The sequence below is a fragment of the Ischnura elegans genome, chromosome 1, assembly GCF_921293095.1.
Source record: "Ischnura elegans chromosome 1, ioIscEleg1.1, whole genome shotgun sequence".
NCBI classification, from domain to species: Eukaryota; Metazoa; Arthropoda; class Insecta; order Odonata; family Coenagrionidae; genus Ischnura; species Ischnura elegans.
The window spans coordinates 3,304,270-3,592,627 of record NC_060246.1 but is presented as its reverse complement, the minus strand read 5'-3'; the positions used below and the strand labels follow the sequence as shown (position 1 = coordinate 3,592,627).

General features: G+C 39.8%; 6 protein-coding genes and 1 long non-coding RNA gene across 10 annotated transcripts; 5 read left to right on the top strand and 2 right to left on the bottom strand.

Annotated features, from left to right (window-relative positions):
* The first annotated feature begins 25 nt into the window (after positions 1-25).
* On the top strand, positions 26-86,438 carry LOC124154243 (serine-rich adhesin for platelets-like). Its single transcript, XM_046527844.1, has 9 exons — positions 26-119; positions 448-808; positions 8,794-13,222; positions 31,746-32,241; positions 34,145-34,347; positions 58,638-58,736; positions 79,129-79,301; positions 80,144-80,342; positions 85,509-86,438. Exons 1-9 carry the CDS (start codon positions 26-28, stop codon positions 85,857-85,859), a joined length of 6,405 nt encoding a protein of 2,134 aa, XP_046383800.1. The 3' UTR covers positions 85,860-86,438.
* Positions 86,439-87,009: 571 nt separating this feature from the next.
* Positions 87,010-90,146, bottom strand: LOC124154233. The gene is made up of 4 exons (XM_046527832.1): positions 90,081-90,146; positions 87,918-89,177; positions 87,222-87,814; positions 87,010-87,139 (listed from the first exon to the last, which is right to left on the bottom strand). The coding sequence occupies exons 1-4, from the start codon at positions 90,144-90,146 to the stop codon at positions 87,010-87,012; spliced, it is 2,049 nt and encodes a 682-aa protein (XP_046383788.1).
* A 1,974-nt stretch (positions 90,147-92,120) lies between these two features.
* LOC124154699 (rho GDP-dissociation inhibitor 1) lies at positions 92,121-121,489 on the top strand. 2 transcript variants are annotated; one of them, XM_046528582.1, is made up of 5 exons: positions 92,121-92,242; positions 92,521-92,715; positions 104,865-104,974; positions 109,450-109,564; positions 119,704-121,489. In XM_046528582.1, exons 2-5 carry the CDS (start codon positions 92,523-92,525, stop codon positions 119,898-119,900), a joined length of 615 nt encoding a protein of 204 aa, XP_046384538.1. In that variant the 5' UTR covers positions 92,121-92,242; positions 92,521-92,522; the 3' UTR covers positions 119,901-121,489. The 2 variants fall into 2 exon arrangements, with proteins under 2 accessions (XP_046384538.1, XP_046384545.1); XM_046528589.1 differs by lacking the exon at positions 119,704-121,489 and adding an exon at positions 119,665-119,699.
* Positions 121,490-126,254: 4,765 nt separating this feature from the next.
* On the top strand, positions 126,255-286,431 carry LOC124154661. Of its 3 annotated transcripts, XM_046528538.1 has the most exons (11): positions 126,255-126,455; positions 126,819-126,932; positions 131,218-131,309; positions 240,671-240,780; positions 247,946-248,068; positions 249,780-249,965; positions 257,689-257,920; positions 259,319-259,463; positions 272,293-272,483; positions 273,845-274,045; positions 285,685-286,431. In XM_046528538.1, the coding sequence occupies exons 2-11, from the start codon at positions 126,836-126,838 to the stop codon at positions 285,919-285,921; spliced, it is 1,614 nt and encodes a 537-aa protein (XP_046384494.1). In that variant the 5' UTR covers positions 126,255-126,455; positions 126,819-126,835; the 3' UTR covers positions 285,922-286,431. The 3 variants fall into 3 exon arrangements, with proteins under 3 accessions (XP_046384494.1, XP_046384485.1, XP_046384477.1); XM_046528529.1 differs by lacking the exons at positions 126,255-126,455; positions 126,819-126,932; positions 131,218-131,309 and adding an exon at positions 232,091-232,345 and having other exon boundaries at positions 273,845-274,033; XM_046528521.1 differs by lacking the exons at positions 126,255-126,455; positions 126,819-126,932; positions 131,218-131,309 and adding an exon at positions 232,091-232,345.
* LOC124154677 lies at positions 139,233-141,183 on the top strand. Its single transcript, XM_046528552.1, has 2 exons — positions 139,233-139,954; positions 140,032-141,183. Exons 1-2 carry the CDS (start codon positions 139,755-139,757, stop codon positions 141,098-141,100), a joined length of 1,269 nt encoding a protein of 422 aa, XP_046384508.1. The 5' UTR covers positions 139,233-139,754; the 3' UTR covers positions 141,101-141,183.
* Positions 141,273-142,222, bottom strand: LOC124154684. The gene is made up of 3 exons (XM_046528564.1): positions 141,813-142,222; positions 141,497-141,705; positions 141,273-141,350 (listed from the first exon to the last, which is right to left on the bottom strand). The coding sequence occupies exons 1-3, from the start codon at positions 142,118-142,120 to the stop codon at positions 141,304-141,306; spliced, it is 564 nt and encodes a 187-aa protein (XP_046384520.1). The 5' UTR covers positions 142,121-142,222; the 3' UTR covers positions 141,273-141,303.
* On the top strand, positions 241,801-243,263 carry LOC124154691. The gene is made up of 2 exons (XR_006863980.1): positions 241,801-242,087; positions 242,956-243,263. It is a non-coding gene; the product is annotated as an uncharacterized LOC124154691 (long non-coding RNA).
* Positions 286,432-288,358: the final 1,927 nt, after the last annotated feature.

Sequence of the window (288,358 nt, the reverse complement as noted above, 5' to 3'; positions counted from 1 at the left end):
ACGACACGAGGAAAGGTATGGAAGGATGGGTGGAGAGAAGTCTGCCACTAACATTATGTTGTGTGCCCTCAGTGAAAGGCTCCTCAGGGACCATGGCTTAACACGCCATCTGACAAAGGGTTTGAGGGTTAAAATTGCGATGCCCTTGACGAGGCACTCAAGTGGGTACGTATAGGGCAACCTTATAAATCTGTGCCACCACCATGTGGGAAGCCAATGCTAGCCACCACACCAGCCTGACCCTCTCAACTCTTGAAAAATGAACACCCTCTCTTTCTTGACATAACTCATAATTTTTTGAAGAAAATATGCTGCTTATGATGGGAGGCTGAAAATTATGGTAGACGTTGAATATTAATTTACCCCCTTTGTGCTTTAATTTTATAACTGTGGAGTTGCTGTGTGGTGGAGTGTGTTCATTCATGGCGCGTGTCGTTGGTTTTTCAGGGAAGGGGGAGGAGGTGGGGGAGGGGGGGAAGAAGGATGGGGGGGAGAAGCGGGAGAAGAAGGGGAGCGGTGGGCGCAGCAAGAAGGACAAGGAGGGGGAGCGCAGCAGTCGGGGGAGGAGGGGGGATGAGGAGAAGGAGCGGGCCTCCAAGAGGGGAGGGAAGAGTGGGCGCAGCGAGAGGCGCTCGGAGAGGAAGCGCGACGGCCGTCGCAGCGCGGCAGATGGACCTCCCTCGGGCTGGAAGCAGCTCAAGGACATGTTTGGAGGCGAGTGGAAGGGAGAGAAGATACCACATCGCACGAGCGGCTCTCGAGAGGACCGTGAGCGTGACCGCCGCGGCTCAAGAAGGCACGGCAGCAGGTACTGTGACTGCATAGTCAATACTCTGCATGAATTGATTGTGTTGGGTAATTTTTTTTCCTCCCCTGTAATTAGTTGGTGATGCTGCATGAAAGTGCTATGCAAAATGCATGAAAAATGTTTTTGCCTTACTCCTGAGATTGTGGGTTTGTATCCTTGCTCAGTCATGATCTTTCATCATCTGTTGGCATTTCTTTTAAATAGGAAGAAATTAGGGCTGCATTGAAAATAATGACATTGGCTAAAGCTGTTGCTACTTATTGAATTCTTGCTCACAAAACATCAAGAATTGCCCGCAATCATGTATTCCTCTTGTGAATTTCTATTCTTTCACTACGCACAATTAAAAAATGAAAATAAAACTGTCCAGATCCTCATTCTGAAAGAAAATATATGGCTGAACAAATTTCAGTATAATTTATTGTTTATGATGAGTATGTAAAGCCTAAAAACCACCATTGTACTTTGCCGAAAAGAAAAAATAACAACTGTGCACCCACTTCTGCACCTAGGTGGTCCATCCCTAGATGTCTCGCACTGAGGTAGTGGCTTGTAGCAAGGCTTCCTGGGCCAAGACAGCAGAGCCAAAACGGCCACGCCAAGATGTACCCTCCCATTCCCCTTGTCCACTTCATTTCACTGATTCACAGTATGTCCCATTCAAATTCTACAGTCTTCAGGATGCTTCTCTGTCTCACATGTTATGCTCTCATATTATATTTCACATTTGACCTATGTTCCCTCGCAGTTCTTACGTGGAGATCTGAGTGGGGGACTAGTTAACTTCTCGAATATTTTACTAGAGAGAGCTTAATCATGCCTTTTTAAATGAGTGTGTGGAGTAGGATGATAAAGTGTAGGTTGCCCCTTGCCTTCTAAATTGCAGTGATAAGTATGAGTTTCGCTGTTGCATTGGAGTCTCCACTTCTTCTCACTTGAAAAAGAACTTTTTTTTGCCATATAACCATGCCAGTTATTCTATCTGTTCCCTTTTTTCTTCAGTATCAATCAGAATATTTCCATTCTTTTCCTTCATGGTATTGCATATCTCACTCTGTTCTTTGAAATGGATCTTCACTGTTTGATATGCTGCTTCCACTTTCCTTTGTGGGAGAGTTAGTATAAATTTGTATATTTTTCCATAGGTTCATCATCCATAGATCTCTAGCTTTCTTTGCTTTCTGACAAATCATATATCGTATTATCGTGAGGCATGCCTGTTCTTCCTCAATTTTCTATTACTTATTGACTTTTTTTTCTCCCATAAAATCTTTTGTGGTCTCATGTCCACTTTTAATAATTTTCCAGTTAATCAGTGGAGGATATCCTGCACTGGTCCATCAGCCATATCTACTCCTATTTACTCTCTACATTTCTACTGCCAGATTCTCTTGCCTCCCACATGGCAGAAGCTATGTCACGTTCATTATTCCTATCCTGAGAATGTTATCACATGTTAACTAAGTATCCTTTTGGGAAGCTCCTGCCAGGTGATTGGCATGGGGGATTAGTTTACTTGGCTGAAATATTGTACTCATTGCACTTGGAGAAGCTGCAACGCCTCGGAAATATAATGTGGTGGTTTCCCCTTGCCTTCCACATCACAGCACTACAGCCATTAAAGTAAGTGTTCCTGGGTCTGTTGTGAAATGTGTGTCACTGTACTGACTGCTATGGTCTCCACCTTCACACACTTGAAGAATAGCTGCTGCCCTCTACCCCAGGTAATGAGACACATTATAGTTGGCAACCTCCTGTCTCCTAGTCATGACATCTTCACAAGTTTTGATATCATTTAAATAGCCTTCCTTACCCTCGGATTGACCAATGCTGTCTGTCTTGGAATGCTGTCACTTGTTCATGACAGCTTATTCGATGAATAAACTTGCTTACTTTGCAGCCAACCCCTTAATCTTGAGGTTGACACTCTACCGATGAATAATTTTGCTAGCAACTGGAGTGTGTTGTGTTCTCGCAAAAACCATGGGTAAAGAGCATTGTCAGCTTTAGGCAATTCACCAGATAACTTGTATCAGAGTCAGCACTTCTCGCTAAATGCTTAATCTTTTGTCTGTTTCTTCTGATCCTTACTGACCTCATTTCTCACCATCATTAAAGTTTCCTGTTAATTACATTTTAGTATTGAAAACTTTGTTTTATGCTTAGATGTTTCAAGGCCACACATTTTTGAATAATGCAGCTCGTTCTCAAATTAAAATACTTTTTTTGGTAATTGAGGCGTTACAAGAACAAAAACTAGTTGGTTTGCTTCTGTTACAAGAAAAAAGTGCAAAGGACACAAAAATCATGTACACAGCTGAGTGGTTCAGGCATCACTCACCTCATAGACTGAGGTGTTTTGGCCACATGCCCTGTGGACATTACGTGACAGAGTCACGAAGGTGGGTCCAAGGTAGTGCATTTCAAAGAGCCAAAAAGTGAGGTGAATGCACTAATGTTGGCTTTGTAGAAGACCTTTGCTGGAAAAATTTGATTTTGCCTTGGACTCACCCGATTTCATTACCTTGATTAACTTTGCTCTCTTTTTCCAATGCAGTAAACACTTGATTAATTGGGCTAATTATGTATCAGGAGAGGCACCACAAGTAATCGGAAATTGGATAATCCAAGCATCCAATTTTATTTCCAATAATGTTCATAATTGACATATTTCAAAGAATATAAATGCATGGGTGCAGACTGTCTGAGGAGGCGAAGGAGCCATCCCCACGGCCCCTTCACCCTTTGTGCCCATCATCCCCTCGTGCACGTATGGGCCACAGTTTGTCATTACATGTGAATGCAGACAGCTGATGCGGACCAACCAGATTTTGTCATTGGAAATAGAGCGAGGTTGGCGATAACGGAGCGAGTGCGTCTTTTCTCCGTGTAAATTGAATTCCATTGTCTTCAATGGTCTTCTGGTTTGGGAGAGGGCCTGCGAAAATAATTGAAAAACCTTTACTCATCAGCAAGTCGCTCAGTAAATGTGGTCATGAAAGTGGCTTTTAATTTTCTTCATGCCACAGTAGGGTGCATCCAAAACCGTCAATGATCGACATTTTTCTTCTGTTTTTCTAACCTGGTATACAGCAATAGGGTAGTTTCCTTCATCAAAGAAAATGAAATGCTTTGATTGCGATTCGTTACCCACCATTATTGTGTTCATAATATACAAATTATTTGGTTTTAGAAATCCCAGTTTAGACGAATGGCAATGGTCAATTTTAACCTCATTTGAAAAAGTCCAGATTGGCACCCATGAGATTCCACTCAACATGACGTCACAGGGAACTAGTTTCTATACGAGTAGATAGGAGTTTTACATCGTCTGAGATTACCAATGCATGCATGAGGCACAGAGCTCAGGGAAACATCTCTTAATAATCACCTATTAAAACTGCCTATGGTCGGAAAGTTTCCTTCGTTTGATAGGGTAATAATAATCCTTATTTAAGCCAAGCGCTACCTGCTAGCAGCCTGCATCGCAGCGGCGCACACATCCTCGCCCCAAGGTCACCTCACACGGCAGCAGCGGGAACCAGAATGATGTCACATGGGCTTTCCCAGCATTCATACTTATCCTTTGCGTTTTCGCGCACTTGAAAATTTTCACTTTTCGTTTAGTCGTGGAAAATAGATATCCTCATTCAAAAATCTAAAAGCATGAAATGCGTACTCCACGAGTAATAATCTTTCGATTAGGCAATAAAAAAATAATAGGAAACCACCCTATTGCTTGAATTGCACTTGGCAGTATGACGTTCTTCCACCTTGGCAAGGTCTTTTTGCATGCATTGTCCATTGGAAGGGTCGGATGATGCCTAAGTTTATGAGGAAAAAATGACTTGCTCTCACTAGCAAAAAGTTGTTCAGATAATGCAGTGAGCTTTTGAATATGCAGCGAGTGTATGGGATCAAGTGAAGAGAGAATTAATCCATGACCTAATATTATACAAAGGAAAGCGATGCTATTTGTCAAAAACTGATTTGGGTGTACAGAAAGCTTTAGACAGATGCTAAATAAATAAGGCTGGGAGCCGCTAGAGACTTGGAGGCTACAAGCCAGGCTTAGATTGCTTTAGCAATTGAGGATAGGTATATTTATAGATAAGAGTGACATGGAGAATATCATATTAGAACCCCACTATATTTCCAGCACCGACAGAAATAAAGATATTTCACCAAATGGATAGGCATGGGCATTTTTTCAGATTTCTCTCTCTTTGTCTTGAGTGAAGAACTACTGTGGAGGAATAATGAGATCTGTGCCAAATCTAAACTTATCTCCAAGCAGGAAGGACTGGTTTTCAGCAGGTGATGTAATCTAAGGGTCCCCTTTTGGAATGAATTTTGATGAGGTGCCCCAGCTCGGAATTTCTGTGGAAATCCCAGCTGTGATTCCCACCTGCCCACCCTGACCAGTGTGCCCGCTTCTCAAGAGAGCAAGATATATGTGGAAGTAATCTTTCAGTGATGCAAATATTCTAATCACAACCTTGGAGGGAAAATATGTTTCCTTGATATGAAAATAAGATTCGTGGCAAATTTTTGTGGAGGACAGAAAAGTCATGGAAAAATTAGCAGCTAAAGAGTCAAAATTTTAAGTGGAAGCATTTAGCAATCTTTCCATGATGATGCCTTGAGGAAGTAATTTAAGGTGTCAAACTATTCTTGTAATTTTCGAAATATTCAATCAAAAATAAAAATGGAATTAGACTGAATTTTTCACAAATCACTTGGGCCTGCAAGTTTCTGACAATAGTTTAGTAAGATTTCTCTACATGTCACTCCATGGAGCATAGCTTCTGATTAAACTGCAGACATTTGCTCTACTTGTTAATTATTTTAGGAATGCATCATGCACTGAAGTTTACAGCCTGTACTCATTGGTACTTAATGTTATCTTTTCTAGTGGTTGTCAATTCTAGCAATTTGTTTAAGACACACTCTACCGATGCTTTAACTCTGGCTACCAGTCTGATATGATATTATTTACCCTGAAAGTCATCCGAGTGAAGACATCTTTGCTCTCTTTGACTGTCACCTCATTGCTGTGAACCAGCTTAGCCTGGTGCTGAAAGTATATATAGTTGGTATACATAGTGTTGTTTTGAATGAGTTTTATGGTAGTGTAACTATACACCCAGCAATGAAAAAGAGATACATAATGTGATGCACATAAACGTTGAAAATATTTATCAGAAATTGAAATTTTTGCCTCTAATATAGAAAGAAAGGAACTGAGAATATGAGGTCTATCAGTTAAAATAATATACGAGGTGTGTCTGAAAAGTTTATATCTTTCGTTTATATCTCCTTGTCGGTGCTATTTTCCGTCATCCAGTGTGGCTGTGGCATCCTTCAAAGTAGTCCGTCCCCTTTTGATTGAACCACCTCATGCTCTCAGGGCTGCTTCGATATCTTAAAGCAGTGCTGCAACGCAGACTTTGGAATGGCCTTTAGCTTGTGCGTTGCATTACTCTGAATCATCTTGATTTCGTGGAACTGCTTTCCTTAGAGTGCCTATTTCAATTTTGGGAACATCCAAAAGTCACATGGAGCTATGTCTAGACTATTCAGAGGTTGGAAAAGCTGTTCAATCTTGTGTTTTGCCAAAAATTGCCGCACCAGGTTTGATGAATGCGCTGGCTTGTTACCGTGGTGAAGAAGCCACTCCTTGCCTGACCAGAATCGTGGTCATTTTCTTCTCATGGCATCAAGCAATCTTTACAGAACTTCAACTTAATATTCATTGTTGATTGTCTGACCTCTTGCAGCTAATTCATAGTGCAAAAGCACTCTCGTAATGGAAAAAAATAATCAGCATTGACTGGAAATAGCTCCGACTTTGACTTGCTTTTTGTGGCCATGGCTTGTCTGAACGCTTCCACTGTGAAGATTGGTGTTTAGTTTTCAGATAGTAACCATTAACCCATGAATAGAGGTCTGTGAATTTTGCGAGACGCGATATCGCGAAATGACGAAACCGGCAAAAAGTCCTTTCGCAACCGGCGAAAAGTCGTTTCGTCAGAAAACGGCCTCAATGTAGCACTGCCTGTATTTCACGCCGTAGATGGCGTACCGCCGGGCCGGATTGAAATGGGCGCCGTGATGACCACGGTGGCCGTCAACTGCACGATTTGATTCGTTTAAAGACATCCATAGGCACGTATGGTTATTTGAAAGCACGAAGCGCTAGCAGGAGAGGAAGGGAAGGAAGGAACAGAAAGGGTAGGAGAGGGGGTTCTCCTTATTAGCAGACGGATCGTCGGATATTCGGCTCTCCACTGAGCTACAAGGCAAAAAAAAAATCATTTTAACATTGGCCAAATCTAATATCTATTTTTTCATGTGAGGAAGCTTCTCATTCTAGATGTTTTGTTAAAGCACATCAGTAGGAATACACATAAACCTGCGAAAGAAAGGGGACCCGCTAAATGACAGCTATCATTTGAACACACAGTCACTTAGTCAAAGAAAACAAAGGAGGAGCTTGTTGCTGCTACTATAGAAATTTGTAAAGGCTTTATTTAGTGTAGAGAAACTTGACAATCCAAAAATTCTGGAATGGCTCTTATACACACACATAAGTATACACATATGAGGTAGTGGGAATATTGCCGTTTGCCGATCGTATTCACCAAGACTAAATACTTGAACCATTCACATACCTTGGACAAATATGAGTAGAAGCATTTCTCTCATTTAGTTTTATCAGAAATTTTATATAATCGAAATTGTGTTAAATGTTATGTAAAATGCTTAATGAAAGTATGAGTATTCATGAAATGTGAACCATAAAATAATAAAACGCCTATAAACGTGGGAAAATTGTAGCATTATAATAACACCGCCAAGATTTTCTATAACACCGAAATAACATGATTTTAAAACGAATTTTAGCAAAAAATAAAACCACTTTCACGGACCTCTACCCATGAATCATCACCAGTAATAAGCGTATTAATGACATTTTCATCATCTTTTACCATTTCCAAGTTGTCCTGAGTGATTTCAGAGCAAAGGTCCTTCTGCTCGGTCATGAGCAATTTTGGAATGAATTTAGCTCACCCACCAGTCATTCCCAAAATCTTGTTCAAATTTTTCTTAACAGTAGTTACCAGCATTTCAGGATCATTTTCTAGAGACGAACAGTCATTTGACAATCACCTTCAATCTCAAGCCACACACGCGCAATGTTTTCCAATGTTGTTGTCAGCAAAGGTCGGCCAGAACGAAGTGCACTGTCAACGGATGTGCAGCCATTTTTAAACCACCTGTACCACTCCTTCATCTGTATCATGTCCATACTTTCGTTCCTAAAGGCCTTCTGTGCCATTTCAATTGTCTCCGTACAACTATTCCCGAGATTAAAGCAAAACTTGATGCAATTTGGTTGATCTTTTAACTTTCTGTCATTTTCAGCGATAAGCAAATGCAATGAACTGAAAAAAACACATTGGACATAAACACACGCTGCACACGACCCATGCCATCCCACCAATGACATTTTAGGGAAGTTGTGAGGGACTACTGGCTATGCTCATACCCCTCGTAGGAGTGCTCTGGGGCAAAGAAATGAACGGAGGTCAGATACTTTTCAGACATACTTTATAAGTTTTGAAACTAAGTTGATATTGTAATATCTTTCCCAATCAGTCGCTCAACTTGTGGTGGGTAGGGCTAGGCATGCTGTTGAGGTAGGTGGTTCCCTTTGATTAACGTCTGTCACCCTTGTCTGCCAGTGGGAGCATTCGATGTGAAATGAACTTTTCTGAAAAATCCATTCAACTTAAGCACCACTTCTGGAATATAAGATGGAAACAGTTGTAATACGTATGTATCTCAAATTGGCTAAGTGAATCTATCTTGACTCTCTCCAACACATAATATTCGCAATTGATTTTTTGGCATAAATGACTTGCTTCTCTAACTTTTACTTGCATGGTGATGCTGATGCGTTCCTTTTTCCATTAAATCAGGTCACGTGACCACAAGAGGAGTGGACTCTCATCCCATCGCTCTCGGAGTGGATCAGCAGATGTTCACCGCCGACCCCAGCCATCCCCATTCTTTGTTGCCAAGGGTGCCAAGCATGGTGAGAAAGAATTTCCCCTGCGACTCCTCAGGCATACCCGCACACGTCCTCCCCTCACTTACTGCGAGAATCCTGAGACAGCCGCTCCACCTCGTCCCCCGACACGGAAGGAGGCTTTTGCCTCGGAGCCACCCGAAGTTGTTCGCATCATGCGCCTCCTGGCCGAAGCCGGACTGGAGAAGGAGACGGAAGGGAGGGAAAATTCCAAGGAGGCCTCCGGGCTAGCAGCGCTGAGGGTCTCTTACGAGGGTGGAGATGAAGAGGAGGCTGACGATGAACAGAAGCGATCAGACCGTTCTTGGTTCCTGACACTTGCTGCTTTCCTATCGGATGGCTCTTCATCGGCACCATCTGCCAAGGTAGTGTTGAAGAGATCAACTTCTCCGGAAGACCTCTCTCCCATGAAGGATGGAGACGCAGAGGGGAAGGATAGAGACGAGGACGGGATTGGAGAGGACAGGGCCAGTGTGGATTCGGACGTGAGTATGAAGGAGGAGCCAAGGGATGATTCCGATGCGAAGGCGGAGGAAGAAAGCGAGGAAGACCAGGCGGACGAAGACAATGAGGAAGAAGAGGAGATGGTGGTGAAGGACGAAATTCCCTCAGTGAATGAGGTGTCTGAGCCAACGGTACACTCCAAGTGGGACAGCGACAATGAGTCGGGTGGTAGCCGGTCAGCAGCAGAGGATGGTGGCAGGGACGAGGTGACCCCCTCACCCGAGATGAAAAAGGAGCAGCCGGATGCAAGTGGAGGGGAGGAGGAAGGAGGGGATAAAGAAGCAGAGAGAATGGAAGTGAAGGAAGAGGAGGAGGAGGAGGAGGTGGAAGAAGAAGGTGGGACGAAGGAGGGAAGTGAGGAAAGGAGGGAGGAGGTGGAAGAAGAGAAGGAGGGAGGAGAGAAAGTGGAGGATGGTGGAGATGGGCCAAGGGCAAATGTTGATGGGCGCATTGGCTCAGAGAGGAGTGCAGAGAGCGAGGCGTCAGGGATGGAGAGTGAGGGTGAAGGGAAGAAGGGTCAGCAGCTGGCCTCAGAGTATGAGGAGTTCATGAAGGCTGTGTCCGTGGGGGAAGAGGATGATGAGGATGACGCCTGGGAGGATGATAGGGTAAGGGATGAATCGGCGGAAGTTTCTGATCACAGGGATTCCGATTCATCAGGGCGGAAACCATCCAAGCCACATCCTGCGTTGCTTAACCGTCCTTCTGACGTTGAAATGGCCAGTGATGCCCCTTCGAGTGACGATGAGCATGCCAGGCGTAAAATTGTTCACAGGTCAAGTAGTATCAACGAGGCTAACAGGAATTTATCTTCAAAGGAAGAAATTGACAAGGCTGATGAGAAAGCAGTCAGCTTGAAAGAGAAAAATATGAAAAGGAAGGAGAGATCAAAGAGGGACATTTCTGAAAGTGAAGCAGATTCTGATGCTGAAGTTGAGATTCCCAAGAAGAAAAGGAAAACTAGTGGCAAGAAAGTGTCTTCTGTTGGTGATGGAATCAGGAAAAAGACTGGAGGTGATAGAAAGAAGAAGTTGAAAACCAAAGAGAAAAGTGATAGGAAAAGGAAGGAGAGAGAGCGCAAGAGGAAACGGAAGAAGAAGGATCGGAGGAAGAAGAAGGGTCGCAAAAGGCGGGATGACTCATCTGACGTGGATTCCGAGAGTGAGGAAGACGAGGAAGAGGGATCTGAGGGCAACGAACGTGCCGTAAACACCAAAGGATCGCGGTCGAAAGCAAGTGATGGCGTTCACAAGAGGCAATCTCACAGAGCGGAGGTGAGCAGTGATGAAGCGAGTTCGGACAGCAGCTCAGACTCTTCGGATGAGGCTGATCGGAGGAAGCCTAGGAAAAAGAAGCGAAAAAAGAGGAAAAAGCATGAGAAGTGTGGATTGTCAAAGGAAGATGAAGACGAAATGAGTGACGAGGAAGGTGAAGGAAAGAAAGGAAAGCCACACTCCAGCCACAAGAAGCGGAGCAAAGACACTAAGAATAAGCATCACAGGGACTCGGACAATTCCGATGGTTCAGAGGATGATGAGCATGGCACTGTTGCAGATGAGAAATCAAAGTCTGCTGTCGACTCAGCTGGTGGGAAAGAGAATGGGGTGGAGAGCATTGGCAAGCGAGGGAGGAAGCAAAAGTTGAAGGAGAGGGGAAGGAAAAAGAAACGAAAAAGCTCTCCTCCCAGCCTGAAGAAGCACGCGTCATCAAGGCGGCGCTCGCCGTCCACTTCGGATGGCTCACCCACGCCTGGAAGAGGCAGCCGTGGCAGAGGAAGCAGCGTTAGCAAAACTCAGGGAAGTCGGGGAGGAACCAGTGAGGGTGGTCCAAGTTCTGTTGAATCTAACTCTTCTGGTGGAACCAAGAAACATGGAGACAACACAGTGCATGATAGAAAACCCTCCGAGTGTGTGAGTCAAAGGGACATTGGTAGGGCAGAAGCGAGCAGTGGTCAGAGGAAGAGTCATGCGAGTGAAAGGGAGGGAAGGAGAAGCCAAGAGAGTGGTAAGTCCAAGGCTTCGAAAGCCCCTCCTCCGTCATTGTCGAAGAGCAGTGGATCTGCAGCCAAAGAAAAGGGTGTGAGGGCCGGTACCTCTGTGAGAAAGAGCTCCAAGGAGTCGGTGTCCAAAAAGAGGGCAGCTGAGCAGTCACTGAACATGTCATCATCTTCTTCGTCATCTTCCCCATCTTCTCTCTCTCTCTCATCTGTATCCTCATCGTCCTCCTCCACAGAATCTTCTAGTTCGGCATCTTCCGATTCCCATTCCATATCTTCTTCAAGCTCCTCTTCATCTTCTTCAGCTAGTTCTTCGGCATCCTCAAACTCATCTTCATCCTCGTCATCCGAGTCGTCCTCATCCCTCTCTTCATTTGTTAACTCGCCAAGTTCTCTAAACGTAGCAGCTGTGGTGATGGGGAAAAGTGAACCCAAAATTTTAAAGAAAGACAATAATCAGCCTCCGCCATTGGTTTCTCAGAATGAATTTGCAAAATCAGGCCCCATGCCTGGCTCACCTGAGCCCTGCCTCTCTGATATTTCTTTCAGTTCCCTATCCAGAGATAGTTGGAAACTGCAAGAGGGGCAGGTGCATCCTTTAGAAGAGACTCTTTTGAAGCCGAACAGGACTTCAGGTGAGAAAAGCAGAATCCAAGTGAGCGATAGAAAGGGCAACAGCCAGATGAACAACTCACCCAGGAAGAGAAGTGAGTGTGGTGCTGTTGAATCCACCAATGCACCTGCCGAGTGTCCCCCCTCTGAGGCGAGACCTGCGGGAGTGGTGAGGATGGATCGTGTTCCAGAAAGTCTCATTGACCCTCCTGAGTCACGAGGACATGCTTGTGGCCCAGTTGGCGGTGGTGAGAAAGTACAGCTCGATCAAAGAGACAATAACACTCCACTTAATAGTACAAGTAAAACAAACTTGGTCTCTAGGGAATCAAAACCAGTGGTGGTGAACCCTGAACTAGTGAGTTTGAAATTGTGTTCAGAGGACGATTTGATGAATGGAAAAATTCTAGGTGACAAGGGGGTCAGTTCATCTCCCTCTCAACCGTCTCGACCTTCGAGGTGGGACACACGTCCCATCGTCTCGGAGAGTCAGGTGATCGCCGGTGGTGCGTCTTCGGCTAGGGAGAGTGCCAAGGAAAGTCACCCCTCCCCCTCCGTCACGGTCCCAGTGTTGCCTGTGCTCCCAGTACCCTTTCCTACTTGCCGAGACAAGCCCTTGGAAGAGATCCCCCTTCCCTCTGCTGGGAGTGTCCCTCAGCCTGTGGCTTCGCCGTGGGCCTTGGAGGCCTCCCACGCTTTGTCCTCTTTGGTCACTTTGGAATTGCATCCATCCATCAATCCAGTTTGTGGTTTGGCCGACTCCACCATCAGTGATTCAGACCTAGCAGGGGAGTGGGCCAGAAGAGGTGGAGGGCTTTTGCAGACAGTATCTGACTCATCCCCTAGCGCAAAGAAAGTGTCCTTGGATAAACCTTATGCCGTAGCAGATAACAGACCTACCTCCTTGGAGAGAGAGCAAAGTGTGTCGGAACAGTTTCCTGTGGATAGTAACCAATTTCTGAAAACTCGTGTGAATAGATACCAGAATAATAATCAGCAGTCCGGAGGAGATAAGTCAGTGGAAAGTGCTACAAGTGTATTTTCTGTGGATAAACAAAGTTTAGCTGAATGTAGTGAATCTGCTGCCCTTAGTGGAGATACTGAGTGCGTCATGAGCCCAGAAGAAGAGCAGCCACCGACAGACTGGGACGATCCAGAGGCATTTGTTGGTCCTGGTCTCTCTGAAATCAAATCTCACGTGATCCAGGTGAGTTGATTTTTGCTCTAAGTTTTTTTTCTGAATTAGACTATTTTCTGCTAATGTTGCAGTTTGTTTTTATTTTACCTGGAAAGGTTAGATTCAGATAAATATGTACCTTGCAAACTTGAATTTGTGATGTATTTAATATCATTATTGATTCTGCAAGATGCTTTTTAAGAAGGCTAAAAGGCCTGGGTTGCAAAGATCTTATTCAGCTGTCCAAGTTTTTGTTAAGTTTTAATTTGCAGGTATATTTTATGCATGAATCATATGAATTGATAACATTAAAGATTAATGGTTTTCGATTGTTTTTCTCGGTGTTGCTCGGTTTTGAGTTGTCCTTCCAGTAGGGACCTGGAGCGCTCCTCCGCTCCGTTATGCTCCAGCTCCATTGTGAGCGTAGCAGTTCAATTCCTGCTGCTCTGCTCCGGAGCTGAGCGACGACAATGGGACCTAGGTTTTCCACCCCAGAGCGGAGCATTTCTTGAGAGAACTCCACTCTGGATCAGTCAACGCAGGCTCGCTTCTACGGCTGTGGGACGCATCGAATATTCCCTGTCCCTATTTCTATGTTGCGATTTTAACCTATAATCACTGCTATTTGTGGTATTTGCTCATGCCAATACATCCCCATATGCTAATGGTAGTGTGCAAAAAATACTTTTCATATGCAAAATTACAATGTGAGTTCTATTTAATTAGTCAGCATTTTTTAATAATAAATAATGTTAAAGATAATCTGAAAGCTTATCACCATATGATAGTCAAGATTCATTACATAAGTTGTTATACAATATGACACACATAGTTACATCTTCTACTAATTTCATTATCGTAGTAGAAACTTCGTTTTCAAGCGATATTAATAAAATTATTAATAATTAAAAACTACCATTAGCAAACTTCTTGAATATACAGTAAAACTTCGATTTTACGCACTTTGATTTTACATCAAGTCTCGTTTTTACGCAGCGACACTCAAGTCCGGCCGGAAAGCATAGGGAATTCCAATGGTGAAACTTCGATTTTACATCTTTTCTTGATTTTACGCAGTTTTTTCGATTTTGCGCAGCATAACCCCAGCCCCAAAGAGGCCGCTAATCTTGATTTTACGCAGTTGTCTTTCGACACGTTTTGAAAATCCCGACTGGAGCAATATGAAGTTAGGTTATTTATTCGTCTAAATGAGTTACAAAAATGAATACAAGAACGGTTGAAATGACATCGCGCTGTTGATCGTGAAACTAAAAACATCGCGAATCTAATTATTGCTTCCCCCTACGACCTCTCATTAATATTTCAGGCTCCTTTACGAACGCGAATATCGCTCTTAGTTAAAATTTGCCGTAGAAGGATATCAAAACCTAAAATATACGGCAATCGCCGTGTATGCGTGATCAAGACAAATGATCGCCGGAGATATTAACATTATCACCTTTCGTTTATTATTCGACTTATTGATCGACGCTTTTCATAACATATATATTGTAATTACAGTAGATGGTCGTTAATCCGGAATTATGAACTATGGAATATCTATCCCTAACGGAAGGTTTTCTAGAATTTTGCGAACGCTATGTTTTCCTTCGCCCCAGCGAAATATGACGGCGAAATTAGCCGTTAAAAATCCTCCCGTGCCAACATCTTGGCTTCCAAGGTGATCCAAAAAAGATAGTCGTACTTCTAGTATGGACGTAAGTCGATGGTGATTCAACACGATGGTAAAAGCATATGTTGTCTCATTCCGTGGGCTAACCCCACATCTGCGGGACGAATGGAGGCGAGGGAAAGTTGATTGCGCGGTGCGCTTATTAGAGCTGATTCAACTTGTATCTCATTTTCAGTGGGTTTAAATGAAACATGGTTGGAACTTCAATAGCTAATAGCTTAACTCCGCTAGGTGGCAAGCGTTTATTTTTAACGGAACGGGAGTTAATGCCCTCGGGGAATAACTCGCGTCGTCAATCGTCATGCAATCATTGAAGTCAAATCAAGACGTGAGTGATAAGGCAGTCCCTTTAAACTCAGGAATGGCTTAGTACCATTAAATCGAAATACAAAAAGTGTCCGGTGTCGTTATTAGACAAGGGGAAGCAAAATATTACGTTAAGATGAGTCACACGGCTTGTGAGCCGAACGTCCCGGCGCTGAATTCGCGGAAGAATGCCGACAGAGAAGCTATACCCGGTAGATTCTATCTACTTATGCTAAATTTTCATGGGAAAATGGTTTTTTAATACGTAAAAATTATAAAGAAGGAAGATTGTTCCGGACTATTAATAATTTTTGACGGTAGTTGCGCGGTTATTTAAATAGCTCACTTTAAAAAAGTGATCTAAACACCGGAAAAATCTGATTTTCCGAATATCCCGGGTCCTATGTGCTCCGTATTATTCTTGGTATGCTATTTGGAAGGAGGATACTGATAGCCGGGGTCATTAGTGCCATGAAGTAAGGGCTGGGGGGATAGGAACCCTATATTGGCATTAGCCAGGCTGTAATGATAGGCCTTAAAGGGCTTAACGTCCCATCTGCTGGACAGAGTGGTGCACTGGAAGTGTTCTCCACATTACTCTCAAGTAGGGATAGGGCCATCTCTGATAACAATTTCTCCATGTTTCCGGTTTCCGGTTAGGTTTGTTGGTGATGACAACAGTTTCGCTGGCACTGCTGCCAGCATCCTCAGGTCGAAGATGAAGATGCCATCTCTGATAAGTTTCTGCTACTGCCAGGACTTGAACCCAGGCCCACAGGGTGTAAAGCCTTTGTGATGTATTAGCAAAATTTTGCTCCCTGTTAATGGGATTAATTTGGATGACTATCCTCAGATATCTCATTTCTTCAATCCCCAATCTTTGTTTGTTCGCAGGTGGTTAAACAGATTTCCTGAAAACTGCTTTTAATGAGAATATTTTCGAAAATTAGCTTCTCTGCGAGCATTTAGTATCACCATTGCAACATTTCTCCTGGGTAACAGAAGTAATCTTAGCGCCAGAAATGCTAGCAACTCTACCATGTTATTCAACTATGGGAAACATTGTTCAGGAATGCAACGTTGTTTTTCTCAAGGTAACACGTCATCTGTGGTGTTGCTTGTGAGTAAATAAGATTATTAGGCTTCATTTTCTTGCCCCCAAATGAGTAATTGAATCCAGGAAACATATATCTGATACGACTGAAAAGGATTTCATGCTCTTTTACCGTAAAGGCACACATATGAGACTTTTTCTGGATCCGGTTCTGGTTCAAATCAGAACTATACAAGTGTATGACTAAGGGTTCTAAAAATAATGAGCAAGAGTTCTCCTGAAAACTATACTCCTCCTCAATACCAACGCTTGATTTTACACACTTTGATTTTACACAGTGCCCATATTTCGGTCCCTCCAACTGCGTAAAATCAAAGTTTTACTGTAATTGTTTTTACTCTAGAAAACAAAATTTTCGTTAAAGTATGCTTGGAGTTTGCGGATTTTGATTGTGCATCGTGAAATATACGACTGCTATCAGTGCAAAAAAGGTAGAACACTGAAATTTAAGCATTTGTGTGAAATTCTTCCGAAGCTCCATTAGGCCGTTTAATATATTATTTTACTCATTGTTTATTCGAATTTACAGTAAAACCTCTTTACATTGTAATGGAGGGGACCAAAATTTGAGCAATTTGATGTATGGAGGTTCATTATAGAGAGGTTTTAGTGGTAGGCACCATTTTTTCATATCCTTGGGAAATGAAAGGTGCTACTGTCTTTTAAGCCATTATATTAATATATTTAAACATATAGGTATGCATAAGTGAACATATATTTACAATTTAACGATTACACAAAGGTAAAAGTAAATTGTTCTAGAGGCCTTTTTAGAAAATAAATTAGTTAATGGGTTTGCTTAAAATTTTTTTCAAACTCTTTCGAAATAATGTTTTCAATTCTACGAGCACTTTTTAATGTCATTTTCACTATAAATAAATTACTAGCTGTCGAGGGCACACAGAAACGCTAGGTCTGCGAAAGGACGTGATTTCCCGGTGAGAATGCTGGGCGAACTACTTCAGAGTGCGGCGGCGACGGTAAAAAATTTCATTGCCCTACCGCGTATCAGCTAATTAGCTGTCTCCTTCACCTAACACTGTCGCGCATGGATGGATGTTCTTTCAGTGTTGCTAGAAATTGACGTCCCGGACTCCCGATGGAAGAGTCAGATTTCGCGGCATAAATACGCAGGCAAGACATATGACTGTCGCTAAGCGCAATAAATTTTAAACTACAATCGTTCACGAAAGCATAGAAAAAATTACGAAGGCGGTAGTAAGAAAGTGCTACACCGGGAAATATGGGAATAAAATAATTGCGAAACTGTATTTGATTTATTTCAAGTCGCGGAAAATTCTCGAAATATTTTAATTTTAGAAGCGGAAGTAGCAATGCGGTCAAGTAATTCAGTCTCCATGGATGGGAGTGAAGTTAGTTGAAATATTTCCGTCAGTAAGTGATTATAGGCTGCGCTGGTCGCCTCTTTTATGAACTGAACATAGTATGTAGGCACTTACAAGAAAATAAAGCCATCAGTAAAAGAAAGCGAGTGCTATCGTGCGATTTTGACCATGATTCGAGAGAAAACGATGTGTTCTGTCTTCATTTACGGTCACTTAATATGATTAGGATAGTTGGATCCCCTAACTAATGGTTAACGTGAAAATTATTTAAGGTGTATAAGATAAAAATAAGCGTGAAACATTTATCGCTGAAAATGTCATTCCATGTAGGTAATCGCGGCTGCATTATAATGGTCTCTAGTTGTCTCGGTACGATTTGCGGAGGTAGTTAGGCTGTCTCGGGGGTGTCTTGTTGATAATATATGGAGGTTTTACGAGATAAAGAGGTTCACTATATAGAGGTTTTCCTATAAATTTACATGTAAATCTGACGGGACCGGAGGGTTGGTACGAAGTATGGAGGTTTGCGATGTAAAGAGGTTCACTACATAGAGGTTTTACTGTAACAATAAATCATAAAACATTGTTTAAACGTAAACTTTTATCTTCTACGGTTGAAAGAGTGGAGAGTAACACTCGGAAAGCTGTGAGGACGGCAAAGCTGTCGTCCTCCTCATCTCGTTACGGGCAAAATATCTGATTGGTGGACTTCATTGTTTTTTTTATAGAGAATAACGACATCATCTTCGCATTACACATGAGCATTTCTACGCGTCTCTGACAGACCATTGCACTCGGTCTTTGTTCATGTATTTCCCTCTGACTTGATAAAAATCAATGTGGGAACTTGGTGGAGATTTTCTCCCAAAGTAAGTTAGTGAAAGAATACCACCCTGTGACCCCAGTGGAACTAAAGATTTTATACTTCAAAGTCGTCGTTCCTGTCTGGCATAAATGAAGCTCCGTTTTGTGATATTGTCACATTTCTTAGGATTTTAGTTTTAAGGTTTTCACAGCGATTAGATGCACTATTATAATCCATTTTCGGGTGTACGTCTACGTGCTTAATATTTGTCTCAACGTTTCATTCCACTTACTGATTCTCCTGACGACGTTCCCAGTAAGTGGAATGAAACATTGAGACAAATATTAAGCACGCAGACGTACACCCGAAAATGGATTATAGTATTTCTTAGGATTGTTCTGAAATTATGCAAGATTTAGAAAAACCACGAATTACATAAAAAAAAAGTTTTAGGTATTGCCTGAACGTGTACAAAACCGTGACTTTGCGAGAGCAATGGTTTCCTCTCTACGGTCATAAAAACGGAGTACAGTGGAACTTGGTTAGTACGTTCCTCCTTAGTACGTTTTCCTCCTTAGTACGGCGATTTCCCTCGGTCCCGGTACCATCCGAACAAAATACAGGTAAAAGAATTTGGTTAGTACGTTTGAAAAAATTGCGCTTTCCTGGTTAGTACGCTCAATTGCTTGCCGTGACGCAACCCGCAATTCGTTCTCTAGTGTCTTCTTAAGGGTCGCAAACGTCTGAATTCATGATTTAATTTATTATTATTAGCCATATTAACATTCTTCCATTCATTCCACATCTCTTTCTTCTACCGTAATTTATCCAAATGCATTTCTGAAATCTTGTGACGTGCTGAATAATAAAATGCGGCCATTTTTCGGGAGTCTGACTATGAAAAACTACAGCCAATAAGAAGCCCCAATTTTCCCCACCACGAGCTCCTCACCTTCTGTTGCCTTTGGAGCGCTTGGGAGTGCCCACTGCTGCGCACTTCGAGCTGCGCAAGTTCGAGAGGGAAATTGTTGCTAATGCACGAGTTATCATGATGAAGATATGAGTCTTAACGGTATTAGACAATTCCCACATTATCTAAAGCAGTACTGCTCCATAAACTCGACGTCGTGCGTATTTACTTGACTACTGTTGCAGGAGCAGACGATCCTCTGGATCTCCACGCGAAGCTTAGCTTAAAAATACTTGATCTCGGAACGAAAGCAGACGACATTAGACAAATTTTGAATGTAAATTTCAACTGTTTAATATAAAATTTTCTTGTAATTACGTCGTAATCTAATAATCTTGCGTGTCATCAGTCGATATATCGATCGATTTTACAATCGAAATGGTATCATTCCAGAAGCAAATGTCCACAGTCGTGACACACAATGTTAAAAAGTGTAGACAGCGTAGCGTAGCGGACGACGCGGCTGGGGCCACTACAGCGCATTCTGCGGGCGTTTTCCGTAAACTAGCACCCTCCCCTACCGTAACCCCTCCCCTCCAGTCCCCATTCCACTTTTATTCTTGCTTTGCGTGTTGCATGCGGTAGGGATACTATGCGGGATATCATTTAAATAAAATCACAACATGTGCAAAGCAAATGCCCATTTATTTCATAAAAGTTCACATAAAAGTCACTCACCTGCCAAATACAATGAATTGAATTAGTATATAAATAAACACTATACACAGGATGGCGAAAGCCTGACAAGAATCTCTCTATGCCTCACTTGTGTACGCATAAGTCCTCGTACCCACAGCAAACTATAATTCCTCAGTGTCATCACAAATTACGGGATAAGAACACCAAAAAGAAAATTCCTTTACCAGTGGCCACTTCACTGCACTGAATATGAGATTGTTGAAAAACAAAAATTCGTAAGCAAAATCAAGATCACTATACAAGCGTTAATGGGCTGAATATACGTGACTTTTTCGAAAATATAACGTTGTCAACCACTTCACACACCACACGCAGGCTTGAAAACTTGATGTAGAGATAATTAAGTTAAAATAGAATCAACAACTATATACAAACAACGCCTAAAACCGTACATCGCGAGAACACAAGATCTAACCGGTCCACAGTAAGTAGATGTTTTCCTAACGATCAAAACTTTCGAAATGAGGAGACGAAATTTCATTGGCCGATTCATGATTGGTCAATGGGTGAGACAGAGGAAGCACACATATTTCATATTTCCTATTTATTATTAAAGATACCAACTGAGTGACATTACACAAGTTATGAAATAATTTTTTACGCAATAATATTTATTAATCAAAAATAATCTTACGAAACGATAGCGTTAGTTCAAGAAAACGCCCGTCAGACTGTTGTGTCGCACGCTGTCAACAGTTCGCCCGCCTTGTGCCAAAGCCCTGCAAATGTCTACGGCTGTTGCCGTAATTTGAAAGTCAATATAATTTTGCCCAATTTTTATGATGTTTAAAAAACCAGTTGACTTACTCCGGGTTGTTGTTATATTCTCCGAGTACGCTGTGAGAAAGAAAAATGACTTGTCTGAGCTTCACTCGTCCTCGTTCTGTAAATATATATATGATAAATCACGGGAGATAGACGCCGTAATCATGAAATCGTCTCCGGGATGTCCATGAAAAATTGCGATTTTTATTCAGAAAAGGGTTTGTTTTTCATGGTAGCGCTCATTTTCTTGATTTTAAATGTGAAAAGAGTTCAGGAAGGCGATCCTACGAGAACTACCGATAGTAATTGTAATTATGACGACTTTTCCACAGATTGCAATAACCCGGACTGCTATTATTTACTTTCCTCGTTAGTACGTTTTCCTGGTTAGTACGTTCATTTTTCGTGGTCCCTTCAGAAACGTACTAACCAAGTTCCACTGTATTACTAACTGACGGAAATTGTCACAGACTGGTACATGTGATTTTATGCTTGTAAACTTTTATTTTCCATGGGATCAACATTAAAAAATGTAAATGTATTGCTCACAAAATTCATAATAATCAAACATAAACACCTCTTATCCATTAGCAGTAATTTTACTTCTATTTCAAGCCGAAAGGTTCACTTAAAGTGGTGAGTACGCCTACCACTGTGATCTACAGTCAAAGTAGGCACTTTAATTACATTTCTACCTACTACCTCCACGTAGTGAACAGAGAGAGTGCCCCATATGGGTTTAATGCTGTGCCAATGTTGGTCCGGAATAATGTTAGAAGCCAGAAATTTTGTCTACAGTAATCTCTGCAAATGTTATTCTCTTGCTGTTTTTAATGCACGCTTGCACAAGGCTAGTGGCACACAATACATACAGCATTACCCGGCTTGGAAGCTACCCAGGCTATGCTCCCAACTGCGTCAACAGCATACTTGCTATGATATTATTAAAAAAAATTCCATTGCATGGAAATTCCGAATATTTAGGACAGATATGTTACGTTAAACAGGGTATATTTAATTTTAAATAGGCTTGAAGAGCCATCTGAGTAAATTATTAACTCTTCCATGCAGTGTTTTGCTACCATTGCCTCTCCAAGTAGATATTTTAATGCAGAGTCAATATCGTACAGTGGAAGCCCCTTACAACGAGTACGGGATATAGCGACAAGCTCGAATTAGCGACAGCTACCCAAGGAACCATTTTAAACCCTACGATTTAAATGTAAAATAAATTCGTATTAGCGATAATAGCTCGATTCCTCTCTTGCGCCATTCGTAATTACGACAGGTTGACTTTTTGACCACGTGCCACATCTCTGGAATTCAATGCTTTTAAAACGGCATTTTTTCCGCCAACGTCGATATGTTCCGTATTCTCCTATTCTTCTTTCCTTAATAAATTTCTCGAGTACACATTTCATTGCTCTTTTGTCATCTCCCTCCCGCGCCTCCGCAGTGAGGTTAAAAATTATTCCGCCCGTCTGCTAGCACCATGGCTGGTAAACGCAAGTCCTTGGATTTAAAAACCAAAATGAGAATTATTGCAGATTGTGAAAGTGGAGAGTGTTCAAAGAGTGAAATAGCGAGGCGATTTGGAATTAATACATCGACATTGTTCACTATTATAAAGAAAAAAGAACAAATTCGTTATCATTCGGTGAATCATCAAGTGTTGACGTTAATGCTGTGGAAGGCTCGGCTCCGGTCCTTAAAGACTATTTGGACAATTACAGCCCCTGCGATATTTACAACGCGGATGAGACGGGCATATATTTTAACCTTCTCCCGGACAAAACTCTCGCCACTCGAACGGACCCCTGCAAAGGAGGGAAGAAAAGTAAAGACCGCGTAACTGTTCTTTTATGCGCCAATATGGATGGTTCAGATGAGTTAAAACCGTTCGTGGTGGGGAAATCCGCCCATCCCCGATGTTTTAAGGGAGTTAAAACTCTCCCTTGCACTTACGAAGCAAATAAAAATGCTTGGATGACGGCTGCTATCTTCACGCAGTGGTTACGAGCGTTTGATGCCAGGATTGGTGGAAGGAATAAAAAAGTACTATTATTCATTGACAATTGCCCAGCCCATCCACCAATAGAACTAAGAAACGTTAAAATTGTGTTATTGCCGCCTAACACTACGAGCGTTCTTTAGTTCCAGTCAGCATTCCTATCAAAAAGTGTGCGCTACTGCCGCTAGAGGTATCTACGTCTGCTGATATTGCATCTGATTGCGTGAATCTCTACGAAACATAAATATTGCTAACAGACAGACAAAGAGTGGACTTCATTTATCATTTGTCCTTCTATTTATTTGAAACAGTTTTTCACCCTTTCCACCGAAGATTATTGATATGACTAATATGCTTTTAGATGCCGTAATGCTGTTCGGTTTCATGATTCCGATAGCATTTGAGTCGGCTGTTTTGAAACACGATATTAAACCATTCATACAGGCAGACTTGAAGCATAAGAAGATTACTTCCACCTTCATTCCGCCGTTAATCTGAAAAAGATAGAATTGCAATGCTCATGTGGAACCCTAAAATTATATCACGCTCCTTTCGTCACCCATCAGCAGCAGCCACCCATCATTTTCATTACTACTCGGAAAGATAGAAGGTATGAATTTTTGAACAGATTCCGAAGTTTTAGCATTTAGTAGTCTGATGCATAGCCATAACTGGTAGTTATGACATGCATATTTGGAGCATCCAAGAAATAAGGATAATAACAGCTCATAATGCACACCTCAGTACGAGTGAGTCTGAAGCTGGGACTTTTAAAATCGACTTCTTAATGCCTCTGCATATAGCATCCTGCATATTTACATATGATTTGATCATAGATTGCAAGTGAATATGATCATTAGTGAATTAAATGTTCAAAATAATGATTTAAAACGGCTATCATGCTACAATTTTCGCCTCTCGGCAGAAACAGCCGTGGTGACGCCTGATGAGTGATTTTTTTGTGACGATGTAATTGCATTCGGTAACAACGACAACTCACTATAGCGACAGATTTCTCTGTTCCCAACAGCTGTCGTTATAAGGGGTTTCCACTGTACTTATCTTGATCAATTTTATGATATGCCAGAGCATAAGATATTTTTCGAGGGATCCGTTTTTTACCATAATTCGTCAGTAATTATTAAAAACCTTTTAATGACTCCAGTGAGCCCTGTGAATTTCTCATTATTCTGTTGCTGACACTCATCTCTGCTGCGGTCTTTGCCATCTTGACCAATCCTGACGTATGCCACGAGTTACGATCGCAGATATAAGCAATCATTCCACTCATGTCCCCTTTTCACAACAAACGTAATGACGCGACGTTCTAACCCTACGTGCCATCCGACGACAATGAAGTCGAAGTCAACAATTAACAAACAAAATACAATGCTCCACTATGTAAACAAAACATTTAGCAAGGAGAATAATACCGACATTTAAAGATAATTCCAGGCATTTGGTGTGCCAGTCAGGAGCAGTGAAGCACACGCTTCGAAATTTCAAACTTGAGGGAATTCAAATTTGAGCGCTACGAAAAGCTAAAATGCCAGTCAGTGACAGCGCTTGGGAACAAAAGCTGTGAATATTGGGGAATGTTTTATTTCCAATCCTTCATCATTTGGATGGACTTGATTTGGATATGAAACGATTTATCTCCCGCATCCTTCGATTTCTGTGAGCGGAACAAAATGTACGTCAATTGTCACTGACTGACACCAAAACAATGCACTTTTGCGTTACATGCATGAACATGTGACATCTAAGTATCGATTAAATGGATAGGATAGGTAGAGTCATGATTGAGGAGTATGGTTAACTGGAAACTTTCATAGAAAAATCGTATCATATCTTAGTTGCGAAATCTGCAGTAGTAGAATGACTCTCTTAACGGAATCATTTGCACATATGAAATCAGAGCTCACCTCCGCTGTGTTTTCGTAAAAAATGGTGGGAGTATAGGGAGAAACAGGTACAGAATACAAAAATTTGGAATATTTACTCCATGTTAGGTCTTTGAACCGTCCATTTATCTCGAATTCTTGTACCCTAATATGACAGTCATATATAAACGCTCATATATGTAGCTCTTTAAAATTAAATTTTACCCATTCTTTGATTTTTTAAAGGGCCGAAAGGTAGATTTCAATTTTCGAGATGTAGAATAGTTCATGAATAATGAAGTTACCTTTGCTACGTAGAAAAAATATTTCCAAAATTTTCTTGTAAGGAAATGTTGATATTGTTCCTCTTACTTTAACCACAAAGACAAAAATCGCCATTATAGCAGTGTGCATTAACGGGAAATTGGCCATTGCCCGCGAAATTTCAGCATATCTTTCAGTTCTGCCTTTTTTGTGCCGATAGTAAGTACTAATCACGATAATTGGTTGGAATTGCGTGTTTTTCAAACGATGCCATAGTGTAAATTTAAAATGCTAAGGATAGGGGCCTGGCCCATTCATTGGGTGCAAGGAATAATTTTCATGGAATTATACAATACATACTTCAATAAAAAAATATATTCTACCCTGAGGCCAATAACTTTTTTCCGAATTACATGCTTTGTAATCAGAGGTCCTACTGAGCACCACCTATTTTTAAAGTTGGTATTTCTATAATTTTTCTCAGCACGAAGTCTTTAAGTGAAACCTTGTTTAACTTTCCTTCCATAGTGAATAATTGTTACGGGTGGGAAAAAATCCACATTATACACTTTGAAAGATGTAAGTCATATTTGGCGAATTGCCGTGAAGAAATTTTAAATGTTGAACTGTATGAAACACTTTGAAATGTATATTTTAAATTTGAAACACAACGGACAGTAATGCATCATTCATTTTTTAATCTAAAAATTAAATCGCCATTATCGTTGAAATGGTTATGGACATATTGACGAAATTCGATACACTTTAAGAGGGTTATTATTATGCTAAGAATCTGACATTTCTTTATTTAATGACATATTCTGAATATAAATGTAAAAACGCGATAAGCATGTAAACATTAGGTGAATTGCAATTAAATCTCGCATTACAATTACATGCAAGTAATCATCCATTATACCGTACGTGTAAGAGGCGCACCTTTTTTCCCAGAAATTGCAGCCGAAAATGAGGGTGCGCCTCTTACACAAACTTCTTATCTTCCCCCCCCTCCCCTTAACCAGTCGCAAGTCTAAGGGGAACTGAGTGGCCTTGGTTTCCAGTGTGAAGCAGTCACCTGAAACCCTAGGACAAAAACAAGCGGCAGGCAGGGGAGTTTCTCCCTTAGTGATGTATTTTTAAAATGCTCCTGTTTGCTTTTCTTGTAAGCATCGTGCCGTCACGTCGGTACCCCAGAGGTGAACATGGAAGATCGCGCAGGGTTTTTCGCTCTGGAGGGCGCGCTAAATTTACTGCTACGAGTGGGCATCCCGCGGCATTTATACTGCATTTAGTAATCGCTTATCAAACGTAGAGAAATGCGTAGTTTTGAAGGATATACCTGGTTAATAGTCAATATCTGTCTTGCCGAGTAATTTCCATTACGCTGAGGACCTGATTTTTCAAAAATCATCTTCAGACGCTAATATGAGGATTATTGCAACTGAAAATCATATTGGTATCAAAACCTGTGCTTTAAAAAATTCGAACGAGTGTGTTCATTGTTGGACTAAATTGTGGATGAAAGAAATCAGAAATGCTTATAAGTGAAGAGTGCGGAAGGAGAGGTCCAAGGGAAGGAGCGTGATCCCTCCGTCTTCGAAGCAAGCAACGAAATATGGAGGGGAAGGAGCACGCTCCCTCCCCTCCGTATTTCAAGTTACGAGGCTATGAGTGAAGGAGCACGGGAAGAACACGTCCAATCTTGCATGTGACGTCGTTGCCTTCAAAGTGAAGGGGCGAAGGCGCAGCAATGTGATATACGCAGTTTGCGTTGCCTAAAGTTTCCAGTCCATCTCGTCTTGTTTGAATGCGCTTATGCTACGCTTGTTTCTTCCGAAATTGTACTGTTTGGACTATTTTGAATATTAGTAGCCTTGTTGTAACTATAAATCTTTGTGTCAAACAATTAGGGCTTAAAAAAACTTAAATTCTGTCAGATATGCATCGCGTTAGATCTCTTTCTTTTTTTGAACCTCGTGCGTGTCTTACAATTATTGAAAGCTATCGAGATATCTTCGGGCTCAGTAGATGACTCACCTAGCATTTGGCCTCCATAAACTGAGAGATCGATCAAGGTCAGTTGGTGAGACGGGGTAGGGATGAAACACGTTTCCATTGTTCCCCTGTAACTTGATGTTTTCCTATTTTCCTGTGGGGTCTCGGAAAGGAAAAAAACGGCAGAGGCATTGGCTGATGGAGGGCCAAATGTGGCTCCATTAAATCTACGATGTGGTTATTATCCTACGGCGCTGAGATTGCCCCGATTGTTGTCCAAGCTCTTGGGAAGGTTCATGCTATGAGCCTGTTTTGTATTGCCTTAAAATTTTCCACGGCTGCAATTCTATTGCAATACCCCTGCGAGAGCATTTAAACAAAATTGTTCGTGAATAGGACAAGCATCGTAGAGCAACGGCATATGCGAAGAGAGGATCGGAACTCTTTCTACTCCCTCTTATGCCGCTATTACCACCACAGTTATTGAATATACGTCTGCAATACCGCGTGATAGTATTAAAAAAATGCCGCAAAATTTTTTCTTCATAGCTTCGATGCTCAAAATAGGGGTGTGCCTCTTACACACGCTTATACGGTATTTATATGCGATTAATAATAGGAAATGCCTATTGGAAAATACGCTCTTTCGAGTGGCAATAGAATTTCTGCAACAAAATCAGCCTCATAGAAACTCCGAAATACCAGAGTGGAGCAGCATTATAGCAATTCGTTCCGCTCTGGGGAGCTCCGACATGCCGCTCCACCCGAGTGCTCCGCTCCGACGTTGCTCCGACCTGCTCCACTCCAGCCTTTTCAATTTCATCATATTGAATGCATATTTAATGGATATCAAAGATGATATGCAGTGAAATGTTTGTGTCCTGCAGGAAGGAAAAATCATATATGTAATGCAGGCCTTTTTGATGTGGTTTATTAAGTGGCAGATAAAATCATTAACTATAATCTTTTCCACAATCAGAATGTAAATTTTAATGGCACAAATGCAATTCTAAAAGCAAAGGGGAAGTATGTAGAAGCTGAAGTACAAAATGTGTTGTATCATTGAAGTGCAGGATTGTTCCCTGAGGGGTAGATGGACTGGGTTGATTATGGTGGACAATATTTCACAACCACAAAGGCATGTGATAAAAAAAAATCAATCATTTCATTTTTTTGTAGACATGGGAATTTTGTTCCAAAAAACTTAATCCTGAGTCCATAATACTCAGTGCTAATGGGGTCCCTAACAAAATTTTAGCCTGTGAATATAACCTTCTCTTTGATCATATGGAGATCAGGACAACATCATACATTCACAAGGGGAGACCAAGTACCTTTTCGCTCCGCCTTTTGCAATGCTGTATATTTTATGGCGAATTCAGAATGGCAAACTCATATCTGAACTGGTAGTGGTTCCATTGAATCCATCCATGGTTTCTTTTGGCTGTAATTAATTAATTTTCATGCGGTATTTTTAACAAGCCACCAAAATAGCTCGTCTCCTTACAGATGGGTCAGTGGATGTAATGGTTAGCGTTGTCGACTCCCCCCGGGGGCTAGGGTTCAGGGCTTTGTCATGGCAGTAAATTTTGTAGTAGACATTTTGGTCATATGGCGACAAGCATTTCATTACTTAATTGTAATTGCAGCAAGCATATACATGGGAGAACTTTTTTATTGTGTTGGTTATTTTCATTGTCGGGTGTTTCTGATGGAAAATGGCAATTACGAATACATATTTATTAAGGATGAGTTGGTTCTGAATTTTTTTCTATTCTGGGTACAGGTCCGGTTCTTCCCCATTGGTTCTCGGTTCTCAATGTTCAGTTCCAAGGATGAACTCTTATTATCTGAATCAATGGCAAATTTAAATGAAAAACCACAAGAAATGAATAAAAATAATTTCACTCAAGATGAAAATTAGGAGGAAAGCTCTGTAAAATAAACTTAAAATCGTCTTCATAATTTTATTTGCCAAGTAAAAAAGTTTTAATAACACTTTGTTAAAGAATGCATGATTGACCAATATGTCACATTACATCAGCCACTGTTTGTTCTTTCTCCAGATTTTGATTCAATATTCAACATTATTACCCTATCTGAGTCTAATCTAGTCTTTTTTTTGGCAGAAATATTGCCGTGAACAGGCGCTCACTTGAAATAGTAGTGGTCGATGTTGATTTTGAAGGGCCATGTGTAATATGCTTGGAGCACATTTAACATACTGCATAGATATGTAGTTAACATAGCATCTGAATCAATGGTGAAACTCTCCCAACTTCTGATGACATCATCTGTTCATTTTTTGTAACTTGTGAGCCAGTTCAAAATATACAATGTATTTTGAATGAAAAATTAAACTTTGTTTTTCCACTGAATATTTTTTATTAGTAAGTAATTTATCTTACACTATCATGGCTTTTACGCTCCACGTCACGTCATTCATAGTTGTAGAAAATAGAAATCTGTTGAAGTTATTATAATTTCACTGATGATAACTCAGCTGTTATTGGTTAATGGGGGTAGTTTCCATATCAGTCACTATGTAAGGGTCTTCAATTCATGTACACTTGTTTTTACTTAGATCTGTACAACTTTGCAAAGCTGCTTCTTGAATCTTCTTTTGTGTTTCACAATATTAGCCAACCACTGGTGATGCAATCATGAAATGTGAAGAAGATATCTCCACTGTCATGTACCTGCTTCTCCCATCACTCTTTATTCTGTATCAAAGAAAGAATTCATTCACCTCTTCCTTTTTAAGGTTTTCAAGGTACATAGGTGGTTCTAGAGATGCAGTTCATTCACTTGTGTAGGGAGAGTCACTCATCGAGGGAAGGATTTGCTCACAATAGTGTGGGAGCTACTACAGTGAGTCATGCATGAAGCGGGGGAGGAGTGGAAAAGCAAGCATTGTTAGCGATCTCATCAACTTATCTGCTCATGGGATAGGGCTGTCGATTTTTCACTCTGGAGTTGGTGGTAAGGAAGGCAAATCATCATCAAGATCAAGGAAAGGAAAAAAAAATAAGGGTCTGTTCATTATTTAAATGCTATCAAAATTGGTGGTTAAATAAAGTGGGTAAATGAGTCCAGTTTGATTTTTTCAATATATTATAACAGTAGATGAAATTGAATTCAAAATTATCTACCAATGATGCATCAGCAGTACTAAAAGAGAGAGCACACTAAAGTGTGCCAAAGAAAGTGAGTACAGTTCCATTTTCAGGAAAAGTCAAGGCGTTGGTTTTCTGAAATATCTTTTCTGTATTGTTAATAGGGAATCAATGCGAGAAGCGATTGAAGCCCTCCACCCAAATTCAAGGATCCATATTCAACTCCAGAGGGGGTGTGCTTGAATCATTTTATATTGATTGCATCACTGAACGATCCTTAAGCTCATTCCTTTACAGTTTTGTGAGTCATTGGTTATGTGCCAGAATCAATTTTTAGTGGTAATGAAACAATGACTTGCAATTTTCCACAATAATAAATTTACTTCGACTCAAGTTTCGATGTTACTACATCATTTTCAAGGTACAACTGAGAGAGGAGAAATGGGATGGAAAGTCCTCAAGGAGGTGGCTGGAATGGGTATAAGTGGAAAGCGTGGGGGGGGGAGGGAGGGGAGAGTGGAAAAACCGGATGAGGTAAAAAGGTTGGAAATTAAAGGGGTTTTTCAGGGTTAACAAAATTTGGGCATAGAGGCGAAAGCATTTGAATACACGTGGCAGTCTTCTTATCTTCGGGTGTTGTTTCTGAGGGCCATCGGAAAGGGGAAGACGTCTTCTGTGCCCGTAGGCTGCCGTACGGATTAGTAGGGACCTCGAGGACGCGTTCTTCTGAGGGTGGGGAGCGGGGGGTCATCGAGTGGGCGACAGGAGGGGGGGGGGGGAGAAGGGATTGTAAACACTTCTGGGAAACGCACTATTGGAACTCAATGGAAAGCAAGGGCGATTTTGAAAGGTATAGGTGGTCGTTGAGAAGGGAAACATGGGAATTTTTGCGTTGGTGGATCTCTAGTTGTTCCAAGGCGTCTAATTTCTTCCCTTTGGTGTGTTTATGGAGAACTTTAGTTGTGAAGTTTGGATTGTGGCCGCTCTCAATGATGTGTTTGTACTACTCCGTACGGCAGCCTACGGGCACAGAAGACGTCTTCCCCCTTCCACACCATTCACTGATGGCCCTCGGAAACAACACCCGAAGATAAGAAGACTGCCACGTGTATTCAAATGCTTTCGCCTCTATGCCCAAATTTTGTTAACCCTGAAAAAACACTTTAATTTCCAACCTTTTTACCTCATCCGGTTTTATCACTCTCCCCTCCCTCCCCCCCCACGCTTTCCACTTCTACCCATTCCAGCCACCTCCTTGAGCACTTTCCACCCCATTTCTCCTCTCTCAGTTGTACCTTGAAAATGCTGTAGTAACATCGAAACTCGAGTCGAAGTAAATTTGTTATTGTGGAAAATTGCAAGTCATTGTTTCATTATGAATCAATTCCACTCCATCTCGCTTGATTCCTCAAATTTTTAGTGGCTCATGCACTACTCCAAATGATTTTCTCCTGGAATAATTTTTGTACTGCTGGACCTGATGATTCTAAGTAGAGAATACATTCAGGTATTGACATGCTGAATTTAATCAAAGCTTGTGACCTGTGACCCAAAAATGATGTGGCTGCGTTTTTTTTTTATTTCAGGTTGGCAACTTCTTGCAAGTGGTGCCCTCGGAGCAGCCCATGGTTCCCTTCCCCACTCCTCCCACCCCTGTGGTTCCTCCTCCTGCCGTGCAGGGTGCCGTTCCCCCAGTCCCCGTCCCACCTGCCGCCCCCATGGCAGCCATACTGCCCGTGGCGCCTCCTTCTCAGTCAGTGAGCCCAGCTTTCCCAGCTCCCATCTCTCCGGTGAAAGTATTTCAGGCCATGCCCCACCCTGCCCCTCTGATGCCAGCCACTTCGCAGACCCTGGCCCCCGACCCAGCCCCTTCCCCTCCCCCCTCTTCTACCCTCCCCTCGACCCCGCCCTCGCCCCCGTCAGCTCCTCTCATCTCAGAGCTCCCCTCTGCCCCCTCCACCCTCTCGCAACTCCCCCTCCTCGCATCCCTCGCCCCCTCGTCCTCGTGCAATGCCATCTCACAACTCCCCCTGGATCCTGCCACCATTTTGGGGACGCTCATCTCACACGCTCTGGCTCTAGGTAAGCATCACCAGGCATGCAGAATGAAAAATGGAGCTAAAGCTTAGAAAGTAGTTCATGCCCTCTGACCTTAGTCTTACTACTCTGCATGTTAGCATCATCAAGTTAATGTGTAGATGCATGAATGCATTTTGTAACCATCTGACTTGCATGAACAGGAAACAGAACCTCTTGTAACTTGGCTCACGAATTTCCATTTCCATTTGTACGTTCCAATTTATCAGAGTGGTTCTTATATTGGCACATTAATTTGTTCATTTTAATTTATCTTTCTACCAGACCTGAACCGCAGTATATTAGAAATTTTAATTTTATATCTGTCTTTTCAACTTTTATTTTTCATTGCAATGCAATCCAAGCCTACCTATTTCTATGTGCTCAATCAACTTTTTGCTCAGCATACTTTTATGCTGGCCTTTCTTTGCCTTGATGCTTTGATGGGAAATCCCTCTGCCTTGGAGCAAGTATGTCACTGAATAATGTTATTCCACGTTATGCCATAGTCTTTCTTTTTTGATAGCAAGGTAGTTGAATTTTAAGGAGGTTTTTAATGAAAAATTCCATATCAAAATGGTGAAGTCTCCAAGGCACTATTGAATAAGTTATCAGTTGGATTTTAAATAAACATTTATCGTAGATGCACGTAATTCTTTGGTTAGTTTGCTGCAGCCTTTAATTGATGCTTTTTTGATGCCAATAGGGTAGTTTCCTTCATCAAAGAAACCGAAAGGCATTGATTGTGATTTGTTTCCCACCATTACTGTATTCATAATATACAAATTATTTCGTTTTAGAAATACCGGTTTAGACGAATGGCCATGGTCCATTTTTATCCTCATTTGAAAAGGGCCAGATTGGCGCCCATGCGATTCCACTCCACGTGACGTCACAGGGACCTAGCTTCTATAGGAGAAGATAGGAGTTATACATCGTCTGAGATTACCAATGCATGCATGAGGCGCAGAGCTCAGGGAAACATGTCTTAATAATCACCTATTAAAACTGGCTAAGGTCGGAAAGTTTTCTTCGTTTGATAAGGTATTAATAAACCTTTTTTAAGCCAAGCGCTACCAGCCAGCAAGGTACTCAGCTACCCTCTAGCATCCTGCGTCCTATCAGCGCTCAGAGCCTCGATCAAGGTCACCTCACAAGACGGGAGGGGGAACCAGAAATACGTCACACGGAGAGATTTCCTTACCCGTCGCGTTTTCGCGCGCTTGAAAATTTTCACTTTTCATTTAATCGCGAAAAGTAGATATCCTCATTTAAAAATCTAAAAGCGTGAAATACGTACTCCAAGAGTAATAATCTTCCGATATAGGTAATAAAAAAATAATAGGAAACCACCCTATTCTTTCACACTGATGCGATATCTATGTTGTGATATAATCATTTACCCTCTTTTTTTAAGATTCAGCTGATTATAAGTTTTTGTTTTTTGTAACAGTATAAATATTTGAAATTTCAAATATTTGTTGGCATAATCAGTATTGGTGGCTCTGTACGTAGTCTACCGTGCATAGGCAAGGAGTGTATTTTCATGCTATCCCATAGAACCATTTGCTTTTCAAGGTATCTTCCTTTCCATTGAAGGACATTATATGACAATTGGCAATATACTGAATAAGTTCACTTTCTACATCTTTAAATTCAATATCTGTCATTGTTTACTCTCTATCTCTATCTTTCTATACATATTTTGATTTTTTTGTAGTTTTTATTTTGAAAATTATGGCTGATTGGTATTGCAATTTGTATTCAATGTTTTTTTTTTCCTTTACTTGCAGAGGTTATATCTAGTCTATTGCATGGGATTTTTTCATTTGTAATGATTATTGTCAGTTACAATTTGAATGTTGTTAGATCAAGATAACTTTCATTCTCATTTTCTGTCAACCCTCAGAGAAGCAACAGAAGCAGCAGCAGCAAAACCTTGTTCATTCCCCCGTGTGTTCCCCGCTCATTGGCGGTGAGAACGAAGATGTGGCAAGAGAATCGCCGAGAGCGATGACGCACGTCGAGAGGCAGGCGAGGAGAGCGGAGAAGAGGAGGAAGATGGGAAGGGGACCGATGTCATCACAGCAGCAGCAGCAGCTGAACCCGGAGGTGAGTCCAATCCACACTTGCTCATCCCCCTCACACACCTCTCCTCTCATTTTGTTCCTTACAGCCTTTTAGGAGCTCTTGATGGATTGAATGTGAGCGAGAGAGGTTACAGGCTTTGACTGAGGTCAGTCCAGTGTTCAAGGCTCTTAATGAGCAGGATAATACCCCCTCCACAAATCAACAACCTGAATCCTAGGAAATGGTTTTTTTTTGCCATAGCTTGCACGTTAGTGTTTGTAAATGGTGGGAATAATGTGTGTGTTTTATAATTAGCCAAATTTTGCATTACTAACTGAATGTATGTATATGATGTACTATTTCTTATGTTATTATCAATCACTCCTAGGAATAATTTTGCAGAAATGTGTTTAGTATGCAGTTTACTTCAAGTTAGAAAACTCCATTGAGAAGTGGGAACTGTCCTTTTAAATTCTGATGGATTTTTTACCAATCTTTTGGTGCAAGAGACTCATAGTTATTTAATTGTGAAATATGCATGCAGGGTGGCCACATGTTAGGGAAGTCATGGAAAATGGGTCACCAGATGCAGGAAAATGCTAAATGTCAGGGATGCCTTGTCAAGGAAACGTCTCAGAAATTTTATTACACCATGGATATAATAAAAAAATATAATAACTAGACTTGGACCAATACCATTTTTTCCAATACCAAACCGATACCTCGATACCAGCGGCCATACCGATAGTTTTATTTGCCGATATCTTACTTATTTTCCCCAAAAAATTTAATATGTGCTTTCTTTCTCGTGAACTAAGCTCAGTAATCTTAAGTGTAATATAAGAGCAATTAATGAAAGAAATGACATTGTGATAACTCTCTTATTTTGCAACTCTTACAATTAATCACTGGGATTAAATTTCTGACTCTAAGCCCTCTTGCATTCGTATATACTTGAAATTCCTTTTAAGAAATATGAGCTTCTGAACATGCTCAGCGGTTAAGAGGGTTCTTCTATCAGAAACCATTGCACCAGTCTCTGAAAAAAATTTCTCAGAAAACACTGAACCTGCAGGTACACCCAAATAGCATGAAGCAAGTTGCCTAAAATTTCTAAATCTAGTTTCATGATGCCAACAGGTCAGGGGATCACATAGGAGGGACTGAGTGGCAAAGATAAATACTAAAGATGTGCGAATAGTGTCCGCGAATACTCGAATACCTCGAATACTAGAAAGTATTCGATATTCGAGGTCTCGAATAGTTATGCTAAAGGTACCGTCTCAAATACCTCGAATACTTTGAATTTCGCGTCATACACTGTCACACGCACGTATTTGGTAATTGACTCAGAAAAATGTAGAGAACTCTAGTCCTCTAGTGCACGCAGCGCAGTTTTAGGCAAGTTGACGAACTAGATCAAATTCGCGGGTTAGAGCGGTGAAAAGAGTTAGACGTGGGGAACCGAAATTGATCGGGTGAAAAAATCCGAAAATCCCCGGTGTCCCCCATCAGGAGAACCTCAGTGCGGTGGGATAGTAACTACGTTGCACAATTCCCAAAATCCGCTATCCCCTCCATCCATCAGCCCTCGGCCTCCGACACTTTCCTCCTCTACGAAATCAAACAAAAGGTGAAAAGGTCCAAGCTCGGGCAGGGTTTGTATTACGAAGATCATAAAGCAGAAGCTTCAAAAGAAAATATCAAGTTAGAGGAAAATAATGGAATCGTGTTTCACCCTTCCCTCTTTCTTCCCCATTGACCGTTTTCCAGCATCTATCCAGTGCCGTGGGATTGCAACATTGGCACATTTCCCACGATCCGCTATCCCCTTCCATTCAGCATTCGCCTCACCCTCTCTTACGATTTCCTCTTCTCGGAAATAAAAAAAAGTCCCAGCTCAGGCAGGGATTGTATTACAAAGACCTAAGCTTCGAAAAAATATCAAGTTACACGAGAATAATAAAAGCGTGTCTTACTGCTTACCTGCTTCGAAGTTCCCCATTTCTGGAGGTCAACTGCTGCATGAGTCATAAACTAGCCCAAAAGGTGTCTCACAATGACTTTCGGCAATTGATATTACACCTTAATTGAATTTAAATATTAGTAATGTGCGTGTAATTTGAAAAAGAATAAGACCAAACACGACGAATTTCTGACTTTATTTAAGCATTTTACGCAAGAAAATAAATGTTGGAAAGACGAAGAAATACGAAGGAGACTTAGAATTTTGGCGAAACTTGATATCCTCGCAGCTGAGCTTCTCTGAAGTTGATGCGGTATTTTTTTCGGAAAACATATTTCAAGTTACTATTTATGAGTTGTGCTATAAATCTCTATTGTTACAGTCACAGACGAAGGGATATTTTCTCATGATATTTGGTTTCTCCCTGATAGCAATTCGAATTCATCTTCTTATCTCGTGAGAACTTGCAAAGATGGACAGAAAAGAATTGAAGAAAATCCGGTGGATAAGCGCGTGTATTTTGCAAAACGCCTCAGATTGTCCGCTAGCATTTGACAGCAGGAGTGGGGGTAAAGCGAGCTACCTGTTGAAAATAAGAAGTTGGATGAGGCTGAGTATCAGATGGGCATGCCGCTGAAATGGTGTTTGGTAGATAAGAATATATACATCAGACAGAAATCCATCGTAGCAGTGTAAATGCCGAGATGGCATGAAATAATTTTTTTGCGAGGTGGTGTGTCCCCTTAGGATATTTGAGAGAGATGTTAGTTGAATCAACTATATGCCCAAATTGTTTCCATAAAATTAAAATGTTCCATTAATCAGCCAAATTCCTGTTTGAATCCTTTAAAGGAAATCACAATTACAGTAGAACTTGTTTAGTACGTTTCTGAAGGGACCACAAAAAATGAACGTACTAACCAGGAAAACGTGCTAACGAGGAAAGTAAAAAATAGCAGTCGGGGTAACTGCAATCTGTGGAAAAGTCGTCATAACAACAATTACTATCGGTAGTTCTTGTGGGATCGCCTTCCTGAACTCTTTTAATCTTTAAAATAAAGAAAATGGGTGCTACATTGAAAAACAATACCATGTGAATAAAAATCACAATGTTTCATAGATTTCCCGAAGACAATTATACATGAATACGGCGTCTTTCTCCCGTGATTTATCCTATATGTATTATAGAAAGAGGACAAGTAAAGCTAAGTCATTTCTTTTTTGTCTCAGCATACTCGGAGAATATAACAACAACCCTAAGTATGTCAACGGGTTGTTTTTAAACATCATAAATATTGGACAAAATTATATTAACCTTAAATTACGGCAACAGCCGTACACATTCCCTACTGGATTAAAGCCATATCGATTGTTATATCGATCGATATATCAAATAATAACACGCAAGATTAATAGATTACGACGTAATTACAAGAAGATTTTATATTATACATTTGAAATTTACTTTTAAAATTTGTTTAATGTCGTCTGCTTTCGTGTCGAGATCAAGTATTTTTAAGCTAAGCTTTGCGTGGAGATCCAGAGCATCGTCTGCTCCCGCAGCAGTAGTCAAATATGCACGTACTCCGTAGCATTGACGTCGTGCAGTACTGCTTTAGATAAAGTGGGAATTGGATAAGACTCATTTTTTCATCGTGATAACTCGTGCAACAGCAACAATTGCCCACTCGTGAAATTTGTGCGCAGTGGGCACTCCAGAGGCAACAGAAGGTGAGGAGCTCGGGGTGGGGAAAATTGGGGCTTCTCATTGGCTGCAGTTTTGCATAGTCAGACATTCCTGATAAATGGCCATATTTTATTATTTATCACGTCATAAGAATTGAGAAATGCATTTGAATGAATCACGGTCGAAGAAAGATATGTGGAATGAATGCAAGAATGTTAATGGCTAGTAATAATAAATTACATCATGAATTCGGAGCTTTACGACCCTTAAGAAGATACTGGAGAACGAATTGCGGGTTGCGTCACGGCTAGCAATTGAGCGTACTAACCAGGAAAGCGCATTTTTTTCAAACGTACTAACCAAATACTTTTGCCTTTATTTTGTTCCGATGGTACCGGGACCGAGAGAAATCGTCGTACTAAGGAGGAAAACGTACTAAGGAGGAACGTACTAAGGAGGAACGTACTAACCAAGTTCCACTGTACTCGCCAAAATCTTGGGTTTCCTGCTGCACAGGCAACCTAGTCAAACATTCCCGCATCCATCGTCTAGTATTCGAGGTATTCGAATATTCAAACAATTATTTAATATTCGAATTCGATATTCGGGTTCGAGAAATCTGCTATTCGACCCATTTCCAATAAATACAGTTCATTTTCGTTTCCCAAGCCATCTTCTGTCAAAAGTTGAGGACTTTGATGCCTTATAAGAGTTTCAGTTACCTGCAAAAAAGAAAAATTCTTCCTGTAAAACAGGTAAACAAAATAGAGGTTTATGAATTTAGCACACTGTACATTTTCAGTTTCTAATATTTTAAAATAACTATGGTATGTACTCCAAAAGTACAGTCCTTTTAGGCATAAAATAACTACACACAGTTCTCAACCCTAAGGTTGGTTTGAGATGGATGGTGATAGAGACCACTCAGGACCTGGCCCAATGGCACGTGAAATTATTATCTTTACTTTGATCTAATTTAATCAAATTTACCTGGAAAAGTGTCATTGTTTTTATATCCACTTCAAACTTGGAGCCAGATGAATCATGTTCTTTTCTGATTAATTTGAAATGTCCATCATCTTTACTTTTTGCTTTATTTTTGACAACTTTCTTAAACACTTCTACTGCTTCATCACCAAAAAATTTCATTTTGTATCTTGGATGAAGCCCAGTTGCCAACAGATATGTTTCTTTGTTTTCCAAGGTTGTCCAGTCATACCGCCTTTCCAGTTCTCCTGAAATATCTTTTGCCATACCCTTCACATCCTGCATTTCTGCTCATTAGAGTTTTTAAACTTTCAATTAGAGGCCAAACGTCAGACAAGCATGTGTTTTGGGAGCTTATTGTTTTTGTTGCCTGTTCAAAATGCGTAAGAACTTCCAGTATCTTACTCGCTAAAGCCCAGTCCTTCTGGTTCATCATTTCTTTAAAGTTCAGCTTTGAAGATGCAACTGAAAAAAATTGTAACCTTATCTTTTAGTTTTCTGAAATTGACATACTTCTCAACATATAGACCTGAGCTACCCTTCATTATTCTTTCCATCTCACTTTTGCTACAGCATACCCACTGAAATAGCATTCTGCTGCTCAAGTAGCCTCTCTAGCATCCTTTGAGATGAACCCCTCCTGATGATAGGTTCATCTTGAATGAGAACTTTCTTTTTCATGTTCAGGCTTCCTTGGGCTTCATGGAGAGTTTTCATGGCATTACAAGAATGTTTGAAGTGTCCAACAACGGCCCAAGCTTTACCAAGTAAATATCGAATTGATGGCAGATGTAAACACCCCTTATACACCAGCTGTTGAAAGATATTTTATAGTATTACCCACAGATTATTGAACAACTAAAAATGATATTCCTAAATAGTTCAATCTTCTACAAAGTTAATATTTTGACCAGCCCTGACTTACCAGCTGCAGGCCTTGGGCTGTGCATGCTTTATGGGTAGAGACATGCAAAAGGTGGGGTTATAGCCAAATAGCCAAAAGTGGTGTTACATTTTTACAAAAGCGATGTTATTTTGCCCTGAAATCGGTGTTATTTTAACGTCAAAATAGTTGATGTTGATTGAGAGCCATCCTTCCAGTGGCCCACTCATTGCCCTAAACTTATGATATTATTGACTGGAGATAATTTAAGCAATAATATACAAAGAGTATTTACTGAATTCACCTATTTTACATATTTCATCCTTAGCGTATCCATATGTACGCTGGATTGCTTTAATTATATCCACTGAACCCTGGGAAATTTGCTTTTTTAGTACCGTATAAGCGCGTGTAATAGGCGCACCTTTTTTCCCAGAAATTGCAGCCAAAAATGAGGGTGCGCCTCTTACACAAACTTCATATCTTCCCCCCTCCCCTTCACCGGTCGCAAGTCTACGAGGAACTGAGTGGCCTTGGTTTTCAGTGTGAGTCAGTCATCTGAAACCCTAAGTCAAAAATAAGCGGCAGGCATGGGAGTTTCTCCCTTGGTGACGTATTTTTAAAATGGCCCTGTTTGCTTTTCTTGTAAGCATCGCGCAGTCAAGTCGGTACCCCAGAGGTGAACATGGAAGGTCGAACAGGAGTTTTCGCTCCGGAGGGCACGCTAAATTTACTGCCATGAGTGGGCATCCCGCGGCATTTATACTGCATATAGTAATCGCTTATCAAATGTAGAGAAACGCTTAGTTTTGAAGGATATACCTGGTTAATAGTCAATATCTGTCTTGCCGAGTAATTTCCATTACGCTGAGGACCTGATTTTTCAAAAATCATCTTCAGACGCTAATATGAGGATTATTGCAACTGAAAATTCTTTGGTATCAAAACCTGCTCTTTAAAAAATTCGAAAGAGTGTGTTCATTGTTGGACTAAATTGTGGATGGAAGAAATCAGAAATGCTTATAAGTGAAGAGCGTGGAGGGAGAGGTCCAGGGGAAGGAGCGCGATCCCTCCGTCTTCGAAGCAAGCAACGAAATATGGAGGGGAAGGAGCACGCTCCCTCCCCTCTGTATTTCAAGTTACGAGGCTATGAGCGAAGGAACACGGGAAGAACACGTCCGATCTTGCATGTGACGTCGTTGCCTTCAAGGTGAAGGGGCGAAGGCGCAGCAATGTGATGTACGCAGTTTGCGTTGCCTAAAGTTTCCAGTCCGTCTCGTCTTGTTTGAATGCGTTTATGCTATGTTTGTTTTTTCTGAACTCGTCCTGTTTGGACTATTTTGAATATTAGTAGCCTTGTTGTAACTACAAATCTTTGTGTCAATCAATTAGGGCTTAAAAAAACTTAAATTCTGTCAGATATGCGTCGTGTTAGATCTCTTTCTTTTTTTGAACCTCGTGCGTGTCATACAATTATTGAAAGCTATCGAGATATCTTCGGGCTTAGTAGATGACTCACCTAGCATTTGGCCTCCATAAACTGAGAGATCGATCAAGGTCAGTTGGTGAGACGAGGTAGGGATGAAACACGTTTCCATTGTTCCCCTGTAACTTGATGTTTTCCTATTTTCCTGTGGGGTCTCGGAAAGGAAAAAAATGGCAGCGGCATTGGCTGATGGAGGGCCGAATGTGGCTCCATTTAATCTACGACGTGGTTATTATCCTACGGCGCTGAGATTGCCCCGATTGTTGTCCAAGCTCTTGGGAAGGTTCATGCTATGAGCCTGTTTTGTATTGCCTTAAAATTTTCCACGGCTGCAATTCTATTGCAATACTCCTGCGAGAGCATTTAAACAAAATTGTTCGTGAATAGGACAAGCATCGTAGAGCAACGGCGTATGCAAAGAGAGGATCTGAACTCTTTCTACTCCCTCTTATACCGCTATTACTGCCGCAGTTATCAAAATTTCCTCTTTCAATTAATATTGAAAAAGGAAAATTCGATAACAGTACGCCTGGATTTTCGTCAGTTATCGAATATACGTCTGCAACACCACGCGATAGTATAAAAAAATGCCGCAAAATTTTTTTCTTCATAGCTTCGATGCTCAAAATAGGGGTGCGCCTCTTACACGTGTGCACCTCTTACACACGCTTGTATGGTAATTTTTGTAATATAAGGGATTATACTACCAAATATTATGCTTGATTTATAAAGCAATGGGCGTAAGAAAGCCTCTCACTAAATTTTACCACCGAGCGCTGAATAATTTCGCCCCTATAATAGTTTGAAGTTTCAACTTGAATTCCGTGCCAAAAGCATATTTCTCGGGCGACGCCATGTTGATGATGTGTGAACCTCATGATATCTGCATTGCTTGCATAAGGAGTGCATTATCGTAGGCGTTATTTCGAGTATAAATAAATGGTAGATGAAACGGAGAATTTGAAATGAGTGGGAGGAAACCTTACGTGTACTGTTGTGTGCCGAGATGTGAATTTACCTCTCATTAAACCCAGACCGAGGAAGGCGGTGGTACGACGCTGCTCGGAGACAGCATATTCCTTCAGAGATGGGCTGTTATAGAATTAGTGAGGGCCATTTTAATGTACTTAAGTCTCTTCTGATTCTCAATGGGATTTAGTTTCCATTACTCTGTTATCTTTGGCCACACATCGCAAAAGTTTGTATGTGCTTAAATACATACGCGCTCAACGGGAAATTTTACTTTCTAATTGCAAATACATCATTACGTTTCAATTTATGTTGAATTTAATGATTATTTCGTGTGCATTTACTACAAATTTCCTCCGGTTTTCACTCTTTGTTTCTATCTTGCACATTAAAAGCTAACTACTGTAACGGAAAGGGTCTTCGGCGCTCACCTGGTGATGTGTCAAATAGTACAAAGTAATACATCATAATCAGAATTTGTACTCTGGGAAATACTGCGATATCATATTACTCAAAACAAGCAAAAATAAGCACATTTGAGTCACGGTGCCACCAGGTTTATAAATAGAAGCACAAATAGTAAATAATAACTTACCTTTCTTTTTTAATGTTTCTAATCTTACATCAAAACAGAGAAACCAAAGGCAAATCTGTCCTGAATGAATACTAGCAAATAGTTAGAGCTATCATCAATGGAAAAAGAATAAGTGTCAAATTATACAATGTAATGTGTGACTCCTCTTGCTAGACTTCAAACTGTACGTTAATGCCGACGTCATGATTTCATCCACCATATTTTTTCTTAATTTAAAAAAATTTTCATTAGCTTCAATGAAAGCGTATTAGCAATGACAGCAAAATTACAAATACAAAAAACCTGTAAATAAGAAAGAAAACGAGAGAAAAGGCTGAAAAAATTATGAAAGACAGTTCCGATCCCTCAACCTGCATTCCCCTGCATTTGCAGCTCACCAACGCGATGAATTTTCACGGCGCTTTGCCATTCTCCGGCAGTCGGCGATTAATAGTTTCGGCTGAAAGCACTGCGGCAAAAAGCCTTGCTTTGCTCCGGCCGTCGTCAGCGTCATGGCACGGCACCGCGCTTTCAAGTAGCCATTGGTCTGAATGGATGTCTTGAAACAAGTCGAATCGCGCAGTTGACGGCACGGCGTTGTCGACGGTCAGCAAGGTGCCCATTTCAATCTGGCCCGGCGCTGTGTTGTCTATGGCGTGGAATACACACAGTGCTACTTTGAGGCTATTTTCAGACGTGACGACAGTTCGCCGGCCCCCATTCTTGGCATGTCACCATGAAATTCAGGCCGCTTTCAAATGAGACATCTCTCTGGATTTCACGGTGCTGTGAATGAACGGCCAAGCCCAGAAATTAGTTGTGTCGGAAAGCGGCCAATGCAGTGAAAAAATTACGGCTTAAATATATGCCTCGAAAAACAATTTCATGGGAGAAGCATGAGCAGAAGAAAAATATGATGAAAATCGCGTCTGAATTGGTGAAAATCGCCCATGAATTGGAGAAAATCGCTATTAACACGAAATTTGCCTATTCGCGGGAAACCCCCAGAATTCGCGTTATCGCATTTGTGACTTTTGCATGTCCCTATTTATGGGGAACAATTACCAACTGGCGCGCTGCGGCTACCATATTGTTTGCATTATCAGTGATAAGAAATTTAATTTTGTCATTTATTTCCCATTTCGCAAAGGAATTTTCCAAATTTTTTGCAATTAGGTGACTACTATGCCTCTCTCCATCAAAACCCATTACTTCCAGAAGCACACGATTCCTCTTGAAATCTACATCAATAAAGTGTGCGGTAACACTAATATAATCATGCCCTCCTCCAGATGTCCAAATATCAGCTGCGATAGTTATTTCTTCATTTGGTCTATCATTGAGGATACGTTTCTTGTTCTTTCAAATGCACTTTAAGTATTAGATTGTCAGAATAATATTTCCGGCTAGGTACCTAGGACAGACACTGCTCATTAGCTCTTTAAAACCCACAGATTCAACAAAGTTAAATGGCATCGAGTTAAGGCACAGCATCTTGCAAATTGCAAATTGTGTATTTTTCATGCTCGCTCATCATTAATGTAAGTCTTTTAGATTCAACAAAAAGCAGCAGTGTAGCCTGTTTCATAGTGCAAGACCAGCTTGCAGTAGACTCATCATCAGGTGCAGGGTCTTCATCAACAATCTCATCCGTAATATCCAACATGTGTTCTGAAATGCAAGGACTGGAGCAATGGAGACCATGTCAATCGGAATCTTTTGGCTCCTCCCGCAACAGTGTATATGTAAGCAAACGGGAAAACTTGAAGGGATGTCACAGATGGACTGCTACCATTTTAGCAGAAAAATCTATCACCAGGTCACTTCAAGTGAGGTACATTTTTCACGTTAATTAGGATTTGCATCAATCTAGGAAATCAAATTAAAAACTATGTCATTCTGTGCCTTATTGCACCTATTAACAAAAATAAGGTTGCGTAAGTCACCCAGGAAACTCGATAGGGTATGAATTTATTCATATGTACCTGGATTAGAGATGGGTCAAATAGCAGATTTCTCAAACTCGAATATCAAATTTGAATATTAAATCATTGCTCAAATATTCGAATACCTCGAATTTGGAATACCTCAAATACTAAACGGTAAAAGCAGGATTGTTTGATTCGGTTGCCTATGCAGCAGGAAACACAAGATTTTGGGGAGTAATTTTGATTCCCTTTAAAGGATTCGAACAGGAATTTAGCTGATTAATGGAATATTTTAATTTTATGGAAACAATTGGGCATATAGTTGATTCAACTAACATCTCTATCAAATATTCTAAGGGGACACACCACCTCGCGAAAAATGATTGCTTGTCGTCTCGGCATTTACACTGCTACGATGGATTTCTGTCTGATGTATACATTCTTATCCACCAAACGCCATTTCAGCAGCACGCCCATCTGATACTCTGCTTCATTCAACTTCTTATTTTCAAGAGGTAGCTTGCTTTACCCCCACTCCTGCTGTCAAATGCTAGCGGACAATCTGAGGTGTTTTGCAAAATACGAGCGATTCTCCACCAGATTTTCTTCAATTATTTTCTGTCCATCTTTGGAAGTTCTCAGGAGATAATAAGATGAATTCGAATAGCTAGCAGGGAGAAACCAAATATCCTGAGAAAATATCCCTTCGTCTGTGACTGTAAAATAGAAATTTATAGCACACTCATAAATTGTAACTTGATATATGTTTTCGGAAAAAAATACAGCATCAACTTCCGAGAAGCTCTGCTGCTCGTATGGAGTCTCGCCAGAATTCTAACAAGTCTCCGACATATTTTGACATTTATTTCCTCGCGTAAAATGCTTAAATAAAGTCAGAAATGCGTCGCTTTTGGTCTGATTCTTTTTTAAATTAAGCGCACATTACTAATATTTCAATCCAATGAAGGTGTAATATCAATTGCCGAAAGTCATTGTGAGACACCTTTTGGGCTAATAGGTGATTCATGCAGCAGTTGACCTCCAGAAACTGGGAACGTTGAAGCAGGTAGGCTGAAAAAGGTCAGTGGGTGAGAAAAGGGGGGGCACGAAACACGTTTCTATCGTTCTCGTGTAACTTGATATTATGTTCGAAGCTAAGGTCTTCATAATATGATCGCTGCACCTTTTTTTATTTCGGAGAAGAGGAAAGCCTCAGAGGGGGGGCTAGTGCTGAATGGAGGGGGATAAGTGATCTTGGGAAATGCGCTAATGTAACTATCCCACGGTACTCATGCAACAGTTGACCTCCAGAAATGGGGAACTTCGAAGCAGGTAGGCAGAAAAAGGTCAGTGGGGAAAAAGAGGGAAGGGTAAAATACGATTCTATTATTCTCCTGTAACTTGATATTTTCTTTTGAAGCATTTCATTTATGGTCTTCGTAATACAAACGAACCCTGCGCGAGCTGGGACCTTTTCACCTTTTGTTTGATTTTGGAGAGGAGGAAAGCGTCGGAGGCCGAGGGCTGATGGATGGAGGGGGTAGCGGATTTTGGGAATTGTGCTACGTAGTTACTATCCACTGGACTGAGGTTCTCCTGGAGGGGGAAACTGGGGATTTTCGGATTTTTTCACCCAATCATTTTCAGTTCCCCACGTCGAACTCTTTTCACCGCCGCAATCTGCGAATTTGATGTAGTTCGTCAACTTGCCTATAACTGCGCTGCATGCACTAAACGACTTGAGTTCTTTACAATTTTCTGAGTCAACTACCAACAACAGTGTGCGACAGTGTATGGCATGAAATTCAAAGTATTCGAGAGCATACGACTTCTTACAGTATTTACAAATTGCCGAATTCTCCAATGATTTATTGAAATGCTTCCACACAGATGACTGCGATATTTTTCGTTGTACTTCAAAACTTGGCTTGCAGTAGATAACTCCTCAATTGCCCTGGAATACTCAATAATAAAATACCGTTGAATACTCGCTGAACCAGTCACATGGATACAAGAGTCATGCAGATATTTGAGGGCAGCAGTGTCGCAGCAATGAAAACAAATAAACAACGCGTTGTGCAGACAGTTAAAGAAGGTGGGATTTTAAAATTCGATATTTTTAGACGTTTTTCTAATAACGAATACTTTCGAATAAAAGTACCCGAAAACAACGAATACTAGAAAGTATCGGTAAAATGGCCGATGCCCGCTATCGGTATCGTCCTAAGTCTAATAATAACCAATACTGTAAAATATAAGAAAATTATAATTGAAGAAATCCAAATATTATTATCATAGAAATCATTGAATGAAATTTAAATACTACTCAAGAACACCAGACTCCCAATCATGTGTTGTGTGCAGTTTGTCCATTTTGGCAATTTTCCATGCATTATTTCACACTGCTTCAATGTTTTCCGCCAACGTCTTAAAAAAGTTAAACCGAATGCAAAAGCACCTTAATAATTGTATTTTATTACAAGGCTACAGTGAGCTTATTATTTTCATTAGAATTCCCTTCTTAAAATGCAATTATTTTATTTGCTTGATGAGAAGGAGTGTTTCAAGTTTACTCCGATGTCTGCTTTAGCATTACAGAAGACAATAATTGGCAGGAAAAAAATTTATTACAGATGGGTTGTTTCCAGTACCCAGTTCTTGGTACCGCCGGTTTTAGGCTGTGGAACCGGTATTGAGGACCGGTCGCATAAAGTCGGTACTTTGGAACCGGCTCGGAACGGTCTCGAGGATTTGAATGTGGAGGCCAAAGTGGTCTGCAACGTATTCAAGGCCAAAGAGTGAAAAGAGATTTAAAATCGCATGTATTACTTTCCGACTGCATGGCTTCCACGTTTTTTTTTTCTATTGAGAGTTTCTCACTAACTCGCGCATTGAAGGGCTCGCCAGTTTGTCGCTCTCGCCATTTACATTGTAACATTTCCGTAGACGCTGCCCCTTAGACCGTTTTCATATGAGCTGACTTTTTAACCTGCCGGCAACCACGGCATTTCAACTTACCATTGGTCTCTATGGACGTCTTCAAACGAGTCGAATCGTGCGGTTGACACCCATTTGGTGCAGGGATGCGTCTACGGCATGAAATACAGACAATGCTACCTTGAGTCCGCTTTCACACAAAATGCCGTTTCGTCGATAGCCATTCACGTGAAATTCAGGCAGCTCTCACAAGAGACAACTAACTGACTCTCTGCAATGCCATGTGCCGTGCCGTGAACGGCGGCCACCGGAAAATCATTTCGTCTGAATATGGTCTCTTGATTGAATCATGTACATAAACAGTAATTCTTCGGCATACGAGCAAGATGCATTGTAAGAGCTTGTTCGTTTATTGATAAACCTATGCGAGGCATCAAAAGATGAGGTTATCCTGCAGAATGCAACACTGCATTACAATTTTGCATCAACTCATGGCTGCCCAGTTTATCCATGGTGTCGCTGTACCAACGTGTTGAGCAGTTTATTGTTAAGGTTATAAGGACTCTGCCTGTGAAGCGTGGGAATAAGTTGTCAATTTCAGCGACAATTAAAGCTACATCACAGAATACAGAATATATTTTGAACTGACTCACAAGTTACAACAAATGAACGGATGATGTCATCAGAATTTGGGGAGTTTCCCTATTGACCCTGATGATATGCTGTACGTAAACTGTATAAACTCCAAGCATATTCTGCACGGCCCTTCAAAATCAACATCATCCACTACTCTTTTCACTGAACAGCTGTTCATGGCAATATTTCTGCCAAAAAAAGAGTAGATTAGACTCAGATAGGGTGAAAATGTTGAATATTGAATCAAAATCTGGGAAGAACCAGTGGCTGCCTGATGTAATCTTACATATTGGTTATTGGTTGATGATGCATTCTTTAACAATGAGTTATTTAAACTTTTTTTCATGGCAAACAAAATTATGGAGACAATCTCGCAAGCTTGTTTTACAGAGCTTTCTTGCTAATTAACATCTTTAGTGAAATTATTTTCATTCACTTATTGTGGTTCATTTAAATTTGGCATTGATTCAGATAATGAGAGTTCATGCTTGGAAGTGAGTATGCATTGAGAGGCGAAGGGGGAGAAGTGGACCAGGACTGAAAAAATCTAAGAACCGACTCATCCTTAAAATTTATGATTAATTTCATAATATTCTTCAATGGTTAATGAATCTGTCGGATATTATGAATACATAATGTATATTTCATATCGCAAATGCACAATTGTTGCAGTGGCTTCACATGCGGTTGAATACGGTCCAAGGGAACTGGAGATTTCATCACTCTGAGGCGTGTTTACACCATCACTAGTCAAGGTCAAACGGAAGCGGAAAGGAATAGCAGAAGTAGTGGGGGCAGCGAGAATAGCATGAGTAGTCATGGCTCTGAGCCCTGGTTTCCTATAGCTGCTGCTGCAGGGTGGTGTGATCATGCTCCATGGGAACTCTGTTTTCCCATTTTCCAACTATCGCTGTGCGCAATTTTGCTCCAAAGCAGTTGCATCCTGCATGCACTGTGCTCTCCCAACTCCCCTTCAAAGTACTCTCCTTTTCAGTGCACACACATTTACTTAATCTTTTAAGTGGTTGCCAACAATTTAGCTCTTCCAAAGCGAATATATTGATGTGCATGAGGTGTAAACTCTAGTTCCTTGTTTTTATGCCAATTATTATGCTGTTCAAGTTTGTCCTTTTGAGTTCATATTTTTAAATATTAGTCTTTTCTTCATTATCTAGAATTCTTATTTAATTTAAACACAATCCAGAAATCCCTCAAGTAACACCCTGTGTGTATTTGTGGTCCTCCTCAATCTATGCCGAACTTCAGCTCTCAATCAACTACTGAACGAGAGGAGAAGTTTTCAGTGTTTGCTTTGGTAGGAATGTAGAAAAAAAAACTGAAATCAAGCACCCACTCAAGAGGTATTATGCAAATCATGTATTTAAGTTACACTTAAGAATCACTGATTTTAGTCCATTCATAGTAATGAATGCTTTGTGATCCCTCAAAAATCAGTTCTTTTTTTATTTGAGTGGTGCAAATGTTGACAAATTCGAGTAATTTAGTCTCGGTCACTATGTGCTATGTAGTTGCTTAACCACAGCTCCCACTCAAACGTGAAAACCTTTAAACCGTGAAAAAATCTGGAAATAGCCATGAAATTCGTCGTAAAACCTTAAAAACCTCTCAAACTTGATTGTAGATCTTCGATTGACGGATCAAAAGAAAAATGGATATGTCGATCACATTTCAACATGAGTCACATGCAGACATTGTCCACGCATTTATTTGCACACGTATATTCGAAGCGCAAATATTGGTCCATGTGCCATGACGACACTTTGTCCTTAAGGCTGTGATTGGAAGACTGATAACCAAAGTGACCATTAACCCTGGCGAGAAATCAGACATCTCTTCACTTCCCTGTTACCCTCCATTTTCCCACTCACAACCTCCAGCCAGCCCTGAATTTTGCTAATACAGTGGAACTTGGTTAGTACGTTTCTGAAGGGACCACGAAAAATGAACGTACTAACCAGGAAAACGTACTAACGAGGAAAGTAAATAATAGCAGTCGGGGTTATTGCAATCAGTGAAAAAGTCGTCATAATTACAATTACTATCGGTAGTTCTCATAGGATCGCCTTCCTGAACTCTTTTCACATTTAAAATCAAGAAAATGAGCGCTACATTGAAAAACAATACCATGTGAATAAAAATCGCAATTTTTCATAGATTTCCGAAGACGATTCCATGATTACGGCGTCTATCTCCCGTGATTTATCCTATATACATTTACAGAACGAGGACGAGTGAAGCTCAGACAAGCGAAGACAAGTCATTTTTCTTTCTCACAGCGTACTCGGAGAATATAACAACAACCCGGAGTAAGTCAACTGGTTTTTTAAACATCATAAAAATTGGGCAAAATTATATTGACTTTCAAATTACGGCAACAGCCGTAGACATTCGCTTCTGGAATGATACCATTTCGATTGTAAAATCGATCGATATATCGACTGATGACACGCAAGATTATAAGATTACGACGTAATTTCAAGAAAATTTTATATTAGACAGTTGAAATTTACTTTCAAAATTTGTCTAATGTCGTCTGCTTTCGTTCCGAGATCAAGTATTTTTAAGCTAAGCTTCGCGTGGAGATCCAGAGTATCGTCTGCTCCCGCAACAGTAGTCAAGTAAATACGAACGAAAAACTAGAGAACGAATTGCGGGTTGCGTCACGGCAAGCAATTGAGCGTACTAACCAGGAAAGCGCAATTTTTTCAAACGTACTAACCAAATTCTTTTACCTGTATTTTGTTCGGATGGTACCGGGACCGAGGGAAATCGCCGTACTAAGGAGGAACGTACTAACCAAGTTCCACTGTAATGGGCGACGTCATAAGAACACTTTCAATGCTGCATTTTGCATTCCCGGCATTTATCACGTTTGCTATATTTTAAGTTAGCATGTGGCCAGTGGTTATTATGTGATGAATATTTCTTCCTAAAATGGCTTATCAATAGACCGTGAATTTGACTCTATTTAGACCATGAAAACCTGGAAAAAAACATGAATTTTATAATTTAGTTAGAATGGGGACCCTGTTAACTGTGATTTGTCAATTCCTGCTTGACAGAGTTTAATATCCAGATGTCCAAGATATCCACCTGTCCAATTTTACCCAACATATTGGGTACATTCAGGGGCAGTGAGTTCTTACAGCACTACCACAACAGCTGTGGTATTTCCCCCTTAATGAGATGGCTATGAAACAGTTCAGTGAGGGCACTCAGTTATTTCTTAGTTATTTCTCAGCAGCTCTTTGATAGGAGCTCCCATTGTTAGTTCTACTTGGCCAATGATGTGCTGCTGCATTTAAGTTACCTTAGGAAGCACTGACTTTTGTCCATTTGTAGTAATGAATGCTATATGATCCCTCTAATATCGCCTCTTTTTTGATTTGCAAATGGTGAAAAATGTGATTCATTTAATCTGGGCCACAATGTCGTGGTCGCTCAAATGTGAATGTCAATTCCTGCTTGACAGAGCCCCTTTCGTGCTGAGCAAGAGCTTGCAGTACTCACTCCCTCCAAGCAGAGAAAACCCTTGCTATCTCCCTTCTCGTGACCCTTTTCCTAAAGTCCCACGCAGAAGAACCCACCCCATTAAAGGATGCATAAGTGAGATTTCAGGTCATTTGGTGAAATTATTTCATCGCCCAAAATCTACAAAACAAAATATGAAGTTAGTCTGTGATTTTTTGTTTCAATTAGATACCAAACACTGCGGAAATCAGTGGATGTCTACCCTTAGTGGTTGAAACTCTTTTATGCCTCTAACTTTTCATGTCCTGTCACCAGAGTACCTTTAGAGGATAATGGAAGGAAAGTGATCTCAAGAAAATGGTGTGTGACTGCTTGCAAACGAGAAAGGGAAAAGTTTTGGCGAGAAGGGAGGCTTTCCCATTGTCCCATAAATGAAAGAAAGAGTTTGAGATGATGTAAGGATGAGAAGAGCCTGGGAAAGCAGGAAAAAAGAGATGGTCGAATGTTCTTCTACGTTTCTCTGCGAGCTGTTTGTATTCTAAGTACCAGTTGGCTATTGTTAGAAATTTCCTTGATGACCTGTTTTCCATATTATTACATGTATATACTTTGGCCCGTGTTAAATTTAACGAAGGTAGTTGGAAAATTCTTTTTTGTCACCTATTTTACTTGTACGTTCATCTCTCTCCAATTCCTGCGGTAATCATTTTCAATTTTGCATTTCACTTCCCTTCATCATCATCATTCATCAATCCTACGATTGGTTTTATTTAGCTTTCCACTCAATTCCCCTGTAGGGTAATCTATTAACCGATTACAGTCCAATATTCTCATTTGGGAACAGATTTTTAAAATAATTCATGAATGATACATGATGATACAGATGCCTGATACATAAACCTTTCAAATATTGCGTAAAGACGTGTGTCTTAGACACACACAAGAATTGAGCTCAAGGTTATGAATTACAGGAGGACAGGGAATAGGTAATGTCTTAGTTATAAATGGGTATGTGGGCAGAAATTCGTGAGGTTGAGGGAATTGGTGAGACATGCTATTCTTGAGGAGTTTTCTGCAGCCTAATTAAGGAATTACCTGGTAAAAATGCTTCCTATGTGTCTCTTTGCAATGATTGTAGGCACAAGACAAACTTAGATTTTTCGAAAGATGGAATGGACCAACAAAATTTCCTACCCTGCCCATCCTTTGTCTTATTTTACTTGCTGCACTATATATTTTTTATTTTACTGACATTTTAAAATATTTATTTTTTCACACTTTATTCATTTTGGTATTTTTTTTAAATTATCTCCAGTAATTTTAAATTTATTGTTGAATACATTAATATCGTTATGATTATCATAACCAAGCAAGGGTGTTCTTTTCTGTGGATGCAGCAGAAGTAATGGCAAAAAATTACAGTAGACTCTCGTTAATACGAACAACGTTATTACGAAGCCCTCGTCATTACGAAGCAAATCGTTGGTCCCGACGGAAAGGCCTATCCAAGCTATAGTAAAAGAAACGTTATTACCAAATTTTCGTTTTTACGAAATTACGAACCTCAGTCCTGGTCCCGGCGGTTACAAAATGAACTTGATTACGAAGTTCCACGCATAAATCATGGCATTTAGGTGGATATTCACTACACTAAGTTTTAATAATCGTTCCACGTTTAAGTTCTTCTCGTATACTGTGGCTAAGAGCATCAATTATGGTTCTTTATTCAGTTTACACGCAACATCATATAACAAGCTTCATTCCTGTGCAGTCATGGTGACCCACTCATAGCCGTTCGTAAATTGAAAGTACAGTCAGTCCTCTTCCTACGCACATTCGATTTACAAATTTTCAGAGATACGAGCATTCAAAATTTTCAAATTTCGGATTTGGCACCTTTCGATTTGGCCGATACTACGCGGTGTGACACTGGGAAACTCTCACTGTGATCACAATCTGAACAAGGTACATATAATTGAATCCGGTGTTAATTTAGGAACTGTTCAGCATTTCACCCGTTCTTCGTCACCATGGGGAGCTATTTTTTCGGCTCCGTATGTATTGCACGCCCCGCTAGATCAGTTCGTGAGTTAGCGCATACGTGTAATGCAGTGTTGCATTCTGCAGGATAACCGTACTCCTCGATTACGTGCATACAGTCCGGTTGCGAGAGTTGTCCGATTACGGCACAATATGAGGGGCAGGTAACCCTGCGCCAGCACGGTTTTAAGCCAATCGCTGTCCTCCAAACGCATCTCACACCCTTGCCTAGTCATACAACGTTGTCAAATGCATAAAGGAACACCGAAATAAGCCCGTTCCACCAAAACAAGCCCATTCTTCGAATTACCAAAACAAGTGATTGTTCCACTAGTTCCTACACACTCGTCGTCCCTTCCGGTTCTTTTCTTAACGGAACCCTTTGTGAGCGTTTCCCTTTCCTACCTGGCAGCCTTTCCCCCTACACAGACCTAGACTATTTCGTCTGTCATTGAACAACTCTCGGCGGCCAGACTGTAAGTTTATCAACCTAGGAACAGGGTCTTGGAACGCATCTAGTTCATATATCGGACTTAATGTATTCGGGAAGATATCAACCCACGATTGCGTCATGCCACATTCTTCTGTTGAAAAACTGAAACGAATTTTATTGTTTATATATATTTCCGCGTAATTTAATCGCGTTTATATTTTACCTTTTGTTTTTTCAGTAAATCCTATAAGAAACGTTCCTACGAACTTTGTTATTACGAACCTCCGGTTTTTTGGTCCCGTGAACTTCGTAATGACGAGAGTCTACTGTATTGAGATGAGTGATAGGCAAGAAATCACTGCATTTTATCTCCCTATTTTCATTTTTGTTTGTACTTCCTGCCCAGTTACAGCTTATCAAGTGACTTCTCTGTGTCTTTGACTTGTCTTGTCAATTTCAAGTTATTTTTTGAACATCATAGGCAAAAGAAAGTCTTTCCTCATGGTATTCAAAGCAGGAATTGACATGAATGTCGTCAAATCCCTAAAAAATGGCAATGAAAGTGGCATATTGAGGTTTTAATGCCAATATTCATCATGACCGATTCTTACTTGCCTAATAAGATGAACATTCTGTCAGATAAAAAATTAATGGCAGTCATGTTGTTCGATACTAGACGTTAATTGATTTGTAAAAATAATTAGATGGGTAACAATCAAAGCAGGTTAATGACTTTTACCAGATATTTCAGCTCTCTGCAAGGAAAAAGCTGAAAACGAGACAACCTATTGTTGATGCTGAAATTATGTCCACTCAAGTTTGAATAAATATAGCTAAATAACAGGAAGGGACAGATAAAAATAATGTCATAATCATTTTTCTTGTTTGTTTCTGCTTCTTTTTTGGGGCAGAAAAGTAATTGTGAGGCACTCATTCCAGTGGTTTTTATCACAGTTGTACATCAAGTGAAAGTACCAGGTTTTTAGGGTTATCAAGCAGGGGACTATCATTGGTTACTTTTATAATTGAAATTAGTCAATTTATTGGAACAAAATTTGAGTAATTTTTTGGATGCCCATCTTTGCTAGAAATGCGGTATTTTTCAATTGCATGTCTTGTACAGAAAAAAAGCTGTTATTAATTTTGTAAAATGCAAGCATAACGGAACTGGGATGTTGTAGAGTGTCAGTCTTGACAGCATTGCAATTCTCATGCTTACTGCGTTACTAATGTGCTGTTGTGTCTAAAGGCAGCAAGAAAATTGTGTGCATCAAGTGGTTTACATATATTTTATATGTACTGATCATAATGATTATTTTTGGGAGTGATCCTCTTGCAATAAATGGTAACAGGTTATAACATATGTAGATGTGTTTCCCCAGGTTGTTGCTTTCTCCATGTCCCCAAGCAATGGGGAAGGAGCAAGGCAACAACAACTCCGTAAGAATTACAGCACATGTACTCCCTCCCGATCATCCTAATGAGCTAATGATGGGGAGAGGCAGCACAAATAATTGGAAAACACAAATAATCCAAACTTTTACATTAATATCATAAAATTTTCATAATTCATATAAATCAAATGATTAAATATTGTTTATGCACATCATCTTTTATTTTAGATATCTTTCCGGAATCATTAGGAGCTTTCTTTTCCCAACTGCAATCTTTTTAGAGGCGAAAATATGATTGTACTCGCATTTCTACTGCTCCGTGTCATACCTTGTTTCCGAAAACCACGCATCCGTGGCTGCAAGATCATGGATTCAGAAAAGTGGTTAAAACTTTCACGGTCCATGGTATTAAGATCCTTATTTTTGGGTTTACCCATGTCACAAATTAAAATTCCAACAGTTTTGTCCCTGCTGCTGGAGACTTCATCAGGGCAATGACAATTTTTCTTCGTGCGCGTGAATATATATTCTCAGGAAGGTTGGGGTGGGGAAGGGTGGGGGGTAGGTTTGGGGCTTTCGAGAAAGATAGCCGCCGCAAACCGCAGGATAAGCCGCAACACGGATAAACCACAACCGAGTAATCGTGAGTCTGCTGTAGTTCCCATTAGCCACGTAGGATTGCTTGCTGAAAACTCTCACCTACATCTGTGTTAATTTGTATCTGTTGATGCAAATTAGATGTACACCATTGCCTACATTGGAGATGACTGAATATTATCAACAAGACTGACATGAGGATTACCGCACTAACGAGAACGACAGTATACAGCACCCCAGTTGGTTTGGCCACGTTTCACATGGTTGACAACAGCTCTTTTTCTGTAAATGGTATGCTGTTCAAACTCGCAGAATGTTTTTAGGGAAGATGTATGTCATAACAAGTATGTACTCTAATACTGACTAAAATGGGGTTCTGAATTAAACTTACTTTTAAAAAATTCAGAATTTATTAGGAAAATTATGATGTAATTAATTTTGCCATGCTATTTTTAGTTAGTTATTGGTATCCATTCTTTGGTACCCTTTTTTTCTGTGCCAACATTGTTGCATGTCTCTCCCCTGCCTTTCGATATGAGGTCCACTCCTATCTAATGTCTCTCCTATCAGTATGGAAATATATTTCATGCCAGACACTCTTGAGATGTGATGATAAACTTGAGGTGTGCCATGGGTATCGTGCTTTATTTCTTGGCTGGATTTGGTGAGACGTGGAAAAATGTAAACGTGAATTGTTAATTTTCATCATGTGCTATTGATTCTGAGATTGGTTTGAAATGCCTCTCCAATCTGCCAATCTTTTCGTGTTCATGTCTTTCTTCTCATTTGCATTATTCATCTCTCGTTTCCGTAGACATATGTACATATTTCAATCGGTACCTTATTTAACATTCTTCACATCCACTTGCCCTTTGATGATTACGTATGATTGCCCTTCATCAGACCAGCACGCTTCGTGATGTTGTCAATTATGTTGCTCTGTCCTCTTTTAAGGGTTCTAGAAGACTTCTCTTTTCTAAAACTCTCATCTTTCACTTATTACTTGGCTTGCACCCCCTTGGTCTTGCCTCTGTGGCACCACATTGCAATTGTGCTGCTGCCCCCCTTCACTCTTTTATGTTTGAATGGATCCCTTACTTTCAACGCTGCATTCCCAGCTCTGAGTAGACTCTTCTTTTTTTAGAGTGGCCTCATACGCTATTCTGCCATTTATTCTTTGCTCCTGTCACTGCTGGCTACTCGGGTTCCTTGATGAGAGAATTTCCCGACGTCTTAATTTTTTGCTTTTCTAGTTGTTTCACATTAATATCGAATTCTTCTCTGTGGCTGCATTCTAATTTCTTGATTTTCTTCAAGTTGATTTTTATGCTAATATTTGTCGATTGTAATTTCAGAATTCGCTTTTGTCTTCTTAAAATTCTCCTCTGTCATGGCTATGACTGCTATGTTGGAGGAAAATTGCAGCAAGCTTATTTTTCCTCTTAGTTTTCCTCAATTTTTGCTTATGGCACTCGAAGAACGTAGAACCACCTCAATCATTTTCTGCTTTGGATTTTTTTATCATCGATTATAATTTTTTAATCCTATGACTGCTGGCTGGCGCTAATCCATGGTGCTCTTGTGGGCTATTAGTGTTCACTTCACTTAGGGTCTTTGAAGTCCTTTTATCATGACCCAAGAAAATGGAAGTTTCCTGGGTAATGATTTCTGAATTATTGTGACATGCACCAGGTGATGTATCATTGAAATAATTTGATAGGATTCTGTAGTATTCTGGTTGACCATGAGTCTATGCTATAATTACCTTAATAAAATGTTACACAATGTATATGAAATAATTTAAATTTGCTAGCAGCTCTTAAGTATTATCTTTCAGCATGTAAATGTCAGTATGCATTGCTAAAAGTTGGTCTCTATAGATGCCAGTTAGTGTGATCCAACTTAGAAAAATTATTTCATCATAATTTATTTTACACTTATTCACCATCTCTGTTTAGATTATTGGCATTAGAATTCTTGGGACTTAACAGAAGTGATTTTTAGTGATAAGAATTTTTTTACCATTTAAATTTAAGGTTGAGCTGTTGTTCATTTAGTGTGTTCAGGTAAAAGTTGTTTAATTTGTACAGGGGATTGAGTGCCTCAGTATTATGCTACTCCCATATGGTGGTTAAAATGTCAAAATGTTAATTATGTAATATTTGCAGGAAATGTATCAGCACGAAGTGGCATGCACAAAGTGTCCGAGATTTCTCTTGTTGATGTTCAGTGTGGTGGCTATCAAGCCTTTTGGTTGTATTTCAGTGCTTTATGAATACTTGCCTGACTTTCCTATCCAGCACTGTCTCTTTTTATCTTTCAGAAGTTTCCTGTAGAGGATGCTATGTCTAACACTGACCCATTAACGAATGCTATGACAGAAGAATATTGCATTGACCCTGAAGAAGTAGCATTAATTCAGGTGTGTTGCTAGCTGAAGTGCTACATTTCTATAACATATAGATCCCACTTAAGGCAACTCAAAATTTTTCATTGAAAACCTAACGGAAGACCTACATTTAATGTTGTTTGCTGGACAGAGGTATGATCCACTCTTTTTATCTGATAGCATGTTGGGGTTTGGCTGTGCCTGCATCTCTATCTCTATAGGATGACATTTAATTGAAGTGATTTTCAGTCAAAGGTTTTATGTTAGGAGTGCTTTTGAGGAGCACCAGTAAATGAAATGATTTGGTCAATTAGCTCTTTTGATGCCGTGAGGTGTTCCTCCAAGCACTGCCAGTGGTCCAGATTTACTTTCAGTCTTTACATTGGTAGCTGATTCCCTTGACTTTGTCACGGTATGTTCATGGTAGAAAATATCACCTTTTTCACCCCTCACCTTGGTATACGAGTAATCAATGACATCGCTATGTCCAGAGATGGTTGGAGGTTTATCAGTGAATGTAATCTTGGCAGCACTTTTTTTGTGTGAAATCAGCAATGGAATGAATGGTGCCACAGTTTCCGTGGACGATGAGATTGTCAGCCTTGGTTTCTGTTACATTTTTCACGTTGCCAGATGTTGGAAAAAATGGGTCAGATAATTATGTATCACCTAAAATTCATTAAAAAGTTAAGTGTATGAAGTTTTTATGATTCATTTAACTGATTATTTTATGTAAATCTTGGTCAGTCCATTCCTCTGAAATTTAATGTTTTCATCCCTTGTGCGTCTTGCTGTTGTTTCTTCTTAGACTAGTGGAAAGAATTTCTCAGTGAATTCCACCATATTGTACCTTTATACAGGTAGTCCCCAAATTATGGACTTAATGCATTCCATACTAAAGGGAGGCTCTCGGGCCTTCTCAAAAGGGAATTTAAATTTATTTTTTTTAAGATATTCTTCTAAAAAACTTATGCCAGTGCTATTTTTATCCCCAATGCATTTTTAAAATGTACAATCCTTCTTAATTAACCTAATGACACCAGAAGTTGCTGAATATCTCTATTTTTAAGGAGTAAATTACACAAAAAAACCATCGTATTATATTTACTTTGTATTTACCCTGTAGAATAGCTAATTTCTAGCATTGACAGGTATTGCATAGAAAAAATACACCTGTTTTTGCATTTGAAATATGCTCTTCACATTTTGCTATTTCTCTGCAACTCCTTAATCTTTTCCTTTGAAATGTTGGGCTACATGCGTCATTTTGTTTAGCTTCTTCTCTCTAATACTGGAAATCAACCACATTATGTATGAGTGAGAGAGTATGGATATATTATGTGTGCAATTTTTTAAAATATTTATAATGGACTTACCATAGCTTGACTTTGCAGGGATGCAATTTTTTGGATGTGGTGACTAGATAAGCCTTCTGCAGTGAAGTCCTTATTTTTCTCTGCTGCATTTCACATTTTTCCTAGTTTAGCACTTATTTTATTATATCCCGGCAAATACCACATATTAGCAATTCTCCATTTTTCATGTCCATTCAAAAGTCTATGTTAGAGGTTTCATGGTATATATGAAAGTACATCTTGGGAAAATGCAAACAGGTGTGGCCTAGTGGTCTGTCTGTTTTCTGACTTTCGGGGAATATTGTAATTGACTATCATTTCGACTCTTCTTCAGAGGGATGGTGATTATTTATGGAAATAGTTACTCCCTATGAAATATGGCCAATTCCTCATATTGATGAGCAATCAATAATTGATTTTGATGATAATGAATGTCCGTAAACTCCTTCGTAGAGCAAACTCTCTAGATTTTATTTTGTGAATACCTAGTTGTTGAAATATATGAATTTTGGAGGTTACAGTCCCTTTTCTGTATACATTTTAAATCTGTTGACAAATGAGACCTTGTTTATTTTTGCCATTGGTATTAGAGTTTGTGATTGTTATTCAGGGTGGATATTTTCACTTGGAAGCGCAGCTATGCCTTACCACACCTGGTACTCATGGCATCCATCCCCTGGGACTTTAATTGGCCGCAAACACTGCAGGCTTTCAAAGAATTTGAACACGTTTGTAGTGTTGGTTTAAATAAGACATTTAATAGAGCATTTTTTGACTGATTTTGACCAAATTTTTATACAGTAAAACCTCTTTACATAGTAATGGAGGGTACCAAAATTTGTGCAATTTGATCTATGGAGGTTCACTATAGAGGTTTCAGTGATAGGCACCATTTTTTCATATCCTTTGGAAATGAAGGCACTAGTTTTAAACCTTTATATTAATGTGTTTAAACAAACATGCATGCGTTAGTGAACATGTATTTATTATTTAATAATTACAGAAAGAGAGCGCTATCACATGATTTTTGCTATGTTTCGAGAGAAAACGATGTGATCTCTCTTAATTCAACAGTCACTTTAAATGATTAGGATAGTTGGATAACTTTTTTCTTATTTACTGTTAGGAATGCTCTCATATGGAACAAAATGGCCTTAACAGATGATTAACCTGAAAATTACAACATAATAAAGGTGTATAAAAAAAAAAGAAGGTGAAACATTTATCACTGAAAATGTCATTCCATGTACGTAATCGCAGCTGCATTAACGGTCTCTAGTTGTCTTGGTATGATTTGCAGAGGTAGGAGGTCTGTCTTGGAGGTATCTCCTTGGTATGATAAGTGGAGGTTTTACAAGATAAAGAGGTTCACTACAAAGAGGTTTGCCTATAAATTTACATTTAAATCTGGCAGGACCGTAAGGGTGGTAACAAGTATTGAGGTTTATGATGTAAAGAGGTTCACTATATAGAGGTTTTACTGTATGTTGTTAAGAGTTAGCTGCTCTTACATTTGGTTGAAGTATAAATATTGCTAAGACGATTTACCATGGAAAATTTTTTCTAAATAGCCACCAGACGGCAGCTACTATCAGGTACGCTACCTCGCCCAAAACTTACAAAAAACTCTTTAGATGGCAGCAGGATCAACTGATAGATATCACTATGCATTCTGCTCATCCTGTGCACCTGCGGTGTTTGTGGCCAGCTTCAGGCCTATTACCAGTATGCCTGTGGATGTGAATAGGTTGAATGGGTTGTTTCTGGTGAAATGTGTTGGAGTCATTCAATTGTGAATGAAAGGGCGTTTGCAAGTTCCACCCACCCTATTGAATGCCTCAATTAGCGGTTAGTATGGATAGATGAGGATAGAGCTCATCCCACACTAAGCCATAGGTGTATGGTATGACACGTTCAGGGAGGGGAGGGAGACCAGTTCCCTTTCCCTGGGCCACCCCAAGGATATTTGTTTTGGGGGTGTCATTCGTGTGGGGTGGAACCTAGGAGGTTGTAAATATACGGGAGGGGCACCACTACACTGGTTCCGAGCTTTGAGTGCAGTGTGGTAGGAATGGCGCTGGGTGCTTGGGTAGAATACTGCCACGTCTACTTTGACCAAAACATTGATTATCCCATAAGGGTCGATGCTAACTATTTGGTGAAATATTTGGTCATGATCGTTGTTACGTTAAAATACACTATCAACAACGAACACAGCAAACCTTTTTCCTATCATTATTGGAAGGCTTCATGAAAATATGCCTCGAATGTCTTTTCCCAAGGAAAAATTATTGTCAATCACCACGGTTCCGCTGTGCTACTAGCTTAGCCAAAAATAATATTTAACAAGTGTAAAATATCCATTCCCCTGCACTTCTACTGGTAGTTAATAAGATATTAGCCAATGGAAATCTTATGATAGCGGACCGGTCGCGATAATAGTACAAAAGTATGTTCACGATGTAATATTATCACCACGATATGACTATATCGGCAGTTTAGTATACACAGTAGTATGACAAACGATCGGAAACTCCGACAACAATCAAGAAGTAATTGTTGCATTTTCATTTTATAAATCAGAGGCGATATAAGGATAGGCGATATAAGGAATCCGAGGCGATATAAGGAATAGAATACCTGATTATGTACGTACACTGTTTGAGACCGAAAGTCCGAAAATGGTCAAACCAAAATGGCGGAATTCTGACCACGCTTAAAACTTGAATACAGTGCCTCCAGTGTATGTATTTACGACCTGCCTTGGGTGGAACTCTTTGACGAGCTGTCTATGCAGTAAACTCTTGTTATTATGAAGTTCACGGGACCGAAAATCCAGAGATTCATAATAATGGACTTCGTAAGAGCGTTTCTTGTATCATCATCAAACATACCTTGCCAAAATTCCTTGTTTCTTTAATCTCCTGCACCAATAGTCATGCTGTGGAATAGCCTCAAAGTCATGTGTATGATGTACGCGATTAAATTACTATTAAATACAGTAAATCCTCGATATACGAACAAGATAAGTACTGATACCTAGTTTGTAAGCTAATAAACCAATGCAAGGCATTGAAAAGGGTGGTATCCGGCAGAATGCAACACTGTATTACAATAGGGTAGTTCCCTTTGTCAAAGATAACAAAAGACATTAGTTGCGATTCGTTACCCACCATTAGCATATTAATAATGTACAAATTATTTGGTCAATTTTAACCTCATTTGAAAAAGGCCAGATTGGCACCCGTGCGATGCCACTCCACGTGACGTCACAGGGACCTAGTTTCTATATGGGTACATAGGAGTTTTACATCATCTGAGATTACCAATGCATGCATGAGGCACAGAGCTCTGGGAAACATCTCTTAATTATCACCTTTTAAAACTGCCTATGGTGGGAAAGTTTCCTCCGCAGCCGGAACCAGAATGACATCACAAGGGCTTTTCCCAGCATTCATTCTTGGCTGTCGCATTTTCGCACGCTTGAAAATTTTTGCTTTTCATTTAATCACAAAAATAAATATAGTCATCAAAAAGCATTAAATACATACTTCAGGAGTAATAATCTTTCGATTTAGGCAATTAAAAGAAACCACCTATTCAATGGAAACCACCCTATTCTTTAACTCACTATTGTGACTAACTGATGTGCGGGCGATGTGACTGCAGCTGAAATGATATTGGTGTTCGCGGGGAGGAAGGAAGAATGGACAAAATGCTGAACAGTTCCTGACTTCACAACGGAGTCATTCATACTTTGTTCTGACTGTACTTACAGTGTGAGTTCCTTTACGCCACACCGCGTCGCACCGGTCAACTCCAAAGGTTCCACTTTTGAAATTTCAGGCACCCGTAACTTTTCGAAAATTCGTGCCTCTAATAGTTAGTAAATTGAATGTCCGTAGGAAGAGGACTCACCTATTTACGAGCCGTAATGAGTGGGTCACCTTGATTCCACAAAATTGAAGCTTTATTATATGTTGCTGTATGGATATTGAAGTGTATCCTACTGAAGAAAGAACCTTAATTGCTGGTCTTGGGCACAGTTCATGATGAGAACTTGAACATAGTGCAATGCTTCTGACCTACCCTAGTATATAACCACCTAAATACCGTTGCTTACCTGTGGAACTTCATAATAAAGTTCATTTTATAACCGTAATAGTGAAAATTTCGTAATAACGTTTCTTTCGCTATAGATTGGAATAGCCTATTCGTTAGGACCAACGAATTAGTTTGTAAAAACAAGAACTTGGTATTAATGTGAGCCTAGTGTGCTGTGTGCTCCTCTAGTGGGTGGGTGGAGCGTGCATGTGGGTGGGTGGGTACCTTCCGATTGATGGGCCTCATGATCAAATCCTTGGGAAGCTTATATAGGAATATTGTAATAAAATAGTCTTTGAACTGCTCACCTCCCCACCCCCTTCCTTGCATGTGTTCCATCGTACATCTGTGGGTTGGTTTGTGATGAGCTTTACCTAAACATATCCAAAGAAGCTTTAGGTTGAATCTCTGATTGAGGCGTATGCTGTAAGTCGGGTTGTAGGGTCTATCATTAATTAAGATTTAGAAATTTTTCAATGAGAAGTAGTTGCACTCTTCCACAATAATTAGATGTATCATATGATGCATTTCAGCTCATAGAGCCAAACATCTGGTACAAAACCTCTTGCACATCTTGTGCCAGGTGATGGATCTGTGAGCCTAAACGTATCGTATGCCTCCATTAATGCATGCCTGAATCAGTTGATTAAGTAATGTTTGTGGAAGAAACACACTCTGGTAGGCCACTGCTATTTCCTAGTGAAAACATTTGAATGCACCCGAAAATTAAGTGTGAGTGATGATTGTTCAAAGTAGGTACCATGAAGTGTGAGTCTCCTTAAAACTCTGGTAAATTAGGACTTGATGTTAGGAAGAGCGTAATCTCCCATGCTAGTCTTTGCTGCCAGTTCGTGCATGCTGACTCCAATGAACCAGACTTGGAAACATTAATGGACTGCTGGCAGGATCTCCGTCAGGGGTCAGTGACAATCCAGTGCACTAACTGGCTAAGTTCTCCACAAGACATTGACGATGACAATGCATTGATGTACAAGCAGGATCACTCAGCCCTCTAGTAGCGTATTCCAAAATCGGCGAGGAGTGCATGTTATATTTCCTCTTCCTTGGAATGGATTTCATTTTCTTTTTCATAATGACTCAAAGGCTTGCATTATGGTGTTACAAAGCATCACGATTTGATCACAAATGGCTTGGCTTGGAATAGATATCAACTTTACAATCAACAGTTAACAACCGACAATCCTCAGGCTGTTCATATTACAGACATGCAACAAATCTCACATTCTTTCTCATAGTTTGCTATAAAAAAAATAACTTGTGTGCGAGCTATCTTGTCTGCGTCAGTGTAGTGCCTGACAGTCCCCTGCCTGCCTCAACTAGCTCTTTGACCATGTGTGCCACATTGTATGCAGTCTTAACAAGATTTTATCACTGCCCCCTGGGGAAATAACAGGAAGTCCTAATTGTGGCCTTGGGACTTCTCCCCTTATGTTGGCTGTTTAAGTGTTGCTGGAGTCAGTTCTACCACAAGCTTTCTTGGTAACCATTCAGTTGAGTTGTGCCTTGCAATTAAGTCCATTCAATTTTGTTTTTTTAGATATGGTGCTTTGACAAATGGTGGCATTATTATTTATGCTGTCTCCCATTATATGGATGATATTGGTTACAAGTTAATTAGGGGTGAATTCCTCTAGAGGGGTGTAGTGTTGAGTGTATGGTGTAACAGTGACATTAGGGCCTTGCTATTTCAATATTTTTTAATAACAAAATTGCATCAAAATTTAATAGATTTGAACTTAGTATTCTTAGTTGACCCTACATTAGGGCGGATCGGAAAAATCGATTTTTTTCAAATCCATCTTGCCCAATGAAAAAAAGTTGTGGGACCGATCAAAAATAAGGCCTGAAAAATTTGAGACCTCCAGGTGAACCCCTGACCCTCGCTCAAATGCAACTTAGGGGGGGAGGGTCAAGATTCGAAAAATGTAATATTTTATGGTCATTTCCTATAGATTTTGCCGAGTTACTGCCCTTTAGGGCCAAAATTTCATGCATTTTGACGTATCTGCCACCGTTTAGCCAAAATATGCCTAATTTGAGTCCGCGTCCGCGAAGAAAATATGCCAACGCCCACGCAGGGTCGCGGATACAAGAGCCGCAGGCCGATCCCCTCCCCTCCCCGCTCGCTTCTACCCCTCCCACGCTTCCAATACAGCAAAATTCATTCCGTGTATGCTGCTAGGAGGTCGTTTATCTTTGATAATATAAATAGGAAGATGGTAGAAGGTAATAAAGGAAGCTTAGTGAGACGACTTGTCCCTTATTAGGCGCCTCGTCGGGGTTAAACAAATCGATGTTACCAACTTTTAGAGAAGTGATGGAATAGTTTTAGATCCGAGAATGCAGGAAAGGAGCCTACGGTCCATGAAAAGGCCTCTCGAGTGGCTATAAAGGTGTGCGAACTATGGTGACGCTTCCCTTCCATTATGTGTGTGACTAAATGGATTTAGTGATGCAACAGGAAGTACTAAAACTTACGGAAAATGGGAATAGGCCAAAAGTAGGGTTTTAGCTGAAGTACAAAACTCAAGCACTATTGACAGAACATTTGAAATTATGCGATATTTTTGCGTGTAAGTGCAATAAGGAGCATAATGTTCTCCCCAATGTAGAAGTATGTTGAGAGACCAGCGGACGAAACTAAAGATGATGCCTGCTGGATTGAGTCCTAAAGAAACTCGAAAACTGAGGAAAAAAAAAGAGAATCGTCGGAGAGCGTTGAGTCGACATCGTCAATTCTTGTATGGGAAAATAGTATCAAAAATTTTCTTCATCAATTCATCCGAAGAAAATTAAACTTAAGAGAAATCATCCGATTTTTATATCTACGTTCCTCATCAAATAAAAATTCAGGACTAAACTCAAACGGGAACTTCTGCGTGGAAAATGCGTCTGCCAAATGTCATAGAGGTATATGCAAGAACCAAGAAACAGCAATGATCGTCCCCGCAACTTTAGTTGATGCAAAAATCATAACTTCGTAAGAAACATCCAAGGTAGTTTGCAAGAATTACTTACGTAGACAGAAAAAGATGCTAATTATTGTGAATACGAAAAGAGAGGTATCAAAGGGTGTCATCAAAGGAATACATTTTTATGGAGTGAAAGACTATACTTTAGTCTGATGAAAAAAGGCAAGAGCACTTATCAATCCAAGTTTAAAGGGGAACGTGTGATGTTAGTTGAAGAAACAGGGTCCCACTTTTTTGTTTGCCTCCCCCGTCGGAGGATTAGCAAAAGTTATAAAATCTGCGATTCTCAATTCCTTTCCGAGTGAAAATTAGATACTCAAAAATAAAAAGGATTTGAATGCGATGGTGAATACCGCCCAAAAAGGAGGCATCATCCCTATGCTACAAGCATAATTCCAACATCCCTTGCTATGTGAGTAAACTCTTCTCGGGATTCCCACCGGGTTAATTTTTCCATAATGGCAAACGTTTCAAGCTCCGATTCGGGGATCATCATCAGGGATAAATTTCGTTGAATCTCGAGAAGAGTTTACCCACATCATTCGCTGGGAAAGCATCAAATCATATTTCATCCCTTACAGAGGTCTATTTGCTAATTGCACTAAGTTGACCTAGATTTGCGACATAAACATTGGGAGGGCAATCTAAGGACCGACTTTGCATTGTTGCAAGTATGCGTTTGGCGGCCGATCCGAATTTTTTTTAAGTGCTGGATTTTAATATCAACTTTAATGACTACTCGCTGATGACATATTGGAGAGAGACCACAGAACCTCCGGCTACATCTGACCTTAGTGCTGTGGATTTTCAAAAATCTATTGATGAACGTTCAAATTTGAAGTTAAATATTTCTTTTTATTATACATACGGACGAGAGATTCGTGAAGAAATTCACCAAAACTTTGTTGACAACATCGAAAGACGAGGAATGACACTGACATAAGAAATACAGATTGGAAAGCAGGTAATTGAAAACTTCTTTCGTGATTGTTCCTCCACAGACGATACTGAAACATTAAATATTTAGACTAACGAAGTAAGACGCACTTGGTGTGAATTTTGGTGCATTTGGCGCGTGGGAGAGGCTTGAGGGGAGGGGACGCGAGCGGCTTTGGCCCAAAATCCATTTAATCACATCTGTCGGACAAAGCCGAAATTGGAGCGCATATCCGAAGTTAGCACACCTTTATAGCCACTCCTATAGTTTCGTCCGCTGGTCTCTCAACATACTTCTTCATTGGGGAGAACATTATGCTCCTTATTGCACTTACACGCAAAAATATCGCATAATTTCAAATGTTCTGTCAATAGTGCTTGAGTTTTGTACTTCAGCTAAAACCCTACTTTTGGCCTATTCCCATTTTCCGTAAGTTTTAGTACTTCCTGTTGCATCACTAAATCCATTTAGTCACACACATAATGGAAGGGAAGCGTCACCATAGTTCGAACACCTTTATAGCCACTCGAGAGGCCTTTTCATGGACCGTAGGCTCCTTTCCTGCATTCTTGGATCTAAAACTATTCCATCACTTCTCTAAAAGTTGGTAACATCGATTTGTTTAACCCCGACGAGGCGCCTAATAAGGGACAAGTCGTCTCACTAAGCTTCCTTTATTACCTTCTACCATCTTCCTATTTATATTATCAAAGATAAACGACCTCCTAGCAGCATACACGGAATGAATTTTGCTGTATTGGAAGCGTGGGAGGGGTAGAAGCGAGCGGGGAGGGGAGGGGATCGGCCTGCGGCTCTTGTATCCGCGACCCTGCGTGGGCGTTGGCATATTTTCTTCGCGGACGCGGACTCAAATTAGGCATATTTTGGCTAAACGGTGGCAGATACGTCAAAATGCATGAAATTTTGGTCTTAAAGGGCAGTAACTCGGCAAAATCTATAGGAAATGACCATAAAATATTACATTTTTCGAATCTTGACCCTCCCCCCCTAAATTGCATTTGAGCGAGGGTCAGGGGTTCACCTAGAGGTCTCAAATTTTTCAGGCCTTATTTTTGATCGGTCCCACAACTTTTTTTCATTGGGCCAGATGGATTTGAAAAAAATCGATTTTTCCGATCCGCCCTACCCTACATATCCATCGCTACATAACAAGAGGCCTGTACATTCGTTTCTCAGTTGACCCTACATAAGTGGTGGGGGTAATTTTGTCATCAAGGTCTCAGAAATGACGTAGAGGATAGCGCAGTGGCCGTTTTCCAATTTGGATGTGTAATGACACCTAACTATGAAACTAAGAAAAGACGTCTGATTAATTTTGGGTGTATTGTTATGGCAACGGCTCAAGGTGAATAAGCAATTGATGTCATCCACCAGGTCGTGTCGGTACATTAATAATCGCTAAAAATAATCTAGCCAAAAGTAGAGTCTTATTGATTTTAAATTACTTCAAAAGCAGTACGTACAAGATAGTGATAAGTACAGTGCAAATATGATCATTGACGTGAGAACTTATGTTGCATCATCAAGGTTCGTCATTCGCATTTACCTTCCGTAGTTAAATTTATTATGTGGCAAATAGTGGGATGAAAATATGTTTTTATTGTTGTTAACGTTAACGATATTGGTTTCTCAAAAGCATACCAAGTGTCAAACGTGAAAAATATTAATATATATCTGCAGAAATAAGTTGATGTACCACTATATTGTACTTATTATACTTCCGCCAATTTTATTATTTATTTCACCTGATGGGTATAATGTGGTAGTATTATTACCTTTCTGCTGTGTTTCTTTACTTTTTAAAGTGGCTTGTGTGAGCTCGTCTCCCTTATAATCCATTGTAACATAGATTCTTTAATCGAAGTGATCAGCAGACGAAATTTGGCTGCCATGTTTTTGTAGGGTATAGGGCTGGTTTGGGTACCTTACATTAAGTAGGGCCCGTTTAGTTCCAAAAATGGCCATGCGTAGGGCTTGATGTGGCGTATGTAGGGCGAGATCGGTTTATGTAGGGGTTGATGACGTATCCAGGGCCGGTTGGCCCTACAGGGTCGACTAAGAATACGGGCTTACATCATAAAATTCATTATTGGTATGCAGATAGCTTGCAGGTAACATTTTCTGTGTTACACCTTGAAATTTTGAATTATTCCAGCACTGGTTTCCAAAAACAATGCATGCATGGCTGTTTTATGTGCGATGGTGTGGTTGCAGGCCAGTTACCATTATGAGAACTCCCGCGTTTGTGGTTTCCAAGCACCATGGATTGAAGGAAGGGCTTACAGGGTCACGGGGCAGTGCCATCAATCAGTTGCCTCCAGGGTAACTTGTGCGCAGTACGACTGCATGGGGTTGTGTGTCATGACATAGTTTCTAGTGTCACGCAGCGGTTTGGCACTTGCTTGCTAATCGCTTTCCCAGATAATGGCATCATCCATCACACTGCATGCAGCCACAGATGGGTGGTTCTTGGAAGCCTGGGATTTACCAAGTTGGCACTGTTAGGGGACCCATTAAATTGTGGAAGGTTACACAGGATTTCCACCGGGTCATGTTCTCCAACTCCATCTCGGCCGATGTTTCGATAGGCGAGTTGGCCATGGTCGTCACGGCATGATGACGATGCTCGACATCTCGGCAAAAACTCCTTCATCGAAACTTCGGTTGAGATGGAGTTGGAGAACCTGACCTGGTGGAAATCCCGAGTATCCTTCCACAATTCTAAATGCCGGGAAAGCCTGCAACTGAACCCATTAAAGATTTTACTGTCAGGTTGTGTAATTGGTTGTAGGTTTGTGTGCCAGCAGCAGCCGATAACTTGTGTGTTGAGCAAGAAACTTTTCTCCTGATTTGCCCTGAATGCAAGAAAGACATTCATGCCTCAGGGTGAGCCGTGGCCTTGCCTTTCCAATTTGGATCAATCTGCTGAGTGATTGCGTATGGGCGGAATTTTACTGAACCAATTATTAATCAGAATTGAGAAAAATAGCTCTTCTACCTCTAAATTGCACATGAAATGATGTTAGTGATTTAGTCAGGTGCATAAATTGGACCGGTTCATTTTCAGAAAGTAATGTCTCAATATTTTTAATGCTTCTTGTACATGTAGAGGATGTCGGTCTTGATAATGATCTCTTGGTAATGTGAAATGAACGGAACTGAAAAATTGGCATTTCATAGTATTGAATGACATGATTTCAAGAATTTTTCATAAGTCTCACAAAGCATTTACTTTGGTTTTTCTACTATCATTAGCCTTTACGGAATCATTTCAAACATTATTGGATATTATCTGTGAGAGTATTCTTCAATAAATGCTTAAGCAATAGATAATAGGGGTAAATTATCCTAAAATACATATTCCTACTAGTATTAAGTGAGCTGTGATATCTGCATTGTCAGAATTCTTACGTGATTCAGAAATGTAATGAAATTGTGGGTAGTCCTATTTTATATAATAAATGAAATTTCAGAACCCAGGGTCAGGTTCAAAAAAATATAAATTGGCACAAAGAAGTTTCTCTCGTGTTAAAAAAAAGATAATATCCCAGAGATGAGAATTTTGTAAATTCAGTTGACACTGAGGTGTAAATGCAGCTGAGCCCTGCCCTTGTCCTAGGACCAGAACCACTCCCCATGTCACTCCCTAACTAAAGCCCTTTGCAAAAATGGAGGGCCTCTAAATCTTTTGCTGCCAAGTAATTATTTTCAAGTGAAGGGGACAGCATTTCTTGGGTTCGGAAGCAAAAATAGGATCATTAACTTCATCCAGCCATGACTAGCCTGAAAATATGTCGCTCTAGATACTGGGAAATCTGTTCTATTGTCTGTTTCATTTTGTGTTCCTCCCTATCCCTTGTGGACCACTGCAGGTAATTGAGTGTCTCTCTCCAGAGTAGGGCAGTCAACTACCCGTGTTTCAAAACATTGCACTCTAGAAAGCCATAAAATTGCACTCCATCTTAGCACACAACAAGAGGAGCTGACTTTGTTGGGGTGCTTTTATTGATATATTGTACTAAATATTTAAAATTTAATAGAATTTTATGAGCATGATCTCACCCCACCATGTTCATCCTCGGTCCGCTGCCTGACATTCTGTCTAATTTTCAACTTCTAGTATTTCCTTCAGATGCAAGATACCCATTAAGTACATGAGTTAGACAAACTGCCCTTGTAAATATGTCTTAATTAATGGTTTTGTTGTCCAGTTTTTCGCTCTTGTTTGTAAAATTAAATATTACTTCTTCCTTGGGAATGAGGTCAAGGTTCGCACTTTTTTTTGTATTCATTGAAACTTGATGTCTTCAAATGATCACACAATACATATTTAGCACAGTTGAGTGCACCAACTGAGGAATGATTGATCACTGGCCCTGGATGTCTGGTATTAATCATTCGTGAATTTTGAGATGTGGGGAATTCATATGAACTCTGTATGTTGTGAATAGTCAGGAATGTTTTAGATGTTCATTTCAAAGTATCCGTATTTAAAAATTGAAATTAACCTCAAGGACAGTGGTTCTGAAAATTCAATCATGAACAAGGGATGCTAATTTAAAAAATAGGCAAACTATTCTGAAAAGCAAATACTTCCAAGCAGACTATATTGTACTCAAATGTATATATTTTTAACCCAACAGTCCTCACAATGGCTATTGTCATTTTCTCATTGTGCAAATGATCTCAATCTTAATTCATACAACTATATATAGTGGATAATATAAGTCACTCCCATTTATTTTGCAGATCTCTTCATCTGCTCTTACTCTTTTTTTTTACTAACTGGTGATATTTTCTTAAAACATTGCTCTGTGGTAGTAGATCCTTCTGTGCTATTAAATAGGGGAAAAAAGACTTATGAACCATGGAGAAAGTCCAACACCTTACCTAACCAACGGGTATTGTATCCCTAAAAAAGCCTCTGCCCCCTTTAGAGAACATCCAATTGTGCTTTGTCAACTCCAAATACTTTTCTTAATCGGCTAAAACTAATTGAAATTGGGAGCAAAACTAACTGGTGCAAAGGAAAGTCTGTGTATTGGCATGACCTCCTCCATGTCAAATAAAGTAGGTGTAAGTAAATTCTCTCAGGCATTGCCTCCCTCTCTGAATTAAGTTATAAATTAATGGGTACCGTAAAGAGTGGACTACAGGAAGATTCTAAAGAAGTTCTTTTAGCTTGAAAATTCAACATAAAGAGAGCCATAGGTCAGAGTGGTCCAAGACGAAAGGAAAGGAATGTTAAGGAAAGGAATTTGAAGACATTGCAAGGTGAGGAAAGTTGGGGAAACATAAATGAAAAATGTGTTCTAAGCAGTGGCATAGCAGGCGGGGAGGCCGGAAATATAAAATCACAATTTATTTCCTTCTCCTTTATTAAAAGAAAACAAAACATTGAAAAATCATGAATTTACAAAAGATTTTCTGTGACAATTGAAGTTTTTTTGATCATGAAAAGTGTTAAAATTAGTTTAAAACCCTCTACTTAGTAACGTGCTTTTCAAAAAATTTCAACCCTGGTTTTGGACCCCCCCAAAACAAAATTCCTGGCTATTGCTAGAGTCACTGGTTCTAACCTCAGGTGAAGCCTTCGGGAATTTGTGATTTCCATGTGCCTGTGGCTTAATGGCTCTTCCCTCACCTACACAAGGAAAAGAAAACCTTACGGTTGAGTCACTAATTGAGTGAGGAGTGGTGTATTGGCCAAAGTGTGGATGATCAGTTGGATGGAGGGAGAAAATGGTCAGCATTCAGAAGTTATTGCCTCTTCACCTGAGCATTTAAGAGCATCCTTAAGAGATAGTTTGCTAATTTTGAGAATCAATCAGGGCATCCGTGGTGGTGGACTGGGTGCATACATTCAGGTTTCTTTCCTTCACTCTTTATGCCTGAGAAATTTTACTTGGGACCCTCTGCTCATTTTCACATGCAAACTGGTGCCGTTTGTGACACTGTTGTGCAATGATACCTTTCACATGTGGCACAGCAAGTGCAGCTGTTAATTACTTGGCAAGTCGGATGCTGCAGCTGGTGCCAGCTCTGTCGGCTTCATTATTTTATAGTGAATACTTTCACATGCATTCATACTAAGCTGGTGATGGAGAATAGGAATTTTACTTTCGAAGGGGTTTGTTATTCAGATAATATGTCACGCATATCACATCCAAAATTAAACTGGCTTCCAGCTTTGCAGGTCTGTGTGACTATCTATTAATGATTGCTGGTGGTGCCGGCACAGTAGCTGGCAATGGCATAAGCTTTGCTAGTGTGTATGAAAATGGCCTCAGTCTTTCCTATCTCTACTTTAGGTGTTATGTCCTATTTATTTCAGTATTGTTACAGTCCAAAATTAGGTTTGAATGTCTTACTTCTGGAATAATTTAATATCTCCTGTAACTTCTGCAGCTGACGTTAATTCAATGCCAAGATAGTATGTATCTAGAAATGGGCAACCCTTGTGCCTGACCTAGCATGCTCTTGGTGAAGCCTCCTCTCTCTCTCTCGTACTTGCCTAAAATCCTTCCCATTATCATGAATTTCAGCATCCCAATTTATTCTTAAATATCTTGTGTTGTTATCTCCTCAAAAATTGACTGGCCAGGTGCTTCCTCATTTATTTTATTTTCCACTCTCCTCTTAGCTGTATATTTGAATGTCTGGAGTACCAACATTTTTAATGTCAGAAAAATTGCAGGATGAACTCAGCTAGTTCTTGGTGAGTCTTTTCTTGACTCAAAAATCTAGTTTTCTGAATCTGAGAAAAATTGTACTGCATTGAACTAGTAACTTTTTCTACAGTCTCACCCAGAAGTGCAAACTTGTATCCACTCAGGAGGAAAATTTGCCATAAAAAATAATTAGGCTGGGATTCGAACCCATCTCCTGATTGTTGGTCAGTTATGTTACCAGTCTCACCATTAAGCCATCTTCTTTCGTGGCCAATTTCAGACTAGGTTTCCTGAGTAAGCTGTTAGTGTCTCAAGTTCACATTGTGCCGCACACAAGATAGAATTTGTGCCCACTAAGCCATGTCGCTACGCAATGATTAGAGATTCCAACAAGGATCGTGGGCATGTAGTGTTATGAACAGTATCAGGCCACCCAAAGAAGTCTAATAATTAACTGTTGAAATTATCTTGAGCCAATTGGAAAGGTCATTATCATTTGACACATGCAATAAATCCTTAAAAACGCAAAGAATATATATTCAGCATGGTTTTTTTTGCAGCCCTAAAAGTAATATTTATTGTCTTAAAAAGGAATAGCTGCTTGGATCATAGGATGAATGAAGTTGTATTTGGAAAAATTCAAATTGGCATCATCATTAGTCACCATTTCGAAGATTGATTTGATGCAGCAAACCAATCAATTTTCCTATCGTCCAATCTTTTAACAATTACATAATTCTTTTGTTTTACATGCTTTGTCACTTGCTCCCTGTCATATCATCTTAGCCCTCCCTTTTTTCCCTCCACTTGTCCTTGTTTCTAGAAGGCCATGTTGTGGCCAGGTATCTCTTATCTTACTTCTTTTAAACCCGTCTTACTCCTTTCCATATTCTTGCGTCTTATCTGCTCAGTCCAGGTTTAATCACAGCTACTTGGTCTTTACATATATTGTGGATAGTTCTCTGGTCATTCCAGTATGCTCCAATTTCTTTCAGGAGTGCAAGAATTGCATTCCAATCTACATTATCGAAAGCCTTCTACAAGTCCTCAAACACGATGAAAGTTAGTTTTTTCTTTTCCAATGTCTTCTCTATGAATAGCCTGAGGGCCAATATGGTTCCTATGGTGCCTTTGCTTTTCTTGAATCCTATTTGGTCTTCATCCAGAAACTCCTCTGCTTTCCTTTCAGTTCTCCTGTGGATGATTCTTGTCGATATTTTGGATATGCTTGTTGTCAGGCATGTAGCTCATCCTTTTTAGCAAATCCTCGTACCTTTTAGCTCTTTTCGTTTTGGAATTGGTGTGATGTTGTTCTTCTTGAAGTTCCTTTGTGAATATCCTGTCAAGTAGCAGTCCCAGAGAAAGAAAAGTGAGCCGCCTTTGTGCAGTGAAAGGCGGAATTTAGCCCAAAAAGCGTGCCTCAGAGGAAGTGACAACTCTCCACCCACTCCACTTATGCAGCCGTGGTGCATTGAGCTGTGACAATAAACGACTCTTTTCGGAACACAGAGTGGCTGAGGAGAATGTTATAGTTCCAAGCATGAGGGCAATGTAATATGCAGCTCAGCTTCCCTTATTGTTTCAGATTGAGTTGCTGTGATTTTTATGGCTCTCAAAATTTAAAAATGAAGCATTTTCACCAAGTCACACCTCGAACCGTCAATTTCTAAGTATATAAAATTGCATCAATCTTAGAACTTTGATAAAATAAACCAGAATAATTGCAATTAGAGGAGAAGAGTGATAATATCCATGATTATTTCTGTAAATTTAATGGATAATAGGAATATTGGGGTGCATAATCAACTTTTGTTTGCCTTTAAAATTTTTGCTTCTCTCCCGAGCATGATGAACTGCCTTAGAAAATGTCTGGGAAAGTCATAGTTAGTTTTGGTTTGGGAAACATCAGGGAATTGCTAAGAGTAATGGCAATTAATATGTCTATGTAATTGGCTATGCTAAGGATGGCATTGTATACCTTTGTGACACTGAACTGTGCAGATGAGCTGCTAGAGGGAGTGATTGAAAGGGAGGACAGTTCCGTTGAGGGGAACAGAGAGAGAATGGTCACTTACACTAGTAGTCCCCTTGGCAACACAAAGTAAGCATGACATTACCACAAGTTGACTGCCGTGTCCAGCGAAAACAATGGGCAGCCAAGCATGAAGGACAGTCGTGGTGCAACGTTGAATCTCGCCAAACAACTGGATCGTTAGGCAACGCAGCCAGTCCCGCTTACGATGGTCAGATTGGCTCTGCAGACAAGAACTACCAGAGTATGATTCTCAATTTTCGATTCGTATGTGGTATCCAGATTTGCTGTAGACAGCAGTTCTGCCAGTGATCCTCGTGGTGTCTTCAGGTCAAAGGTGCTGCTCTGAGTTTTTCTCAGTCTCGTATAGTCCTTCTTTACCTCCTTTCTTGTCCTTTTTTCCAATGATTTGTTGCCTCTTTGAGTGCTCTCTTCCATGACTGGTGGAGAGGATACTCTTGGTGTATGTTTTTCTGTTTCCCAGCCCTCCTTGTTTGCAGTGAGCCTCAGTTCTAGATGGATATCATCAAGTTTTTCCAAGATTATTGTGAGAGCATGGCACAAATGTGTGTATATTCTCTCACCAATGCCTCACTAGTGCATCGTACTTGGCAGCATTGGTCTTCAGATGGTGTAAAACTACCAGGCATTGTGGAATGGTGTTGGAGTCTCCGCAAAGCTGAAGAAAGGTTTGAAGGCAGAAAAAATTAATGCCATCCACCGAGAACTTGAGCTTGATTCTAAACAAGAAGGACTGGAAGACATGAAGCTATAGGTAGGGTATCCTCTCCACCAGTCATGGAAGAGAGCACTCAAAGAGGCAACAAATCATCGGACAAAAGGACAATAAAGGTGGTAAGGAAGGACTATACGAGACTGAGAAAAACTCAGAGAAGCAACTATGACCGTAAGACGCCACAAGGATCACTGGCAGAACTGGCTGTCTACAGCAAATCTGGATGCCGCATTTGAAATGAAAAATGGAGAATCAATCATCTGTCACTCTGCAGAAATATAAGAAGCGAGATTACTAGCAAAGTACCTTTAGATCGAATGATGAGTGATTGGCTATGCCACTGATTGCACTGCACATATCATGGACTGAGTCACTGGTGGAATTCTTTCCCAGTACGCTCTGAGTTGCTTATTTGTAAGGTACATAATCAACTTCTAGGTATCAAGACCTCATTTTAGCAAAGCCTACAGGTTATCTGAGAGACAGAGTATCCTTAACAGTTTCATTAATTGATATTACTTATCAGAAAATAATCATTCATTTCCTATTTCCTAGAAAGCAGGGAAAAACTACATTTTGTCTTAATTTTATTGAGGTTATTTTGGTGTTTTGTGAATCTGGTTGTTTGTGCACTCCGAAATGAGTGTATGGCGTATGCAAAAATGCTCATCTGCTCCCTTGTGTTTACATCAAACTCCCCGTGATTATTGAGTGCCGGGAGTCCAGTCTTTTGACTGCTTCTCAGCCCCTCATCCCGGAGAGGGCCAAACAAGATGAGGAAATAAAAAGAGACTTGTGCAAGGCATTGTAATTACATATGCAGTGATTATTTTACACACAAACTAATATGTATTATTCTCAAAAGAAAAAATATGCTAGAATACCCTCCTAGATTCCTTCAACTTTGATATCACCATTAAAGTAGTAATTCAGTTTCAGCAAATGGCACCTATAGCTGACGTCATTTTTGCATGATAATTTCATTGACCAATTGTTGAAACCAGAGGCATCATGATGCTGGGAACAATGGGGGTAGCTATTTATTGATTGTGTATTTTTTATAGTTACTCTATGAAAAATCAATACTAAATTTGCTATGAAAGATTTTACCCTGACCTCATTTTGGGTTACTTAAAATCCATGCTTGCAATTTTAAAATTAAGTATTTTTATTCCCTAAATTGTTGCATTAATGCATGCATTCTAAGTTTATTTGGCAAAGTTTACCGTTGAACGCTTGATTTCTTCCTTAATCTGAGCTAAGAATCATGGTTAGTCACGTAGAAAAAATTACAGAATGAATTCCTCTTTGATAATGACACACAAACACTGAGAAATTTTATATTGAATGGGGTGTCAAGCAAAGTTGTTCACCATTTGATTTCCTTAGATTATTGAAGTATTAGATGCCTTATGCGTCATTAATGGGCCTGTAATTTTTTTTGAAGTCATTGAGTACTCCATGTAATCATTACCATTTTTTCTTTCATTTTGAAGAATATTTGCACGCTCTACTAGGATGCAAAGACTCAAAACAATTTGTCTCATGCTGCGCTTGGAACTTATTTCATTGGCAGGAGGCAATGTCAAAGGCCGGTGGTGGTGGTGAGGAGGAGGACGAGGAAGAGTTTGAAGGTCAAAGCGTTCAAGTGTGTCGCGTGAAGGAGAAGAGGAAAAAGCCTAAAGTTGCGCTCAACACCAAAGTACTTCCTGCTGCCACCAGGGGGATCCTCATCCCACCAGGTTTAAGGTGAGCTATAATGATAATGTTAATCTTTAATTTACAGGCCAGCAAATTAATTTTTTCCTATATTGCCTGATATACTGAAAAGTGCAAGAGCCTTTTTTTGTTGAATTTGTAGGTTTCCACTTTAAAATTTATATAAAAGGTATGAGTGTATAAAAAACCTGGGCATTATTTATTGGCCTGTGGCACTGTAATGGTTAATCTACTTCTTTAGTTCAATGTGATCCTTGCGAAGTCAACAAAGTGTGAAGTAGGCAACCCTCGTTGTATGTTTTTTTCCTTTCCATTTCTGCTTTGAACAGCCCATTGAATGCATTTTCTTCTGCAAATACCATTCAATTCATGCCAATACATTGTTGTGAATGTCAGTGAGACTCTTAAGTGATGAGGTACAACATTTCAGGCTTGCCAATTACCACTTTTTTCATTGTACCTCATGTTACAGGACTGCCTATGGCATAATCAAGCTAGGTTATCAAGGGTATTACTTTTCAATCCTAGGAACAAGTGATAAAATGAGGCCTCCAAATTTATACTTTGTTGTCAAATTCCATTGTGTCCAAAGACTTGGACCTGAGGTTGAAAAATACCTATTGTTACAAATATTCCTGCTTCCACTTACACCTTCCTAGGAATGGCATAATCATTTTTAGTCTGCCACCTGCAAATCAAGTTTTGTTTTTTATAAATGGTCCTTTACGTATAGAAATTTCAAAGGCTTCCAGTTCTTTTTGTTATCCCCATCTTCTTAGCTACTGACATCTGTATCTCCCTTTTTTGCTCTTTGCTTGCTTTGATTTGATTTATGAGTTCATTATTAAATGAAAGAATTTTGTCCACTTCAGAGAAAAACCATCATTTTCGTCTGGAGGAACTGGCCTCAATTCAGGGAGCCAAGGTCAAAGGAAGTCTGTGATGTTTGCGGATGGCATTCGACCTGGGGAGGGGACATCGCCCTCTGCTGGGGAGGATTTGCCCTCTCCACCCCCTCCCGTGCGCAAGGTGCCCAAGGAGAAGCGCTTGCGGAAAAAGAAGAAGATCAAGGTATGCGATGTGCAATGTTTTGGGAAATTGGACTAACTGTCGAAATCAAGCACTGATGAAAATTCCCTTAAGAGAACTTTGTAAGGAAAAGTGCATTTGCACAAAATACCTAAGTGTTGGAGACAATGGATCATCGTTTACACTTTTCTGGATTTTATTAAAAATTTGGTTTTGACAATATTTGAAAAAAGGAAAGCTTTAATTTGGTGTTAGCCCCTGAAATTTAGTGTAGCTAAATAATTGTTGAAATGTAACTAGAGGAAACTTAATAAGTGGAGTTCACTGGTAGTTCCTGGGTGGTGGACATTCCACATGATATGTGCATTATATTTTTTTTAATGTTTTAAACCAGCCTTTGCATGAGGTAAAGTTTTTATCCTAATGCATTGATTGGTACAAATGTCGATTTTTATCTTTTGAGTTAATTTTAGCGCTGCTTATTGTTAGATTGTGCCTTTAAAAATACAGCTTCTATCTATAAAAGCTACATGTATGTGGGGTAAAGTCAAATAGAATGTGTATACGGTTTATTGCACTGCATCCAATTATCCGATTGGGGTAACTTGAAAGTGAAGATAAATTATTCTCACCTTTTTCACAGCATCATAATGACTGGGCAACTATTCCTGTGGTCAGTTATTTCTACCCCACTGGGAATATTTTGCCAAAAATTATTATGTTTATGACCCCAGTGGGGAAAAGTTAGTTCAAAAGATATGCAAAGAATATTCTCCAGCGAAGCAACTTTAGTGCAAAGAATGTTCTTCATGAACGTCCAAAGAATCAACAAATGGCGCACTATCCGAGTTCAAAGAACATTCTCCTGCAGTAGTGCAAAGGATGTTCTTTGGTTATTCATCTTGCACTACCTATGGCTAGATCGTGCGATAAGAAGGTTCAATGTTGCTTCATAGAACATGCATTGTGCACTACCCCTAGCTAGATGCTACCTTGAGAAGGTTCAAAGTTGCTTCATAGGATATGCATTTTGCACTAACCCTGGCTAGATGCTACATTGAGGAGGTTCAAAGTTGCTTCATAGGATATGCATTTTGCACTAACCCTGGCTAGATGCTACATTGAGGAGGTTCAAAGTTGCTTCATAGGATATGCATTTTGCACTACCCCTGGCTAGAAACTACATTGAGAAGGTTCAAAGTTGCTCCATAGGATATTCACCGTGCCGTACCCCTTACCAGATCCTTTATTGAGAAGGTTCAAAGTTGCTTCATAGGATATTCACCTTACACTACCCCTTACCAGATCCTACATTGTGAAGGTTCATAGTTGCTTCTTAGGATACGCATCGTGAACTACACCCGGCGAAATCCTACAGCGAGCAGGAACAAAGGTGATCCATAGAATAGGATATTATAGGATCCATAGGATAGGATGCATGACGCACTGCCTCTGGCTATGTGAATCCGCAAGAATGATCAAAGCTGCTTCAAGTTGAGTGCTATACAAAATAGGCACAGGCGAAGGAGGAATCTTATGTACATTCATTTTGGAAATAAATCCAAGAAGAAGGGAAGGAGGGTATAAAATAATAATATAATAGAGGTATATAATGTAAAAATTTATGTTCATAAAAAATGACATTCATATTAAATGGCAAATATTATAGAAACAATGTGAAAGCAAGCGAATATAAGTAATTGAGGTATGAATGATGATGATGACACATAGCTTGAAAAGAATACACATATATACTAATTGTTTCCACATAAAAATTATTCCACGGCAATAGGCAAATAGGCAAAGCACGCATATGTTGAAGGGTTTCTTCATTGACCTCTTCCCCCATTGGCTCTGCCTGTCTGTACGTCCATGGAATGATGACTGGAGCACTGTTAGCCTACTTGGAAGCTGGTAACTCAAATTCTGTAACAAGAAAACATTGAAAAATCCTTGAGTTTCAAATAAGATGAAAGAAAGTAATACGTTAATGATTAATTCCCAGTATAAAATGCATTGACTCAAAAAAATATAGAACTTCTAATGTATACATATAAATGACTTTTATATTATAAATTACAGGCATAATTCGTAGAGTATTTATTGCATGTTGTCCACTAAAAAACGGTAAGGCTTTCCCAATATTTCAACTCTTACTGCCATACCCGATACTGGTGAGACTACTAAAATTACTTCGCCCTCGACCTCGCGGTCGGGGTTATCCCATTTCCCGGTTTCTCGGAGGTCTTTTTGATGGGGCAATCGAGCGGGCGATGGCCGATTTCTTTACAAATTCCACAACACTGAAGTGGACATTCCTTGGAGAAGTGTGATTTTTCCCCCGCAATTGTAACAGCGTTGAGGTTACGAGCGACAGTTTTAGAAATATTAGTCTTTCCGCAAGAATAGCAGCTTCGGTTGGCATTTGGTGGGCGATCTTGAACGACAGGTTTATGAACAGGAGAGGGTATAGGAGTAGGGTGTGGGCGAAGACCTTGTCTTTCAGGGATGCGGTTCACTTGAGGAAAGCTAGAGGAGGAAAGGGAAAGTGAGGGTATTCTCGTGATTCTCCCAGCTTGGGGTGGAGGGATGTGGAAGGCAGGGTCATAGGGAGAGCTATCCAACATGTGCACATACTCAGCGTCTATTTTTTTGGTGGCGTAACTCTTCACATTTGCTTCCTCTTGCAGAGCATACTCTTCGGCCGCTAACATACTCTTTGGCTGTCTGACTTGTACGAAGCGCCCTATTTCCTCTCGTAATCCCGACAAAAATTGCAAAAGAAGCCTGTTTTCTAGCATCGCCGTGGCTACTTCCGAGGACGGATCCGCGAGTGTTTCAAGCAATTGCCTTGCAGTTTTCCGAAGCCGTGTTGCGTAGTTTGCTTCTGTTTCCAGAGGCTGCTGAGTGCAGCTGGAAAATAAGCACTCGAGTGACAGAGGTGAAATGCGGGCAGAAAATCTCTGTTTTAAGTACCTAAGAAAATCTCTGAAGTTTTTGACTACGTGTGGATTAGCCGACACATATTCAGCAGCGGAACCTGCCAAGCGTAAGCGCGCGACACATAGCGTTTGATGTTCGGTCCAAGCACTTAAATTACGAATTAAATTTAATTTTTCGAAAAAGGTTTCTATCGATACGTCATCATCCCCACTGAATAACGGAATAAAATATACTTGTCCCCCAAGAGTGTGACGGATTGCGGAGTTAGGTGTAGGGAATGGCGGATGAGGTAAATTCTCTGAATCATTTGGGGTTATGGTATTAACGGATGGACAAAAATCAATTAAATCCGAGCTATGCTCCTGCCGAAATAATGGATTCGAGTTTCGTTCGAAAGGAAAATTGTCCTGTGGCCAGGCCATACTGAAGTAATATCAAAGTTAAAACACACACAAAAATAAAATAAAATAACGAAAATAACAAAAAAATCGGAGTAAATGTCCTTTAGATTATTCACTGCAAAGTAAGCCCCCGAAAAGTAAAATGAATTTTGGATAAATTAATTTTTCACCTGACACCAAAATGTCGCCACGGGACGACACTGCTACCTACTAGTAGGTCTTCTGCCTGGATAAGGTCCCGAAGGGAGAGCGATTCAAATGCTCATTGGGAGTAACTAACTCAGCTTTTATTGTTCGCTTTTATTCCGTTCGTACACTTTCACGGGGGGGATTTGAGGCTGGCGCGCACGGAGGTGGAGTGCTTGGGTATAGAACTTACGTGGCGGCGAGTAGGGAGAGGCGGTGCTGATGGTCGTGGACTTGGTCGTGCCCGGTTCCATTCCCACTCGAGTTGTTGTTCGAGAACTACCGCAGCTCCCGCGTCAAGGTCCCGAAGAGTCCCCGGATGGAGAATCGCAGAAGTCCTCGAACGACGAACTCGTCCAACCCAGGCACCAGCAAACGTACTCACTGTACTGCCAAGAAAAACTGTCCACGCGGGACAGAATTTCTGCCCTATATGTCCACTTCCCGGGGGTGCGCGTGAGGGGGAAGGGGTCGCAGTGGGAAAGGGTAGTGTACCCCAGTGCATGGTCCAAATTCTCGGAAATGCCCCTTGGACCCACGCACCCTAGGGCGGGAAAAGTAGCGTCACGCCTCCTTTCCCGCCACGCAGAGTATCCTCCGATCACCACAAACCGAATATGCAACAAGTGAGCTTATGTGTGGAGTCTCGCAAAATTCATACATCTAATCTGAGAACCAAAAATTGTAATAATAATAATATAAACTAATGAAACAAATTTAGTAATACGGTAAATACTACGTACTCACCTAGAATAAATCAGCGTTAGTGGTCGCAATTGATAGCTGCCTCTTCCACTCCAGTTCCTGGGGTCCTTTCTCAGCTCACAACTGCATTCACCACGAGTTCACGAAAGAGTGACGGAGTTGCAATTCAGAGTAGGTGGTGTCAGTTGAAGCCGCTAAAACAACTCCTGGGGTATGCTTCCGCGAACGTTATTATTTCTTTACAAACTTGAGATTCTCCCGTCTTCATTCTCCTCCCCTCCTTCCCCTTCCCCGAACTCTTGTTACTTTCACCCGTAAGCTCTGCAGAGCCGTTAAATCGCAACATATACATTTTGGCTCTTATAATAAGAAGAAAGTTTTTTTCCCTATTATAAAACCTAGCTTATTGCTTTGCGTGCCAAATTTTTAAAATTCAGAATTTCCGTGAATTTTAAATTATATAAAGGCTTGAGTAATCAAGTGACCATCGCTCGCACCTTGTGTAGACATTTGGGGGGAAAATATGAAATAATCTTCGAGCTCCATGTGAATTGGGAGGTGTTCTGTAGAATCCGTTGGCATCTGAGATCGTACAACCCGCGGACATCAGTGAAATAATGTACAAAATGAACAATCTTTGAATTAGTTCCCTAATTTAGTTCAAAGAATGTGCTGAGAACGTTCACCTTGCACATGTTCAAAGTTAGTGCAGCGGGAAACGATCTTTGCATGTTCTAAGCACGTTCTATGCACATTCATCCTGAATTAATTCAACTCTGCACATACTTTGAAGTAATTCAAACTTAATTCTGCACAAACTTTCCCCACTGGGACTGGACATAGCACCCCTATGGAAAACAAACAAATTCCACGGGGTAACCTGTGAATCTCATCGGGGTATCAATTTATTGATTGCTACAAAAGTTAATGAAGGCATTAGATTGAAATGGCCCTCCATTTTCTCTCCTTTTAGGTGAAGATAATTCGACAGATCCGCATGGAATCAACGGAGGAAGATGAGGACGAGGACGACGATGCCTCCCCTCCACCCCCTCCGCCTGGCTCCCCTCCCCCCTCACTCCTGCTCCACCACCACCTCTCGACGGCAGCCGTAGGTCACCAATCCATAGGGGAGGTGCCCATTCCAAACCCAGCTGCCCACTACCCATACCCCTCTGCCCCCACCACCCATGCATTCTCACAGCCTCCACCAACCCCATCGCAGCCCCCCCTGAACCCTGCGCCTCCCATGTCGGCCACCGGGGGCTCTGCCCTCCCACCAAATGCCCTGCCGCGGATACCTCAGTGGGCACCGTGCAACTGAGGGATGTGTACAGCGTGTCTCCCCTCCGGATCCCTTTTCTCAGTAGTGGGGACGAGGAAATGCTCGCATCACCCCTCCAAGCCTTCTCCTCCTCTTGATATTCCTATCCCTCCAAAGCAGCCAGTGCACCCAAACTCAATCATGTTGTGTTTGTTGATAGAAGAACTATTGACCCATTTTTAAAAGTTCACTCACCAAACAAAAAAAACACTAGGGAGATATTAGCCCATTTCAATTTGACACTGATGGGTTAATGTGTGTACAAAGTTATTGAAAATATGTCCGTGGCATGTATAATTAATCAACTTTAGAAGGATATGAGACTATTGGTGTTTTGTGCGAGTGAATTTAGTTGGGCTGAGTTTTATTTCATGACTTCGGGTGGCTACGACTGGGTTTTCCTTGTTCATTGGTTATCTTTTAGGTTAATATTTGGGTGTAATAGTCAGTGATGAATTTCTATTCACTCAATCGTAGACTTTAATGAGTTCTTTTCATTTGCAGTTTGAAAGGGACAGATCATGTATGCTATGTAATTAAGTCAAGGACTTGTAATAAAGAAATTATACTGGCACACAAGACTAATTGAGTATCTATTATTATTAGTCATATATTTAATGAAGCTGTTATCTACCCTTGAATTTCATTTTTCTTGTAATCCTTGGCCCCTTATGTCTCTCTGAATTGAAGATGACTAATCAATAAGTTAGCCAATGCTTTGCACCCAACCTTATGTGGATATGTTAAAAATGTGAAATTCCTGCGTAGGTTTCCGCGGCGATGATCATGGTGCGTATGGGTTTCCGGGCGCTCCAGCCGCGTTCGTCGGTTTCGAGAGCCATCCTGCTCCCGTCTTTAGGTCGAAGTGGAGAAGCTTAATTTTCCGCCGAGTTATATAGCGTGGCCCCTGGGCGCTGATTGGCCAGGACCCTCTTCCATGTCTTATCGATCGGGTAGCCGTGGTCTCTATTGAAGTTCTTCGTTTTGTATATCTCCAGGGCTTCTCTTATTTGCCGTGGGTAGTAACGGCTCTCCTTTACCAGTATTCTTGCCTTGTCGAACTCAATGGTATGTCCCGGCTCACTCCATGCGTGTTCTGCGATGGCCAACAAGTTGAACTGCTTCTGCCTCATGGCTCGGGCGTGTTCCTTCATCCTTGTGGCCATCCCTCGACACGTCTCTCCAACATATGATTTCCCACATGAGCAGGGCACTTGGTAGACACCCTCGTATAGCTCCTGTGGGATTTGGTCTTTCGGCCCGGGCTCAGCGTCATGGATCTTGGTCACACAGTTGAATCGGGTGACCACGTCATGTTTTTTGAGAATTCTGGCGATCCTCTCCGAAGTCCCCGCGATATACGGGATAGTCAGTTTCGCTACCGGTGCCACCGAATCCTCCTCAGTGGTGTGGCGTTCCATAGGTGGCCGGGCGTGAAGCTTGGCGACATTTTCGGCCCTTTTAAGGACCATTTTCTGGTTGTATCCATTCTTGCGTAGAGCTGTGGTCAGGAGTCTTTTCTCGGATTCCAGGGAATCGGCGTCGGAGACAGTGAAGGTGCGGTGGAGTAGAGAGGATACCACAGAGGCCTTTTGGGCGGGATGGTGGTGTGACATTGCGTTTAGGTAGCGGTTAGTATGAGTGGTCTTTCTGTAGATGGCATGTCTAAGACTCCCATCACCTTTCCTCCTGACCATGACGTCCAAGAATGGTAGCTTGCCATCTCTCTCCTTTTCCATGGTAAACCGGATGTTTTGGTGCCGACTGTTGAGGTGATTAAGGAATCGGTCCAGTCCTTCTGTTCCGTGGGGCCAGATAATGAATGTATCATCAACATACCGCAGCCATATTTTAGGTTTCTTGCCGTAGGTGTTGATGGCCTCCGCTTCAAACCTCTCCATGAATAGATTGGCCACCACAGGTGAAAGTGGCGATCCCATCGCTGCTCCGTCTGACTGGTCATAGAAATCACCGTTCCACAAGAAGAAGGAATTCCGAAGGCAGTGGTTGACTAGGTCAGGGAAGTCTTGGTATTCCTGAGTCAACGAGGGTTCTCACAATCTCCACTGATTCTGCAATGGGTACGTTGGTGAAGAGTGAGACAACATCGAAGCTGACCATGATGTCTTCATTTGCGATGGTCATGTCCCTTATCATTTCCACGAAATGGGCGGAATTCTTTACGTGCGTAGTAGTCGTTCCTGTGTGGTCCTGCAGCGTTCTGGCCAGGTATTTTGCAAGACGATAGGTAGGCGCGTCGATTTGGCTTACGATGGGTCTTAGGGGTACACCCTCCTTGTGTACCTTTGGTAAGCCATACATCCTTGGTGGTTTGGGCGCAGATGTTATCAGGCCTCTCTTTTCTTCAGGTGGAATGGAAGATTTCTTGATAATGGCTTTTGTCTCCCTCTCTGCTTTGGCCATGGGGTTCTTTCCTAGTTTCCGGTAGATGGTGTCAGATAGGAGTTCTGATATCTTCTTTTGGTACTCCTCCTTTTCCATGAGAACGGTGGCATTTCCTTTGTCCGCAGGCAGAATTAAGATGTCTTGGTTCTCACGCAGAGCCTTGAGGGCAGTCCTTTCTCCTGCAGTCATGTTAGGCTTCGGTGGTTTTGCATTGCGGAGGACACGAGCCACGTCTTCTCTGATCTCGTCAGCCACAAGTCTAGGGAGTTTACGAATGCCAGTCTCCACTTCGGTGATGATCTCTTCCCGTGGTATGTCTCGAGGTGTTATAGCAAAATTCAGTCCCGTGGCCAGTACTGAGGTGGTGGCGTCGTCAATGTGCAGATCCGTCAGGTTCACTATGGAGCGGTCCTTATCAGGGCCAGATTCCAGTTTTGGGTGCTGCCGAGAGTTAAGTTTTTCGTATTTCTTTATCTGCGATTCCCGGTGCGTCGTTTCCAAGGCTCTGGATGACTCAAAGGAAATCTTGTCAATCTTCTCCCAATCAGTGGCTGTGAGAGTTGCTCCCAATTCCAGGTGAATGCGATAGAGCTCCTCGGAACAAAGGTGGAGTTCCAGCCTCTTGTGGTGAATGCGTTCTCTCAAGAGTGCTTCGCTGGTATGGCGAAGGATCTTCTTGGCTGCATAGGTGTTCAGGTGGTGTTTGACTTCAACACAGGTGGGCAGAGTGTTGGTGTCACGGCAACGTTGAAGGAAGGCAAGGGAGGATAGAAGTTTCCCTCTCTTCTTTCTTAGCTTCTCGAATCTCTTAGACTTCCTGAGGATATCCTCCCCGTAGAGGATAGTGAAATTCCTGCATAGGTTTCCACGGCGATGATCTTCTGATCTGATGATGAGCTTCTCCACTTCGACCTGAAGACGGGAGCAGGATGGCTCTCGAAACTGTCGTCACCAAAACCGACGAACGTGGCTGGAGCGCCCGGAAACCCATACGCACCATGTTAAAAATGTGTTTATCTTTGATATAATTTCTATTTTCAGTGGAATATTAGAATTTAATAGAGGCATAAATAAGAGTGTCAAAGAAACTTTTTTTCACCCATATATCAAATTTTAGCTTCTGCCTTTTCTGGAACCTTCGCCTATACGAGGTGTGTGAGAAAAGTAATGAGACTGGCAATACTGCAAGAAAACTGGCAATGTTGTGTCTACCGGTCCTTGATAGACCAATTTGTTCATCTCTTCCACTTCCTCAGTGCGAGTTTCAACTCCATACAGCTAACACAGTATTTTTGACAGTGCCATAAGTGAATGTGTGTTACAAAAATGGAGCATCGGAATTCAGAGCAACATTGTGTGATAAAGTATTGTGTTAAACTTGGTGAATCCTGTAAGTGTGGCTTTTGAAAAGTTGAAACTGTTATAAGGGGATCATAGCTTATCAAGAGCACAAATTTTCCACTGGAATAAATCATTTTTGGAAGGCTGAGAACACGTTGAAGATAAACGTCGCTCAGAAAGAATTTCAACTTCAAAAACTAACGAAAACGTTGAAAAATTGAGGACTCTTGTGATCTCAGACCATCGCTTAACATCAAGAATGATGAGGGAACGGTTAAATTTAAACACTTTAACCATGCAACAAATTTTTACAGACAATTTGAACATGCGAAAAATTATTGCCAAGAGTCATTCATGTGCAGACTAGTGGATGCTTCAGCATGGCAATGCCCCGTGTCAAACGGCCATTTCCATTGGTGAATTTTTGGCCTCAAAATGCAATGCTGTCGTTCCTAAATCAATACCCCTATTCACCTGATTTGAGTCCTTGTGACTTTTTTCCTTTTCCTGAAATTGAAACATGTGCTCGTAGTACATCATCATGGAACTCAATGGAGAACATTAAAAAGACTGTGACCGACCAGTTAGAAGCCATGTCATTTCAAGACTTTCAGCACTGCATGCAAGAGTGGGAACAACAACTCCATCGGTATATGTATTATTGCTGCCTAAGGAAACTAGTTTGAAGGGGATAACATTATTGTTTGAAAAAATAAAAACTTAAGTTAGTATTAAATCAGTCTCATTACTTTTCTAACACACCTCGTAAAATAAGCAGCTAATGAAATGCGAACTTCATTGCTACTATTAAGAGTTGAACACCCATACTGAATGCTCTTCTTATGGAAGGGAAAGAATTTCATCCTTTGTTTACTGATATTCCTGATGTATTCATTCCTGAGTCATTTTTTTGCTTGATGCATTACTCCATGCACTCTTTTATTATTCACGTGCTTATTCTGATTATTAGAGAGATTATTTTTGTATTCACGTGCTTATTCTGATGCCCAAGTGTCTCCCATTGTTCTGAAGACGTAGTTAGAAGACGTAATAATGCTGCATGGTTTCCTGGTGTACCATTTCCTAAAAAAGTAATTTCTATAGATTCACATTTGAATTTTTGTAAAATTTTAAGTAAAATCACACAATTTAGTGAAAAATATCCTTTATATGTATTCTGGGCGTAAAAGAGACTGACACTGAAAGGGTTCAGAAAAAATCAGTCCAGTGCAAAAAATCTTGCTCAATCTATCGACAGGTGCCAAAAGTTACATCCTGAGTGGACAACAATGTGATTTCTTGCATGACCCAGCTGCACCTCCTCTACTTTCCCTTTCCTCCAAGGAGTTGTTGGTTTTCAGTCCTAAGGCTATGTCAAAATTTTATTTCCAGCTAAGCTTGCCCAAATTTGGGACAAGCACACCCCTGAGGATCCTCCAGTTGGTCTTCAATAGGTGTACCATCAACATCTTTACTGCGGTGCCACCCCCTCTAATTGGATTGTAACTTATAAATGTCATGGAAAATACCAGAGAGCGAAATTTTTGGAGACTTTGTTGTTTTAATCGACATAGTTCGACAACCCAGGTGACGAGGGCACTACGATAATAAACAAATTTATATTATATGAAAATTTTATCATGACTTGCCTCGACTATAACCCATTTAGCATATATGGAACTTATTGTCTGTTTTAACTGTTTTTATGAGATGGGAGAGTAGTCTTTCGCTCCACTCCTATCAAACAAAGGGGAGTGGGTGAGGGAATATTTCCTATAAAATATTCAAGCGAAAACTTCATGGGTTTTATGGTATCCTAATCATTGCTATATTTTTTTATTCCCGTTTACAATAAAAGGGAAAGGTTCCATTAACAGGAAATAATAAAAAGTAATTTTAAAATCCGCCCCTACTTTCCAGGGACTGCTAGAGGCTTCGGGTTATCTTTGAAAAAAATATCAGGACACAATCAATGGAGTAAATCAATCCGCAATAATGTGACTGTATTTCAACAGTCATTAGCATAAAATAGCCAAATTGGCATACAATCGTAAACAAATCGTAAAGGGTACCAACCTAAACAATTTTTACTACGCAAATTAAAATTAAAAGTGAATGGTTAGAGGTACGCCTGTTTTTTTTAAACTCGAATTTAAACATTTAATGTTCAAGACGGCAAACATCCTAAGACCAAGCGAATCATACGAATGATTTCAATCAAATTATTATTTTCATGATCATTCATGATGGCGTTTGGCTGCATCACGACCGTTTCCCGCAGCGAAAATTGCTTAACGCATTATTGATAAATATGAATCTGAGAAGAATGAACATATTCGCCATCATAATTGACGTTGGTATAATTTGATAAACTAATTACAAACTGGGTCTTTACTACTTCAATGATGAATCATTAAACGACGGGTATTCCGAGTCATCGAAGGCTTCAAGGTTTCACCAGTTTTATCATTCTCCACTCGAGCGCTAGCATCGCTTTTTGTGTATTTTCTTCACGTACGCAATATCCTTATTTGCTTATCAACTTGATTTCAGCTTGGGCGGAACTAGGCGGTGTCTACGGAGGTGACTTGTTGGGAATTTTTTGTCGTTGTTGGAATCTGTGACCGTCTTTTTCGGTGAGTATTTCTGTCTCAGAGAAACTAAATTAGTTTAAGGAACATATATAAAGGGAATATATGGTTGTTATTAGACGAAGGCGAATTCTACGTGGGGGTCGAAGTATTGAATGAAATGGTCGTTCGCATGTGAGGTGTTCCGGGGCCTTCTTGTTCCCGGAAAGTAATATTTTGGCGGGATTTGACTGTTGTCTATTCTATCTACTCTACTTGCTGATAATTTTGTGTTCCTTCCGTGGGCCTCCATACTGTTCTAAGTTCATTTTATCCATACTTAGGCATGTCGGATCCGGTGCAGGGTGATAATATTGAAAATGTCGACAGCCCAGACCTGGAGGAACTGGACTCGACGTACAAGCCTCCTCCAGAGAAAACGATTGAAGAAATATTGGAAGCAGACAAGGAAGATGAAAGTCTTAGGAAGTACAAAGAAACTCTTCTTGGGGAGGCTAAAGCGGGGAAAGTTATTGTAGGTAAGAATCTCCAGTACTGCCGCTTATGTGGTGATGTATATTTCCTGTTTAATGGTTTCATCCACGAAATTGTTTTAACAATTTCTTGTATATAATGCTGCTAATGGCGGTACATTCTAAATATTTTTGACAAATTCCGAGTCGCTTCTCAGTTGTAGTGAGAATTCACCCAGTATTGTGAGTTTTTTCTTGTACCCAAGAACTGCGTCGTTCTAAATCTGTTGGTACACCATATGTAACCTTAGTTACCCTTTTAGTGGTTTAATACCGCGATATTACTTGCACTCGAGGATGCATGAATATTTATCAATACGTTGGGGTAGCCAATTCGAATCAGTGTGACACACAAATGTTCATCCCTATGCTAGACAAAAATAAGCGTTACACGGGAGTGCATTACCTTTTGCAAGAAATTTTCAACTAGGTACTCTGGACGAGTGGCTATTATTTAATATACAGCAATCAGTAATGCGAAGATGATACAACTGACAAGAAGAAAATTCTAGTGGGAACAGGAAGACATATCTTTTGCAGTTTCAGTGAATAAAGTAACTTGTTTCCTTTTTTACATACTTCAAGCACATGCTGATCTTGTGAATGATTGCAGGAGAAGGTCAGTCCAAGATTCGGGCAATCTTGGTTAACAGCATAATGGTGGAAGCAACGCAAATGTGGAGGCCTGTTTACACAATACATTAACACATACGAGTTAATGTCTGTTTGCATGAATGATTTTTGTGGTCTGGAACGGGACATGTACAAATGAATGAACCATATTGGAACAGGTTCTATTTTCTGTGCATGCATTTGCACAAGTTGTGTGGTTACACGGTGCATTTTGGTGTTCATTCTCGCATTCATACATTTGGACATTAATCCTTACGAGTTAATTTACCATGTAAACAGGCCTTAAGGGGCCCGGATACCTCGACCGATTTCAAAACACAGCTTTATCCCCCCTCCACCGAAAAACTCAGCATTATGACTGGCGAGCCTAGCGAGAGGCCTTGGACCTGAGGGAGGGGGAATTTGGCGGTGGGAGAAGTGTTTAGGGAAGGTAGGGGAAGCGATGTGGAGTGAGACGAAGGGGAAATAGACGACTCAGAGACTCGGAGGTCTGAAAATTGAAGAGCCGACTTCTCTCTCTCGGCTTGAGTTTGTGGCTGCTGTCCAGCCGAGCGTCGGCTTATCGTCTCTCCGCTGCATGGAAGTAAAGAGATCTCAATGCAGTCTTTGGGTTTGGGAAATATATATTATTTACGGAGGAGACTTATACGGACATAGGCGTTTCGTCTCGTCGGCATACGAGAGTACTCATAGTTTATTTAAAAAAAATGATTTGACAATTAATGCAATCTCATGTAGTATCGGACAAATACGGTGAAAAAGAATGGCACGGTATAATTTTATTTATATACGCATTTTTTTCAGAATTTCCTTGGTTTTTGCGGTGTTTCAAACCCTCAAAATGTTAATGGAGTTGGTTGTCAATGAAAAACGTTACTCTCGCTGTTAATAAAAATTTATTTCATATTTTTTTCCAATTTCAAAATTGCTGGGAGAAGGTGATCGAGGTAAAATGATTTTAACTTCTCCACCATGTGGCATTCCCAAAAAGCTTTGTCCCTGAGAATTTTTTCTGATATAAAACCTTGTGGGGTCCAAATTGAAAATATGCAATACGTTTTCTTTGAAATATTCAGTTGCCCCTGGATTTGGTAAAAATAATCTGAATTCCTCTTCAGACTTATATTACCCTCCCGAATGTCGCCATGTGGCATTCCCAAAAAGCTTTGTCCCTGAGAATTTTTTCTGATATAAAACCTTGTGGGGTCCAAATTGAAAATATGCAATACGTTTTCTTTGAAATATTCAGTTGCCCCTGGATTTGGTAAAAATAATCTGAATTCCTCTTCAGACTTATATTACCCTCCCGAATGTCGCAGTATGTAATTGTTTTGTTTTTAATATCCTCAATAGGAGTGATATCTTTGCATGAATAAGGGCACTTCACTTCCACAATTCCTTCTCCATCCTCCAGTTGACCATCAGGGGAGGCAGCCAAAAATGGAAACTCCTCGTCCACGTATAGTCCAGCTGGAAACACTTTTTGACCAGTCTTTTTTCATATTCGTCCAAGGCGATTCTCTCCATCGTTTGGCCGTATTCAATGGCCTTATTTTTGGCATATCTTGGGCAAAGAATGGACCGGACTGTATTACCCCGAGCGGTTGTCGCCCGAAGTTTACAAACGCGGCCGAACGCAGAGGCAGTCAACCTTTTTCGCCTCTCGGCCATCCACAATTTGGAGTGCCCCTGGTCCCTAGTCTTCTCCTCGAGGGCTGTCCTCTCATCGGCACTGAGGGTGATTCCTTCAATAAAAGCCTTTGCGGCTTCAGCATCAATTTCCACCGACTGGGTTTCAATCAGCCCATAGTGCTCGTCAGGGCCATCCATACGAGTCCTTTTATGCCCTGGATGGGGCATGTCTAGTTTTCTTTTCGATCTACTCTCTGCCTCCCTTATTTTTTGAGCAGCGTACTTTTTGGTGAAATTTCCTGGGCTCTTTGTGGCCAACTTCTTGTGGATAATGGTTTGTAATTTCGGTCCCACATTATGGGCAATTACTGCAACCTCACATCTTGCAGCATATGATCCTCGAAGGGAAAAATTCACCCTTTTGCCACCTATGTATTTCGCCACGTAGGAATTGTACATCTCTGCCAAGTTATTGTTAGCATTAAATATTAAACTTGGCACGTGGCGAGCAAGAAGAGTATTTGCGTAGGACAAATTCTCCCAAATACCACTTCCTATGAGTTGGGGAACCAAGTTTAGCTCACCCGACTTAGGACCCTTGCAAAAGTACTTGCAATTTTCGTGCTCTCCAAATACGTGATAAGGGCCATTTCTAATGTCGCTCTCCAAAAGCTTGATCGCCTCTGCAGACGTATCTTATCCTCCCTGGCCCCTGTACTGGATCGCTGAAGTCACAGCAGTCCTAAGTCGCAGCAAACATTCGGAAACTTTCTTCCGAAGGCTAATTGGCACCTGCCCTTTAGCATTCCTTGTCCTCTTACTTATCTCATGAATCCTATTGCAGTAATTCTGAATTAAATGATTAGAGCATTCTATCTTTAATACAGGTAAATTAACCCCGTATGGGAGTATAGCGGCCAATTTCTGGGTCACGCTGCTGTCGCCATCTCCTACAGAAAGAAAAAAAAAAGAACTTGTTACTATGTAATAGACAAAATACGAAGATTATTGAGTTCATTTTATTGAAAGTACATGGTGCAGTCATCTCTAAAAAGAATAAAATTATCAGACAATTTTCACGATCATTCCGCCATATTTTTTCGCCTGAATTATGGTGACCATTTCTGGGGAAAAATATTGGCCTACCGTCGCTCTAATTCAAGGTAATTGATACCACTTACCGATCAGTCTATGGTACTTCAAAGAATGCATCTCCACACTGGTTTTGAAGCCCTCGCAAATGATATCCGCCTCCATTGCAGTGGAAGAAGCACTCCAATTTTTGTAGCATAAGTGTTCCTTAGGTCCGGAGTTGGAATCGATGGATGCCCTCGCGCATATGCTACAATATTTATTCCTTACACCCATAAATAAAACCTTTTTTGTTCTGTATCCTACGATGCAGGCCTGTAAATGAATATAGAGTATAAGTCAAAAGTAAATGGAATATTTAATCTAATAATATAAAGAAAAGAGTTTTAACCTTTCCCTATATCTTTAAGATTGAAAACTATTCCAGCGTGTGAGAAAATTCACCATCACTTTTCTATGCATTTTTCCGTGTTGATAATTTCAATGCCATGCATGTTTTTATAAAAGACATTTTTCATAGCGATGTCATTATCATTTTAATTTACTTTTGGTCACTCACTCGCTAATTATCATGAATTGATACTAATGCCCATTTTTTCTGTTAGAAAATGGAGCATGACTACCCTAATAAATACCCTCATCACATACGGATGTAACAACGAAAACAAGTGATGTAATCACTAAACATGTAAATTAATAATACTTTGAATGTATATTGCAAATTTATTTTTTTAAATTTATGCAAAAATATGCACTAGGCCGGCCCTTATTTTTCAGAATTGCGAAAAGTTATGTTTTCCTGGTCTCAAAATGATCCAAATGATGTTCATATTCACGTGTTAAAATTTGGTTACTTTAAAATAACGGCAACCCATGCCCCAAGGGCCCTAAGTACAAAGGACCCTCAATTGAGTTTTTTGGGGCTGAAAAAGCGCAAATTCTATGTAAAACGTAAAAGTAAAGATCTTTAGGACCGATTTTCTGTTTGTTTTAACCTATCTCTAAGCGTTTAGGAGATATCGTCCGTCGTAATGCAATCCCCCCCAGGGCGCCACCCTGCACCGCGGCACCGCTGAGGTATGTCCCGCACCACTTACTAGAGACTTCCCCTCAATCCCCTCCCCTCCCTCGGCAAAGACTTTGCTCCTGATGTCAAGATCTAGCCTCTGAAGAAATGTTCTTACCTTAGAAAGAATTTAATTGCCATAACAATACTTCCAATCCAAGAGATCGATTTATTTTCACTCTGTCCATGAATTTCGGTACATTAACCAAAATAAAATATTTTTTCATTCTATTTATAATTTTTCACTGACATCCTATGTTTGGCAATGAAAGTGCCTTTCCGCTCGTAAGGGTTGTATTGCGATGAAAAGTCGCACTTAGTAATAAATTTTGAAAGCTCTCTTCCTTCAACGTGACTGCCTAAAAATCTTGAATTAGTTGCACTCCTCTCGCTGCACAATCATTTCCACTTGATGACCCCGAATAATTTGCAAATCGTTCTTGTATGTTCATCCCATTCTCGCATGTTCACATCAAAGAATGCAATGCATATTTACAATACATTAAATAGCTTTCTCGAATTAGTGGTGAAAAAATTTGGTATAGATACCTTAGTCATGTCTTTACGTTTATAGAATGCCTTCTTCGGTAGATCATATTTTCCTACACACGACCACATACGGCGTATCACGTTTTTTTTCACACCTAGAAATGGATCCGTCAAAGAATAACAGGCCTACAACTCCTCACTCATGTAGCACAAGTGGTTTGAAAACCTCTTTAGTACTGCTTTCGCTATGTCCAGGTTAACACTTTCGCAATTAACTAGTCTTTGTAGGAACTGCGGGTCACTGATGGGAGCTAATGCAACAAAAGGAGAGGAGAACCACATCTTTTCATTTCTTCTTGAATATATTGAAATCTCTTCAACCAATAACTGCATTTCGTTCTCCTCTTCATTTGCGTAAGAACTTTATTTCTTCAGCCCAAGCACATTTATCCGAGAGATTAACTGCACTTTCCTCCTCGCGCGTCAAAAATTCAATGGTACCGCTCCTGGCAATGTCAAGCAAATCATCAAGTTTTGTTACGAAAGATTCTCTTCTCTTCATATCCACTGTAGTCCGCGCTCTCTGTATGCCGTTGCACGTTCACCCATTCTTTGCGTCATTTTTCTAACTTTTCAATCGCCTTATTTTCCGTAACAACAGGAATTCTAGTTTTATACTATGGATGAGACGCATTTCTCACGGTTTTTCTCGCACTAAGTCTTGCAAAGTTCGAACCCATTAGGTGATAGAGAAAACACATAGTACTTCTCTCACTGGTGGTAAATTTGAGCCGAGTATTTCTTCACTTTCTTTTCCAACCAGTTCAATGCCTGGATTTAGTCTTGATTACATGCCTTTCCTTGTTGATCTATTCTTAAAATGAACCTCACGTTCATGATAAAGAATTTATTTCACCACTTTTCTCCTTACATCCTAAAAAACTTAGCACTTCCTATCCTTTGCACACTATACACAAGAACTATCTCTATCTATCCACAGTGATCTACATCCGTGAACTAACTGCCTCGTTTCTTCTTCCTTGAATATTTCTATCTACTGTTGGAGCCTTGGAAGCCCTCCTCATTCCCTTCATTCCTTTATTATTCATAGACACATTTCTATCACATGCTTATAATATTTTGACGTTGAAGGTTAAAATTGTCATTATAGGCTTTAACAACATTAATCATGACACAAGAGGAACAACCTGTTCAATACTGTACCACTAGCATGTAAATCTTGTCATCAGGAGCAAAGTCTTTGCCAAGGGAGGGGAGGGGGTTGAGGGGAAGTCTCTAGTAAGTGGTGCGGGACATACCTCAGCGGTGCCGGGGTACAGGGTGGCGCCCTAGGGGGGGATTGCATTACGACGGACGATATCTCCTAAACGCTTAGAGATAGGTTAAAACAAACAGAAAATCGGCCCAAAAGGCCTTTACTTTTACGTTTTACATAGAATTTGCGCTTTTTCAGCCCCAAAAAACTCAATTGAGGGTCCTTAGTACTTAGGGCCCTTGGGGCACGGGTTGCCGTTATTTTAAAGTAACCAAATTTTAACACGTGAATATGAACACCATTTGGATCATTTTGAGACCAGGAAAACATAACTTTTCGCAATTCTGAAAAATAAGGGCCGGCCTAATATGCACATATGAACAAAATAATCACATATTCCCTACCAAGAATAATTTGGGCTGATGACGTTTTAAATTGCGGACGTTTCTCACGATTTATCCCGCGTATCTCAATTTTAATGAACGAAGACGCAAGTAGTCGTAATAAAATGATATGTGATATGTAATTACTTCACAATGCCACAAAGACATGTTTAAAAAAATTAGGATTCAGGACGTCATTAATTTTGTTCAGAACTCAAACACAAAATAGCAAAAATGGTTACGAGTATTAGCGACGATGAATTATAACGACGACGCGTTATAATTCTAAAAGAAATTTTTTACAATTAGACTATAATTGAGACTTACCTGTTTTTTCGGCAGAAGAACCTCCGAAGCTAAAATAATCTTCTATCACGCGTTAACAAACTGTTCACCGCAGGGAATTACTCCAAGCCAATATAAGATGACGCAGAAACTTTTCAATACTTTGTTTTCAGACTTCTAACGTCGATAAACACAGAAGCACTGCTGAAGCCACTAACCATCACTAGAACCACGCCGACGATCACAAGCGATCTGCACTCCTCCGCTGTGAATCAGATACTGTGCCAAATGCAGCGCTATGGTTGAAAAACACTGTTGCACTTTCCCACCATTTCATTTCGGTCGCATGTCACTGGGAAGGAGGTGCGAACTGGGGAATACCGCGAGGGAGGACAAAGGAAGGGGCGGGAGAAAGAGGGGGTTTTCGGAACTCCATTGAGGGATTATATGGAAAGGGCAAACGGATTGTTTGAGAACATTTGGGTGAAAGAAAAGCAAAGACGGAGGCAATGGAAGAATGAGTTGTCGAGCAAGAGATAGTGTGAGGCGACGGGGAGGGGTTGGGTAATGAGAGGGAAAACCAATGGGCTAAGGAGAGACGAGAAGCGAAAAGAACAGGTGGGGTCGTCTAGGGTAGGGACCGTTTGAACCGCTAATGCCTCTTTCACAGATCCATCGCGTCGCCAATCCTCCTCCCACCGTGGGTTCGGTGTCCGTGCGTGTCTCTCGAAAAGTGCGGATTTTCCCAACCAACCCCTTCCCGTACGCAGCACCTACACCATTTGTACCCCTTCGGCATTATCCACATCGGCCACCTAAAAAGGGAAAAACCACCCCCTTCTACAGCATGCGTTAGCGCCGAAGTCGGAGGGAAAAACCAAAGGGCTAAAGCCGTGTCCCAATTGGCCATTTGGCTATGCCAATTCCAGGATTTAGCCATGACGCCATCTTGGAAGGATGTCCCAACTCGTTAGCCAGCATAAGGGAGGGAATTTAGGCAGCTAACGCGGCCGCCAGATTTAGGCATCGAGGAGTGCATCCTTCGCCCCACTTTTCCCATGATTCAAAGCGTGCAAAGTGGTGCAAAGCGTCCTCAGGAGAAAGGGCATCATGGCTGTCAACAAGGGATAGTACTTATTTGCAAGTAGTGTTGATATTTTGAGACTTGTTCGAATAATTATTAATTTTTATTTTGTTTATAATAATGAAATTGCGTTAATGGAAGTGTAAGAATTACGGAGAAATTAGTTAAAGAGAAGGCGGCGTTAACTTTAATGCTAATTAATGTTTATATGCTTCTTAAATATGTATATGTTATTTTATAACTTTTTATACCGATCACATGTTATCTTTTGCTACCCTTTACTTTTTTAACGTGTTAAATAATGCTTATTGATGTTTATATGCTTCTAATATATACTTCATTGTGTAACACTATGTCTAAATTCTTATTTATGTAACACTTTTTTGTACATTAGGTTAACACCCGTAAGAATAAACAATTATTATTATATGTTATTGGACAAAGTCCCGAAATTGGAATAGGAATAAGTAACAAAAATTAAAATCTATAGTGATTATAAGATGATACCGAAACCTGATTTATGTACATAATTCAGATCCGCATCAACCGCAACAACTTCAACAGGGACACTGGTTTCCAAATCAGCAATGCTTGGAGACCAATAATGAAGTCCATTATATACGACAAAAATGGCGGGAAAACCTCCACAAGCGTGAACCAATCAGGTTACACCTGAACTCGGAGGGAGTGTATATATACGGAAAATTTTTGAAGAACGGCATTCGGAAGATCCCCTGAGGATGATCAGCAAGTCGCGGATCGAAACGTCAGTGGGAGACATGGACGACATCAACCGGTGGAAAACCCGAGAAACTTTTCTGCAACTGATACGATGGGAAAACCTAAGATCATAAATTACCATGAATATTTGATCAGCAATATGAGGCATTATATACTCCGGTCAGGGTAGCCTTTTTTAGTCGAAATTAAAATGACGATGATGCATTTAGCGGCATGAAACTATCACATTTGTATGGAGCGAAATATTTAAGTATGAGATGTTGCGGATATTGCGTGAACGCGAGCATCCTGTTGGCTTCATCAAAAGTATGCAGCCGTGAATCCTTGACAAATGTATGTGTTAATGATGTGATGTTATAATTAAAAAAATAATTAGAGACACAAGCTGAGTCCTGAAATCATTGGAAGTAATTTTGAAGTCTCCTAAGAAACAACACTGGTTCCATTTAAAATAAGGCATCCACATAACCATGACTTTGAGTAAATTTGGTGCAAAGAAACTTCCCTCTAAATTATGTTACAGCGAATTTCGTCTTGTATTTACAAAGGGAAAAGGAAAAAAGGCCGTGGAACAATGCACATCAGTGTTCGGATTTATGTTTTCCGTAAGCTTCATTGCAATATATGCAGGAGTTACGAATAATGCTGTCATATCCTTCGAACTATAACTTTATTATTGTTTTCGTCATCAATATTTTGCATAGACAAAAAAGGACGTAAGTTTAATGAAAATGCTATTGTCAGGCACGAAGTGCGGAGGTGAGTTTTTAAAAAAGCCGGATTCCTAGATATTTTACTTAGGATTGGAACACGAAAGTTTATTAGAATTCGCATTAAATTTTTAACAAACATATTGCAAAACATCATGCGTAGTACACGTTGTCCATGGGTTCTTGATATACCTCACAACAAAATTTAAATCACTCAGAGAAACAATATACGGTTCTATAACAAAGATGTAAATCCGCCCGCTGGTCCACGAAGCGTAATCGATGACGCGCAATGAACTTTCAAGAATTACTATGATTTTCGCAGAACTGTAGGCACGGTAATTTCCCGAGCTAACCTTCTCCATAAAACATGGTCGGAGTTTGATATTGAACTGTATATCACTGATAACTTTTTAGCAAGAGAGAATAGACCGATATAAGGAAAATATTATCTTACCACATTGACAGTAATAACGCGATACAATTTAATACTGAAGTTCATATAAACCAAACAGGATAATGCGAAGGATTTTTCCCCGTTACCGGCGTTTCCGATACTATATATACAAAATTCATAACCACGCATATACTGTACATGCGCAAATGCTTCTTGCTTGCATTGAAAAACATCACTTTTTTATAACACGGGAACGAAATATTCATGGAAAAAGATCATCATGATGAGGAAGTAATCTAGCCATGAAGTCATGTAATGTTAAAAAAAGTACGCCACGTTCTGCTCGTCTACCGTGAATCAATTCCTATTTCTGAGCGTGTTATTGACCCAGAATAAAATTCGGCTCAGAAGAATGGAGTACACATCACACGCGAAACGCCCCTCACAAAGCGCATATTCTCCATTGCATGGAGACTACTCGGCGGCTGCCGGCGTACTGACGGCAACAGACCCTATGCTAGCGCTCCCTCCTTCCTCTGCCCCTCCTCCAGCGCGCTGAGACTCGCTCAGAGGCTGAAGGCGATGTGAACGGGAGAACGTCGCAGCCGTGGAGAATGCAAAAAGAGCGTGCAAAGGTTCGCATAGATTGACTTAGTGCCGCTACTATGAGGACTACATTAAAATGGTATGGATTAATATGAAGATAAAGGATTATCGTTTAAAAAGACCGTAAAAAATTTTGGGTTCCGTCATTATACACGCCGTAGCAGGCAGCCAATTTTACCGAATTTCGTGTTTTTCCGTGGTCAATATTGCAGCGTGAAAAACGAGAAATGAAACATTACGATGATCTTTTTAAATATCAATCTTTCTTCTTCGTAAATATGCATTCAAATGTTATGTGCATAGAATAACAGAGGCGTCAGACGAATCTGCCCAGACGTCTGCAGCGTAGTTTTTCGTCAAGGTATCCGGGAGCCTTAAGACTGTGTTGTAAGCGGTTGTACTAATAAATCTTTTATTACTGTTATTTGTTGCTTGCTTCTTATCTGGGTTCAACTGGAGGCAGGTTGGTTCGCAGATTAAGCAAATCTCAGAATTGTGTCTACTTCTCTGAGGTAGCTGAAGCATGGGTTTATAAATTGTCTTCTTGAAGCATGTATTTACTGTGAATGATGCTGTTAGTCAGATGAAAAGTATATGGAGTGAACGAGAGGGGTCAGAGGACAGAGCTGTGATGGAGATTGCATGAAATGGGAGCCAAGAAGATAGCTCATTGCACTTAACTGCTCAAGTTCTGTGTGACTAGTGGCAATGGAAACAGTTTAGGGTGTGCCTGGAGAAATTCAGTGATCATAGTTTGCTCAAAAGCAAAAAATAGTTCACTCGATCGAAGGCCTTGTTGAAATCAAATAATACCATATGTGCGATCAATTTGTTGTCATTGGCAAGGCATGTCGTGGGTTACATTTAGCTTGGCAGTCTCTATTCTAAAGCTTTTGCTAAATCCCAGACTGATAAGGATCAAGCTTGTCGTGCAATTTGAGATATTCATCTGCTTGACTGTGAACAATTCTGGTAGAGTGTTTTGATAAGTCACGGATAATTGAAATCGGGAATTCTTGGGTATATTGATCTGGCATAGTGGTAAAATGAGGCCTTTTTTTCCATGCAGCTGGAAACTAAGAGTAAGGTAAAGAATGGTTAAATATTTTGATCGTGTACGACAGTAGAATGTGTGGCTTTGTGGTGAAGGAAAATCATGGAAGTTTGGTTGTATCATAAGCAGTTTTTTTTCTGGTGAGTAACATTCTTCAAAATATGTCCATTTATTTACTTCCTATAAAAAATATTAAGCTCATTATAATGTATTACATTTTTTAAAATTTTTATTTATTGCAATTTACTGCAAAAGAATACAAATTGTATCAAATTTTTCCATTCAAATGTGATATTTTCTTAATATAAATGTGAGTTGGCCCAGCTATGCTTATTTTTCCAATGGAACAAGTGTCCTTTTCAATAAACTTGTCATGTGATAATTTGAAGTGTATAGATATGATATTTAGAAGTGTGTGTACTTAAATCTATTGAATTATTCAAAATAATTATATTGTCCAATGTATTTTCTTTGTTTGCTGGATATTCACTTTTATAAACTTTTTATTAGGCTTGTACATTTTGCTTCTTGCATCTATCATATTTTTAATACTTAAAATATTTGAATCCTTTCGGGAAGGCTTGCTCTATGTTTTGTATCTTGTTCTCAACATCGGGCTGCTTCAAGGTATTGAATTCAATTCAGTTATAAAACTAGTCAACTTTTATTGAAAGTGTTTTTGACTAACCTTCAATCCCTAATTTCAGAGCCCGATGACCCCAGGAAAGTGATTGTTAAGAAGCTTGCGTTGTGTGTAGCTGATAGGCCTGATATGGAGCTTGACTTAAGTGGTGATTTAACACAATTAAAAAAACAGGTTAGTGAAATTGGTCCCTTTTCTATCATTGCTTCTTCGTGAGAGGAAAGGATTAACTCCAGTGCCTCCCATCTCCTTATGGAAGAAATAGAAAAGGGCTTACAGTTTTACTATGTATTGCATAGACCAGGGCAAATAACTTGGTTTACATATTTATCATGGAGGTGCTACAATGAAAATTTTAAGCACTTGAAACTATCAGTTTTTGCTGGAAGAATTTAAATTTGAGTTCATTAATACATGTCAATATCATTTGAAAATGATAGTGAGCTTGACCCTCACATGGATAACCTTTTGGTTGAATCAATGTGTGAGTTATTGTAAGGGAAAGCAATGTGGGATTTGCCATTGAAGACTTAAGGTGATTTACAGTGGAACCCCGATTTATCGTTCCCGCATTCATCGTTTTCCCGCATTCATCGTTCGCCGCTCCTGGTCCCAAATTAAGTTCCATAAAGACAATGTAATTTTTTCCCGCATCTATCGTTCCCCGAAGTATCGTTTTCCCGCATTGATTGTTTGAAGATCGCGGTCCCGTCGTATAATTTTCCCGCATCCGTCGTTTGACAAAAACAAGACGAAGTGTTTACAACGTGTTGTTTATGGCTGATAACGACAGACACAAACTTTGAATCTTCCCCAGGAGATTCAAATGCGATAGGGAGAAGCAGAGTGCCGTGGGATAGTTACATATAGTTACATTAGCGCATTTCCCAAGATCCGGTATCCCCCTCCATTCAGCACTTGCCTCCCCCCCGGTTGAAGCTTTCCTCTTCTCCGAAATAAAGAAAAGGTCCCAGCTCGAGCAGGGATCGTATTACGAAGACCTTAGCTTGGAAAGAAAATATCAAGTTACTCGAGAACAAAAGAAACCTTTTTCACGCATCCCCCTTTCTCGACCACTGACTTTTTTTTAGCTGACTCACTTCAAAGCTCTGGAGGTCAACTGCTGCATGAATCACCGATTAGCCCAAAAGATGTGTAAAAATGAATTTCGGCAATTGGTATTTCGGCAATTGGTATTGCCGGCCTCGGTGGCGGCGGGGTAAAGTCCTCGCCTGCCAAACCGTAGGTCGCGGGTTCGAATCCCGCCTGGGTAGGTGATCCCTCTCCAGGGCATGGATGTTTGTGTTGTACTCTGTTAATATTGAAATCCCTCGTTGTAAAAGGCCGTTATGTGCTGTTTACGGGGGTTGTGATAAATAAATAAATAAATAAATACTTTTATTAGATTGAGATATTAGTGATGTGCACGTAATTCAAAAAAGAATGATACCAAACACGACGTATTTCTAAGGTTATTTAACCATTTTAAGCAAGGAAATAGTTAGAATAATAAGATGGTGATTTCTGGCGAATATTGATATCCTCGCAGCTGATAGTGAGCTTCACGGCAGTTGATGAGGATTTTTTTTCGAAAATATGTCGTCTGATTACAATTTACGAGGTATGCTACAAGTCTCACTTGTCTGAGGTGCTAACGAAGCGATGTCTTCTCAGGGTATTTTGTTTCTCCCTACTAGCAATCTGAATTCATCTGCTCATCTAGAGCTACGCTAGTTATTGTTAGAAATGAGTGGGTAAGTTGCCATCTCTATAGAATAAAAAAATGTGCGCAGTCTTATGGTCATGCTTCACCCTCTGCAGTAAGCTCTGCTTACGCCGTACGCGATAGCATTAGTGTCGAACTTCACCTCGTACGACTGGTTCCGTACTTTCCAGGGTGGGTTGACTTAAAACCGGCGAGTGTTTTCCGTGTGGGTTCAATAGAGTCCGGTTTCATTTTTATTAGTTTTCTTCTTATTCGTCTTCGGACCATGGCCCTTCCGAAGACACGAGTGAGAACTTTAAAAGATGGACTGAAAATAATTGATGATGAAGAAATGAATCCGGGCTAGAAATGGGTGAATATTACAGCACGCCTCAGTATGTCCGGTAGTACGTGACGGCAGAGGTGGGGGTAAAGCGAGATCCCTGGTGAAAACAAGAAATGGGATGAAGCCGAGGATCAGTTGGGTGTGCCGCTGACGATTAACGCCACATTGCCTCAATCATATTAAAAGTTTAATTGCTAGAAAGGAAAATTTCAAATAAACTATTTTTGGCCTTCTTGATCCATCTCATAACCAATCACTGCGACGGCGAAATCAGTTGTTTGAGGCATAACACACAATTTCTCTTGTAAATACGTGTACTTGAAATGGCATTTGATGGATAAGGATTTTTACATCGGACAGAAATGCATAATAGCAGTGAAAATTCCGAGTGGAGTGAAACATTTTTATAATGCCGCGTGTTCCTTCAGGATATTTGAAAGAGATATAATCCGAATCAACAATATGACCTAAGTGTTTCGATAAAGGAATAATATTCCTGTAATCAGCTAAAATCATTTTTGAATCCATTAATGAATGTCATAATTCGCAAAAATCCAGCGTTTCCTGGGACATAGGCAACCCGGACAAACATTCCCACATTGATCGTTTTCCCGTATTCATCGTTTTTTTCATCCACCCCTGTGAAAAACGATAAATCGAGGTTCCACTGTATAGTTTTTCTGCCACAAAAATCTTTCATTTGTTGTTAAAGTGGGTTGCTTTAAAAATATGTGGGCAACATAGGGTAAGATGCCTCTTTGTCTCATTTGCTATCTAGTATGCCAATGTACAGAAGTACTCTCCCTTTAAACTGAAGCAATGGTTAAAACATTTTTTCCACCATGCGTACCCTTGGTACTCTTTGTTTCTGATGCCTTGCAAGACCACCTTTGATTCCATTTTCACCTCTGTAATGTGATGTAAACATTTCCCCTTCATCGCCGTTTTCATTCGGGGGAACAAAAGCAAATCACAAAGGTGCGAGATCTAGTGAGTGGGGTGGGTGAGAAAGCACTGTCGTGCAATTTTTTAACAAAAGCACAAGTCGCAGCAACTTGTGCTGCACTTTGATCAGGCATCAGCGAACGGGGGATGAATTTTGCTGCAATTCATCTCATTTGCTAATCTTCGGCTTAAATTCACTGCAATATACTCACAGAAAGACCAGATTGTTTAGCGAGTTTGTAAATAGTATGCCTTTTATCCTCGTGCACAAGGGCACGACTTTTGTTTCACATTTTCATCAGTTCTGGAGCTGGAAGGACAGCCCAGGCAGTGAATGTCTTTGATTGACTTGTTGCCACTTTTGAATTCTGAATACCACTCATGCACTTCAGTTATGCCACTTTAAATGCCTGTTAGATAGGGAAAACATTGTCAGAAAACTATAGGTTTTACCCACAATAATCAATAATTCTCTTGTTGGAAGAAGTAAAAGCAAAATTTACCAACCAGATGATTCTCGGGAGCCTCTTGTTACAGATGGCTTGTACAGAGGTGAGTGACTTCTCGCGGAAAAGATGGTTGACAACCCCCCAACTCCTGAGAAAGAGACAATCCCCTCCGCAGCTTGTCCTCTCCCTATCTCAATGGGTCTTTTCCAATGATACAAAAACTAGGCTTGAGTTGTAAGAATATGGATCCATAGTATCATATTGCTACGTAAAAGGAAACCAAGTCACATCATGTCAAATCCTGGTTTCAACTTCTTTACGGCAATAAAGAAGTATGGAAAAGATCCTGCATTTTAGTTTTATGCGCAAATTTTTGTACCTTATATACTTGAATGATTAAGTAGGTAAAAGTGTTGGGGTAACATAAGTGTGTTCAATCCTGAAAAACTGCCATTATTATTGGCCAGTTTACATGTGTGTTCAGGGTGTTGTAGATGACATATGTGGGTGGAGTTTCTTGAGCTACCATTGTATAGAGGACCCTAAATGATATTTTGTTGAATAGCTCATTTTAATTCTTCAATTTCCAAAAGATATTAAAGCCGAAAGTGTGCTGCCTAAAGCAGAACCTTTAAAAAATGGCATTTGCTGCTTATTGTGGAATTTTTTTCTCCTTTTGCTTCGGCCAGGAGTGAGTGACTGGGGACTATGTAGTGAGCTACATATTATAGCAATAAGAGTAATGACTTCATAGACAACCAAAGCATTGGCTAATAGCAAGGGATGCTCCATTGAAACGGAATGAAATTGTTGGATTAATTTGTTGTATTGCTCAATATCATCAGAATAACATTTATCTTGTCTGTCTACTTTCAGTATTGGTTTTCATTATGTTAAGAAAACGTATTTTTTCTTTCAGGTGAAAGGGTTAATTTTTTTAAGATTAATATTTTATTCATCTTGTATTTTTTTTAAATTAATTTCATCATATCAAATGATGATCTAAGCTGTTGTCCCTGATAACGCACAATGAATGATCTTGTTGGTGTTGAGTTGTTTATATGGGTTAAGTTTCTTTAAAGCAATTGATACTGTTTTACATTGCCTGTACTTTTTTTTTTAACTTCTTTTGCATTTACTGTGATCAATTACGGGATCAAATTTTGAAATGGATAGTTTTAAATATCTTTCATTTTGTTTTTAGGTTTTTGTCATCAAAGAGGGAGTCTCGTACAAAATTAGGATAGACTTTGTAGTTCAAAGGGAAATTGTGCACGGTTTGAAGTACATCCAAAAGACATATAGATTGAGTATGCCTGGTAAGTACATGCTGTTCATTATGCTTGTAGACGTAAATGTTGGATTAAGTTTGGTTTTTCAGTAGACATTTGGTGAAGCATTGAGATATCAAGGAAGAATGTGTACCCTGTCGCACTTCATTTGTGTTTGTGAAAAATTGCCATTTTTATTATTATTTTATTCTGTTACTCCACCACATTAAGCTGCAAATGACTTTCTTCAGTTAAAATAATTATTAAGATAATAAGGCTTTTTTGTCCTCAGAATGGGTTTAGCTAAGTGGTGGCACTAAGTTATCCACCAATAATAGCTGATGAGAGACAGTTATTAATTACTCCATAATAATATCATTGATATTTTGGTATATTTCCGTTTGAGGTTGATGTACACGGGGAGGGTTTTAGTGGTTACCTTGGCCTGTCTCCCCTCCCAACTTGTATATCCCACTTCATTTCACAATGGCCAGTTACTCTCTTTCACTCTATCTATAAATCCTATCCTCTTCCGTCCCCTTCCTAACTTACCTTACCTTTTTCCCAGTTACAGTTTATAAAATCCCCTCTCCGTAACACCTCAGCTTGGAATTTATATTAGATTTCCTTTTGGATTATAAACTTTTTTCTTACTGGTCGGTCAAAGTAATAAAAAATCATTTCAAAATGAAATTTTCAATATTTTGTCCTTATTATTGACTTTGGAAAAATGACTTGTTTTCCCCCAGCATGTCAGAATGTTCATTCATTGGTGTTTTTTATGAAGCTGTACCGTAATGAAAAATTCACTTGAAGATTAACAGTGGCCAATTTTGTTGATCATTTGTATAGGTCTACAACAAATATATTTTTAAAGTAAAATCCACAATGTTGACCCAGCTTTTTTCGTAGCTTCCTGCATGGATTTGAATGGTTGGCCCAGCATAAATAGTGAGAATTGATTTATAATAATCTTATATAATAAGGATATCTTACCTATGAAATACCAGGTTCTGTGACTTGAATTTACTCGTGTGGTGTTAGGCAGTGTGATTACTCATTATAGTTGCTCAAATTTAAATTTATTAGTGATATAACTTGCACATAATCTGTTTCTTTAATGTTTGAACTAAATATTTTGATTATGAGGACAATCGATATTATTGTTTGAGAGCTATATGCAGTCATCTTAAATAATCAAGTAAACTGCAATTTCCTATTAAAGGCCTTCCCCCTACTTCAATTCCAATATTCTTTCAAGCAATTACATAATCGTATGTGCAAAGAAGATTTTTCTTTTTTGTTTGTGTGTGTACGTATTCAAATCAAATGTATTCTTTGTTTTACATATATTTGTAAGCTCCAACATAGTTTACCAAGTTTCTGCTTCAGTGTATTCACCTTTTATATTTTGTTGTACTTATGTATTCCTTGGTCAATTTAACTACACTATCGCTTTCGTATGCGGCTGTTTTTCAGATAATTTTAATGTAGTACGTATACTTTTTATCACTTCTTGTATTATACTTGGACAACTGTTTCACGTGCATGAAATATTTTTTAAATAGATTTTATTTGTCTTGAAAAAACATTCATTTGCTCTTCCCTGTGTTGACGGCTTGCTTGCATCTCCACTTCATTTTGATTGACTCATCGTTTGGTTGATTTTCATCCATTTCAAACGAATGGAATTCAAGTAAAAAATGAAACAAGCCAATCCAATGTGACAATGTTGTAAATGCAAAACGTTTGATAATATTTACTGTGACGTGCTATTGTAAAATAAGGCCAACAAAAATTCACTGGTTTCCTATTAATATACCAATATTTTATGCTAACTTTTTGTGAATGCCGCTATGGATGTTGGGACTTCCCTAATTTCACATCAAGTGCTCCATATGGTTCATTTACCGATTATGTTTCCTGTAAACTGGTATCAAGCTTGGCTTCATCCAGCTCCCTCTAAATTCTCATATGGTACATCATTGTATTTCCTTTTTGTCCATCACTTCAGGACAGCATTGCTTTCACTTTATGATTATGACTGTTAGAATCTGATTTACCCTTTAAAATTTTCTATAGAGCTCTCTCTCTCTTTCGTCTAAGATTCGTGTTAGAGACAACTGAAAATATTCTGTCACGTTGTTCTTTCTGCTCCCTGTTCTCTTTTTTGCTCCATACTTGGAATTCCCTTCAAAATCAAGTGTGCTTTTGGATTTTTTCAAATTTTCTATGATGGCTACTTATAAGAGGACGACTAAGTTTAGAGTACAGAAAAATAGCAATTTGTTTGTCCATGTAAACAACACACTGCTCTTTTTAGGATGATGAAATTACCAATTTTATTCTTGGCTTCCCATCATTCATGTCACCAGATTCATCCTAAATTTTCCATAAAGTGATGAAATACACGTAAAACCATGCCCATTAGTGCCCATTAGCTAGCCATTGCTAGGAATGAAATATTCATTTCATATGCACCTAGATTTTTGAATTCCACTTATTTGTTATGTCCCAAAATTGAAAAGATTTGATAGCCTTCTTTGAGATGGGATGTCTCAGTATGTATTACCCTTTCATCTTAGGTAAACTTGCTCTCTTTTACATCTTTGACTCAGAGGTGGTTCATGCACCGTCACTCAGCACTAAATGGCCCAGTACACTAAGCTACTCCTCTTCTCAGGAAATGATTTGCTGAATCATCCCTTATTTCATGCATATGTGTATTCCGACTAACAGCCAGACTGCAAAATGGTTTTCATCTCAATGGAGTGAACAGAGTCTTTCCTGGAAGGACTCGGACCTTTGAATCAGCACCCTCTGCATAAGCACTTGGAAGATATCATAAACATTTACCTTAAAGACTGATGGATAGAGGTATTCAATTCAGGCCACACCCCCTGGAAGTGACTTGCAAGTAGTTGTGTAGATGTGGTTGTTCAGGGAAATGCGAATGGAAAATTTTGCTCCCCAATCCACAGGCGAAAACACAAAACTCAACTTGTGCTTCAATGGTTTTTTTGTAGCGTTTTTATTTGCTGAAGAGGAAGAAATCTCTTTCAGTGGTGGTGGCCACGAGGGGGAGTGATGGGTTGTCTTTGAATAGGGCTATTAAATGCAATGAACCTCCCTGGAACTGCAATAGGCTCAGTAAAGTACCTGCTTAGTCTTTGAGAGAGTGGTCATTATGAGAGGTTTCACTGTAATTCCGCAGTTCTTTCCAGTGTGCAACCTTGGTGTAAATTTTAATTGAGGTGATTTGCTGTGTATTACTATTTGTATGCCTGCTGTAGAGTTGTCGTGGCAACGTACTGTTTTGCCTGCATGTTGGAGTTGTGGAGCAGGCGACTTTTTTCTGTTGAAGTTGGAGATTTTTGAGCAAAATTGCTAACAATGTTTGTTCTCTTTTTTTTGCTTGCACGGACTCACAGCATCTGCTGGTGAGTATTATTGGGATGGTGATTGTTCTCCAGTTGGGAGGGATCTGCTGTAGGAATCATGCTACAGTAAACTCTTGATTTTACGAAGTCAGTGGGACCGGACAATTGGCACTTCGTAAAATCGAGTTTCGTAATTTCAAACCTTTTTCATAAGTCACGAAAAAATGTTCACTTTTGTTTCCTCTGCCGTTTTTTGTCTTTAGTGGTCTTATTTAAATGTTTTTGGTGGTTATTCTCGGTATTATTCATAGAAAAGGCTTTTTGTTATCGATTTATGCCGTGAATGATCGTTAAATAATTATACCACCATAAAATTCCCGACCAGTTTAGAAAACGTAATCAAATAATGTATTGCAAAGTTTATATTAAGAATTTAATGTTATGAATTTGTGGTTAGGAGCGAATAACAACTACATATTAAGTACACGTGAGGTAGATATTTGTTTCCAGCACCCACGGAATTTTAGCGGCAGCCGGCCTAACCGCCATTTATGTCCCCCTCTATCGCTCAGTGACGAGAAAAAAAAGAAAAACGAGGGCCTTAACCCATTTCCATAATAACCTTCGTAAGTTAATATTTCGAGTTACTCCGTATTTTCAGCTGAATGTGCTATCTTTTCAAATAGTTTTTTTCATTGAGATTCAGCCACGATCATAAATTACGTAGGATATCTTCTGGCGAATATTTGAAGTAAATTCAATTTGAGTTCTCCGTCAGGACACTGTGCTCCATCACCTTTGCAGACGTTGCTACGAAAGACTTTATTCTTCATCAGGACCATATTCTTCATACCGGGTGTGAAGTGCTATGTTCATATAGCATTTCTCTCCTCTTTTATGCCGACAGGAGCAAGGTTCCAACCGGAAAACGACAGGAGAAACATCTTCCATTATCGGAGAAATAAAGAGAGAATCGTTATTATCCGCATTGATTGTTTTTCTGCAAGAGATGTTTCGTCATTTCTCAACGTGTGTGAAGTATTGGTTCACTTGCGTGAATTCCCAAAAATGACACGCAAAAACCTGCACGTTCATCTCATTTAGTTTTCGTGTTCCTTTCTCCGCCGTATTGAAAGTTATGCAAAGGATCATTGACATAGAGAAAAGATTTTCTTAGCTTTAGCACTAAAAAATAGTTGCGCCATAATCGTAAATAAATATAGTGTGGAAAGAGCAAAGAAAATAATTTCAATTGAAACGTCAGCAGAGAAGAAGAGAGACAATTATAAGCGCGGGACCATTTCCCCGATAGTGGAAGATACTTCTTCAGCCTCTCTCCGGTTAATAACTTACCCCCGTTGCAGGTAAAGATGAACCATGCCCTTCTCCACAATCGGGGAACGTTCCCAGTGGGTGGGGTGAATAAGAGTGGGATGGGGATTGCCTGAGGAAAGAAGTGGTCAGCATATGGTGGGGTGAAGGGGGCAGGAGAAAGAAGGGTGGGGAAAGGGCCTTCAGCTCTGCCTCAGGTTACGTTTGGGGGGCGTATTTTTCTACGACGCACTCAAGCTCTGTAACCTTAGGGAGGGAGTGAATGGGAAATGCTGGGGAAGGAGGGGTTTGGGATGCGTAAGGTGGGTGTCAGCAAGATCAGCAGAAGGCCGCGGGTGGAAGTAAACAAAGACTTTGGAAAGAAAGATCTCTCGGCATGGGAAAACAGGGAGACGCGCGTGAAGAAAGTTCATGGTTAGAGTTAGAAGTGCGTCTTCATTACGAGTAGCCTGAAAAATAAGTTGGTGGTTGATAGAGCCCAATACTTAAGATATTTAAGTTGTTTATTCAAGAAGGCGAATTATACACGAAAAGATATTACTAAAAAAAGCTGTTATTTTTTTTCTTCTTGCCCTTTTCCATCGCCGCTTCCACCATGGTTTCTCACTTGCATACATGGGAATGAAATTGGGGACCTAACTCGTTAGCCAGATCAAAGTATCTTAATGTTTGGAGGGCAGCGTGTACTTCTTTTTTATTTGGTAAAATTACTTCCTCACTTTCATCTTCGTCGTCACTGCTATTCTGACTAGTCCCGGCCGCTGCTTCTTCAGACGTATGTACCTGCGTCCTATTGTCGCAAGCCCGGAGATCTTCGTCAAGGGCAATATAATCGTTTGATGTTGCGCGCTGTGCTCTTCCTGCTTTTTCCAAGAATTTTTCAAAATCATCTTTTAAGCCTCTAATCTCCTCCGCAATTTTATCCGCTGCAGCTTCCTGAAGATATAACGTAACGAATCAACCATAGCCGTGATATTATAGCAGTAGAATTACTAGTAGGCTAGTTGTATCAATTACCAACCTCGAGAACATCCTCATGATGCGCTATCAAAGGGAATCCGGCCGATTTCCAGCAATTTGCGATTGTAGTGGAGGAAATAAAGTACTTCTTTGAACCGTGTTTCTGCGATGAAAAATGACAATTTTATTAACTTGGCTATTCTAGCAAAGTTAACAAAATCGTTATTTCTCATCGCGGAAACACGGTTCAGAGACGTACTTGAATGCCTGATTGGCAGGAGTGCGATGCAAACAATTATTTTTTGATGATGGCATTGATTGATAGACTTTCAAAATGCAGTCAGAGCGGTCACTTTTGGGGAGGGAGGCCCCCCCTTCGGAGGGTCGAAGAGAGGGGCCAGCGAAGGTGAGCTCGTCGAGGAAAGGGTCCCAGATTAGGGACCCTTCGAAGTGCTTCGGCTAAAAGTAGTCAAGTAGTCTTCGAAGTACGTGCACAGCAGCCTGCCTTGCGAACGTACCACTTACGTTCACAGCAGTGCACAGGGTTAATTAGGGGTGTACGAAATACCCCGCGCGACCTTCCTGACATGTTAAACTACGAAGTATTGTCGATGCGATGTTTACGAATAGGCACGTAAATAGGGGCATTATGTCAGTTGCGATATTTTACTGAACTCCTACTTCCCCTAAATTCCCACCGTGAGGTTTTAGGCGAACCCTTTCTCTCCAAAAGTTGCACTATCATTTACGATTTCACACTTTTGATGAACCACAGTTGGAAGAGCTGATTTTTTTTAGCTACATACGCCGGCGTAACTAGTTTTGTTGACAAATATTTCGCCATAGTTCGTATAAACGAATGCCTTTCGCTCCTGGGGACCGACCCGGGGTTCGTAAATTCGAAACATTTCGTAAAATCGAAACTTCGTATAATCGAATAGCACCATGTATTTACCATAGGCTTTTCGCCGGGACCGCACTATCACTTCGTATAATCGAAAACTTCGTAAAATCCTGCTTCGTATAATCGAGAGTTTACTGTATTGCTCTAGTTTTGCAGTCTATATTCCAATTTTTCATGCTGTAGAAAACCAATTGTTGTTTGAATGAATTTGAGTGAGTGATGCCTTTGTTTCCCTTACTCGCAGAATGTCCGTATGGAATTCATTGGGGCAGAAATATGTGGTAAAATGTTGGATCATTTGTAAATCACTCTATGAGGGAATTGGGAAGTGGTTATGATAATAATAATAATAATAATCTTTATTGGTCAATAGTATTCATTAGATACACAGACCTCGTCACAGATGAAATTCAATTGCACATACATATAGAATATACAAGAAAAGATAGTCGCAGTTCATAGGCAGTGTACAATTAATAAAAATAAATGAAATATAATAGAAAGTATATGAATATATTAGAATACAATATCACATGTGTTAAGAGTAAAATATTCACTGACAGAATACAATGGCTGTGAGGCTAGCCATGAGTGAATCACACTCTTGAATTTGGTCAAGCTAGCCATTCTGGCTGAGATAGGGAGATGGTTAAATAGCTTGATACCTAAATTATGTATGGAGAATTGGGTTTTGGTTAATCTGCACTGATTTAGTGATAAGGAATTCTTATTTCTTAGGCTATGGTTATGAGTTGTACTTCTTATAGGGAAAAGATCAAGGTTTTCTTTCATATATAGTAAAACTCTGTACACGTACATACTGTAAATAGTTAAAATGTTCAATCTAATAAATAGTGGGCGACAGTGTTCACGAGATGGAGAATTAGTTAGTATTCTAACTGCCTTTTTTTGCAAAAGAAACACTGATTTTATATCAGGGGCACTACCCCATATTTCTAGGCCATAATCTATGTGGCTGTTAAAAAAAGCATAATATATAGATTGCATATAATCAGAAGGGACTATCGGACTTAGCTTTCTTAAAATAAAGAGAGCTTTGGAAAGCTTTTTATTAACCTCAGTGGTGTGATAGCTCCAGAGTCCAGATAAAACCCAAGTATGTAACTTTGTTGGCTTGACTTTGTTGGCAGGCTTCAGGTTACAGATAAGCTTTTGAGTTTTTTCTATGTTAAGTATAAAGCCATTGAATCTAAACCAATCATTGGCCAATACTAGATGATTGTCTGCACTTTGAGCAGCATAGGTAGTAGTTTTGCAGACATCTATTAAGGTCGTATCATCAGCATAAAGAATGGATTTTGAAGGTATACTGCATGGTAGATCATTGATCATTACTAAGAATAAAATGGGCCCCAGGACAGACCCCTGGGGAACACCGTATTGGGTAGGGAGGGAGGAGGACTGCACTCCCTCCATTTCAACAAATTGTTGACGATTAACTAGATATGATCGGAAAAGAGACAACTCAACTCCTGAGATTCCATAGTAGTTTAATTTTTCAAGTAATATGGAGTGAGAGACACAATCAAAAGCCTTGGTGAGATCACATAGGGTTAAAGCCACTGATGATTGATCTTCAAAAGAGTTGTGGATAATATTGGTGATAAATTGTAGAGCTTTTGTGGTGGTTTTACCTTTACGGAAACCATACTGAGATGAACTGAAAAAACCATTACTTTCTAAATAGTCATATAGCTGAGATTTAATAATTACCTCAAAGACTTTACCAATGATTGGTATGACAGAAATAGGGCGATATGAGTTAGGATCTTCTTTAGGGCCTTTTTTGTATACAGGAGTTACTTTTGAGTATTTAAGATGATGCGGAAAGACACCAGATTGAAGACAAGTATTGATTATTATACTGAGAGGCTCAATGAGAGATTCATTTAAGGTCTTTAAGAGGTTATTTGAGAGGCCATAAATGTCTTTGCTGCTTGAGTTTTTAAGAGATTTTATTACTTTAAAGATCTCATATGGTGTTACCCATTTCCACTTAAAGTACCTTTTATCAATTGTGTGTTTGCTTAACAGAGACATAGCTTTAATGTTATCAGAGGGTGTGGTTGAAGTAATGTTCTCAACTGTTTCAGTAAAGAATTTGTTGAGGTCATCTGGAGAGATTGAGAGATGAGGAAAAGTTTTTGTTATACCAGCCTCTTTTTTAATGACCGTCCATGCTGCCTTAAGTTTATTGCCAGAATTGGAAATGTATTCAAGGTTTGCTGCTCTTTTGGCTTGGGTTACAAGCATATTATATTCATTCTGTGCTTTGGTAAGGAGTTCTTTATTAAGTTTGTTACGATTCAAACTATATGACTTATGGACCAAGACAAGTTTCTCCTTCATGGAGACATGTGACTCAATAGACGCACATTGTGCCACGGATTGTGTTTGCTATTTGCTATGAGGGCCCCTGGGCAAAATTTAATGGCTAGTATTTAGTACTCTTGACTCCATCAAACCCAGCGTGGGTACAAATTGGGTTAAGATATTTGCTACGCTAAGTACCCCTGTACTAAGAGCTTCAATCGGTGAAAACTCTTGGTAGAATTAGTCCTCATCATCGGTTAACATTTCAATTTAGGTTGGTTATTGCCCTGCATCATGTGTAGTGCATGGGGTGAGGAAGATGAGGAGCTAAGTACAAATTAAGAGCCCTTAAAGAATATAAGGAGTGACTGTGACTCTGCGCAATTTATAAATTTACGCTAATTCAATGTTTGTCTAACCTTCATCTAATTTTTCTAAAGAAATGAAGGAGTGACTGTGACTCTGCGCAATTTATAAATTTTACACTAATTCAATGTTTGTCTAACCTTCATCTAATTTTTCTGATGTACATATTATTTTGTGAGTGGAGCATTAAAACCTTTAATCTGAGTTGAAGTTAAGCGTATGATTGATTTATTGGTAATATTTAAATAATATAAAGTTGCAGTTACTTCATTGATACAAAGTCATAGCCCTAACTACTAGGGGTACGGAGCTGAAATTTTCAGTAATAAAACTAGAAAAAAAAATTCATCGGAAGGAAAATCTCACAATTCCGAAAAGTGTGATACTTTTCGATGTATAAAGACTTGTAATAACATGGGAGCCTTATGGGACTAAAACATTTTCGTCAATATCAGCATTTTTTAATTTCACGGAAATAAACTCCCTGTGGCAGAAACTAAGAGTTTTTGGTCGATTTTTTGATGCCTCATACTGGCATGAAGGTATGCTTCATACAGCCTCCAACAGAATTCTCCTATGATTAATTCATGTATTTCCTATCCATCCATCACTTCTTGCTAGTATTGGCTTTCATTTAATGACAGCGACATGTAGACTTTGATTTACTCATCATTGTCTGATAATTTTTCTCCAGAACTCTCCTTTATCCTAGGTTCATACTGAAGATACATAATAGAAAATGTGCAGTCATGTCAATATGTAAGCTCCTCTATTGTTCCTCATTCGGAATTTGCTAATTTTTTTCTTTATCGCCTGAAAAGCGTTGGCTGACATTGTAGTATGGATAAATTTGTGCTCCCATGTCTTTGTAGGACGGAGGAGGGATGTCTGATGTTTGCCTGCTCTTTCAGTTGACAAGATGACCCACATGGTCGGGAGCTATCCCCCGAAAACGGAGATCCAGAGCTACACGACGCCTCAGGAGGATGCTCCGTCGGGAGTGATGGCGAGGGGCACTTACTCGGTGCATTCGCTCTTCACGGACGACGACAAGAACGAGCACCTCAAGTGGGAGTGGACCTTTGAGATCAAGAAGGATTGGAAGTGAGCAGGCGTCGGCTGCCGACTGTTGGGTGGGGGGGAGGGGTGATGCCGTGACAGCAGCCAATCCAGTGGACAGACCTTCCAACTCTCTAGTTGTTGACTTGGCTTGTCACATCCTGGACTGTTGTATCTCTATATCCCCAGTCGATACCACTTCCTCTTTCTCACGTTACACCGTTCACGAGAGTGAGACATTTCTGATTTGAAATTAGGCTTACAAATGCTGTGGAGCAAGGGGTGCTTGAGGATGTGTTCAGCATATGTGCTGACATTTTTGTTTTACTTTAAGCATATCAACATTGGTTAGTACGCCATATTCCCTAATCAGTGTGAATGATGTCTTTTTTTAAGTATGTAATTGTTTTTGTTGTAATTTGTTTCTCTTATACTGAAAAACCTAATAACTTTAGCTACATATATATGTTGAGTATTTTTGGCTAATTGGCATTTGTTAAGTATTTTTACCACGCATAATGATCTTACCTTATTTGTCGCGGACAATTCCTTGGGAGTGCTAAGGGAGACTGAATGGATTTGTGAACAACAGCATTTTTCCTTGTGATAAAGGCCGTATTGTTGTATGGAAAAAGTGCAATTCAGAATTGTGGAAGTATTTGCCGTCTCTTATTAATCATAGGCATATTGATTCGCGGAAGTGGTGCAGTTGATTTTTTGTCTCATTGCATATTTTCGATAATTTTTATCTTCCTATTATGAAGTAATTGTAGCTGCAAAAACACTTATTTCATGAATTATATTTAATAGTATTCATCCCTGCCCTGTTGCTGTAACTCCCAAAATTTAAAGCTTCTCACCCGTTGTGGCTGTATATTTGCATGATTTGATTCCTCTTAACTTCATATTATTATTCTTGGTCTTTTTTCTCAGAATACTAGATGAGAATATTGGTCTGTTGGTTGTGAATGAGATATGAGAAGCATTACAAAGAGTTATTGTTAAGTATTATGGTAGGACACAGAAGGGGTGTGCAAAAAATCAATCTTTCTCTAGTTTTTTTTGTATTAATTTCATGGTAAAATAAGCACTTACTACCATTTGTACATTTTCTGGCTGATCCGTATGTTAAGCACTTAAATGGAAGGAATGGTGCACTGCTGTGGCATCTCTCTGAGCAATCTGTGTTATAAGAGACATTTTTTTATACAAGAGAAACTAGTTTTAAAAATTCATTGATATCTCAGGTGTTTTATCATACCAAACTTCTTCTAGTGTGCTAAAGGTGATACCTGTTTCAGGTGTGAAGATGAATGATATGGTTTGGAGAGCATGGTGATCAGCCACTGTGTGCCTTGCATTTTTTTATACTAGTTCATATTTGAGAGAATGTAAAATTTTAAAGTTTAGCCACCATTTACGTATAGCTTGAAATTGCATCTGAAAAATTCACTTGCCCATTGAGTTGCCATGCTTTGCATCTGCGTGTATGCTTCTATTGTGTATTTCAGTTGTTTATTGTGGTAACAGTCATCTGTTTGAATAGCCATGCAACCATGATTAAACTGTTGGCAAAAAGTACAATTTTTGTAGCGTTTTTAATGGCATTAATGATAATAAACTTAAGTAACAAACGTACAGCTGGGTTTCATTGGCCTTTTCAAATGTAGTTGGGTATTGTGGATTATGGGGAAAAATACAGTTGAGAACAATGTTCTCTTGAGCCAAGGAAGTGCACCTGCCATACTTTATTACCAAATGTGTGTGTGTTTTTGTGAATGCAAATGGCCTACCTCATATTTTGTGTCAAAAAGCCCATCTTGTCCATACTAAGATTGTATATTTTCTTTAGCTGAATAGTAGTTGTGAACATTATCAGTGTTGTCCTTGAAGCTTCCCTCATGGATGTCTCCAAAACATAGAGTGAATTTCATGTCTTCTCACCAGGGAATAAATTTGCAAGGCTAACTCTTCAGGTCCTCCACATACAAGTACATATAGAGCAGACGCCCGATTATCCGGCTGTGGTTTATCCGGGTTGCGGATTATCCGTGCACGATTTTCACCATCGCTTAATTTTTCCCGCGATCTTTATTAAAAATAATTGGACGTAAAATCATCGGAATTACGGCATTAATGCTAGGATACATGGGGCTTATTATTTCTGTGAGGATCCTCTTCGTAAAACAAGCGATCGGACCTTAACTGCATTCACGGGAGTACCGTGTTCCTTTTTTCAAGCCTCGCAGTGCGCTCTCCATGATCATGGATACACGTCCTGCAGCAGCTGCAACCCGGGTGTCTTGTGCGAGAGGCGACTGCGTGGCGTGGTGCCTGACAGTGTAGTTGCCGACATTGAGTTTCCGGTTTCGAAGCATACGTGCAAACCACATTTCTGTACCCGTGATCAAACAGCCACGGATGTGTGGTTTTCGAAAACAGGCCTTACGTGGAGCATTTGTAATACGAGTACATCCATGTTATCGCCGCTAAAAAGATTGCAAAGTGGGGAAGAAAGCTCTCTATGAGTCCGGGAAGCACTCTCAAATAACAGAATAACTGCATAAATAATAATATATTGGTTGTTTTATGTAAACTTTGAACATTACAAGACATTGAAGTGAACGTTTGGATTATCCGTGTTTTCCGATTATTCTTACCATCCTTCCCCATCATTATCCCGGATAATTGCGAGTGTACTCTACCTAACCAGTGGCGCTACCAAGAATGTGCTGGGGGGTTGGGAGGGGTCAACAGCAAATTTTTAACCTTTTTCCTACGAAAGACATAAATATGTGTCTGGCCATTTCTTGACCCGGGAGACAAAAGCCATATATTTTTGTCGCAGATATTCCTACACAGTTATGCTGGATATATATATTTCCTAGCTCTCCCCATTTTAATGATGGTCGCGGGTGTGCATTGTCTTTGTTTCGGGACCCAACACTGGGGTTTAGGCCGTACCCTCGAAATCTGGGAGCAGGTACCCAGACCCCTCATCATATATTACTCCTCTTTGCGGTAAGGGTCATACAATTGTTTATCCAGTCATTTTGCGAAATAAATATTTGTTCCTTTCTCAAAAACTATAAACTGAGAATTGAATTATTTGTCTTTTGAGCAGTGTTGTCAATTTTTAAACAAAATTCTATGATATATGTTAACTCATATCTCGATTTCAGTACAAGCATATTGGAAATTGTTGCTGCATTAAATGCATTAATATTGACGATAGAGCTTCGTTCAAAACTTTACAACTCTCAGAATAAAACCAGGAATTCAATTCGAAGTCTGCAATTAACATTCAAGAAATAGTTATCCATATAGCTAATTCCTATAAACAAAGCATGATTGACCATGAACCAAGCTGCTGGTGCCCTGAAAGGAGGGAGCCCAACTGCCCTCGAGTCCGAGATGATGCGAAGTCCCCTTAGGCTGGGAAGGGTTGAAAAAGGTTAAGGGTGCTGAGAGTGTGCAGCATGATAATCAGCGACACCCTTCTTCGCGAATATCCTGCAAAAATGCTCCGTACGGAATTGGACGGAAGAATCTCTTGGGGCTCAGCACGGTACTCAGTACAGCAGTCACACTAAGGCGAGAACTTTACCATCTCGAAAGGGTTAAAAATGAAATACCAGGAAATACATCTTACGTCATTTTGGCATTAAAGATTTAACTTGAAGCAGATGAAGTTATTACATGTCAAAAATTTGAATAATTTTTGTTATTTCTATGAGGCTTTGGGGGGAGGATCTATTCCCTCATCTCCTCCACCCCCCATAGTTACGCCACTATACCTTAATGTGGTCATCACTAGTAACAACTATTTAAAGGAGCATACAAGTGGTGAATTATAATGTTACACCGATGACCAATGGGATCTCTCTCTATCCTCCCCGCTGTATTTAAAACAAGCAAAGTTTTTGTTACGTAGAAGTGTGGCTATTAGATTTTATCAGGAACATAGCTCATCTCTAACCCAGGGAGTTTCTGAATACAGTTAGGACAATTGCATGGGTGTCTAGTCTGTGTAAAGGACTTATCTCCAACATAATTTGGGAGCTTACTCTGCTCGAGTCCTGAAGACGGTCGAGGAGAAAGTTGCCATAGCATGTTGGAGGTTACTCCTTTGACATTGATAAGCCATGAATTTTTTCTGAAAAGAATCCACTAGTACCAAAGTCCTAAATTAATGCATTGCTGTATTCATACTGAACAAACTCCATGCTACTCCAGCCTACTGGGCCAGCTAAACCCTTGATGCCCTGAAGCTGTACCTATTGCCTCACATGAATACTGATAGTTTACAAGAATGATAAACCAGGGTTGGACTGTAGCCAAGACCAGAATTGCACATAATGAGTATTTCACTCTGCTTTTACAGAGATGACTTTTACATAGCTATTTTATAGTCCTAAAGGATACATAGAGGCAAATAAAGCCGCTTCCTTATGCCATGAGCATTATATTTTCAATTTTAAAACCGTTTCTTGATGAATCTGTCAAAGGAGGTAGGAGTCAGGGGAGGTAAATATTATGCGTGTCATGCACTGCAAATTTTGAGGTAACTTTTACGGGTATCACCGCGGCTAGTCCCGGTATATGTACTTTAAACTAGTCAAGAGCGAACACATCTTTGTGTTCTACGTTCAGGCCTGCTCTTCGGCTGTGCGCATGATTTGGACTGCTTGTGGCATCATATGCCCAGCAGTCCAGCAACACCTTGTCCGGAAGTGTCCACAAATATCCACAGCGAAGAATGACGCCTCGGTAGCTTAACTGGCTAAAGCACTCGACCTGAAATCGGGGGATACGGGTTCGTATCCCGGTCAAGGCAAATGATTTTTTCGCCATTGATCTTTCGCTCCTATCTTTGAGATGTGATTCTCAAGTACAGTTGTTCACAGCACTTCAAATTGATTTCAATTAAAAGAGGTCTTGTACCCAAATAACCAGACATCCTTCCACTGGTGAAAACAGGGCTTCTGGGAGAGAGGGTCATGCTCCCGATATGTTGAAATGCTTTAAAAGATTACTGAACAATGACCAGGAGTTTCTGAATTACATCCAGTGATAACAAACCCTTACAAGGGCGTACCCATTATCATAACTAGGGGGTGCAATCCAAGTTGTGACATTAGTTTATGAGATTATTTCCTTCAAAAAATAGTTTTATTTCAGTTACATATCTTATACTACATTTTCGTGGGTTTAAAGAAATTTTTTGAATACTTTCGTTTCAATTCAGTACTGATTTTTCCTATAGACTTTTGCAATTTTTGCTTCTGGGGGGTGGGGGGCAGCTTCCCCCCTGCCCCTCGCTGCGTACGCCCATGAACCCTTAATAAACCCAATGAGTTGATTCATAGGTGCATCATGGAAATTTAAATAGACTGTAAATATGAGAGAATGGTGATAGGTATTGAAGTGAAGTAGCAATGTCACATATAAACCTTCACTAATAAAAAGTCAGAGAGAATTCCTGAGATAGAGGCACCAACAAAGAATTTCTGAAATCTAATAAGATAAATTAACAGGGCATTTCGTGACGGCAAAATATAGGAGACGCGATTGATAATGTATAATTCCGGCTAAAATTAGCTCTACGAAAATACTAAAAGACTTCATTGAATTGAGGGATCTAAAGGGGTTTTCCTAAGTGACACAGACATTTCATGAGCTCATACAAATTAAGAATTCAGCGTTATAATTACTTATAGGTTATGACCAGGGAGATTCATTCGAATCGATTCATAATTAAAACTGCATCGTAATATTTCCTAAATAATTTTCTAAGCTTAGAGAACGGTGGGTAGTTAACTATGCATGGCTTTGGGGATTTAAGTCACGGCCGCGACGTCTCAAGGATTGCCAGTCAGAAAAAAGGAATTTCATTCCACAAGAAAGCGATGAAAATTATCGAATTCTAGGAACATAATTGTTCATTCCGAATTTCCAGCTAGAAATTTCTAAAATTAACGTAGAGTATGTATATTTAAGCAGCTGCATACACATAAACGCAACTGTGTCACCAGTACGAATATCACAAAAGAGAATACTCAGATTGTCACGTATAGAGCATTAAAATAGCTTCACAAAAGTCGCCACTCACCTCGCAAACGAGAGAAGCGATCCGAGTCTCACAGAAAAATAAAGCATAATTAAGGGTGTCAAACGAAATTTATACTTATGTGATATGATATGTTGATTAATAACAATTCAGTATTATTCCTTGCAATTCCAATCACACTCCACGCACAATACTACAGACGGATAGGGACATAGGGAGCCGAATGAGCAGAAAACGCCAGTGCCCTAGGGCCTTCTTTTGTTTTTGTTTACATTTGCTATTTCGTTTCTGTATTTTTAATAGGTGTCAGGCGAAAACGCGCAACCAGAGTAAATTTGATCTTTCTCCAAAATGCTCTCGTCGAGGAGTGCTTCGTCATTTATATATAGTCATAAGGGCTGAAAAAATCGTAACTCTCCAGCGTTAGACATGGAAGTTGAATCACCGGTTTCGATTGTATAGGATTCACGTGTGATAAAAACTCTGTGATAGTGATAGCCCTTCGTTAACTTCAGTATTCTTTGACGTCTCCAGGTAGGTGAAAAGACTATTTGATAGGTATAGTTGATTCATTAAAACATGACAGTAGTAAGTAAGACTCGCGAAAGATTTTTTATGTAGTCAAGTTTTGCATTGGTAAGTTCGGAGCCTTTACCTAATGAAATAGCGGAATGAAATGGCACTTTATTTGAATTACATGTCATTGTAATTAACTGTCGAAAGACATCATTCGCTGTGCTCTTCTATAGAGTGTAACAATACTGTCACCGTCATTAAATAGTAGAATCGTTCAAGTGGTCGCTTGCTCTTTTTTGGGCTTGATTTTTTATTCTGATTCTCGATATGAAGTATTCGTTGCACTGTCGAGAAAACTATAATTGAAATATTTTTTTTCAGAACCTGTAAATACCAACATGAACGGACACAGCAACGCACCTGGCACCATTGTGGAGCTGTATATTTATGACCTAACCCGTGGATTATCTCGAGTAATGTCTGGAGCACTGCTCGGTATGTCCCATTTGTCTAATTTGTTATTCTTGCTGACAGTGTGTATTTTGGAAGAATCTAGTCATTATATTTTAAAAGAAAATGAAATTCTGAAAATTGAATCATATTTCATCGAACAAGAATTCATGCTTGATTTTTCATTAGACCTCCATAAGTGTTTCGTATTGGAAGACCTGGCAATTTAAATATTTGATGCACTATTGCGGAGAAAAATATTGTACTTCTGAAAAACATTAATTGATAAAGCGAGGCGTTTTTATTAATACGTATTAACAGTCTTCCAACCATCGCCGCATCTTTTATGATCACAACTCCAATGCTCACCATCAGACTTACAAAAAATATTGGGGGGGCCCTAACCGGGGATCTTGCCCTGGGAAATTTTATAAGTAGTGAGTTTTAAGTTTTTTAAGCATTTTAGAAGAGTCATATGATCAACATTAGAACACTGATAACTCGAATCTCGATATCTGAACACTCCGGGGAAAATCGACAAGCCTGACACATTATTTCCTCACACCCATAACGAATTTTTGAGGGGGCTCGGGACCCTTCAGGCCCCATGGAGTCGGCGCCACTGCATAATATAACTTAATTATTTTCTTGAATTATTGGGGGGGCTCCGAACGAATTATTGAGGGGGCTCGAGCCCCCTCACGCCCCATGGAGTGCAGGCGCCTCTGCTCACCATTCTTCCTTCTCTTTGCGTCGCGTAAGTCCAGACTCAAGGGCAGGTGCCTTTTTTCACCAGGGGATAATTTTAACTGGATGTAGTTACTACCCTAGGCTCCGTCTGCCAAATGGAATCCGAAAATACTCTAATGGGTTAGCGTCGCGATGGATGCGCATGGCTTCCAGAAAGAAAATTAAATTAATGTTAAAATGTAATTGCGGTTGCGAAGTGCAATTTGGTGTTGCGTAAAGTATTGTTTCTGTTTACAATGATGGTTACGGTCGCAAGTTAAAAAAGTAGCTCTAAATGTTGTTGTGTCCATTAATGGCATCGGATTTTTTAAACTAAGTACCTATTTGACACGCCTTAATTACCCCTTTTTACCGTGTAACTTGGTATTCATTCTGTTGCATTAACAAAAAAACTACAAGAGACCTCGCTCGCAGTCACTTGCGCTGGAGAAAAGATCATTATCCGATGATGTTCGCAGCAAAACATACTCGATCGGGATTCGAACCCGGGCGTTTTCCTTTTCAGCTAAATCCACTTCTCGCCGAAAAACTCTTCCGAGTTCAGGATTTTGCGGTGTGAAAGGTATACTGAATCGGGAATTAGGATCTCACATATTACCGTTAAGTCATTTAAAAAATCGTTATCCTAATATTTTGATAGCGCATCATTCGAAGAAGTGACTTAATTTTCTTTTGGTATGTCTGTTTGGCGAAGGGAATGTACACATCACTCTCGCAGCGATGACCAGTCGCATTACACCTTTTTCATGACTAATAACTTTTTTATAACCTAAGATATCATACTGAAACATTCAGGGTATACCGCTCTCCCTGTGATCCGCGTACAAAGGGTCTTCCCTTTGATGGGGTTGTCCATCGGGCAGGATCCAATTATTACACTATGTATATTCAAGGAAATGACTAGCCAGCGGGAGCGTCAAGTGTGAAAAATACATAGAGGAATAATCATTTGCCTTGATCGGGATTCGAACCCGAATCTCCCGAATTAGCTGCCCTTTGATATTGCAAACATGTCTGTATGAACCCTCTTGTCCTCTAAAGCTACCTTGACTCCGCAGAGGAAGAATGAAAATAGTTGAGATGATAGCAGCACGGCTCAAATCCAGGAGATGCGGGTTCGAATCCCGGGCGAGGCAAATGATTTTTTCTGTGAAATTTCCGGTTATCACTTTCCACCCCCCTTGTTGAAAAAATCAATCATTTCATTCACCCACAGGAACTTCCCTTTTCTTTTGTTGGATGTTTGTATTTGTTAACGAGACGGTCTTAGACATCTATGAAATGACGCAATAATTGTGTTAACCCTATAGGCATTCGTCTCTCGAGAACCGGAGGAATGCAGAATAAGTGTCCTCATAATTTTTTACCGATGATTGAAAAATCTTCCGTTTCTTAAACGCGATTTCCGAGTGGAGGTGGTGGAACTGTTGGCATCAGCGGATGTTCGTGTATTAGTCCTTTAAAGGCGTTGTTCTGCCCGGAAATGTTTTTGGTAGTTCTGTTTTATTCCTTTCTTGATGTTGTTGGAGTTGTGTATCTGAGGCTTGTTAAATAAATTTCGGGGCACAACCTTTTCGAAACAATACCAAGTCGATACAATGGGTATGAATTTTACTCAACGGAGATTTGACAGTAATTAGCCGCAAGGACACGCAGATAAAACCTCTGCCACTTTCCTTCCTTATTAGGGGAGGATCCGACCAACAAACCAATGGGAGAGAGTTGGAAAACCATTAGAAGTGGTCTGCAGGCGGCAGCTGAGGAAGTTCTTGGTAAAAGAAGAGTCGTTATGAAAAAACCATGGATCACGCAGGAAGTATTAGATCTCATTGAAGAAAGAAGAAAATACAAGGCTGCGAAAACAGAGGAAGGACAGAATCGTTACAAGAGGATAAGGAACGAAATATGTCGTAAAGCGCGGAAGGCTAGAGAAACGTGGATGAAAAGCATTTGCGAAGACGTGCAAAACAATCTTAAACATGGAAAAGTAGAGGCCGCTTATAGGATAGTGAGGAACCACTTTAAGGAAAGGGGCGTAAGATGTAATACCCTTAGGGACAAAAACGGAGAAATAATGATTGAAAACGAAGCGATTAATTCCCCTCTATTATATGTTCTCCCTGATTATATGTAAGTTAATTGGAACTCTACAACGTCACCAACTCCTGCAGTGTGGGCGGTAACCAACGCCTTCATATCCTTGATTCCAGTTTTATTTTCAAGCTTACGAGAGAATCCCTGAATGAGTAAGGTGTTTTTTTCGCCATAACTTATCTTTCCCATCCATCCATCAAATTCTTGTGATCAATTGCGATTTCCAGTGTGATTGTACTGCTCCATTGGTGTACAAAAATTTCACGTAGCCATCAATCAAAATAAAATAAAATTGTTACATGATGTATAAAAGTGTTGGCTGAAAATGTCTGTTTAAATATTCTTTTAAGCATCCATAATATGTTGTTGGAATATTCATTCTGTGAATAGTGTACTGTTATTATTTTTATTTTCAATATCATTTATGATTTGTTAATCTTCCCATAATTCTGGGATTTCCGCATTAGTAACTGGGGATGATAGCGAACAGTATCCCAGCCAGTTACAAATGATTTGGGTAGGAATCATTACCTCTATTTAAAAAATAATTTTCTGTATGTGTATATTTTGCAAACTGAATATTTTTCGAAGACGTGAAGATACTGTAGGCCTTCGGAAAAATACTTTTTGTAATGGTTATTATTTAGTTTTCGTGCGTTAGCTGCATCGTTTGTTTTCGTAGCAGTAATTTCGCATGATACCCTTGGGTGGGATGATCGCTTTCGGATCATCACTCCATTATTTTCTACATTCCAATCAACCTACCCCTCTACTTACCTTTCGGAGTTTATTACAAGCCTATTCAGTGGCTTTGTACATGAAATTAATGACGAATTGCAGAGGCTTACACCTACTGGTAAGAAAATTACGTGACACCTCAGTGAGAAAAATTTCTGTGTCTAAGTTAAGATGAACGATTGTGCCAGTTCATCCATCTAGCGTGCCGTCCTTGTAGGCACGAGGAATTTTAATTGCGTAGTGAACAGGGGAAATTATGGCTTGTGAATTTTTTTAGGGTGTTGCTAATTATTTAAGGGTTTAGCCAAATATTTAGCGCTATGATAATTTCTGAGGATGCAGAATTAAAATAAACGTTCAGAAAATTGAAGATTCGGTGCTTTGAGTCATTGAGAGCTAAAGTAAATTACAGTTAGTTTGAAAATTGCGTAGCAATTTGAAGCTCTGTTTCTTTAATTCACCTCTATTAATATTTGGACCTTGTATAAATGTTAAAAATAGACTATATTCTTTAATCTATAGCTCTACACTCTCAAATTTCCCCTGCCTTGTAACTGCCGAGGGCTTTGTTCATTTTTGCAAATATTTTTCCTTACTTAAACGCGTTGATGTGTATGGCTAATTATAAGCAATCTGAAGGATATTAGTTTAAAATGGTACTTTTTTCATTGAGTTGACGTGTGATTACCCTGACATGTATTACATCAATTGAGTGCTCACCACTATCTAATCCATTCTTTGGCTGCAGGGAGGCACCTGGATGGCATTTGGCACACTGGCATCGTGGCATACGGTCGCGAGTACTTCTTCGGACACGAGGGCTTGCAGAGCTGCAGTCCGGTGAGTGAAACGCGTCTATCGTAAGTTAAAAGCGAGTCGGCAACGTGCAGTGTATTTGTTTCTCGTGTTATTCAGTGGCCAATTGACATCAAAAGCGAGTTTTGAGGGCTAAGATTTCCTCATCAGTCGCAAATTTCCTCTTCTTGTATTCAGTGGTATTCGGCGAGATGTTGTGGAACATATTGCAATAATAAATGGAACTTTTTGTGTATGTCCACAGTATTCATTATATTCGTACGATAATGAATATTGTGGACATACACAAAGTTTTTCATTTATCATTCCTCTTCCTGCTGAGTATTATAGCTTTTTTCGCTTTTTCCTCCGACATTTTATTATTCAAGCTGCAACAATGAAAACTTTTCATCCGTGAACCACGTGTTTTAGAACTGTTTATTTTTTGTTGTTTTCCCTGATGCCTAAAGCCGTGAAAGACCTGAGATGGTGAAGCGGTCCTTGTTAATATATGTATATTGTAGCATTCGTCAAATAATGCTTTATGGGAGGAAGCATGAACGGCGACTGGAAGGGAAGCAGAAACAGAAGAAACGCTATTGCACGAGGAGCGATGCCCGTTCATTCGGATGCACAGGGGGGTGGTGGATAAGCCGATGTAAAGAGCGGAGCATTTCTGGCACAACAGTATATACACAATGTTTTTTGTTGTGCAGGAAATGTCAGACACTGAGGGGAGAGGGAAGACAAGGAATTTATTGGGAAGGGGTTCGGTGATGAGGATGCGACAGGTTCAAAGTGGGAATACTGGCCTCCCTCCCCCCGTCTTCCACCCCCCTAGAGCTGAAGGATCTGGAGCAGGCATGTATTTGGGCTTTCCGTGCGTTTTCTGGACCAGGAATCAACCGCGCCCACTAGAACACAACCAATCCCCGTCAACCATTTTTCCTCCCTCCATCTTTACCCTCTGCTTTGCACCCTTCCTTCTACCCTCACTTTTCCTCCTCTTTTCACTTGAGAAACATGGGCTGCGTCCCATCGAAAATTCGTAAGAAACACCCTTTCCCCGTAAGTTCCCCACATATTATTTTCGTTTTTCTATCCATATCTAAGTTTTTCTATGTGCCCACCCTACGGCAAGAAGAAGTTCATTTATATTATTTATAATGCTCGTGTGAGTTTATTTCTAACGCGTGTGTATATATATATTACATACATATATATATAGTCAGGCCGCATTTTTACCCTCTGATTTCTGGCTTTTTCCATCTCATACTATTCCATACTCCTACCTTATTTTGTAAGTGAATACTCTCAGAACTCAAACATCTACCTGTAAATACGTACTCAAGGACATACAAATTTTTTAAACAAAACTTGCGTTCAAAGTATCAAAAAGCGTTAATGTGATGCTCATGTGTAGAAACTACCGTCAAAATGAATCATAGCGTTTCTTTCAGCTTTGGAGAAAATTAAACATTTTTCCCAACCATTTTTATCTTTTGAATACGATTTGATACAAGCCTTGTATCCTTTTAATATCCTATCTTCCACAAGGAGAAAAATTTCAAGAGCCAATATTTGTGTAGCGAGTTAAGGGCTTCATTTTAAGGTTTAGCGTCGATTGATGATGTCTATTCTGCGGCCTCGGGGGATCATAAACACGTCGTTTGCCTTTCCTGACCACGTGGTTGCAAAGACGCTGGTGTATCCTAATGGCTCCCCGTGGTGATGACTGGCTGAATTTTTTTTCTCTGGAGAGGGCCCTCCAATGTTGGCACCCCAAGACCAAGACGCTTTATGACGTGTTGGTGTTGTTTAGCCACAGTTCTCGCCAGATGGCTCTCTCCTGGGTGTTTCACGAGATAGGTTGTTGATTCATGTATATATTACCTTTCACATTCACTTTTTATGGTTGTATAGGATTGCATTTTAGGATGGGGTTGATGGATATAGGAAGGGCTTAGGTACGTCACATTTAGGGGTTCTATGTTTTGGTTTTTCTGCTATCTCATAGAGCCTAAGGTTTTATAATAATTTATTTTTGTGTCTTGAAAATGAGTTGTAGAATTTTGTTGTTGTTGCACTTTCCATAGCTGCGAGGATAGGCGTGGGTTTCCAATCCTTCCTAATATTGCGATTGCTACCATGGAACTCCTATGATCTCTCTGATGAGATTATTCTCACAAGTCAGTCTCTTTAAATGATTTCCGGCGGCAAGCGGAAGCGATGTGTGAGACAAGAGGATCTACTGTAGTTTATAATGAGGTGAATACTTACCATTTTTCACGGATATAAAATTTATTACGGCCTAAGTATGAATGTTACTGCATCATCTTCAAAGTGATGTAGTAACATTGAAACCTAAGTCTTAATAAATTTTATATTCGTGGTAAATGGCAATTATTTTTCTCAATACGGAAAACTTCCATTCCATCATGCTTGAATCTTCGGATTATATTAGTTTTACTCTGGATTTGTGGAGAAGCCGTTTAATTTTCAGTGGTAGCGGCGATGTAGATTAGAGGGGCGAGTGAAAAGCGGTTCTTAACCATTGTGGGCATTTTCAATTGCGATTTTCGTGTGAATTGCCCATTGGAGACTTTCTAGTTGCTTCCTCGGAGCCTGTCATCTCAACTTCAAGACATCTGGCCGTTTGCGCTTTTGGCATTAGCTTGCTCTCTCGTAGAAGATTTGCGAACCATATCCACTTTTCTGTCTTCTCGAAAATACCTACGTGTGTATGTTCCGGCGTTCTGGCTTTGCATCTATTTATCTGCCCTATCTACATATTCGTCCAGAAAACTCGCTGTCTGTATTGGCAAGAGGAATCAAAGTAGCTGACATCTGGTGGCCAATTTCAGGAATGAGACAGAGGTGATTTACAATAGATCATTATTAAAGTCATCAAACAATATGATAGGCATTTCCTCACGTCCTCATCCTCAATAATCTCATATCTTTTGTTTTAAGGTTATGAATAAAGATCCAACCTGTATCTCCTAAGGGAATTCCCACTCAGAAATTAATTAACGTATTAATTAACCAAATTGGTTAATTAATACGTATAAAGACGTATTAATTAACCAATCTCCGTTTGTACTGTTTCTCCTGTTCTGCTTTTGATTCCCTATGCCAGACTATCTGGCTATTTATGTTAGAATAAAAATTTAAAACTCCATAAACAAGTTTTGTTACTTAGCCTACATTAAATATACAGATTCGTCGTACTTAAGCATAGTAAGCATGCTGGGTTTTGGAATACTACTACGAGTTATTTCTTGTTCCAAGCCGCTTCACATCATTCTCAGTTGTCACGATTCTAATTATTTCCCCAACCCTAACTTTCCTGTCTTATTGGATAGCTGAAAATTCATTGATAGTTATTAAAAAATTGATCAAACGTCCTTTAGTCTGCATCCCTTCCTCAGGCATTCCCATACTTACGCGAACATCTTTTAAGTAGGCATTAAATAATGCATTGACATTGTCATCCTCCATATATTTCTGAATGACCCATTCTAATTTTTTTCTGAAGTAAGCTAGCTAACTCTTGCCCATTCTCAAGACGTGCTCCCACTTATTCCTTAAATTAGTGGTTTTGGGGAATCTATGTTGAGAGATAGCTTTTGTCTCAAACTGGTTGGTGCAATTTTGAACGCCGCATATTTTGTTGCTCATGAACTTCTCCTTCTATGTTTTTCGTCATAACGCTATTGATATTCGGGTAAGAGAGTGTACTGGCATAGTGCTTGCTGGCTATCTTTTCACACGAACAAACGTACTAACGCAACCGATCACCTCTTTTCGGCCATGACACCTAATTTAGTGCTGCCCACTGGATTCCCTTCCAGGTGCAATAGTACAGTGGTTTCGTATCCGGCGTCCAAAGGTTACCCTCGAGCAGCTTCCTCCTCTTGGCGCACCGCGGCGCTCACTAGGTGGCCACTGCACGATGCACACTGCGCTTCCTCTTCGCTGAAGAGTTTTAAGTCTGGCGTTTTATTTTCTGTGAATTCTTCTTTCCTCCAGAATATTCTCCGGCGACCATTGAGGGGCTAAATATAGCGCCGTTTGAGATAAATGAGAGATGCGCGATGCGATGCTGCTCTCGCCATTCCATTGTTGCGATTGTTTGCCACTCGTGGCGCTGGGGTGCGGGGACAGCACTTTCAAGTGGCGGGCGTTGTCGAATCAGGGCCGCAGTCGGGTAGAATCGGGAATTATTATGCGTGAAATTTTGGTCCTAGTGGTGGTGGGGGGGGGGGAGGGGAGGGCATGTTCATGTAGTCGGCGTTGTCGGGCGCCGCCCGGTCCTGGAGAATTTTCGTCCGACATATACAGTTTGAACTGCATTTGTTTTACAATTGCATTCATTAAACCTCCCCCTTTAACGTATACTTTTTACCCGACTTGAAAACTTGTCTGCGCTCCCTGGCCATTAATCCTGGCTATTTGTTGATTGATTCTGAAAACTTGGTACTAATTTCATGATCTGTGAAATGAATGCGGTGGCTGCACACTGAACTAAATAAAACGGAATGACGATCGCTGTTGTTGGCTAAAATAACTGGGAAAAATGTTGCGTAAAATATTGGTATTAAATAATCCATTAATTATAATGACGCATAATTGACGCATGACGAATCTGAGGCATAATTTTGCTTTTTAAAACTCGATAGATATCGTCTATGATGGAAAAACATTTTTTTAAAGTAATGCATGCGAAAATAATTATCTTTGAATCGCGCTGTCTACAATCTACCTCCTCGAATTAATGGCAATCATTCGCGTCGGCAACGTTGGTGCGGGAGATAAGAAGTGGGAAAAATTTGATAATCACAGTCTGCGGGGTGTGATTAAATTTGACAATAGTGAGTCAACATTTTGTTTTTCGAAACTGATTTGAATATTGTGATAACTGCGAGTGTTTTTGTTCGATCGAAATAATTGGGGATGTAATCATTGGCGTAACCAGGATTTTGGAATGAATGGGGGCGGGGGGTTTACCGGAGATTTTGGGGCCCTTTCGGGGTTTATGAAAAATAGCCCAGGGCGAACAGAGGACCCTGGGGTTCTCCCCCGAAAAATTTCCGAATTTTTGATGTTGAAAACGTGATTTTTAGGACCCAAATACAGTGGTTTTGTCCAAGTATTTGTTAAAATAAGGTATAAATATATAATACATATAAAGTAAAGTGATGAAGGTTCAAGGGGGGATCGTAACCCGGAAAACCCTTGGCTACGCCCCTGGATGTAATGGAAGGTGAAGTGTTCCATTATATCAACAAGTTACTGAATGTATCCTTAGAAGATATGTGACTTTTATACACAGAGATACGTTGCAAGTTGCATAACTCAAAGGCGAAAGAAATGCCTCTCTCTTTTCTTCTCTGGTAATCGCCTGTCACCATATTTGATTGGTGGCTAAGCTACTATAGAGCGTTCCACATTTAGTTGACAGTATGGGCTCTTATGGAGAATCGTTTCCCATGTTAATCTCCATAAGGCCAGGAGCGCGGTGTTGTCAACAACAGTACGAAAATTAAAGTTGCGTTATGCACTGATTAAAAATTTTATTCTAATGTAGAAAAAGGTGCTGCATTCATTGGCACCAATAGTTTTTCGATAAAAATTATAACAAAAGCTATAAAAAACATTTCCGTAAATTTCCGTCAGAAACGTGTATTTTTTTACTTCATCTTCTTCTCGCAATTTCTGCCTGACCGTTGTTTTTATTGAATTGAATTTTTTTGAAAAAAATTCTTCACACTATTTTCTGCTTGAAAGTCTTCACCAATTGTACAAATATTGAGTTTTAATGTTGTTATGCCGACGTAACACACTTTAGGACATGAAAATTATGATTTTTGCAAGGTAAAAAGTAGTCGCTTACTAACTTACGTTTCTTACGTCGTAGGTCCCTATATGCTGCATACCAAATGTGAAGAAAACTACAAGGTTATTTTTGGTGAAAAAATCATTGACTTACATCAATTCTGAAGCGAGTTACAAAGTTTTTATCTTAAGAAAAAATATTACGGTGCCGCTGGGCGGGCTTCTTGCTTTTTCTTGCGCGCAGAGGGAAAATTCTCGGGCGGAAAAGGAGTTTTTTGTCAATGCATACTATGAAATGTATTTATGTATTCGTTTGATATCCTAAACAGAGAATACCTACTCATACGTCGTAACAGCAGTGTTTTTATCTGAATACATTGATACACGAAAGTAAGCAAGCGGCTTGGAAGTAAGACTCTTTCGCCTTGGTTGTTTAGGTCCCATCGGGGAAACCAAGAAAAAGAATATCTCATAATCTGTACCAAACACTACCCCATCCAGTGCACGCATTTACAAAAGGGGGCTTGGGTTTTTTCTGAGTTCCTTTCATAGGGTACCATAAAACCTGCCCCAAAAGCGACCCAGGCCGAAGGGGCCGAGGGAAGAATTTACGAAGGCGTTCAGTTTGTCATTGCATTTTTTTGGAGTGAACAAGTGTTGTGTGGTGTATTGAACTTGAGAATTGTGAAGTGTGTTTTACACTTTGCTGTAACACGCCCAATCAATATGTCCGATACAAAGAAGAGGAGAAAAGGTGAGAAGCTCATAAGCCGCGAAAGACGATTGGTGCTCAAAGTCTTCTCGTACATAAGGAAATCTCTCAGCGTTAGTGAGGCCTGCCGAGACGCTTCGAAGGCTACTGGGTGCTAGGAGTTCACTATTTACAGAGTGAGAAAGGAAAGCTCCCATGGTCCATTGGTAACTCCTTCAAAAACTAAAGAAATTAGACAGCCTTACAAAAATTCGAGAGCAGTGATTTTCGACGGTTTGGTGAGATCGGGAATTAGAAGAAAGGTACATGAATCCTTCGTGAAAAATATTCCTCCGACTTTAAAATCCATCTGAAACCCGGTGAATATGGATAGTATTCTCCCAGATTACAAAAGGACAACACTATATCGTCTTCTTTTGGACATAGGCTTCGTGTACGAACGGAGGGGGAAAAGAATCATCCTTATCGAAAGGGATGATATTATTAGTTGGTGGCACAATTAAATATCTAAGGTAGCTAAAAAAATATCGTCGCGAACACAGGACGAGTGTATTTACAGGCGAAAGTTGGATTAATGTTGGACAAATAGTGAACATTAGTTTGCGAAACAAACAATTAGAAAATCCGCGTCAAGCTTTCCTTGCTGGACTAAATACTGGGCTTGGCCCCCACTTCCCGAGGAGGACGATTTGCAATTATACACGCAGGAACGGAAAATGGGTTCATAAAAGGAGCATCGCATGTGTTTCTGTACAAAAAGAACTCAATGGATGAGCATGAAGAAGTGGGTGGCGAGTGTTACGAGAGATGGTTTGAGCACTCACTTCTTGCAAACTTACCCGAAGGATCAATTATAGTGGTAGATAATGCCTCTTATTACTCAAGGAAATTGGAATCCTTGCCTACTACAAGGTGAAGGAAAGAGAACATTAAGGAAATTAGCTTTGAAGATGTCAGCTTGAAAAGAGATCTTTAATTTACAATAAACCAAGTACGGGAAAATTTTGAAAAATTAAAGATTGATGATGTCTTATACAACATCGCCTTTCATATAATACTAGCTAGAGCCAAAAAATATTGCATAATATGGAAGGAATAAAAATTTTGTCTCATTCAGGAGCGGCTATAATTTTTATTATCCTTCAATTTATTGTTATTTTTTACATTACTGATTATTCATTATTCAGTTTGTGCATTGAATAAGTACGTACATGAAATAAAAAAAGACTTTTCCTTTTATACTGCAGCAAAGGTATTGTAATATACGCTAAAAAATTCCTTAATTTACGCAGTCTTTCGTGCGATCCCTAACTCCTTTTTGAACTAAACCGTTTTGGCGCCATATTATGTGTGGTTGCATATGCTGTTAGGATGCCTGCCGGCGGAGCGGAAGCTTGGCAACACTGTTATCCATAAGGCCCGTACTGTCAACTAAATGTGGAACGCTCTATTGGGATTTAAAATGGTCACTGGCGGCAGCACTGTGCTTGGTGTCATGGCGGAGAAAAGGGGATAGAGGATAGTAAACAAGGCAGTGGCGTTCTTTAAAAGTTTAACCGTGCGAACGATTTCGCATCGATACAGAAAAGCAAATAGTGATTCTGTTGCTGTATTATTTATTTCTATTTTGATACTTTGCATCGACCATCACTTTCCATTCGTTATGAATGAAAACAGTAATGGTTCGATGAGAAAGACTCCACGGAGCAACAAAATGTGCAGTGTCCCTCAGTGTGTGAATCGTGCCGGAAATGGCATATCGTTGCACAGTTTTCCACTGGACACCGTGCTTCGTAAGCAGTGGGGAATTATTTTCCGATTTGGCAAAGGGATCCCCAAAAATGCTGTGGCGAGTAGTGAACACTTTTCATCGGAGGCTTTCATGTTGCAGCGTAAGTAGAAAAGTATGATGTTTTTATGACAATTTGTTAATATCTTTTATGTTTATCGTTAATTTTAAACTATCGCCAACTCTTACAGAACCTAATGTACTAAAAAGGAGGCTGAAAAAGAATGCTCTACCTAGCAAGAACATACCTCTTCGGTCGTTGGAAGTAACGCCAACACCCGAAAAGGCAATGAATGAAAAAAGGAGACAAGAGCGGGCTGTGAAGAGGAGAAATATAATTTCTCGTCAGCCGTAAGTATTATGAAATTGTGAAGCTTATTCTACCGTCAAATCGGAGCAATTAATGAAAGACATTAATTTTTTTCAAGGCCGAGTTCAGCATCTCATGATGAGGAATCTATCGGCGAGATGGAAGTGGAGCTCGAGATTTCTTCTCAATCCATTGAAATGGAAGCTGCGGAAGGGCTGTTGGAGCTCGGCAGGGAAAGACACGTTGACAGGGCATGCCAGACCGATTTATTCTCTTTACCTAGCCACAAACGAAACTTTTCAGAAGTGTTGCGCTCTGACAAAGATGTCAGTACATTGACAGGACTGGCATCAATGGATATGCTGAAAAGTATAATCCAGGGCGTGGAATTGGTGGCTACATGCAACGGCATCAACCTGCAGGGAACACCTTATGACATTGAGGACAAATTGATTTTGTGCCTGACGAAACTGAAGCAAAACATGTCATTTTCAGCTCTGGCAGTGCTATTTGGTGTTTCTGTCCCCACAGCCGTTGCTCACTTCCATTGTGCTCTGCACTTGCTGCATCACACGCTAAAAAGGTATGTAAGGTGGCTGCCGAGGGAAAAAATTAGGAGCAATTTACCCAAGTGTTTCTCCAGTTTCCCTAACACGAGGGTTGTGGTGGACTGTTCGGAAACAAGTGTTTCTGCGCCTTCGTGCCTCAGCTGTCGAATACAAACGTATTCGCATTATAAAGGTAGACATACCGTAAAATACATGGTCGGAATATCACCCGATGGTGTTATCAGTAAAGTAAGTGGTGTTTATGGTGGCAAAGCATCAGACAAGTTAATTTTTTTAGACTCGGGTGTAGCAGGACTTTGTGAGCCTGGAGACGCAGTTATGGCTGACAAAGGTTTTTTCGTTGATAAAGAGTGCCACGAAATGGGTTTGTCAGTGATTAAACCTCCGTATTTAAGGAAGAAACAACTGACAAAAGAAGAGGGAGATCTCAATTCCTCAATTGCACGAGCCCGTGTGCATGTCGAAAGGGCTATTCAAAGAATGAAGGTATTTAAAATTTTGCAGGGAAATTTGCCCTGGAATATGGTGGGGTGCATTGACAAAATAACGGAGGTAATCTGTGCCATTGTAAATTTATCGAACCCTATAATTGGAAGAAATGGGTTTGAGACCACATAACAGCAGTAATTGTTATTTGTTTATAAATAAAATCACATTGAAGCCATATGTTTGTTCATTATTCCTTGTCTTTCACCCCATATTTACGTTTTATAAGTCGAAGCTCTTCTTCTCGGAGACATTTAAAGGACGAGGTAATTCACTTACGGTAAATAAAACATAGTATGGAGCATTGTTTTAAAGGTACTGAAATTTATTTTAACTTAATTTCTTTCCTCCATATGCTTGGACAGGGCAGAACCAGGACATCCTAGGAATAAAGATAATATAAAAGTGGAGGTAAATTCATGGGTAATTCATTCAATAAGATAAAAAAATCAATCAAATCTGACATTGAAGAAGGTAGGACTTAGAACGTTCATATTATATGATTTCAAATAATAATTTAGAGCCTACCTTTGAGTATAATATCATCCAGTTTCGCGTTAGCCCAATCTGGCAGGTCCTTCAGCTCGGGTAGATTGCAATTACTTGGTAAGGGTGGGAAGTGGCAGAATTTTTTAATAGGAATGGCCCGGTACATATCCTTTCCCTTCCTAGACAGCTTACCCCATTGCTGCTTCATATCAGTACACGTCAGTAATTCCAACTCTTCAACCGGCATTCTGTGATGATTGAACACGCAGGTAATGTATTGTTATCAAAATAAGTTTTTATCTAAATTTCACAAAGGCATAGCCGAAGAAAGAAAGAAGAAAAATGAAGAACTTACTTGCATAGCTGGAGACACACAGCTGTCACATGCTTGCATTTACCCGTTCCCGCTTTACAGGAGCAGGTGCCTTGTATCTCCTTCTTTCCATTTCCTCTAATCGTGATGTTAATTTCATGGGGCTGCCCGTTAATGTTCGATGTTTGCAAACACAGAGCCATTACCTCGACTAGATCTACCTCGTTTTTAAGAACACCCAACTCCACGATATGGTTTGCTTTTAAAATGGCATCTCCCTCTACAAACGGTCTTTTAAAATCTCCTACGTAAGTGAAAATATCGCTTAAATCCAACACAGAGCTACTCATCTTCTTTTCTCACCAAACAGTACAATGCGTTCTCCGTTGATCTTTGTTTTTGTTACCACATTTCTGATACCTTGCCGATCCCCCTCTCGCTAGTTCCAAATTCGACCGCCAGGTGCCACCCCCTTTGACTGACACCGAGCAAGGTCGGTAAAAGCCAGGTCGTGTCACGCTCCCATAGTGCATTTCGGTTTGACCATTTTGGTTCCCGCCTGACCGTAGTTAGCGTGGTGTGTATACGGAGCGTGTGGAATAATTTCGAAAAATGGTGTGTTGCAGTGCTCCGAATTGCTCCAATTCCTCCAGAAAAGGAGTAAGACTGTTTCGATTTCCTTCTGATCCAAAAAGAAGGGCTGTGTGGCTTATAAATTGTCGAAGAGACAAATGGAAACCTTCTACCACATCGCGCTTGTTTGAGGTAAGCTAGTGACAATTTCACAAGTGTTTTTGTCTGGAATTGGGCCTTGTAAGTATTTGTATATTTAACTTAATGCTTAATAATGCTAGTAGCAATGTATCTCGATGAGGGGACTTCTCATAGTAGAAATATAGGCTTCTTTCAAGTTGCTGTAAACAACGTGCTTGGCACTAGCAAATGTTGACATGGGTTCATCACGTTTTGCCTTGGATTAATATTGAGTAATTCCATAAGTGCCATATTTTCCAATATTTTTTATTACTTCGGGTTATGTTACATGTGTATTATTCAGGAAACAGTGAAATTTCATTTTAGATTAATAGACTAATATAATTGCATGTAAGCTCACTTGCGCTAGTATAAATTTCAATTTTATTTAATGCGCACTATGGGTTATACCTTCGCTTTACGGAGGTGTTTCAATTCTTAAGAATATTGTTATCATTTCACTGAGGAGCAGTTTGAGAGTCGCCGACAGGATGGCCGCAAGCTACTAAAACAAACTGCGATTCCAACAGTGTTTCGCTTCCCACATCTCTCAAGAGCTCCTGCTTTCAGTCGAGCTCCCCCAAAAAGTAGAGTTCTGGAAGAAGGTAAGTATTTTGAATATGAGTTATAGAAAGTGAACAAATCGGCGACAGCCGTAGTCTTTCCGTATAATTGGTTTACAATTTTGGAAGTCGTAAGGCATTGAGTCTAACGCATGTATTCCTTATACGTTTATGCACAGCAATTATTGACGGACAGCATAATGGTCCCACCGACCCAGAAAACATCCCGTGTGATGAAGGAGAATTGGTCGAAGAAGCAGGTGATGACGATAGTCAACAGGACGAGGTCTCGCTGCTTAAGAAGGAAATTCGAAGGCTGCAGGCAAAATTAAGTACTGTGATGTTTGTTACGGATGTGATTACGATGTGCCAGCATTTTTATTTCTATCCAGCAATTCATCTCAATAAGTATTTTAATTGTTAATGGTCTGGGTGTAATTTGGAATGCATTTGCTCTGTGCTGAATTAAATGCAGTTGCAGTTGGATTATTTGTCATGGTTCTTAGAAAATTGGCAAGCAGATGGTTCTAGTATTACATACATGATTTGGAGTAGCAATGTTAACAAATTCACAACCCTCTTAGATCAGTCATCCTATCGCTTGGTTTGGGCAGTTTTTGAGAGTCGAACCAAGGTCCTCAGACTAAAATACCGCCCGTATTATCAGGTATGCTATAATTTCCTATAACCTTGGGAGATTTCATGAATCTAACTTCATAAATGATGGAATGAAACATGGTTCCTTGTACCTATACACACGGAGCGCTGTAGAACGAATGTTTTTTTCGCTTGGCTTGTAAATAATTCAGAGTCGAACCGAGGTCGTCAGACTAAAAACCGCCGGTATTATTAAGTATATTATAATTATGTATGACCATGGAAAATTTCATGTACCAGACTTCCTAAATAAGGAAGTAAGACATGGTGCCTTACAACCCATGCATCCCGAGCGCTGCAGTGCGAAATTTATTTTTCCCCTGAGTTAACAATTTTGCTAGAGTCGAACCGAGGTCTTCAGTGTCAAAAACTGCCCGTTTTCGCAAGTATATTATAATTATCTATGAGCATGGAAAATTCCATGTACCAGACTTCCTAAATAAGGATGTAAGACATGGTGTCTTACAACCCATGCATCCAGAGCGCTGCAGTGCGAAATTTATTTTTCCCGTGAGTTGACAATTTTTCTAGAGTCGAACCGAGGTCTTCAGTGTCAAAAACTGCCCGTGTTCGCAAGTATATTATAATTATCTATGACCATGGAAAATGTCATGTACCAGACTTCCTAAATAAGGAAGTAAGACATGGTGCCTTACAACCCATGCATCCCGAGCGCTGCAGTGCGAAATTTATTTTTCCCGTGAGTTGACAATTTTTCTAGAGTCGAACCGAGGTCTTCAGTGTCAAAAACTGCCCGTGTTCGCAAGTATATTATAATTATCTATGACCATGGAAAATTTCATGTACCAGACTTCCTAAATAAGGAAGTAAGACATGGTGCCTTACAACCCATGCATCCAGAGCGCTGCAGTGCGAAATTTATTTTTCCCGTGAGTTGACAATTTTTATAGAGTCGAACCGTGGACCATAAACTCAAACTAAAGACGTATCATAAATTTCCATTTTATTAACTATTTATAAAAAAAATTTCATTGCCCTGCATCGATTACGTTGTGAGAAAACGGTGTTTCCTTTTACCTATGTCTCCCATTTAAATGCACGTAAAATTTGAATTCCCGCCGCGCTTGAGAATCAAGATGGCGGATTACATTGGTCAAGTGCGTGACACGACCTGGCTTTTACCGACCTTGACACCGAGTACGTCCCTGGAATTGCGGAGGCTGGGTCGACCTCTACAGGGTGTCCTGTGGACGGGAAAATCGGGTATTATGTGTATAATTTTAGTCCTTGGAATGAATTTTGCATGAATTTTTTCTCCAATCTGGAATTTCAAAATGTTTTATTTCAAATTCATTTCACATAAAATTTTGTCAGTTTAAAACCTATTTTCTGGCCTAAAATCTGTTTGCGGTAAATTTAAGTGCAGCTAGTAGAATTTTTTTACAGCCGCATTGAAACGTGGAATGTTGGACAAAACATGTATGCTTTACAATATATAGCTTACATTTAGAATTTTAATTAATGAAAACTTATATTTATATATATAACTCTTTAAATTATGATGAATTGCTTGAGGTGGCAAATGAGATTTTATAAATTAAGTATAAAATTTCAATTACTGAGCATAAGTCTTTAAATTAGGAATTTAAAATAATGGAAAAATATTATATTGCTTAAAAGTACAGAAATAATTTTTAGTGCTTTTAAATTCTTATCTATCTCAGTAATCACGGATGATTAACCTACAATTTTGTAAATTTTGCTGGAAAACCTGGAATTATGCATGATATTTCTGCTTTTATTGACTGGATACTCTGCGCTAGAGATAGCTGAGGGCAGCTGTGAAGAAAGTGAGCTTACTTATCGAATAAGCAGTCGTGGATTAGAAGTGATGGATTTCTGAGGTGATATGGGTGGCCTCTCCCTAGGTGAGGGAGGCCATTTTAATGGTCCGTGAGGACTTGGTGACAGGATGCCACCAACAATAATGTTTCCCATCACCTAGAGAGAGGAGTCGCTCTTCTACCAATGACCGAAGGTGGTGACCACAGTTGTCATTACAGTGACACCACTCAATTCACTGTGGCCATGGTAACATTTACTTTAACTGCTGTTGTCCTACGATGTGAAAAGCAAGAGGGAATCACCATATTATTATCCAATGGAGTTCCAGTTACTCAAATCTTTAATGCAGAAGACGTGGTGGCATACTTTCCAAGTTAAATATAGCGGAAGTAAATTAGAACCCTGTTCACATGATGTATGGTGAGGGATGTCGGCTTAAGGATTTCGTGAAAACAGTGCTAATTCTGCTACCAAAACCAGGGTTCCACTCAACCGTGAAAACCTTAAAACCGTGAATTAGCCGTGAATTTCGTCAACCGTGAAAAAACCTGGAAAAAGCCGTGAATTTCGTCCTAAAACCTTAAAAATATCACAATCTTGATAATAATACCTTCCCAGAAATTTTCAACTTCGTTCGTAGTGAGCGCACTTCTATTCATTGTGGCGAGCGTCGTCGCTTGGGTCAGAAAAGCGTGGGAACGAATGTTGCCTGAAGAAAAAAAAAAACATCTTTTCCCAGAGCAGGCCTTTTCTCTCCCCCCTCCTGAAATATGACACCACTTCTCATCAGCTTGTTTACTTTCCTCGACTGCCTTGGTTTCCCCTCCCTCGGTCACTGCTTAGTCCCCATTCCACCCAATTACGCTTCCCACTGGTTGCAGCGACCACTCTCGAAACAAAATCTAGGTGGCCTTTGTGTCGAAAAATTTGAACGCTTATTCAACACCCTCAATCCTGTGATTGAAGACCGCTAACCTTGACAACCTGCTATGCGCTGTGGACACGACGCTCCCTGCGTTTGAACCGGGCGACAGCGAGCTTTCGGCGTGACGTTACTAATTCTCGCGCGTTGCGGCCTTAAAGCACTTGAAAACGAGAGAAGATTTCCGCTTATAGTAACACAGCATTACACGATCTTCGCATGCGTCGACCTGGGACTTGCCAGTTTTACGTTGCAACCGGAAAGTTTGTGTGGAAATATTTGACGAGTGATAAAGTAAAGTGAAAGTGAAAATAACATGTTTCAGCAGGTATTTATTATGTCTTTATATATTTCAAACCTAGTGAATTATAATTTACCTATTTGCACCTATCTAAGACAAGGTTTTTTTTTCCTCCTAACTCCTGCAGAAAAGAGGGTTCGTCTTACAATCGAATGCAAAATTCTCGACGTCAATCGGGTTGCATAATTTTCGTCGGAAAAAATTATGGATACCTGAGTTTGCCACCTAATATATTGTGACGGTACACGCCCGGTTGCCGTGCACCGTCGAACTGAGATTACGATCCGAGTTCTTAATTTTTCGTAGGTTCTGGGGCTCGCGGTCAAGATGGGAACTCACGGCATTGAACGCAATGGCACAGCAATGACCTCGTACACAGCAAATGACTGTCATACAAAAATTTATTCAAAGAAAATAAAACGAACACTTTTGTCCTTAAACACTAATGAGGGATGGAATGGTGATGCTGACTTGGGCGAGACATCAATGATACACTTACAAAAAAGAAAAAAGAAGCAAATATGCCAGACACAAAAAGAAAGAAATCTTACATCTAATAAATGAGGGATGAGATGACTATTGAGGTAAATGAACAAAAATGGACAAAAATAACACTGAATATCTCAATGATTGCTATGACACGGGCACTCGTAATCTTGCTCGAGTTGCGACAAAAACCACTGCACTTCAAAGACAATTATGGGTAATGTTCGTTGTTATACTTTCAAATGTTACATGCTCCACGTTCTGTTCAATCAAAAACTGAGTCTGACGTCAACCAGATGGGATGACGCGAACGGGAGAATCGTGATACAATTTAAAATGGTCTTTAGACCGAGAAAGAGCGACGTGAGTTTATGTCAGAAACCACATGGTTATTAGGATGACACACGTGCACACTGGGGAATTTCTTCGTTCAGGAGCGCATGGGCTGGCTGGAGCGGGGGGAGGATCGGGATTATTTCCCCGTCCCGGGAGTGGGTTTAGAGTACTTAGGTGTCAAAGACAAAGGCGAGTCCGAATCCTGGTCGCCGGGTCACGATGCGTCGATCGCGGGTAACCACGTCCCGCGAATCCTTGGACGATGTCGTGATGTCCTGACGAAAAAACGAGGACACTTTTCTTGTGCCTCGCTTTACTCCACGCTTTCCTCTCCGGCACGCCTTTCCCCTGGTCGCGTTGCCCGACCTCCAGAATGCCGTAGCCCTCGTCTGCCGCGGCCCCGTCTTATTGCCCCACCTCGGCACTGTCACAGCTGACCTCCGTCCTCTCTAGCGGATCAACCACCGCTTTCTCAGGAATCGACCCGAGTTCCCACAATACCGGGCCTTATATACCCATTAAACAACAAAAGACATGCTAAATTCTAGCAGACGACACAAGAAAAAAAAGAAGGTCGCTCATCACTCGCTGTTGCCGCGCGCCAACATGAATCGGGAAAAAGACGCGGACGCAGAATGCGCTGTGACGAGGCTTTTCGTCACATCGCCCCCCAGCACGAACGAATTTTTCCTTTTTCTTGCTGGGTGAAAGATGAATGCAAGAAAAATGAAAAATGAGTTCGAGCTTTTGCACGAGAAAAAAAATCAAAACCTGCCGGGTAATTGGTGGGGACTTGCGGCTATCCGCACACACGATCCTTGATCGATTAAGTGGAAAAGATGGGATCACTTCTTTTACTTCTAATTCTGTCAAAAATATATCTGATACCGCGGAAATCTCACTCCCGGTATCCAACTAAGCTTCCCCTAGCACACCATTAACCCAACACTCAACAACGGGATATACCCGCCTTTCATAGTACGTGCTGCCTTGCACATCGCTCTCAAAACTTTCACCTACTAATTCACACGTGGATATTATCTTACCCACTACCCTCTCTCCATCTGTCTCGGCTGGGGACTGGAGGTGAGTCACACCAGCCGACGCGAGTTTAACGCGAAGTCTTGACCTTCTACTCGAGGTGCGCTGGGAGGAGGCGGACTGGGGGATTTCTCCTTGTGTCGCTCTTTCCCAACCTTGCGTCCTCGCTCAAACGTGACGGAATTTATTCGATAACCCTTATCAGCTGCTCGCGGCCTCGTATTTTCGGAACCTTGCAATGCACCTGGATGGAACGAGTTTTGAGTAGCCAGCGTGCCTGTCTGATAAGACTGGTCATACAATCCTAGTAATACAATCAGTCGTTCAACCGTTAAATGATCAATTGACTTTAACGTATTCTGAATCTGAATGGAAAACTGTCTAATTAGGACCTGAAGAATTTCTCCTTCACTCATCGGTGGGGAACACAATCGCGCTTGCGCTACTTTTTCAATCGCAAACTGTTTCATCGTGTTCGACTTTCCCCTCACATACCTGTCTGTAATGAGTTGCATGCGGAAATTATACTGGGTGTCAGTGTCCCAAAAGTTAGCCAAAAATCTTTCCTTAAATTCCGCAAGTGTTGACGGAACTGGCCATAGCGAGTTACTCCATATCTTGGCATCACCGCTCAGCATTTGAAAAAACACTTGTGGTTGCAACGCCTCTGGCACAGAGACTATGGAAAAATAATTATTAACTTCCTTTAGGAAGGCAATAGGGTGCTCGTTGCTAAGGGCAGAAAAGGTGGGTTTTGTGAGAGAGTGAGTTGATACGGCCGCTGATTGCGTGGTCGTGCCCCTATCTTTCAAAGCGGTCACTTCAGACTCAAGGGAGTTGATTCTAACGTCGCAGTGTACTTTCACTTCCTTCTGCGTCGCGATCACTGCATCGTAAGCCTGTTCCAACGCACTGGTACGAAACTTTACATCGCCAATCTCCGCACTTACCATTTCTCTACATTCTTCGCGAACGACCCTTCCTATCGTTTTTACACCGTCGCCGGGTCTAATATATAGCTATACCACGAAAAATCAACGTCAAAAATACTTGAACAGTAATTTAGCTTATTTAATTTTGTGTTGAAGTGAAAAACTATTGCCATTTTAGGCAGCAGGTAAAGCGTGCGTGCCAATCAATCGCCGGGTGCACTTCTGCTGTGTCCGCGAGATCGCCTGCTTTACCCTGGGTTCGGCTCCATTCAAGTTAGAGCTTGATCAACTTACAAAATTTTTGTGTGATTGATTACAATTTACCTAAATTTTAACCAGAGGCGGATCCAGGATTTCTTTCTGGGGAGTGGGGGAGCACAAGCAAAGCCGTATCCAGGATTTTGTTCTGGGGGGGCACAAGGATACCTCATGATACAAAACGAGCGCAATGATAATGTGACCGTATTCAAAATCTTGCATATTTTTTAAGTGTCTGGGGGGTATGTGCCCCCGTGTCCTTCCCTAGATCCGCCTATGATTGTAACGTTAAAGCCTCAATGCCGTCGCGATATAAACTGCTACAGAGTCGTTCCATTTTTCCTAGAGCAACGGTATGAAGGGAACATGATTTGCCTCTGATTAGAAAGATCGATTCAGTTTTGGTTTCAGAGTATTACGATAGCAGAGAAAAGAAGTCATTACACTGCCGATTTCAAAAGAAAATTTATACAGTGGAACCTCGATCTATCGTTCCCGCATTGATCGTTCGCCGTTTATGGTCCCAAATAAAGTTCCTTATAGACAATGTAATTTTTTCCCGCATCTATCGTTCCCCGAAGTATCGTTTCTCGCATTGATCGTTTGAAGATCGCGGTTCCGACGCATAATTTTCCCGCATCCATCGTTTAACGAAAATGAGACGAAATAAATACAATGTGTCATTTATGGCTAATAACGACAAGCATATAGTTGGAATCTTCCCCAAGAGATGGAACTACCAATGGGAGAAGCTCAGTGCCGTGGGAAAGTAACATTAGCTCATTTCCCAAGATCCGTTATCCCCCTCCATTCAGCATTCGCCTCCCCCTTCTGACGCTTTCCTCTTCTTCAAAATAAAAAAAGGTCCCAGCTCGCGCAGCGATCGTATTACGAAGACCCTAGCTTCGAAAAAAATATTGAGTTACGCGAGAACAATAGAAACGTGTTACGCGCTCCCCCCTCTTCTCACCTACTGACCTTTTTCAGCCTAACTCCTTCAAGGTTCCCAGTTCCTGGAGGTCAACTGCTGCATGAGTCACCTATTAGCCCAAAAGGTATCTAACAATGATATTCAACAATTGCTGTTATGCTTTTATTAGATTGAAATGTTAGTAATTTGCACGTAATTTAAAAAAACGAGACCAAACACGACGTATTTTAAGCAAGGAAATAGATGGAAAAATACGATGGTGATTTTTGGCGAAACGCGATATCCTCGTGGCTGAGCTTCTCGGCAGCTAATTCGGCATTTTGTCCCGGAAACATGATATCAGGTTGTTATCAGTTATCAATTTACGAGCTATACTGTAAGTCTCACTTGTCGGAGTTACTGACGAAAGGATATCTTCTCAGGATTTTTGTTTCTCCCTACTAACAATCCGAATTCATCTGCTCATCTGGCGCTACGATAGTTAGAAAAGAATGGGTATCTACAGGGTAAAAAATTTCATGGCGCAGTCATATATGGTCACGCTTCGCCCTCTGCAGTATGCTCTGCGTACCCCCGTAAGCGATAGCATCAGTTCCGAACTTCTCCTCGTACGAGTGGTTCCCTACTCTCCAGGGTGGCTGGACTTCGAACCACCGAGTGTTTTCCATGTGGGTTTAATAAAGTCAGGTTTCATTTTCACTAAGGTAAGTCCGGGTGAGATGCCCCACCGGGAGAGATGCCCCGATCGTGGTAGTTTCAAATTGAACCATCAGATTGCTCTGCTGGTGGTGTCCGTCAATTAGTTGGGCAACTAATATGAAGCCTCAAAAGTTTAGCGGTGATTCGTTTTTTTTACGCTACTTTAGAACATCATTTCAAGTGAGTACTCCGAAATTTCCGCTCTGTTATAAGATAGAGCATAATGGTTATGGTCGGCATCAGTTAAAATGATTGAATGCTTTGAAAAAACGGGTGAAAACTTGTAGCAGCATGTTTATCGAATGCCCAAAAGCAGTGACAAGTCATCTTAGACCATATGTTGGCCCGCTGGCTGTAAGGGCAACTCTCCCGTACTGAAAGGAGAGATGCCCCAGGGCTATCTTACGGTATAGATGCCCTACCTGTATTGTTTTCAATTAATTGCAACCAATACGATAGAAGCTGTGGCTGATCTATCGGGGGGATGGATGGGAGGGAAAATTGGATACGCAAGGGGGGGCTATCGCTCCCCCCCCCCTTAGGTATCCAATTTACACTAGATAGAACGGTAATTTTTCCCACCCCCACTACTGCTGGAATTTTAAACACCACTTAGGGTCCCCTTGTCCTTATCCTGGATCCACCCCTGGATAGAAGTAATATTAGTAAGGACGTCAGTAGAAGAGTGCTAAAGTGAAAAGTGCCACCTAATTTTTTAATTGCTTTGATACAGTCTGATTTGTGGAGATGGGTATGGAGACGATCTCCACGATTATCGAATGAGTTTATTAGAGCTTTCTATGCCATGTCCCTTACAATCTTAGTCCATGACTTATTGCCTCAAGCATAAACAAATCAGCTAGGCCTCCTTGGCTACAAAATAAATAATGATAGAACCATTTGCAACAGATTTATCATCATCTTCTAAAGGTAATAACTTGTTGTAGATGGCACATCTCTCTTCTCAGCACTGCCTCCTTCTGACCAGCATAATGTTTAAATCCCATCTCTATTAGTGATTGACTAAGTCGTTCGTTTAGGTGATGTCGATCATCGCTCACTATTCACTTGAGTGATTGAATCGAATGTTTATCTTTTTCACTTTCGATAATGCCGAAGAGCAATTTAAAGAACCTCTCACGAGGCTGAAAGCAGGTGATAGCGGAATAAGTGAGACTGCGAGGTACTTCTAGTCCCCTCTCGGAGTCATCGCCGATGCAGGAAGAGGGTAATGCAAGCAAAAATTTCTTTAGGTCCATTTGGCATGGAACTGGAAAAGTGACTTATCAGTCATAATCAACTCCTGGAAAAGTCTAGGTTTGCACCTGATTGAGAGACTAGTATAACAATAGCCTATCAGTTTGCTGAAAAGTTTGTCCTTCAATGCAGAACTGAATATGTCGGGTTATGACTGGCTTAATTCATTTTTAAGAAAAAATTAGTGCTAGGCAGTCTCAAGGGTTGTCAGCTGGTAGAAGTGAAGGTATGAATAGAGAAAGCGTAAGTCACTTTTCTAAAATACTCTCAGAATTATTTCAGGAGAACGATTTCTTTACCAGGCCGGCCAACGTCTACAACATGGACGAGTGTGCTTGTCGGCTAAATAACGTCCTGGGGAAGATTTTATCCACAAAAGGTGCTGAAGATGTTCAGATTCTGACATCTACGGAGAGAGGAAAAAACAACACCGTGATTGCGTGCTGCAACGCTGAAGACCAAGTTCTTCCTCTGGCATTAATTTTCAAAGGCATCTGACCGGAAAAGGAATTTTTAGACTCTGAATGACTCCCATCAAGTTCTGGTTTCAGGGAGATAGACATATTTCCTATGGACCCATTGACAATACCTTAGCACTTCTTCAACATAAGTTATGGAATAATAGCGATAGAAACCCAAAGCTGACCGGAATACCCTAGTTCAATGCCTGGCACATCCAGAGAAGCCTTTAAGAAACTTTTAAGTCGCCTAAATATCATCAGAATTCAATAATGGCACCTAAAAAACCGTTGAATGAAATATCACCATTCCTCACCTTCGAAATAAATTCGAGAACATTGAAACATACAGCGAAAGTACTGACGTTCGGCGAACACGTAAAATAAGGAAAGATAAGTGCGAAGAGTAAAAAATAAAACGTTTCAAAAATAGTAAATTTGGAAAAGAATAAGGAAAAACTGATCATTGATGATGGCCAGAACAGATTTTTTGAATGTGAAGATAACTATTTTACCACAAAATTAACAGTAGACTTGATCAAATGCTCAATTGCGGACATTGGCTGCACGAATAATGCAAAATTTACGGAAATTTCTGCAAATAAACGTGGAACCAAACTGATCGAGGGAAAAAGAAGACCAATGTTTAAACAATTTTTTTGTAAATTAGGTAAGAAGCTCCTGTAAAATATTATTATAGTATTTTGTTTTTAGGGTGCCTCGACAACTATTGTCATATGCACCAAATATTATTCTTTCTAATGTTGCCATTCATTAGTACATGAACGAGTTTCAGTGCAAGATTTAAAGGATATTTTCACTGGAATTATGCAATTCTGAACAATAATTTTACAAACGTTGATTCAAAATTCGTTTAAATGTTATAATGATACCATAAGTTTAAGTTAATTTGAATGTGTTATTAAAAAACAGGTTTAATTCAGATTGCATTCAGCTTGAGCTGCGTGGGGCATCTCTCCCGAGGAGGTGGGGCGTCTCACCCGGACTGTTGGGAGAGATGGCAAAATGCATATACATGGAAAAGTTTAAATATTTTGGGGTGAATATTTTTTAATGAAAATTTGTGGGTATATTTTTAATAATCAATCAATGTTGTATTATATCGTGAAGTCCTACATTCTTACTAATATTTCAGTCATAGATATGAAGACATTTCCTTAGGTGGGGCATCTCCACCGGACTTACCTTAGTTTAATTTTATTTGTCTTCGGATCATGGCCCCTCCGAAGAAACTATTGAGAACTTTAAGAGATGGACTGGAAATAATTGAACATGAAGAAAAGAATCCGGGCTAGATGCGCGTGAATATTGCAGAGTGCCTTGGGTTGTCCGCTAGCACATGACGGTAAGGGTGGGGGTAGAGTGAGCTACCTGGAAAAAACAAGTAGAGATATGAAGGCGAAGATCCAGGTGGGCGTGCCACTGACGATTAACGCAACATTGTTCACGCTTTACACACTACCTCCATTATATTAAAAATATATTCATTAGACAGGAACAATTCAAGTAATAGACTATTTTTGGCCTTCGTGATCCATCTCACAACCAGTCACTGCGCCGGCGAATGCGGTTGTTTTAAGCACAACATGCACATTGCTCTCGTGGATACGTGTACTGGAAATGGTGTTTGATGGAGAAGAATTTTTACATCAGACTGAAATCCATAATAGCAGTGTGAATGCCGAGTGGAGAGCAAACATTTTTTTAGTGAGGTGGCGTTTTCCTTCAGAATTTTGAAAGAGATATGGGTCGAATCAACAATATGGCCTATGTGTCTTGATAAAGTACTACTATTCCTGTTATTATCTAAAATATTGTTTGAAACCTTTAATGAATATCTTAATTACTCGCCAAAATCCTGCGTTTCCTGGGACCTAGCAAAAAAATAAAGCATTGATCGTTTTTCCGCATTCCTTTTTATAATCGTATCGTTATTAGGAAAAAAAAAATTTCCCCTAGTGGAGTTCCAAAAAAGGAGGGTAGTCTTAGAATCGTGTTCGTCTTAGATTCGTGCTAATACGGTGTATGAAATTGTTTTTCGATTTATTATGTTCTATAAACAATTTAAATAAAATATTTTCCGTTAAATAAGAAAGATTGAGGTGGGGGAAATTCGGTTACTGTGCAGTAAAAACAACGTGCGCAAAAAACTATCTCTCGGCGAGGAATTAAAAAAGGACCTCGGGTGTCCGGACGGAAGAAGGTCCGAAGCGTATTCGGCGTCCAGGCAAGAGCGTGGTTGGGCTGGTCCTTTAGTCGGCCCTGAATTTTGCAAACGATAGATCACGTCATAACAGATATCACTTTTCATTGCGGCGTTAACATTCACGGCGTTTGTCGCGTACGTTAATTTTCTGTTGATATACGGCCAGTGATTTTCTTATTGTTGGCTTATTAACGGACGAATTTAGCGAAATTGAGACCGTGAAAACCTGAAAAAAAACCGTGAAAACCTGAAAAATAACCGTGAAAACCTGGAAAAAGCCGTGAATTTCATTGTTCAGGTAGAGTGGGAACCCTGCAAAACAGAAAAAAGCTGCAACATAGGGAGATTATCAGACTATTAGTGTAATGTCACACACGGCAAAAGTGGTACTGAGGGTATTAAACAGACGAATGGAGGCGAGGGCAGTTTGGTTTCAGAAAAGCAAAGTCAATTCAAGATACAATAGTGGTCATGAGGTCCCTAGTGAGCTCACAATATCATCAGGAAGAAATTCATGGGTTTTGTAAAAGCATTTGATAGAGAGGAATAGGTTAAGGAAATGGATATTCTCAAGAAAATTGGAGTAGGTTGCACGGATAGGTGACTCAAAAGCAATCTGTATACAGCCCAGACTATGCAAATGAGGGTAGTGGACAGAGAATCTGGGTGGACAGGCATTGGCCGAGGAGTGAGGCAAGACTGTTCTCTATCACCATTGCTTTTTAAATCCTACGCAGAGGAGATGGTAAGAGAAGCGTGGTATGAGTTGGAAGCTGGAGTAAAAGGGGAAGGAATGATGTTTAAATCAGTTGGGTTTGTGTTTGATCAGGCGCTGATTAGTCAGTCAGCAAGGGGGCTGCAGGCTCTAGTGGATGCATTAGACAAGTATTGCAGGGAATATGGCCTGAGGATTAATCACAAAAATACCAGGGCTATGTGGTTTTGTAAAGCATCACGAGCTTGGAATGTGAAACACAAGGTGAAAGTGAGTGGGGAAAAACTTTTGCTGGTAGAGCAATTCAACTATTTGGGCAGCAAATTAGAGGAAAATGGATGTATCATTAAGGACATCCGGAAGTGAATTGCGTTACCAAAGGAGGCAATCATCAACAGGAAGGAGCATATGAGAGGATCATTATTAAGAGTTTAAAGGAAAGTTTAGTGAAGAGTAGCTTTTTACAGTGCAGAAATGTGGACACTGAGGAAAAGAGTTTGATATGGAGTGTAGCTTTTTACAGTGTGGAAATGTGGACACTGAGGAAGGAGGACGAGAGAAGATTGGAGACATGTGAGATGTGGGTGTGAAGGAGAATGGAGAAGGTGATGTGGATGGAGAGGAGGAAGAACAATGCAGTGCTGAACATGGTGGGTGAAGAGAGGCAGCTTCTACATGAGATACGGAGGAGACAGAAGGTATGGATGGAGTGAGTACTGAGGAGGGGAGGGTGATGACGAAAACAGTGTTAGAGGGTAAAGAAGGGGGAGGGAGGAAGAGAATTGGATTTCTGGATAGAATGAAAGGGAGTAGGACTAACTGTGAATTTAGTTGAGGTAAGTTCATAAGGGAGGGGAGACTGCCAGAATACTTCTTAAGTACCTACTCCTTGCAAATCTACCTTAATCAGTAGAATACTTTAATATGTAATAATCAATCAGACCCGAATTTGTATCTTTGGGAAGCTACTACCCCAGAGGATTAATTGGTAAAAGGTGATGAGATTTTATGGATAGGAATGTAGAACGTTGTTTCACTTCAAACCTGTGGAAGACTGGGGAGAAAGTGAAGGTGGAAATTCAAATAAAGAAGTTGAATGTACGTATTTAATATCAGAAAATGAAAGTTTTGGAAGAAGGAGAATTTTGTAGTAGAAGCTACAGAATTTTACTCTCTACATCAATGAATGGCAGCACAGTAATGGAAAAAAAACTCAAGGGAAAAAAGTTGCAAAAGATATTTATATCTACCTATACTTTTATTGTATTGAAAAATAATGAAGTTACATGCAAATTTAAAGATAGTTTTATTTAAACTGCTTATACGCGTATACAAGACAATGCTATCTTATGATATAAAAAAGTTGCAATTGTGGTTCTGCAATGATAGGCAATGCGGTCAGCTCTGCAAGGGGGGGGGGTGGCACCCCATATGTATACCCCCCCCCAATATGTATCCGCCAATGTGGCAACTCAGGAGTCTGAATAATGCTGAGAATGAGCACCAGAATGCAGGTGAAAAGTTTACTGCAGGCTAATGGAAGGAGAAGTATAGTTAAGATTTAGACCGAATTGGTGAATTCTGTTAGTGGCACAATTTTCATACTATCAATGAACTATGAAGGTGAAGAAGTAGAAGAGGTTTGTCAGGATATCGTGCAAGGAATCAAGCAGGTGGGAGGGAAAGACAATTATATTATTTTAGGAGACTGGAATACTGTTGTCGAAGAGGTCGAGGTAGAACTAATGCAGCAGAATATGGATTAGGAAAATGAATTGAAAGATGGCAAAGATTTCTGGAAAATATACTTGGAATACTGGTTAGTGTTTGCTAACACTTTTAGTAAAAATCATAACCTGAAGAAGATACTCGTGTAAAATGCCAGAAGACATGAAGAGAAGAGTAAGGAAGCAAGCTGGCTAAAAGGCGTGTGGCAGAGGGTGATAGGACACTACGCATAAAAAATTAAGTGCTCTTTGAAGTTGGGACTAGTATTTGTTAAAATTCTTTATGTTTTGGGGGAAAAACGAATTCGCACATCTATCCGTTCAGCAAAACATCTCTCTTAATTTTTCGCTTCTTTTGGACCTGGGAATATAGTGTGGCTCTAATATTATGTTCTCCTTGTCACTCTTAAAGATATCTATTCTCAATTGCTCGAGCAACCTAAGCCTAGCATGCAGCCTCCAAGTCTCCAGTGGCTCCCAGCCTAATGCCTGTTCTACACCCTCGGCTCAGCACCTGGGATCAGCTGCCCTGGCGGCTGATCTTGCCGTGTAGAGACGTTGCCACGAGTTTTAGAGATCGGAGGGAGGGATAACCTTTTTGGCATACCTGACACCAGCGCCACTGTGACGAATACGGCCAACGTCAAACTACTATTCTAAATACACCCTCAACTGTTTTTACTCAATGGAATCCAGCGGTAAAAGGCGATATAAAAGAAGTAAAAGCCATCATATAGGTTTACTGTCTATTTATAAATTATTACAGGTAAATAAAGTGCAAGTTAATACTAATTATAGTGATAAATTCCAAAAAATGCAAATAGGCGACACAAAAATCGGGCATGTAAACATTGAAATCTATCCATAGAATGCGTAACATATTAAGAATTATGGATATGGGATCAAGGATAACCTTCAGGCATACCTCAGTAAGTCATGTACACATAAAAATCTATCCTTAGAATGCAAAATATACTGAGAACTTAAGATATTGGAAAGAGGATTACCTTCAGGCATACCTCACTTTTCATTGTAAACATGAAAATATATCCTTAGAATGCAAAATATACTGAGAACTTTTGTTATTGGAGATAAGATAACCTTCAGGCACACCTCAGTTCTCAATATAAACATGAACATCTATCCCTCGCATGCAAAGTATACGGAGAACTTTTGTTGTACGAGAGAGGATAACTTATAGGCATACCTCATTTCTCTATGTAAACATGAAAATCTATCCTTAAAATGCAAAATATAGTGGGAACTTTTGCTATTGGAGAGAGGACAACCTTCAGGCATACCTCAGTTCTCAATGTAAACATGAATATCTATCCTTAGAATGCAAAATATATGGAACTTTTGGTATTGGAGAAAGGATTAACTTCAGTACAATCCGTCAGTCTTTCATGTAAATATGATGAACTATCCCATTTTTGCAAAATTTATTGAAATTTCTTTATATTCATGGTAGAGATAACCTTATAGGCATACCTCAGACCCTCATGTTAATATGAAAACCTATTTCATACACTTAACCATAGAATGCATAAGTATTTTTAATGCTCCTTATATTTTAGGTTGGAATAATCATCCTGGCTTTCCTCAGTCCTTCATTTAAACTTGAAAAGAATTACATACCTATGTATTGAATGCAAAAATATTGAAATGTCTTGATTTTGAGAGGTTGGAAAAACCTTCAGGCATATCAGTCTGTCATGCAACTATGAAATAATAATTGTCATTATTATCTATTTTAGAATGAAAATAATTTTGTTTAAAGTGAAATGATTCAGTAAAAACTGTTGTTATTGAAGGCTTGGGTGATAACCTACCAGGCATACCTCATTCCTTTATGAAAATGTAAAAGCTTTTTTCAAATTCCTCATTCTAGAATTCAATATATAACTAACACTCTTAATACTGGAGGCAGGGATAACCTTCAGGTATACATGAGTACTTCATGTAAAAAAGGATAACCTACCTATAGTACTATATAATCTTAGAATGGAAAATTTAATCACATTATCGTTAATTGAGGCTAAGATAAACCACTAAGCAAAACCACCAGCAAACCACTGAAGTGATTTGCTACTCATGAGCCCTTGATAAAAACATTGAAACCTATATGATATCCTAATTCTTCTTGATTCAGAGGTAAAATATACACCCTTTATAGGTAGGCGTATGCCGAATTTACTATCTCTTCCTCCATTAATATTATAGTTTCATTATTATTTCTATCATCCGATAATATATTACTAGATATCTTTTATGGTTCATTTGTTCCCTCCCTTAGGACAAGTATCCTACAGAGATTAATATATAGGTAAACACCTTTTATGTGTATGTAGTATGCCTAATAAGTTCTCATTTGAAAATAACTTTTATGGTGGATAATATCACTCCCTTAGTACCTACAAGTATGTATGCCATATAGAAATTGATATACACTCATTATGTAGATGCATGCCTAAAAAGTTATCTTATACTACTATAACCTTTAATGGTCAATTCGTTCACTCCCCTAATACAGGTGTGCTTCAGAGATTAATATATGCAACCATTATTTGGATGTATACCTAAAAAGTTATTTCTTCCTCCAAAAATATTTTGTTTGATTTTTCACACCCATAGTATAAAGCTTGCTACAGAGATTAATATATGACCTGTTATGTGTATGTGTTCCTAGAAAGTTATCTCTCCAAATAATATATGCATTTATGGTTGAATAGTTCATTCCCTTATTTAAAGTGTGCTACAGATATAAATAAGTACACCTATTGGGTACCTACCTAGATGTACATTAGAGTTATTTCCTATAAACCATAAAATTTTATGGTTAATATTTACACACCATAGGCGCAGGACAAGGATGACAGAGTTGCAAATGGAAGGATTTCAATGACTCCTATATCAAGAGTTTTCAATAAATTTTCATCGTAAGCTTATGTACGTGAAATAGTTTTTCATGTTTACATGAAGGAGTGAGGTATGCCTGGAAAGTTATCTCTAATTCCAATATCAAGAGCCGTCAATTATTTTTGCATTATCAGGAGAAGTATTCATGATTAAATTATTGAATGAGGTATGCCTAAAGATTACAAAGTGAGGATGTATACCTATATATGGGGATAAATCACTATAACCTGAGGATATATTCCTTCCTCTTAAAGTTTCAAAGTAAATTTTTTGAAACAGAAATTTCATATTTAGGTCATATTATTGATGCTACAGGAATAAGGAAGGATCCTTGCAAAGTGAAAGCTATAGTTAAGGCCACCAGGCCTACTGATGTGTCTGAGGTTAGATCTTTCGTTGGTACCTGCAATCACTATGGGAAATTTGTTCCTAATATGTCGAAAGTATTAGGTCCTTTGTATAAATTGTTGTGAAAAGGAGTAAAATATGAATGGAATGATGATTGTGAGAGAGCTTTAATTCAAGTTAAAAGAATTATGTCATCAGATGTGATATTAGTGCATTATAATCCTGATTACCAGTAAAATTGATTTGCGATGCCAGCAGTAAGGGAATTGCTGGGGTGTTGGTGCATATTTTCGAGAATGGTGAGGAAAAACCTATGAGCTTTGTGTCAAGAGTTCTATCGCCTGCTGAAATGAATTATTCTGTAATTCACAAAGAAGCCTTAGAAATTTATTGGTCAATAAAAAATTTTTCTCAATACTTGTTGGGAAGAAAATTCATTTTGGAGACGGATCACAGGCCTTTGTTAACAAAATTTGGTGAACATAAAGGTATTCTACAAATGGGAGCTAATGGGTTGCAGAGGTGGGCGTTGTTTCTATCTGGATATGACGATACAATAAAATACGTTAAAGGCAGCAGTAATTTGGCAGATGCATTCTCTCGACTACCAGTTGATGAAAATGACATTAAGGATGAAACTGAGAATTTAGTGAATGATTATATGAACTTAGTAAGTAATTGTGTACCTATTGATAATGATCTAATAAGAATTGCTACAAAAAAGACAAGGTTCTTAGTAAGGTTTTGTATTACATTAAGTCAGGATGGTTAGATACTTGCGATTCATTGGAATTGAAGCCTTATTTTGTAAGGAAAAATGAATTGTGTATTGAAAATGGAGCAATCATGTGGGGTTATAGAATAGTCATTCCAGAGAAGTTTAAAATTCAATTATTTACTGAGCTGCATTCTACTCATATGGGAATGTCAAAGATGAAAAATTTAGCCAGAGGTTATTTTTGGTGGCCAAATTTAGATGATGAAATTGAAAAATTTTGTAAAAGTAGTAATGTTTGTATGACAAATAGCATAAATCCATAGAAATGTGAAGTTATCAATTGGCCATAAACTAAAGAGGTATTTGATCGAATTCATGCAGATTTCCTGGGTCCAATTAAAGGTAAGCAGTATATCATTTTAACAGACAGCTTTTCAAAATTGCCTGAGGTATATGAAATGGCAAAGCTAGATTCAGATCGACTATTGAAAAGTTGAGAGGCATATTTGCCAGGTTAGGAATTCCAGAATTGCTAGTGAGTGACAATGGAAGGCAGTTTGTATCGCAAGAATTTGTAAACCTTTGTGCTGTGAATGAAATTAAACATGTTACTTCAGCTCCATTTCATCCAGCAACCAATGGTGCTGCTGAAAATGCACTTCTTGCAATGCAAATGGCTTTCAAATATTCTTTATATAAACTGTTAAGTGATGATAAACACAAATTTTGTTCATTAAATACACTGATAAATAGATTTTTTTGTTTAGCTATAGAAATAACCCACACTGGATAACCGATGAAAGTCCTTGTAATAGGATGTTCAATAGGAAAGTTAGAATTAGATTTGATTATCTGAAAAAAACTACATTAGATTGCAAACCTTCTCGGAAACCAAGAGGTAGGGAGGTATATTTCGATGTGGGAGAAATTGTTTATGCTAGAGATTATCGGAATGCTAACAGAATAGTTTGGCAAAAATGTTGGGTGGAAGAAGTGTTGAGCTGCAGAAATTATTTTGTTAAACTTGAAAATGAAGATTTAATTTGGTGCAGACATGCTGATCAGATGATTAAAACGTGTGAGTTCAATTCAGGTTTGGAGCAAGGGCATGTTATAAATAGTGATTTCGAAGAGCTTGACACTAAAAATGAATTGTACAAGAAGTCTTTTTATGGTAGAGTTGAACCTTATTCATGTCCAATTGATTGTGAAAGTAATGACAAAGTGATGAACCTAATTGAGAGTGAAAGTGGTGGAATATTAATGAAACCTGTTGATGGTAAGGGTAATGACGTCCAAGTAAAGATTTGGATAGCAGGATTGATTAAAATATTGGGTGTAAAAATAATGATGAGATAACAGCAACAAGTAGACCAAAAAGAATTATAAAACCACCTGATAGGTTAAATTTGCAATGCATAATTGTATTGTCATGTAATACATATGTAATTGTGATTTAAAGGTGTAAATTGAAATTTTATTGGAAATTTAATTGGAACTTGATGTGGGAGTGTTGTACATCTATTTTCATTTACAGTGGAACCTCGTTAAAGCGAGTACGGGCTATTTCGAGACCCCCGCCATTACGAGAGAGCCGATGCAACGTCAATGGACCCTATAAGAAGCATATAAAAATTCGTTTTTACGAGGCCCTTTTTTGTGTCGGTACTCGCTATATCGAGGGTTTCTTAGGAGAGATTGCCGGAAAACCTTCACCAAGAGTCCTTTATCTCTGTAATTTCTTGCGATCTGTTAGAAATGAAGTTAACATGAAGTGCTCAGTCTCAAATTCCTGTAGTAACTGTCGTTCGATAAATAAGTAGTTCATTTCGGTGAAAATATTGATATATATATGATAGAAAAAGTCTTCCAAGGCAGGGACGTTATATAACCTTCCACCGTTTTCAACTGCAGAAACTAAATGCAATACGTTATTTCACTTAACTGCCGCTTAACGTACAGGAACAATAAACATACACCAATGGAAACATTTGAGGCATTAAATAACCGCGATAGAGTTTTATAAGTTAATTTTTGAATTTTCAGTGGAAAATACCAAAATAATGGAATGATTACATAAATGCACTAATTAATTACATAGAGAAATGGCTTCGTCGGTCATGCATTGGCATAATGATTGACAAAACAATGCTTTGCATGATCTTTATTCTGTGCGGCGCTTATAAATTGTTTGAATAGTCAGTCGTTATTTGAGTAAGGAAATTTAGTGATGCAAAAAACATCGCCTTTCGTCTGGATTTATGCTTACGTTTATCGGATATAATTTATCTGTCGCCGTAGCACTCCTGTTCCTGTATAACTCTTCGCAACAGGCATATTGGCTATTATTTGCTCCACCTCCGGTAAAGCGAAAATTCGCTATAGCGAGTATTTATTGGAGCACCTTTGGGTCTCGTTTTATCTAGGTTGCACTGTATATTGCTAGGTATCTCAGGTAACTTGCTTATTGGCAACTGTTTTGCTTGTGGTTGCTATTGACCGGATTGTTATGCCAATGAGGCTGATTTGTGTGTCATAATTAATATTCATACACAGTTGGAATTAATAAGGAGTTGTCTCCATTACAGAAACTCAGATTTCCTGATTTACAACACAATGTAATATTTGGTTTTAAATAAAGGCTGAGGTATTCCTGTAGGTTATTCTGTCTTCATTTACCAAAGTTCTGAATAAATTTTGCCATCTTTGAAATGATTTTAATGTTTACATTAACCCTTATCCGGGCACCTCAAATTTCTAACGTAACCGGGCAAGCAGGGCCCAATGGACCCTCCTTGTTAATTTTTTCTTTTTGCTCATGTGGGCCAAACTGCTAGAATAAATATCATTGTTTTTTGTCAAATAGTGCAAATTTATACAAAATAAATGATTTCAAAATATTTTTTAATGTTCATAAATGAATATATATGTAATCATTTTCATGTTAATTAGTAACAAAAATTTGAAATTTAAATAAATTATGATTCATCCTTCATAAAATTGAAATGGAAATAATTTAAATTTAGAATCAACTAGCATAAGGGATAATTGAATATCATTTACTTATGAAACGAGACACTGTACAACATCAAAACTTATTGTTTGGGGGAAAACACAAAATTTTATCAACAAGTCCAGGATAGGCTACCCCTCAAAGCTTTTTTCACTTTTGATTTACACGTTTACGTCACTATGTTCATTGCACACCGATTGCTCACAGTTGTTACACATTTGTTTTTCTTCATAATGTTTTTTATCATGGGCATATATATTATCTCATTTTTTTTAATACTATAATTTGATGAATGTCTTGGCTCAGAAATTCCTTCATCAAAAAATCCTTAGCCTGTGTTCCAAGGCAAACACAAGTTGGATCGTCTTTCAATGTGGACATCAACCAGAATATCGGATGCACTTACAATAAATAGTCTTCTTGAATAATGCCTACCAACATTTCAATTTAGATCAGTATTCATCCGCACCACATACGCTGCTACTCTACTCACGTCCAAGTCACTCATGAAAAATGCAAAAGGCCAACTATTTGTGCGTCTTTTACTCATGTGCGTCTTTACCAACTGGTCAAGGAAATCGACTTCACCTTTGGTGCAGTTGTAGTGACAGATAATTTCAGGTTTAGCATTGACGTCTTCCATAATTTCATTATGATGCATGAATCATAGAAGAACTACCGGTCAACTCTTTATCTTGGGCAATGACACAAACATACCATTTTTGGTGAAACCAAACGATGAAGAAACGACTTTACCACTTTTAATGGCTTGAAATTTTCCTGGAATAAATCGTTAATACTTTCCTATAGTTCCAACATAACTGTATGCAAACTTTATATCAGAGAAATATTTGTCACTCGTTTCATTTCTGTTCGTATTTTGGTATGGTTCAGTGAGGTGCTCTACAACTCTTCGATCCAAACCAGGCAATGCTCTTTATGTCAATGCCATTTTCATTGGAACTCTCCTCTTCGATTGGCTGGTAATCCAAATCATCGTCACTAGTTTCTTCAATGTTCAGCAGTTTTTGTGTGCCATCTTGAGACAAAAGCTTTCGTCTAGCCATGATCTAATAATTATAAAAAAATATGTTATTTCATAGAATTTCTCTAAAACTACGGATTACTTCCTTAGTACTCATCTATTAGAACTTACCTGGGTATGTGATGTCTTAGTGAAGGAAACTTGTAAATATTTGCCATCACTCCGATGGCTGAGTTACTTTTACCCAAAGAGAATAGCATATTGAGGCGGTAGTTCCGTATAAAAGCCCATATTTTCGGAATCAGTTATGTGCAACATCTTATATGCCTTCATCTACGTTGCTCAGTAGCACTTTGCTAGCACTCTACTCTTTTGTCATACATGCCGTAGTTTATATGGGAAAGAAGGATGGAGGATGTAGAGGTGAAAGGTGGTGGAAAGATAGGTAAGGAGTGCAGGAGAAGGAGAAAACAGGGAAGGATGGACTGTCAATGCGTTAGGGATTTTTAGGAGAACGATAATGAACAGGAACGTTCAAATTCGAAGCGACATCATCTGCATGCTTTCCGTATGGCAGGATATATGCTTTCCTTTATCACTTATGTCGTTGGATGGACGCTGCAAATAAATTCCGAGGATCAGTGTTTTTTTTTTTTGAAACAACTGGATCGTTTCAGTGATCATTCTCTAGGGGTTTCCCGGTGACTCAACCCAACTGAAGGACAATTTCTCTTAGCATATGCTCTTGGCGACCGCCACGGTACAATAGCAATAAGCGAAAGAATGAAAAACTGTCCCCATCCTTCATTTATGGATACAGATAATGATGTTTGTTGCGCATTGTTCATTCCTCTCCCATCTCACTCTACTTCACCAGGATTTTCCAACCATAATGCACCGGTGACTCTCCAGTGACCACCCTACTCTATATTCCCTTTTCATCTTCCCCGGTATCTGCCCCCATCTTACCACCTATGCTACCTAGAATAACATTCTGCGTACATAATCTAGTTATTTAATTTACACTAATTACATTTTCCAGCCGTGATAGCTAAAATAAACTTCGTGATTGAAGCTAACACAAACTGGATATATATGATCGTAAACATCCAAGTGCAGCGTGTTGCATAACTGGTGAACACTCACCTCCTGCCATACGCCACTGAGTTAGGGGGTTATTTAGATGTGTATGTGAAGATTCCCAAATAATACTTGAAAAATTGCAACATAATACCTTTTATATTAACCATGTAATGATGTGCAACTGATCGCGTATGTGAAGGGTCCATTGGACCCAGCTTGCCCGGTTACGTTAGGAAAAGTTTAAATTTACCATAAACAAAAAAGAAATATTTATTTTTATTTAAAAATATTTTTTTCTTATTCCATTTGTCCGTATGAACAAAGTCACAGAAGTTCACAGCACTGGGATATTTTGTTTTCATGTTATAACCTGAAATAAAGGCTGTAGGGCCCGTTGGACCCTCCTTGCCCGGATAAGGGTTAAAGACAGGTATTCCAGAAAGTTATCTATCAACCAATGACTAGAATTTTGTTATTAGTTGTCTATAATTTCCATGTTTACATTAAAGACAGAGGTACCCTGATAATAATAAACTCCTCCATTGTGGGGAGGTCTACCCTCTAATGAGAGTAATGGAAGGGTCGGACTATCCTTCCTATACACTTCAGCAAGGGTATTTTAGAACATTAGTGGATAGGCATTATCCTTCCTGAAGTGTAGGAGAAAGGTAGAGGAAGGGTTGGGTCAGTCTCAATGAAGGGTAGAGGAAGGTTAGGCCTACCCTTCCTATACCCTTCAGCAAGGGGAGACAGAGCATATTTTAGAACATTGGTGGGTAGGTATTATCCTTCCTGGAGAGTAGAGGAAGGGTAGGACTAATATAAAAACTAAAAATCCATATAGTAATATGAAAATTTAAAAAATCGCTAAGCAACTGAATTAAATGAATGGGGATGAGTTGTAACAGTGATTTCTAAAATTATAAGACAGAAAAAAGTTAGCCTTCATGTGGTATTGAATCCCAGGACTCATATATTGGGGGATGGTGAAGTAGCGCCTTGGCTTTCGAGGTACTTGTGTGCTGGAGTTTCTCAACGGGACTTATAGTACAAAATCTTTAGATGAGAATATCTTTTGCTCCAGGGCCTATGTGGAAGAAATCAGTGGCTTTTTTCTACCATACCTATTTCTTTTCGGAAAATAATATCGGCATTCAAATACCGAACATCACTCTCACGATGTCACATTGTCAGCCACACAAATAGGTTACATCCTAAAAATGTGAATGAAAGATCTTCTGAATGAGCTTTTTTCACACACTTATAGAAACTGTTGTGTATATATTACTGCTCTCCTTAGGAGACTTTTAAAGATAAGTTGTGCAGCCCATCTATCTTTGCTTTCAAAGACTGCTTATGCTCTTGTACAGAACTCAATACTCTTTAGCTTGTGAACGTAGCTGAGGAGACATTTTCAGGATATATTTTCCTCAGCAATAAATGTATTTTCCTCAGCAATAAATGCCAAGTCCCAAGGAAAGGTAGACAAAGGATAGCCCTACACTTCCCTTACCCTTAATGGCATGTAGAGGAAGGGTAGATGGATGGTAAGGGAAGGAGTTCCAAGGAAGGGTAGACGAAGTATAGTCCTACCCTTCCCTAACTCATAATACATGTTGGACAAAGGATAGAGGAATGGAAAGCGAAGGAGTGCCAAGGAAGGAAAGATGAAGTATAAGCCTATCCCTTACCTTACCCTTAATGCAGTGTAGACGGGTGGTAAGCCAAGGAGTTTTCAGGAGGTGTAGACGAAGGTTTGTTCTTTCCTTCCCTTACCCTCCTCGGAGGGAAGGGCGTGGTTTGTACAAGGGTAACTACCCACCATATGATGGCTACTACCATTCCTTTACCTTTCCTTTACCCATCATGGGGGAGTTTATTTTTATCAGGATATGCCTGATGGTTATCCCTACTCCAATAATTATAATTTTACATAAATTATCCATTCTTAGGACAGTTTTTCACATTTATATTAATGGCTAAGGTATTCCAGAAAGTTTTAAATCAAACAAAAGCTAGAATTTTAATATAAATTGTCCATAGTTTGTCATGTTTACACTATAGAGACCGAGGTATGCCTGAAAGTTATCCCTACTCCAGTAACAATTATTTTACATAAATTGTCCATTCTTAGGATAGTTTTGCACATTTATATTAAAGACTTAGGTATTACAGAAAGTTATCTATCGACCAAAAGCTAGAATTTTGATGTTAATTGTCCATTATTTGTCATGTTTACATTAGAGACAGAGGTATGTCTGAGGGTTATCCCTACTCGAATAACTATAATTTTACATGAATCGTCCATTCTTATGATAGTTATGCACATTTTATTAAAGACTAAGGTATTCCAGAGTGTTATCTATCAACCATAAGCTAGAATTGTTATATAAATTGTCCATAAATTGTCATGTTTACATTAGAGACAGAGGTATGTCTGAGGGTTATCCCTACTCGAATAACTATAATTTTACATGAATCGTCCATTCTTACGATAGTTTTGCACATTTTATTAAAGACTAAGGTATTCCAGAGTGTTATCTATCAACCATAAGCTAGAATTGTTATATAAATTGTCCATAAATTGTCATGTTTACATTAGAGACAGAGGTATGCCTGAGGGTTATCCCTACTCGAATAACTATACTTTTACATGAATCGTCCATTCTTATGATAGTTATGCACATTTTATTAAAGACTAAGGTATTCCAGAGTGTTATCTATCAACCATAAGCTAGAATTTTGATATAAATTGTCCATAAATTGTCATGTTTACATTAGAGACAGGTATGCCCGAGGGTTATCCCTACTCGAATAATTATAATTTTACATGAAACTTCGAATCTTGGGATAGTTTTTACCTTTGCAATATAAAGACTGTAATATGCGTGAAGGTTATCTTTCGTCGGATAACTAGAATTTTAATATTAATTGACCGTAGTTCGTCATGTTTTCATTACGGACAGAGGTATGCCCGAGGGTTATCCTGTCTTCAGCATCAAAGATCGCAATAAATTTTGCAATATATGAATTGATTTTCATGTTCAGACTAGAGACTGAAGTATGCCTGAAGTTTATTCGTACTACAATAATTATAATTTTACTTAAATTGTCCATTCTTAGGATTGTATTACCCGTATGCATTAAAGGGTGCGGTGTTCCTTGAAGGTTATCCTCCCTATGTTTTGGCTCCTAATAAATAGAACCAAAAAACTTTGTATGGTAATTCCATATTTTCTTTTACAAAATTAAAAACATATACGTTCCACAGCTTTTAATCATTCCTTTCTGCCTTATACGGCTTCATACTTGTACAGCAATTCATTTTGAATATGTTTGGCGCCCGCCGCCATTTTCTGTGACGTAGGTATGCCTGTGAGGTTATCTCTCCCCAAGGTGCGTATAATAGGCGTAGTGCGTGCCTATTATACGCACCTTGATCTCTCCCTCCATTCGGAACGACTCCGTTGCCACGGCTCAGCCGAGGGGTTGGATTATAGAGGTATCCTCTATGGGTTGGATCATCTCACCAGGGACCCCCAGCCTTGTTTCCACTACGGGTGCGGTCCAATGAATGCTACTTTCGCTACCAGACGCTACAGACGGAAGTGCTCCGGAGCACCGGTCCATAGGCGCTACGTTCGCTACGAGAATTTCTTTTCGGACCGGTCAGGAGCGAAGTCAAGATGGCGGAAATGAACGAGGGTGGGCAAACTGGGATTATGAAATCAAAGATGTGGTTTTAATTGCGAATTGAGGTGACTATGATCATTGAATATTAATAAATATGTTTGAATATCATTAAAATGAATTTTATTTTTCAATACCGAGGCTCCACATAGTAAAGGAAGAAACTTTGGACTGTATTTCTCACACCAACCCTCGCCTACCCTTCTCAATGAAACTCATTACCCTAGTAAAGGAAAAAGTAGGTACTCTACCGTTTTCCCAGTTGAAACATATTAACTTATAATGGCTAACGACTATTAAAAAACATTAATCTATTTCATGTATATCCTATTTTTCTTCAGATTTTAATTTATGGCATGAGTATATTTGTCGATATATGTTCTTACAATCCTTTCTTTATATTACATGCCCCTTTTAATAATTTTGTTGCCTTTTGTATGTAAAGGCTGCTTCCAAAGACATTTGAGTTCATTTTGGGGGAGATACGAGAATGTTTGTCGATATTTAGTTCTTGCTACATATTTATTTAAATCACAATTAAATTTACATCTATTTACTAAGTGCGTCTACTCCGTTACTTCGTAGTCACTTATATAGGAGAAAGGCGTCCACATTCAGCGTCCATCATCTGCAACGTGAGTAAACTCTCCATTGCCTCAGTGCATTCCCTTCGAATTTCCGCCAAAAATTGACTCGCTCCTCCGCTGACCCAAGTTTTCAGGGGAGCGTCTGGAGCTGGTCCGGAGCGAGGCGGGAAACGGGTGTATGACGTTTGCCGTGACGTCACAGCCTAACCTGTAGCGCTCCGTAGCGAATAACGGACCGCTTGGTGGCTCTCCGAAGCATTGGTAGCGTTCAACGGACCGCACCCTACGAAGGGTCTACAGCGGTTAGGGGATGATGGGTAACCTGACCAGCGTTCCAACGGGAAGTTTGTCCGAATACCCTGCCGGGAACAGAAGTTTGGGGGAGGTAAATAGTTGAGTAACGAAATAGCGTGTGATGAAAATGTAGGTTCAAGTAGCTAGATTATTGCCTTTGATCAACATTTATTTAATGCTGTGGCGAAATTGGATCCGCCTCCGGAACAAATGGAAGAAGAAATGCGACGGAGGAGGAACCTGAGGGCCTATATTATAAATAGGTTAAGAAGAAAACCCCGGCATTACATAAGAAGAAGTTGACGGTTTGTTAGCAGTCAGGGGTTTTGGGATGGAGATGTTCCCAAATGACCCGATGCATTAAAAAAACATATCGTATCCAGCGGGATGCATTTCAAATGCTGTGCAATGGAATAAGGACTAGCATCGCTAAAATAAGTACGCGCACTCGAGAAGCTATTCTCGTGGATAGCGATTGCACTGTACTACCTCAAGTATGGGTCAGATCTTGCAGTGATGGAGGTATTCTGCGATGTCAACATAGGCCGATTTTATACCCGAGCAGCTAAGCCTGCCCACACCTGTTTGTGGCCTTTAAATGTACCCCGAAACCTCCGTTGCATATTTTCCTCTTCATAAATCGGGAGCAAGATCTCCGTCTCGTCGTCTAAAAAATTCTTTCTCTCAGGATTGGCCATCCCCGCTCTTATTAAAAAAAATATGTACTCGCAACGTTTTTCCTGCCTTCAATAATTGCCTGATCTCGTGGTTGTTAGACGAAATACGTTCGTCAATTGCTCACTAGATCCGGAAACTAGCGTTCCCACTACGATTTCTAATGCCTGTTCTACACGCTCGGATCAGCTCATCCGGCTTAGCTCAGCCAAATCGCTCAGCGCGAACCCATTCTTAACGAGAGGCTTAAGTCGACCCCTCGCCATCTGATGGCAATAACTGAAAGCTTAAGAACACTGGAGAATCGGCGAGCGCTGAAGCATTTTATGGAAAATTTTCTAGCAAAGCAGATAATTACCGGATTTATTTTGGCAGATCAGTGTATTCCCGAGTTATTATATGTGGTACTTCTACGCAAGGATATGAATTTAGAATAATTCAGATGATTTTTCGCCGGCTAGGGCGATAATACTTCCTCAGGTTTTGTTACAGGTTAAGTAGAAAATTTTGAAGTTTTTACATTAAAAAAAGTCCTAAATATATATTTGGTATATTATGACTCCGTTAATTAAATTTTACGACTGTTTTGGATCATCAATGGAATGGCTATGAAGGTGACTGCGAGAAGATTGCAAGAACGCTGACGAGAAGGCGACGACGGTAAAGGCTTTCAAATTTCTTGTTCACTGTGAACGTATTATAATATTCCAGTAAGGACGTTGGTCTCATCCACAATCCCATTTCGAGCATGCGCCGCTAACTTTGTCATTTATGAGCTCAGTGAGAAGAACCACACTCAGAAGAGAACCGAACGCAACCAAATACACGCGCCATGTGAGAGAGAGTTGATGACAATAGCGCAGCGTTTAACTTAAGCTGGGGGTCCGAGGCGAGATGATCCGACCCCCTCGGCTGAGCCGTGGCAACGTCTCTACACGGCAAGATCAGCCGCCATGACGGCTGATCCTAGGCGCTGAGCCGAGCGTGTAGAACCGGCATAATGCCTCATTCACATTACGATCGTCCGAGCCGTCGTCCTAACGATAGTTGACCGAACTAGCCGTGTGAATGCAAGTTCTGACTATAGTTGACGTAGTTCCGAACGCTGCCACTTTACGATGGTTAGGCGCTGGGAGACCGGAAACGGAAGCGACAAGAGAAAGACGAAAAGCTCGTGAAGCTCTATTTTTTCCATGGACATTTCATGGATTTGTCCTTGGAAGGAAGAGTATGGGCGGAAGAAAAATTATTCGGTAAATACACGATAAACACAGTAATATCTTGTCCATGCGTACCTCAACAGCTTTGCTAACATTCAATTTCCCGTTCACTTTAGCTGTCAGCACTTGAGGGCAGCACAGGTTTCAACCATCGTAATGTGAATGCACGATAGTTCCGACGACGGCTCGGACGATCGTGATGTGAACGAGGCATAACCCGCGTTACCTGCTAACCCGCGTCAGCCAACCCGGGTTACAATTCTGACCGGGGTTGGCGCTAACTGCCGTTTCCACAACGATATGTAACCCGGGTCAGCGCTAACCCGCGTAAGAAGGGCGTAGTGGAAACAAGGCATTAAGTTAAACGCTGCGCTGTTGTCATCAACTCTCTCTCACATGGCGCGTGTATTTGGTTACGTTCGGTTTTCTTCTGAGTGTGGTTCTTCTCACTGAGCTCATAAATGACAAAGTTAGCGACGCATGCTCGAAATGGGAATGTGGATGAGACCAACGTCCTTACTGGAATATTATAATACGTTCCCAGTGAACAAGAAATTTGAAAGCCTTAAGGAGGAACCTGCGCTTCGAAATACTGTATTCATTAGTTAGATAAACTCGATAACAACGAGTTATAATCGCTAAATTAGTCATTCATAAAAATTAAAAGTAATGCTAAATCAATCAAAATAGCTATACAATGCATGAATTTTACTTAAAATGGAATAATCTAGTGACATCTTAATCTTGAATCTTAGGCATCGGAAGAATTTAAGTACTTTCTCTGGAAATACAGTAAAGCTTTATAACTACATCATTTGTGATGAATAAAATGAACTTAACTAATGAGACCTTTTGCTCTGTTAATTTCAACCGACAATTTCAAGGGATGTATTGAATTCCGGTCATGATTATTCGTATGTTTAATAAAATGTAGTGGCATATAGGAATTACTTTAACAACCAGCACTGATAAATTTCATATTTCGGTGTATAGCACGTTTCGAGATGAACTGAATATTCTTTTAATGAATACGAAGAAAAATGACTCCGAAAAATCCAATTCACTGGAATTATGCAGCGGTCGACAGGTGCAATATCGCTCTTCATATTTAACCTCCGTATATTTGCAACGTTGCCACTACCTCCGCCGCATAATGGCTGCTCGCTCTGCAGAAAACCGGAAGTATGTTCTTTAAACTTAAATACTGGCGCTCATAGATCTTTTATACAGATCTTTTATATATCCTATATAAAAGATCTATGCTGGCGCTAACATATCGGTAACCCCTTCTAAAAAAATACATACATTAAGCATCGATGTCTATTCTATGCTGTGCTAATTTTTCAACGATATATTTCGGGCCAAATTTGAGATAAAAAATGTTTTACAAGGGAAAGTCATCATTCTCCCATAAGGACAATGTATTTCAAGGTGGAAATCCATCATTTCCAAATCCATAAATCTTTCTTAAATGGCCGCTGACATAGTAATATTTTTTCACTATTCGATAGAAAAAATAATGAGCAACAACATATGTCAAAATAAGGGGAGGTTTTCGGACATGTTTGAAATGATGGTTCCTCCTTAACCGTCGTCGCCTTCTCGTCAGCGTTCTTGCGATCTTCTCGCGGTCACCTTCATAGCTATTCCATTGATGATCCAAAACATTCGTAATATTTAATTTGCGGAGTCATAATATACCAAATATATATTTAGGACATTTTTCGATGTAAAAATTTCAAAATTCTCTACTTAACCTGTAACAAAACCTGAGGAAGTATTATCGCCCTAGCCGACGAAAAATCATCTGAATTATTCTAAATTCAACTTCTTCCGTAGAAGTACCACAGATAAAAAGTCGGGAATACACTGATCTGCCAAAATAAATCCGGTAATTAATTAATTATCTGCTTTGCTAGAAATTTTTCCATAAAATGCTTCTGCGCTCGCCGATTCTCAAGTGTTCTTAGACTTTCAGTTATTGCCATCAGATGGCGAGGGGTCGACTTAAGGCTCTCGGTAAGAATGGGTTCACGCTGAGCGATTTGGCTGAGCTAAGCCGGATGAGCTGATCCGAGCGTGTAGAACAGGCATAATTCACTTAACAACTGCGTAACGCTGTCTGTACGCCTGTAGCCCGTAGACAAAACGCACAGCTTTTCGAAAGAGAAGGTGAAAGCACAGCAAAGATCAGGTGAAAGACTGTGAAAGGTCCTTTGGGGTAGAACTATTTCTAACCACGACTCTTAATGCAGGCCTTAAGGATTGAGAACAGGTGTAACAACTATTGAAAAACTGTCATGCTATATCTTGATGATTGAAGCTAAGCATTTCCTCAAATATTCTTTGTAGTTCATGAAACAAGTATTTTTTCATGAGAATATTTTCAAAGGAGGAATTCCAAAAGTTAAACATCATCTATTAGGTTAATGGTGCTGTCCATGTCCATGAATATACAGTTGGGAGTTCTTAATTAAGAAGTTAACCCCTTAGATTTATCTGTCTTTTCTTTTTAGATGAAATGAGGCATCTTTGACCTGAGTGCTTTTGTCTAAATGGAGACGAGAAACAAGTACATGAAATTTGTCTAATCATTGTGATACATGGAACCAGACTTCTTTTTTTAAATGTTAAATTCTCATTCATTTAATCTTGTTTTGCTCTCATCATCATCATCACTGGTCAACAATCCTAGGATTGGTTTGATGCAGCTCTCCACTCAGTTCTCCTATCAGCTAATCTTTTCACTCCTACGTATATCTTCTCTTTCAAATCTCTCTTTACTTGTTCCACATATTTTGTTCGGGGTCTTCCTTTTCCATTCTTGCCATCCACTTGTCCTTCGACGATTGTCTTCATCAGGCCATCATGTCTCAAGATGTGGCCTATAAGGTTGTTCCGTCTTCTTATTAAGGTTTTCATGAGGCTTCTCTTCTCTCCTACCCTTCTTAGGACTTCCTCGTTACTAACTCTGTCGATCCATTTTTTTTTTTTTTTTTTTTTTTTTTATTGTTGTTTACGGCATACACCATTTTACATTCATGATTTGTTATGGCTGAAAAACACTATGACAATTAATAATCATAATAGGGCATAATAACAAGTGTTAAATAGTTTCAATAATAAATACCTAACTTAAATAATATAACATTATATTACTGGACACATTGTATATTTCAATACTAATACTGCAACAGACTAGAAACAAAGTTGTGAGCCTGCCTTTTGAAATTCTGGAGGGACGGTCCGAAGAACTCTAATTGGGAAGCATTACCCAAACGCATGAGTCGAGGTATGGTACAGTGGTAGGCGTAGGCAGTAAGTTGCAGTTTCTTGGCGAACAGCTGGGTTGATCTAGTCCGATGAGGGATATGGAAGTCGATCATCAACAAGAGCTCCGGGCAGTCTACTTGTCCATTGACAAGTTTAAAAAGGAAAACGAGGTCGATGACTGACCTCCTGGAAGACAGGGAAGAAACGCCATGCTGACGAGCGATCTCATTTTTATTTACGTTACGATAGTCCAAGCCGCTTCTGACTCCCATCAGTTGGAGAAATCTCTCCTGGACTGCGTTGATCGAGTTTGAATGTCCAATTTGATATGGTGACCATATTATAGACCCGTACTCCAAGATGGGACGAACAAGTGACTCGTACAATATTTTGATTGTTCCAGGAGTGAAAGCACCTCTTGAAGCACGGGTGACAAGGCCAAGAACTCTATTAGCTTTCGCACAAGCCCTGGCAATATGTTCACCAGGATCCATATTGGGAGTGAAGTACAAACCCAGGTCCTTTATCACATGAACTCTCTTCAGCTGGGTACCATTAAGATGGTAGTCGAAGGATTGTAGAAGTTTTGTTCTGCCAAAGGTCATCACCTGGCACTTGGCTGCGTTCAGATGAAGATCGTTCTTACGACACCACACATTAATCCTGTCCAAATCCATTTGGAGAGTGAGCTGATCATTTGCTGAAGACACTTCCAGAAAAATCTTTACATCATCAGCAAAGAGCAAAAACTTGCAGTTCAGGTACATAGCAATGTCATTAACAAAGAGGCTAAACAGGAATGGTCCCAGGAGTGAGCCCTGAGGTACTCCTGATGTAACATAGACGACAGAATCAGAGACATGGGCAGCAAACCTCACACGAAGAGTTCGTCCTGTCAAGTAGCTCCGGAACCATTGAAGAAGAGGACCTGACACACCAAGTGCCTTTATTTTGGAGATGAGATGATCATGACTGACTCTATCAAACGCCTTTGCGAAGTCCAAGAAAATACAATCGACCTGGTGATACTGAGAAAAGGCAGAGTACACATAATTAGTGAAGACGCAAAGATTGGTAACTGTAGATCTTCCAACGCGGAATCCATGCTGCTCAGGTATGACAACATTCTTGAATGCGAAGGACAGTACATCGAGCACCAAACTCTCGAAGACTTTAGCGACAGCAGATTGGATTACAATAGGTCTATAATTCTTCACGTCACACGCATTACCAGACTTGTGAACAGGCACCAGAAACCCTGGTTTGAGTACATCAGGAAATATTCCTTTTGTCATGAAATGATTAAAGTAGGTAGAGAGATGAGGGGCGATGACAGAGCTGCATGATTTCAGAATTGCAGGCGTTATATTATCTGGCCCAGCACCCTTATTACAGTCAAGACAGAGAAGCTTTTCTTCTACCTCAGGTGCAGACACGAGCAGAGTTGAGATATTAACATTAGTTTCATATTCATATTCAGTAGGGTTGGATGATTGAGGTGCATAAACAGTGGAGAAGTAGTCGGAGAACAGCTCACTCATCAGCATTGGCTCATCCACCGAGACCCCATCAAAGTAGAGTCTGCCCGGAATCGGGTTGGTCTTACAAAGGGTCTTCATATGACCCCAAAAGCTCTTAGGGTTGTCCTTCACTCCCAGGTCAATTCTTCTCAGGTAATTATTGAGGCATGCCCTAGTAAGATCTTTGCAGTGGCTTCTAGCAGTCTTGAAGGCATGATAATCAACATCTGACATGCTTTTTTTGAATTTCTTGTGTAGGATTTTCTTATGGAATATGAGAGACTTTAGATCACGTGAAAACCAATGAGGGAAGTTAGATCTAGATTTTCTCATCAGAGGGGAGTTAGTGCAAATACAGTTTCCAAGCTCCAAGCAGAATTGCGTAAACAACTCCTCAATTGTTTGACTCCTAGGATCAGGATACTGCAATGACTCAATCCACCGCCGAACTTCAGCAACGTTACACTTTCTAAAGTCGTGGATAAATACTTCTTGATTAGGTGCTTGAGAGCTGACAAATGGTATGGTGAATTCAAGAGCAGGGTGAAAGGGTTCCTGAGCTAGAAGGGGATCAGATGCGGCAACAACACAAATACCAGCATCAGAGGCAAACACGAGATCGAGGAGGACTCCACGAGTATTGAGGACAGAGTTGAGCTGGAACACATTTATGTAGTTAGCCAAATTCCAAATGTGTACAGCAGATGCACTATTAGGAGCGACACGGGAAGAACCAGTCCAATCATTATCGGGTTGATTGAAGTCCCCGGCAACGACAATTTTGGTATTTGGTTCACAGGAAGCGTAGATCTCCTCCACAGAGTCACAAAAGCTGGCAACGATTTGGCTAGAGGATTGCGGGGGAATGTAGACTCCTCCGATCAAGATGGGCTCGCCATAGATGCAGGCAGATACGAAGACTGATTCAACATTGGTGACTGAAGAAGTGACCATTGAAGATAAGTGACTTTTATGGACAGCCACAAGAACACCACCCCCAGACATCTTGGCACTAGTTTCATTAGATCTGTCTTTGCGGAAAATATTATAGTTACTTAGACCAAGTTCGGAAGTTAGAATTTCAGAAGAAAAGTTTGTTTCAGTGAGTATAATGATTTCATAGATACTAGAGGTAATTGATTCTTTTAGCAAAGTCAGTTTGCTCCGTAGCCCATTCACGTTTTGATAGTAGGCACAAACTGACTTGTTACATGGGGTGTTTAACCGTTTTTTGGAAGTGAGACAATAGTAGGCACTCCGTTCTTGTACTTGATAGTGAGATCCTTCTCGCCGTCCTTTAGCCGCCTCTCAAGTTCATCTCTTGATTCTCAAGATTTGATTTTCATCATTCTTCTATAGCACCACATTTCAAAGGCCTCTATCCTTGCTTTCTCCGCTGCGGTCATTGTCCATGCCTCACTTCCGTATAGGAGTTTTGCTCTCACATAGTCAAATTTTAATTTATGAACCTGCGAGAACATTTAATAGCAGGTCTGGTTGAATCTGGTTCTAATCTGGTTGAATTTTTTGCAGGGACTAATATTTCTATGAAATAACACGGTGCTTAATAACTGGGTTTTCTGTTTCCACTCATTACTTCTGCGGTAGTATTATTTTGGCTAAAAAGAGTCTTTCTGAGAACGTGCAGATCGTTACTTAATTTTTAGGATTCTTAATGATAATTTCGGATGAGTCATGGCTAAACATTATTGCCGTAGAACCTTTATCCCTAATTATGATTATACAGTGGCATAGAAAAATTAATGCAAAGCTCATTGGGGTGTTAAGGTGCCAGCTCACAAACTACTGGAAGACGTCCGGCTTCCAAATTTTTGTCCTCATTATGCTCTCAAACCACTGGGAATTTTCTAACCACAAACCCCTTGTGCTGGGGAAATAAATCATATGAATCACAAAATGGCAAAGCGTAAAAGACCAAACCAGGAATTCTTCTCCATTTTCTCCAAAGTATGCTTTGCCTACATCTTACCTAAAATGGAGTTTACTCTCTTGGGGTGAAAACAGAGCCAACATATTGGGAATTGAAACTGGCGAAGGGCTCCAGTGGTGTAATGGGTAAAGCATCTTGTAGCAGACCAAAAGTTCTATGGATCAAATCTGCCGCTTTCTTGCTGCTCCAAGGGCTTTGCAGGGATAGGGAAGTGCACTAGTGTTTCAAATGCACCAAACACATTTTTAAAATTAGAGTTCAGAATAACATAATGTCGTAAAACCACAGTTTAAATCCTAATAGTGAATACTTGATTCGAGATGACCGTCTGAAATATGGAAAAATTCAAAGGCCGCGAAAACGGGTGTCCATGTTGAATATTGGCCGTGACGTCACAAGGCAGTAGCAGAAGGCAGCTTCTACACCGTTTAGTTCTACCACTATTATTGCATAGAAAAATTACAGAATTTGAGGGTATCCGTTTTTTGCTGTCATAAAATATCTTCAGATTATATATGTGGCTGCTTCTATTTTGAGTAAACGACTTCATCATTGCGTAATATATTAATATTCATTTACGTGTCAACTTCAAGTTTGGAAAGAGTAGTACGAATAGCACATTGAATCTTTAATAAATGCATGATGGCATTTATTTTTCGCTGGGTATATTTTGGCACATTGCCATTTTTTGTAAGAACCGAGTCAAACTAATAAACCTATTTCAGACGTTTGCTGCAAGACTTATTCGTTGCGTATGTATTCACGCCGGCCGGAACGTTCGCCCTTCGCAACTAGAATCATGGGATGTTAGCCTTATTTCCGAGCTGGCTGGTTGTTGCAATGGTTCGCTGTCCAGGATGGGTTCAAGAAAAGATAATCTTGGTTAGGAGAAGGAAAATTCCAACGATTTATAAATGGTATACCAAACTTTGATGTACTTATGGTCACTGAATTTTTGAATAAGGAGGACAGGTTCAACGCTCCATAGAAATGCGAGACGTTAAGGCTAACAAGGGGAGACCGCGTAATTTGCTGCATCTTTTTCAATTAGGGCGTTAGTTAGGCTGTAATTAATTAATTTTCATGCGTTACTTTTTACAAGTTATATACATAAATTTAAAATATCCTCAATTACCCATCGGGTCGGTTGGGGTAGTGGTAGAGTGCACGAGTAACAGGAATGATGTTACCCGAAGGACCGTGGTTCAAGTCTACGTCATGACATTATTTTTTGTTGCCCTCATTGTGATCATACGGCGTCTAGTTTATCATTAATTATGATTGCAGCAATCATTGACATGAGACAATTTTTTTATCGTCATTATGGCGTTTAGGTATTTTAGCAGTGTCATTACAAACGCCGAGATACGATGACTACAAGAGTTGGTGTGCGCTAAAATGTTAATTTTTTCTTTGCTTATACTGACCAACTTTCACATTAAAAATGAAAACCACTCTTGCAAGAGCACATACCATTAAAGGCTCGCGGCAAGCAACAATATGCGTACAGGCATAATTAATAAGAACACAAAGCGAATATAAAATGCCATATATCTCGAACACTTGTAATTCATATTACTCCAAAGGGAGTTTACTTACTCAGCACATACCTCAGTACCTTGTACTCAGTACCTACCAGTTTACTTCAGTAGCAGTGCTAAAAGAACCATTCTGAAATATAATTTCAACTAACAAATAGGATGAAATAAAAGTTGATAACCCTGGACCGGGCGCGCTGGCGTATAAAATATGTCAATCTTAGAAAACCAAGGATTTCGACATTGTACGTACATTCTGGGCTATAATGGTCTCGTGTATTCTTACAATGTACTTTGACTGCTTATATTGCGAGTTTTCAAAGTTCGAGGTATTGTAGCTAATTTTTTAGATCAGCAAGATGAACCCGTCACCAGTGGAGTACGAATTACGCCGCGCGACCTGCCGTGTACCTTTATATCTTTATCACCTATAAATGTACTAATTTCAACAAATAAAGATTAACTTTAACAAAAATCGTTTGTTATCATATATGCACATATCATGGGCAAAGTACGCATTTTGCCCGGTCGTGTAAAAAAACTGTCGCGCCATAATTCTTTAACCAAACTACTTTCAGTTTATACATTACATAGGTCTACGCGGAAGATGCTATATTTCGACTCAACACACTTTCTGATGTGACTGAGGTACCTATTAAGTAAATTATTATAATATAAATATCAATTTGATCTTACAATACCTTCAAATGATCTTCAAAACAGAATATCATCGATAGGTAAGAGTCAGGAGCAGCCTTGAACCATTTATTCCGTATAGCTTGTGCTTAAGGCACGGGAATGAATATCTTCTCCAGGCTTTTGTTTTGACGTCGAGATGAAATTTGGAACAAAAAATCATTTATAATTCTATTTTGAATTCATGTTTTCGGTACTAGACGACATTTTTAGGAAGCAAACTCCACCGATTCCCGGAAACTCTCGCCGCGCTAAAGAAGGCGACGGAATACAGCGATATCCCACTGGTGACTACTGCCTTGTGACGTCACATCTCAATCAAGATGGAGGCACTGTGTTTCAGCGCAACATGAAATTTTCCGACTTTCAAAACGTTTTAAAAGGCATACCCCAGATGCAGAAAATAAAAGTGACTATACTAATGTTTCTTTTTTAGGCTAAACTTTCAAATTCAGCAATAAAAAAAATTAGTGCACTTCCCTATTATGAGGGACTATTGGTGTTGTAGGAATGCAGGGAAGCAGATGTTGTTTCTTCAATATGGAGCACAGAGATGTGAATACACCATATTTATAGAAATACGTGTGTTGTTAAATAAAATACATGCTTAGCATTTTACACTCTTTTTTGATAGACTGAAGCCAGTTTCAATGGTTTTGCACCATTCTCAGGGGGTGAGGTAAGAACTTGTATTCAAGGTATATTTCTCGGATGGCGACTTGTAGGAAGTGAGTGGAAGGAGGACATGAAAATGAATGTTCTTGAAATGAACGAAAGAAAACACACAGACAGCCCAACGTCTGTGGGGACGCGAATTACCTCAATACATTCCATCCGCTAATCTTAATTTCGATTGGGCACTTGCTCCTGGAGTTTGACTCCAGGTTCAGTTGCTCAGTCGCGTCCGTGTCCGTCCTCGCCGGCTCGCCGCGAAGGCAACGAATGCACGTTGCTTCATGTGCCAACCTTCCAAGTTTACTCCGACCCGGCCCACAGTGGGGCGAAGTGCCTGAAAGCTGGTCAAAACTAAAAAACGTTATTGAATCTATTCAAAATTTTGTGCTTTAAGGTTTTTGAGGTCGCTGACTATGAACCTGCTCTTATAATTTTGCAAAAGTTGTTATTTTTGTAAAACCTGTGTAAAAGTTGACAATCATTGCGTAACTATCGTTTGATCGGATTTTAAGTTCTATAGTGAAAATACGTTTACTCGATTTTTTTATGGATACACCTATTCACGAAATAATAAAATTTAATGGGATTTATTAATTATAATAACAAATTAAAAAATCAACAATATGCAAATTCAACTACAAATAAAAATAATAATTGTATATGAAGGAAGCAGATAAACATATGTGCTCGCACACAGCTCATTCTTCTTCTGAATCTTCATTATCTGAAGTGAATTGGCGTTCTGAGATATCGGGAGCAACAAGCATTTGCCTCACTTCATCACTAAGAGGCTTCATCACTTTAGGAACAAGGTCTTTTTGAGATGAAATGACCGGGTCCGAGTAAACCATTAGCCGGTGAAACATATCGCTCATCGTCAGGATTCTGGAGCATTTCCGCGAATTTTCGAGGCGGAAGCGCTTCAAATATTTATTTGTTGCTTCCTGGGCTTCCTCTGACATCTGCCCAATGGGTAGCAAAGCATGGGCTATTATATGTTTTCCATGCAGTAAAATTTTATGCACGGCTGTGGGCATATTATACCATGGGTATAAATCTACAAACATTCTAGCGGTCCTCAGGGAATATTCCTCGAAAATATCCAAATCAATTTGATACTCGCAAGCGAGTACTTGTAAAATATTGTAGAACCTTTCAAGTAACTTTATGTCCAGGCCAGTGATAGCAGCCGATACATTTGTATTTTGAAAGAAACGGCGAGCAGTATTGCCGTCATTTGTGCTGCCATAGACTTGTTTCGGCCGATCAACGATCAAATTTAGCTGTTCTCGCAAACCATTCTGCACAAGAGTCTTACGCTTTTCAACGATGGATTTCTGCAGGGGATCGCGAACTTGCCATACTTTAACGTCCAACCTGTATGACACATGCAGACAACACTCCAACATTCTTATCCATGCGTGAAGAGTGGATAGACCTAGCTGACAGTAGTCCTCATTTATTGGCAGCTGCAGAATATCGTCGATGTTGTTGAACACCGTAGTGGTGGCTCCACACAGGTAGCACCTCTGGTTTGATGATGTATTTGTTATTGCGTTTGCAACCTTACCATCAATCATGGTTAATCCCAGCTTGTACTTCACCTCCACAATTCTTCCATCGATTTCTGTTGTTAATGGGACGAGATTACATGCCTGCTGTTCCACATCATGGATAGCTCCAATTGTATGCTCTTTCGTCTCTTTTACGAACTCAACTTTTAAAGGACGGCAAAACCGAGGTGAAGACGGTCGTGGGTTTTTCCATACAACAATTTCCCCTACCCTGTCCGACGATGTAAGCTGCAGTGGGACCAGTGACGTCAAAACAAGTTGGAATCGTCTTTTTCCACGCCATCACTATCCATCATTTTTTGTTTGTAGTTCTTCTGCCCAGAACTTCCATCGCAACCCCACTTCACTATGAGCTGAAGGTCGCCTACTACTTGCTCTGGTAAGGCATGAATTACTTCTTGTTGGAGTAACAAGATGCGCTTTGTGGTGTGATCAAGAAGGGCCTGGAGTTCGGTTTCCGCACTCCAGTCGCGGCACAAGATATTTTTCGGGTAACATTCTATTTTAGCATCTGCAACTAACTTATAAGGAGGTACCATTCTACTGTTTTGCATAATCGACCAGTTTCGTAATGCCTGGTACGAACTTTTTGTTTGGTGTGTTTGCACTAACCAGGCAAGAGCACGCTCAGGAGTTGAAGGTTCTTCGTGGCTCTCCTCAAGCGACGAGCGGTATTTCCGTGCTTTGGTTGGCGACCCTAGGGCTGCATTCATAACAACCACTGCTGCGTCAGTTTTTCCTTGAGCACGGAGAGACATTTGTGCTGCATACGCCAACTCTTCGGGTGTGGCTTCAGAACGCATCTGCTCAGTGCGTCTCCTTTTTGTGCGATCACTAGCTGCTGTTAAGTCCGCCGTTGGCCGGCCATCTTTTCCTGGAGCGCTTTCGAATTTCTGGTGAATATCTTCGAAGTAGATGGTAGTTGTGAGCCAGTCCTTGTACATACCGTTAAATCGCTCCACAAAACGGTTGGCTTTATTCCATCTGCTTTTCATATCTGATATTAACGATCTTAACCGTGCTCTATCTCCCTCAGACAGCGTAAAAATGCAGCCGTATTTGCTACAAATTGCCTCCTCCACAGCTACATATACAGCTGAAGATGTCTCCTTCCAAAGTGGCCGACTCAATTCAAATATTTCCTCACGTGTAAGGCCGTATGTTTTACCTACAATATTAAAAAAAACGCGTAGTATTGTATCAAAACTGCATCTCACTATGCAGGCATGTTTGAAGTACCAATAATCCGCAATGAAGTAGTATCAGGCTATGCACTCACCAGAAAAGCGTCTTGCTTCCATCATGTTGGACTTTTCTAAACAACTCAACAATCCCCATTGGTTACCATGTGGCTTTATTTAACGTTCTGGTTATTGACATTATATATTTTATTTTATTTTCAAAAATATAAATTGAGAATCGGCAATCCTCGAAAAGACTAACCACCGTAAATTTAATGACTTCTACTTATTATTTTCATCAAGAAACCCATAAGCAGCTATAAGCAAAATTTTATTATTGCAGTCTATATCTAAGGTCTTCAGCTATAAGATGGCATAGATATTATTTTCATGCAAAGCCGTTCAGAGTAACTTTTCAATGTTTTTTTTGTCGATTTTTCATTTGAAAATTCAATATATTTCCTTATTTTTGATCAATAATAACTTGGATAGATTGATTTCTGTCATATTTAAACAATATATACTAAAATACACTGGTATCAGGGGAGATAAATCATTTTTGATATTTAAAATTGGTATCAAATTAGCTGCACTACATATTTTTAAACACCGCTATCGTGGAGCGGTCCCCTGCCGTGGCAGAAGGTAACCGAGAAACTTTCATTTGAACATTCATTGAAAACCGCAGGTGAATACTTACAGACTCCTAGCATACGCATTAAAGTGGCAAAACTATTTAACTACCAAGCCCTATATAGAAAAAACATAAATTTTAATGTTTATTTTTTTACTTTTGACCACGATTTTGGTGTTTCGCCCCACTGTGCGGCCCCACAATTAAGCGGGTCTCGTGAGTGTCTACATATTATTGAAAACGATAGAATATTCGGGTAATACGAAAAAGGACTTGATGGAGCGGTTTACCTGATTGAAATATTTTCCATATTATTGGTGCACTGATATTTCGGTAAAAACGTATATTATATCCGCGGAAAGCAAAAAGAGAATTTTCTCTATTCAAAATTTTAATACGGCAGCAGTTTTTAATTAAGTTAATATGAGTTAAAGTGGAAAAAAATGTTACTGCTATACTATGTAACTGAAAAAAATTGAGCCGCAGAGGTTCGAACTGCCGACTTGGCATTGCTGCCGTGGTAAGTCTTCACCTTAACTACTAGTCCATCTCACACGTTAACTACATTGTGGATTCATTGCGAGCTTTGTCAGGCAAGGAATGAACCGGTCTTCTAGTGTCACTAAATCAAGCTGATTTTAAACACTCACTGGCAATATTTACTGTGATATTGCGGCGGATATTTTATATGTATGTTATATTCGCTATCGCTGATCGAATAGCTTCAGCGTTAATTGTAGAACAATATACTTCGACGGATCGGCCAACTTACGAGAGAAGGTAAATTGACGTTCTGAACGTAGATGCATTATCTAGCAGATGCTGCATAAATTATTTGGTATTAAACATTGCACATATCCCGCATACATTTCCCTTTAACGATGTTGTTATAAAAATATTACGGGAGGTGGGAATGCTGTTCAAATTTCCCTCCCACTGGTACAATAGAAAATGCCGAAACTCGATTTCCTAACTGCGGCGAAAGTGGCGCCGCTCCATTTGTTGCAATACTTTTGAATCCGACTGTACATATGTATATGCAACTTCTCGGTTAAATACTTGTGTGTGCAGGAGCGGATGGAGAGTCGAGTGAGCCCAAAAATGAGTTCAAATCGTTGGGGAGCCAGCTATCAGCTTTACAAATGTCTTTTAGAGGCACTAGAAGTTAACAAAATTGACATTAATGATGGGTTTCAGTTTTGTATAAGTTCCTATTCAGGTTCAGTTCGCAGAATCTCTTCTCAGTGTCACTTGTTAACCAAGTATTTCCTTTTCTTTGCTCGATTTTCAAAAGGTGTAAATGATTTGTAGTTCATTTAAAAAAATCCTTAAACGTATTATCAAGTCACCTCACAAGTTATTGGATCGAAAACATAACTAAATTTGGTTTACTGTGTGGAATAATTTTAAGTAAGGCAATACACAATTGATGATGACATGACACGTTGGAACCTAGGTTGTTCAGTGTTTTATTTACTACTTGTGTAGAATTATTAAGTTTTTTTATATTTTTAGTGGAGGAGAAGCCAAGGGGTACAGGTGATTTCTTTTTTTATACAGTTATGTACAGAAATTTCGTAAAGAAGACAAAGCTGATAAACTAGATTATATTTTGTAGTGAATTTGATTTTCTACTCGATGTCAGCACAGAAGAGAGTCTCGCTCGTATCCCATGGCAACCAAGTTTTTGTGTATATCTTCTAACAGTTAACTTTACCTAACTCCATACCTCCACTGCACATGCGTTCAGCAATCGCCCACCGAATCAAATCCGCCCACCTGTAGTATTATAAGAGCTCTCTAGATGAGCGGATTTGATTCGGTGGGCGATTGCTGATCATTTATGGAGTGGAGGTATCGAACTCTGTTGAGAAAAAAATCATTTGCGTCCCTTGTCTTCTCACCCCCTCATTTTATAATGCTATACATAGTTTCTAAATTTATAATTTGAAAATGTCGCCCCATAAATTCGAATTAATTATCAGAATTTGGGGTTTTAGTTTTTTTATTTCTTCACGTAACAGTATTGAATGAGTATGAGTACTTGAATCGTAGCACACATTCTTCAACATTTCTACAATCTGAGGCACCGTTACCATTATTTCTGAGACAATAGGGTGGTTTCCTATTATTTTTTTATTGCCTAAATCGAAAGATTATTACACCTGGAGTACGTATTTCACGCATTTAGATTTTTAAATGACGATATCTATTTTTCGCGATTAAATGAAAAGTGAAAATTTTCAAGCGCGCGAAAACGCGTCGCGTAAGTATGAATGCCGGGAAATCTCTCCGTACGTCGTATTTCTGGTTCCCGCTGTCCCCCTGTGAGGTGACCTTGAGGCGAGGCTTAGCGCTGATACGACGCAGGCTGCTAGCGGGTAGCTGAGTACCCTGCTGGCTGGTAGCGCTTGTCTTAAATAAGGATTATTAATACCTTATCAAATTAATAAAACTTTCCGACCTTAGCCAGTTTTAATAAGTGATTATGTCTCCCTGAGCTCTACGCCTCATGCATGCATTGGTAACCTCAGACGATGTATAACTCATATCTTCTCGTATAGAAACTAGGTCCCTGTGACGTCACGTGGAGTGGCATCGCATGGGCGCCAATCTGGCCCTTTTCAAATGAGGATAAAAATGGACCATTGCCATTCGTCTAAACCGCTATTTCTTAAACGAAATAATTTGTACATTTTGAATACACTAATGGTGGGTAACGAATCGCAATCAATGCTTTTCGTTTTCTTGGAAGAAGGAAACTACCCTATTATGTAAGGGTAGAATGAGAGGGCGAGGAAGATACGTTGCCGGACGAAAATTTAGAGGAAGATAGGGAGACTTGAGAGAGCTCTGACGATTGAGATGCTACAAACAGCAAGAGTTCATCCTCCTGCGGCTAAGCGGAAAGGATTCAATGGCTCTATACCAGCAGCAGCCGTTTCAGAAGTAGGGCTTTTTAAAGGTGTTTCTGGGGTTCAATGAGCTATCCACATTTAGCAGCTGGCCGTTAACGATTCCCTTATGAAAAGGAATTATGAGAGGCCCTCATTAGAGCAAAGAAACTCTAGATCACTATCAAAACCCCGAAAATACTCGCAACGCAATAGACCTAAAAAACAACCAAAATAAACTGCCATACCAGGTATCTGGAACATCTGTGGTCGCTGGCTAAAATGCATGTCATCCACAGAGTTATATCAATGTACAGTTAAATTCTCATCGAGTATCTTCGGCGCCATTTACGACTTCCTAAATGCATATTTATGAAATGTAATCAATAGTAATAATATTCCTCCTAGACACCATGGGCGGAGTTTTAGGGAGCCTGCCCTCCACACCAACTTAAATGTTAATTTTCCCGTAAAAAGTACGAAACCTGTACATTCAAGTATTATTAACCCAAAAACATCAAAAGTTTAAGTAATTTTTAGTGTTAGATAGTACTTAAAGTGCTGTTTTCTGAGGTTTATTTCAAAAAAATTTCCAGGAACACTAAGGTGCTATGGTATATATCCTATATCCCCTTTTTTCACTGGGGAAGGGGTGTTCCATAGCCGCTAAACCCCTGGCAGGATTGCTGCCCCCCCCCCCCAACATTAAACTCTAAACTTCGCCCATGATTGACACACTTCTCAAGCTTGAAGTACTTACGTAAAATGCATAATAGTCGTATCTGGAGCTGCATATTACGGAGATGAGGACGTCGGATTTCGGAGATGACAATTGCGAGTTCGCACCCGTTAGAGGGAATTAAAAAAGGCTTGCAAATATACCTTAGTGTTTTTTTAATGCTTGATAGCAGGGGATGCTATATGTCACAGTTTTATTTATGTAGAATTTATTACGTTAATGATTTCAGTGTTGAAAGGCGGTAGCGTCTTTTGTTACGTTTCAATTTGCATAAATATTTTACGGTACCATGTTCACCAGTGCCTAAAATTTGATGTTTTACTCTTCTGTATGTGTTATTCCACTCGTTGCCTGAGACAAAATTAAGGTATTGCAGCGTATAAATTTCCGTATTCCTGGCGATTCAAAGTTAGCGACCTCTCAGTTGTGCATATCTAAGCGCTGTAGTCGCGAAATCTGGTCTCAGACGACTGTCACCCGATTGGCTGAGCCAATTCCACGTTCTGGTGCCGTCGCACGCTCTTTCCTCGCGTCCCATTTGACTAGACCGCCCCACCCACCCCCTTTTCTCTCTTAGGCGTAACTGCTGGCGTCGGCTCTTGTTTTGACTTCCGCGTTGCCACTCTTCCTTTGTTGAAGAGTCATTGTGTTCATTGGCGCTGTCTGCGTTGGACGTGTCCCCTTCTTCGCCCCTTCCCTTTCTCCTTGTCACCCGCAATGCTCCCTTCCTTAATTGTCATCCAACGTTTCAGACAGGGGCGGTATGGCCAGGCCGCCTGATTCACAATCGACGAGGGCTCCGAGCTTAAGGCCCCCCCCGTAACGTTAGCGTCTATCGTGAAGTATATGTAAAAGGTGTGAAAATATAAAAAGACTGGTTACTTGGACCAAATTTTTTTGCAATTATAAAATTCTACGTTTTCATTAGTTGCTTCATTTACAACTTGCTAGGTGCAGAAAGATTACATTAAAAAATGAATAAAATGAAGGTGTTAGAAGAATAAAGAGAACCTGATGCTCTTTTGAGAGGGCTATTTCAACTTTCCTGAGAATGTCCGTGAGTCATTGGAGTGGGTGGTGAAATGTTGTGTGTGTGTATTCGCCTCTCTTACCCTGTGTTGCTGTGACAGTGGGCGGGTGACTGCTCTTCTTTGTTTCTTCTTTTTTCGGAGTTGAGGAAGGAGTGGGGGTTAGCGTGCTTCCTTTTGCTCCTCTCTCTCTCTCGAAACTAAATCTAATACCCAGAAAAACGTGCGGATCCCCATGTAATATAACGGACAAGGGCAGTGTGTGTGGCTGGTCGACGATCGCCAAGGGCCCCGAGATTATGCCCCCCCCCCTTAACGCTCGCGCCTACCGTGAAGCATAAATGAAAGGCGCAGTTAATAAGATACTCGGTGATTTTTCAACAGGTCACTGGAAAATGTTATTTCAGAGTTTTTTTTTTAGATTTCAGTGCAGTGTCGAGGAAAAAAATTAGCCGAGGAGATTATAGAACCATAAAAAAGTATTAAATTTTGTAAGCCGTAAAATTATCACTTTTATTTAGAAATTCGTGTTGTTTAATTAACTTTTATATAGTTTTTAAGAGCCAGGGGCCGTATTCTGTAGTTCTCCGGTACCGCACGGATCGGTTTCCCTTTCAAGCCCACCTACTGGACATCATTCCGTACCGACGACGGCACTTTCAGTGATTCTGTAAGGCCGTCGGTTTCAAACCAGTCTGTATGGTTCCTCCTCCTTCCCAAACAGGGAAAAACCGAATATATCCGAAGCTTGAATTCATGTAACGTAATGAAGAATCTGAGCTTTTCCCGGTGAATAGCATGGATGAAAGCTTCTCGGGTTTCCAACCGGGTCAGGGTCTGCATTGTGTTGGCCAACACCCACTCACCAAATCACAACATCCACTGGGAAGAAACTACCCAACTCGGAAGAACAAGAGGCTTTCGGGACCGTATTACTAAAGAAGCCGTCTTCACCCAAACAACATCATTAGAGATCGAGGACTGCAGCTAAGTAGCGCTTGGAACCTGGCAATAAATAGGACGAGGAAGGAGGAAAAGTCCCGGACCGATCAGAGACCACCTAGGTGAAGGAGGAGGGTATACATATCAAAAACACAGCATCATCAGCCCTGAGGATGTTGGGAAAGTCTCCCAACGAAACGTCGGCCTACACAATAAACAAGAAAAAAAGGCCTACTCGTACAATGCAGACCCTGACCCGGTTGGAAACCCGAGAAGCTTTCATCCATTCACGTAACGTGTCACCATCAATGAAAGAAAGGTTGAAACAAGTGAAGACTCATTGGTACGAAGTTTGTTGTAGTTGTGGGTAAACTTTTCTCGGGATTCCCACCGGGTTAATGTTTTTATATCGGCCAACGTTTCAAGTACCGTCTCGGCACTCATCTTCAGGGCTGAATATTGGTTCACACTCCGTGACCTGGTCGTTGGTCCCTTCTGCCGCCAATCCTGCGGACGGGCCCTCACGGGCCGTGCCTCCCGACTAACTGTATGCTCGCGCCGCAGTCGCTTGTCGGCAACCGTATATATGGTCGGGACCAAGGTCGGTAAAAGCCAGGTCGTGTCACGCACTTGACCAATGTAATCCGCCATCTTGAGTCTCTAGCGCGGCGGGAATTCAAATTTTACGTGCATTTAAACGGGAGACATAGGTAAAAGGAAACACGGTTTTCTCACAACGTAATCAATTCAGGGAAGTGAAAGTTTTGTTATAGATAGTTAATAAAATGAAAATTTATGATACGTCTGTATTTTGAGTCTATAGTCCACGGTTCGACTCTGGAAAAATTGTCAACTCACGGGAAAAATATATTTCGCACTGCAGCGCTCTGGATGCATGGGTTGTAAGGCACCATGTCTTACTTCCTTATTTAGGAAGTCTGGTACATGAAATTTTCTATGGTTATAGAAAATTATAATATACTTGCGAAAACGGGCAGTTTTTGACACTGAAGACCTCGGTTCGACTCTGGAAAAATTGTCAACCCACGCGACAAAAATGTCTTACTTCAGCGCTCCGGGTGCATAGGTACAAGGAACAATGTTTTATTCCTTTATTTATGAAGTTAGATTCATGAAATCATCCAAGATTATAGAAAATTATAGTATACTTAATAATACGGCCTGTTTTTTAGTCTGACGACCTCGATTTGACTCTGGAAAAATTTACAAGCCAAGCGAAATAAAATACGCTCTACAGCGCTCCGTGTGTATAGGTACAAGGAACCATGTCTCACTTCCTTAATTAGGAAGTCAGGTGCATGATATTTTCCATGGTCATAGGAAATTATAGTATACTTGATAATACGGGCGGCTTTTGACCCTGAAGACCTCGGTTCGACTCTGGAAAAATTCCCAACCCACGCGATAAAATTTTTCTTACTTCTGCGTTCCTAGTGCATATGTACAAGGAACCATGTTTTATTCCCTTATTTATGAAGTTAAATTCATGAAATCTTCCAAAGTGATAGGGAATTATAGTATACTTGATAATGCGGGCGGCATTTTACCCTAAAGACCTCGGTTCGACTCTGAAAAAATTTCCAACCCACGCGACAAACATTTTCTTACTTCAGCGCTCCGGGTGCATAGGTACAAGGAACCATGTTTTATTCCCTTATTTATGAAGTTAGATTCATGAAATATTCCAAAGTGATAGTAAATTATAGTATACCCTACTTGATAATACGGGCAGATTTTTAGTCTGAGAACCTTGATTTGATTTTTAAAAAGTGCCCAAATCAAGCGAAAAAAAAATTCGTTCTACAGCGCTCCGTGTGTATAGGTACAAGGAACCATGTGTAACTTCCTTAATTAGGAAGTCAGGTGCATGACATTTTACACGGTCGTAGGGAATTATAGTATACTTCATAATACGGGCGGTTTTTGACCCTGAGGATCTCAGTTCGACTCTGAAAAAATCCCCAACCCACGCGAAAAAAAATGTCGTACTACAGCGCTCCGGCTGCATAGGTATAAGGAACCATGTCTCATTTCCTTATTTAGGAAGTCAGCTTCATGAAATTTTCCACGATCATAGGAAATTATAATATACTTGCGAATACGGGCGGTTTTTGACCCTGAGGATCTAGGTTCGACTCTGAAAAAATCCACAACCCACGCGAAAAAAAAATTTCGCACTACAGCGCACCGGGTGCATAGGTATAAGGAACCATGTCTCATTTCCATATTTAGGAACTCAGGTTCATGACATTTTACACGGCCATAGGGAATTATAGCATACTTCCTAATCTGGGCGGTTGTTTAGTCTCAGGGCCTTGTTTCAACCCTGAAAAAATGTCCAACTCACGCGACAAAACATTCCCATCATAGTGCTCTGTGTGAATAGTTTCTAATGTATCTAGATTTTTCTACTTTATTTTGAAAGTAAGGTGCATGAAATTTCCCATGGCCATAGGCAATTATACACTTTGCTCTACCGCATAGGTTCTAGGATTCACTAATTACTTTCTTTTTCCGGATTGATTACTAATATATTAGGGTTTCAGCATAGATATAATAATAATTATTCTTATTGGTCCCATGACTTTACATTGTTAAATATAGTACAAGTCAATACAAAAAATACATACACATTTGAAGCTTATTTGTGCTAAAATAGCTTTTGTTAACAAGGTAGAGTTTCAGATTGTAGTTGAAATTTGCCCTCGTAGGAGCATTTTTTAAGCATGAAGGCAGGGCATTACAGACCTTGGTAGGTATATGAATATATATACGTAGAAGGCAACGTTAGGCTATGTATGTGCTTCAATACCTCATTTTCTGTTACCGGAAAGAGGGCCATTGAGGACCTTATATGTTGACAGGGGTCAGTATTAAAGCTGTCCCAACATATTATTGAATTCTGCATGCATAGGGGCACATTGGCGAGGTACTGATTGGCAAACACTGCCATTTGCATGGGATCGGTTTTTATTACTTACCATGATATTTTGGTCAGGTTTTTCGCCAGACTGATAACTCTACTGTAATATGATTTCTTAGTTCGTAATACAAGGACCCTATACATTTTTTTAACTCAAAATAATATGATTTCTCCATATGATAATAATATACTCTCATTGAATGCTTATTAATTGTCTTAAGTTGAGGCCTATGTTGATTAGTTAGAAATTGTAAATATTGCCAATCCCAATAATAAATGTAATACTAGAATAATCCGCATGCAAATATTCCAAGAATCATGGCAAATAATGTGACACAGTAATGTCAGTGTGCACTCAGGTGAGCCTTTAGGTACATTCAAGATTTTACAAATAACTGCAATAAATGAATACACATCAGAGGATTACCTAATTAGAATAGGATGGATTCCAAACTCAATCACTGATTTTGAGGCAGCAAATGCTGCACGAAGGAAATGCATTCCAAATTGAGCAATTAGACTCAGACAATTAACAATGACAAGACAATCATGGATGTAAATAACTGAAGCAAAAAGCGCGATGTTATTGTACATTTCCATTTGTTTCTTCTGCAATCTATCGACCACAGAGCCATTCTTTTAGGATCAGAAGGAAAACGAAATATTCTTACTCCGTTTTTCGTGGAATTGGAGCAATGCGGAGCACTGCAACACACAATTTTTTGAAATTAATTCACATGCCCTATGTTAACACCATGTAAACAACAGACAGGCGGGAACCAAGATGGGAGCGTGTCACGACCTGGCTTTTACCGACCTTGGTCGGGACCAGCACGGAGTGAGGAGTCAGTCTGAATGCAGCTTGGTGTGTTTGAGACGGGACTGGCAAATCAATATTCAGCCCTGAAGATGAGTGCCGAGACGGTACTTGAAACGTTGGCCGATATTAAAACATTAACCCGGTGGGAATCACGAGAAAAGTTTACCCACATTATTCGCCGGGAAAGCATTGAATCATATTTTGTTGTAGTTGTTTCAAATCTTTTTATTTGGGGAAATTACGACTTAAAACCTCATATTTATTTACAAATATCATCTTTTATCGTCAAGGGAATCAACAGCTGACGATAAAATGAAATAAAGTTGCCTATTCCAAATGAGAGAAAGTGATAACATATTTGCAGAAAACTTCATATGTAATTATAAGTATCTTTTTTACGCCAAGGGAATCAACAACTGATTGTACAGTGAAATATAGTTGCCTGTTCTGAATGAGAGAATGTGCTAACATTAAGGCATACCTCATATTTAAACAAAAATATTTGATTTTTATGTTGAGAGAATCGCCAAATGATGATTGAGTGAAATATAGTTGCCTATTCAGAGTGAGAGGAAGTGATAACATTGCGGCAAAACTCATATTTTGTCAAAAATATCTTTTTTATGTCAATTAGGGAGTAAATAAATAGTGAAATAAAGTTGCCTATTCAAAGTGAATGAAAGTGATAACATAAATGAGAGATAGTCATAACATGGTGGCAAACCTCATGTTTAGTAACCAATATGTAATATATATATGTCAAGGTAATCAATAATTGATGACACAGTTGAATGTAGTGGCCTATTCAAAGGATGAGAAAGATATGACATTGCGGCAAACCTCATATTTACTCGTTGATGAGGGAAAAACAAAATAGAGCGTACGATGCGCACGGGGGAATTCATGAAACCCACCAGTCGGTGACACTTTTTTGGTGTCGGTACGGCTTCCGACGATCTCCCGTTTTCTTGTCGGTGCCGCACCAATCGAGTGCATACAGAATCGCACGACTTATCCGTCGCCGGGAGTCGGAGTGACGTCCCACCCGACGAATCGGTGCCGCTCCGATCGGTTTGGAGGTACAGAATACGGCCCCAGATTAGCGTCAAAATCCATTCCCCAAATCCATCCCCCAGTAAAGAGGTGTTCCCCATGATGGCCCCCAATCGCCCCTCGTTTCAGGCTGCCGTTGTCTGTCGCCAGTGAGGTCGATCTATCACTCCAGATATCGATATCGATCAATGGAAGAATTCGGAATAGATGGGAGACGTTGAAAGATCTTCCTCCACTGAAAGACGCGAAAAATCTTCCCCTCCCCGTCTCTCTTCCATAAATGTAATTTCAAAAAGCCAAAATTAACACCTGACTATTGTTATTTGGTGACGTTATGAGTGTTCCATCTCATTAAGTCGTTGAGGGGGATATTGAGGGTAGGAAACGCTCTCCAGAGTGTGGAACCGCAGCGAACGACGCGATGGCGCTATAAAGAGGATTGCCGAGACCTGGTCACTTTCTCGGCAGGTCCGCGTGACGATCGATCGATCCTCTCAAATTTGACGGGCTTTTATACCCGAAGTCCGTCCAGCCTCCGGTGTGTATATATACCACCTCTTCGGCGGCGATGATTTTACGCTAAGTGCGTAAGCAGGGGAAAAATGACGATGCAAGTGTATAGGGACCAGTGTAACCTTTCCAGTGTTAGTGAAGGAGAATTAGAAAGACAGGCTTCTAGTGAGCATGTGCAAAAGCACTCTAAATTTAAGAAGACTACATACTAACGGCGTCGGAAGCCGTGAACGGCCCTGATTGGCCCCAAAATGACACTTCAAAATTTTTAACAATCATTTTTTGAGTTTTTCACAATTATATCATTTTTTCGTTGCATAAAAATGCATTTTGTTCATTTTATATTTTTTTGGTACATATTTTATCAAGTTTTATCATTTTTTTTGCTTGATTTTGAACAATTTTTATGTGTTTTTTTGTTTTAAGTATTTTTTCTTTTTGCAAACCACAAAACAGATTCACAATGACAATACTAATAGTTATTTGAAAGAAAAGACGTAGGAAAGAATTCGGTATTAGCGAAATAATATTTCTTTTGGAAGTCTGTAGCTTCTGAAGCGTTTGAAATGTACTGGGTAATCCCATAGTGTTTTTGTGAGCGGATTGCGTGAGAGGGAGTTCTGAAGTCGCACAGCTTGTGACTTGATGAACTCGTGTATTTTGGGTACATTGTGAGTGCGTCTTATTTCAGTAATTGGAATGAGTCTGCGTTGGTTTGTGATGTAGCGCAGAGTACGATTTTGGAATGTTTCTAAGCGTTTGATATTCGTGAGGGAAGTGCTGCCGAACACTTCGCACCCGTAAAGCAGCCGAGGTCGAATGTAAGATTTATACAGCGTCACCTTGTCCTTTCTAGCGATCGCAGATCGCGAATTTAACATGCAACTAAGAGCTATCCTAGTTGCAACAGCTGATTTCAAGGCTTGCTTTACGTGCGCGGACGAGAGTAATTTGGAATCGAAATGTAACCCTAAGAATTTGTGTTTTGAAACCATTGGTACTTTGCAGGAATTAAAGGTAAGGGAATTGGAGATAGGTTTTTTCCGTCGTTGAAAGACGACAAGACTGCTTTTGGCAGCGTTGATTGTCATCTTCGACGAAACAGTCCACTTTTCAAGAAGAGAAAGATGGGTTTGGAGTTAACGCAAAGCGTAAGTGCCGCTCCAGGATTGAGCCGCTATTGCGGTATCATCGGCAAACATGAAAGTTTGAGTTTGTGGAGAAGAAGGAAGGTCATTGACATAGAGGTTGAAGATTGTAGGTGACAAAATGGCGCCCTGGGGAACGCCACAGTTTGTTTCTCTCGCTTGCGACAATTCACCGCTTTCGGCTACCTGGAATTTTCTCTCGTGCAGGAAACTCTGTATAAGTTTCAAGAGATCGGGCGGAATGTTTGCCCTGCAAAGCTTAAGAAATAGGCCCTTGTGCCACACTTGATCGAATGCCTAGGCGACATCGAGGTAAACCACTGCCGTATACATACGGCGTTGATAACCTTGGGCAACAAATTCAGCTAGTCTTAGGACTTGGTGCAATGTTGAGATCCCTTGGCGGAATCCCATTTGCTCCGGGCGGAGAATGTCATTTGTCCGTAAGTGAATGTCGAGACGGTTTTTGATGATTTTTTCGAACATTTTTGAGATGTTCGAAAGTAAGGAAATTGGGCGGCGGTTGAGAGGAATGGAAGGATCTTTGCCGGGTTTAGGAATGAGGACTAAGCGCGCTGCTTTCCATGCAGATGGAAAATAACTGGCGGCCATGCAGTTATTAAACAGCGCTAGGAGATGGAGAATGACAGGTCTTGGTGCATTCATCAGCTGTCTGTTCGACACCTCGTCGAGTCCAGACGCTTTTCTTGGTTTGAGATACTTGATGAGTAATCTCAATTCAGTCTCAGTCGCAGGAATGAATGGAGGAGTAGGAGTATTTGCAAATGCCGAATACTCTATTTCTGCTTCTTGGTCGTCGTCAGTCACCGACCAATCAGCTTTTAGCGTCATTGTGGCCTGAAAGGTGTCAGCTAAGATCTCTGCTTTATGCGCGTCTCTCCGCGTGACTTCATCAACTTATCCGCGAAAGGGTTGGTTTTAAGCCGCAAACGGCTCGAGAAGCTGGTGACGGATGAAAAAGACAGAGCAATGTATGTGCCTATGTTTTTCGCTCACTATCATAATCTACAGTGAAATAAAAGTTGCCTAACGAACCTATATGTGGTGTTTTGTGATAACTGTGTGGTTCATAATTCAATGCATTGATTTGAAAAGGTTCTAACTGTGTCAGCGTTAGTTACAGAGCGTAAGTTTGACTACTTCCTGGCATTTTATTTAGGACATCATAAAGTCAAAATTGATATTATTAGTTTCAGTCAATCAGTGCTTTCTTGTGGTTCGTTGCTGTTTGAAATGCTGCGAGGAAATCCTCCCAGTAATCAGTTGTTCTCTCCGGACCACATGATGAACGGGAATAAGATAATGTCGTCACCAACTCTTGGAAAGCGGATAATAACTTTTGAGTATTTTTTTAAACAATTTTAAACCGATGAGAGAATAAATGAATTAGTTTAATATGTTCCATTCGTTTTTTTTCGTCGTTATCCTATCTTTCCGTTCCATCTATCAAATTACTCCAATGACTTCGGATTTCGCCTTGTGTACGTCTTGGTTGGTTGCCATAGCAGTCAACTGTTACGCTTGACTCGTATGTGGACAGCGACTGCGCAGGGAGTCCGAATAGATTGAGGACATAGTCGGGCTCGATTAGATATCGATACCTCAACTGCAAAGACGCTCAGCAATCGCCTCAGAGTAAGGATTGGGGTAGAGGGCGCTTTCAGGCTGCGCAGTGGCAGATTCTTGTAGTCAACATGGTTACCACGTGATCGTGGGAAGTAGTGCGGGAATCCCTTGTGGGAAGAATTGTGGGAAGTGTGGGATGTATATGCTGTATATGCGGGATCTTGACTACATGCGCAGTAGCCAAAGCGCACTCTCCCCCATCCTTACTCTGAGGCAATCGCCCACCGAATCAAATCCGCTCATCTAGTAGCCCAACAATATACGAATCCGCTGAGCCGGCAGTGTCCGAAGCATAAACGCTCACCTCCAAGCTTGGAGAGGTGAGCGTTAATGCTCCGGACACTGCCAGCTGAGCGGATTCGTATTGTTGGGCTACTAGATGAGCGGATTTGAATTGGTGGGCGATTGTTGAGCGTCTTTGCAGTGAATGCATCGATGTATAAATATATATAATTTTTTTCACTTTGAAATGTTCCTCGGCGAGGTAAATAACGTAAAAAAACCCTAGGATGGGCAGTAGGCCGGCCCTTATTTTTCAGAATTACGAAAAGTTATGTTTTCCTGGTCTCAAAATGATCCAAATGAAGTTTATGTTCACGTGTTAAAATTTTGTTACCTTAAAATAACGGCAACCCGTGCCCCAAGGGCCCTAAGTGCCCTAAGGACCCTCAATTGAGTGTTTTGGGGTCAAAAAAGTTATAATCCTATGTAAAACGTAAAAGTAAAGCCCTTTAGGGCCAATTTTCTGTTTGTTTTTGACCTATCTCTAAGCGTTTAGGAGATATCGTCCGTCGTAATGCAATCCTCCCCCCCCAGGGCGCCACCCCGCACCGCGGCACCGCTGAGGTATGGCCCGCACCACTTACTACAGACTTCCCCTCAACCCCCTCCCCTCCCTCGGCAAAGACTATGCTCCTGGTGACAAGATTTACATGCTAGTGGTACTGTATTGAATAGGTTGTTCCTCTTGTGTCATGATTAATGTTGTTAAAGCCTATAGTGTCAATTTTAACCCTTCAACGCCGTCCTATGTACTTGGTACCGACCCCTTAAACCTTGAATTTTTGCCGCCATATGGCAGCGAATCAATCCAGCAGGCTTTGTTCCAAAGTGCTCTTTATGTACAATATGTTATAAGCATGTGATACAATTGTGACTGTGACTTATAAAGGAATGAAGGGAATGAGCAGCGCTTCCAGGAATCCAACAGTAGATCAAAATGTATCAAGAAAGAAGAAACGAGGTAGTCAGTTCACGGATGTAGATCACTGTGGAGAGATAGTTCTTGTGCATAGTATGCAAAGGATAGATGGTGCTAATTTTTGTAGGATGTAAGGAGAAAAGTGGTGAAATAAATACTTTATCATGCACTTGAAGTTCATTTAAAGACTAGACCAACAAGGAAAGGCATGTAATCAAGACTAAATCCAGGCATTGAACTGGTTGGAAAAGAAAGTGAAAATATACTCGGCTCAAATTTACCTACAGTGAGAGAAGTACAGTGTGTTTTCTCTATGACCTAATAGGTTCGAAATTTGTAAGACTTAGTGCGAAAAAAACCGTGAGAAATGCGTCTAATCCATGGTACAAAACTAGAATTCCTCTTATTACGGAAAATAAGGCGATTGAAAAGCTAGAAAAATGACGCAAAGAATAGATGAACGTGCAGCGACATAAAGAGAGCGCGAACTACAGTGGAGATGAAGAGAATCTTTTGTAACAAAACTTGATGATTTGTTTGACATTGCGAGGAGCGGTACCATTGAATTTTTGACGCACGAGGAGGAAAGTGTAGGTAATCTCTGGGATAAATGTGCTTGGGCTGAAGAAATAAAGTTCTTCCATAAATAAAGAGGAGAACGAAATTCAGTTATTGGTGGAATAGGATTCAATATATTCAAGAAGAAAGGAAAAGATGTGGTTCTCCACTCCTTGTGCTGCATTAGCTTCCAACAGTGAACCGCAGTTCCTAAAAAGACTTGTTAATTACGAAAGTGTTAGCCTGGACATAGCGAAAGCAGCACAAAAGAGGTTTTCAAACCACTTGTGGTACATGAGTGAGGAGTTGGTAGGCTGTCATTCTTTGAAGGATTCATTTCTAGGTGTGAAAAGAAAAACGTGATACGTGATATGTGGTCATTTGAAGGAAAATATGATCCATCGAAGAAGGCATTCTATATACATAAAGACATGACTAAGGTATCTATGCCAAATTTTGTCACCACTAATTCGAGAAAGCTATTTAATGCATTGTAAATATTCATTGCATTCTTTGATGTCCACATTCCTGAATGGGATGAACATACAAGAACGATTTGCAAATTATTCGGGGTCATCAAGTGGGAAATGATAGTGCAGAGGGAGGGGTGAAACAAATTCAAGATTTTTAGGCAATCGCGTTGAAGGAAGAGGGCTTTCAACATTTATTACCAAGTGTGACTTTTCATCGCAATACAACCCTTACGTGCGGAAAGCACTTTAATTGCCAAATATGAGATGTCAGTGAAAAATTAGAAATACAATGAAAATGTATTTTATTTTGGTTAATGTACCGAAATTCATGGACAGAGTGAAAATAAATTGAACTCTTGGATTGGAAGTATTGTTATGGCAATTAAATTCTTTATAACGTAAGCACATTTCTTCAGAGACTAGATCTTGCCAGTGGGAGCAAAGACTTTGTAGAGGGAGGAGAGGGGGTGGAGGGGAAGTCTCTTGTAAGTGGTGCGGGCCGTACCTCAGCGGCGCCGCGGTGCGGGGTGGCGCCCTGGGGGGGATTGCATTACGTCGGACGATATCTCCTAAACGCTTAGAGATATGTCAAAAACAAACAGAAAATTGGCCCTAAAGGGCTTTACTTTTACGTTTTACATAGGAGTATAACTTTTTTGACCCCAAAACACTCAATTGAGGGTCCTTAGTACTTAGGGCCCTTGGGGCACGGGTTGCCGTTATTTTAAAGTAACCAAATTTTAACGCGTGAAAATAAACCTCATTTGGATCATTTTGAGACCAGGAAAACATAACTTTTCGCAATTCTGAAAAATAAGGGCCGGCCTAATAGGCAGTATCACAGAACACACAAGATAAAGATTAAAAACTCACATAAATAACTAAATTTTCGGTGGCATTACCACCTTCCTCGGAGTTAGGTAAAAGACTGTAGGTAAAGGGTAAAGGATAGCTGAGGGAAGGGGAAATAGAGAGGAGGTAGGGTCCAAAGAGAGGGGAAAAGAGTGAGCTGAGGCAATTAAGGGATTATCGGTTGATATTTAAACCGGGAGGAAGAAATGCTTTGAATAGCCATATGTAAGTTGATTCAATGGAATTAAGTTTGAGTGGGTGGTCTGTGGGGGAAGGGAGGCTAAAACTGATACATTGTAGCAATCATTGAATTGACGCTGATGAGTGGCCGCATGTTTCGCCACCGGGAAGGACGCAAAGTCAGAGGAAGTGCATGATGCCCTGTGGTTATTGAGCCACCGTCATCGCTTTTGTTTGTCTACCATCACGAATGGTAGTAGCACTCTTGGGGCATTTCTGTGTTCATAATTGCTGCGAGATATCATTTTTGAGCTAATTCAGGTAGCAGTCAACTTCGACGTGTGAACCAGGCTTTAACGATCGACCCCTTTATCGAAATATTTTTCACGCACGGCGCGAGTGCGTTGTTTAGCGTGTGAGGCGATGCGGTCGGGGAGAAGGAAATGGCTCGCACGGGAGTATTTTCGGAAGAAGGAAAGCGGAGTGTGGAAATTTAGGTGGAGGGTGCGGAAATGGATGTTGGATGCGACCCCAGGGTGAGAATTATGACGGCGGCAAGGTGATCCCGAAGCGCAGTTGGCATTCTTTTTTTTATGCGATCTTACTTGTTGGAATCGAACCAATGTCGTCCCCAATGAACTAAATGAAACAAATCAACGATGCCCTATCTCCGAGTTAATCGAAAACATTGAGATTCTCAGGAGATTCGATGGCTTTCGCGGTGTTTTGTGTACATATCTTAACTTTCTTCCGAGATTCCATTGCGCTGTTGTAGAATGGTGACAGCGAATTAGCTTGCGTCTTTTAGAAGAACATCTGATCTGGTAGCCTAACATTCCCTTGCTAAACCGGGACATAGCCTAATTTCAGTGGCACCAGATCACTGACAAGGGTATTACCGCAGTTATTACAGTATTACCGCAGAGCGATGCGCGATGCCATTGGGGTAATGCTAACTTCGGCCAACTTCTACATTCGTACACACTTGACAGCACCTGGAGAAGAATATTCCGCCCAGATAGAAATCACCAACGCTTTGGCAAACCTCACTTGACTCCAGTATAGTGTAGGGAGTGCTTTGAGGAGTCACCTGCAAGACTGGTATATTTTTATCACCATTCAACAACAATGGGTCCATGAAAAATGTCGAAAGATATGGATTATACCTCGAGCAGTGCGTTCGTTTTTTAAACAATTTTGAAACTTTGTCTTATCCCATATAATCCTTATTGAATCCTTAAAATACCGGCTACCTATACGACCGTTAAAGAACTTCGAAAAGTACTATCATTATATTATATTGTTGCGCATTTTCCTAATCCAAACGAATTTTCGTCGGCCATATTGGCCCCAAACCCGCCTTCAGGTGATCCCTTGCGCGGCGCTCGGTGTTCGTCATTTCATTGCATGAGTGTTTGCCCTTTCTTGCGAGGATAATATCGCCTAAAGAATAATAATTACATTTTTAGAGTTTTAATCTCTCTTTGGAGTTGTGATCTCTGAGACAAATGCTGATAATAGTTTTTAGGAACTTTTCCATATCACCAAAGATAGCCTTATCTATGAATCACCCTTGCTTCTTTCCTTTTTTGTTGGAAATACAGTCTAACTTTTGGGAACAGTGTGCGTTGTTTACTTTGGGAGATGTCTAAGATTTTGGAATGGGGGGTGGGCGGCCAGCGGATCATGGCCGCTCGCCGAATCATTTTAACCTTTGGAAAGTAATAGTGCCCATGTGGGAAGCGTGTTTATTAAATTTTGTTTATTAATAAGAGCACTCGTCTCTGGTTTTATTTGGGTAAATTTTGTATTGCGACGGCTGAAGAACTTTCTTTTACCTTGCATATGTTATCATTTTTGCAGTGATATAATTAAAAATTAAGGTACTTTTCGTGCCGCATATCGATGTCAATTTGAACATGCGGCCCGGAGGAAAATGTAACCGACTCTTCATGTTTAATGATTGTATGCTACAAGATTTATAATGCATCTTTTTTCAAATGTTTTCTTATGTCCATTATCACTTTCATTCACGAGGTTGACTGGTCTATTTTTGGGGGGGAAGTGGAAGTGAAGGGCGGATTATGCGGTCGTCGTTTCTGGAGTCCTATTTACAGGAGCAAGAGGACTGCATATGGAGGCGCCTCTAGTCCGTCTCGTTGAAGCTTGATTTCTGCTATCACTTTTAATTGGGTTTCACAAAATGTCCGCAGCCCTACTATGACCGCAGCGCGATACATTCATTCCCAATGTTCGGCTTTGAGAATTTTCGTTCGCAAGGAATGGCATTGAAAATGTATCTATTCAGTTGATTATAGTAATCGTAATTTATTTCCGTGGAATGCTTATTATTTTCCAACAGTAGCAGAATGTCAATTACTTATTCGCGCAGACTCTCAGTGCAAGAATCTGTAATTTATTTTTGTGCTTAGGAACGTGATTCGCTTTTATGAATTTCCATCCCAATAAATGCTGGAAATTATGTACTTTTACTTGGCAAATTACTCACAAAAAAGCAGGGACAACTAATTGGTAAAATTTCAGTCAGTTTCTAATGTTGTTAATAAATGAGTACATAGCTGGTAGCTACCTTGAATTAAGAGAATGTAAGGAATTTATTCTCGTCCCGAGCTTATATATGTTTTTCCTTACCCATTGTTGTGCCGGATTTGAATTTTAGGCGATAGCCGTTGGTCATTATATTGTGCTAGGAACCCTCTCCATATACGGCTGAGGTTATACCCATCCTCCCTATTAAAGTTATTAGGCCTTTTCGCTATCTCGATGGATTCACGTATTAGACGCGGATGATATTCTTTATGACAGAAGAAATGCAACGGTCATCATGGATAAGGAAGAATATGGCAAGAAAGTTCTCTCCCTTTTGGATGACGATACTTACGAGAAACTAAATAAAGACCCGACAGCCAGAATGGATCGCAAAGTGAGAGAATTGATCAAGAGGTCTTCAATTCCCGAGGAAAATCATTGGAAATTAATGCCCTCCGCATCCAGAGCTCCACGCGTATATGGTCTACCAAAAATCCATAAGGAAGGTACACCTTTGAGACCTACTGTAAATACCATTGGTTCGCCGACCTATAAGTTAGCCCGTTATCTCTCAAGAGGCATCCAGGATTTCGTCGGTAGAACGGACTCCTTCATAAAAAATTCGGCGCATTTTATAGAGATCCTGAAAGACCTTCGAGTGACCGAAAGATATATTTTAGTCAGCTTTGATGTCACATCGCGTTTCACCAAAGTTCCTGTCCCCGATTCAGTGGCAATTTTAAAAACTCTTATAGGTGATGGACTACCAGAAGACTACCCAAAATTGGCTGCCTTAGAAACAATTTCTTCCTTTACAACGGGCAAATATATGAACAAAAAAGTAGCGCGGCAATGGGTTCCCCACTTTCACCTGTGATAGCGAATTGATATATGGAGTTTTTTGAGAAGAAGGCACTTGAGACGAGCGAGAAGAAACCATCATGCTGGTTGAGATATGTGGATGGTACTTTTGTGATCTGGCCACATGGAAAAGAAAAACTTGAGGCATTCCACGTACATCTAAATACAGTACATCGAGACATAAAATTCACAAAAGAACTTGAAGAAGGAGGTTGTCTCCCTTTCTTAGATGTACTGGTTAAAAGGAAAATGGATGGAAGCCTAGGCCATTCAGTTGAGCCGTCTACTGAGGCTCCAAGGACAAGCCATCGTAAGCAGTAGTGGAAGTACGACCTCACTGCGGGGCGTAGGCCGAGTCTTCGGACTAGCCCTAGCCGGTCGACTCCCAGTCCGTCGTGTGAAGGAAGGAATCTAATTGCGGGCTCCCTATATATTTGGGAGAGCAAGGAGATCCAGGCTTTTTGCTTGGGATTCGCCCGTTGTGGCATGTTGTGCCCTCTCAACTCAACGCCGCTCCGGGGCCGCCTCGTCGCCAGACACCGCCAAACCACGTAAGCTTGGGAGCCCTTTCTTTCCCACTTCCCAGATTTTTCCCTTCACCCCTTCTCCTTTCTTCCGTCCTTGCCGTGGTCGACTCTTTGGCAGGGTTTGTGGTTTGCCTGAAGTTTTTTTGTAACAATAAATTACATTTTTTTTAATTGTTTTACTGCCTGCTTACTGCCACCCACCTTCACTAATAGTTCACAGTGTACAGAAAGAAGACCCACACAGACAGGTATCTGAATTCAACATCGCATCACCACCCACAACAAAAGGCCTGCGTCATTAAAACGCTAACCCACCGAGCCAAAATCGTGTGTGATGCTGAGCATATCAGTGATGAAATGCAACACCTTATGTGGGCACTGAAAGGTAATGGTTATAGTGTCTCTTTCATAAAAAGAGCGATGAAAGAAAGACACCCTCCTCAAGATGACGGCCACAAGGGGAAGAAACCTCTTACATACGCTAAACTTCCATACATCTCCGGGGTCACCGATAGAATCGCCAGAATCTTCCATAAAGGCAACATTAAGACTCGCTTCTGCACCGTGAAGAAAATTCAAAATATCCTACCTTCACCGAAGGATAGCCATCCTCCCCTTCAATCTATGGGAGTGTATGAGGTTCCCTGCTGCTGCGGCAGAAGCTACGTGGGACAGATCAAGCGTTCTATCTCCCAAAGGCTTAAAGAGCACGAAAGAGCGTTAAAACTTCATCAGTGGGACGCTTCAGCTGTCGCTGAACATTATGCCTCCAGCCCTGGGCATAGAATAATGTTTAACGCTACACGGGTAATGGCGAAGACGGAAGAATATCATCCGCGTCTTACACGTGAATCCATCGAGATAGCGAAAAGGCCTAATAACTTTAATAGGGAGGATGGGTATAACCTCAGCCGCATATGGAGAGGGTTCCTAGCACATTATAAAGACCAACGGCTATCGCCTAAAATTCAAATCCGGCACAACAATGGGTAGCGAAAAACATATATAAGCTCGGGACAAGAATAAATTCCTTCCATTCTCTTGATAACGCTCCCAGTAGAAGGAGTGAAACGTTGAGTGAAAATGTTACGTACGGAGCAATACCCGAGAACCTCCTCAAGCATAGATAAAAGAAGCTGCGAAAATCTTTATACAAAAATTACCTTGAATTAAAAAAAAACTAGCAGACTTAGAAAAATTTACGCAAACTTGCTACCCTTTGAAACTAGCTTTAATCACTAATAGTTGAGGATGCCTTAAGTGTGGATGCTTTGGTAGGTGCAAATGAATATGCGTGCGCAATGCTTCCGATGTTTGTCATCGTCGACGAGAAGTCACTCTAGGGTCCGTAAAATTTATTTTTGAGCTTCCCTAAGAGATGCGCGGATGGCTGAAGCTAATCGGATGCCGATGAAAATATATGTATATCGATGCGTACACCCCCACCCCTTCCAAAAGCTAGAGAATTCCCAAAGGCGATCGACGAAATTTCAAAAAGGTCAACTAAAAAACTGTAAATCCATGCTTTCCTCAAAATAATGAGGCAACGTATTTCTTTACGCATTTATTTTCCTCTGTAGTACTGTTGGTGTCAACGTTTTAGCGTTGCCATTGGGCACCTAATGAAAACGCAATGGTTTTGAAACTTATCGTTGTTATAAGAGAAGTTAAAGTAGATAAATGCGTTTATTTCTTCATAATTTCGGATCTCAACGTGGTACCACCCGAAAAAACGAAGCGTGCCCCGTTTATTTCGTGTTACGTATTCATTTTGAATGCACAGTGTTCCATGTAAAACGGAATGAGCAAAGAAATTCTCCGGCAGCTGGTTTTATTCTCTCTAGTTGCTCCGCATGTTCGCTCTCGGCCTGGCAGTAGGTGTCTGACTCGAGAGCGGACGATGTAGAAGAATGTAAAAAAAACACAATGCCTCAGTGGCGCTGATCACTAAAGGCATGTAGCGCCAACAACTCAGAACTACATAATGCACTCAATGCGGGCAAATTCAAATTCTCAAACATTCCGCCCACCTTTGTTCTTCGAACAAAAAAAAACAATCTCTTTTAAGCAAACAAAAAAAACCTAGTAAATTACAATACAATTCAAGTGAATTACAGAAATATGAATGAAACAATGCAATAGAAACAACAATATCATTGTGTATTTAGCAAAATCAATTTGACGATGGGCCTCTTGAAGGTGCTGGTCGCTGTGCGGACAGTTGCCACTCGCGCCAATCCATCTGACCCAGGATGAAGGTCAGTGATCACCGCCAGAGGCCACTTGGCTGGAGAGGTCACCTCATTTTTGATGAGTACTACATCTCCCACGGTCAAGGCGGGAGATTCCTGGGTCCATTTGCTTCGGCATTGTATGCTTTTTAAATATTCTGCCGACCACCGGTCCCAGAAATGTTGACTCATTTGTGACAGCAACAACCAGCGCTTCAGAGGAGGCAATTTCTCATCCGTAACCCTAGGTTCTGGAATCAGTAAAGAAGCAGAGACAATTAAAAAATGTGCTGGAGTGAGTGGTTGCAAATCGGTAACATCATCCGTTATAGGGACCAACGGTCGAGAATTGAGACATGCTTCAATTTGACATAAAACAGTTGAAAATTCTTCATATGTTAACTTATGCAATCCAATAACTCGTTTCAAATGATAATTTGTGGATTTAACTGCGGCTTCCCATATTCCCCCGAAATGTGGAGCCGCGGGAGGATTAAATTTCCAACTAGTTTCATCTTTCGCTAATGTTTCAATTATTTTGTTGCATGGTTTAGAGGCCTTTTGGAAGAGACTTCGGAGTTCAGCATCAGCACCAATAAAATTAGTCCCTTGGTCACTAAGCAAAGTAGCGCAGTGACCCCTTCGAGCAACAAACCTTTTAAAGGCAGCAATGAAGGCTGCAGAGTCATAGCTAGACACAACCTCCAGATGCACGGCTTTGGTGCTCAAACAAATGAAGAGAGCCACATATCCTTTATAGTGTTTGCGACCCCGCCCAGGAGAACACTTGATGAGAAATGGCCCACAGTAATCGACCCCTGAATTTAAAAATGGTCTGTTTAGTCCGTTTAGTCTTACCCTGAGAGGAGGCAAGTCGCCCATTCTTTGATACGTAGGAGAAGTAGAATACCGACGGCATGTCGTACAATTGTGGATAACACTTTTCACAGCTTGCCTTCCTTTTATTATCCAGTGTTTTCTCCTAATTTGTGAGAGAGTTAGTTGAGTTCCTCCATGAAGAGTAATTTTGTGGAAATGTTCTATTATAATAATAATAATAATAATAATAAATTTATTGTTCTAGGACCTTGTCCTATGGAACATATCAAATTTTACATTTAAGTCTCTGCAGTGAACAACATAGAAAAAGTGAAAATACAATTTAACAGTATTAATGACAAATATATTACAGTATTTTAATTACAATCTTATTTTTCGAGAAATAAACAAACATTTTCATTTTGAATTAACTAATTCATTAATTAATTAATTTTCGGTTTTTTATACTCCAGAAAAAGTTTTTTTAGATTTTCTCCTTGTGTAACTGCGGCGAATTATGCCCCTTTAATTGATAATATTTTTTATTTCCGGGGTTATCCATGGTAGTTGGTTTCGTTTCGGAGTAAAACTTTTTAGTGGGACATGAATATCTAATAATTGATTTAAATTAATCATAAGGGTTGATACCTTGGTATCTACAGAATTGGTGGACATGAAGTCTGCCCATGGCATATTATCAAATTCTTCTTGAAAATTACGGAGAACAAATTTACTGAAATCGCGGTAGCAAATTACCTTCTCTTTCATTTTTGGCACCTTAAGATTAAATTTTATGTATATTAAATCGTGATCAGATAAGAAAGGAACTGGATATTGGCCATGTTCCTTTATTTTAGAAAGGTCATCTATAATAAATTTATCTAATAGAGTACTTGATGTGAGCCGATGATGAGTTGGATGAGATGGTACTAAAGACAGATTGAACCTGAAACATAGGTCTCTTATGTAGTTACTGTCATGCGTAATCTTTAAAAGATCCGAGTTAAAGTCACCACAAATTAAGTATGTTATTATATGACGGAAGGAAGCCTGCCAGCGTACATTCAAAACATTCACTCAAGTAACCAACCTTAGGAGGTCTGTAAACAACACCGAGTAAAATCTTTCCAAGAGGACATGTTATTTCAACAAACATAAATTCAAGCTTGAAGTTTTCATTGACACAGGACAGTATCTTTCCATTGAGATTCTCTTTGATATATACACACACACCTCCACCACTTCGTTCCAACCTGTCGTTTCGTAACAATATATAATTATCCAAATTATCATGTTCAGTGGGCACAGATGGTTTCAACCAGGATTCAGAAATTGCTATCACATGATAATCACCACAAACAAAGTGGTTACGAGTGGTCAAAGTGGTCATTGAAGGGCATGGATATCGCCTTCGGTGCGTAAAAGAATTCGCTCACTCCCATCACATTCCCTTGCAAATATTTTCCCCCCTCTTATCCATAAGTATTTAAGTTTACCGTTCTTTTTAAGCTCTCTCGCCTTAGCATACACTTTACGATTCAAAGCACTGAGTGATTCATTGACATAGATGGGGTAGTTAGGGGAATCACTGAATCCAACATCTCTTGTTGAGAAACTCCTTTTTGCTTTTCGAGCTTCCAGTATTTCTCGTGCTAAATTCGATCTCATGAACCGAACCCGGATGGAAGGGGGTCTGTTGTTAGGTAAGTTTGAACGGGCCTTCAGTCTATATGCATAATCGACATCACTGGCATCTAACTTGACCCCAAGGCCCAGCCCAACTTGACAGACAAGGGTCTCCAATACCTCATCAGACTTAAATGGGATCCCGTGAATTTCTACGACATTCCGTAGAGAGTCCTGCTCCCATGTGTTCAACTGAGCTTCAAGGTTAGCGACTCGCTTCAACAAAATTTCATTTTCAGCCACCATACCGTCGAATTTACCACTTATATTTGATAGTGACTCGCTAATTAGAGAAATAGTTTTGCTATGTTCGTTGTAAGAGTATTATTACTATTATAAGAGTAGTTAGGCGAGAAGAATGTGGTAAAATTAGAGGATGCTTCTCGTCTTCACTCAGGATAGAATGTTTTAAACGCCCACCAACACGAAGACAATTACTTGTAAGAATGGGGTTAAGTTTATGTAGAGAACTTTGATGAGAAATTTGAAGTCCTGATTTGATTAAAGAGATCTCTTTAAAAAAGGAAGTTCTTTGGACTTCATGGACCCATAGCAAACATGCGATGTCAGTTTCTTCGACGCTAGGATGCGACGAATAAGACAATGGAAAGTTTTTTAAAGATTCAAGAATTTTTCCCGACGCCACCCAAGTTGCAAACTTAAGTTTTAAAAATCTCAAGCAGAGTGCCTTAATTCTCAGGAGTTTTGATAAGGAAGAAAACCTATACAACAAATCCCAAATCGGAGGGGGCGAGACTGAAGCAATGTGTGTTATTTTTCTTGCCTCTTTTGGCTCTATTACCACTTGTATTGGCTTTGATGTTGGCCATGGTGCACTGGAGGTAGTTAAATTTGGGGGGCCATGCCACCAAAGCTCAGACTTCATCAACTCAGAAGGAGTTAAACCTCTGGAAACAGCGTCTGCAGGATTACCTGCGGAACGGATATGATGCCATGTACCATTAGGAAGTAAATTTAGAATTTCTGCACAGCGATTAGCCACAAATGCTTGCCATCGAGAGGGATGATCTTTCAACCAGAACAGAACATCAATGGAATCAGACCAAAGGTGTACTTTTGAATCAGTCAAATTGAGGACATGTTGGCAATGTTTAGCAAGCCGAGCAGCCAATACGGCGGCGCACAGTTCTAGCCTTGGTATGCTGATAGTTTTAATAGGAGCTACTTTGCTCTTAGACAAAACAAGCATTGAAGTGGAACCCACATCAGAAACAACTCTAAGATAAACAACAGCACCATATGCTCTTTGCGAAGCATCGGCAAATGCATGGATTTCGGAAAATATTGCATTTGGAGATAACCGAATCCATCTGGGAAGTCTTAAATTGGACAGAACTGGAAGTGACAAGTACCAATTCTCCCACACCCTTGCAGTCTCATCAGCAAGTTCAGAATCCCAATCAGTTCTCAGAAGCCACAAAGATTGCATTAGTATTTTAGCAGTAATAATAACCGGTGATAACCAACCAAGTGGATCAAACAATTTAGAAATATTGGAAAGAACATTGCGTTTGGTTATCGGTTTAGTCAAAACTGGATCGATACTTATCCGGAAGAAAATGTTATCTTCTTGGGGGACCCAGGATAGGCCCAGGACAGCCATCCTGGATTCCGGCTGTGGAAGATCACCAGGATCAGCAGCAACTACCTCCTGTGGCAACCATTCCAGCAGCTCTTGGTCGTTTGCAGCCCATTTACGCAGAGGAAAGCCGCCCGCCATCAGTATGTTGATGAGCTCCTCCTGCTTGCGGCGCGCTTTCTCCAGGGTGTGCTCTCCTGTCAGCACGTCGTCCATGTAGATCTCATCAAGTAGCACAGGGGCAGCAAGAGGGTAATGGGCACCTTCACTCCGGCCTAGTTCTCTAACACATCGATTTGCTAGATAAGGTGAACATGCCAAGCCATAAGTCACAGTTTTTAATTGGTATGAAAGCACAGGTTCATTTGCGTCAAATCTCCACAGTATTTTCTGTAAATGTTGGTCACGCTCATCAACTAAGACTTGGCGAAACATCTTCTCAATGTCCGCAGTAAAAGCAAAGCGATAAGTTCGCCAACGTAATACCACATCAGCTAAATCAGGTAATAAGTTAGGACCAATATGCAACTTATCGTTGAGAGATATCCCTTTATCAGTTTTTTGCGAACCATTAAACACAACTCTTAACTAAGTTGTCGCACTGGACTCTTTCCAAACAGCATGGCGAGGAAGATAAAAACCATGAAGCTCTGTTTCAGGAACTGCGACTTTCATGTTTTTCAGGTTAATGAACTCATGCATGAAGGCCCTTTATTTCTCTTGCAAGTGGTCATCTTTGACGAATCTCCTCTCCATCCGATCGAGCATCCTCTTGGAAGTAGAGTAAGAATTACCAATTTGTAGGTTTTCGGCCGTCTCATTATCCTTCAATGGCAGTCGAACGATGAAGTGACCTGAAAAATCTCTATCATAATTAGACATGAAAAAGTCTTCACACTCTTGGTCCTCCGGAGTAAGTATTTTTCGTGAAGGTTGAAAATCCTCTTGTTCCCAGAATTTCCTTAGAAGGTCAGTAAGCTCCTCAGTCTCCAGGCAATGAAGAACCGTTGAAGGCTCTGACGGTTCAACCTGCTGGATTTGGACGTCTCCCGATAGCATCCATCCCAAAGCGGTGCACGTAGCTATGGGCTCACCTGAACCTCCTTTCTTCACCTGGGGCCGTATTCTGTAACTCCAAACCGATCAGTGCGGCACCGATTCGTCGGGTGCGACGTCACACCGACTCCCGGTAAGAAGTCGTGCGATTCTGTACGAACCCAATCGGTGCGGCACCGACGTGAGGGCGAGAGATCGTCGGTACCCGTACCGACAGCAAAAAGGTGTCGGTACGGCCACCGACTAGTGGGTTTCATCAACTCCCCGGTGCGCATTGTACGTTTTATTTTGTTTTTATCTCATCACCGAGTAAATAATGAGGTTTGCTGCAATGTTATCTTTTTCTGCCCCTTCGAATAGGCCACTATAATTCACTGTGTCAACATCTATATTGATTACCTTGACATAAATATAAGATATTGGTTAATAAACATGAGGTTTGCCACTATATAATGACTTTCTCTCATTTATGTTACCACTTTCACTCGCTTGTAATAGGATTTCTTTCACTTTATCATCATTTATTTGCTCATTTGACATAAAAAAGATATTTTTGATTAAATATGAGTTTTGCCGCAATGTTATCACTTTGTCTCACTCTGAATAGGCAACTATTGTTTCACTCAATCATCATTTGGCGTTTCCCTCGGCATAGAAATAAGATCTTTTTATTTAAGTATGAAGTTTGCCACAACGGTATCAGTTTCTTTCATTTGTAACAGGCAACTATATTTCATTTTATCGTCAGCCATTGATTCCCTTGACGATAAAAGAAGATATTTGTTAATAAGTATGAGGTTTACCGCAGTATTATCATTTTCTCTCACTTGGAATGCGCAACTTAAACATATGTATTTCACCCAATCACAATTTCTTTACTTCCTCGTCATTACACTTCTTTTAATTAGGTACACCCAGTTCCATATTTTTATAACAATTTCCTAACTTGTTCCTCTAATATGACATTTACATTTGCTTTTGAATCCTACGTTCACGTTCCATGGTATGTTATTTTCGTCTGCTACGGTGCCAATGGCATAACCTTCCGTTGATAACATTTAGACGGAACTTACTTAATAACAACTATATTACCAAATCATGAATAAATAGCAATAAACGGAACCAATATTTAAAAAAAGAAACTACGATCTCAAGGATAGTTTCAATAATTCATTCCAGCAACAACAATCTCCATCACTTACAAACTTTATTGTGATGTTGTAATATTGTTTCCTTCGATTCTGTAGGTACAGCATTACTACCACACATTATATCAGCATTGTTAACAACTTATCCAATATCGTTTATCTTAATCTAGCAATAAGTCGTAATTTCCGCAAATAAAAAGATTGAGAATGACGGCAACAAACTGTGCCAATGAGTCTTCACTTGTTTTTACCCTTCTTTCATTGGTGGAGACACGTTAGATGACTTCCAACTTCGGATATATTCGGATTTTCCCGGTTTGAGAAGGAGGGGGAACCGTACCGACTGGTTTGATACCGACGACCATACTGAATCGCTGAATTAGCCGTCGTCGGTATGGAAACCGTCGTCGGTACGGAATGATGTGCTGTCGGTGGGCTGGGAAGGGAAACCGACCGGTGCGGTACCGACGAAATACAGAATACGGCCCCTGGTCCTTCACAATCTTGGCATGGATGGCAGCGCTAAGTAGAAGTTCAATCCCCCTTTCTTCATATTGCTGTGGATCGACAAGCGTCAACCCTTGAATATGTTTCCAGTTAGAGGAAGCAATCTTATTCTCTGGAATATATGAGGATACTTTTGAGACAACAAAAGCGTCTACGTCACAAGCAAATGGGGAATGGAAATGCGGCTTGATTTTGAATGACACGGATTTTTTGCAACTCGCTTGTTTATTTCCCGCTAGTAAGAACGTCTACTTCTCGCCGCCATTAGATCGAGAAATCGACGTCAGTTCGAGAATCAGACCCATGCGGATCCATTTATCTTTCGACAAATAAAAAAAATAGACCAAGATACCCATTCCATTACCTAAATTTTGTGGTACACAACTCTTTCTCGTAGGTAATACTTCTGGCGCAGCTGTCGGAAAAGAGCAGGAAAGAGGATAGCCAAGTTATAAGAGAAAATAAGAACGTTTAGTGCATTTGGCCGTTGAGACTTGGATAGTGCTGATAAAATCGATTTCGATTAAAATCGAAGATCAAGTTTTAATAGTGAAAGATAGAGGAAATTGAGTTCAAGCCATGATCTTGGAGTTTTGATCCAGACTCGATTTTTCAACTTGGAACCATTTCGTTTGATCTCAGCAGGGTGACTACCGGGTACGTCGTCCGTCCCTAGCGAAAGACTTTTCTCTAAGGCCGGTAAAATTGGAAAGGTTCGCCCTCGTTCATGGAGAAAGCATCTCAGTCAGTTGTGCCCCGTTCACATTACGACTGTCCGAGCGATCGTCCTAACGGTAGTTGGCAGAACTAGCCGTGTGAATGCATGACATCCTGACAATAGTTCACGAGGTTCCTCTTCAAGATGGTTACATTGAGAAATGAGGTATGCCTAAAAGTTATCCTCTCTCCTACAGCAAAAGTTCTCCGTATATTTTGCATGCGAGGGATACATTTTCATGTTTACATTGAGAACTGAGATATGCCTGAAGGTTATCCTATCTCCAATAACAAAAGTTCTCAGTATATTTTGCATTCTAAGGATAGATTTTCATGTTTACAATGAAAACTGAGTTATGCCTGAAGGTAATCCTCTTTCCAATAGCACAAGTTCTCAGTATATTTTGCATTCTAAGGATAGATTTTCATGTTTACAATGAAAACTGAGGTATGCCTGAAGGTAATCCTCTTTCCAATGGCACAAGTTCTCAGTATATTTTGCATTCTAAGGATAGATTTTCATGTGTACATGACTTACTGAGGTATGCCTGAAGGTTATCCTTGGTCCCATATCCACAATTCTAAATATGTTACGCATTCTATGGATAGATTTAAAGTTTGCATGCCCGATTTTTGTGTCGCCTATTTGCATTTTTTGGAATTTATCGCTATAATTAGTATTAAATTGCACTTTATTTACCTGTAATTATTTATAAATAGACAGTAAACCTATATGATCGCTTTTACTTCATTTATATCGCCTTTTACCGCTGGATTCCATTATTCACAAAACCGTAACAGCAAGTGAGTAAAAACAGTTGAGGGTGTATTTAGAATAGTAGTTTGACGTTGGCCGTATTCCTCACAGTGACGCTGGTGTCAGGTATGCCAAAAAGGTTATCCCTCCCTCCGATCCAGTAGGGTAGCACTGGGAGCGATAGGAGCGAAAGTGGACCACGAATCTGTAGCGTCTGAAGCGGGAGCACTTGGGAGCATTGGGAGCGTGTACTGGACTACGCCCTAAGCCGTGTCCCAACTCGTTAGCCATTAGGCATCATGTATTTAGCCAGCCAGATTCTGGGCAGCCAACCACGGGCGTAGTCCAGTACAAGCTCCGAAGCACTGGAAGCGAGTCTTTGCGTGGTCCAGTACAAGCTACAAAAGCTCCCGTGGCGCTCTCGTACGTCACGCATGACGTCACTATATTCGCTTCTCTCTCGCTACAAACGCTCCGCTCTCAGATATAAATAAGTACACCTATTAGGTACTACCTAGATGTACATTAGAGTTATATCCTATAAACCATAAAATTTTATGGTTAATATATTTTCACACCATAGGCGCAGGACAAGGATAACAGAGGTGTGAATGGAAGGATTTCAATGACTCCTATATCAAGAGTTTTCAATAAATTTTCATTATAAGGTTATGTACGTGAAATAGTTTTTCATGTTTACATGAAGGAGTGAGGTATGCCTGGAAAGTTATCCCTAATTCCAATATCAAGAGCAGTCAATTATTTTTGCATTATCAGGAGAAGTATTCATGATTAAATTATTGAATGAGGTATGCCTAAAGATTAGAATGTAAGGATATATACTGTGACGAACGGGTTTGCGTCCGTTATAAAATAGAGCAAGAAACACCTCAGAGCGGGGGCGACGTAAAAAACGAGTAATTTTGAGGATGCGAAACGTACGGGATAATTGGAAGGGGAGGTTGAGTGTGAAAGACCACACGTATTCCTGGGTTGCGAACACAAGAAATGCATTTATTGACAAAGATCGCAATAATTAAATTTAACATACAAAAATATGGGGAGTAGCACTTGAAAAAATGTTAGTAGGGCCGGATTGTCAAGGATCAAATACAAAATACAAAGAAACCAAAAATCAACTTGATAACATAAAAGTAAACTTGAAATGAACTGCATTTAAATCTTTTCGCAAGGTTTAAAAAGTCCTCTGCTGCACTTTTGAGATTGAAGATTCACTTATCGTTCCAGCGCTTTCTTGCAATGGGAAAAGAGGGGGGTAGGAGGGAGAAACGTTCTCGACGCTGCTTCGAACGGGGACAGTGGTGGGGACACGGTTGATTACTGCACCTTATTCGGGAACACGAGGTGATGACGTGGCCGAGTAGACTTCTCATGCGCTCGTGATGGTTCCTCGTTGCATTTTCCAAGCCGACGACTGGGGAGTTGCCAAGGTGCTTTCTCTCTATCTCCAGTAGCCTGTGGCTCCAATGCTCCACCGCCTCTCTGATGTTGAGTGGTTCAATGAATGCTCGACCGACTCCTCTCCACCGTCTCTCTCCGGTGTTGAGTGGTTCAATGCCTGGCTGTCTCTCTCCGATGTTGAGTGTCCCATCACTGACTGTCTCGTGAGAGGGGAAGGGAGGGGAGGGCAGTGGTTCCACTAGCGCGCTCTATCGGGTCGTGATTCACCTTGTTTGCGCGGTATTAAAAAAAAAAATGCTATTCACACGCAAACATGAAACACTTACATTCATACCAAATACACTCAAATAGTAACAAAAAGGAAAGGGTAGGAATTGTGACAAGTGCTACTCTTAAATGATAATTAGCGCTGCCGTTACAATACCTATATATGGGGATAAATCACTATAAACTGAGGATATATCCCTTCCTCTTAAAGTTTTAAAGTTAATTTGTTGAAACAGAAATTTCATATTTAGGTCATATTATTGATGCTGCAGGAATTCGGAAGGATCCTTGCAAAGTGAAAGCTATAGTTAAGGCCACCAGGCCTACTGATGTGTCTGGGGTTAGATCTTTCGTTGGTACCTGCAATCACTATGGGAAATTCGTTCCTAATATGTCTTAAGTTTTAGGTCCATTGTATAAATTGTTGTGAAAAGGAGTAAAATATGAATGGAATGATGATTGTGAGAGAGCTTTCATTCAAGTTAAAAGAATCATGTCATGTGCGGCGCGGTGCGGCGCACCATAGAAAAATGGCTGACGGAACACGAACGATGCATACGCTTGTTCCACCCACTGAAATCAGCGGTGGCAGAGCATTGCCTGGACCTCGGTCACCGAGTGGATTTTAAAAGTACCAAAGTGCTATGCCGCACAGACAACTACTGGGATCGAATTGTCAAAGAAGCCATACAAATCAACATACACCAAAAGAACCTAAACAGAGACAAAGGCTTCCAGTTAAGTAATACGTGGAAGTCAGTGATCAATCACTATAAATCACCCCAATTCAGAAAGGACCAATCAGGGCCCACTTGAACGGCCCTCATGTGTATAAATACCGGAGAAAAAACTTGGCTCAACATTAACCCCTGATGACGATGACGGACTTAGGGTGCGATTCATAGACGACACTGAAATTGCTCACTTAACAAAGTCTCTCTTTACGGTAAAGTGAGACTTTAGCTAAAGTTCGATGCAGAGTCGTTTCAAGGATCTCACTTTATAAAGTGGCACTTTAGCTCCTAAAGTCTCGATCATGCATTGAAATTTTGAGTGTTGGCAATGAACGCTGCGAAAAAGTGAAGAAAAAGATGACACACGATTTTAAATGCGTACTTGTTTACAATTGTTTCTAGCGACTGGGTATTCGTGTTGTATTTTGCTAAGATTTTATTAAGCTGCATTTTCTCGTTTTCTCATATTATGTGCGAATGTAAATGAATACTGCATCATTGAAAGCTTTTCCCCACTACCTTTTTAGTACGTTAATGACTGAGTTAGCTGAATAAAAGCTCACTTTTAATTAGCTTCGTGCATTGCCCTTCGATGTTTCCAGCGATGTAAATATTCAAATGATGATATTTTCACGACATTTTATATGATTAACTGCAAACGGTTGTTAGGACTACATGCTAGGCGAAGTTTGATGGTGTACTTCCATTGAAGGTGGGTGAAATAGTGAAATTCTCTCGCGTTAACTTGAAACTGTACCAATTATTTGAAGATATACCGATCAGTGGTTGTCTCAGTTGGACGCATATTTTGAATGAGGTATGGGTGTTTGCTGAATTCTTTTCTGCTTACCAATATTTTAATTCTTAGAATGTTGAGCTAAGGCGTTATATACTACACTAGAGAAATGGACATTCAAGAATACCCACATCATCAAAACCAATGAATGAATGGCCACACAATGAAACATTTTGAATGTGAGAATGGATTTATATCAATAAATATCTCTTTGTCTGCTTCAAATGATGCCTCGACATATGTGAATACCTAACCCGAGTATCCATTCACGAATTTTGTAGTAAAAAATGTCAATGAAGTCTGTGATGCTGTGTAAATGAAATTTCATAACAATCCTACATCCTCGAGAAAACATTGCTTTGCTGCAGATAATATGATTATGAAGGAAAGTATGTTTTAATTTTTTTGCTGCCTTTCATGACGAGATCTTATATCATCATTATAAACATTCAAATGCATAGTCGAAAAAGGAAACAGAAACTCGACTCAATATAGTTTCAAAATCACAGAAACCTGTTAAACGTGATATGGAGGCATACGGCATACATTAAGCTAAATTTGAATAAAAACGCTTAAAATGCAATGCAAGGTATAGAAGCTAGCATTTGGCTGACCAAACGACATGAAAATCAAGTCTTCGCGTACGAAGGCTATTGACGCCAATGTAAACAGAATTTTGCTATCATATTCAAGTATCTTAGGAAAATCATGGAACATAAACGCATAAATAACAGAAGTACTTAACAATTAGCTTGTGTACAAATGCAACATAAATTATGCCAATATGTCCAACCACTTACTGTGTTGTAATTATCACACGACCGATAGTTTAACTTCGAAACATAAGAAATGGGTCATCTCCATCAATACCGACACGATATATTTTCAGGGAAAAGACATATATTACGTGTCTGGTTATTTCTTCAAACATGCCACTCTGCTGCTGTGTTCTCACCAAAAAATTAGTTCCTATTCATTTCCGTAACCCAAATATCTTCATATTTCAACTTCAATAACAGCCGGTGCCGCCATATTTATTTATCCGTAAAGGACACTTTAGCCCTAAAGTGAGCTCCGGTTGGGCACTTTACGGTAAAGTGACGATTCGGCCATTTTTCTTCTAAAGTGGCGTTTATGAAACGGAAAAAGCAGACTTTAGCCCGGCTAAAGTATACTTTAGCCTAAAGTGCCGTCTATGAATCGCACCCTTAGTCATGGAAACGTTGGGAACTACAACCCGATACGACACCCGGTGGGAAACCCGAGAAATATTCCTGCAGAGCATACGCCGGGAAAAACTCAGATTCTACGTCCTCATCTTTGTATCGTATAGTAAACTAACACGTACAAATTGTATTTATCGATGTAATTTCACTACTTATTCACGTTATTAAAAACATAACACAATGATGTATAAATTAAATAGAATGTTTAATTCACTTAATTCCACATGAGTTAATTTAATTTCAAATGCACACACATTACACAGCGAAGCAAATGTAAACTTGCTCATCTTTATACCATAGTGAACTAATACGCACAAATTGCAATTATTTATGTCAATTCACTACAAATTCACGTAATCAACAACATAACACTGCGATTTATGAATATAATTGATTGCATAATTCACTTAATCCCAAAAAAAGGACATACAACGTGGCCATGAAAGGTAATAAACATTTAAATTCCATCCCAAACCTCACCTGCGAACGATTCGATAGCCTTATCGTCAAGTGATGTGTTGACGAAGAGATGCTTTCGATCGAAAGTCGAAACACTTTCGAACGTAACGTTTCACAATCGCTCCTTCAATTAATTTTTTTCGCGTTGTTGATCTAAACTCCACGGGAACCGGATCTTTACGTTCGAACGTAAAGTTACACAATCGGCCCCCATGTGGCTTTCAAGTATTGATGAAATGGATTGGTAAGACACAGTCATGATTGGGGAGAATGGTTAACTGTAAATTTTCATAGAAAAATCTTATCTTAGTTGCGAAATCTTCAGTAATATAATGGCTCTGTAAACGGAATCATTTGCTCTTGTGATACGAGAGCTCAATTCCGCGGCGTTTTAGTAAAAAATGGTTGGAGTATGGGGAGAAACAGGTACGGATTATTAAAATTTGGAATATTTACACCATGTCAGGACTTTGAACGGTCCATTTACCTCAAATTGAATTTTTGAACCCTAGTATGACAGTTACGTAGAAACGCTCATATTTGGTGAACATAAAGGTATTCCACAAATGGGAGCTAATAGGTTGCAGAGGTGGGCGTTGTTTCTGTCTGGATATGACGATACAATAAAATACGTTAAAGGCATCAGTAATTTGGCAGATGCATTATCTCGACTACCAGTTGATGAAAATGACATAAAGGATGAAACTGAGAATTTAGTGAATGATTATATGAACTTAGTTTGTAATTGTGTACCTATTGATAATGATCAAATAAGAATTGCTGCAGAAAGAGACAAGGTTCTTAGTAAGGTTTTGTATTAGATAAAGTCAGGATGGTTAGATACTTGCGATTCATTGGAATTGAAGCCCTATTTTGTAAGGAAAAATGAATTGTGCGTTGAAAATGGAGCAATCATGTGGGGTTATAGAATAGTCATTCCAGAGAAGTTTAAAATTCAATTATTAACTGAGCTGCAGAAATTATATTGTTAAACTTGAAAATGAAGATTTAATTTGGCGCAGACATGCTGATCATATGATAAAAACGTGCGAGTTCAATTCAGGTTTGGAGCAAGGGCATGTTATAAATAGTGACTTCGAAGAGCTTGACACTAAAAATGAATTGTACAAGAAATCTTTTGATGGTGAAAGTACCTAATGATCCAATTGATCGTGAAAGTACCTAATGACAAAGTGATGAACCCAATTGAGAGTGAAAGTGGTAGAATATTATTGAAACCTGTTGATGATAAGGGTAATGACGTCCAAGTAAGGATTTGGATCGCAGGATTGACAAAAATATTGGGTATAAAAATAATGAAGAGATTACAGCAACAAGTAGACCAAAAAGAATTATAAAACCACCTGATAGGTTAAATTAGTAATGCATAATTGTATTGTCATGTAATACATTATGGAACAAGTAAAGAGAGATGTGAAAGAGAAGAAATACGTAGGTGTGAAAAGATTATCTGATAGGAGAACTGAGTGGAGAGCTGCGTCAAACCAATCCTACGATTGTTGACCATTGATGATGATGATGTTATACATATGAAATTGTGATTTAAAGGTGTAAATTGAAATTTTATTGTAAATGTAATTGGAACTTGATGTGGGAGTGTTGTATATCTATTTTCATTTACAGTGGAACCTCGTTAAAGCAAGTACGGGCTATTTCGAGACCCCCGCCATTACGAGAGAGCCGATGCACCGTCAATTGACCCTATACTAAGCATATAAAAATTCGTTTTTACGAGGCCCTTTTTTGGTGTTGGTATTCGCTATATCGAGAGTTTCGTCGGAGAGATCGCCGGAAAACCTTCACCAAGAGTCCTTTATCTCTGTAATTTCTTGCGATCTGTTAGAAATGAAGTTAATGTGGAGTGCTCAGTCTCAAATTCATGTATTAACTGTCGTTCGATAAATAAGTAGTTCATTTCGGTGAAAATATTGATATATATGATCAGGGGCGCCGACTTATAAAAAATATTGGGGGGGCCCATATCCGAGGTCTTGCCCCGGGAAGAGGTTAAATTCTAAGTGTGTCGCAGTACCGAAACACTATCATGATTCACACCACCTGATTCAGTTAACCCGCTTAACCTTATAATTATTTGTTTTAACACATTGTTAAATTTATTTTAAAAGGTAACCATTGTCAAACATGGGAAATAAAAATTACCAATATATTTTTGTGATTTCACATAGCATAATATAATTTAATTATTTTCTTGAAACATGAGGGGGCTCCCAAACGAATCTTTAAGGGGGCTCGGGCCCCCTCAGGCCCCATGGAGTCGGCGCCACTGTATATGATAGAAAAAGTCTTCCAAGGCAGGACCGTTATATAACCTTCCACCGTTTTCGACGGCAGAAACTAAATGCAATACGTTATTTCACTTAACTGCCGCTTAACATACGAGAACAATAAACATACACCAATAGAGACATGTTAGGCATTAAATAACCGCGATAGAGTTTTAGAGTTAATTTTTGAATTTTCAGTGGAAAATACCAAAATAATGGAATGATTACATATATGCACTAATTAAGTACATAGAAAAATGGCTTCGTCGGTCATGCATTGGCATAATGATTGACAAAACAATGCTTTGCATGATTTTTATTCAGTGCGGCGCTTATAAATTGTTTGAATAGTTAGTCGTTGTTTGAGTAAGGATATTTAGTGATGCAAAAAACATCGCCTTTCGTCTAGATTTATGCCTACGTTTATCGGATATAATTTATCTGTCGCCGTAGCACTCCTGTTCCTGTATAACTCTTCGCAACAGGTATATTGGCTATTATTTGCTCCACCTCCGGTAAAGCGAAAATTCGCTATAGCGAGTATTTATTGGAGCACCGTGGGATCTCGTTTTATCTTGGTTGCACTGTATATTGCTATGTATCTCAGGTAACTTGCCTATTGGCAACTGTTTTGTTTGTGGTTGCTATTGACCGGATTGTTATGCCAATGAGGCTGATTTGTGTGTCATAATTAATATTCATACACAGTTGGAATTAATAATTAATAAGGAGTTGTCTCCATTACAGTAACTCAGATTTCCTGATTTACTACACAATGTAATATTTGGTTTTAAAGAAAGGCTGAGGTATTTCTGTAGGTTATCCTGTCTTCATTTACCAAAGTTCTTAATAAATTTTGCCATCTTTGAAATGATTTTAATGTTTGATTGAAGAAAAACTGAACCTGTCGGATTTTCTCTGCGTGAAGGCGGCAGTACGCCGACGATTTCGAATTGGTGTTTGTTTCTGGGTGTACAAATATGCAAGATTAGCTCTAATGGGAGTGGCAAATGCTATTTATTTCATTATTTACTACTATTTTGAAGTGTTTAGCTTAGATATTTCGTACCTTTCCTAAACATAAGACGGATATTAATCATAAATTAGATTACAATCACTGAGGAGCATAGATTAGCGTAACTCATACCCGTAAATGGTATCACAAGCTAAATACAGCGTGAGAGGTGCTTTTTGGTGACTACGGTCGCTTAAATTCCAATTGATATCTAATAATCGTGCCCTCATAATCTACTCGGTTAGAGCTATTTAGATAACGTGACTAGGACAATCTGTTTGAACAACAGTTATCATTAACAAATATTCCTGATAACATTTCACGTTACTCATGTTCATTGAGTGTGTGTAATTAGCTATTTTTCGAATATTCCGAGTTAAGAAATAAAATTTAATGGTCATAATAATGCATAGGCAAGGGCCATCACTACATGCATTATTATCGACTTTATGGTCGCCATATTAACTTCAAATACTATTTATAGTGAAGAAGAATATTTTAAGAAATGAAATTGTGTTAACATGCAGAAAACAACATATGTATTGTGCGTTTTGTTCGAAATTATAAGATGATATGCTCACAGGCTGATTTTTAGGAGCCGACGCTTTTTGTCTTTCATTTGTTTTCGCTGTGAAGGGCTCCAACTTGCTGCGATGAGTTAGCTCCGCCCCCAAGTACGCAACGCCGAGCTATGAAGGCACCCTCACATTGGACGCACTCACGCCTGGTTTGGAATGTGTTGCACCAAGTGATCATGATAATCAAATAGGGTGGTTTCCTAATACTTTTTTATTGCCTAAATCGAAAGACTAGAAGACTCCTGGAGTACGCATTTCACGCTCTTAGATTTTCGAATGACCATATCTAATTTTCGCGATTGAACAAATGGTGAAAATTTTCAAGCGCGCGAAAACGCGACGGCTAAGTATGAATGCTGGGAAAAGTCCGTGTGACGTATTCCTGGTTCCAGCTGTCGCCGTGTGAGGTGACCTTGGGGCGAGGCTTTGAGCGCCGGTACGATGCAGGCAGGTAGCAGAGAACCCTGCTAGCAGGTAGCGCTTGGCTTAAATAAGGATTATTATTACCCTATCAAACGAAGGAAACTTTCCGAACTTAGGTAATTTTAATGGGTGATTATTAAGAGATGTTTCCCTGAGCTCTTTGCCTCATGGTCATGCATTGGTCATCTCAGACAATTTATAACTCCTATGTACTCGTATAGAAACTAGGTCCCTGTGAGGTCACGTGGAGTGGAATCGTATGGGCGCCTATCTGGCCTTTTTCAAATGAGGTTAAAATTGACCATTGCCATTCGTCTGAACTGGGATCTCTAAAACCAAATAATTTGTATATTATGAATACACTAATGGTGGGTAAGGAATCGCAATCAATGCATTTTGTTTTCTTTGAAGAAGGAAACTACCCTATTATGACTGACTGCTCTTGAAAAAATATGTAATAAAAAACTTGTAGTTAAAAATATTTAGAGAGACGGGTTTCACTTTTTACAGCACCTGTTTACCAGCGAAATCTGTCGCATTAAAATTGTTTATTAGTGGAAGTTGCCTGTATTGCTTCGAGCGCTTCCACGCCATCTCGCGTGAAGTCGATGATCGAAGAGGTTGCGGTTGATTGACTGGTTGTGATCGCACCCGATTTCATCTTCTGCATCCTACCCCCCCCGCACGGCGCCTCAGCACGCGTGACGGGGGTGAAGAGGGTTTTGGAACACCACCAGCCATACACAATAAAGAAAAGAAGGGGAGCGTTGGACATGTTTGACTTCCGAGTCTCTCCTATCATTAATTTGAGTATTTTTATTATTCGCGAAAAACGACCTTTTATTTCCTCATGTGTAAAAGAAGAATGTTTTTCGTGTCATCGCCTCGCCTCTTACCCTTTGACGATGGCTACTCTTCCTTGTTTTTTTTTTCTTTGCTGGGAGAGTGGTGGTTAGGGTGATTCCCTTTGCCCCCTTCTCTCTTGAAACTAATTTTAAAAAAGTAAAAATGTTTTTCTCATTTTATCGTTTCAGTCGGACGTAGTGAAGTTGCGAGATGATTTTATCCGTGTCTCAGTGACTGATATCTATTCTTAATTGCTCAAAAATGCAAGCCTAGTTCGTGGTCTCCGAGTCTCTAGCGGCTCCCAGACTAATTCTTATAATAGGTCTCTGGACAAAATTTTAATATCCCTTCAAATACTAACTAAAAATCGTAAAATATAGTAAAATTGCCTTAAAGGCCACTTTGACGCACTTATTTTACATATTTTCTTAAGAATTTACAAAAGAAATGACCGAAACAGTTCCAAAAACACACCCACTTCAAAACGTAATTCCATTGGCCAGCCGGAAAGTGACGTCAATCGTGTGGGAAATCCAGTGGCGTTGCGCATTGTCACCAAATTTCTCGGCTTATTTAACGACTTTAAGTGAGGTTTTATTTCTTATATATCTTTCGGAGGTTTTATCGTAAAAAGCAAACGCCACGGAACCTGGTTTCACCAAGGCTGACACCGGAAACTTGCCGACAATTACAACGGCAGCAATGTTTACTTACATAAGCAACAGAAATTGCTACATGCATGCTGAAAGCCGGGGAGTGAAGATGCATAGCTATGGAAATGTAATATCACCGGCTCTTGTAAAATACATATAAGATGTGTTTATGAAATTTAACAATGAAATTACATTTATTAGGGTCGGACGAGAAGATTACGCTGACGACGCCATATGTTTACATATGTTTAGACTGCCATTGGTTGCGTGCAAATTATGCACAATCAAAACGAATGCATCGTTCGAGCTCGTGTGTGCCCCGAGCACAACCTATTCTGTGGAGGCACGAGTTTTTGAGGAGGACGGTGAGGTGGAAGTTAACAGCCTTTCTTGCAATGATTGCATAGCTAGTTCTGAGAGCAGTTCAAGTATTATGTAAGTAGGGCTGGGCAAAATTGTAATGCACAATACCTGTGACTTGGGAGTTTGAAATCTAAAACAGTATTTGAAATACTTTTTGAAAAAAAAAAAAACATTTATAAGCCGGCCGGTCGATAGGGGATTCGGTAATATTTTTACAACACCTTCCCTAGGTATTTCGCTGGAATCCTCATTCCATGGACAGGTGAAACTTATTTCAGCTCCAAAAAATTTCCTCAAAAAGCAAACCACGGCATCACCTTATTCATTAATCTCCAGAATTTTCCCTACATAGTGAGCAACTGACTTTTTGCTGCTGAATCTAGCCAGAATCCAATCTCCACTTTGAATGTTATAGTCACCGATTTTAAGCTTTTTTGCTATCTTGTTTCAGGCATTAATACCATGTCGTCTACATCCTCCTCGTCAGAAGACATGATATCCAATGCCCTATCATAATCAATCAACAAACTGAAGTGAGCTATCTTTATCAGATAAACCTTCAAAATAAGAGTTAATGAGAGAATTAAAGACCTAGTTTTATAAACTTCGGTGTTTTACAACATTTATTTAAGAAAGTTTAACGCAAGAACTGCCATACAGAAACTAAAAGTTTAACGCAAGAACTGTTAGACAGAAACTAAAAATTCAATCCATACTTCAACCCCGTAGCCTGGGGTAAGTGCGACAGGGGGTCGCACTTACCCCAGGTAACGGGGTCGCACTTGCCCCGGAAGGTAGGAATGAACGGTTACGACGGGGAAAGTGCGACCCCCCATCTAAACTAAATATAATGACCCGAGTTCCTAACTTTAAAGTAAAGCAAGGAAAGCCAATCCATGAAGAAGAGAAAACAAGATATAGTTCTTACCTAACACCTCCGATGCGTTGATTCACAAGGAACTGCGGTATAGCCTCTCCTCACAACCAACTAAGACTACGAGATGAACGGACGGGTATATTTCCCAAGCATGTGGAACGAGAAATTAAGGGATAAGTATTACAAAGTCGTTGGCTCTGGTTTCATAACAATGTGTGGAATATGTTGCACGACCGCCACCTGCTTCGAGAACGGAAATACGATTTTCCTGAGGGGGAGTCGCACTTACCCCGCAGTCGCACTTACCCCACCTCACCTTATGGAAACTGAGAGATCTTAAAAAACATTTAACCTGTTTTTGCTCGTAAGGATAGTTACAAATAGTACACGAGAAAGGTATGTTTTAAAAATATATATTTTATTTTTTAAAGTAAAACTTCTCAAATGTTGCTCTGTATGGTTGCATTAGTCTCCTTGAGGAATACAATTTTTTCAAAAAGTGTCGGACAGAGATCCCCTCGAAGTGGATAAAGCCAGCTAGTGAAAAAACTTTCCACTGGTGAAGATGCGTAGGTATAGGATTGTGTCAAATCTGATAAACAATGCGTTAATATTAGAATTAATTTTTTTCATTCATTCACATTCGTCGGCACTTTCTCATCCGAACCAATCTTCGTTCTACGTCTTGGGTGACCGTATGAAAACATTTATTTAGAGCATTTCTAGTCGTATTTCTGCACTTAGGCTCAATGCAGTACTTGAAGCTATACGCTGCGACATATCGAGGAATAACTACGACACGAAAAATACGGCGTAATAACCACAATATCTCCACTGTAAACTTCAATAATGTGCACGGTCAAGGTGGTTAAGAACAACACTATTGCATGAGCTGACGTCATTCAAGATGGCGGCGGTGCGAATTACGTTTTTCCTTGATGGCTTGTAAGACGTATTTTAAATGCTCATAATAAAAAAATAGATGACATTACAGGCATATTGTTATAACTTTTAGCTTAATAATTACACCTACTTTTCAGAAACGTCTTTACCTAAGTAGGTGTTCAGAGACCTATAGCAGTGCAACCAATTATGTTCTATTGTCACAGTTTTTGATGAATCGCTTCGCTCTCCTTCGTATTTTATTCAAGTAAGAAGACTATGGTAATGCGGTTTTGTAAATCATCGCTAGCTAGAAATGTGTGTCTCAAGGTAAAAGTTGGTGGGGAAAAACTTGAACAGGGAGAGAAGTTCAACTACTTGGGCTGCACATTAGGGGGAAACGGATACAGCAACGGCAAGGACATGTATGGAAGAGAAATGCGTTAGCAAAGGAGGCGTTCATGAACGGGAAGGAGCTTATGAGAGGATCGCTATGTAAGAGTTTAAGGAAAAGGTTAGTGAAGAGTCTGATATGGAGCGTAGCGCTTAACGGTGCGGAAACGTGGACTTTTAGGAGGAGGTGAGAAGACTGAAGGCGTTTGAGATGTGGTTGTGGAGAAGGTGAAGTGGACGGAAAGGAGGAGGAACGACGAAGTGCTAGACGTGGTCGGTGAGAAGAGGCAGCTTTTGGATGAGATACAGAGGAGACAGAAGTTATGGATGGAGCGAGTGCCTGCTTACAATTAGCGGGAAGTGGGCTAAGTGCTAGAGGCTCGAATGTTTGGTAAACGAGGGAGAGGAAGAAAGAGAATAGGACTTTTAGATAGAATGAAAGGGAGTGCGTCTAAATGTGAATTGAAAGAGAAGTACTTTTAGGAAGGGAAGGCTGCCGGAATGCTTAACCATTCCCTGTAATCTACCTTAATCCTCGGTAGAATCCTTAAATAATAATAGTGCTGCTTCCGTCTCAACCTCCTCCTGCCGATGGCCGCTCATTTTTTACAACGTTTTTCTCAACTCGCTTTGTTTGTCGTCTTGTCCTGAGCAAACCTTAGAATTCGATTTGAACCCACTTTCCAATTAGCAATCAAGCTGTAATTTACAGGGTAACTCAGACCCTCAGGTGGTAGGCCTTACAGCAAATTGAAGAGGGAAGTGCATAAGGGGAGGAGGGGAGATCGCCAGAATGCTTCTTTGAGTGCTCAATGGAAACAGGTATCTTAATCGGTGGAATACTTTTAACAATAATAGTTGTCGCATGCATTAAATCTGTGGGCGGAAAGCGCATTTCCGCGGCGGCTACGGCGTAAGCGACACGGCTACGCCTCTCCGCCCCCTCCTCCTCCCAACGGCGGTGGCTGTGCTCCCGGACAACGGACCCCTGCCTTCCCACAATGCAATGCCACGGTCGCATCCCTCCCCTCGCGTCTAATTTTAGGAGCACCTCTAAGATTAGGCGCGCATCCCCCGACCCCCCACCGCCCACGTACCCTCTGCCGCTGGCGCCATCTGTGCGGGAACCGGCGAAGAGTGTCCCTCGGGGAGAGAACCACGAGGTTGCTGTCCCTTCTTCCAAGCGAAGGCACGCAATCACAGTCATCCCACCGAGTGTTCTTCCCGCAAGGAGTGAGGAGGTAAATCCCACAATTGCCCCTCGTGCTATCATTTTCAACCCTCTCCAGTGCTCTCCTAAATGGTGGTTCTTCCCCCCATACCAACCACCCTTTGGAATCATTCCTCCATCTTTTGCAATAAAACGCGTGGATCGTGGTAGCCTAGTGGATGGATATATAGAGAAAGAGCGCTTGGTGTTCGTGATCCTAGCTTCGTATCGGAGACTTGGGACCCCCCCGAACAAAAATTCTGCGAAGTGCAGGAAACGTGTTCCCGAGAAGGGAAGGAACTAGCCCTGAATGAGTGAAGTTCGCCCGGTTTAGTTTGGGGTGAGCTCTGCCCTCATTGGTCCAGATCAACCTTTCGGATTGGTGAATCCACTTGGTGAAGTGGTCGCTTTGCCGTGTCTTCCCCCCCCCCCCCCCCACCCCCTGCGAGTTTCTCTTTTCCGTTTTACACCATTTTCGCGTGTGTGCCGCCGCCATCTTGCTTCGCCCGTCTTTCATGTGTGTGAGTGTGTGTGTGTGCTGAAGTGATTCTCCTCTTTGCAAGTTGGTCGTGTGAATGAGTTGTTCGGCCGTGCGTGAAGTAAGGATACGCAAAACCATCGATCGTCTTCGGCGGATTTTCTTAAAAAATGAACAAGGAAGTCTAAAAGTGAAGCTTTTCATCGATTCGTAAAGTGAACTTTTCTTTTTTCCTCGCTCTTTGAACGAACCTGCTCCACCGCCTCGCCTCCTCTCTGTACTTGATCTCGCTCAGGCGTCGCCCGTGCTTATAGCCTCCGCCTCAGAGCTTATGAGAGTGCTCAATGATTCACGAGTTTCTTCCTGCTGGCTTTCTCCATCTCATTTATTTTGCTGGCATTCAATAGCTGCATTCATCGTCGTCTTCTGATTGGGAATGACTCCCTTCAGGACCGGAGCCGGGATAAAATTTGGAAGGGGATGATGATATAAATGCGAATTGTATCATAAATTTACATTCATTTTTGGTACCTACCTAAGGTCATATCTACCGTGTATTTTGATTTGGAATGGTTCCTTCCAAAGCCGTGACTAGGAAAATACTTCGGTATTGGGGGTTCATTTTAGGTGGGAGTATTGATGGTAATAATGTTTATCGTTTTTCATTTGGTCGAGAAATTTGCCAAATAACATTGGCATGAAATCAAATATACGTAACGTATATTTGTAAACAATTTGCACACAATTCTGACATATATGACATAAAATGTAATTTACAGGACGTTGCATTTATTCCATAGAGTCCATCATTGACTGCATCAGAAAAATATTTAACTTGGTCGTTGTAACTATTTTTCAGCAATACTTACATTAATTGAAGTTTGAATGTGAAAGGGAATTTAAATATCATAATTTCTTGTGGAAAATTTCCTGGACATATTCTGTCCACTTCAGGAGGACCCCTCAAACATTATGGTCAGAGGGGTTTGAACCCCCCTCATGCTCGCCACAGTCTGGATTGCCACAGTCTCTGACATGGCACAGATATGCCTGTGGATAATGGGTTCCTTGATGGTTAAAATCTGGAAATATAAGTTCTTGCGTTAGATTATTAATTTTATATATTTAGTGGAAGTCCATACTAATAGACTTTGCCATCTATTGAGTGTGGGTTACAGTTTTTGCATGAGATTTACAAAAAGTATTATGATCTAGAAAAGAAAGTAATCCAAATAGTCCTGAAATGAATTTCTCCGTCTTGGCTGGAAGCTAATTCTTATGTGCTGTGAGTGTTGACCTCCAGTGAGAAGTTTCACGATTGGCATAAGTGATGGAACCGTAGGTATGTAAGACCTTGAAACGCATGTTTTTTATTGTAGTAAGCAAATTCTCAATGTGCTGGAAATGGTTTTGATACCTGTGGCTTGATGCTTATGGCTTTAATGTAATCAAGGGAAGTTGTATGCATTCGCCCTGTCCTTTTCCGAACTACTCTCCCAATTGCACGGTTCCCATGGAAATGGTTGACGATCGTCGTACATTTATCTCGCGCTTTGTTGCCAGCTATTGATTATGCTACCGATTCAAATGGTCATTATGTTCGAGCGCAACCTTCTTCCTCTGGGTTCATGGGGTTCCCAGACGGGGGAGGGGGAGGAGAAAGGCATTTCCCCTTCTTTTGAAAACGGGCGAATTTTTTATTAGTCCTCCCATGATAAGTATGCTTTGTGTTTGAGACTCCGTCCTACGAAAAACAAAACGAACCTTGGGCGGGGCCGTGTTTTGACAAACCTAGTCTATTTCTTCTGGGACTTGGGGGGAACGTGCCGAAATTCGCCTATAATCGTAGCTGCTTGTGAATAATTTACCAAGCAGTTATCATCGCTAGTCAACAATCCTAAGATTGGTTAGACGCGCAGCTCTCCATTCCTCTCTCCTGTCCACTAGCCTTTTCACTATCCTGACGTATTTCTTCTCTTTCACACCCTTTATAACACCCCTTTGTCCTATGCGACCCATTCGTGGCCGTCCCTTCTTGCCCTTCTTCCCTTCCACCTGTGTCCTTCTACGATTGTTTTCATCAGGCCATCATGGCTGAAAATGTGGCCAACCAAGTTGTCCCGTCTACTTAATCTTAAGATTTTTAGAAGACTTATCTTTTCTCCCACTATTTTCCAATCCACTCCCACAGCTGGATTTTATTCTAAGGATTTAATTTTGGAAGTTAGTTGTTTTTCTTCTGTTAATTTACTGTCTTTCTTTTTTTTACTGGTTTAACTGCTCGTTTAATTTATTTTACGATAATCAGTCCAGTTAATCTTCCTATTCGTAGCACTTCCTTGTTACTTACACCGTCGATCCATTTTATCTTCGCATCATTCATCGGTAGCACCACATTTCGAATGCTTCCACCTGGCAGTAAGCAGGATTTTTCTTTCATTGGTCATCGCTATTTCAACTTTCCTGAGAGTGTCCGTGAGTCATTGGAGTGGGTGGTGAAATGTTGTGCGTGTGTATTCGCCTCTCTTACCCTGTGTTGCTGTGACAGAGGGCGGGCGACTGCTCTTCTTTGTTTCTTCTTTTTTCGGAGTCGAGGAAGGAGTGGGGGTTAGCGTGCTTCCTTTCGCTCCTCTCTCTCTCTCTAATACCCAGAAAAATGTGTCAATCCCTTTTGATTTAACGGATGTGTTTCTTTTTTTCAAATCGTTTAATATCTTCAAGGATCCGAATTTTTTTAACTCTTAACTTTCGAATTTTCGTCCAAAAAAATAACAACAAAATCGTAATTTATTGTATTTCATACAAAGTGACTGTATTTTTGAGTGCGAAAGAACTCAGTTATGACGATTGTTTCCATTGAAATCATGATAATGCTAATTGAAGCTCATTTTCATTGGTGTGGTTGACTCCAATGGTCTGCCCTCTGAAGTAATCGTAAAACTCGATAGGCAACCCGCAATACGTCGTTAATTTTCCCTATTCCTGCTTTGCGTATTCCGGTGAAATTATAATAAAGTTTTCCTGTGGACCGCGCTGTCGAATTGTGGGCAAAAAGGTTGGGATAATTGAAAGGGAGTGAGAAGTCGTCGCTTGATTATGCCTTTACTGATCCTGAAATCTATGCACATGTAATACGACGATGGAAAGTGACCATTGGCAATCCACCAGTAGAGTGCTGCCCAGTATCTTTGATGTATTTGTAAACTATGTCACTATTTATTCCAAGTAATCGCCTTGAGATGTATTGTCATTGAGTTAAAGTGTAAATAGAGAAACAAAGAATGAAAGAGAGAGAGAGAGAGAGAGATAATGTGTATCTAGGGTTGCATAACCCACAGTGATATGAATTTATAAGCCACCGCATTATATTTATTAATTGATTTCAATTGGGAATACAACTTGCATGCTCGCTTTAAAGTGACATTACTCTGTAGAACTGAATTATTTTTATCAAAATAATATGGCCTCTCGGTCAAAAAAAAGGAAATGATAGTTTAGTTGATTTTTGTTGGAAATTTTGAAAGGCTGAGGCTGATACATTGAGATATTGAACGATTTGAAAAAAAAATGCAACCATGGTTTTGATGAGGGTTGGCAAGCATTATGTCCACTGTGAAGCTGAAATCTTATTTTTTAAATAAATGTGACCCTTTGGTCTGAAAAAGTAAATCTTAGTTTTTTATTTTTTGTTGAAATTTTTAAAGTTTTGGCAAATATTCTGGTTTATGAAGGTATTAAGGGATTTGAAAAAAAAGTTTCATCTGTAGCATTGATGAGGATTGGCAAGTGTTTCTGATTATTAAGACTAATTGTTTGATTCAGGAAAACAGAAGCAAAAGGAAGAAGCACCCAGTCGACCACTCCATACCAAAGTCAGAAGAGTGATCATTGTGAATGGGAGGGAGGCAATGACACGCAAAACATTACACCACTCCAATGACTCACGGATATTCTCATGGAAGTTGGAACGGTTTTGACTTTGAGTAGAATAATCACGCTTACTGCTTGGTGAGCAGGATTAGATTGGGTTAGACACAAGTAGCTAGAATTATAGGTGCATTTGGCACACTATTTTCTTTGAAAATGATTTGGGCAAAAATCACATCTGCAATATGGATAGGGATTTGAAATTATAACTTAGTAATACAATTATTTTGTAGGAGAAAATGGTAAAAGAAGGTTCACCAGTTGGTGGAAGCTATGATTCAAAGTTACAATCTATTCCATCTGTTTACTGCTCACGTACATCCATCTTTTCTTTTTGTAACTATGATCTTATCCTTTTGTGATAATTTTCTTCATTCTGTGGTGATTTTGAACTCTCATGTCCTGCTCTTACAATATCCTCGTTGAATATGTGTACAGTTTTGCCACATGTTCATTAATCCCTGAGAAATTACTTGGGAAGATTTTCTTCTCTGTTAGAGATTGTAGTGCAGATTTCATGTGCTGCGACAGCAACTCATGGTAGGCTCAATTGTCACTCCTTCCTCTTTGATTCCTTCTTCCTCCATTGCATTTGATTATTTATACTCATTGGTTTTGCTTGTACATTTTTGTGATGAAGTTATTTATTATATTTTGATTCAAAGTAGACTTCAATTACAAGTAGTATACCATCACTTGTTTGGGAAAATGTTTTGTTTTGTTTTGGTGTCTGTTTGTTTACTTGGTTTGTCTCTAAGAGATGTACGTACAACGGGTGTTTTATATCTATTTCATAATAATTCAGCTCTTCACTTTTATTTTCTCTTGCCTACGTATTTGCCTAAAGGAGCAATTCTCAGTAATATAAAATGGAATGTGCCACATAAGTCATGATGACTGAAATGAAAATATGTACGTATTAGGTTTGTGTTGCACCAGTCATTATAAACTAAAAATTTATCATTACACTGTTGTGGTTTGCAGTGCAATGTTTCTCACCATTGCAGCCTTGTATTCCCAAATGCTTTTCCGACACTATATGCACAGCTTCATTATAATTAACCTTGAAACAAATCGATAATGATGACTTTGGTTAGGTTATAGAACAATATTTTGCCACGTTGGCCTATCATTGTGAACGCACTGTAAGGGAATCGTAAGATGATAAGTGATCCAACATCCTCTCCCCTCCCTCTGTCAGCCACCAACTCCACAGCCCACCAATACCCCTTCACCCCTTTCCTCCCACGCATTCGTTTTCCCTGCTTATTCTGGCGATATCCAAACTTGACCGTCACTTCAACCGTGTTTTGTTAATAGGTTAGTTTCCTTCATCAAAGAAAACGAAAGGCATTGATTGCTATTCGTTACCCACCATTTGTGTATTCATAATATACAAATTATTTGGTTTTAGAAATACCGGTTTAGACAAATGGCAATGGTCAATTTTAACCTCATTTGAAAAAGGCCAGATTGGCGCCCATGTGATGCCACTCCATGTGATGTCACAGGGACCTAGTTTCTATACGAGTGGTTAGGAGTTTTACATCGTCTGAGATTACCAATGCATGCATGAGTCACAGAGCTCAGGGAAACACATCTTAATAATCACCTATTAAAACTGCCCATGGTCGGAAAGTTTCCTTCGTTTGATAAGGTAATAATATTCCTTATTTAAGCCAAGTGCTACCTGCTAGCAGCCTGCATTGCAGCGGTGCACAATATCCTCGCCCCAAGGTCACCTCACACGAGCTTTTCCCAGCATTCATACTTAGCCGTTGCATTTTTGCGTGCTTGAAAATTTTCACTTTTCAATTAATCGCTAAAAATAGATATCGTCATTTAAAAATCTGAAATTGTGAAATGTGTACTCAAGGAGTAATGATCTTTCGATTTAGGCAATAAAAAAACAATAGGAAACGACCCTATTGTAAAAAAATATGCTACGGCTGTTGGAGTACTTCCCCTTACAGTTGGGGGTGGGGGTGGGTAGTGAGAATCCAGTGGGTGTAAGTGATTTTTTTCTAAACAGAGTGAGGTTCAGAAATTGATAAAAGAAATATACAAAAACTTGGTGGCGAAGGGATACAAGTGAGTGTTCTCTGCTGACATTGAGTGGAAAATGAAATGCACTGATAAATAGTTCATCTCGCTTCTTTTTTTTGCCTAATTTTCCGTACCCTAATCAATCTGTTTAGAACAAAAAATCTCTTGTACCCCTTGGCTTCTTGCCCCCTCAATTCCTTGTGAAGCCTGTAGAGCTCTAATCCTTATTCTCAGGAAAACCGCGAGGAAATGCATTATTAATATTCCTCCAAGGTTTAGTCAAAACTATTTGGAGAATATGCTATGAAAGGTGTTATTTAATTGCGTGAGTGTGATGCAATACGTCAGGGACTCACTGCTCTATATTTGTCGTTAAGTATGTATTAGATAGGGCTCATGTTATATTGCTTCTTAGATCTTCCACTAGCTTGGGCTCTTTACCATCAATACTTCATTTCTGTAATTTAGGTGCAGTTTGTGGACGTATAAAATTATGGTAATACCCGAAGGAAGATTATAATTGGAGCACTATGTAGATTGACGTACTACTTTGTTAGTTACAGAAAATGCCATGACAACATGGCCTTGGATCTTGGGGCCTAACTAATTTTGGCAATTAATTTTTTTGCCTTAGTATATTCATTACAAAAACTAAAATTATGGGCCCTTGATAAAATTATGTGTCTGTGGTGGTCTTGTCCCTCTCCCTGTTAGTAATACGGGGGACAAATAACCCTCAATTATCTCTTTTCAGCCAATTGACTTTATTTGAGTGGCAGTGGTAAAGCTCAAGGGTAATCGAAAAGACTGAGAACTTCTTGTCTTTAATTAAATGTTTTCAATCCTGGTTAATCTGCTTCTGTGAAAGTGGCGGAGAATGTAATTTGGCATAAATTTTTCTCAACATGTTGCATAAATGTGTTCAGGGGTTTAGGTGTCTGGGAGTGGATGCTCTTCTAAAGACTTGAGTGGCACATGTATCACCCATCTGCCCAAATGGTCATAGTTAACATCCAAATGGAAAATAATTCTTTAGGGCCGAGAGACTAGTCTCCTGAATGCTATGAATTCAAGTCTTGAGTGAATAATGTTGGGAGGGCAATGTGGCACAGAAAAACATGTGGACGACAGTTCGAGACTCGTAAGATTAATTGGTATTGTGGTGTAGAAATGGTTAAATAGTAATGTATGATTTTAATTATGTTGCTACTATTTTACACAGATCCTCATCAAACATGTAGATTATTTGTAAGGGACCAATGGACTTGAATACCCTAGTGGATTCATTTAGTCATTTCTCAATGGTAGCTTTTTACTTTTGAAACATGTTTTTGTCACCATGAAAAATTTGGCAAACAAGCCATGCTTTTGAGTTAAAAGGGGTTTTATTAGGTCGAATAAGAATTGAGAAAACTTGTACATTTTATAGCATGCATTTATTCCTTTTGGTCATTGTGGCCATCATGGAGTTTGGGAAACAAAGTGTAGGTCAAAGGGTTTACAATTCCCACGCCTAATATTTAGGAGGTTAAGTCTTTAGTGAATCCCCCTCCAAATGAATTCCCCAAAACTTTCAGGCTACAGTTTTGGTTGCTGTTAATATTTCCCATGGGAGCTCATGGAGAGATAACTTTTATGTGCATCAAAAACTTTTTATCCGTGCATTAGGAATGCACTTAGAGATACTTGTGGAACTAGCCATAATAGTTTTTTTTGTCTTTATTGGGTGTCTCCCACAAATTTAGAATGAAAAGTCATCAAACATGCCTTGCACCATTCGCTTAGAATATCTTAGTCTGTTGTTGAATTTTTTAATATACATGTAAATGGAAGGAATGCTTTTAATGATCATCGAAGTCAATTTATTTGTGGAGTGAATGATTGTTTTTTTCTTTGTCCTTTCAGGGAGGAACTGTTTTAGGGACACCTGATCGTGTTGTCAAGCTAGGAGAGAGTTGTATTCCTTACAACCTCTTCCTTGAATATCTTCTTGGGCTTGGAGAATCATCTTTCAGGTAATTATCATTTTTTTAGACATTAGTAACATCATATCAGTGGATTTGATTTGATGTCAGCGTTAAGAAAGCCCTATGGTGAAATTAACAGGATGAGATTTATGTTTTTCTTTCAATTTTTGTTTTTATATTTTTTCCTCTGGAGTAGTTAAAATTTGGGCAAAATTTAGAAAATGCATTACCTTCGACATAGGTATTTAGGTTAACACATTCAGTGCGGATGATATTTTCGCCATAACCTCCAATGACGGATGGGTGATTTTCCTTCGTAACGGTGGTCTTGCAAGTAATACAACAGAATTTGCAATTTTTTTTGTTTCTATTTCTCGCAATTTGTAAAAAACGTTAATGACGTACATGTATGCCACCCGTCACCAGTAATTGACAATTCACGCAACCCGCATTACACACATGCAATTTTCCTTGTATGAAGGAGTGAACTTTTCATATTTTCGTTTATAATACTGCTTCTACCGTTGATGCCTTAGGCTAATGACGAAAATATCTTGAAATTAGTCTTCACGTGTAATTTTTTTGTTTCAAAGGCCATAGATTTAATTTTTTCAAGTCACAGAAGTAAAACACACAATGAACGGCAAGAAAAATTTAAATTTATGGAATAAACATTTTTTTAATCAAAGAAATGTGTTACCTCAGAGTTATTGCAAAATTGAAACATTTCAATAAAAATTCTTACAAATTTTTATGATATATTTGACAGCAAGGCCTTAGACAGAGCCCTGGTTGACCTTCCCCTGTTAAAAATTACCCATTAGTCCCCATTGAAAAAACCTATAGGGAATGATATTCCCCATTAAATTTCAATGGGGAATATATTGTCCCTATGGGTACTCAATGGGGAATATATTGTCCCTATGGGTACTCAATGGGGAATGAATATATCTCATGTTTTTTCAATGGGGAATGCCAAGTATTTTCACAACTTTTAGTAACTATGGGAAATATATATTTGGCGTTTAAAATACCTTAGTTACATATTTTGCCCATTATATTACGAAATTATTTTTTAATATAACGGATTAAATATCGTATTTGGAAACTAGCGCCACAACGACCGGCGGCCATCTTGCATACCAGTGACCCAAGAGCCATTGCAAATGAATTGTTTACATTCGTAGTTACTGTATTTTGTGACCGTTTTGTGACTTTGCGAATTTAGTTGTGCTGTAGAATCCTCTTTTACAAGCAAATTTATGTTAAAGTACGCAGCGGAAGAGGAAAATAATCCGTGTTTCGCAGTGAAGACTGGGAAAAAGGCATCAACACATCTCCGCTGAGCTGACCATGTAAGTAGATGAAACATTTTTTCTATTCGTTAGTAAATCACCGAACATTTGTATGTATTGATACGATTAATGGACCGCTAATTTCATTTCAATAAGTATTTAAGATTATTAATTACTATGTTCACAGTGTAATTACAATTTAGCATGATCTTTCCTTTCTCGGCCATAGTAAAAATACAATCCATTAAGACCGATTAAGTTGAAATATCAGGGTTCTCGCAGAAGAATCCACTTTGTTAGCAGTCCATTATGGCGTCCAGTTCGTTATGGCATTAAATTATCAATCATAATTAGCTCGTATACGAAGGGTATTTTCTTGAAAAATGAATAACCATCGGGAAGATATTATGTCGAAGAATTATAGTAATTAATAAGCTGTTCAAAACATTGCCATTGCAATTTAAATCTCTCCGATCATTATCATTTAGGTATTGATTTGTACTTGAGTAAATTTTTCACAAATGCCTAAATTGCAATGAAGTCTTAAAGAGTTATATTGTTATCAATTGCTATAGAATGTTACTAAAATTGAATGTCAATTCAATTCTATTGAAATGTCAACTATTTATGTTAGGGGTTCCACTTACCCCGGTGTTCCTTACGCAGTTAACGGGTATATATAAATATTTATAAAAAAATAACCTGTTTGTTGAGCACAGAATAGATACTTGTTGGAAGTTGAGCCTAGCATTTTGTTCGCCACGTTGATGCATGCACATAAATATGAATGCGTTAGAGTGGGAGTGCATAAATATGCTTGCAAGATGCCATGTGTAAATGTAATAAATAGGTAGATTTCCTGCAGGATAGGTTCATAGCAAATGATATAACCTTGTTTTTATTACTAATATTCTATATTTATTTGCAGGGACAATGGAGAGAGTCTGGAGTCAGGATGACAACCTGAAAAGGGATATACCAACTAGACTAAAGCAAGTTATCACAAAGGCATTTGCCACCAAAAGTTGTGACATGGTTAAATACCAAAGGAAGAAGCTATTGAAAAGTAGCAAATAATACTTCACATGTCTATCCAGACTGATGATGGATGCAAATGCTACCAGCTAAGATATTGATTGTTCATTCCCTGTCAGCCTTTGTAATACTCGCATACCATTCACATCAATCCCCTGATCGACCCCAAACACCACGAACTTTGAAAGAATTTGAACACAATTGTAATATTGGTTTGTATGAGACATTTGAAGTGGTATTTGTTAACCAATTCGGTCCAAATTTTGATATTTTGTTAATAGTTACTTGCTCTTTCATTTGCTTGAAGTATATGCTACCAACTATGGTTTACTGTGTGCAAAAATAAAAGCATTCAAAATTAAATTAAATACTTTACATAATTGGAGATAATTCTTTAGGGCTTGAAATGTTCCAAACATAGTGGCTTTTTGCACACATCATACTACCATGTGGATTCTCTTCTTATCTTTTTCTCCAAGCACACTACACGTTTTGCCATCCTTTTACCTTTACTTTTTTGGTATCTGTACACTCCAAGGAATGCCTGGTGTTCATTATTGTAACATATCCTTCTTGTCCTTCCATTTGCAGTAATGTTATTACTGCAATATGATATGGCTTCACCTTTTTGGAGTTTTAATTCGTCTCTATCTTTAGGCATATTTTTGCATTTAGATCACAAAGTACAGTACATTAGTTCCTAAGGTGTGTAACTTGTGAAAAAAATCTGGCGAATTATACCAATTATCAACATACAATTAATATCCTTTGTTTATAAGATTATACGCGGCCATCAAATCCAATACTACCTTTGTATTAACAGGAATATTGTTTACTTCATCATTTCCAACATACATTTTAAAGTTATGTGTATAACCATAGCTGGAATTGCATAATTTGTACAGTTTTACCCCAAATCTTGCCCTCTTTAACCTTTTGTATTGTTAAAGAGTAGCAAGCCTGTCAACAAATTTATGTTATACAATGTAAAAATGTTTTATTTAGCATTAAATTCATATCAATGGAGCAATTGTTTTTATTCATTCTGTTTTATTAGGGAATTACAGTCCCTATAGGGAATATCTACCCCTATAGGGAATAGGTGTCCCTATAGGGAATGGGTGTCCCTATAGGGAATGGGTGTCCCTATAGGGAATGGGTGTCCCTATAGGGAATGGTAGTCCCCATTGCCAATTCCCTATAAGGAATTTTAATGGGTATTTTCAATGGGGAATTACAGTCCCTATAGGGAATAACTGTCCCTTTAGGGAATGGGTGTCCCTATAGGGAATGGTAGTCCCCATTGCCAATTCCCTATAAGGAATTTTAATGGGTATTTTCAATGGGGAATTTTTAACAGGGTCACATTCTGGGCAAATCGTAGTCACTGTCCTATGGATGCCTTCACTGTTAGCGGAGAAATGAAGAGCCTGCATAATTCCTAAAAACCTATCATGGCACATTTTCTCCCCGAATATCGGTACTGGCACTAACTCTGACCTCCTCTAATCATTAGAAATCATGTTTACCCTAATTGCACCCATGTGGAGAAGATGGTCCAGCCAACTTTCCAGTTCTTCCTGCCCAACGGCTTCATATCCATTATGCCCTTAGTTAATGCCCTTGGTGAAGGATTTAGGAAGAAAATGCTTTCTGCATTTTTCTCCGTCTACGAGAGGATTATTTCAAAGAAAATATCATTTGCAAGTTGAAATAATCCCTGGGAGTGCCGCTGGTAGGGAGGGACCCCAACCTTGAGCCTTAAAAATTATCCAGCAAAATAGTACAAGTTGTGTAATGGTGTGTTGCATATGTAATTACATAATATGTTAGTTTTTATGAAAAGTAAGACGCTATCTGTACATAACACTAGAACGTATTAATGACCTACAAAATGAAAACGCCATAATGAATAGAGGACAAGTAATTGAGGTGGAGCAATGACTGAGAAAGTATGCCGTAAAATTAGGAAAAAAACCCAAAATATGTAAAAAACCGTACTTTTCAGTAATGATTTAAAAAATTATTAACAAAGTATAAAATACGACCTTACGGACCGCATGGAAACATTTTGAAATAAAATAGTGAGTTTTGAGAGGGGAATACACGTTATTAACAAAAACTAAGTCTGATTATAATTCTTGTGGTTGCACATGAGATATGAATAAATTAAAAAATAAGATAAAAGTACTATTTCAAGGGAATAAATAATGGTCAAATGCCATAGGTAATGCTTTAAATATCTCTGAGTTTACCTATTCATATCCGCAGTTTCGTTTACGAAGCTAAGGAAATAAATACACGAGAAAAAAAAAATACAGACCAATACTATACATAATGTAATGCAGTGTTGCATACGCGATAAATATGTTTTTTTTATGAAAAACTCAGAAAATGAAATAAAAGCGAAATGAATAGAGGGTTGTTAATTGACATAGAGAAACGAATGAGAAAATATGCCATAAAAGTAGAAAAAAGACCCAAAAAAATCACCCAGGATAATCATGTAGGTAATTTGCAATAATAAAAAAAGTTCCTAGAAAAAGAAATTCAAATATAACATCATTAACTGAAGCACCGCACTAACAAGGGGAGACCATGAAAGTTGCTCCGCCTTTTTCAATGCCGTATTTTTTATGGCCTTCGGAATGGTGAACACATCCCTGAACTAGTAGTGGTTCCGTTGAATGGGCCTTACTTTGGCTGTAATTAATTAATTTTCATGCGGTACTTTTCACAAGCCGCGTATATTTTCATGATATCGCACCCTTTATCAGGAGGGTCAGGTGGGGTAGTGGTTAGCGTTTACAGTTACTACCCGGGGAACCAGGGTTCACGGCTCCGTGGTGGCTATTTATTTTCTTGTCTCCATTGTGATCACACGGCGTCAACTTTTTCATTAATTTTAATTGCGACAAGCATAGACATGAGACTATTTTTTTATCACCATAATGACGTTTAGGTATTTAAGCAGTGTCATTTCAAACACGGAGATACGACGACTACACTAGCAAGGGTTGGTGTGCGCCAAATTGTTAATTTCTTCATTGCTTATACTGATCAACTTCCACATTAAAAATGGAAACCACTCTTGCAAGAGCACATGGCATTATAGGCTCGCGGCGACCAACAACATGCGTACAGACATAATTAATAAGAACACAAAACGAATATAAAATGCCATATCTCTCGAACACTTGTAATTCACTTTACTCCAAAGGGAGTTTACTTACACAGTACCTATGTGCTAAAAGAACCATTCCGAAATATAATTTCCATTAATAAATAGGATGAAATAAGAGTTTATGACCCTGGACCGGACGTGGTGGCGTATAAAATACGTCAATCTTCGAAAGCCAAGGATTTCAACATCGTACGTACATTCTGGGCTAGAATGGTCTCGTGTATTCCTACAATGTACTTTGACTGTCTATATTGCGAGTTTTCAAAGTTCGAGGTATTGTAGCTAATTTTTTTTAGATCAGCAAGAGGAACCCGTCACACGTGGCGTATAAATTACGCCGGGCGACCGGCCGTATACCACCTTTGTACCTTTATATCTGTATCACCTATAAATGTACAAGATTTTACTAATTTCTACAAGTAAAGATTAATTTTAACAAAAATCGAGTATTATCATATATGCACATAACATGGGAAAAGTACGCCATTCGCCCGGTTGTGAAGAAATAACAGTCGCGCTCGCTAGAGGGTTAAAAGCAACAATTACACCAAATGTGTCTTGTGCTCGCCGCTTCCCAAAATCTTCCGTTGCCCTTCCAATATAATAACAAGATATGCACCAACAAATGTCATTTCTTCCAAAAAAAAAGCCACTGCTTTAGCCCCCCATTAATCTTTCGTTATGTTTTTGAGTAGAAAGTGGAGCCTTCACTTCTCCGCGTTGAAAATGACACTGCTTAAATACCTAAACGTCATTATGGTGATAAAAAAGTAGTATCAAGTCTATGCTTGTCGCAATTAAAATTAATGAAAAAGTTGACGCAGTGTGATCACAATGGAGACAAGAAAATAAAAAGCCATCACGGAGCCTTGATCCCTGGTCCCCCGGATGGTAGCCGTAAACTCTAACCATTACCCCACCTGACCCTCCTGAGGAAACTATACGCGGCTTGTGAAAAGTACCGCATGAAAATTAATTAATTACAGCCAAAGTAAGGCCCATTCAACGGAACCACTACTAGTTCAGGGATGTGTTCACCATTCCGAAGGCCATAAAAAATACGGCATTGAAAAAGGCGGAGCAACTTTCGTGGTCTCCCCTTGTAAGATCATTTTTTTATAATGTAGTGAGTATGAAACGGGGATAAATATCTTTAATGTAAAGTTAGTCTAATCATAATTTTTGTGATAGCACATAAAATATGAATAAATTAAAAAGGAAGGTAAAAAAAGCAAATTTTAAAAAATAATCCATTTGTAAGACATGATGGGATATTTACAATAAGAATAATGAAAAAGAGGTGAAGGAAATGAAAAGAAAAATCTCAACCTGCCAAATTGTTCTAATAGCACTAAAGTAAACAAAAAACACTAAAAATGAAGGAACACGTAGAAACAGACACTTCCGCAATGGTGTAAGGTCACTCCCGAACTGCGGGAGGGTGAAAAAGTAACGCTAGGCGTGCTCGGAGCACCCTAGTGACCAGTGGAAAAACGAACTCCCAAAGACATACATTTATGTCTTCCGCCTGAGTGGAAAAGCCTTCATGGCTTATATATATGTCATCCGCACTGAAAGTGTTAAAATGGTCTTCACTATATGCATGCACAATATAAAAAAAATGTTATATCGTTTGTGGGTACTGTAGCTTCTTTGGCAACTTGTTCTATTAATGATTTTCAATGGTGTCTGTTTACAGCCCTGGGACTTACAACCTTTTGAAACACAATTGCAACAATTTTTCCAACGAAGTTGCCCAGTTTCTCTGTGGGTCACCCATTCCTAAGTACATCCTAGACCTCCCGGATGAAGTTCTGAGCACGTATGTATTGTTGTGGGATTTGATTTTGGGAAAATATGTATTGCTCCACCGTTCATTTTCCTGTAGTCTTTTGATTGTGAATAATGTTATCACAACTGTATGCACTCAACTGTATGTACGTGGAATTCTCCCAAAAGAAGAAGCTTATTTCTAATCCCAACTGTGTATGTGTTTTATCAAGTAATGGGTGTTATTGAATTTGAGCAGTAACCTTTTGACAAAGTTGATATATCAACTTGTGGCACTTTTCAGCTGTGAAGAAGCAAAAGCCAGTATGTATGTATATCAACCTGTGGCACTAAGAGGGTTTAACACCAGAACCTGATTTTTTATTATCTCCCTCTCCATTGGACAAAAAGTAAACCTATATAGATGATTGAAATAAGTTATGCATCTCAATGGGACTGGATATTGAACTGCTTGCTGGAAGAATACCATTGCATTAACATTGCATGAATAATAGTGATGCCTTTTTAGCAAATGGTTGTCCAACTGAAGTACAAATTTTTGTAAATTCACGCTCCTCATGGTGGAGTGGCATGCTCTAAAAGGGCTCAAATTACAAATTATTTACTATGACTTCTGTTATTCAATCAATCAAAATGTGTGCTGAGGCTCTTGGTTATGAGGATCATTGGAAATATTTTATCACTTTAAAAAAGTGTACCGTATAAATAATAGCATTGATGGGAATAATTTAATGTCATTGCCTGTGGCAGTGCAAAAGGAGTCATCGGAATAAGTAGAGACAGGGAGAAAAATATATCATTTTTTTTATACAGTGACAGAACTTCAGCCCAAATGTTCATTAATTTGCTATTTTTTTCAATTTTTCTATTCAATTTTCAACATTAACTGGTATTACTGCCTGAATAAATAGTGGTACTATTAATGGGACAGTGGAATCGGGCACCCTATACGGTGCCCGATTACTTACTCTCTCTCGGTTACTCTCCTGAGCAGGGGTGGATCCAGGATTTATTTCTGGGGGCCACAAGGATACCTTGTAATACAAAACGAACGCAATGATAAAGGGACTGTATTAAAAATCTTGCATATTTTTTAAGGTTCTGGGGGGGAGAGGGGGAGGGCAACAACAATGCCGCCACTATTAGTCTTCTGTGTTATACATACATATATCCATGAGGAGGTTCACATTGATGGAATGCTCCAGCAGGTGAATGGGGAAGCCACGTGATTGACCCTTCAGCAGCTCCAGTGGGGAAGTCTTTTGTGCTTTTTTTGGGGAAATTTGCCAAGGAAGCCAGAGCCTTCCTTTTCTATTGAATTGAATAATTTTCTGTTTAATTTGATGCTGAACACAGCGGGGAAAATTGGTTGATATTTACCCACCTTGGTTGAAAGTTTTTAACTTTTAAGCTAAAATTATTTTATGCTTCTAACTTCTCGTATCCAGTCTGCAGAGGTCATTGAGAGGTTAATGACTGGTGCTGCAGGGGAATGGAATCTAACTGCTAGCAAACGAGGGAGGGACTAGTTTTGGTAAGAAGGGAGGGTTGTCGCATTCACGAAAGAAAGAGTATGAGCCAGAAAGGTAAGAAGAGCCTGGGGAAGCAGGCAAGAAGAGATGGTTGCACACTCTTGTCCTGCATTCACCAGTGCATTCATGCATGTTACCCACAGCTGAAGGGCTGATTGGGGCAAAGTGTGGGTCCCCCATGTAACCGGGATTCCTGCATTATTTTTCAAGGCCACTGGGACAGACTTTGAGGCCGTTGCTTGAGGGGTTGTCGTTGGTGGGCGAGGGATCGTCTGGAGGCATTGCCCTAGGTCAGGTGACGTCCAGCCGCCGAATTGAGGCCCCGTCACGTGTGTCCGTGCAGCGAGAAGCCTCTCCAGATCTAGTGGAACTGAACACTGCCATTGAAGCAGCCAGGTAAGAATTCATTTCTCTGGCCTAACCTGATTTTTCCTCTTTTTAATTCAGCTAATTGAGCTACGATTAATTCCTTACGAAGATGGCAAGAAGCAAAATTAACTTCACCAAACTGTTTCATGTTTTTATCCTGCATTGTACTAAATGCGGTTACTCACCAAATGTAACGCTCATAATTTCATTTCTAGGCTGTGATTAACTGCACAACACAGAAGTAGAGGATACGGTGGTTTCTAGGGTGAAAATGCTTTATAAGGTTTATTTTTTTTGGTTTTTCATTTTTGCATATGCTGCTACATATGATCATTTTTTTATTTTCATTGTTAGGTGAATTTTTCCATTTTACCTCCAAAAATGTATTTGCATTGAAGAATATCTGGAACAGCAGGTAGAGACATTCTGCATGATTGATTCTGGTTTTTTTTTCTGTTTCCTATATTTTTTTATTCAAGATCAGTTTTGACTGTTTGAATCAAAGAGGAATGTTGTATCTGTTTTTGTAATAATGGTTGTTTTTAAGCTTATGTATCTAAATCGATAGCATATTAAAAATTAGTCAGAAGTAATTAATCAGTTATGTTTCATTCAATTAAAATTTCTTAAAACTCTGACTTTAAAATAGTGTAACGTTAGGAAAGTCATACCTCCCTGATATCTTTGTGGAGTACTGTACTGGCGCATGCTTAGGGCTGTTTTTCGTCGTCGGTTTCAGATATTATTGCATACTATCCACCATTATCTCTGTGCTGTTGGATATATAAACACACCATTTTGTTATAGAAATGTTTTTTGAGTCCAGTTAGGTGAATCATTCCCTTGACTGATTTCAGGCTAATATTTCAAGTGTTCAACAGAAAGAAGTAGTTCTCAGTAGCAATGGAAGAGGAAACGTGAGTACTGTGCAGTGTTGTGGTGGCAAAGATGGCATGCTATGTAATTTTTATAAAGTTTTATGGATACGACGTTAAAATTTGATGATTTTATTGCGTTTATCTTACATGTGTATTATTGTCAAATCATCATAACATGAGACTTGGTCTATCAGTTTTTTGTGTCACTCATTTAATTGATGTACGTAAATATCTGTTTTTATTCTTCATTCGAAATTTCAACCTTTTTGAGCAAGTGATTTTTGTAATTTATCCCTCTGTAATAAAAAGATTATATTATTCTCTTTACATAATTAAGGGCAGTTTGATTTTTGACTGCTCATATTTCACCATTTAAGTTCTGATGGTTATTTATTGTATTGGAGCTGCTGCATCAGATTCTGTGTTTGTGCATGGGGCTTATTAAATCTCTTTAAGGAGTTTGTGTTTCTCAATTCAATTTAATATCAATGTGATTTATTTCCTACCTGCTTTTTTTATCTTAATTACATGTTTTGTTCTTATTAATACATAATATTTTTTTTACTAGTGTGGAAGCTTTTAGGGCATATTTTCCTGTAATAATCCATTGCAAATATTATTTTGCTAACAATAGCTTTTTCCTTGTTATTTAGCCAAATGAAGTTGTATCAATTACCTACATATTATAAGAAGTCAGTGTGATCTGATTTTATTCATTCCATATAGTGGGGATGACCAAACTGATCTTCTAGCCTGATGGTTGCTGCCAGCCTCTGTTCAGCTTCTCTGATATTTTTGTTAATATACCATAATACTTTTATTTTCTAATCCCACCAGATCTATTTTTACTAGCCCTAAAAATTTCAATGGCACACAATTGCTTTTTTGTTGATATTTTTGCTTGATGAGGTTGTATCTTTAGATGCGCCTCTGTAAACAGCTCTAGGTCTATCAGTGTCCAATTTAAGCTGATATCAGTGGTGGCTGTCTGTGATAAGGTTGTAGGTTAGCAGAACCCCCAATTCTCTTCTATTGTATGTTTTTCTTATTGGCTTCTATTTTCCACATGGTTTAATCATATAATTGAGGTATGTTACCTCATTTTTATCATATGAAAACATGAAAATGATGTTGCTCTATGAAGAATGCCTGAATTATTTCATGTTACGCTTTGTGCCTTTTCAAAATCAGCATTCTTGTCGACCACAGGATTATTTATTTCATTCTCAATGGCTGGATTTTCTCGTCTGTTGCAACTCACTGAGGTGACAATATTGACTTTTGAGTGGGCAAGGAAGGAGAACAGATAGCCATATTCTGCGTGTAATATATCTTCACCTTATTTGTATGCCAGCCTCACTACATATTTTGACAAGTTAATGCTTCGGTGTCGATTATGAGTTAATCTTGTCCAGATTTTTGGCATGTGGAAAATTTACATTTAGATAACCTAAGTCCCTTCATAAATGGATGGCAGGCTTTGTTTATACATACTTGCAGTGAATGCTCTTCTTAGACATTTTTTGTACTCATTGTGTTTTGGTGCTGAAATTAAATGAATGTATCTCTATTTTTGCTTTTTGCAATTGCGAGTGTTTGTATCAATGGATTAAAGTGCCTCTTAGTTGCATTAGATGCCCTTTACAAGGGGTATGGAAGAAAAGTTGATGAATATGGATGTTGGTAGACCTGCATATCACTAAAAACAGGAAGAATAAGTGGTTTAATGGGAAATTCATCTCCACAAACCTGTATTTTGGACAAAGCAGGTTTTTCATCTATAATATACCACCTTATAATATTTTTATTATATATCCTTAGCGGTGACTCTGAAAAATATGCATAGTTGAAATAGGAGGTATAGTTGAAATTCTTCCAATAACATCATCCTAGGACTTGTACAGCATTCAGTGACTCTGCTATGCCTTAGTTTGAGTAATGGACTTAAATAGTTTTTAACAAGTTAACCCATCACAGTTTGATTTCAATTTATCATTTTAATATCAAAGTTTTTGTGCCCACTGTCAAGTTTTAATTTGCATGAATTTAAATGAATAAATCACTAGAGCACAAGTTTGTGGTAACAAGCTTTGTAATATTTTGATATTAATGAATCAATTAACTATGGATCAGGGAAGGAAGAAGCTACTTTCATGCAATGAGAAGCTAATTGTAGACTTCAAATATATTGTAATCGGCAATTTTTTCACATTGTCTCATTAACGCTTGTAAATATTAAATTTGTCTAGCAACTTGGTAGCAAGTACATGTAAGGTGTAGTCAGGTTGTCAATGCCTGCAAATAAATTTTTCCATTTTTAGTCTTACATTTTGCTTGAGACCGATTTCTGGCTTTGAAGTATTGCCTTTGCAGCTCTTAGTTTCAAGCTGGCAGGTATAGGGTATGATTTCCATATTAGCATGTATACAAGCATGAGAGTATCTTCTCTTTTGTTGAATATTTTATCCTTAATGAATGATTTATTATTTTAGGAACACTTTTGTGTCTGTCTTCCCATTTTATTAGAAGACTATCTCACGTAGCCAAAACTGGGAATTGGTGGTTGAGGTATGGATTCAGATTGAGAAGTGTATACTTACCAAATTGCAAGTTTTATACTTTCCTCATATTTCCCTTTTGATGACCCTCTGAGAAGTAACTTTATGATATGGGAATTGTTTGAGACTCAGTTAAGATCTGATTTGAAAAGAATTACTCTCTAATGATGTCATTACAGCTTTTGGGATAATGTCATCATTCTATGATTGTTTTATTAATCACCAATTATTGTTGCTGTAAAATTTATGTTGCTACATATGATGCTAAAGTAGTTATCTTCTTTAACATGGTATGTGGTAACATACGACAGCGGACCCAAAAATACCCGGATAGATATCGCTGCACGTGTCGCTCTTGTTTATATTTTGGGCTTCTCCCACCAGATGGCCATTGTTCCATCATTTCTGAGTCTTGTGTGTGAAATGGGGTGGATATAGACTGCTGCTGTAGGGATCCACTGTGACAGTTTACATTCGAAGATTTTTTTGACCTCTTCTCTACTCGGTAAAATTGAGTCAGACGCAGTTAATTTGTTGTCTGCAGCTTATGAAGAACACCCTTGAAAAATAACTCAAGCGCACGAGTGGTATTTGCAATTCAAACATGGCAACATGTCCATCGAAGACATTCAACCCCCGGACTGGCCTTCCACGTCCACAACTGATGAATGAAAACATGGAAGAAAACTGTTGCCCTTGTGCATGAGTATATGTATGCACATAATAGGCATACTTGACGGACTCGCTGCACAATCTGGTCATTTTTGGAATCCATTGCAGTGAATTTCAGTTGAAGATTAGCAATTGAGAGGAATCGCCTTGAAATTCATCCCCTGCTTGGTGCCTCCTGATCAAAAGTGGCGCATGTTGCTGATTGTCGCGACTTTAGTTTTTGGTAAAAAAATTGCATAATAGTTCTAGTTCTTCACCCACTGTACTCACCAGATCTCACACCTTTAGAGTTGCCTTTGTTCAACCGGATGAAAATGGTGATGAAAGGGAAATGTTTTGATCATATTACAGAGGTAAAAAGAAAATCGAAGGCGGCACTGCAAGGCATCGGAAACGACAAGTACCAAAGGTGTTTTGCATTGTGGAAAAAACGTTTTATCCAATGTGTCATTGTAAATGGAGAGTACTTTGAAGGTGACTAACATTTGTATGACAAAAAATTAAATTTAGAATTTTTTTAAAATTGTGTCCGCTATTTTTGGGTCCCCCCTCGTGTAATTACTTAAAGTGAAAGATAGCCGTGATATATGTATATACATAACAATTTGAGTTCATGAGATGCAGCTTCCTTTGGAAGTTTTTGGTGTACTATTTTTAGAATTTATTTCTGTTCAGATGCATACTTGTAATCATTTTCAGTTAATGATTTGGTTCTTTTAGGTGGAACTAAAGTAAATGGCATAGAATTTACTTTTTTGCTAGGGTTTATATTCTTTTCAAGAGCGATTACCTTACCTCCTAATAAATTTCAACATTTAATGTAACCTTATATTTTTTAGGTGGCTATTGGTACAATAATACCCCGAATTACTTCTCTGCAAGATTTTATACAATTTTGGATTACTCTTATTCTGCTTGGACTAAATATTTCTAGACCACTTTCGGTTGATAGTTTGGCTGAGCTCACATTCACTGAATCGGTCTTTTGTATTTGTTTATTTCATAATATCAACCTACAGGTTGAACTTTCTGTAACTTATCAAGGAAAATACTTGAAAAAATTGTGAAAAATATATAGTTATAGCTAGCTCATTAAATAATGTTGAGATGAATGGAGTCTATTTTCATCCATTCATAAAAGAAACTCGTCAGGGGTCAAAGGGTAGCACTGGTGAACTAATTTTTACTATTTTTAATACTTATTTATTAATTTCTCTTATGCTTTGATCCATATTTTTTTGTCTTTGGCTATTTGTCTCCTTGAGGTGTGGAGGAGACCTTGTCCCTTCCTTCCTGAGAACTGGCTGTTTTGTTTGAAAAAAGTTAAAAATTGTCTGGTGAAAAAATGCATCAATAGTTATTTTGAAACATGGCTAACTCTCTTTTGTCATGATGTTCTTAAATTTGTTGAATCAAAAAGACAATTTTACACAATATTTCTACATTTTTAGAAAACTTTCGACTCGAAAGTTTTCTAAAAATGTAGAAATATTGTGTAAAATTGTCTTTTTTCGACACATTATCTTGAATTTTTTTTTTTACAAATTACAGTCATGCAAGCTAAACAAAATAGAGCTGTGGTAAAGTGGGTAGTAGACTCTATGAATTAACTGTGGCGAAAGTAGTTCTTGACCAAATTAGCTTTGATGTAATGAAAGTAACATTAGGTGTCCCACAAGGAAGTGTAATTGGCCCAATTATGTTCATCCTATGCTAAAGTAACCTCTGCTCCTGAATTATTAGTAAAATAAATTTATTTGCTGATGATGCTGTCATCTATTGAGAAATTAGTGATCACTCTTGACTTTGAAATGGTATCATCGGATTTAAACAACGTTCATGTGAGAGGCCTAGAGTGCTACTCTAGGGTGAAGGCTAGAACTTAATCTGAATAAATGCATGGCGGTACATGTCTTGAGTAGGTTGTCCACTTAATCCCATGGATGTCTTGGGGATGGTGTCAATATCTGGGAGTTAAGCAAACTTTGAACCTATGGTGGGGAACACATGTATGTCTTAGTAAATTAACCATCATCCATCTTTTGAATGGATTTCATCCCCTATTGCTATTTAATTATATACCTTTGTCCTCATCTAGCCTATATATTTGTTTAATGTTACTTATTCATCTCATTATTTAAAATCACTAAAAATGTGCACCCACCAAAAGAAGTTTACTTTGGCCGTTCCCGTATTCTTAGCATTTCAGTTATCCTACAACAGTTAGAAAGTGATTCAAAAGTAAATTGTGGTGAAATATTTTCCCAAAAATTAATGATGAATGCAAGTGAATACAAAAATTATTGGTGGGAAAAATGTCGGCATCCTGAATTTAAAGAGGAAACTTTCAATTTGTGAAGCTACAACATATGGTGGCATTGACTGAAAGATATGAGCCCAGTGGATTTGACTTAAATTGGATACCATATGGCTGTTTTCTAACCTTGTGAATGCAAATACATATTTAAACTTTTATTTACTTAATTCATTTAAACTTCATAAATTCAGTGTGAATGGGTGTAGGGATTTGAGCTAAATTCAGTGAATCTATTGATGAAATTAACGCATATAAGTGCTTCTTGAGCTGGTGTATAATGTTTGGAAGTTCATTACCTCTCGGTCTGAGTCATTAAATTATTTCAATGGCTACTGTGCTGCAGATCAGTGTCAACTTATCTCTTTTCATCAAAGTTTTAAGTTTTTCGCCTAAAAATTGAGTGGATGTTATAATATTTGGTTTTCATCATAAAAATATTAGCTCAGTCAGAATTTTGGCTCAATATGTTTTCTTAAATATTTTATTTGAATGTGACAGACTATCATAATTTGTATCATAAAATTATGTATAATATGTGTAGTTTTTGATGAAGTAGTAAGTGTAAATATATAAATACACTCATGTTATGGATTTAACTAGCGATATAACAAAAATAACAACATTAATTCATTAGTTGTCTCTTCTCTAAGACCTATGTACCGATTATATTTAAAAATTCAAATAATGAGAAAAATTTACCTTTACAGTAATTTCTGTTTTGGGTTTCCTGGAGTGTATCTCTACTAATAATGCATATATGAGGTGTGAAATTGACGAGGTATTGGGACTGTACATATATCTTTTCCCAATTTTATTTAACTAATACATTTGCACGGTGATTCATTTTTTTTGTAGTTTTGCTGTTGCCTCTCTGACACTTTGCCTTGAAAACTGCTTCGTTGACTAAATCCTTGGGGTTGGGGTTTTTTTTGGGAGTTTTGGTCATGTATGGTCACTATGATCACACTCTGTCTCTCTTCTCTCTTTCGCTCTCCCTTCCCTTCCTCCCTCTATGCGCTCCCCCCTCTCGTCTTAATTTCTCTCTCTCGCTCTCTCTCTCACACGCTGCTTCCTCCTCCACCCCCCTGCAAATACACGCGCCTGCCGTGTCCATTTGCCCTTGCGCGATCACGCAGGAGGGACTCGCTCGCGCTGGAGGAGAAGCGTAACGCCATCAACGAGAAGGTCAACGTGAAGAAGGAGAAGAAGAAGAAGAAGAAGAAGGAGGGTGGGGGTGAGGGGGAGGGGGAGGGAAAGAGGAAGAGCGGCAGTGCCAGCGGAAGCTCTACTTCCTCTCTAACCGACAAACCTCTCAACGATTGCAGCTCGGCAGCAGTGGGGAGTGGGGACGTGAGCATGGCGGACGCGGAGGCGAGCAATGGGGTGGTGGAGGGGGGTGCAAATGGGGACGTGGAGGGGGAGCCGAGGGTGGAGCAGCGCAGGGGACGGGGCGCCGAGGAGATGGCCGCCGAGATGGAGGCGGAGGAGAGGAAAGAGCGCGAGGCAGCCAAGCGCAAGCAGAGGGACCCGCCCATCGTGTTCAAGGATGCCGTCGACGTGCGTCATTTCACTTGCATGCCTAGTCTGTAGAAGACCACACAATGGCTCACAATTCAGCAATTGTTATTCAGCAATGGTGAAGCAAAAATCCAGTACTGTTCCACAAACTTTTTATTCTACGACAGCAAATAAAATTTTGTGGAACCATACTGGATTTTTGCTTCACCATAAATACCTATCTCATTGTTCCACCAAGTCATGCCAAAATCAATTGATTCCATTCGCAATGCTAGTGCAGCAAAACGGGCCTTTCTCTTCAAGAAGCTTTCAGTCAAGCTTCGTCTTGCGAACCTTAATATATTCTTCGGCAACCAGTGCCTTAAGTTCCAACTCATACTGAATTACGTAATGACACTATAGCCATCAAAACTAGTCGACAGCAAATAAAAGTTTGTGGAACAGAAGTAGGTTTTTGCTTCGACATAAATATCTTATCGTTCCACCAAGTCATGCCAAAATCAGTTTATTTCATTAGCAACTGTTAATTCCAAAACAGCCCAAATTCATTAACAAGAGTTTGGAGAGAGAGACCAATTTTGCCTGTTCAAAGTTACTAAAAGTCATTCCTAGGATTTTTCCCCATGAATGGATTTGTTACCGAAGGTCAATCACTGCTTGCTCAATCAGTCAGAACTTAAACCCAAAGGTTAGTGTGGATATGTGAAGGGAGTTCTCTCCCCAAACTAAGCCTCACCCCTGTGCTTTTCAATCGTTGATGGTCGGGGGCCAGTTACTTCCCCTTGGTCACCTTCCACTGTGAAGATTTTTTTGGGGAATGCCTGAAGGCTTTGCCCAGGATTTGAACCTATGCCCTTTCAGTGAGATGCCAAGTGCTGTACTCACCCCTCTCCCCCTTATAGTGTCCTTTTGTAGGAAAAAAGCCAAAGTTCTAGTTTTTCCCTCTGATGTACAAAAGTACTGCTTAAATATTTTTATTAGGTACCTTGCTAGTGGACTTCTGCCATTTTGGAATATGTGTCTTCAATGAAGACAAGTCATTTGGTATATTTTATTTAAAATGACTGTGAATTTTCTGTTAAACAGAGGGATATGATTATGGCAGTAAGCACGTTAAAATGTTACAATAGAGCTACTTTGTTAGAAAAATCAAAAGTTTTCTCTGCATATATGTATTCTGATAAATTGTTTGCAGCTAGATCAGGTTCTCCATTATTGCTTACGTTTTTGATGGCCGAGTCAACCATCATCCTTTGGGCCTGTTGCTTTTATAGTCTGAAATAAAAAACAGTGCCTAAATTTCTTTTCTAAAATTTTATGTAACCAACCCAGGTTTCTGCAAATTTTTACACAATCAAAGGAATTTCAATTTGGTCTTGTAATTATGATAGTCAAGCATTTTCCACATGTGAAACCTTTTAAAATTTGCTTTTCTAGGTCAGAGTGGAATTTGATGCCCTCGTTGGTCATGTGGGGAACCTTCTGAATCCGGAAGAGCAGCAGTCATTGGAAGAGCTGCACCAGTACATGCTCGAGGATGAGGGATCGTGGGCACTCAGCGACAGCTTCCTCAACTTTGTCGGTAAGGCTCAATAAGGACATGTCCCCTCAGCTCATTAGTCGTATTTTAAGTGGGCTCATTTGTGATGTGCGACCATTGGACTCTAAACAATGCAATGAGGATGGCTGTGCAATGTGCATTGGTTCTGGTGAAGCCAGTGTCCCTCCCAGCATGCCTGATTCCGAGGGATGAATTTGGATTTTACGAGAGATGGGACATTCGAATAATGGTTTCACCAAATACCTCAAATAATGAGCTTTTTACCCTATTTGATAATAGTAAAGGTCGTCTGTGATTCTATTAAAATCCGTTGACAATGTTTTTGGGTGTTACATGAAGGTTGTCACATTAGGTTGATTCAATTCTTTATTAATATTTTTACGAAAACTTATCATTAAAATTATGCATTAAAATATGTATAATGCTTATAATCCTCGAGAAAAGCATTGAGAAGGATGTGTGTATGCTTTAAAATGAACACAAGATCTGCCTTTTCCTCTCATGACACCTTGTTGCATGGCAAAATATAAGTTTTGCATATTCCAATTTAAAGTAATTGTCAATTCTTTGCAATAAACGCAGTAAAGCATTACTAATAAATAGCCTTCAATTTGCAAACCATAAAAAAGAAAAAGAATTGTGATGGCCGCCATGCGTGCAAGTTTGATGTAATCTTGGAGATGACAGTTGCATTAGGGCTTAGCAAAAGTGCTCATTTCTCAACACCAGCCTGATGTGATTTGTATTAATGAGCATTGGCTCACGGCTACTGAACTTGACTCATTACAGCTACCCGGCTATGTTGTGGCCGATGCTTTCTGCCTATCCACACTAAAAAATGGTGGAGTTTTTATTCTTATTTCTGTTAACTTCAGCTGTAGCTCCGTAACCTTCCCTTACACCTATCTCAATGTTGAACAGGTGTTTGAATGTAGCATGACCAACGTCCCAATTCTTCGATTTTAGTTTTATTATTTCAACCATATACTGTTCTTCAAGTGGTAATTTCAATGTATTTCTTGATAAATTTTCCAGCATGCTGAATAATGTGTACAACTCGGTTGACAAACCACTATTAACTGTCACTGGTGACTTTAATTGTGACCTCCTTCATTGCTCTGAAAAAAAATCAGAGCTACTAGATGTTCTTTTGTCTTACAGTATAAATGTAACTACTAACAAACCCAGCAGAGTCAGATCCACCTCTGCATCAGCTATCGACAACATTTTCACAAACATTGAATATCAATTTGTGAAAACTGAGGTTACAATATCTCATATTTCTGACCACTACCCATTAATCTCTACATTCACCCTAAATGCCTCAAGCAAGATGATATTGCAATACAAAAGAAATGTTTCTGATGAGAATGTGAATACTTTCTGTAATTTACTCATGTCACATGACTGGTCCAACGTTTACTCCATGAGCTCCTTTGAAGATGGTTTTAATTGTTTTTATTCAACCTGTGTGTCCTATCTTGATTATTGTTTTCCTGTACTACCTGTTAGAATAAAAAATTCGTCTCTCTCTGTGGGAAGAAAGTCATGGGTCTCTGATGAAATCCGGTACGCATCTAGACTCATGAAAAACATGGCCCTATATTACAAAAACTGTTCGGACCCCATTGAAATGCTCAAATACAAGTCAATGAAAAAGAAATATAAATGTCTTCTTCAAGATGCTATAAGAACTTTTAATGATCACAGAATATGTAATGCTGGAAACAGATCAAAAGAAATATGGAAAATTATCAATGAGTCAAAATTTCCAAAATTGCAAACCACTTATCTCAAATACCTGGATTCCCATACTTGAGGATAGTTCTGGGCTTTCTATGCCTTTTTCACATCACATCAGTTTTTCAATGTGGCTCAACAAAGCACTTGTAGACAATCATCAAGCCAATGTAATTCTCTATTTCTTCGCCCATGCTCTGACAATGAATTAGCTAATATCCTTCACAAAATGGGGAATAAATTCACCACTGGTCCAGATGGTATTCCTCTCATCATCATCATCATCAAAAAATCATTTCACGTCATCAAAAACCCTCGTCTATTCTTGTAACGAGTGTCTCTCGTCGGGTTTGCAAATATTCAATTCTCGCCCGAAGTTTAACAACGCGGGAGAATATCCTGTGGATGAATGAACAGCTGAGTTCATCGCAAAACAAAAATCGGTTAAATGGACATCCCATTTCTTATGATCTGTTCCTACAAAAGATGAAATCATAGTTTTTAAGACTATTAACCCGCTCAACTGGGTTAGCTTGCGGGTGATAGGGCGGGGTGTACGATAATGACATGCCATGATCTTCCGCCAATTGTGATATAATACGATTAACATATTGTGGGCCATTGTCCGAAACTAAAAATTTGGGTGCTCCCCATCGCAAAATCACTAACTCCCGCAACGCTGCCTTGACGGTCTCGGCCGTCGCACGCCTGACGGCCTTACATTCCACCCATTTTGTAAATAAATCCTGGAATACTATAACATACTGATTTCCTTTTGATGAACGTACTAAAGGTCCCATAATATCAGTTGCTACTACTAGCCAAGGTTCCTGAATCTCACGTGTACTCATCTTGCCAATTGGGCATTGTTGTTCAACTTTGAACCGCTGACAGACGTCGCACTTACGGACATACCGCGCTACATCTAACACAAGACCAGGCCAATAGTAAAATCTTTTGATTCGAGAGCACGTTTTTTCTATTCCCAGGTGACCCGCTTGAGGGCAATCATGATTCTCCTTTAGCACTGCTTTTATCCTTTCTTTCGGAAGACACAATTTCCATGGGCAACTACTGCCTTCTAACAAATGGTCTATTACCCGTTCTCTATGGATATACAATTCCCCGTTAACAATTTTCCAATCCGGATATTTCGCTGGACTACTTTGCACTCCAAGAAAACGCTTTCTATACCATGTGTCTTCACTAGGTGGTTCCTCCGTCTCCATATTAACCAAATCTATACATTCTGGGATACGAGACAATGCATCCGGCACCACATGTTCCGAACCCTTCCTATGCCAGACCTCAAAATCATATCCTTGGAGGGATAATGACCAACGAGCGAGACGACCGCTTGGATTACTTAATTTGTGAAGCCACTTTAAACTGCTATGATCAGTAATGACCACGAAATGATAGCCTTCCAAATATGAGCGAAATTTCTCAATGCTCCATAGCACGCTCAAACATTCCTTTTCGGTCACCGAATATTTTTGTTCTTGTGCTGTCAGTGAGCGACTCGCGAATGCAATGACCCTCTCAGAGCCCTCTAAGAACTGTGTAAGCACGGCCCCTAAACCGATAGAACTAGCATCCTTTTGCAAATAAAAGGTCTCTTTGAAATCTGGACACGATAACACCGGAGTGGAAGTCAAGTATTCTTTTATTTTCTCAAATGAGGATTGTTGCTCCTTATCCCACTTCCACACAATTCCTTTCTTCAACAAGTGACGCAAAGGTGCTACGATAGAGGAAAAATTGCGAACAAACCGTCGATACCAGGAAGCCATGCCAAGAAACCTGCGCAATCGTTGAATATTCCGTGGCACGGGATAATTTACAACTGGGCTGACTTTCTCCATATCCACCGACAAACCGTGTTTATTGACTAAAAACCCCAAATATCGAATCTCTTGGCAACACCACTCGCATTTATTCTTATTTATCTTCAATCCGGCGCTCCTCAATATCCGAAAAACTTCGGTTAATAGGCTTAGGTGATGTTCAAATGTTTTTGTAACTATTACTATGTCATCTAAATAGGCGAAGCAATGCGGCTCCATCTCCGGTCCAATTAATCTATCAAGCAACCTTTGGAAGGTCGCGGGTGCCCCTGTAAGACCAAAGGGCATTCGCTTAAATTGGAATAGACCTCTCCCCGGAACCGTAAAAGCGGTGATTTCCTTACTAGCGCTTTCTAAGGGGATTTGGAAATAAGCCTGATGCAGATCAATTTTTGTGATATATTTCGCACTACGCAATTTATCTAGAATGGCTGACATGTACGGCAAAGGATATGCATCCTTCTTGGATATCGCGTTTACCTTTCTAAAATCCAAACAAAAACGATACTTCCCGTCTGGCTTACGGACTACAACCACTGGACTCGACCAGGAACTTTGCGACGGTTCAATAATATCTTCACTCAACAAACGATCAACCTCTTGATTTATTACTTCCTGCATACGGGGATTCACCGGATAATATCTTTGTTTTATCGGAGGGTTGTCTCCGACGTCAATGCGATGTGACACTAAATTGGTGCAACCCGATAAGTGATCAAACAATCTTAATTCCCTCTCTAAAAATTTTTCCAGTTGTTCTTTCTCAAAATGATTCAAATTCACAACTCCCTGAATCTGCTCCGTCACTTTACCCTCAGTCCGAAAGTTGTAACGCACTCTAGGAGAAGAATCAAAACTCCACGCGTTTCGCCGTGTGTCTATTATAAGGGCGAATTGCGAAAGAAAATCCTTACCTGCGATACACGGAACAGATAAACAAGGCAATACATACACTTTAATTACCTTCGTCTTTCCTTTTAAGTTAATAGCTAAGTCAACTGACCCTAAAACACACTCTGTGGTGCCATTCGCTACAGTAACCTTCATATCATGCACTAGAGTGATTGATAAACCCATGTCTTTCACTACCTTTAAACCCCCTAGGCCCAAATAAGTTTTACCGGAACCAGAGTCTACCAGGGCACTAAGTACATTGCGTCCAATAGTCAAATCTAAATACCACCTACCATCACCTGAAACCTGAAAATTCAAAAATGGACGAGATTCTTGGTAGGCTTTATTCCTTAATTGGTTTTGTAAGGATGAGAAGGGAATTAAGGGCTTGGAGCTCCGTGCTCCCTTCCGTACGAAACTCCGGTCCCATTTCCCGTTTGACAATTTTTACACGTAAATTTCGTTACCCCGCGCCGACCACATCGGAAACAGAAACGACCAAGAGTCAATGAACACTGAGAAAATCTATGACCAACCTGACCACAATTCCAACATGACGGCCTATTGAGCTCTACACTTTTTGAGTGCGGTGTGAATTCCAGCCCCTCCTCAGAGCTTCCCTTCTCCACCGACCGTCTTACTCTCAGATTCTGAGTAACGCCCTGACTTCCCCTCGTCACTGTGACGGCCTCAATCGACTGACGATAGTGCTTGCCTTGAGAGGCTTTATCGTGAGATGAATTTTCGCTTTTACGAACTTTGAAAGGTTTATATGCGGCCTCCGGTACTACCGACTGAGCAGCATTTGGTGGAGATCGGAAATTGCTTTTTAATTTGTGAATATATTCATATTCTTTCCCCAGACTGGATAACTCGTCTAACGTATGGAAGTCTCTACGCCTTATGAATAGTTTATAATCTGGTCTCATGTTGCGATACGCCCATCTAAGCTTTTCCTCCTCGCTAGGAATTTGCTCAAGCCTATTCAATAGCGTTCCAAGACCCGTTAAATAGTCTGCCAATGACTCATCTGGCCCTTGAGTTCTCTCCCTTATCTCACGTTCCAACTGCTCCTGGAAATCGTAATCGGTAAATCGACTTTTCAACGCGGACTCAAACTCAGACCAGGAATTTAACTTACATTTGTTCAAACGAAACCAATAAAGAGCCGTATCTTTCAGAAGTTCAGGCATACCCATCCATAATTGATCCTCAGTAATTCCATAGCCTTCCCTTAATTCTTGTAAACGAATCAGAAAATTTCCGACGCTATCCCCTTTGGCCCCTGAAAACTTCAAATTCCAGCGCCTCACGACGTCCATTATGTACCTAATCTGGCTTGGAGACGCGTTCAGCAATTGCACATTAACTTCATCCGCCCTAGCGTCTCCCGCTATCTCGCCTGATTCTCCCCTCACTCGTGCAATTAGACGAGCCCTCAACTGAGACACGTTCCCGGTGGAAACCAAATTCCTCTCAGTCAATTCTGCCACCAAACCACTTCTTCGAAGGTGATATACCCAGCTAACCTGAGGGGTAGGGCCTCCTGCAGCTGAAGTAGGATTGTCTAAATGTAATAACTCCTCAATACCTTCCTCCGACATCACGATGAGTATTTCAAACAAAGGTATAAACCACAGAGCACTAATCTCACCATTCGAAAACACAGTTTACTCCCCTTAAACGCAAAGCAAATATCCAACAAATCTAGAACAAAAATAAATGATCTAAATGACCCATTAGGGTCCCTGTTCGGGCGCCATTTGTAACGGGTGTCTCTCGTCGGGTTTGCAAATTCAGCCTATTTCGACTAGAGGCCCGTCCACCACGTAAGCACGCGGATAGCTAACAGTGGAGTGAATAATAACAAGAAGACAAATAAGATAATAAGCAACGGAAAAAATTAAAGGTACTATCCAGGGTTTCTAATGACCTTGAAGAAAACGACACGTTTCAATAGTAGCTGTTACAAGCCAAGGTAAGATATTTATTTCTCCAACTATTTTGGATATTTGGCAGCACACAGAAAGAACAACAATTTTAAAATACATTCTCGCCTCATCGGCTAATATAGCAATCCTAATCACAAAATAATGTTTTCCCCCAACTATTTTAATATTTGGCAGCTCACAGAAAGAACGACAAATTTACAATACATTCTCGCCTCATCGAGGCCTATAGAAATCCCAACCACAAAGTAAAGTTTGGCATAAGGCGCACGTGGTCCCGAAGACCTGACATAAATGCACATGAATTGGAAACAGCAAGGAACACAAACCAAAATCAACGCTAAGAATTTAGATCCCAATAACGGGCACGTAACAGAAAATCACGAAAAGCAAAATTGAACATTAGAAATCATCAAAGCCCTTTAGCCACATACCTCAATCCCTCACTCACACACACACACACACACACTGGTTTGAATTTTTAAGCACACTTGATGGAGAGATGTGGACTCCTGAAAGTTCGTAGGCCAAAAAGAGCTTTTTCGTGGCGAGCTCTTCTCTCTAGCATTTCCCTCACGGAGGGCAGCAGCAGCGTCGCACACTAGCAGACGCTTCATTCCGGTGGCACATACACCTGCGCGCGCCTCCTCGCCGGCGGGAATCCAAACTGGGCGCTCTGGTTAGTCTGCACCATGCGTTAGCCTGACCTTTTCTCTTGCGGTGGTCAGCCGTCAGAAGAAGAAGGCGGGTATCGCCCAGACCACGGCCAGGGGTGACCAGTCCCTCTGCCGCGGACCCGTGGATCGCCGATGTCCTGAGTGCTCACAAACCTCAAATACATGCACACAACTTTATAAAAAAAAACAAAACACACTTGATTATTGACGTACGTGGCTATCGGATTTGAGTTTATTCCTCCCAATTACAGAGGCAATGAACTTAGATTAAAAAAAATACAAAATCTAAAGAAAATTATTTGTGGCTGAGATAACAAAAGAAAATAATTTGTTTTTTTTTTTCTTTGGAGCAAAATAGATACAATATATTCACACATTCCAAAATAATAACAGAGTGCATTAGTATTTACAAAAAAAAACTTAACATTCCTCTAATTGCTTTACAATCAACATAAGGCAATAGAAACAAAATAAATATAGCTTTTTAATCCTAACACCTCCCACCTGCTCCTTTGCCTCCGAACTTTCGGGATTCATTCTCCAACTTTTGAGGGTTACATTTTTGCAAGTCCGAGAGAAGGTCAAGCGAGAGAACCGATGAGGTTGAAAGGCGCTCAGTAAAAGATTGGACCACTCGCTTAAATAGATTGAAGGAATTACATGATTTAGTGCAGCGGAACCTTACCGAGGCATATTCGCGGCAGAGTAAATATTATAATTTGCGACGAAGAGATCGCAAATATTCGCCTGGCGAATTGGTACTAAAGAGAAATTTTGTTTTATCTTCGGCAGCTCAAAACATTTCATCCAAATTATTGCCAAAATTTGTGGGTCCGTATCGTATTAGATGTTCTATTTCCCATAATGTTTATGAATTGGAAACAGAGAACCATAAGAGTATTGGAAAATGGCATGTTAAAGATTTAAAGCCATATCTCAACCCAACCTCATAAATTTTTTTTTTTATTAAGTAAAGGGGGGAATATGTAACCCTCAAAAGTTGGAGAATGAATCCCGAAAGTTCGGAGGCAAAGGAGCAGGTGGGAGGTGTTAGGATTAAAAAGCTATATTTATTTTGTTTCTATTGCCTTATGTTGATTGTAAAGCAATTAGAGGAATGTTAAGTTTTTTTTTGTAAATACTAATGCACTCTGTTATTATTTTGGAATGCGTGAATATATTGTATCTATTTTGCTCCAAAGAAAAAAAAAACAAATTATTTTCTTTTGTTATCTCAGCCACAAATAATTTTCTTTAGATTTTGTATTTTTTAAAATCTAAGTTCATTGCCTCTGTAATTGGGAGGAATAAACTCAAATCCGATAGCCACGTACGTCAATAATCAAGTGTGTTTTGTTTTTTTTTATAAAGTTGTGTGCATGTATTTGAGGTTTGTGAGCACTCAGGACATCGGCGATCCACGGGTCCGCGGCAGAGGGACTGGTCACCCCTGGCCGTGGTCTGGGCGATACCCGCCTTCTTCTTCTGACGGCTGACCACCGCAAGAGAAAAGGTCAGGCTAACGCATGGTGCAGACTAACCAGAGCGCCCAGTTTGGATTCCCGCCGGCGAGGAGGCGCGCGCAGGTGTATGTGCCACCGGAATGAAGCGTCTGCTAGTGTGCGACGCTGCTGCTGCCCTCCGTGAGGGAAATGCTAGAGAGAAGAGCTCGCCACGAAAAAGCTCTTTTTGGCCTACGAACTTTCAGGAGTCCACATCTCTCCATCAAGTGTGCTTAAAAATTCAAACCAGTGTGTGTGTGTGTGTGTGTGAGTGAGGGATTGAGGTATGTGGCTAAAGGGCTTTGATGATTTCTAATGTTCAATTTTGCTTTTCGTGATTTTCTGTTACGTGCCCGTTATTGGGATCTAAATTCTTAGCGTTGATTTTGGTTTGTGTTCCTTGCTGTTTCCAATTCATGTGCATTTATGTCAGGTCTTCGGGACCACGTGCGCCTTATGCCAAACTTTACTTTGTGGTTGGGATTTCTATAGGCCTCGATGAGGCGAGAATGTATTGTAAATTTGTCGTTCTTTCTGTGAGCTGCCAAATATTAAAATAGTTGGGGGAAAACATTATTTTGTGATTAGGATTGCTATATTAGCCGATGAGGCGAGAATGTATTTTAAAATTGTTGTTCTTTCTGTGTGCTGCCAAATATCCAAAATAGTTGGAGAAATAAATATCTTACCTTGGCTTGTAACAGCTACTATTGAAACGTGTCGTTTTCTTCAAGGTCATTAGAAACCCTGGATAGTACCTTTAATTTTTTCCGTTGCTTATTATCTTATTTGTTTTCTTGTTATTATTCACTCCACTGTTAGCTATCAGCGTGCTTACGTGGTGGACGGGCCTCTAGTCGAAATAGGCTGAATTTGCAAACCCGACGAGAGACACCCGTTACATTCTTAGTCAATGAATCGCTAAGGCTTGGCCAATTTCCACCACCACTTAAAAGTACCAAAGTCATCCCCCTCTGTAAAGGTAAAGGCAATAAACAGCATATGAGCTCATATAGACCAATATCTATACCGAATCAATTTGGTAAAATCTTTGAAACAGTTTTTTATGCTCAGCTGATTACATACTTGGAATCTCAGAACCTATTATCCACCTCACAGCATGGATTTAGAAAATCCATATCCACTACCACTGCTACCTACTATAGTATCAATAAAATATTGCCCAACTTAGACAGTAAACTAGAATCTCTTGTTTTATTTTTCGATTTCTCCAAGGCCTTTGATTGTATCAATCACCACATATTGCTATGAAAACTTCAGCAACTTGGCATCAGAGGTACTCCATATAATTGGATAAAATCATTTCTAAATAACAGACAACAGAGTGTTTATGTAAACAAAGAAGGAACACCACATACATCACCCAAAAAAACAATTTCCTGTGGGGTTCCTCAGGGATCGGTTCTGGGTCCAGTGCTCTTCCTAGTATACATAAATGACCTCCCAAAGCTGCTGCATTCCATGCCAAATACACTCCCCATATTGTATGCTGATGGCACAAATGTCTTGGTGTCAGCCTCTTCAATTGATAGCCTGGTGTCACGGGCCAACAGTATTGTCAACCTCGGACAAGAATGAAGCAACAACAATTTTCTTCTTCTCAATAAAGAAAAAACAAATTAATCCATTTTGTTGATGAAAATAAGCTCACCTGACATTTCAGTGTCTCTTGACGGTACAATGATTCCCCGGAGCAACGAAGCCTCCTTCCTGGGGGTTACCCTTGATAGCAGTCTAAGTTGGGACAGCCATGTTTCCAGTCTGCGTAAAAAACTCTGTGCAGTGTGCTTTTTGGTTCACTCGATTAGGTCAACAGTTAACAATGAAGTGCTAATCTTAATCTATTATGGTGAATTCTATTCCCACGTTATTTATAGCATCCTTTTTGGGGCCCTTTTCCCTGTGCTCATGTTGTTTTTAAAATACAAAAGACGATATGTAGTGAGACTGATGTGCAGTGCACCCTTTAGAGCTCCATGTCGCCCTCTTTTCAAGAAACTCTCCATTCTCCCAATTCCGTGTGTTTACATGTTGAGTGCAATCATCTGTGCTAAACGCAATCTTGGTTTGTATGCTACCAACGATACTATTCACGACCACTACACCAGGAACTCTAGCAATTTACATGTAAAGTTCATCAGAACCAGTAAAACCAGCCTTTCCCCCCTTAACATGGGACTACTATTATACAACAAGCTTCCTAGAAACATTAAGAGCTTGGAAAAAATGTCTAGTTTTAAATTTAAGGTGAAGGAGTTCTTTTTGATGCATTTATTTTATTCTATTGGCGAATATTTAACTGTAAATATGTTCTGTATGGGTAATGTTTATTATTATTTCCTTGAATGTCTTTTTTTTGTTACTAAACATTGACGTGCCATATATCATGGAACATGTATGTACCATGATCTCCAGGCAAATAAATATTATTATTATTATTAAGATTTAGGAGCTGTATTGAAGTAGAAATGACTTGCAGAGTGTTCAGATTGTTAAAAATTTTTTAATGCCATTGGTATTTTACGTTGGTTGGAAAATGCATATTCAGTATTAATGCAGTATTCGAGCGAGGTATTCGGGAAAAATTAGGTACATATTCGTATTCAATACTCGAATTTGAGAAAAATGCTGTTGGACCCAACTCTGGACTTTACAAAACGTAGTGTATTTTGAGCTGCTTTAGGATTCCAGTAATTTATCTTCCAAGTCACAATCTCGTCCAAAGTATGTGAGTTGGGAAAAAAATTCAAAGTTGCATGGTTTCCCTTGATTTAAATGAAGTGCAACCATCATGGCCCTTGCAAAGACTTAAAAAGGTTTTGCTAGTTGTAGACTGGGTCACCTCAATGATGGCAACATACGTATTCTCTCTTCCTGAACCTTCCAAACTTATCCTAACATAGGGATTGAGGTACCTACAGGGTCTGTTCAATGGGTATTGGGACTGGTTCCAAAAATCAAAATTTATTGCAGTTGTCAAAATATTTACTTAATAATCTTCAAAGTGCATTCCTCCTGAATCGATACACTTAGTTCGGCGCGTCTGCCACTCGTCAAAAGCCCACTGGAAGTCTGTTTCCGGAACACTCTACAGAGCCTTTGTCATTGCCGCTTGAACCGCCTTGATGGAATCAAACCAATATCCTTTCAGCTCTCTTTTTATTTGTGGAAACAAGAAAAAGTCAGGTGGATCCAGGTCGGGGCTGTAGGGGGGGTGATGCAACGTTAACACACCACATTTTTATGGCAGCTGCCGCACAACAATGGCACTGTGGCACATTGTCATGGTGAAGTTTCCAATTCTTGGCAATGGCTGATAACATGCGCATTACGCGATGTCGCACCAGCTTCGCACGCATTTCCTCATATCAAGATCCTCTGTTACAATGGTGTGGACGGTTCCGACTGAAAGGCCGGTCTCCTCTCTGATAAGAGCAATTGCTAAACGCCTGTCAGAGTCCAAAACGTTTTTCACTTTGCCTACCTGAGCATCGGTTTGAGTGGTCGTTGGGCATCCGATGCGGTGCTCGTCTTCGAAGAGCTCCTGACCTTCCTTTAACATTTTCAAAAACTCTTGTGTGGCTTAAGGCATCATCCCCATGTTCCTGTTTTATGAGTTAAAGGGTCTCAGGTGCGGATTTCCCGAGTTAAATGCAAAACTTCACAGCGTGGTGTTGCTTGACAGTGCGCTCCATGCTGGTGTGACGACACCACAAAAAATCACACGCCACAACAATCAACCTGCTGTCTCAACACATGCTCGTAGGCGACTGAACTAAAGTGCGCCTGAGTAGTGGGGGACCCCTCTACCAAGGACCCCCCATCCACCACATTGTTGAGGCTACAGCGAACCAGTCCCAATACTTATTGAATGGACCCTGTATGTTGAGGAGACCCCATTGCCCTAATCCTCCTCAAAATTCTGTTCCTTTTGAAGATGATGGATAAAGTAGTGCATGAGTTGCAAAACTTGAAATTCCCCTGAAATATAGCTCTGCTAAGTCTCTAAACTTAGAATCGACTTTCAACAGGGACTACTTTAGTGAAATGGAGTTATTGCATGGGTTTGGGAAAGAATTAATTGTGGACGGCATGGAAGTAGCTGAATCAATGGGGTTGAATGTCAGTCTTCATATTTTTGGAGTGGTACTCCTTCCCGTGAACTTCAATAATTCTATTTCATTATTATCTCCTAAATTGTTTTCTCTTATTGATTTCAGGTCGCCTTCTACACGACACAACTTTTCGATCGGAAGCGAGATTATGCATGTTGAAAGTCCTGGCTTCTGCAGCTTTGAAGGACGATGTTATTCTGTTGCTGCACCAAGATCGAAGGGAGCACGTACTCATGAATTATGCGCACGGTGTTGATCGTCTTCCAGTGGAGGAACAACTTGCTCTTACTCTATTAGTGAGTTACCTACCTCTGCATAGGCGGATCCAGGGGGGGGGCACAGGGGCACGTGCCCCCCCCAGACCCTCAAAAATATGCAAGATTTTTAATACGGTCCCATTATGATTGCGTTCGTTTTGTATTACGAGGTATCCTTGTGCCCCACCCAGAACAAAATCCTGGATACCGCCTTGCTTGTGCCCCTCCCAGAAAAAAATCCTGGATCCGCCCCTGTACCTCTGCATTTCTTTGTGTTTGCCTTCGGTTTATTAATTTTTCTGCAAGCCTCCTTATGCTTGAAAATTAAAATTCTAATTTTAAAGTAAAGGTAGATTCTACCCATTAGTGGATAAAGTTGTTTTTACTTAATATTTGTAATAATATTTTTTCTGGCTTTCATGGTTCATTTTAACTTACTTTTGCAATTTCTTATTTTTACAAGCTATAGTTTAAAAAATAAATTGGATATATTGGATGCCCAATTAAATTGGCTATTGGAACCTATCCCGGGGAATGTTGTTCGTTATGTTGTATGTCAATTTATAATTGGTCATAACAAATACACAATAGTCCGGAAAAATAACTTGAGGCAACACCAAAGTAATATTTGAATCATTGAAACAAAAATTTGATATATATCATCAATATACATATGTGCATCATAATAAAATAAAAAAATGTCCCAATTGCCCTTTGTAGGTCTTAGAAAATCCTTTCAATGCATTGTCATACATAAATGCTTGTTGACACAAAGAACTTGCTGAGGCAACTGAGGTATTTATGCTGAGGTAAAGAAAGACATCCTCGTGTATATAATATTGTATCAAAATATAGCTTATGTTGTCTTCAATAAAAAATAATTAAATATCCGCATCTGATATATTAGATGCTATACACCGATGGGCTAAGGCAACAAGTGCCGTCATAAAAGTATGTGGAACAGACAAAAAGATAATTTTTATCAAGAGCATTGTATGGAATATCCTTATGAAGTGATTTTTCATGGTAACTGTATTTCAGTATTATTGATTGTGTTATGTGGTACTTATCCACAACTTTTTTTATTGGCTGTATGCATAGCAAACATTATGTTGTAATGGTAATATAGTACCTAAAATGCTATTTGGTGAAATAGGTTGCATGACAAATTCCAATTTTTATGGAAAAGTTTGAGTTAACATCATGAATGTAAAATTCTTCCACAAAGTCATACCTAACATGGTTGATCATAAGATTACTTAAATCTATAGGTACTGAATATAATGTTCATTACCATTGCCAATTTCTCTCTGCGTTTTGTGTTTGTGCTTATTTTAACATCTGAAAATGACAGGATAGTGTTGATAAATGGGTAAATATTTTTTTCTTCTAAATTATAGGTTGCAAATCTTTTTGAGAACTTGAGTAGTTCGGAGTGGCTGCTTTACATATCTGAGTGGGAGCTCAACGGGCAGACCATTAGCAACATCCGAGTGACCACCAAGGTGGCAGTGAACGCACTCCTCTCGCAAAACGACTCGCTCAGAGACAGGGGCTCGGCCATCATTCATAATTTGGCCTGCAAGGAGGTAAAAACTGTGGTCTGTATCCCCTCGATTCTCCTATGTCTCTCTCCCAGCCTTCTTCTATCATCACCTCCCGGAAATTTGCACTTTGCCCTGAAAACTCCTCTTCACATTTTAGTACTTTTAATTTTATATTTTCGTTCCCCCTTTGCTCTCACACAGAAATACAAATTTTTCATGATGACAAAGTGAGGAAAATTGATTTCCCAGAGAATGATTCCTGTTAGGCCTAAACAGACTCATCTCTCTCTCATTGCTCAAACAAGTTTATGCAACAAATAAGAAAAACAAATAAATTAAAAACATCAAGGTCTCTGCACTCCACTCATCATCATAATGTCATCATTTTGAACAAGATTTCACCCCATAAGGACAGGAATTTTACATCACCTAGAATGATGCACATAAAGTTTTCTGTATTTGTGAGCATTTCTGTCGTCAATTTGTGCTATTTGTCAGTGTACTTTAGTAATCCTTGGTGAAATATATGGATGCAAATGTGGTATAATAAAAATATTTCACCATCATTCATATGCCCTAACAATAGAAATTCCAATAAGGTGAAAAATATGATCCATGTGTATCCTGTTGTGATATAATTCCTACTAATAAATATGTATCTGGGGTCGGAGAGGGAGAAGAGAATGGTGGGAAACTTCACCTTGATGGTGAGAGAGGTATGGGGTAAAAATTTTCTATGAGGAATTTAAGAATATTCTTTCCACAATGGTGTAATATGAGTACATATATGTACAGGAAATGGCAGAGGAACAATGTAGTAATTGAGTAGTTTAATTTTATTTTGAACATGACCCATTGGTAGAGTTCCGTGAAAGTGGTTTTATTTTTTGCTAAATTTCGTTTTAAAACCATGTGATTTCGTTGTTGTACAAAATCTTGACGGTGTTATTGTAATAAGGTGAGGTGGGGTAAGTGCGACCCCCCTTCAGGAAAATCGTATTTCCGTTCTCGAAGCAGGTGGCGGTCGTGCAACATATTCTACACATAGTAATGAAACCAGAGCCAACGACTTTGTAATACTTATCCCTTAATTTCTCGTTCCACATGCTTAGGAAATATACCCGTCCGTTCATCTCGTAGTCTTAGTTGGTTGTGAGGAGAGGCTATACCGCAGTTTCCTCTGAATCAACGCATCGGAGGTGTTAGGTAAGAACTATATCTTGTTTTCTCTTCTTCATGGATTGGTTTTCCTTGCTTTACTTTAAATTTAGGAATTCGGGTCATTATATTTAGTTTAGATGGGGGGTCGCACTTTCCCCGTCGTAATCATCCATTCCTACCTTCCGGGGCAAGTGCGACCCCGTTGTCTGGGGTAAGTGCGACCCCCTGTCGCACTTACCCCAGACTACGAGGTTGAAGAATGGATTTAATTTTTAGTTTCTGACTAACAGTTCTTGCGGTAAACTTTTAGTTTCTGTCTGGCAGTTCTTGCGTTAAACTTTCTTAAATAAATGTTGCAAAACACCGAAGTTTATAAAACTAGGTCTTTTAATTAGAGTCCTCTCATCAACTTTTATTTTGAAGGTTTATTTGATAAAGATAGCTTACTTCAGTTTGTTGATTGATTATGATAGGGCATTGGATATCATGTCTTCTGACGAGGAGGATGTAGACGACATGGTATTAATGCCAGAAACAAGATAGTATAAGTCGAAAAAGCTTAACAAATTCGGTGACTAACATTCAAAGTGGAGATTGGATTCTGGCTAGATTCAGCAGCAAAAAGTCTGTTGCTCATTATGTAGGGAAAACTCTGGAGATAAATGAATAAGGTGATGCCGTGGTTTTCTTTTTGAGGATATTTTTTGGAACTGAATTAAGTTTCACCTGTCCACGGAATGAGGATTCCAGCGAAATACCTAGGGAAGATTTATTCTTCTTCATCCTAGCGTTTGTCCCGCGCTATTGCAGGGTCCACTGTTCTGCAAAGTCTTCTCCACTTGGCTCGATCCAGGGCGTCTACTGGCGTGGCGTTGATGGTCTTCATGTCCGCCTTAATTTTGTCGAGCCAGCGCATCTTTGGTCGTCCTCGTGGTGGGCGTTCTTCAATACTCAGCTACATTACTGTTTTGGCCACGGAGTTCTCATCACTACACACCACATGCCCATACCACCGCAGTCGAGCCTCCCGCATCTTGTCTGTGATCGGTGCAACTCCCATTCTTTTCCGAATGTCTTCATTCTTGATGTGATCCAGGCGGGAGATGCCTAGGATCCATCGCAGCATCTTCATTTCCATGACTTGCATGGCCTGTTCTTGATTTGCTGTGGCTGGCCAACATTCTGCTCCATATAGGGCCACTGGGCGGACTACGGTCTTGCATAATTTGGCCCTGAATCGTTCGGGCGTTCGTCGGTCGCACAATACGCCAGTCACTTGGCGCCATTTCAGCCATGTTGCATTAATTCGAGCTCGTGTGTTGGCGGTTGTGCTTCCATCGTTGCTGATGACAGAGCCCAAATATTTCAACTTCTCGACCTTTTCAAGGTCCTCGCCGTCGATGCTTATCGTGCCATCGGTTTGAGGTCCACACTCCATGTACTCAGTCTTCTTGGTGTTTAATCGCAACCCATAGTTGTCGAGTCATACCTTCCATAGTTGAGTTCGCTGCTGTAATTCGGGTCTGGTGGTGCTGGCAAGGAAGACATCATCGGCGAACAGTAGCGACCAAGGATGTGATTCTTGGAGACAGGCCGTGAGTGTGTCCATGCACAGGATGAAAAGGAGCGGAGAGAGGGCCGATCCTTGGTGGACGCCAACAGTGATTGGGAAAGGCGGTGATATTCCTGATGGGCAACGGACCGCGCTGGTGACATTGGTGTATAGAAGCTTCACCAATGGCACGTAGACTTCAGGGACGTCGTGAGATCTGAGGGCATGCCAGATAAGGTCGTGTGGCACGCGATCGAAGGCCTTCTCCAGATCAAGGAAAGACATATGCACTGGCTTGTTCTTCTCTCGGTGCCTCTCCAAGAGCAGCCTAGCTGCGTGTATTGCGTCTGTTGTGCCACTCCCCTTTACAAATCCACACTGGTTGGGTGTGATGTGAACAATGTGTCTGAGCCTAACATCAATCACTCTTTCGAATATTTTCATGGCGTTGCAGAAAAGCCGGATCGGGCGGTATTTGGAGTATTCTGCGACGTCGTCTTTACCCTTCCAGATGGGTACAGACACAGAGAAGATGTTGTAAAAATATAACCGAAGCCCTCTGTCGGCCGTCGAGGAAAGTTAACGTTTTGCCTATCTTTCTCGGGGTAAAACTTAAAATAAACAAATAAATATTCAATGTTCAATTGGTTGAAGACCATAAGTTTTTCTTCATTTTTCTTTTTTATATTAATAACGTAATTTACATTTGGGATGAAATTTTTTGTTCATTACAATCTAGTTTGTATTCAGATTTGTTGTCATATGCAAGGTTTATAGTTTTTTTTTTATTTTTTTTATTTATTCGGCTTTTATGCACACTAGATATTTTAAATACACTTTTGAATTAATGTGTAACAGTTGAATACTGTTACTATCATTAAAAAACACATTAAACAACAATTCCATACTGTGCCATAATTAACCAAAAAACGCGAAAAAAAATCTACTTACATTACCTAAGATAAAAGTTGATTTCTCAAGAACGGTTAAACATAATTTGGTACTTTAAAAAGCAATGTACAGCTGAATTTCTGGGCAAATCGCACTTACCACATGTGCCGCGTAATGCATAAATATATTGCACAACAGCCATGGGACGCACTTGCCCCATGTACGGGGTAAGTGCGATCCCTCTACAAGATTGTAAGTAAAAATTTATAAAAATTACCACTTTACAGAGAGAGGGTTTTTAATCTAATTACCATTTTCAGTGATTCACATGTGTATTATACATTGAATCTCCTGTTTTTAGCTAGCATAGAAAATTTTCCTAAGCCAGTTAAAGTTGATGTATGCTATTTAGGGGTCGCACTTACCCCACCTTACCTTACTACAATTTTTACACGTTTATAGGCGTTTTATTGGTACTCGTTTCATGAATACTTATACATACTTTTATTAACCCATTACCGGCCGAGTAAAGAAATACTTGAAAATATATAATTTTTTCTCTTCATTTTACCTAATAACATGCTAAATAAGGTAAATTGAAAATATGGGCCTTCAAAAAAATTTACTTATGGTAAAAAAAAAATGTTGCATTTTCGCAACGTTGGCCGAATCTGGTATCAGTATGCAGTTATGCAACCCGCATTACGATACATTGCCGTCTCATAGGAATATGCTGTTTTTACTGTCGGATATAATCCTATACCTTTTTATACCACGTATATGGCAAATATCGTCATTTTGGATAAATAAAATCCTTAGATATTATGTTTCCAATGAGATGTTGTTGTTATTTGACCTAAATCCACTATAAAATAGACATGCTTTACGGTTTGAAAGAAATAAGTCAAAGCGAAAATTTTCTCAGAAGAGCATGTATTTCACATTTTTCATTGACTTTAATTTTATCATTGCAGATTGAATTACAAAAATTAATGGCTAGTTATGAAATACTCAAGCATTTTGGGTGCAATGGAACATAAAATTTCGTACATTCATATATAAAAATATAATATTTTATGATCATTCCCAATAGATTTTGCTGAGTTACTGATCTCTTAGGAAAAATATTTTGTGCATTTTGACGTATCTGCCACCGTTTAGCCACAAAATGCCTTATTTGAGTGCGCGTCCGCGAAGAAAATATTCCAAAGCCCACGCAGCGTCGCGGATACAAGATCGGCTGGCCGATCCCTTCCCCTCCCCGCTCGCTTCTCCCCCTCCCACGCCTTGAATACAGCAAAATTCATCCCGCGTGTGCTTCTAGGAGGGCGTTCATCTTGGATAATATAAATCGGAAGATGGTAGAAAGTATAAAAAGATGCGTCGTGAGACGACTTGTCCCTTATTCGGCGCCTCGTCGGCGTTAAAAAAAATCGATGTGACCAACATTTAGAGAAGTGATGAAATATTTTTAGATCTGAGAACGCAGGAAAGGAGCCTACGGTCTATGAATGAGTGGCTATAAAGGTTTGCGAACTTTGGATATGCACTTCTATTCCGGTACCGTCCGACAGCTGTGACTAAATGGATTTTGGGTGAAGGCCGCTGGCGTCCCTTCCCCGCTCGCCTCTCCTACGCCCCAAATGCATCAAAATTCACACAAAGTGCGTCTTTCTTGGTTAGTATAACTATTATTTGACGTTTCAGCATCGTCTTTGAGGGAACAATCATGAGAGAATTACTCAATTATTTGCTTTCCAGTCTGTATTTCTTATGTCAGTGTCATTCCTCGTCTTTCGCTGCTGTCAACAAAGTTTTGGTGAATTCTTTCACGAATATCTCATCCGCATGTATAATAAAATGAATATTTAACTTCAAATTTGAACGTGCATCAATAGAGTTTTGAATTTCCACTGCGCTAACGTCAGATGTAACCGGAGGTACCGTGATCTGTCTCCAATATATCATCAGAGGGTAGTACTTTACGTCAGTATTAAAATCCAGCAATTAACAAAATCTCGGATTGGTCGTCAAATTCATCCTTGCAACAACGCAAATTGGGTCCCTAGATTGCCCTCCCAATGTTTATGTCGCAAATCTAAGTCAACTTAGTGCAATTAGCAAGACCACTATGAGAGATGAAATATGATTTGATGCTTTCCCGGCGTAAATGATGTGGGTAAACTCTTCTCGGGATTCAACAAAATTTATCCCCGAGGATGAGTCCCGAGTAGCATCTTGAAACGTTGGCCATTGTGGAAGAATTAACCCGGTGGAAATCCCAAGAAGAGTTTACCCACACTGCAAGCGATGTTGGAATTATGCTTGTAGCAGAGAGATGATGCCTCCTTTTTCGGCGGTATTCACTGGGTACCATCACATTCAAATCATTTTTAATTTTGTGTATCTAGTTTTCACTCGGAAAGGATTCGAGATTTTATAACTTTTGGATCACTAATCCTCCGACGGGGGAGGCAAACCCCACAAATTGGGTCCCTGATTCTTCAGCTAACTCCACAAAGTTCCCTCTACACCTGGATTGATAATTCTTCTTGCATTTCTTCATCAGACAAGAGTATAGTACTTCATTACATCAAAATGGAGCTCTTTGATGACGCAATTGATACTTCTCTCTTCTTATTCACACTAATTAGTATCTTTTTCTGTCTACGTAAGCAATTCTGGTACACTACCTTGTATGTATCTTTTGAAGTTACTATTTTTGCGTCAGCTAAAGTTGCGGGGACGATCATCGCTGTTGCTTGGTTCTTGCATATACCTCTATCACTGTTGCCAGATGCATTTTCCACGCAGAAGTTCCAGTTTGACTTTAGTCCTTAATGCTTATGTCACGAGGAATGTAGAGATACAAATCGGCTGATACCTCGTCAGTTTAATTTTCTTCGGATGAAATGATCAAGAAAATTAGATACTATTTTCCCATACAAGAATTGATGATGTTGACTCAACGCTCTCCGACGATTCCCTTGTTTTTCCTCAGTTGTCAAGTTTCTTTAGGACTCAATCCAGCAGCCATCATCTTTCGTTTCGTCCGCTTATCTCTCAAAAATGCTTCTTCAAGGCCTTTTGCTCCTTTTTCCACTTAAACGCAAAAATATCGCATAATTTCAAATGTTCCTTTAAAAGTGTTCGAGTTTTGTACTTCAATAAAGCTCTACTTTTGGCCTATTTGCATTTTCCGTAAGTTTAAGTACTTCCTGTGGTACCGCTAAATCCATTTAGTCACAGCTTTCGGACAATACCGGAATAGAAGTGCATATCCAAAGTTCACACACCTTTATAGCCACTCGAGAGGCCTCTTCATAGACCGTAGGCTCCTTTCCTGCGTTCTCAGATCTAAAAATATTTCATCACTTCTCTAAATGTTGGTCACATCGATTTTTTTTAACGCCGACGAGGCGCCGAATAAAGGACAAGTCGTCTCACGACGCATCCTTTTTTACTTTCTACCATCTTCCGATTTATATTATCCAAGATGAACGCCCTCCTAGAAGCACACGCGGGATGAATTTTGCTGTATTCGAGGCGTGGGAGGGGGAGAAGCGAGCGGGGAGGGGAAGGGATCGGCCAGCCGATCTTGTATCCGCGACACTGCGTGGGCGTTGGAATATATGTATTCTTCGCGGACGCGGACTCAAATTAGGGATTTTGTGGCTAAACGGTGGCAGATACGTCAAAATGCACGAAATATTTGTTCTCTAAGGGCAGTAACTCGGCAGAATCTTTAGGGAATGACCATAAAATATTATATTTTTCGAATTTCTATCTTCCCCCCCTAAATTGCATTTGAGCGAGGGTCAGGGGTTCACCTAGAGGTCTCAAATTTTTCAGGCCTTATTTTTGATCGGTCCCACAACTTTTTTTCATTGGGCCAGATGGATTTGAAAAAAATCGATTATACCGATCTGCCCTACTGTACAATCTCCTGGCATGCAAACGTTGTCCTGTGAGTTGATAAGCTTGGACCTTTTTTCCCCTGAATTCTAGTGCGGTAATTTGCATTTGCATTATCAAGTAGATCCACACCTCCCATGTATTTACTATACTCCCAAATAACACGAATAGTATTTTCTTTTATTAACATAGAATAGTATGTGAAATAGTATTTTCGTTCTTCTGCTGAAACTTTTCCCTGTGCCCAATGGAAGCGAAAAACTTGTATTGCTGTCTACGGGGACAATCTAGTTATCATTCCATCGAACAATACTAAGATCTTCGTCTTTATCAAATGTTTGTTTTCATGTTCCTCTCGGTTTCACGTCGATGGTTTTATTATATTCTATCAGGCACTCCTCCGTTATATTTTCATGGATGGCTCCAGTGACAAATAATCCTTTTTCTTTCAAAACAATAAATAGTCTTCAAGATGAAAAGAAGTTATCGAAAAACATACGATGATTCAAGGGATCAGGGATAACCTTGAGAAATTCCAGAATAACACTTGCTTCCAAGTCTAAATTTCGATGGAAGTAACGTTCTATCGCCTGGTTGAACCCTAAAACCATCTGAATAACATAAGCACCAAAGTTAAAAGCAAAATCTAAAAGGCTTGTTTTAAAAGAACATTTATGCACTGTAGTGACCAAAGTAAGGTGCCATTTGCTCATTATTTCAAAATTTATGTGCAAATATTCCGAATTGTAATAGTTTTTAATTGAAGTCGTCAAATTGAGGTCATAATTTACAAATCTCTCATTTTTGTCCAGAGAGGAATTGTCTGAAAAGTGTAGATTATTTTTTATAAATCTAAATATGTTTTGGTTCAATCATTTCCGAACCAAATCTACGCCTTATCGTCTTCTATCACCCAATATCTTGTTGTGGAATTCGGTGATATCGCTGAATCGTGAAGTAAGGAAGGACTAATTCAGATTGAATGTACAAAGTTTTGTGTTCCATTGCCCCCGAAATGCTTTCATGTAATTCATAAATAGTCATTATTTATTGTAAATCAATCTGTTGTGATAAAAATGTCAATTAAAATCTGGAAACACGTTATCTTCTGTAAAAATATTCAGTTTGACTCATTTCTTTCAAGCCGTAATGCATCTCTAATTTATAATGGATTTAGGTAAAATAATGTAGCATCTCATTGGAAATGTATTATCTAAGAATTTTAATTATCAAACATGACGATATCTGTCAAATACGAGGCATAAAAAGGCGTAGGATTGTATCTGACAGTAAAAACGGCATGATCCTAAGAGACGGAAATATGTGGTAATGCGGGTTGCATGACTGCTTATAGATACCGGATTCGGCCAACGTTGCAAAAACGCAACATTATATTCTGGATCTGAGTTTCGCTTAATGTTGACTCCCTGACAAAATATAAGCTTTAATATCTATTAATTGAAATTTCTACGTCCACATGGACGAATAAAAAACTTAATAAAGGGAATAATTACTCTAAGGAAAAATTATTTATCTTGCTTAACAGGAGACTCGAAAATTTACACATTTTGAATATTTTTATAAATATCGAAATACTTATTAAATGTCATTATAATCTCACTAAAAATCAGTTTAAACTTATTTTTATCGAAAAAAGCAAATTCTACATGAATAGAATTCAATTGAAACATTTTTTTTGCATTTCTCAATAATGTTGCATTTTCACAATGTTGGCCGTGAATGGGTTAAGCATTTTACATAACATTTAACTCAATTTCGACTGTACAAAATTTCTGATAAAACTAAATGAAAGAAATGGTTTAACTTAAATTGGTTCAAGGTGTATGAATGGTTCAAATATGTAGTCTTGGCGAATACGATCGGCAAACAGCAAATTCCCACTACTCATACGTGTCTACTTCGAGAGCCAATCCTGAATTTTTGGATTGTCAAGTTTCTCTACACTAAATAAAGCCTTTAAAAATGCTTCTGTAGTAGCAACAACAAGCTCCTCCTTTGCTTTCTTTGACTGAGTGACTGTGTGTTCAAATGATAGCTGTCGTTTTGCGGGTCCCCTTTCTTTCGCACGTTTATGAGTATCACTACTGATGTGCTTTAATGAAGTGTCACATCTTTCAAATTCAAATCTTTTATTGCACACTTCGCACAGTAATACTCTGTCTTTCACATAAAATTCTTCTGAGCTGATTTTTTTTGCATTGAAGCTCAGTGGAGAGCTGAATATCTGACGATCCGTCCTCTAATAAGGAGAACCTCCTTTCCCCCTATCCTTTCTGTTTCTTCTTTCCCTTCCCCCAACTGCTAGCGCTTCGCGCTTTTAAATAACTATACATGTCTATGGATGTCTTTAAACGAATCGAATCACGCAGTTGACGGCAGGGTGCCATTGACAGCTGCCGTGGTCACCACGGCGCCCATTTCAATCCGGCCCGGCGGTGCGTCGTCTACGTCGTGAAATACAGGCAGTGCTACATTTTGGCCGCTTTCTGACGAAACTACTTTTCGCCGGCCGCCGTTCACGTCACAACGCCGTGAAATTCAGGCCGCTTCCAGACGAGACGACTCTCTGCCAAGTAGTGGGCCGTGCCGTGAACGGCAGCCCGTTCCCAGCCAGCAGCCGTGTTTCAGTCAACAGAATTGTTATATTAGACCCAAACTCAAGGTTTTCCTGTGACAAGTTATCCAATAACGCTGTCTAATGCATCGCAGTGAGTCACTGGAATTACTGCTCGGCATTGACACGTACCGGGCGCGTGAGCTGGTATTTCTGCTCTTCCGCGGCCGCGTTAAATTCCTATCAGCACATTTTTAATTCATAATATGTAATTCTTCAGGTTAGAAAGTGCTTCATTCTAAATATTTCATGATTGATACGTGGGAATCGAAGAGAGAGGTTGTGATAAACTTAACGGCAAATTCTGGCAGAGAATTCAACACAGTGCGCGATATTATGCTGATGCGTTATGCGTGGGACTAAACGAGCCAATTGACGTTGGAATCTTAATGAAATAGAGCAAATGAATGTTGGCAGCATTAAACAATGAAGGCTAATGCTTTGTTGGATTATGACTCATTAGATGTGATTTTTTTCGCTAATTCGCCGAAAATCGCAAAAAACGTGAAATTTCGTTTTTATTTACTGATTTTGTGTTATTTGGTGTAATTTTGCATTATTTGGCGATATGGCATCTTGGGAATTTCACGGACACATACCCATCGGTTTCTAATGAACCATTACAACTCTTGAGTGTTAATAATGGATTCAATAATATGTCAATCATACAATATGACTGCAGTGAAGTATAGTTAAATCAATAAAATACACAAATGCACAGTCATTGCTACCCCGTGAATTTCAACCTTTGGGCAAAATATCTGTGTGGTGGCCAGCCAAGTTACAGTATGGATGGTGGCCAACCTTTAGGCGTGGTGCATGAATTGAGGGAGGTTCTATGACAGAGGATTCTACGTTGCATTTTAATAAAACTGCGAATGGGCATCCTTTAACTAAACCAAACCTTAAGCCACTTTCAGAGAAGACGACTTTTTGCCTGTTGCCGTTCACGGCACGGTGCCGTGAAATGCAGATAGTCATCTCATCTGAAAGTGGTCTCTATTTCATGGCCCGTGCCGTGAGTGGCGGCTGGCGAAGATTTGTCTTGTCTGACACTGGCGTGAAGGTGGCATTGTGTATTACACACCTTGTGTGGCACAGCACCATGCTGGATTGAAATTGGAGACCACGGCAGCCTTCCGTCGCAGTGCTGTGCTGTCAACTGCGCAATTCGACTCATTGGAATTCGCATCCAAAGAGACCTATGGCTATTTCAAAGCACGGCGCCATGCTTTGGATGGCGTCAATGCCATCAATGGCATGTTTCGACTGTTTGAAGGCATCCACAGAGACCTATGGCTATTTCAAAGCATGGCACCGTGCCGTGGATGGCGAAAAGTCTGAAAGCGGCTTTAGAGGTGGAAGTGGAGAATTTGTAATGGAAATATGCGTGTCTCTTAATTTTTTCAACTCCATCTCTGCCGACTATCATATAAAAGTGGTGAATCAGCTCATTAATGGAGCAAACACCATGGCTAATGAGTAAGTGAATAGGCTGTCGTTGTGCATGAATGCATGTATTTTTTGAATTGCTTGTAGGTGTTTGATGACGTGGCGGTGGAGCTCACCATGGCGTTGCTCGAGTTCTTCAGTTCTGGGTCACGAGATGAGGAGCTGCTGTACCGCTGCTTCAAGGCCCTTCAGCGCTTCTGCACCATCTCGCAGCAGGATGTGCCGCAGCTCATTCAAATGATAGGTCCCCCGCCCTCTCAATTCAGGGGAGTCTCCGAGCGAATTGACAACCTCATCATTGAAATTGAGAGGAAGCTTCGCTGAGGAAATCACGCTCTGTAAACTCTCCTGTGCATGATTGATTGTTGGTGGGTTTTTTTTACGTATTGCATTGTAACAATTCATGATATTGTGAGGTGCTGATGTCAAGGTTTTAATTCCATGTTGATATGGAATGTGTAACTTGCTCATTGCAGATTTTATCGCTCATAATGTTGTGGCAAATTTTCATGGCAACTATAGTCCGTGTTTTTAGTTTTTTATTAATAATGGCGAGCGAAATGTGTAAGCATGTTTGAATTTTTATTCTTTTCAAACTTTTTCACTTTTTTTTTAAATATGTGGATGCATTTAAAATTCATGGCATGCATTTGGTGTAAAATCAAAATTCATTTTTTACCAGACGTTTATTATCAAGTTGTTCATTTGTATACATAATTTGGTTTTGGCTATTGCATACTTTGTTGATTTGAAATTATTAATATAAATCTTGTTAAGTTTCATTTCAATATTTATTATTTGTTTGTGTAATAATTAAACATCTCTGTTCTTTAATGTAGTAAAATATTTCATAAGCAAATACCTGTATCCCAATTATATTCTCCCTTGCATTCATTCATTATTTTATGCCATGGAAAACCTTTCTTTTAAAATTTTAATATGCCCCAAGATTTTTTTAAATCCCTACTTAGCATCATCCATTTTCAATGTCAGAGATTCTGGAGACTACTTACAAATGCATACAACATATCTTTCATGAAACCAGCAATTTGAATTGCTCGAATAAAACTAGCAAATCTCATGAAGTATTTCCTAACCAGGTAACTCTATAGAAAAAAATCATCTTCCAATTCACTGAAAAACTTATCAGTTAATAAGAATCAAATTACAGTCCCTCTTTTTGAGTTGTACTTGGTCCAAATTTTATTCCTCTAGCACTTGAGTTATTAAGATACAGCCTGGTACCGTATACCATAGTGCATGGTACTAGTAGGATCAAAAATTTGGCCATGAAGAATACCTGTATATTCATATTTTTCGGCCAATGTAAATTAAGGATTTAGTAATATTCACTATTAGTGCATATTTTACATACATTTATGATTGAAAAATATTTATTAGGAAAATATATTGTTCCATAGCATTCATTATACATTAATTTTAATTTCTTTTTAAAGCTGATCTAAATCTTAGGAAAATGAGCAGATTACATTTTTAAGGATTTGTGCGTTCACTCCTCCTAATGCAATGGAGTAAATCTGTCATCAAAGTGTTGACTTCCATTTCATTTTAATGTTTTGCTCTAGTCCCTTTGGTGGACGGTGGTACAATCTCTGTAATCTCTCAGGCCTGGGGTGATCTGGCACATCTAATTATCTATCATCCTAGCAAGGGCGTTCCCAGGATCATAATGGGGTGGGCAAGCCATGGTCTAGGGATGGGCATGCCAAGTTGTGACATTTTAGTATGGAAAAGGAGAATGAAACCAACAATTTAAGAAAATTATAACAGCGCTTTATTAGTTTATGATATCATTTCCATGAAAAAATAGTTGTATTTTAGTTACATTTCTTATACTACCGTAAACCGGGACAGCTTTGCCAAGTGGGACAACTTTGCCAGGTTTTGAAAAGTATTATCTTTGGTGCCCTATTAAGTTCCCTAATTATCCAAGAAAGGGCCTATGTTTCCATCACACAGAAAAGATATTGAGTGTTATCCTTTCCAAGCACTTGTAGTCTTACGAGTTTTTTGCAGGTCTTCATTAGTGTTTACTTTTCGTCACGCTGAAAACTGAATATTTTGGTAGGCTATTTAAGTGTCTCTCCCTGCCTATTTCCTCAAAGGCAAGTAAAAACTTCTGGTATCATTCAATATAGCATATAATTTACTTTCGCTTTAAATGGTATAATGTATGTATGTTGTGCTTAGGCTTAATAATGTAACTTGGCAATAAGTTCAACAGATTCAGGCTTCAATTGGTGGAAGTTAGACATATTTAAATAAATAAAAGATCATAGCACTTTTCCACGAGAATTTTTTAATGCGTACAACATGTTTCAGCTCACTGAGCCATCATCTAATACAAGACATCTGGTCTTGTACTAGATGATGGCTCAGTAAGCCGAAATGCATTGTACGCATTAAAAAATCTTGTGGAAAAGTGCTACAATCTTTTATTTGTTTAAATAACTTAGCAATGATGCAACAGGAAACTTGGTGGAAATGGGACAACTTTGCCAACTGACAATAGTGTTATTTCTTGAATTCTAGAAAACTTTTTCCTAAGGGTACGTTTTTCATAGGTATTCGTATTATAGACCTTCCAGATGCCAAGATGCTTTAGGTAATACCAAGTTGGGAGGCTGCAGGTATCGAAATTATGATGACACTACGCTGCAACTTGCTGTCACTGCAGTGATTAATAATGAAATGTGCAGTGGAAGAGCAGCCCTGAAATATAATATTCCACATAGGACAA

What these genes read in the sequence shown, in the direction of transcription:
- LOC124154243 (XM_046527844.1), top strand. Translation starts at nt 26, where the DNA reads ATGGGTGGAGAGAAGTCTGCCACTAACATTATGTTGTGTGCCCTCAGT. An exon ending in TCAAGAAGGCACGGCAGCAG is followed by an intron (nt 809 to 8,793) that starts GTACTGTGACTG and finishes CCATTAAATCAG; the next exon opens with GTCACGTGACCACAAGAGGA. An exon ending in AAGAAGTAGCATTAATTCAG is followed by an intron (nt 58,737 to 79,128) that starts GTGTGTTGCTAG and finishes TTTCATTGGCAG; the next exon opens with GAGGCAATGTCAAAGGCCGG.
- LOC124154233 (XM_046527832.1), bottom strand. Translation starts at nt 90,146, where the DNA reads ATGATGTACTACGAGCACATGTTTCAATTTCAGGAAAAGGAAAAAAGT. An exon ending in TTGCAGAATCAGTGGAGATT is followed by an intron (nt 87,815 to 87,917) that starts GTGAGAACCCTC and finishes TTCTATGACCAG; the next exon opens with TCAGACGGAGCAGCGATGGG. An exon ending in GTAGCGAAACTGACTATCCC is followed by an intron (nt 87,140 to 87,221) that starts GTATATCGCGGG and finishes TGTGTGACCAAG; the next exon opens with ATCCATGACGCTGAGCCCGG.
- LOC124154699 (XM_046528582.1), top strand. Translation starts at nt 92,523, where the DNA reads ATGTCGGATCCGGTGCAGGGTGATAATATTGAAAATGTCGACAGCCCA. An exon ending in AGCGGGGAAAGTTATTGTAG is followed by an intron (nt 92,716 to 104,864) that starts GTAAGAATCTCC and finishes CCCTAATTTCAG; the next exon opens with AGCCCGATGACCCCAGGAAA. An exon ending in ATATAGATTGAGTATGCCTG is followed by an intron (nt 109,565 to 119,703) that starts GTAAGTACATGC and finishes CTGCTCTTTCAG; the next exon opens with TTGACAAGATGACCCACATG.
- LOC124154677 (XM_046528552.1), top strand. Translation starts at nt 139,755, where the DNA reads ATGTTTATCGTTAATTTTAAACTATCGCCAACTCTTACAGAACCTAAT. An exon ending in AATATAATTTCTCGTCAGCC is followed by an intron (nt 139,955 to 140,031) that starts GTAAGTATTATG and finishes ATTTTTTTCAAG; the next exon opens with GCCGAGTTCAGCATCTCATG.
- LOC124154684 (XM_046528564.1), bottom strand. Translation starts at nt 142,120, where the DNA reads ATGAGTAGCTCTGTGTTGGATTTAAGCGATATTTTCACTTACGTAGGA. An exon ending in GTGTGTCTCCAGCTATGCAA is followed by an intron (nt 141,706 to 141,812) that starts GTAAGTTCTTCA and finishes CAATCATCACAG; the next exon opens with AATGCCGGTTGAAGAGTTGG. An exon ending in GGATGATATTATACTCAAAG is followed by an intron (nt 141,351 to 141,496) that starts GTAGGCTCTAAA and finishes CTTTATTCCTAG; the next exon opens with GATGTCCTGGTTCTGCCCTG.
- LOC124154661 (XM_046528521.1), top strand. Translation starts at nt 232,106, where the DNA reads ATGCAATGCCACGGTCGCATCCCTCCCCTCGCGTCTAATTTTAGGAGC. An exon ending in CCGGATGAAGTTCTGAGCAC is followed by an intron (nt 248,069 to 249,779) that starts GTATGTATTGTT and finishes TTATTTTTCAAG; the next exon opens with GCCACTGGGACAGACTTTGA. An exon ending in CAGCTTCCTCAACTTTGTCG is followed by an intron (nt 259,464 to 272,292) that starts GTAAGGCTCAAT and finishes TATTGATTTCAG; the next exon opens with GTCGCCTTCTACACGACACA.